At 43.7% G+C, this 271,382-nt stretch overlaps 1 protein-coding gene across 2 annotated transcripts; it reads left to right on the plus strand.

The window, feature by feature from the left end:
• Positions 1-205: 205 nt before the first annotated feature.
• Positions 206-132,229, plus strand: CRYL1 (crystallin lambda 1). Of its 2 annotated transcripts, XM_078448804.2 has the most exons (8): positions 206-355; positions 18,737-18,844; positions 34,646-34,772; positions 99,580-99,741; positions 106,884-107,078; positions 123,913-124,018; positions 131,237-131,343; positions 131,723-132,229. In XM_078448804.2, the coding sequence occupies exons 1-8, from the start codon at positions 315-317 to the stop codon at positions 131,834-131,836; spliced, it is 960 nt and encodes a 319-aa protein (XP_078304930.1). In that variant the 5' UTR covers positions 206-314; the 3' UTR covers positions 131,837-132,229. The 2 variants fall into 2 exon arrangements, with proteins under 2 accessions (XP_078304930.1, XP_078304970.1); XM_078448844.2 differs by lacking the exon at positions 18,737-18,844.
• The last annotated feature ends 139,153 nt before the right edge of the window (positions 132,230-271,382 follow it).

The following is a 271,382-nucleotide window of genomic DNA, read 5'->3' on the forward strand; positions in this document are numbered from 1 at the left end:
GCCCTCCGGCCGGTCCTCCTGCGGACCTGCCCCGCCCGCGCCCCTCAGCACGGGGTCGGCGCCTGGGTGTCCGGGTGGAGGTTCCGCCTGCCACGCGCACCCAATGGGGGCCGAGGCGGCGGGCCCGCCTCCCGGCCCTCCCGCAGCCTATCGGGACCCGCGCGCCCGCCCCCGACTCGAGCGCCCAGCCAATGGGCGCGGGTCACGCCCCGCCCGGCGCGGGGATCTGGCGCCGCGCGCGGCGTCCGGGAGCCCCGTAGCCCACTGCTCTTCGCACTTGCGGTGCGGCTCCCGGGCCACCCGGGCGTCGGGCCATGGCGTCCCCAGCGGCAGGCGTGGTGGTGATCGTTGGCAGGTAAACGGCCCCGACCCGCCGCCCACTTGCCACGGCGCTGGGGGAGACCCGGACCCCGCGGTGCGCCCGAGCATGGGGCCCGCGCGTCGTCGCCGCGGCTTGGGCGCCCAGGTCGCCGTCACCTTCCAGAGCTGGAAGCGGCGTGGTGGAACGCCGGCCTCCAGCCCTCGAGGGCGCAGTGCGTCCTTGCAGCCCTCCACGCAAGCGGCCGGGCGGGGAGAGTCGCCCGGTAGCGGCGTGGCTTTGCAGGTTGAAGCGCCCTGTAGAGTGCTATTTTGTTTCACTTCGGGCTGATGTGCGAGCAAGGTTCGGGAAGCTGACGGCGCAGGCTGCGGTGGAAATGCGGTTTGTGGGATTAGTTGGATGATGCCAGGCCTCCCGGCTAATACAAATAGACGTGCTGGGCGTTAGATATGGACGAAATGGAAGTCTGGGAAAGATTCTGCAGGACTGTATTCTTAACTTCCCATTTTACGGATGAGAAAATGGACATTAAGCAGTTTGCCCCTGGTCGCAGTTAAGTGACAGACATGGGACTGCCCCAGCAAAGAGGTCCATTAGCACACCTGTGGACAGGGCTGCCTGCAGGGCGTAGGAATGTGCATGTTTTTGTCCCCAGGGGTGTCTCTGGGCGGCAGCAGGTGTTTGGCAAATACACGGGGCAATTCATTCCTGATTGCTGATTCGTGGGGAAAGCGCCGAGGAACCCTGGAGGCCAAAGACTTTTCTAGGGTGTGTCAGTTTAACAGCCTAAATTCTATGCAAATTTTTGTTTGTGCCCTCAGCCGCTCTTTTAAAACTCCTGCTATTTTCATTAAAAAAAAAAAAAAAAAAAAGCATTTTTGTGTACCTTTGCTTTGATAGGGTATCATGGCAATCTGTAGACCTGGTAATACTTGCTGTTTATAACTAGAAGCACCTTTTTAGGGGTGACTTTGTGTCTGTTTTTGCCGCCGAGGTGTTGGCATACCTGACCCTCCCCTCAGCGACAATTGCAGTGTCAGGGTTTTTCCCTTTAGAACCAATTGGAAGAAGGAATCAGGATGCTTTTTGCCAGCTTCCTTTTGCTCACAGCTGTGGAATTCACTGAGCCTTTGGCCTTTACAGGCACGCGAATGTGTGGCTGCCCCGTGAGGGAATATAAAAATATATTTTCAACGTGTCCCCTGTACTGGATACAGTGACCATGCTTGCTTTGCGTTTCAGTTGTCCAGGGTCAAGGGCTAGAGTTTTGTGTCTCTCACAGCATGCTTTGGAGTGGGGTTCTGCTGGCGCCTAATAAATGCTAAGTGAAGCTTGGAATTGATGGCGCTCCGACCTGGCTCTGGTTCTTGGGTGAGGGAGCACAGTCTCTCAAGAAGGAGCAGGGATTGGCGAGTCCGTTTATTTCTGCTTTCCTTGAGGGAGTTTGACAAGGAATTAAATAGAGTTGGCAAACTTTAATGACCACAGGAATTAGCACAGGGTAGGAAGCCCTTCCTGTCTGTCCCTACACCATCAGCACCTCAAAACACACCCATCTCTGCTTCTAGAGTAGTGCTGCTCCCCTCCCCTGCATTCCTCTCTGTTCCCTCCCTCTCTCCCCTCCTCACCGCTCCTCTCCCTTCCTCCCCCTTCCTCGCCCCCTCCTCTTTTCCTCTCTTTCCCAGCCCCCTGGGTGATTCCGAGGAACATCCATTTATTTACCAAATGGGGCTGGGAATGTAAGTGAATTCGCTAAAACCTGGTTGAGTTTCATTCTTGGATTTCGACAGACAAAAGTGTCCGTATTTCAATTTCAGGGACATGTTGGACCATTGTTTTTCCATCTTTTCCTAGTAAGTACCAGACTCGTTGAAAGTCGCTGCTAGAAATATAGTCCCTATTTAATTCTTTTCCATTCATTTTTTTTTTTTTCCTAAAGGCCACTCATCCTCATGGCTTTTTCCTGCAAGCATCCGGGGCGGGTCCCTTCAGAATGGTGGGCTTGACCCAACAGGAGTGTGCTTTTGAAGAATTAAGAAAGAGAGAGAGAAAAAAAAAAAGCCTCTTGTATCTAGGGCTGTGGGAACATACAGAAGGGAAATATGGTAATGGCAGCTTTAAAAAATGGGGTAAAAGTGGGAGTCCTGAACACATTTGACTGGTGTTCTCCACCAGTATGTTAGCCCTAGAAGCCTGCAGAGGAACTTACCTCTACGTAATACGGTGTTTCTAAATAACTGAAATGTGAATTCTGTATCCGTATACATACTGCATTGTGTTTACCCACATGTTAGGCCCTGAGCTTGTTCAAATAGGAACCAATCTGGGGGAGAAATGTCCCTGGTGCCTCCTGTGCCTCTTTACTGAGCACAGTTCTTCAGGACTGAGTGCAGGGGCCCATCTGCTTCAGGAAAAGTTCTGCTTCCCCTTTGGGTGGAAACTGTATCATCGCCAGCTGTATATCCATCATGCCTGGTCCTAGTAGACAGATGTTTGAGCTTTTATAACAGAGATTGCATTTTTTTTTTTTTTTTTTTTTTTTTTTTACTGAAAAAAAGCCTGAAGGGCTTGCTAGGATGCTAAGATGTTGGTTTTTTTTTTTTAACTGAAGTAAAATTGGTATATAACCTTATATGGAATTCAGGTGTACAACATTATAATTTGATATTTGTATACACTACAGAGTGATCACCACCACGAATCTAGTTATCATTCATCACCATACAATTGAACCCCTTCCCCAATTTTTCCCGTTGGAACCCCTTCCCCTCTGGTAACCACCAGTCTGTTTTCTGTATCTATGAGTTTGGATCGTTGAGTTTAGTTTGTTTTTCAGATTCTACATAACAGTGCAATCATACGGTATTTGTCTTTGTCTGACTTCTTTCACTTACTATAATACCTTCAAGATCCATCCATGTTGTCACAAATGACAAGATATTCCTTTTTTTTTTTAAATGTTTATTTATTTTTGAGAGGGAGACAGAGTGCGAGCGGGGGAGAGGCAGAGGGAGAGGGAGACACAGAATCTGAGTCAGGCTCCAGGCTTTGAGCTGTCAGCACAGAGCCTGATGTGGGGCTCGAACCCACAAACCACGAGATCATGACCTGAGCCAAAGTTGGATGCTTAACTGACTGAGCCACCCAGACACCCCATAAGATATTCCTTTTTAAAGCTGAGTAGTATTCCATCGTCTGTGTGTGTGTGTGTGTGTGTGTGTGTGTGTGTGTGTGTTTATACACCATGTCTATCCATTCATTCATAGGTGAACACTTAGGTTGTTTTCATATCTTGGCTGTTGTAAGTAGTGCTTCAATGAACGTAGGGGTGCATATATCCTTTCAAATTAGTGTTTTTGTATTCTCTGGTAAATAACCAAAAATGAAACTGCTGGATTGTATGGTATTTCTATTTTTAATTTTTTGAGTAGTCTCGATACAGTTTTCCATAATGGCTGTACCAGTTTACAGTCTCATTAGCAGTGCACACAGGTTCCCTTCACACCCTCGCCAACACTTGATGTTTCCTGAGTTTTTGAGTTTAGCCATTCTGACAGGTTTGAGGTGTTACCTCACCGTGGTTTTAATTTGCATTTCCCTGATTGTGATATTGAACTTCTTCTCACATGTCTGTTGGCCATTTGTATGTTTTCTTTGGGAAAAAATATATTTAGATCCTCTGGGTTGTTTTTTGTTATTGAGTTGTAGTTCCTTATATGTTTTGGATATTAACCCCTTATTGGATATGTCATTTGCAAAGGTCTTCTCGCATTTACCTTTTCATTTTCTTGATGGTTTCCTTTGCTATGCAGATGCTTTTTAGTTTTCTGTGGTCCTATTTGTTTATTTAAAAAAAATTTTTTTAATGTTTTTATTTATTTTTGAAGGAGAGAGAGAGAGACAGAGCATGAGCAGGGGAGGAGCAGAGAGAGGGAGACACAGAATCCGAAACAGGCTCCAGGCTCTAAGCTGTCAGCACAGAGCCGGATGTGGGGCTCGAACCCACGAACTGTGAGATCATGACCTGAGCTGAAGTCAGACATTTAACTGACTGAGCCACCCAGGCGCCCCCCCCCCCCCTTACTCTTTTCAATCTCTTCTTTTTTTTTTTTTTTTAATGTTTATTTTTGAGAGAGCAGGACAGAGCGCGAGCAGGGGAGGGGCAGAGAGAGAGGGAGACACAGAATCTGAAGCAGGCTCCAGGCTCCGAGGCATCAGCCCAGAGCTGGACTCAGAGCTCAGTGTGGGGCTCTCTAAGGGGCTCAACTCACCAAGGGTGGGATCATGACCTGAGCTGAAGTCAGACACTTAACTGACTGAGCCACGCAGGCGCCCCTCCATTTGTTTATTTTTGCTTTTGTTTCCCTTGCCTTTGGTGCCAGATCAAAAAAATATTGCTAAGACATGTGTCAGGGAGCTTACCACCTATGTTTTCTTCTAGGAGTTTTATAGTTTCAGGTCTTAAGTTCAACTCTTTAATTCATTTTGACTTTTGAGATATTTTTTGGGCATGTATAAGATAGTGGTCCATTTTCATTCTTTTGCATGACTGTCCATTTTTCCCAGTATTATCTGTTGAAGAGGCTATCCTTTCCCAATTGTATATTCTTGTTTCCTTTGTCAAAATTAACTGACCAGATATGTGTAGGTTTATTTATGGACTCTATTCTGTTCTGCTGATCTGTTTGTCCATTTTTACACTAATACCGTAGCGTTTCAATTACTATACTTTTGTAGTATAGGTTGAAACCAGGGCATGATACCTTCAGCTTTGTTCTTCTTTCTCAAGATCCTTTGAGCTTTTTTTGACTTATTTTGAATTATTTGTTATAGTTCTGTGATAAATGCCATTAGGATTTCGATAGGATTGCATTTGGGTAGTATGGACATTTATTTATTTATTTATTTATTTATTTATGTATTTATTTATTTGTGTTTATTTTTGAGAGAGACAGAGCATGAGTGGGGTAGGGGCAGAGAGAGAGAGGGAGACATAGAATCTGAAGCAGGCTCTAGGCTTTGAGCTGTCAGCACAGAGCCCGACGTGGGGCTCGAACCAATAAGCTGTGAGATCATGACCTGAGTGAAGTCAGATGCTTAACTGACTGAGCCGCCCAGGCGCCCCAGTATGGATATTTTAACAATGTTAATTCTTTCAATCCATGAGCATGGAATATGTTTACATTCATTTATACCTTTAATTTCTTTCATCAGTGTGTTAAAGTTTTATGTCTTAAAGTGTACAAGTCTTTTACCCCCCTTGGTTAAATTTATTCCTGTACACTTTGAAGTCTCTTTTGTCTGATACAAGTATAGCTATGCAGCTTTGGTTTCCATTTGCATAGAATATCTTTTTTTTTTCATCCCTTCACTTTCAGTCTGTGTGTGTCCTCATATCTGAAGTGAGTCTGTTGTAGACAACATATAGAACTTATTTTTTATCTGTTCAGCCACTGTTTTGATTGGAGAATTTAGTCCATTTACATTTAAAGTAATTATTGATAGGTATGAGCTTATGGCCATTTGTCAGTTGTTTTATGGCTGTTTTTGTACTTCCTTTCTGTTCTTTTCTTCTTCTCTTACTCTCTTCCCTTGTAGTTGAGTGATTTTCCTTAGTGTTTTGTTTAGATTCCTTTCTCATTGTCTTTGTGTGTCTGGTGTAGATTTTTGCCTGTGGTTACTTTGAGGTTCATGTAACAACTCTCTATATAACAGTATACTTTAAGTTTATAGAGTCTTATATTTGAATTCATTCTAGAAACTGTACGTTTTTACCCCCTCACACGTTCTGTTTTTGATGTCATATTTTACATCTTTTTATTTTATTGATTTCTTAATAATTATTAAAAGTTAATTGTACCACTTTTGTGTTTTACTCTTCATATTAGTTTTATAAGCAGTTAATCTACTGTGTTTACAATATACTTGCATTTACCAGTGAGATCCTTACTTTCATATGTTTTCTTGTTACTTGTTAGACCCTTTTCTATTCAGCTTTAAGAAGTCCCTTGAACATTTCTTGTAAGGCTGGTTTAGTGGTGATGAACTTGGTTAGTTTTTGTTTATCTGGAAAATTCTTTTCTTTCTTTCTTTCTTTCTTTCTTTCTTTCTTTCTTTCTTTCTTCCAAGTTTATTTGAGGGGGAAGGGGCAGAGAGAGAGGGAGAGAGAGAATCAACTCAGGGCTTGATCTCACAAACTGTGAAATCATAACTTGAGCTGAAATCAAGAGTTGGATGCTTGACCAACTGAGCCATCCAGGCACCCCTCTCCTTCAATTCTGAATCATAACCTTGCCAGGTAGAGTATTCTTGGTTAGAATTTTGTTTTTTTCCTTTCAGTATTTTGAATATACCTTGCCACTCCCTTCTGGCCTGCAAACGTTGTGCTGAAAAATACGGTCATAATCTTATGGGGTTTCCTGTGTATCTAACAAGTTGTTTTCTTCTTGTGCTTTTAATAGTCTCTGTCTTTAATTTTTGACATCTTAATTATAATGTATCTTGGTGTGGTGTCTTTGGGTTCATCTTTTTTATAAATTTTTTTTAATGTTTATTTATTTTTGAGAGAGAGACAGACAGACAGAGTGTGACCAAGGGAGGGGCAGAGAGAGAGGGAAGCACAGAATCTGAAGTAGGCTCCAGCTCTGAGCTGTCAGCACAGAGCCCAGTGTGGGGCTCTGAACTCACGAGTGGTGAGATTGTAACCTGAGCCAACTGAGCCCTGGGTGCCCCTGTCTTTGGGTTTATGTTTTTTGGAATATGTTTTGCTTCTTGGAGTTGGCTGTCTGTTTCCTTCCCCAGTCTAAGAAGTTTTCAGCCATTATTTCTTCAGATAAGTTTTCTACCCATTGATCTCTCTTTTCTCCTTTTGGGACTGTTATAATGTGGATATTATTCCACTTGATATTGTCCCATAGATCAACAGCTATCTTTGCTTTTTGAAATTTTTTCTTTTTGTTGCCCTGAACAGGAGAGTTCCACTGCCTTGTCTTCCAGGTTGCTGATCATTTCTTCTGCTTCATCTAGTCTGCTGTTGAACCCCTGTAGGGTATTTTTCAGTTTATCTATTATGTTCTTCAATTCTGTGACTTCTCTTTGGAACTTTTTTATGTTTTCTGCCTCTTTGTTGAAGTTTTCACTATGTTCATCCATTCTCCTGAGTTCAGTGTACATCTTTATGACCACTACTTTGAACTCATTATCAGGTAGATTAGTTATCTTTATTTCATTAAGGTCTTTTCTGAGGTGGTGTCACATGCTTTCATTTGGAACGTATTTTTCTGTCTTCTTATATTGCTTGGTTTTGTGTATTTGTTTCTTTGTATTCTGTGAAACAGCTACTTCTCCTAGTCTTGAAAAGTTGGCCTTGTGTTGGAGATGAACCTTATAGTTCAGCCTTGCTCTAGCTTGTTGTTTATCGGAACTTTGTGAAAGCACCCTGCTTTGTTCTTCATAGGTTGCAGTTGTTGAGAGTATGCCAAGACCTGTCAGTGTTTCAAAAGGAGGGATCTCCGACAGTGCCTCGTTTTAGGCTGATTGTAAGCCAGATCCTCAAGCAACAGCTTCTAAGGTGCATAAAAATATATAGTCTTATATATATAATTGTAAACCCTGATGACTTCCAGACCAGGTGATCTGGAGGTGACCCCTGGGCAATAGTTGCAAAAATCGTGGCTTTAGACAGGTGTGTAAACTCCTTTCTGGGCAGTATCAGCAAACAGTGGCTGGGTCAAGGTAGAGCACTAATATGGTGTCTCCCTGCCCATGTTCCCAGGGGGCACTGCTTTGGCCTCTGATTATGTGGCAAGCCTAAAGCCTGCCTTTTAGACTGAAGCTTCAGAACACGAAAACAGGCCTTGTCACATGAAGACTGGGAGTGTGTTTCTGCCTTCTGTTGTGCAGTGCCCGGGGTTGATGGCCTGCCAGGGAGTGTCCGATTGTTTCGGACCTGTGGGGCCCAGAAACAACAATCCCCTCTGGCCACCAGAGCCAGGCAGGCCTCCTGTGTGGGCTGTGGGTGCCTGTTGGCCGTGGCAGGGCAGGCCAAGCCAGTATTCTGTAGAGGTGGGGATGGGGCACTCCCACCTAAGATAGTAGGCTGGGGGGTGTATAAAACTGGTGCTTGCTAAAGCTGGCACCAACAAGGCAGAAGGAGAACACAAAAACGGCACCCACAAGTGCTTCCATCTCCCGAGAGAGTCCCAACAAGTTCCTGCCTCTCCTCAGATGCTTTAAGATTAACAAGTGAGGGACACCTCGGGGCTCAGTTGGTTGAGTGTCCAACTCTTGATTTTGGCTCAGGTCATGATCTTGTGGTTCATGGGATTGAGCCCTGCCTAGGGCTCTGTGCTGGTAGTGTGGAGCCTGCTTGGTATTCTGTCTCTCTTCTCTCTCTCTGCCCTTCTCCCCTGCTCACACTCCCCATCTCTCCCAAAATGAATAAAGAAGCTCAAAAAAGAAAAGATTAACAAGTGAGTCTCCTTTGCATATGCTAGGTGCCTTTCAAATTGTTGCTTTTGCGCTAGGCCCCAGGGTCTGTGGGCCCTTTAAGAGTGGATTATTTAAAAAAATTTTTTTTTAATGTTTATTTATTTTTGAGAGACAGAGAGAGACACAGCATAAGTGGGGTAGGGGCAGAGAGAGAGAAGGAGACACAGAATCCGAAGCAGGCTCCAGGCTCTGAGCTGTCAGCACAGAGCCCAACACAGGGCTCAAACTCACAAGCTGTGAGATCATGACCTGAGCCGAAGTCAGATGCTTAACCGACTGAGCCACCCAGGCACTCCAAGAGTGGATTTTAAAAAAATTATTTATTTTTTAAATTTACATCCAAGTTAGTTAGCATATAGTGCAACAATGATTTCAGGAGCAAATTCCTTAATGCCCCTTACCCATTTAGCCCATCTCCCCTCCCACAAGCCCTCCAGCAATCCTCTGTTTGTTCTCTATATTTAAGAGTCTCTTATGTTTTGTCCCCTTCCTGTTTTTATAATATTTTGCTTCCTTCCCTTACGTTCATCTGTTTTGTAGCTTAAATTCCTCACATGAGTGAAGTCATATGATACTTGTCTTTCTCTGACTGATTTCACTTAGCATAATATTCTCTGGTTCCATCCACATAGTTGCAAATGGCAAGATTTCATTCTTTTTGATTGTTCTGTTTGTTATGGAACCAGGCTGGAATGCCAGTGGAAAAACCAAGCGTCACTCGGAGATCTTGGTGGATTGGAGTTTTATTTAACACCGAATGCAAGTGGGGAGGGTAATCTATAGTCATCAGCTTCCATGTCTGTGGGGGTTTTCACGCAGGCAGCAAACAAAGGAAGAAGAACCCGGAGGAGGGGTCTCTAAGCTAGAGACCAGAGTCTGTTTTTGCCCCATAGGCCATCTTTGGCGTACTGTGTTCACTTCTCCAACATGTTGATTGCTTCATTCTTTTAATACTCCATTGTCTATATACCACATCTTTTTTTTTTTAATATTAAATTTATTGTCAAATTGGTTTCCATACAACACCCAGTGCTCATCCCAGCAGGTGCCCTCCTCAATACCCATCACCCCCCCTCCCTCCCACCCCCCATCAACCCTCAGTTTGTTCTCAGTTTCTAAGAGTCTCTTATGTTTTGGCTCCCTCCCTCTCTAACCTCTTTTTTTTTTTTTTCCTTCCCCTCCTCCATGGTCTTCTGTTAAGTTTCTCAGGATCCACATAAGAGTGAAAACATATGGTATCTGCCTTTCTCTGTATGACTACTTTCACTTAGGATAACACTCTCCAGTTCCATCCACGTTGCTACAAAAGGCCATATTTCATTCTTTCTCATTGCCACGTAGTATTCCATTGTGTATATAAACCACAATTTCTTTATCCATTCATCAGTTGATGGACATTTAGGTTCTTTCCATAATTTGGCTATTGTTGAAAGTGCTGCTATAAACATTGGGGTACAAGTGCCCCTATGCATCAGCACTCCTGTATCCCTTGGGTAAATTCCTAGCAGTTCTATTGCTAGGTCATAGGGTAGATCTATTTTTAATTTTTTGAGGAACCTCCACACTGTTTTCCAGAGCGGCTGCACCACTTTGCATTCCCACTAGCAGTGCAAGAGGGTTCCCGTTTCTCTACATCCTCGCCAGCATCTGTAGTCTCCTGATTTGTTCATTTTAGCCACTCTGACTGGCGTGAGGTGGTATCTCAGTGTGGTTTTGATTTCACATCTTCTTTATCCATTCATCCATCGATGGACATTTGGGCTCTTTCCATACTTTGGCTATTGTTGATAGTGCTGTTATAAACATGGGGGTGCCTGTGTCCCTTCGAAACAGCACACCTGTATCCCGTGGATAAATGCCTAGTAGTGCAATTGCTGGGTTGTAGGGTAGTTCTATTTTTAGTTTTTTGAGGAACGTCCATACTGTTTTCCAGAGTGGCTGCACCAGCTTCCATTCCCAAGTTTGATAAGTTCTTTATAGATTTTGGATACTAACCCTTTATCTGATATGTTGTTTGCAAATATCTTCTCCCGTTCCATCGGTTGCCTTTTAGTTTTGCTGATTGTTTCCTTCACTGTGGAGAAGCTTTTTATCTTGATGATGTCCCAATAGTTCATTTTTGGTTTTGTTTCCCTTGCCTCTGGAGATGTGTCAAGTAAGAAGTTGTTGTGGCCAGTGTCAAAGAGGTTTTTGCCTGCTTTCTCCTCGAGGATTCTGATGGCTTCCTGTCTTACATTTAGGTCTTTATCCATTTTGAGTTTATTTTTATGTATGGTGTAAGAAAGTGGTCCAAGTTCATTCTTCTGCATGTTGCTGTCCAGTTTTCACCATTTGCTGAGGAGACTGTCTTCATTCCATTGACTATTCTTTCCTGCTTTGTCAAAGTTTAGTTGGCCATATGCTTGTGGGTCCATTTCTGGGTTCTCTATTCTGTTCCATTGATCTGTGTGTCTGTTTTTGTGCCAGTACCATACTGTCTTGATGATTACAGCTTTGTAATACAGTTTGAAGTCTGGGATTGTGATGCTTCCAGCTTTGGTTTTCTTTTCCAGGATTGCTTTGGCTATTCGGGGTCTTTTCTGGTTCCATACAAATTTTAGGACTGTTTGTTTAGTTCTATGAAGACTACTGGTGTTATTTTGGTAGGGATTGCAAGAGTGGATTTCTTGTTACCTATAGCCCTATGGTTCTCCTGGAATTAAGCCCTTTGATTGTCAAGATCAAACACTTTGGGGGCCTTGTTTCTCTGGTGTAGTTCTTTAGGGTTGGGGTGCCTAATGTGGGACACAAATCCCTTGGTCATTGGGAACAAAATCTGTATTATGATGAGACTATGGGTGTAACAGAATAAATGTCTACCTGCGGTAGTTTTTTTGAAGGACTAATTCGGAATTATGAGTTGAGAAGCTTTTAAGCATATCAGAATAGACAGAATGGTAGGGACCCATTGCATGGTCCTCAGGTGTCTAGGAGTTCAGAAAAAGTTAATAGGATGTCACAGGCTGTAAGGGCAGGAAGCTAATTGTATTTGGGTCCAAGGTAAAGTCGTACTGGGAACTAGAGAGCTGGCAGAACTCTCATTCTGGGCTGTGCAGTCTGATCTCCACCGACCATGATCTCTGATCAGCCACGTTAGCCTGCTGTGTAGATTCCCTCCACCTGCACCTGCTCACGTCCCCCGTCTCCTCTGCTTCTTTTTCTTGCACACTGCTGCCAACCCCAGTGTTACAATCTTTCAGCTCCAGGACCTGTTACTTATAGTTTCTATATTTTAGGTCCAATTTTCAGGAGAGGAAATCTGATCGGATTAAGTCCTCTGTGCAGGTGATACTCCTGACAGCATAGGGTGCTGGTAGGCTAGTTGATTGGCTGCTTCGGGTCAGATGTCCATGTCCCGTCCAATCATGAACGAGTGTGCGTGAAGGAGCAGGGGTGCCAGCAGGCTCCCGGGAGTTGACTTCCTGCTCTTGGTGCTTCCTCTGGAGGACTATGGACAATACAGGCCAGGAAACTATTATAATAAGGAGAAATTGGCGTGGGCTTACTATCTACTGTATGGAATATAATTTTTCCCCCAATTTTATGAAAATTCTCAAATACACAGAAAAGTAGAAATTATGGAAAAAAGGATACACTGATAACCACTTTTCTATTCAACAAATGTTTAAAAGTTTCCTGTTGTTGCTTCATCTGTATATTTTATTTAGCCAATGCTGAATATTAGAGAGTTAACGTTTACTTTTTTGCTAATATAAAATTTTTTTAATGTTTATTCATTTCTGAGAGAGAGAGAGACAGAGTGTGAGTGGGGGAGGGGCAGAGAGAGAGGGAGACACAGAATCTGAAGCAGGGGGCTGGAACCCATGAACCGTGAGATCAAGATCATGACCTGAGTCAAAGTCAGATGCTCAACTGACTGAGCCACCCAGGCACCGTACTTTTTTGCTAATATAAATTCTACTTTAAATGAGTGTGTGTGTGTTGACCACATTAACATAACCTAAGATAAATTCTGGAAGTAAAATTCCCGGCTCAAATAGTAGAAACACCTAATTTTGATACAGGCTGTGAGAGTGCCTCCAGATGCTTTGCACCAGTTTTTTTTCCCCCTCAGTGGTTTGTGATTGTCCATTTCCCCATAACTTCACCAGCACTAAGCACGGTCGGTTTTTTAAATTTCTGCCATTCTGGTATATATTTTATTTGCTATTGTGGGAGTAAAGTACTAGAAAATGTTTTCAAGTTAGCTTGTACACATACTTTATATAGCTTTCCCCTCCTCTTGTGTTTGGTGTGTTTATCTCTTACTGCTGGGTTTATGGAACTTTTGTATATTTATTTGTTATAAATATTGCTTCTCTTTGGACATTTGTCTTATGTTGAGGGTTTTTTGGGGGCGGTCATAAACAAAGTTATTAAGATCAGTTAATATTTATTTGGCAACCAAATCCTCCATGAGGACCATGGTGGCTTAGATTATTGTAAAAATGTCTTTTTTTTTCCCTTTATTTTGAGGGAAAGCGTGCACAAGCAGGGTTGGGACAGAGAGAGGAGAGAGAGAGAGAGAGAGAGAAAGAGAGAGAGAGAGAATATCCCAAGCAGGCTCCGTAGTGTCAGCGCAAGCCCTACGTGGGGCTCGAACTCTCGAACTGTGAGATCATGACTTGAGCCGAAGTCAAGCGTTGGGCACCACCCAGGTGCCCCATAGAGACGGTTTTGATAGAAAGGTTGAAAGCTGCTTACTGCTCCGGAGCGAATGCTGCCCCAGCCCCGAGTGCATTTGGAGAGGAAGCAGCCCTCTGGGGCACGTGACCTCTCGAGGACTGTGGTGGTTTCGTAGTTGGGGGTGGAACTGGGTGTCCAGACACCAAGCAGCTGCTGAGATAAATGACTGAATTGTGATACCAGGCAATCGTTGAAGCCACTGTGAGCCACAAGTGCAAGCCACGTATGTAATGCCATTTTCCAGTAGCTACATTGAGAAAAAGGTGAAATGAATTTCAGTCTGTCTTATTTAAGGTATTTTTCTCAGCGCTGATGTTTCAACAAGTAATTGGTACAAAGTATTACTGGTGAGAGCGTTTACGTTCTTTCCTGGGAGGCACAGACTTCAAAACCCAGCGCGTCTTCTCTGCCGGCAGCGCGGCCCCCGTGGCCCCGGCCGCTTTCCCGGCCCGCGTGGCCGGGGCGGGTTGCGGCCGCGGTGGGACCTGGGGGAGTGGAGACAGCCCGGCTCCAGAAGGCTCCAGAAGGTTCCTTCCGCCCCTTTCTTGCGCCTCACCTGCCGCGCCGGCTCGTCCGGGAGGCGCTTCCAACTCCGTCTGGAAAAGGCGAGTCGGGTTGTGCGGGCGGGTTCGCTTCGTGAGATGCGTCTTGTGTGCTCGTCCGCGGAAGGTCTTTTCCGTAAGGGCAGCCGGAGCGCTTCGGCCTTGGGTCGGAAGCCGGCCGGCAGCCCTCGTCCTCGCGCCTGCGCGCTGCACGGCCTTCGAGCCTCGCCGAGGCCTGAGCTCCTTGGCGTCCGCGCCCGTCCTCTCCTCCCGGCCGAATTCGCCGCGTGCGGGCGCAGGACGCGGGGGCCTTAGCCGAGGGAGGGGTCTGCGGCCCACGCGGCCCGGAGGCCCCGTGGAGCTCCCACCCCCGCGGGCGGCAGCCCGGCCGGAGGGGGGCGAAGGTTTCAGGCGGGCGAGTCGCTCCGGAGGGTTGTGTAGTTTCTCAAACCGCAGAGGGCACAGAAAGAGCGCTCTCGGCCTGAAAAATACGTTTCTGAAGCGTGGCGTACGCGCAGCGAGTGCAGCAGTCATTCGGGCACGGAGTGGACGCGCGCTGTGAACGCTGCCGCGGGAGTATCCCTGCTAGACCTGGGCTGCAAGCAGGCCTTCCTTTCTGGTTGAATAAATCACCGCATACCGCAAACATTGTGATACTGGCAGTGGGACGAGGAGTTTAAGGCCAGTGGCTGGTCCCGTGGGATCATGTGCACGAACGTTACTTGGCCTTTTAACTTCCTGCCTTGCAGCTCTGGAGAGAGCGAGAGAGCGAGAACACGTCTGTAAGGAAGAGAAGGAAGTCTTTTCTGGAGAGCGCGAGCGCGAGCGTGTGTCTGTAAAGAAGAGAAGTCTTTATGCAGGGACGGTCTCCTTCAGACTCTGGCTTGTGGCGGATAATCTCGGGCGACAGCTCTGTTAATAGAACTTCCTGCAAAGAGGGAAATGTTCTACTTACGCCCTTGCTGTCCAGGCCAGTGGCCACTGTCACAGGTGGCTGTTGAATACTTGAGATGTGACCTGATTTTTAAAATTTATTTCAGTTCAGTTAAATAGCAGCATGTGGCTAGAGTCGACCGTATTAGTGCAGGTCTAGAGCATTGAGGGCTTAATAAAACTTTGTATATACATAATATGTAAATTTTACATTAGTTATAAAAGATTTTAATATTGCAGAAGAATACGGAGTAAAATCCGTATAATCCTGCGCCCTTTCCAGAAGTTGAGCACAGGTCGTTTTAGTTGTTTCCGCTGCGTTTTTCAACCAATGCCTTTGCATAATATACCTTGTAACAAGATAGGAGCCCCTCTCAGTCGCCCTTTGTGTGTGTTAAGGGCTCAGCTCAAGTGAGCGTTGCGCGAGGGCTTTGAAGCCTGGATAGCACTTGTGTGGCATTAACAGGATTTTCAGGTCAATTGGAGGCAAGCCGCGCTCTTCCCTTCCATCGCTTGGGCCCAAGCCCCACAGAAGGGGGGCTTTGTGGCTGTGTGGGGCACTCCCTGGACTCAGAGTCGGAACTGTAGTTGAGCTGAATTAGGAGGCGGAGCGGGGGGAGACCCAGTAGGGACGATAACGTCTCGGAGCCCATCCTTGGCCTCGACTGTTCTTCTAGCCCCGCTCCCGCAAAGCAGCTCACGTGGGCGCCGCGGTGAAACAACACCACGTCTGAGACCAGCGCGTCCCACTGCGTGTTCTGCCTACTTGCAAGCTAGTAATTCAGCGTGTTGCTCTTTCCTGAACGCTGGCAGAGGACACGAGACTCACGGGTCAGAGACAGAGAGCTTTCTCAATCGTAGCAGGGCAGGCGGTATGAGCTTCCTGCTTACCATTTGTCCCCTTGCCGTGGGGGTGGATGTGCACCTCCCAGGTGCGTGCCTGCACATTCAGTGAGCGTGTTCCAGTGTGGGAACGTGGAGGTTGGGGAAGCCACTGTTTATAGGAAGGGGTAAGCGAGCCTGCTGTTGTCTTCAAGGGACGCATTTTCCTCCCCTTGAGGTGGTGGCTCACCGCGTAGGAACTCCGGAAATGGTCGGGCGAGGAACAGCCAGGCCGTACGTTCTTGGCACGCCTGGCGAGGCTGCAAGTGCTCGCAGAGAAGTGCCCCCACCGCTTCATGCTCTGCTTTGTCCACACGCCCCTTCGGGACCCTCTAAAATGGGAAATACGTTGCTGCTGACATTTGCACCGCATTTTAAAAAGCTTCTCGTTTAGAGGAAACCCAGAGAGTGTTGTTGATTTGTTTTTAAATTGTATAGAGTAGAAATTGTAAGGACAGTTTGTGGACGGGATGCAACTTGCGTTTGACATTCTAAGTGGCATTGGAAGATCTCAAGGCTGGAAGAAAAATGGAGCGTAGTCCAGCTGCCTATCCGATATTTGGTGCTAAGTGATTACCTGCCTCTGTTCAGACACCCTCAGTTCCAAGGCTTTTCCACTTGCTTGATCACTGGGGCTGCCTTTTCCTGAGTAACATTAAGCAAGTGTCAGGATGACCGAAGCGGTGGCAATAGGTACGGTGGCCTCAGAGCTCAGTGATGGGTTGTCTGTGGGAAATCCCACTCTACAGCATGTAAACATGGTATTTCTTCCAGCCTAATAGTATCCCCAACTTGACCGCATTTCTCCTTTCAGTAACTGCCACATTTTCCCTTAAATCTCAATGAAATTGTCTATTGTGTCTCTAATTCCTTTGTCCCCATCCATATTCTTTATATTATGGAAAAGTTTCAAATCATATTAAAGTTGGGAGAATAGTACAGTGAAAACTTGTGTACCCCTTCTGCCCCAGTTTCAACAATTATTAACACAGGGCTAATCTAGTTTCATTTATATTCCCTTCTGTGGATTAATTTGAAACAAATCCCAGACATTGTGTCCTTTCACCTACGGATATGTCAGCATATATACCTAAAGGATCAGGGCTGCAGTTGACCCTTGAACAATGCAGGGATCAAGGGTGCCAGACTTCCCCACACAGTTGGAAATCCATGTATAACTTTGATTCCCCCCAAAGCAAAAGCCTTATTGATAATATGAACAGTCAACTGACACATATTTTTTATGTGATACATATTAAATACTGTGTTCTTGCAATAAAGTAAGCTAGAGAAGAGATGCTAAGAAAATCATAAGGAAGAGAAATATATTTACAGTACTGTACTGTAAAAAATCTGCATATGAGTGGACACGCATAGATCAAACCCTTGTTCAGGGGTCAACTGTATTTATTTTTTTAATTATTATTTTTTAATGTTTATTTTTGACAGAGAGAGATAGAGCGTGAGCAGGGGACAGAGAGAGAGGGAGACACAGAATCTGAAGCAGGCTCCAGGCTCTGAGCTGTCAGCACAGAGCCCGACACGGGGCTCAAACTCCTGAGCTGAAGTCGGATGCTTAACTGACTGAGCCACCCAGGCACCCCCAAGGATCAACTGTATTTTAAAAATATAGAACTGTGATACCACCATCATGTATAAAACATTAACAGAATTCCTTGCTATCATCACATAATGTCTTTAGATATCCAGTCAGCATTCAAAATTTACCTGATTACCTAAAAACTTTTTGATACTTGGTTTGAGGGTCCAAGTAAGGCCCACACGTTATATTTATAGTTGATATACCCTTCTTTCAATCTATAGGTTTCTCCATCCCTCTTTTTTTTTTTTTTTTTTTTTTTTTTAATTTTCTTGCAGTTTTCTTGTTGAAGAACACAGTCATTTGTCCTGTGAAATTTCCTACATTCTGGATTTTGCTGCATGTATCCATGTGGCGTCCTTTAATGTACTTGTTCCCCTGTCCCTCCATTTCTAGAACTGGTAGTTAGATCTAGAGGCTCATTTCTCTTAAACGCAGGCAGGCTTTCTTCCGTACCGGTATGTCAGAACTGCTCTTATCACTGTCCCCACCCCCATTCATCTTGCTAACCCCAGTGGCCAGCCCTCAGTTTCGATGTCACCTGGCACCTAATATATGCTCAAATGCTGGTGGTGGTAGCAGTTAGTATTTTCCCCCATCTTCCTCAAATAAGTAACATCTCTGTTCTTCACATTAAGTGACTTGCCTAAAACAGTGGTCAAATGGGGGTTCATATAGGAGCCTTTTGCCTCACGACACCCTACCACTTTACTACTGTAATTTCTTTTTAATGTTTATCTTTGCACGAGAGAGAGAGAGAGAGAGAGAGAGAGAGAGAGAGAGAGAGAGAGACCGAGCATGAGCAGGGGAAGGGCAGAGAGAGAGGGAGACAGAATCCGAAGCAGGCTCCGGGCTCCGAGCTGTCAGCACAGAACCAGACGCGGGGCCGGAACTCACGGACAGCAAGATCACGACCTGAGCCGCGGTCGGATGCTTGACCGACTGAGCCACCCCAGGTGCCCTGCACTACTGTAATGTTCGTTTCAGCGTGTGAACTAATGGTGACTGCCTGACATCTGGCAGTGCGCCAGGCATAATATTAATGCCGACACTGGAGTTGAGAATTCAGGGGCTCCTATACAGAGATACAACGTTTTCAATGAATACAGCTATCAAAATGTGTAACTATTCTTAAGTATTTTAGAACAGGGTGCTGTATAATTTAAAAAATTTCATCCTGGGTTGGGGATGAAAAACTGTTCCATTAAGTTAACTGGAAGCCTTTCTTACTTTCTTTCCCTTTAGTGGACTCATCGGGCGAAGCTGGGCTATGTTGTTTGCCAGTGGAGGCTTCAGGGTGAAACTCTATGATATTGAACAACAGCAGGTAACAAATGCCTTGGAAAACATCAGGTACGTTAGCTGGCACCTTCTGGGAGGACTTGGCACGGCTCTTTTGCTCTCAGGAGGTCTTGGTTATCATACACTTGTGATTTTATTCTCCCCTTTGGTGGCGGTTCCAGTGCCTTGGAGCTGGTAAAGAGACCCGCAGTGGCTGAGATGTAAATTAAGACCGAAGAAGGAGCTCAGATGATGAACAAAGGACCCTTAGGGTTGTAAAGATGTGTGATGGGAGTGGAGTCGGTGAACAGGCATCTGAGGCTTCCAGCCGGAGTGAGTGAGTGAGCTTACCTCGCTGTGTCCCACGGGGCTGGACGTCTGGGTCTCCCTGTGGTCCCCGGGCAGACAGTGGTGGCTCGCAGCACGCGGTAGCCGGAGCTGCGTGGGCATTGCGTTTTAGGAACAGGAGGTCCCGAGGTGTGTTTCGACCTATTGATCTAATGATGCCAGGACTCAAATGAACCGTGATAACTGATAGTTAAAGGCCTCAGAGTAGGTGAACTTACATAGGCTGAGTGCTAAGCTCGGGGGAGGGCTAAGTTTTGGGAATAATCACAGAGGGCAGGATAAAAACAGGAACCAAAGGAAAAAGGCCAAGAATGAGGGAGGTCAAAGATAGAGGCTCCAAACGAATGCAATGTTCCGGAAGATGAAAGGGCCCTAATTCGTGACCTCTTCACCCAACGTGACCATCACTGAACACAGTTTTGACCGTCTCACACATGGTGTCGTTCAGGCAGGTATTCTCCTTCTTGGGGGATATCCGCGAACGTGCAACCTGAAGTTGTAGTCGTGTAACAAGACTGTGCTTACTTTATAGTTTATTTTTTGAAAAGACTAATATACATGGCTGCTATTTAATATTATTGGTGCCTGATTAGATTGAACTTTTAAAAGCCAGTTTGTAAGAGTTTCACATCAAAAAAACCAAAATAATTTATTGCTGTTAGTAGTCTTATGAAAGAAAAGCACATCTGAATTCTTGCATATGTAAAACTTAAAAAGTGTACACACGGTCCTTTTCTCAATAGCAGTAGCTTTGTTTTTGTAACCCATCTACACATGACTCTGAGTTCACTTAAACATGCGGAACTGGTTGTACTTCTTTGGCAGGAAGTAGAGATCTCAGGGTATCTTGTGACTGACTACCTTTTTCTTCTGGAATTATTACTAGCAAATAGTAGCAGGAAAATCAGGTTGAATGGTGTCATGTTGCCCTCCGAGGGAAGACTACATTTTTCGTCTTATCACCTAAGTAAAGCCAGCTGCTTCCCTTACTTACGCAAGATTTTCAGATGCTCCTTTCCTGGACACAGGGACCAGGTTAAGAGCATTGAGTCCAAACCTTATTTTTGCATATACCTTGGTCAGTAGAAGAGTTGTGAGTTTCAGTGCTTTTTCAGTCAAAAAAGAATTACTGCTGCTGCTTTCGGTAAGTCAACTGTGTCACTCGCACGCAGAGACTGTTAGCTCACGTCAACAGCACTGGGTGTCTGGCTGTGGTCCTAGTACCTTCAGGAACCGAGACTAGAATGTCCCTGGCCACGTCTGAGGCACAAGTGTAAGGAGAGCCAACTTGACGCTTTTCGTCAAGAAGTATAAACAATGCGTCTTCCCGATTGGGTTGCGTTGACTGATGGGTCAAAATAGTTTGTGCCCACCATGCCCCCTTTTATGCCACTGGTTTATGTTCTTCATTCATCACACTAGGTTGTGAGCTCCACGGGGACTGAGAGTACGCAGTACACTCACAGTGCCTTCATTATTGAAGTGGTCTGTGATCTCTGCTAGCCATGACGGCCGCAGAAGGAAGCCGCACGCACACCTCTTGACCCCAGAGACGGGCACCAGCTCAGTAATCGTTTTAAGTGAGTCATGGGAGCCTTTTCTAGAGTCTCAGAAAGTACTTCTTGCCGTGTCTTTTGTACACTCTCTCCCTACCATCTGTCCAACCCTTGCTGTTTGCCTCACTTCCCATGGTCCCATCCTTCCAAACATCGTATAGTGGGAAATACATGGTTGAAATCTTACCACTTCTGCATGAAAATTCTATGTTAGACTTATTAGACACTAATCTTAAATGAGTATAAATTGTACATCTTGATTCTGAAATTGTAAAAATTAACTTAAACTGGTGCAGTTGATTTTTTTTTTTAATTACAACATTAGAAGATGAAAGGAATTATCACGACTCATGCCATACCAAGAGATCATGGAGAATTAAAAAAAAAATTAAAAAGATGTCACGCAAGACTAATTGTTTTCTAAGAGTGGTAAAATGAGAAACTTAAAACTTATTTAAATCTCAAAATAGAAAGGTAGCTTGACCTTAGAAAAACCTCGTTAGCTGCTGCTTTACCACTGCTGCTGCTTTACCAAAAGCTTTTTGGTTTCCATTGTATGCCTGATGTTCGGCATGTGTTAGGTCTCAAGAATCTGAGACTGAATGTATTTTAAGAGAAAAACAATAATCAGGTAAAAGTTATAATATGGACTCCTAGATCAGGACATGACTTTCTGAAATTTGGATCCAGCATCATTTCCACGTAGTGACAGGCCATTCTCACCATCACCAGACCAGGGCTACCTGGCATGAGCCATATTGATATCTCAGGGACCACCTCCACTCTGAGGCAGAGGACAAACTGCCTTGTTTTACATGAGTCCCAATCTGAAATCACTATCGTATTTTGATAAACCCTCTCTTTACAATTTCTGTATTGCCGTCTCTTTACTACCTGTAGATGGTCATTCTCGTATGCAAATCCCCCCAAAATGAATCTGCTTTCTACACAGATTAGGATTTAATAAACCACCAGAAGTGATCCCTGAAACCAGGTAGCTGCCCTGTACTCCTGCCTCCTGAGTAACTGAACTCCTTGTCTCTGAACTGAGGCGTTTCTAATAACTGGGTTCCTGGGGATGTGTTTAAATTGCTACCCCGACCCCTACACTTGCTTAAACATCTTGAATTCAGTTTTGAGCTAGATTCCTCTGGATTGATCTGTTCTGGTTTGAAAGGAACTTTTAGTTTTCCTGTATACCTTTGGCTAGAATAGCTGAGTATAATCACAAAATGCTCATTAACTGCTTCTATCCCTGTCTGCGCACTTCCTTGTATTGTGACTTTGCTGCTCCCGCTGCCCGACTCTGGGTTTGGCCACAGACTTTCACTGGCCAGTGGGACAGAGAGCAAATGCGATGCAAGCAGAGGCCTGGAAAGCTCCTGTGCTTTGAGAACTTACCCTCACTTGCTGCTGGGAACCCTTCCTGCCGTCCTTCGTCCTGTCGGTCAGTTCAGTCTGGCCCCCTAGAGACACGTGGCCTAGCTGTCAGCTGGCACTAGCCAACACCAGCACCAACCCCTAGATAGATGAGTGAAGCCATCCTCGACCAACAGCCCCTAGCTAACCTGCCACATGACTGCAGCGTCATGCATGAGCTGAGCTGACTGCAGCCAGAATTACTGATTCCCAGGATTCTGATAGTAGATTGGTAGATTACCAACATACCAAACCTTGGCCAGGTTCCTGTGCTTAGATTGCTGCCCTCTACTGATTCTAGGTTCTGAGGGGTTCTGGTTGTGTCTTTTTACAGCTTTTACAAGGGAATTCTGCTTCTATGGGAAGTGATGGAAAACTATCAGTCCCTTCGCTGTCTTACGGGAACATACCATGAATGAACTTCTGTTGGGAAACAGCGTGCCCATTTGTTTATGTATTGTCTATGTCTGTTTTCACTCTACAACAAGTAGTTGCAACAGAGACCGAATGACCCACGAAGCCTAGAATATTGACTATCCTTTCACTCCCACCAAGGGAAATGGATCAGCAGTGTATGAGTAATAATTAACATGCCATGAGATTTCAGGAGAAGTCGAGCAGGCCTAGCTGAACTGATAGCACACGCTCTATTATCAGGTGAGATTTGAACATAGATTTTGTAGGTAAAACTCCAAGATGGGGAAAATATATGTCAGGCTGAAAAAAAATCAATTCTATTTCTATACATTGGCAACACATAGTTTGAAAACAGTAAAAAATTTGCTACAGAAAATGTAAGCAAACTAGGGATAAATATAAAAAGATTGTGAAATACATTCATGGAGAATTTTAAAAAAATGTTATTGAAGGACAGTTAATAAAAAGTAAATGGAGAGACATCTATCCTAGCAACAACCTATCTTTGGTGGTTTAATTGAAACCCTCCTAGAAGTGGGGGACAGGGAGTGGGTTGACTACACCGAACTGCATGGAAAAGTTCAGAAGGGATCTGAGGTCCTGATGCTAAAAGTTCACACCAGTGGGCTATGGGTTCAGCCAGGTCATTCAACTTGACTTATCTATGTGTTCACAGATCATGCTGTCACTTGGCTGTCATTCGGACAGTTCAAATGATTGCTTCATTTCAATTATTTATTTCCCTTCCCAAACAGAAGTCGTGTTGCTTTATCTGATTTGTAAAAGGTATATATGCTAATTGTACATTCAGAACATTGGGGAGAAATAAGAATATTCCGACTGTCTCTGAATGGTAGGAATAAGAGTGAGTGTTGTTGAACATTTTGAGGACACATGCTTACACCTTGATCTGGCACGCTTCTGTGCATGTGGACACGCACGTATTAACAGTGAAAGTAGGGCTGTGAAGGCTTATTTGGTATTGGGGGTGGACTCAAGAATGGTATGAATTCTGCTTTGTCTACTCGTCCCCCTGTGAGGTTTACAACAGTGACAAACAAAGGAAAGTACACGTGTTAACTGAGCCAAGGCTTGACACTCAAGTGTAAACTTTGGTGAAATCAACACTACTTGAGGCTTACGTGGGTCCTCTGCTCCCCTGAGTATCTCCCCGCCCACCAAGTCCCAATGTCACCACCAGCCTGAGGGAAGAGAACTTCAGGGTGCCCAGGTGAGGGGGGAGAAGTGGGTGCAGTGACAGGGCCAGTGGAGGCAATCGGAGCCCCAGCTGTCCTGCGGGGTGAATGGGGAGAGTTCTCTTTCTTTCTGTAGTGCATTTAACTTACATACTCGCTGAGAGGTCTTCAGATTCAGGTGTGCAAGGGGGTTGGGCTGGTAACCCAGGGGAGAGAGTAAAGTAGCAAAGAGGTGGATCCTTCGGCAAATTGGACCTAGTCTTTGGTGGAAGGTATTCAGGACTTAAAAACGCTGTGCTGTTGGGGCGCCTGGGTGGCTCAGTCGGTTAAGCATCCGACTTCGTCTCAGGTCATGATCTCGCGGTCCGTGAGTTCGAGCCCCACATCGGGCTCTGTGCTGACAGCCCAGAGCCTGGAGCCTGCTTCAGATTCTGTGTCTCCCCCTCTCTTTGCCCCTCCCCTGCTCATGCTCTCTCTCTGTCTCAAAAATAAATAAAAACATTTAAAAAATTAAAAAAAAAAACCACTGTGCTGTCAAGCAAAAAAGGTCTGGGGCCACTCCTTAATAAATTTTTTTTGTATTCTATCCTTTTATGTCCCATTTCAAAAACATTAGGAATGATTTTTAGGGTCGACCTAGTATCCCACTGCGGAAGATGAGCTGTGCTGTTGGGACATGTGTTCCTCCGTTCTCATATTGCAGTTAACTTAATACAAGAATTTTGTAGAGCTTCAACTTGATCTGCCCGCGTGTAGTTAGCATGGTCCCTGGGGCACTCAGGAAGTCCAAGGTGGGCCTCCGTGCCAGGGCGGCAGAGCCTGGTTAGAGGACAGGAAGTGGCAGTGCCATGTCTAAGCATCCATGTCTGCTCGTCTCCTTTCTTGGACTCTTTAGTTTGTGCGGAAAAGAATCTGCCAGTTTCCATCTGGCATTGTTGTTCCTGATCAAAGGAAAGTGCCCGGAGGTGCGTGTGTACGTGTGTGTGTGTGTGTCGGGGGGGGGGGGTTCTAAAGTTTGTGCGCTTTATCTTAACTCCCTGTTTTCAGCAGCATGGCGTCTCTCTCGGCCTCTACCGTGTCTCGTGAGTTCTACGAGTGGGGAGAGGAGGAGATTCATTAGCTCCCAGGCTGTTCTGACCTTCAGTACTCTTTGGCTCTTGCTCCTTACTCAGCCATCTGTCCTGTCTGGTGTGTGCAGATTCTGACCTTCGCCCGGTCTCTTGGGAGACTTGCTTCTCATTGGCTTTCCTTTCCCCACACTTAAATCTCAGCTCTCTCTACCCCATCAAGTCACTTACCCTACCACTTTGGTGTTCTTTTCCGTGTCCCACAAAATTAGATCTTTTGTCCATTGTAACTTCGTGATGTCTTTGACTTTGTGGGCTTTGATGTGTGTATCTGTGTCCGTATCTATACCGTCTGTATTGTCATCTATGTCTATAGATCTGTATGTATATATCTATACATATAAAAGTTTATTTATTTTGAGACAGAGGGACACTGAAAGAGTGAGTGGCTAGGGGCAGACAGAGGGACAGACAGAATCCCAAGCAGGCTCCACACCGTCAGGACAAAGCCCAATGTGGGGCTCCATCTTGAGATCATGACCTGAGCCGACAAGAGTCAGATAAGTACTTAACTGATTGGGCCACCCGGGCACCCCATATAGTTTTTAAAGATTCCTTTAGTTTGGTTTTATTGAGGTTTTTGGAGGGAGCAGAGGTAAATGTGTGTTTTATCCAGTGTGTGTAATTAGAAGTCCAAGGCCTAGGTTATGACATGAATCAACTGGGATGACACTGGCTAAAATGATTTTCTAACTCCTTCTACAGAATCTACAAGCCTTTTAGTCCCTTAATCAATTTATTTCTGAGTTCTGGTTCATACGGAGTTTAGTTCTTGCATGAATTCTGCCCTCTTTTACCTTCTAGAAGAATCAAGTTCAAACACAATTTAAATGCCACAGTAATCACTTAAAAAGAAAATATATTGTTTCTATTTTTAATTATGGCAAAAAAGTAACAAAATTTACTTTTTTAAAAACCATTTTAACTGTGTATAGTTCAGTAGTGTTAAGTACATTCACATTGTTGTGCACCAAATCTCCAGAACTTTTCCTCCTCTGACGTTGAAACTCTGTACCCATTGAACAACAACTTCCCATTTTCCCTCCTCCCAGCCCCTGGCAACCACTATTTTACTTTTTTTTTTTTCTGTGAATTTGGATACTTTAGACTTCTCACATAAGTGGAATCCTATATCTGTGTTTTTGTGACTGGTTTATTTCACTTAGCATTATGTCCTTAAGATTCATCCATATTGTAGCATGTGAAAGGATTTCCTTCCTTTTAAAGGCTGAATAATATTCCATTGTATGTACACACCACATTTTGTTTATCCTTTCATCCACTGGTGGACATTTGAATTGCTTCTACCTTTTGGCTCTTGTGAATAATGCTGCTGTAAACATGGATGTACAGATATCTCTTTTAAGTCCCTGCTTTCATTTCCTCCGAATATATACCCAGAAGGGGGATTGCTGGGTCATTCCATTTTTAATTTTTTTAGGAAGCACTATAATGTTTTCCATAGCAGCTGCACATGTTATAATCCCACTGGTAGTATACAAGGGTTCCCACTTCTCCATTGTCTTTTATCTTTTTTAATTAATAAATGCTCCTCTTGAATAGAACTTCAAAAATATAAATATGAAAAAATTAAAACCACCCATATTTTGCCGTACAGTGATAATTGTTAACACTTCGTTTTCTCCAGTTTTAAATAAAAATTTAACTTCATTGAAGTTACGATGGAAATATTTTGACTTCTGGTGCTAGGTTGACCTCTAGAGGTAGAACTGGTATGCTACAGCCACTTACTAAAGTGCTTTGAACAAAGTGCATGCTTAACTATTAAATAGTGTAGGTTGCAACATTCTGGCATGTGTCAGACTGCTGAAAACCCCACTGAGAGCCCTGTCTTTTCCAGCTGTTTATGTGTTAAGTTCTTCCAAAGTATTCAATGTAAAACTAGAATAACGGGGATAAAACATTGCCAATGGCTGGTTTTGATTTGTGGGCATAGTTCTTGAACTTGAAGACAATGTAAGGGATTGTCTGAGTATGTCTAAAAGCTCCTCCAATGTCTTATCTGGTTTGCTCTTGGGGTCCTGGAGTTTGCAGCCATCCAGGGGGTTAACGTGTGACCAGGTCTCTCCCCTCATGCTCCTGTCTTTTCCAGGGGCGGAAAGGGCCTTGAGGCCAAATCACTTATATGGATTCTTCACTCTGAGTCTAATCTGCATGAGGCCATTGGTGTGGCTATTCTGGCTCCTGCCTTCTGTCTCTTTTTCCTTCCTTTCTTCATAGGGGTGTCCCTGGGAATTCTACAGAACAGTAGCTCATCTAAGCGACAGGAGCCACTCTTGTAGTCCCATCTATTTGATCTAATCTGACTCCGCACGTTGGGAAGAAAGGACAAAAGTTTGCTTTGGCTTACTCATGCTTAAAGCAGGTGGTTTTGAGCACGTGAGCCTCTCAAACATAATTCTCTAAATGATGAAATGGGTAATCATTATGTTTTCAGGGTTTCGCATTTAAAAATCCCATCTGAGTTCAACAGAAGAGGTTGGTGGATAAAAGAACTTCAGTGTTTTGTTTACTTAAAAAATGAAAAGCACATATGTCAGGATTGGTGGTTTTTAATTCTCAGAAATGTGGGGATGTTTATTATTATTTCCACTTTTTTTTTACTTTAAAAAATAAGTTACAAAAAGAAAGTCTTTCCAGAAAAAGAACAGGGGCACTGTATTTTATTTGTCACTTGTTCCTCTGTGACAGCAAGTACATTTAAATGAAATGATTTTTTGTTGTTTGGTAGCTGTAAACAGTTTTTCAGAGATATGAACGTTTTTATTCTGGTTATATTTATGGGCAACGTAGTTAATGTTTGTCAGTGTTATTGGTTTCTAGGCTTAGCCACTGCTGCAGGTCTAATTTATATAAATCACATAGTTTAAAACCAAGCAGTTTAGATATGGTATAATTTTCTTCATCCTATCTGTCAAATTTCTGAACAAAATAGATGCGAGGCCCTTTCAGTTTATAAGGATTGAGGCATCCAGATTATATCTGTTGGTGGATATTTATTGCAAGGCTCTTCAAGGAAGCAAGGGATACTGGGAACTATCTCTGCAGCTCCATCACTGTTGCAGAAATGGGACATTGTTCAGGGGACACGCGAGCTTCTGACAGTCAGACAACAGCTCTGGTAACTTTCAGCAGTTCTGGGGAGGATTGTTTCATAGCAGGTCCTTGTCTGAGGTCCTGCCTTTCTAAAACTCACCATTGCAGTGACTCTACTGTGGGCTCCACCGACCTTTGACCAACTTACTCCCTGGGTCTTCATTCAAACCGCCATGAGGGATGAGTTGATGGATGGGCCATGTACCGGTGGCACAGGCACCCAGGGGGCCGAACTCTGGAGCCGGGCCGTAGGTCAGCCTGGCACACCTGTTGGTAACGACATCCTGGAAGGAGATGGTAGGTTTGCTAGGTACACCGGGGCTCCCCGAAGGGACGATGGGAGCCCGGTAGTCTAAGTTCAAGCTCAGCAGACTGGGCCTCGGGCGTTAGCAGCATTCACGAGGGAGGGAGTGGATGCAAACTCTTCCTGTTTTCTCCAGTATATTGTTGACCTTCGATTTCCAAAATTTAAGCCAATGCACTGTGCCCATTAGTTCTACAAATAATAATTCCCACCAGACAGGGTTGTGTGTGTGTGTGTGTGTGTGTGTGTCTGTGTGTGTGTGTCTGTGTGCCATCGTGGTCTAGTAGGAGGAGTGAGGAAGAGGCAGTGGTTCCTATTCCGTGTGCTTTTGCGAGGAGGAGTCAGAAGACTGGCTTCCATCCCACATGCTGCTAGCACTTTATATCTTTGAGTGATGTAGCCAGTTTGGGCCTCAGTTTCTGAAGTATCAGAGGGAATAAGCTAGATTAAATAAAACAGAAACGTTCTTTGCGTTTTGATGCGTTTCAGAAGTATATTGTTATTTTTAAGCCTAAACTTGTTGGATTCAGGTGAATTTAGGTATTATTTATATATGTGTAAATATAGAATATTCTTATAATAACATATACATACTATTTTGTATATAAATAATATAAACATGTATATGTTTTTCCAAATGGGTAAAACTGGGAAACAGAAGAGTAGGCCTTAGCAGTGGTAACTCAAAAACATCAGTATTGTTTTTCTTTTCTATACATATGAACAAGAACCATGATGTAATCAGTTAGTGATTATGTGTTATAAATTATGTGTATAGTAGAGATCATATTCACATTGAATAACTTATTGCTGAAATGATATGGTCAGTATTTCTCCTTTCTCATGAAGTATGTAAAATGTGCCTAATACCTAAGAATATTAAATCTCAAAGAAACAGTCTAGGGTTTAGTTTCTGGCAATATGGCAACGTAAGCATCCTAGAAACCCTTTTCACTTCAAAATACTTACAAGTATTGAGTAAATGTATAGTTTATAATGCATAGCTGAGCTGGCAAGAGAGTAATGGAAATTCTCAGAGGCCAGATTGGGAGCACAGATCCCAAGAGATATGTGAGAGGCACGGCTGCTCTAAGTAAGCTACTTGCCAGTCTTGCTTTGGTTCTAGCAGCAAACCTTAGTCTGAGCAAGATGGGGATCAGATTGGAGACCCCCACGTGAAGCTGGTTTCCAGAGGTCTACATTGTTGCTGAGAGGAGTAGGAAACTAACCCACATGTGGGGGCTTGTCTCTCTTGTTCATGGTTCTGGGTGGAGGGGAGAAAGCGTTTCTCTGAGGATTTACAGCCACAGACAAGCTCTCTAAGAGTCGGAGCCTGAATTCATCTTCCCGTGTGGACTTAAACATTCCAGTCCAACAGTTCACATTGGTCCCTTGGTTAGTGGTGCCTTCAGTGCCTGCCCGAAGCAAATACGTCCCACCTCCAGGATAATGTACCTTAAACAAAGGCTCAGAGAATTCCCGCAGGGCTCAGTGGACATCTGCTCACAACTAAAAATCCCCAACACACGAGAGACGAGGTCTTTTATGAGCATAGTAACCCGGAAGTCAGATCTGAAGATACTATCTGGCATGCAGTTCGGGAGATAGAGGTAATATGTGACAAGAGTAGTTAAGAAATATGGAGGATACAGAGAGAGTGTCTAACATAGATCTCCTTAGAGGTCTGAAAGGGTTAAGGAGAATAGGGAAAAACAATTTATGAAGATGTAATGATTGAGACTTCATTTCAGTTGAAGACATGGACCCTCATATTCTGGAAGAACAGAGTGTCCTAGGCAGGAGAAATAGGAAGGGTATCTATATCTACATACCTCACAGTGAAACTGTAAAACACCAAGGAACATCAGAAAAGTCTTACAGGCAGTGAGAGAGTGAAAGGAGAGACTGCCCACGAAGGAACGACGATTGACAACAGCTTTTCAACAGCCAGTGGATTTCTGAATATGGTGGAATAACGTCTGCAAAGTACAGAGAGCCAAGCATAACCTAGTTATGTGATGTGAGGCAGCTTTAATGGGCAAGTGCTCTCTGTTCTGTAAGCACAGTTTTGGACAGTAATTGTACAGGAATTCTACCTACATTACATATTCTATTCTAAAAGTTTTTTTTAAGTTTATATATTTTTGAGAGAGAGAGAGAGAGAGAGAGCAAGAAAGGAGGGGCAGAGAGAGAAGGAGACAGAGAATCCCAAGCAGGCTTCACCCTGTCAGTGCAGAGCCCTATGCAGGGCTCGAACCCACAAACCGTGAGATCATGACCGGAGCCAAAATCAAGAGTCTGACGCTTAACAGACTGAGCCACCCAGGTGCCCCTTGTTTGTTTCTGTTTTTGTTGTTTTGTTAATAAGTGTGGTAGTCAGAACACTGCTTCTCCCAGGTCCTCATCCCTGGAACCTGGGAATGTGTTACCTTACGTGGCAAGGAAGACCAGATGTGATTAAGTTCAGGGTATGCATGTGGGAGATTATCCAGATTGGTTCAGTGTAATCACGAGGCTCGTTCTTAGGAAAAAATAGTCAGGAGAGTCAAAGAAGGAGGTGCGATGACAGAGCAGAGGTTGGTAGTGAGATTGCAGGCTGTGAAATGGAAGAGGGCCACAAAGCCAAGGAAAGAGGTGAGGGGGGGTGTGCTCTAGGAACTAGAAGACGCATGGAACAGATTCACTTCTAGAGCTTCCAGAAGGAACTCAGCCTTGCTGATATTTCGACGTTAGTCTACTTGAGATTTGTAGCCTTGTGGTACTTTGATGTTAGTCTACTTGAGATTTCTGACCCCTGGACTGTAAGGTAATAAATTTGTATTGTTTAAGCCACTAAGTTTGTGGTAATTTGTCACAGAAGCGACAAGAAACAAATACATCAGCTTTATTGAGATAGAATTTATATACCACACACCTGACTCTTTTAAAGTATACAGTAAATGGTTTTAGTGTATTTACAGACTTATGTAACTCTAAAACTTCCGAAAAATGGAACGGAAACATGAAGTGAAAAATAAATGATCTTTGGATCACATGGTACTCTCCTCACTGTTGTTGTTTGAATGAAGAACACAGACTGTTCAGGGAGGTTTGGGGACACTACTGGTACATGGTCACAGGAACAGGAGCCTCTAGAACAGGTAAATATTTACTTTTCCTTATCTTAGTAGGGTAACTTTTTCTGCTAACTCTTTATACGTTTCCCTTGATGGCATGTAAGGTACTATTTTCTGGCATTTAAGTCCGTTTTCTTGATGTTAGCTTATCAAACTTACAAATCATAGATTTCTAACCTGTTGCTAAGAAGACACCACGCGCTATTCTATACAACGAATACAAATTTCTTGAACTGGCTAAGAAACAGACCTTGTTTTGTATATTTTCAGTAACTTTATAAACCTCTACTTCAAGGAATGTGTTGCATGTAGAAATACTTTCGAATGCCTGCTAATTGGGGGGGGGGTGGTCGGGGTTATTCAGTTCCCAACATTGAGTTGTTCCGAGGGGCGCCTTCCGCATGTGTGTCCTTAGGATCCTGCAGAATAAGGTAGCCATTTTCTGGCCCAATTTTAAGGTAGATTTTTTAAAGCTGATATATTACGGACCTTCCAAATTATCTGTATGCCAATCATCTCGGATTCTCCCTCTCCTTGAAACAGATTCGGGTTCAGATCCCAGGTGTGGTGATGGCCCGCCATGGCATTTTTCTGTTTGCTGACCCAGAAGCAGGAGAGACTTTGAATCTGCCGGATCATTGGTTGACTCATTTACCTTTGCCAGGAAGCTTCTTTTTGTTAATTAAAATAAAGAAATCTGTTTGCATTTCAGCGTATCTTTTTTTCCTCCCAGTAACAGTAGCAATTTGGTCCTCAATTTGTAGTTAAAACAAAATACAGGTGCATAGCTTTAAGAAAGAAAAAAAGACAAAACAACAGAAGCACAGCCCCTGACGTCTGGAGCTGGCGGGTCCTCACGGGTAGGCCGTGGCGCTCTCCTGTTGGACATAAGGAGTCTCAAGAACACCCACCTCAGACAAGGTCACTCTTGGGCCATGAGAGAACGAGACCCAGCAAGACCACGTTTTAAATTTGTCTAAGCACAGACAAGAACGAGGGCACCGTGCAAACCCGCAGACGCTGAGTCTTGGCTAAAATGAACGACTGTTACTTCTTTGCCCATTACAGCTTTGTCTTCCATTTAGTCTGCCCTGCAGATGTTTATGTTTGTGGAGACACTCAGTCCTCACGTTGCCTTCGCTGAGTTCACAGCATCCAATCCGGTGAACTCAGACCCTCAGATCCTCTTCCGAATCCCCCGACCCAAGCTCACGTCTGCTCTAGGTGCCCTCAGACACCCTTGCTGATACCCCACGGCTCCCCCTGGTGTGCACTCTCCCTCACTGCAGTGAGCGACGAACCTGAGCCGCCCCACTGCACGTGTGTTCCTGGTGCTCTTTGGCTGAAGACGCTGACAGCGTAAAGATAAAAACCATGATACGAAGCGATGTAAAAATTGTTTGACTCACTGGGAAAACCCACAGAAGTTTTTGGAAAGCATAAATGTTGTTCCTTACTGTGTGTGTTTGTATATGTTCTCTGTCTTTATTTAATATATCACGAATTACGAGCCAGACTGACTGCATAATTTATGAGGCTAAATGAAAATGTGGGGCCCTTTGCTTGATAGTCATTAAGAATTTTGAGACCGTGAGGGGCGCCTGGGTGGCTCAGTCTGTTAAGCATCTGACTTTGCTGCAGGTCACGGCCTCACGGTTCGGTCCGGGAGTTTGAGTCCCCCACGGGGCGGGCTCAGGCCCTGCTTCAGGCAAGCTCGAGCCCCGTTGTGGGTGAACCCTGCTCCTGTCTCTCCCTCTCCCTCTCTGTCTGTCCCTCATGGGATTCTCTTTCTCCTCCCTGCCCCTTGCTCACTCGTGCTCTCTCTCTCTCTCAAAAAAAAAAAACACAAACAAAAGAATTTTGAGACCGTGACGCCAGGGCATCAGACCCAGCCCAGGGCCCTTCTGAGCGCCCGTCTCTGTGACGCACAGGCCGCACCCCACGAAGCCAGCTGGTCCTGATTATGAGATACGTTCTTTCAGCCCCGTCCCCCAGGACTGAAAGAAGCGGGCGGAGAAGTAGTCTCCAGTCTTACCTCCTGTTGGCCTCGCCCCATCTCTTAAAAAATAAAAATAAAAAAAGGATTGTAAAATGTACGTAACATAAAGTCTACTATCTTAATAATTTCTGAGTGTACAGTTCAGCGGTATTAAGCGCATTCTCACTGTGCAGCCGTCCGTCACCAAAAGGCCGTCTTGCACAACTGAAACTCTGTGTCCCCGAAACCACGGTCACCCTCACCCAGCCCTGGCAGCCTCCATTCTACTTCTGCTCTGTGAGTTTGACTGTCCTGGGCACCGCGTATAAGTGGGATCATACAGCATTCGTCTTTTTGTGACTGGCGTATTTCACTTAGCCTAACGTCCTCAAGGTCCGTCCCTGTGGTCGCTGTGACAGGATTTCCATTTTAAGGCTGAATTGCACTGATTGAATTCTGCAGTATGCACACGCCACATTTGTTTATCCATTCACCCAGGTGTGGACTTTTTGGGTTCCCGTCTTTTGGTTATTGTAAACCATGGAACATGGGTGCACAAATGCGCGTTTGAGTACCTGCTTTCATTCGGGGGGGGGGGGGGAGGTATAACCAGAAATGGAATTACTGGATCATTTGGTAGTTCTGTTTTTAACTTTTTGAGAAGTCCTCAAACTGCCACTGCGGCTGGCCCTTTCACATTTCCACAGGGTTTCAATTTCTCCACGTCCTCACTAACTCTTGGTTTACTTATTCAGATTCTAATGGGTGTGAAGGGGTAGATCGCTGTGGTTTTGATTTGCATTTCCCTACTAGTTAGTGATGTTTACCTTTGTTTTAATTAAAAAAATTTTTTTAAATGTTTATTTTTGAGAGCGAGCAAGAGAGGGTGCGAAAAGGGAAGGGGCAGAGAGAGAGGGAGACACAGAATCGGAAGCAGGCTCCAGGTTCTGAGCCGTCAGCACAGAGCGCCCATCGTGGGGCTCGAACTCATGGACTGCGAGATCGTGACCTGAGCCGAAGTCGGACGCTTAACCGACCGAGCCACCCAGGCGCCCCTTTGTCTTAATTTTTTTAAAGTTTATTTATTTATTTTGAGAGAGCGCACGAGCGGGGTAAGGGCAGAGAGAGAGAGAGAGAGAGAGAAAGAGAGAGAGAAAGAATCCCATGAACCTTGAGATCGTGACCTGAGCCCAAATCAAGACTCGGACAGATGCTTAACCGACTCAGCCACCCAGGCGCCCTACCATTGCCTTTAATTTGCTCTTGAATACTCACAGGGTCACTCTTCTTTCTAGAAAAGAGATGACGTTTCTGGAGCAGTCGGGCTCTCTCAAAGGCTCTCTGGGTGCCCAAGACCAGCTGTCACTCATCAGCGGCTGTTTGAACATCCAGGAGGCAGTAGAGGGCGCCCTGCACATTCAGGTGAGTTAAGGGTCCTGCACTCAGGTCCGTAAGCTCTTGGGATGGTGTTCCAGTCCCCTTGGAAGAGCAGGGGAAGATAAAGGGCAGAGTGGGCATCATGTACCTGAAGGTCGGGGTACCTGAAGGTCGGGGTTCTGTTTTATGTGCTAGGAAACATTGTTTCAAATCATCTCCTATACAGTCTCTCTTCAAACTACTGCGTTCAGAGGAGAATCTTGAGCAGAAATACGGTTTTCTGGACAGCTAACACGTCTCTTTTTGTTTTATGTTCTTATTGAATGAGAGATCATATTCTTGTTCTGATACATAATACAGTAAAAGGGTAAAGAAGTCACCTAGAATAAACCTTTTCATTTCTTGTAATATTTGCATTTAGCTTTCCCAGCGACTTCACTTTAAAAAAGAACTCCGGAAAGAACTGTTGACACAGCAGAGAAAGCTCCAGGCGAGGCTGGGGGACAGCCTCAGGGGCTGTGCGGGCAGGTTGGTGCCTGGCGGGTCAGGACCCATCCCTCCTGGAGCTCCTGTGTCTGTGGACGGCTTCTGCACCTCTTTAAGAACCGCGATGTATAAATTTGTCTTTTAAACATGTTACACTTAGTGCCGTAAGGTTTAAGCAGGTTTACCTGAACTAGCATCACTCCTGATCTCCCTGCTGGATGTTATGTGTTCTGAGGCTGGCACATTTCCATTTATTCCATGTTGCACATTGCATTTTGCTTCTGTAACGACATTCTAGCTGAGAATTTGGGAGCGGACCGGAAAGACTGTGTTTTATGGTCAGCTGCTACTTTTGAGATTGAAGTCAAAGACAGGAAATCTAGGTTCTCCATCTTTGTAGCACTAAAATTTTTCTAATTCATTTAACAAATGCGTGTTGGGGTGCCTGGGTGGTTCAGTCAGTTAAGTGTCTGACTTTTTTTTTTTTTTTTAGTTTTTTTTAATGTTTATTTATTTTTGAGCGAAACAGAGTGTGAGCAGGGGAGGGACAGAGAGAGAGGGAGAAACAAAATCTGAAGCAGACTCCAGGCTCTGAGCTGTCAGTCCAGAGCCTGGGGGGGGAGGGGGGTGGAGGGGGGGGGCTCCAACCCATGAACTACAAATTCATGACCTGAGCTGAAGGCAAGTCGGACGCTTAACTCACTGAGCCACCCAGGTGCCCCTAAGCATCTGACTCTTGATCTTGGCTCCGGACATGATCTCATGGTTCATGAATTTAAGTACTGTGTCAGGCTCTGTGCTGTCAGCTTGGGATTCTCTCTCCCTCTCTCAAAATAAATAAACATTAAAAAAACCACAAATGAGTGTCGAACGGAACATAGGAAGAGCACTATTTGCCAATTCCGTATCTCTTTTGAGTATTTTCATCTCTGTCTCTCATTTGGTGAAGGTTGTGTCAAACTGGGGAGTCTTACGTGGGATCGGAGGGGTCCTTTAAGGAGCTTTCGAGTGCTGTCTGTTCCCACCCTTACTGCGATGCTGGGTGCTGTGAGGGTGGGGGATTCACCGTCTGAGGAGCACAGTGTGGGCTCAGCAGAGAAGGTTCTTGATGCACATCTCGTTTCTAAGGAGAGTATGTGCTTCTTATGCTGATCCTACCGGAGGAGGAGAATCAATTTACATTTTGTGGCTTCTGACACGAAAGGCCTGTGGGAGCTTCCTGCCGTGGAGGTGGTGGTTGAGGACACACACTGTAAGTCAAGCGGACTCCGCACTGAGCAGCTGCGTGCCCTTGTGAGTCTCTTCAGGTCAAAGCTGCGCTTCTTCATCCGTACAATTGACGTAATAGCCAGGGCACCGGGTGCTTGTGAAGAGAGCCGTCCGTGTTCACACCTGAGGTCACTGCCATGGAAGTCAAGTCTCCATGTTTCCAATGAGAAGATGAAAACAGTCCTTTCTGGGGTCAGTTCGATGTATAATATTGACATGATCCATAATAAAGTATTATAATTACGTATATAATGTGATCTTAAATAGGCATATCTAACACATTGCTGAAATATTTCTTTCACATTTTTTCAAAAAAAAGCCATTTCTGTTGAAACTCTTAACAAGTGTTTCAGGGCTCCCGGGTAGCTCAGTCGGTTAAACATTTGACTCTTGATCTCGGCTCAGGTCACGATCTCACAGTTCACAAGTTCGAGCCCTGCATCGGGCTCTGTGCTGACAGCTCAGATTGTGTCTCCCTCTCTCTCTGCCCCTCCCCTGCTCACACTCTGTCTCTCTCAGAAATAAATAAACATTGGGAAAAAAAAAAGTATCTCTGACTCCAGAGTATCTGACACAGATACTGTGTCTCCCTCTCTCTGACCCTCCCCTGTTCATGCTTTGTCTCTCTCTGCCTCAAAAAATAAATAAACGTTAAAAAAAATTTAAAAAAAATGTTTATTTATTTTAGAGAGAGAGACAGAGTGCAAGCAGGGGAGTGGCAGAGAGAGAAGGAGACACAGAATCTGAAGCAGGCTCCAGGCTCTGAGCTATTAACACAGAGTCTGACATGGGGCTTGAACTCACAGACTGTGAGATCATGACCTGAGCCAAAGTCGGACACTTAACTGACTGAGCCACCCATGTGCCTCGAGACTTTATTATTTTTACTAAATTAATTGATTTATTTTGAGAGAAAGAGACAGAGAGAGTGAATGGGGGAGAGGCAGAGAGAGAGGGAAAGAGAAAATCCCATGCAGGCTCTGTGCTGTCAGCAAGGAGCCTGACATGGGGACTTGATCCCATGAACCGTGAGATCATGACGCGAGCCAAAACCAAAGGTTGGATGCTTAACCAACTGAGCCACTCAGGCGCCCCTTGAGTCTGTTTTCTAAACAGTTTTCCACAGCACATCTCCTTTGCTTTCCTGAGATGTTGCTGTGCATCACATGTGATATGGCATTGGAAGGTTTATATCCAGCCTTGACTACCAATTCTCAAAACTTTCTCTGGTGGTATAGTTGTTTCTCAACGTAACAACTGTGTTGCTTTTTGTGTGTTAAAGTGATCTTTATAAAGTTTATTTACAAATTTTCCTGCGGTAGCAATTGTGAGGTCATACCCCAGGAATAATTAAAACATCTATGTTAAATTCCTTTGTCTCCTGGTCCCATTTTGAAAAATAGATTTTATCAGATGATCTCTAGGCTAGCGTGATTGAATTAGTTCAGATCAATGTGTCTTCCCCAAACAGTATATTATTTTTCAAAAAAAAAAAAAAAAAAAGGATAGTACTGCATAATAGGAGAACTTTACGATGACTTGAATGTAAGGTGAGTCTTCCTCTTATGGGATAGTTTTTGGGGAATATTCTGGGTTATAATGCACGTAAAATTTTTAGTCACAGCACTTAACACAGAAAATGCTTAAAAAGTTTATAAAATAAATAATTTTCTGTTGTGACCATTTGTATACAATTTTGATAGTAAACAAATGATGTGGGGAAACATGTTGTTCTATGCACAGTATTGCAAGTTGCTCTTTAAGGTCTGTCTGCAGATTGAATACATGTGACATTTACATACTGAGCAGCATTTGTTGTGCAGAACAACACTGAGTCAGTCAGTGTAAGGAAAGGAATATAGAGAAAGGTGATGTAAACTCTAGTAACTAGATTTATTTCCTATCAGAGATTATGTTCTTTGGAAATTCCTTGTACTTCTAGTTCTATGAAGAGTAATAGGGAGGAGCCCAGATCTGAGCCAGGAGGGTTTGGGAAAGTTTGATGAAGGTAGGATATGAGCCTGCTTTGGCCTTTGACAAGTGGATTTTGGGGAACGGGTGGGGACAGTGTCTCAGAAAGAAATGATCGGATGATGGGGCACCTGGGTGGCTCAGTCGGTTGGGTGTCCGACTTCGGCTCAGGTCGTGATCTCACGGCTTGAGAGTTTCAGCCCCGCATGGGGCTCTGTGCTGACAGCTCAGAGCCTGGAGCCTGCTTTGGATTCTGGGTCTCCCTCTCTCTCTGCCCCTCTCCCCCCCCTCTTGCTCTGACTCTCAAAAATAATAAATAAATATTAAAAAAAAATGGGGAATGAAAGAATGAGGATGAGCGGTGCCAGTGAGTGTATTTTAGGCAACCAGAGTGGAATGGTGAGGCTGTCACAGGGCGTTTGGAGCGGTGGGAGAGGGCTGGGAGTGGAAACCAAGTGGGGAGTGCTTGAATGCCAGCCTGAAGACTTACTTAGAGGAAATGAATTAACATTTGTAAGATGCTTGGAGTAACGCATGGCATATAGGAGCGCTATTTAAGTGTTCTCTGAAAGAAATCAAGAGTTTGGGTTTTATTCTGTATCCTGATTAGAATCCTCCAAGGAAGGCGTTTAGTAGGACAGTGAAGCTAGTCAGAAGGAAGAATGGGTAAGAAAACAAAAATCAAGATTGCATTTTTTTGTCTGTTGCTTTGACTGTCTTGAGCGTGTTTACACAATTTCTTTGTATGACCCGGGGCAAACTCGATTTTGCAAATTTTGCAACTAATGCTTATTAATTTCATCTTCTGTTTATCAAACAAACAAGTCAATAACCCTCCCAAATCAAAACCTGCCTCGTGTTCTATCATGTGTTTGTTAAATTACATGAGATTTCTAACAATCTAAGGATGTTAAAAATATGTTTTAAAGAGTAAAGAAAGAATGAAGGGAGTTTAGGAAAATCCTGTGTTGGTCCATTGTTCCAAAATGTCTTAACGTTTTGGTGTATTTGTATTTCCTTCCATTTCTTCTAGGTCTTTCCTCTCTTTCTCTAACATACTTAACATTATACCATAAATAGAATTTTGTATCGTGACTTTTGTTTAAAACTTAGAACACTTCTTGCTGTGTGCTTTGCCCAAAATTGTATCGGATTTAAGTATGGTTTTTGGATTTAACATAATTGTTATGTTCATCATGTGATATCTGATCTGAGAGAACCTTCCATCTAAGAATGTTATTAAAGCTGCAGTACCAAAGCTCCATCTGTCAGGTGTCTGCTCTTCACCAGGCCTCCTGGCCCTGCCTCATCTTGGTGCCCGTGGACTTCTTGCTAGCTGTGCCCCTATCAGCTCTTACAGTTCTGTTTTCCAATTTATAAAAGGAAAGGTTCGCATGGTAGAAATATTAATCTGGGCCATTTGGAGACATTTCCTTACAAAAGGAAAATTATCATTACCTTTGGGAATTGTTCAAAAGCAGGAGACAGAGTTTGTGAATTAACAAATGAACAAAACACACTGCTTGCCACACGGTTGTTTAACTACAAACAGTCCTACTGTAGGATTTACTGAGTCCCCGAGGGTCAGAGTCCCAGGAATGTGAGTGTAACTCTCTATGGTGGATTGTCTTCTACCCAAACCCCAGAGGGTAGGAGCACGGGTCAGAAAGTTCCTTAATTGTCTGCTGAAATGTGGGAGCAGGCGAGAATGAAACCTGAATTACTAGAACTTAGTGCAATTTGGAAATCAAATCTTGCCTAGCAAGAAAATCTACTGTGCTGGAAAAGTAAGTTTATTCTGAAAAGCCTGTCTAAAGCTTTGACTGACTCTGAAAGAGCCTTAGTGCTGTGATATAGAGCCTTTATCTGATTTCTGGAATTTAAGACTTGAGATTGAAGTAGCCGGTAGGAGCCATGGGAATGGCTTATAGAATTAGGGAGTTTAAATGGAATTTACTTATACAAAATCAGGACAATTGCTGAAACCCTAGAAGTAAAAATTTCATCATCTGTGTAGATGAGCAGAATTTGCATCTGAACTTTACCTTTAAAATTTAGAAGATGCGAGTCATTTTGATGAGGACTTTCAGACACCGTCAGGAATTACAGGATGCACTATTCATAAAAACTAACATCACTTTTAAATGTGTATATTTTCTTATTTTTTAATTTTTTTTTTTTTCAACGTTTTTTTAATTTATTTTTGGGATAGAGAGAGACAGAGCATGAACGGGGGAGGGGCAGAGAGAGAGGGAGACACAGAATCGGAAACAGGCTCCAGGCTCTGAGCCATCAGCCCAGAGCCTGACGCGGGGCTCAAACTCACGGACCGCGAGATCGTGACCTGGCTGAAGTCGGACGCTTAACCGACTGCGCCACCCAGGCGCCCCAAATGTGTATATTTTCTTAAAGGATGGAAACTTTTTGGACATTAGGTCTTGGTTCACCGAGACTCTGCGTAATCATTTCGGTAGGGACGGGGCTGTGGGTACGGGGCTGGGGTGCTTGTGTAGCAAAGGGCACACGGGCAGCCAACACTGAGAACATACGGGAGTATACACAGAAACTTAAATCTTACCTTTTCTGTTCCATGTGTGTTTTTTTCTTAATTTTTTAATGTTTGTTTATTTTTGAGAGTGAGAGAGACAGCTTGAGCAGGGGAGGGGCGGAGAGAGAGAGGGAGACAACAGAATCCGAAGCAGGCTCCAGGCCCCAAGCTGTCAGCACAGACCCACAAACCGTGAGATCATGCTCTGAGCTGCAGTCAGAGGTTTAACTGACTGAGCCACCAAGGCACCCCTCCGTGTGTTTTTTTAAAGAAAAATTTATAAGATCAAGTTTACGCAACTATAGCTTACATACGATAAAATTCACCATTTTTAGTGATCAGTTCTTGTGTTTTGACAAATGCGTATAATCGTGTAGTCACCATCACATTCAGACTTGAGAACGTTTCCATTACCACCCAGAGTGCCCTCCTTCCCCTGTTCTCAGTCTCCTCCCTCCCCTTAGGCCCTAGCAAACAGTCATCTGTTTTTGTTTTTGTTTTTGTTTTTTTTCTTACCGTTTTGCCTTTTCCATAATATTCCAAATATTTTGTTTTGTTTCTTAAATTCCACATAAGAGTTATCATATGGTATTTGTTTTTCTCTGACTTGTTTTGCTTAGCATAATATTCTGTAACTCCATCCACGTCATTGCAAATGGCAAGATTTCATCTTTTTTAGGGCTGAGTAATATTCCATTGTATGCATATACCCTGTCCTCTTTATCCATTCATCAGCCAATGGACACTTGGGCTTTTTCCATAATTTGGCTATTGTAGATAATGCTGCTATAAACATTGGGGTGCATGTATTCCATTGAATTAGTATTTTTGTATTCTTTGGGTAAATACATAGTAGTGTGATTGTTGAACTGTAGGGTGCTTCCATTTTAATTTTTGAGGACGCTCCACACTGTTTTCCAAGGTGGCTGTACCAGTTTGCATTCCCACCAACAGTGCAGGATGGTTCTCCTTTTGCATTCTTGCCAACCCTTGTTTCTTATGTTGTTGATTTTAGCCACTCTGACAGGTATGAGGGTGTCTACACTCATTGTAGTTTTGATTTGTATTTCCCTGATGACCAGTGATCTTGAGCACCTCTTCACGTGTCTGTAGGTCATTTGGATGTCTTCTCTATTCATATCTTCTGCCCGTTTTTGATTGTTTGTTTTTTGGGTGTGAGTTTTACAAGTTCTTTCTAGATTTTGGATACTAACCCTTTATCAGATCCATCATTTGCAAATATCCTCTCTCATTCCATTGGTTGCCTTTTAGTTTTGTTGATTGTTTCCTTTGCCGCGTGGAAACTTGTTACTTTGACGTAGTCCCCAAGCGTATTTTTGTTTTCCTTGCCTCAGGAGACATCAAGAAAAAATTTGCCGTGGCCTGATGTCAGAGAAATCACTGCCTGTGCTCTCTTCAAGAATTTTTATGGTTTCAGGTGTCACATTTAGGTCTGTAATCCATTTTGAGTTTATTCTTGTGTGGTGAAAGAGAATGTTCCAGTTTCATTCTTTTGCATGTGGCTGTCCAGTTTTCCCAACACCGTTTGTTGAAGAGACAGTCTTTTTCCCATTGCATATCCTTTCCTGCTTTGTCGAAATTAATTGACCATATAACCATGGGTTCATGTCTGTGTTTTATATTCTGTTCCATTGATGTATGTGTCTGTTTTGGGGCCAATTCCATACTGTCTTGATCACTACAGCTCTGTAATATGGCTTGAAATCTGGAATTGTGATGCCTCCAGCTTTGCTTTTCTTTTTCAAGATTGCTTTGGCTCTTCGGGGTCTTTTCTGGTTCCATACAAATGTTAGGATTGTTTGTTCTAGCTCTGTGAAAAATGCCATTGGTGTTTTGATAGGGATTGCATTACATGTGTAGATTGCTTTGAGTCATATAGACATTTTAATAATATTTCTTCTTCCTGTCCATGAGCATAGAATGTCTTTCCATTTCTTGTGTTGTCTTCAGTTTCTTCCATCAGAGTTTTATAGTTTTCAGAGTATAGTTCTTTACCTTTTTGGTTAGGTTTATTCCTAGGCATCTTACTATTTTTGGTGTATTTGTAAATGGGATTAATTCCTTAATTTGTCTTTCTGCTGCTTCATTATGGGTGTATAGAAAGAAATGCAGCAGATATCTGTATGTTGATTTTGTGACCTGTGACTTTACTGAATTCATTTTTCAGTTCTAGTAGTTTCTTGGTGGAGTCTTTTAGGTGTTCTGTACAGAGTATTATGTCATGTGCAAATAACGAAAGTTTTACTTCTTTGCCAGTTTGGATGCCTTTTATTTCTTTTTGTTGTCTGATTGCTGTGGCCAGGACTTCCAGTACTATGTTGAAGAAAAGTGGTGCTGGGTTTCCTGGGTGGCTCAGTTAAGTGACCCTTGATTGTGGCTCAGGTCATGATCTCGCAGGCCATGAGACTGAGTCCCTCATTGGGCTCCATGCTGGGAGTCCAGATCTCTCTCTCCCTCTCTCTTTCTCCCTCTGCCCCTCCCCTACTCACATGTGTGCCTGCACTCAAAATGAATGAATGAATGAATGAAGGAATGAATGAATGTTTAAAAAAAAAGTGGCAAGAGTGGACATTCCTGTCTTGGTCCTGACTGTAGAGGAAAAGCTGTCAGTTTTTCCCCATTTAGGATATTAGCTGTGGGTTTTTCATATATGGGTTTTATTGTGTTGAGGTATATTTCCTCTAAGCCTACCTTGTTGAGGATTTTTATCATGAGTGGATGTACTTTGTCAAATGCTTTTCTGCATCTATTGAAATAATCATATGGTTCTTATTCTTTCTCTTATTAACGTAATGTATCATGTTGACTGATTTGCGAATGTTGAACCACCCTCGCAACCCAGGAATAAATCCCACTTGATCGTCCTGGATGGTTTTTTAAATGTATTGTTGGATTTAGTTTGCTGGTGTTTTGTTGAGGACTTTTGCATCTGTATTCATCAGAGATATTGGCTTATAGTTCTCTTTTTTAGTGCTGTCTTTATCTGATGTTGGTATCAGGGTAATGCTGACCTCATAGAACGAGTTTGGAAGTTTTCCTTCCTTTTCTATGTTTTGGAATAGTTTGAGAAGAGTACTTATTAACTCTAAATGTTTGGTAGAACTCACCTGTGAAGCCATCTGGTCCAGGACTTTTGTTTATTGGGAGGTTTTTGATTACTGACTCAATTTCTTTGCCGGTTATCAGTCTATTCAAATTTTCTATTTTTTCTTGTTTCAGTTTTGGTAATTTATATGTTTCTGGGAATTTATCCATTTCTTCTAGGTCGTCCAATTTTGTTGGCGTCTAATTTTTCATAATTTCTTGTAATTGTATTTCTGTGGTCTTGGTTGTTACTTGTTTTCTCTCATTTGTGACTTTATTTGGATCATTTTTTTTCTTTTTGATAAGTCTGGCTAGAGGTTTATCAATTTTATTAATTTTGTAAAAATCAGCTCCTGGTTTCATTGATCTGTTATTTATCTCGTTTATTTCTGCTTTGATCCTTATTATTTCCTTCCTTCTGCTAGTTTTAGGTTCTGTTTGTTCTTTTTCTAGCCTCTTTAGGTTAAGCATAGTTATTTATTTGAAATTTTTCTTATTTCTTGAGGTAGGCCTGTATTGTTATAAGCTTCTCTCTTAGAATTGCTGCATCCCAAAGATTTTGGATCCTTGTACTTTCATTTGCATGCACTTTTTTATTTCTTATTTTGTGTCCTGGTTGACCCATTCATTGTTTAGTAGCATTTTATGGAACCTCCGTGTATTTGTGGCCTTCAGGTTTTTTCTTGTGGGTAACTTGCAGTTCCATAGTGTTGTGGTCAGAAAAGGTGCAGGGTATGACTTTGATCTTCTTGAATTGGTTGAGGCCTGTGTTGTAGCCTAATGTGTGACCTCTTATTCCACGTGCACTTGATAATAATTTGTGTTCTGCTGTTTTAGGTTGGAATGTTCTGAATATCTCTGTTAAATCCATCTGTTCCGGTATGTTATTCAAAGCCGTTGTTCCCTTGGTGATTTTCTGTTGAGATGATCTGTCCATTGATGGATGTAAGTGGGGTGTTAAAGCCCCCTACTGTTATTGTAGTATTATCAATGAGTTCCTTTATGTTTCTTATTGTTTTACGTATTTGGGTGCTTCATGTTGGGTGCATAAATATTTACAATTGTTACATCTTATTTTGGGTCGTTCCCTTTATTTTTTTATAATGCCCTTCTTTGTCTCTTGTTACAGTATTTGTTTTAAAGTCTAGTTTGTCCCATATAAGTATTGCTACTCCAGCTTCCTTCTGACATCCATTTATATTATAGATGTTTCTCTATCCCTTCTCTTTTAATCTGCAGGTATTTTTAGGTCTAAAATGAGTCTGTCTGTCTTGATTGATTGATTGATTGAGAGTGCAAGGACGGGAGGGGCAGAGAGAGAGAGAGAGAGAGAGAGAGAGAGAGATCCGAAGTGGGCTTTGTGCTAACAGCAGCGAGCCCAGTGTGGGGCTTGAACCCATGAACTGTGAGATCATGACCTGAGCTGAAGTTGGATGTTCAACTGACTGAGCCACCCAGGTGCCCCTAAAGCAAGTCTTTTGTAGGCAGCATATAGATGGGTCTTTTAAAAATTAATTATTATCCATTCTGACACCCTATGTCTTTTGATTGGAGCATTTAGTCCGGTTTGAATTATACATTCAAAGTAATTATTGATATTTGTATTTGTTGCTTTGTAGTTGTTTCTGGAGATTTTCTCTGATCCTTTGTTATCTTTCTTTCATGGTATGCTGATTTTCTTTAGTGATATGTTTGGATTTCTTTTTCTTTATTCTTTGCATATTTATCAATAGGTTTGATTTGTGGTTACTATTAGGTTTGTATATAGCATCTTCTACATATAACAGTCTGTATAAAATTGATGGTTGTTTAAGCTTCAACCCATTCTTTACACCTGCCCTCTCCACGTTTTAGCTGTATGGTGTCATATTTTATATCCTTTTGTGAGTTCCTTGACTGATTTCTTTTTTAGTTTATTTTTTTATTTATTTGTATTTGTTTAAAAAAATTTTTAAGTTTATTTATGTATTTAGAGAGAGAGAGAGAGAGAGAGAACAGGGGCGGGGCAGAGAGAGAGAGAGAGAGGGAGAGAGAGAATCCCACCAGGCTCCGCACTGCTAGCACAGAGCCTGATTCAGGGGTTGGAACTCATGAACTGAGATCATGACCTGAGCTGAAACCAAGATCTGATGCTTAACTGACTGAACCACCCAGACGCCCTGATTTCTTTTTTATTTTAAGTTTACTCATTTATTTTGAGAGAGAGAGAGACAGAGAGTGGTGGAGGGGCAGAGAGAGAGAATTCCAAGCAGACTTTTGCTGTCAGTGTGGAGCCCTGCTCAGGGCTTGAACCCCGAACTGTGAGGTCATGACCTGAGCTGAAATGAGGAGTTGGGTGCTTAACCAACTGAGCCATCCAGGCACTCCCTTAACTGATTTCTTATAGAAACATTCATTTTTCTGCTTTTGTGTTTCCTATGTTCATACTGTCACTTTGGTTTTTCTTTTCCATTCACAGAGTCCCCTTCAGTATTTCTTGTGGGACTGGTTTAGTGGTCATGAACTCCTTTAATTTTTGTTTATCTGTGAAGCTTTTTATTTCTCCTATTTTGAATAGCCTGGAGGATAGAGCATTCTTGGCTGCAGAATTTTCCCACCCAGCACTTTGAATATATCATGCCAGTCCTTTCTGCCTTGGAGAGTTTTCTGCTAAAAAATCTGCTTATGGGTTTTCACTTATAAGTAACTGTCTTCTTTTGTATGCGTGCTTTTAAGATTTTTTCCTTATCACTATATTTTGCCAGTTTAATTATAATATGTCTTGGTGTGGATCTATTTTTGTTGATTTTGTTGGGGGTTTCTCTGTGCCTCCTGGGTCTGAATATCTGCTTCATTCCCCAAATTAGGAAAGTTTTCATGTATTATTTCTTCAAATAAATTTTCTGCCGCCTTTTCTCTTTCTTTTTCTACTGGGATTCCTATAATACAAATGTTATTACGTTTGATGGAGTCACTGAGTTCCCTAAGTCTATTCTCATTTTGTAGGATTTTTCTTTCTCTCTTTTGTTCAGCTTTATTGTTTTCCATTACTTTGTCTTCTAGGTCATTAAATCTTTCCTCTGCTTTTCTTCTAGTCTGCAGTTGATTGCATCAAGCATATTTCTAATCTCATTTATTACACTCTTCATCTCTGAATGGTTCTTTTTTAACTCTTTTTATCCCTGTTGTAAGGGTCTCCCTGTTGTCTTCCATTTTTTTCCTCAAGCCCAGTGAGTATCCTTATGATCGATGCTTTAAATTCTCCATCAGGCATGTTACTTACATCCGTTTTGCTTACATCTCTGCCTATGGCCTTGTCTTGGTTTTTCATTTGGGCTAAGTTCCTCTGTCTTCTCATTTTGAGAGAAGTCTAAGTTTCTGCCTGCTTCTGTATGTTAGAAAGTCCAGTTATGTCTCCTGCTCCTGAAAGTAATAGAAGAAGAGGTCATGTGCCCGGGGCCTGGCCCTTCAGGGAGTGCCTCTAGTGTGTGCTGTGTGCATTCTGCTGTTATGTTCTGGCTGGTCTATCCTTCAGACTGGTTGTCTGCAAAGGCTCTCCTTGCCTTCTGTGGGCAGTGTTTGGTCTCTGGCCTGAATGTGGTGAGTTTTGACTAGTTGTGTTCTGGATTACTTATAAAATGAGCAAGTCACCACCGCCGCTGTACCAAGGTCCTGTAACACTCTCTGGTTGGGAGACACGGTGTGGTCTTGGGTTTGTGCTGGTCTTCTGCAGGAGGGACTCACTGTGCTGGGATTGAGGCAAACATGACTGAGAAGGGCAGTCTCACCAGAGTGTGCGTGTGGGGGTGGGGTGGGGCTTGGTATAAGCAAGTTAGGCAGCCATTGTCCATGCTGTCTGTTTCTTGCAGGTGGCTCTGTGTTTATACTGAGGGGTAGGGGAGAGAAATGGCACTGGCCAGCTAATTTGTTCATGGAGAGGTCTCTCTCTGAATGCTGCCTCTCCGGGGCATGCTTTGAGAAGGACAAATAATCTCCCCACTGTGCTGTTCAGATCTCTGTTTCCATGCTGTATGTCCCTGGGTTGTTGGCCTGCTTCCTCTCCAAGAGCAGTCACATTGCTTCTGGACTCTTCTGGAGCCTGGCCCATTGGCACTTAGAACTCCAGGCTTTAAGGCCCTCTGCTTGCAAGAACTGATGAAATTCAGGGGCGCCTGGGTGGCGCAGTCGGTTAAGCGTCCGACTTCGGCCAGGTCGCGATCTTGCGGTCCGTGAGTTCCAGCCCCACGTCAGGCTCTGGGCTGATGGCTCGGAGCCTGGAGCCTGTTTCTGATTCTGTGTCTCCCTCTCTCTCTGCCCCTCCCCCGTTCATGCTCTGTCTCTCTCTGTCCCAAAAATAAATTAAAAAAACGTTGGAAAAATAAAAAAAAAAAAAAAAAAAAAAGAACTGATGAAATTCAGCTCCTTTTGCTTTCCAAGCCAATGGCTATGGGGAAATATTCTCCTCGTATGTTCCCTTGTATACTCCTCTTTCTCTCTTGCCCTTTTCTTCAGTCATGGCTGCCTTCCCTCGACAACACTTATGATCCGTTTCTCCCGTAAGCCTCATCTCCACACTTCCTGCCTTCTTCAATGTGCCCTCTTGTCTATCTTTAGTTGTGGAGTTCGTTTCACCAACATTCAGGTTGATTTCTGGGGTATTTAGGATGATTTGACGGTTACCTAGTTGTATTTGTGGGATGAGGCCAGCCTCGGGTCTTCCTCCACCATTGTTTTCTTCCCCCCTCCCCTCCATTTGTTCCATTTGGTTTTTGTTCTCCTCTGCCACCATCCTTTTAGCTGCCTTTTGGATTGAGTATTTTTTATCATTCCATTTTATTTCCATGATCGGCTCTTGATTTATAACTCTCGAAAATCTATTTTGGTGATCACCACAGGATTTATGATATTCTTTTAAAATTAGCCTTCCTGTGCCGTGTAAGGACCTTACAATAATATGTACTCCCAGTTCCTTCCATCTTTTGTGTAATAGCTATAGATTCTTCTTTTGCACATGCCGAAACCACGACTACAGTGCCACCACTTTCTCTTCATACATTCAGCTGACATTTAGAGCAATTAAATTAAACCTTGTACTTATCTTCATTTCCGCTATTCCAGCATTATTCCTTTTCTTGTGTGTATAAATCCAGATTTCTCCTGGACTCATGTACCTTTTGTCTGAAAGACTTCCTTTAAGGTTCCTTAGAGCACAAGTCTGCTGGTAAAGAATTCTCTCAGCTTTTTCAGAGAAAGACTTCATTTTCTCTCCCATTTTTAAAGTAACTTTTTTTCTTGGTATAGAATTTTGTGTTGACAGTTTTTCTTTAGTTCTTTAAATATGTCACTTCATAATCTTCTGGCTTGCATAGTTTCTGATAAGTCTGCTTTATTTCTTTGTATGTATGCTTATTTCTCTGTATGTAATATGTCTTTTTTCTTTGCCTCACATTAATATTTTTCATATCTTTGGTTTTTAGCAGCTCGAATATGAGGTGTCTAGGAGTGTGTGTGTGTGTGTGTGTGTGTGTGTATTTGCTATCTTTCCTATTTGGTGTTCTGAGCTTCTTGGATCTATGAGTTTCTGTTCATTTTGGAAATATCTTGGTCATTTTCTCTTCAACTTTTTTTGCCCCCTTCTCTCTTCTGGAATTATAATTACGTGTATGTTAAAGTACTTCATACTGTTCCACACCTTTTGGATGCTCTGTTCTGTGCCCTCCCCCCCCCCCCCCCCCCCCCGCCAACTTGTGTGTGTGTGTGTGTGTGTGTGTGTGTGTGTTTTAGTTTGGGTAATTTTTACTGACCTTTCATTTCATGGAATATTTTTCATCATTATAGAGTGTTCTAATGATACTATCTGTATTAGTTACCTATTGTGTCACAAATTACCCCAAAACTGACTAGCTTAAAACAACAATAAACCAGTATTATCTTGGGAGTACCTTGGTTGAGTGATTCTTCCTTAGGGCTTCTCTTGATGTTTCAGTTAAGACTTTGGCCAGGGTTGCTATTATCTAAGACTTGGTGAAGCTAGAAGGTTCATTTTCAAGATGCATCGTTCACATAGTTTTGCAAATTAATTGCCAGGAGACTGTGGTTCCTTCCCCTGTAGACCTCTCTATAGGTTTGCTTGAATGTTCTCATGAGCTGACATTTGGCTTCCCCAGATGAGTGATCTCCGAGATGGTGAAAGCTGCAATAACTTTTATGACCTAACCTAAGAAGCCACATATAGTCATTTTTATAGTATCCTATAGGTACACAGGTCAGGCCTATCAGTGTGGGTGGGGACTACATTAGGGCAGGCATACAAGGAAGCAGGGATCTTTGGGGGCTGTCTTAGAGGCTGGCTACTACACTGTCAAAGGCAGCTTTTATTTTTGTCATTGTCATTTTCATTTCTTGCATTTCTGTTACTCTTTTCTTTTTAACCTTCCAGCTCCCTGCTGAAAGTCCTCGTTTGTTCACTTAGCCATTAGAGCATTTAACATATTGAATCATAGTTACTTTAAGTTCCCTGTCTGCTAGTTCAAATATATGGATTATCTGAGTCTAATTCTGTTGATTGCTTTGTCTCTTGACAAAGTGTAGTTTCCCTTGCCTTTTTGTGTTTCTTGTAATTTTTCACTGAATGTTGAGATTGTGTGCAGGAAATGAGAAATTGAGATCAAGCACTATTTATGCCCAGAAGCGGATATGCCCTTTTTCTGCTAAATTGGTGGTAGAAATGGAGTCAATCTAGTGAAGAATTTATTTCCGTGGTTACTTTCAGTTCACCACCAGCCCTCACATTCCTCCAGCATCGTCTTGTGCTTGGGGGCAGCTGGGTTGTTCCAGAGTGGTTTGCAGTGTTCTTGCTCTACTCTCAGCTTTTCACCTTTTGCCCGTCCCAGCTCCATAGAGGGGATTTTACTTCCTGCCCTTGCCCCTCCCCCAGAGGTAGACTGCCGTCATCTGTTCAGCTTCAGTCGTAGGCAGGCTTTGTATACCTCGATTTCTGGGGTAGAGCTTTCTCACTGATCCCACCCCTCCTCACCATGGCAGCCAGATTCTACCTTGTATGTTTGCTGAGTCTTACACAGGAGGGTCTTCTGCTCCTTCCTCAGCAGAACTTCTCAACTATGCTGCTACTGACATTTGGGGCTGGATAATTCTTTGTTTGGTGGCCGTTTTATACATTGTAGAATATTTAGCCGCATCCCTGACCTTTACCCACAAGATGCCAGTAGCATCCTCCCTCCAGTTTTGATAAGCAGAAGTGTCTCTTGACGTTGTCAAATAACCCCTGGATGAGAACCACTATTCTAATGGCACGGAGATAGAATCCTTGACCTAGGATACTTCTTCATTCCTCCTTCAGGGTGGACAGTTTTTTCTTTCTACCGATTGCCCCCCAATTGCAGTAGGCCTTTAGAGTTTACTCTCCCTTACCCAGAATTCCCTGTGGCTTAAGGCTTTTATTCTGTAAGGGAGTCAGGGCTGGTGGGCTTTGTAGCTTTTTCTGCAGCAGCAGACGCTTCCCCCTTCCAGGCCTGCACCATTGAGGAAGCGTCTCTCTGCTCTCCTACCTGTTCCCAGTCTTTCTTGGGAGGACCTGGTATAGGATCACAAAGAACCTATGAGTGGATATGACCTCTGCTTCGTGTCTGCATTTCCTGGTGGTTTTTATACCCGAATGCTAGCTCACACTCAGCCTTCAGCAATTTGTTAAACATTTGAGCTGACTTCTTACCTACTTGTGTGGTGCCTACTGTCTTCCTCCCATGCTCTGCCACAGGTGACCTAATCTCCAGTCTCTCCTCGGAAGGGTGAGGCTTTTCTTGGATTTCAGGCTGTTTCATTACCTTGTAATCTCAGCTAGGTTCAAGAAAAGTTACGATTTTATAATTTATCTGGCTTTTTCTTGCTTTTAGGGTGGAAGCAAAGTTCTACCCTGCTTTCACATCCTAGGCAGAAGTGGAAACCCATAGCTTCTTTATTATCCTTATTTTTATAAACAGAAACATAACGTTTGTATTTAAAATAGGAAAAGCATTTATTTGAACATTTTACTGTTGTCCTAAGAGTTTAAACATGGTTCCTGCTCATTGGAAAATAATGAGAACCATAAAGATGGATATAAAGTAAAAAGTGAAATTTCTTTTTCCTTCATCGCCCAATCCTTAGGGATGAACATTGTGACTCTGGAGTCCTCCAAGAATTCTTGTAATCCTATATTACAGACTTAACATTTTAATAATAGGAATCCATTATAATATAGTGTTCTACAGCTTGGATTTTGTACTTAATAATATATTATGACCATTTTTTCCATGTCCTTACATGCTGATCTGCCTAACAATGTATTTTCAGTAGCTTGGGAAATCATTTGTGAGTACACTGTTCAATTATTAGCTAAATAATATGTTTTCACAGTTGAACACATTGAAATTATCTTTATAGTTTGAAGAAGAGAAAAAAAGGGAAATAGATATACTTAGTATTTTGTTGGTCTCTGAAAGTTTGTATGCTCATAAAGCATACTATAATACCAGGGTCAGCAAATTCTTTATATAAAAGGCCAGGTAATAAATATTTTAGGCTCTGAGGGCTGGGTAAAGCCTCTATTGCATATTTGATAGTTCTTCAAAAAAGTAAAAAACAATTTGGCTTGTGGGCCATGGAAAAATAAGCCATGGACTGAATTTGACCCAAGAGTCACAGTTCGCTGACCCTGGCTCTAATGTGTTGGAAATGCTTTCTTTCTCCACCATTCTCTCCACTCTGCCATACCCCTCGACACCCTTCCCTAATCCACTACGTTGAGTATTGCTTGGTTGCTGGAAGTATAAGCTCTGAAATTCAGATGTCGGCTCTACCACTAAATAGTGAAACTTCTCTGTCCTTCAGTTTTACCCACTGCATGATGGGGATAACAGTGCCTACCTCATTGTGACTTGCGAGAATTATGCTGTTACTCGGCAGATGGTATCTTGAGAACCTGTTACATGCCTGGCACTGTTTAGGGCTAGGAAGTCCTTGGCCTCATGAAGCTTACAGTCCAGTGGGAGATTCTGTGTTGATCAGGATACTTTTGGTTGCAGGTGACAGAAAACACAGTTTAAAATGGCTTAGGGAAAAAGTCAGTTTTTTGTTTGTTGTTGCTTTTTTTTGGTTTGTGTTTTGGCTTATGTAATTGAAAATTACAGACCTAGGCCTGGCTTCAGCTATACCTGGATTCAGTACTGGTCTACCTGGAATCTCTTTCCATTTCACGGCTCTGCTTTTCTCTCAGGCATGTTCGCACTATGAGGTGGACAGAATGCCACTGGCAACTCCAAATCTTCATTCTCTTGGCTCATTAAGCCCGCTAGGGAGGGGTTTTTCCTTCTAATGACCACAGAGGAGTCCTGGGATTGACTGTACACTCCAACTTGTCTTGTGCTGCCATCCCTGTAGCCCAGAGGATAGAAGACTTTGGTTGGCCAGGGTGAGTCTGATGCCCATCTCTGGGAACAGGGTTAGCCCCACTTGAACTTTCTAGACTGAATTAGAAGGGGAAGCTGGGTAATAAGCAAAAATATGTTCACTAGTGACCTTCAATGTATGTAAACCATACAACTGTATAATTATTAACTATAGTAATTGCAACAAAGGTAAGTGCTGTGATGGTGTTCAGTGGGATGGTCCGATCCTGCTGGGTGGTAGTCAGGGAAAGAGACTTCGGCCTCAGCTGAGAAGGAAGTGAAGCCATTAACTAGGCAAAAGGACTAGGGTGGGTGTGGTAGGATAAGGAGAAAAACATGTGCCAAGGACCTCTGGTGGGTGATTCCATGAGAAGTCTTGTATGCTTAGAATGGAAAGAGGGAGAAGGAAGTAAGAGAACTGGGAAATAGCGCCTGAGAGGTGTGTTTAAGGTTTGATCTTTATGTGAAAGTCATATTAAATGAGATTGAATGAGATAATAAACACAGGTTTTTAGAACAGAGCCAAACCTAATAATGTGGCCTTTCAATAATCCTATTAATTATCTACGAAAACACTGCTGGCATAGATACTACCCCTTCTTTTGTAAACATGTACTTAAATTTATGTATTTATTTATACTTATTTTTTAAAATTGAGGTAAAATCCACATAACATAAAACTAACCATTTAAAACATACAATTCAATGGCATTGAGTATGTTCATAATGTTGTGCAACCATCACCTCTGTCTATGTCCAAAGCATCTCATCACTCCTGAAGGAGACCCCACATCTGTTATCAGTCACTCTTCAGTCTCTCCTTCTTCCCAGCCCTGGCTACCGCAAATCTGCTTTCTGACCCTACTCTGAATATCTCATATAAACAGAATCATGTAATGTGGGACCTTTGTGTTTGGCTTCTTTCTTTTAGCATAATGTTTTTTGCGGTTCACCCAAGTTGTAGCATGATTCAGTTCTTCATTTCTTTTTATGGCTGACAAATATTCATTCTGTGTATATATACCACGTTTTGTTTATTCATTTATCCATTGATGGACCTTGAGTTGTCTCCACCTTTTGGCTCTTGTGAATAGTGCTGCCATGAACATTCAGGTAGCAGTGTTTGTTTGAATCCTGTTGTGTTCAGCTGAATATTCCTGCAAGTTAGTTACTTTGGGTATTCTTGGAAGTGGAATTGCTGCTCATATGACAATTCTGTTTAACTTTTTAAAAAACTGCCAACAGCTTTTCCCAGCAGCTGCACCATTTTGCATTCCCACCAGCAATGTGTGAGCACTTCAGTTTCTCCACGTCCTTGCCAACACTTGTTAGTTTCCTTTTTTTTTTTTTCTTTTATAGCCATCCTAGTGGGTCTGTAGTGGTGTCTCTTTGTGGTTTTGAATTGCATTTCCTTAATGACTAGTGATATTGAATGTTCTTTTCATGTGCTTGTTGGCCATTTGTATATCTTTGAAGAATTATCTATTCAGAATCTTTGCCCATAAAAAATGTTGGTTGTTGAGTTGTAAGAGTTTTTTATGTATTCTGGATATTAGACATTGTTCATATGTATATGATTTATAAATATTTTCTTCTAGCCTGTAGGTTGTCTTTTCATTTTCTTGACAGTTTTTTGATGCATAAAGTTTTTAATTTTCAAGAGTTCCAGTTTCTGTATTTTTTTCTTTTGTTGATTGTACTTTTGGTGCTATATCTAAGAGTCCATAGCCAAATCCAAGGTTGTGAAGGTTTACCGCTCTGTTCTTATGAATGTTTTGTATTTTTAGCTCTTCTGTTTAGGTCTTTGATCCATCTTGAGTTAACTTTTGTATAAGGTGTGAGAATGGGTTTAACTTAGTGTTTTTTGCATGTGGATATCCAGTTTTCTCAGTGCTGTCAGGAGACTCTCCTTTCTTCCCTGAACGTCTTGGCGCTCTTGTGGGCACTCAGTTGACCATAGATGCATGAATGATATCCTCATTTAAAATAAAGTAACTCTGGGGCGCCTGGGTGGCTCAGTCGGTTAAGTGTCCGACTTCAGCTCAGGTCATGATCTCACGGTCCAAGAGTTCGAGTCCCGTGTCGGGCTCTCTGCTGACAGCTCAGAGCCTGGAGCCTGCTTTGGATTCTGTGTCTCCCTGTCTCTCTGATCCTCCCCCATTCATGCTCTGTCTCTCTCTGTCTCAAAAATAAATAAACATTTAAAAAAAATTAAAAATAAAATAAAATAAATTAACTGTAAGGAAGTAAACCTACAACATTAATTGGCATGCAATTTTATTAGTTTATTTCATAGGTCTTTACACTTTAAGGGTAAGAACATTACTAGGGTTGAATATGTTGTGGTAAATCAGAAAATGCACTAATTAGTAAGGAGGAAACAGTGAGCAAAGCACTTTAACCTCCTCCGGATCCTCAGTTTGCTCACTTGTATAATAGGAGGTTTGGACTTAAATGGTCTCCAGGACCTGTCCCAGCTCTCTAATGTGCTTTTCTTTGATAAATATTTACTGACTGAGTTGTGGGCCAGGTGTTGTGCAAGGGGCTGGGGACACAGCTGTGAGCAAGACAGGTGAGGACTTGTGGCCACTTGGAAAAACAACCCATGGTCTTTAGGCTTTGTCTCTACAAAAGAAGATAATCGATCCCTAAACAAAGCTTACTAGGTAAATAGATGAAAGGATAGTGATTAGGGTTGCAGTCTGAAAACTCTGAGCATGGAGTAGAGGAGTCCGAGTGCCGTCGCATCCCGTGGTTCCGTGTGTGTGGGAGGAGAAGGGGTTGCTGTGGGCTGATAGCGGAGAGCCTCGTGGCACACTGGACCGGCCAACAAAGCATCCTTGTGTTCTGATACTTGTTTTTCTGTTGGCCTAGTAATCAGCCTAATACTTTGATCATACTCAGACCTATTCTCTTGAGAGATTCATTTTTGCAAAACACTTCAGGATGGATCTGTGACCTCTTTTAGCTTTGAAGATTTCTTTATTATGTGTTAAATCATGTAATTTATAGACCAGTGCATCTCAGCCAGGGGATATTTGGCAATGTGCGGCGGCACTTTCTTGTCCCCGTGGCAGGTAGTGGTGCACCATTGTCCTTTAAGGAGGGAAGGGATAAGGATGATGAATGGCCTGCACAACGAAGAAACGTCCTGAACACAGTGCTAGCGGGGCCTCTGCTGAGAGGCATCCCGTGGACGAAGGATACTCGCCACCCACAGGAGGCAAAATGTAATATGTTACGTTATCCTATGTGATATCTACCATACAGCGGCAGCAGGTAAGTTGCTTTCTCATTGACGTATGGTAGCGTTTCATAGCTACTTTTTAGGAATCGTACATCTGGAAGGACAGGAGTACTCTTATTTTGGCTACAGAATCCCTGCGTTAAGCCCAAGTCAAGTTAAAAGGAGTGATTCTGCCTGGAAAGAAATGGTGCAGCAAACCCAGTGTAAAACCTCAACTCTTCCTCTCTTTCACAATAATCTGATGATAAGAGACCAAATATGGTATTCTTCATGGAAACGGTTAAATTTTGGTTGTAAAACTATGTACTTTGGTCTGGTAAATGTTTTGGGAAAGGACTAATTTCCTTCTTCGAATGAAAAATATAAAAATATAAGAACTTTTATAACCATTTGACTTTTTAGGAAGGCTACTCCGTCCTACAGGGATTGGTGATCATGCCTATAGAGTAACTTTGTTTTGTTATTTTTAGACAGATCCATAACAGGGAAGAAGAGAACCATCATTCTTTACGTTACTAAATAATGTAATTTAATTAGAACATCACACGCAAAGCACAAAATACCTTTCCCACCCTACCCTCCTCTGAGTTCTTTACGTGAAATTTTCATCCTATGAGGTCATTTTAGTTACTGGGTAAAGACTTAACTTTTAGCCATTGTCCTTTCGGTGTTAATAAGAGGGAAATAAATATACCACTTCTTTGACCCTCCTGAATTTTGTTCCCTCCAGGTTTAGAAGCGAGTAGTTAACCAAATGTCTGATTAACAGAGACCTTAGTTGGCGGGATGTGTGCTAGGAGCGAGGAGTGCATTGTTATGGCCAGAAGGCAGAGAAGGTGGTGTGGGCCCAAATTGTGTGCAGAGGGCTCGGGAGTTGGGACATCAACTGTTATAGGTAATGGATGGGAGGTGTCCGAGGTCTATCATAGCAAAAGCTGCTTTGGGGGAAGGTTCATTTGTCTGTCGTGCCTCGTAGCTTTGGAAGTAAAGTAGGGTTACTTTGGGCTTGCGTTGTGCTGCGGCGGTAGGCCTATAGGGGAGGTGGTGGTGGAAAGAGAGCCATTTGTTGGCCGCTTACGGCTCCTGGAGCAGTAGCGTCTCGGAACCTTGCCAGGCACCTGCCGGGGCCCAAGTGCCGGGTCCTAAGGAGTGTGTCCTTCCCACGGTCTAGGTACAAGCCTGTTTCACAAAGCCACGGGCCATTTGGAAGTACGCTGCTTCAGTGTTTTTATTTTTATTTTTTTATTTTTTTATTTTTTTTTTATTTTTGGGACAGAGAGAGACAGAGCATGAACGGGGGAGGGGCAGAGAGAGAGGGAGACACAGAATCGGAAACAGGCTCCAGGCTCCGAGCCATCAGCCCAGAGCCTGACGCGGGGCTCGAACTCACGGACCGCGAGATCGTGACCTGGCTGAAGTCGGACGCTTAACCGACTGCGCCACCCAGGCGCCCCTGCTTCAGTGTTTTTACTTGCCAGGTACGAGAAACATTCTGTCCTCCTCTTCTTACTTTGTGCCACAACTCTTGCTTTTCTCACAGTTCACTCCTGTCATGTTCCGGTAGTGTGCCCGTAGAGCTGGGCCCGAGGTCCCGTGTTTTGTTCTAGTGTACCTGTGTTGTCTTTACTTACTATTATTTTTTAAAGTTGATTTATTTTTGAGAGAGAGCACAAGCAGGGGAGGGGCAGAGAGAGAAGGAGAGAGAGAGAGAATCCCAAGCAGGTTGTGCACTGCCAGCATGGAGCCCGACACCGGGCTTGAGCCCACGAACCGCGAGATCGTGACCTGAGTTGGATGTTTGACTGAGCCATCCAGGCACCCTGGTTTACTTATTATTATTATTTTTGTAATGTTTATTTATTTATTTTGAGAGAGACAGAGCATGAGTGAGGGAGGGGCAGAGAGAGAGGGAGACACAGAACCCAAAACGGGCTCCAGGCTCCGAGCTGTCAGCACAGAGCCTGACGTGGGGCTCGAACCCACGAACCATGAGATCATGACCTCCGCCGAAGTCGGACGCTCAACCGACTGAGCCACCCAGGCGCCCCTCGTATGAATAGCTTTAAAGATGCAACATGAGCAAGGAATGAAAACTGTTATCGTCTGCATTTGAGAGTCCAGCCAGTTTTACTCTTAATCTGTAATTACGTCTCTGGCTTCTTCCAGTGACCAAATAGGATTTGAGAAAGTGATTAATTAAAACATAGGAAGACTGAAATGAAGAAATAGAAGGGGAGGGCATCTTCACTGCATTCACTCTGGTTGTGGCAGGGACTGCAAGTGACCAGCCTTATACATCGGTCCCCCATAGTGTCCAAGAAAGTTCAGGTGTTGGCGCGGTTCGTGGGCCCACAGGCCCCTGTGGTGATGAGTGAGCCCGTGGCCTCAACTGTGTGCCAGACACTGAGGGCTCTGTAAGGTCATTAGGAAGATATTCCACGGTCATCTTGGACCTTTAAATTCTGGACTTGAGTATGAAGTTAAATGTGCTGGGGCAGAGTGTTAAAAGGCTCTAGACTTTGACGTTAGCCACCAGGTGTTGGCCTTAGCTTAGTGTCAGTCTGAATTTCCACACCACCTTCCGATTTGGGACGTCAGCATTTTTTCCTTCACACCAGATGGTACAGAGTGAATTTTTTTCAGAGTTAACACTTACCTTCTTTTCTGATGTCTTTAAGTCTGGGAGGCTGGGTCGAGCTGTGTTACGACTTGGAGTTAGGTTTAGGGTGTTACTGCTAGTGTGGACCTGACTCGTAAGGAGTGCACAGTGAGGTGACGTGTTTTGTTGGAGCGGTACGGGGAAGACGCAGTCGTTGGTGACGGATGGCTGTGGCCTGTGACTTACCGATGAGCTAGGTGATGATGGGAAAGCACGTGGCCTAGCGCCATCCACTGCTGTATCCAGGGGGCAGCGCCAGCACACCCGTCTCATTTCTGAACGGAGTCTCCTAGGGGAGAGAGGTAGGCGAGTGCTCGCGTGGGCTGTGGTGGGGGCGCGCCTCACGGGGGATTGCGTGTTGCAGGTTCCACAACAAAGCATTTGGTGAGGAAGGGCTGATAAGTTGCTGTCGAAGGCTGTGCTTTGTCCCCAAGTCTGTGCACGCCAGCGTTCCTTCCAGGGTGCTTTAGCACACGAGCCATCCCGGTAAAAGGTGTTACTTGTAAATCCTAACGATATTTGAATACTAGAAAGGGGAAAACCTGCCTAATTTAATTATCCCGGTACCCATTTGTTACATTTTTGTGTTTCCCTCCAGTCTTCTTTCATGTATAATTTTTATAGGGTAATTATAGTGTCTGTATATATATACTGTTTCATGTTCTGCCTATATTAGTCAACATCTAACACTTTTCTGTTTATTAGAGTCTGCAGTTTTTCTGGTCGCTGTGTAAGAATCCATTGAGTGGCTCCATCAACTAAATCAAATACCATTTATCCATTTACGTTAAAGTAATTACCGCTAGGGAAAGACTTACCCTTCATACTATTTTGTTGTTTTCTGTGTGTCTTCTAGTTACTTTATCTCTTTTCCCTCTCTTGCTGTCTTCCTCTTTTGTTCCCTTGACTTTGTTCATTTGTTTTGCTTTTTGCTTTGACTCCTTTCTCATTTTCTTGTGTGCATCTTCTTTGTAGGTAGTTTCTTCCTGGTTACCATGAGGAGTTACATAAAACATAGAAATTTATTTTAAACTGTAACAACTTAGTTCAACTGTATACAAAAACTACTCCTATGCATGTCCCTCCCGCTTTATGTTATTGGTGTCACAAATTACATAGTTTTGTGTTTTTTTACATTAACATAGTTTTGCAGTTATAGCTATTTTTTATGCTTTTTATCTTTTAAATTCTGGACCAGAATTAAAAATGGGCAATGCACCCCCATTATGGTGTTCAGGACTCTCTATTTTTCTACATATTTACCTTTACCAGCAAGCTTTATATTTAAAAAAGTTTTTTTTAATGTTTATTTATTTTTGAGACCATGCGAGAGACAGAGTGCAAGCAGTGGAGGGGCAGACAGACGGAGACACAGAATCTGAAGCGGGCTCCAGGCTCTAGGCTCTGAGCTGTCAGCACAGAGCCCGACGCGGGGCTCAAACTCATGAACCGTGAGATCATGACCTGAGCCGAACTCAGATGCTCAACCGACTGAGCCACCCAGGCGCCCCACCAGAAAGCTTTATATTTTTAGAAATACTCTTGTTGCTATTTAGCATTTCAATTTGAAGGATTTCCTTTAGCAACTCTTAATGATGAAGTCCCTCAGCTTTTGCTTTTCTAGGAAGGTCTTTATTTCTCCTTCATTTTTGAAGGACAGTTTTACCAGGTACAGTATTTTTAGTTGTCAACTTTTTCTTTTCACCACTTTGTTGTTTTTTTTTTTTTTTTAATATTTTTATTTATTTTTGAGACAGAGAGAGACAGAGCATGAGCAGGGGAGGGGCACAGAGAGAGGGAGACACAGAATCCAAAGCAGGCTCCAGGCCCTGAGCTGTCAGCACAGATCCTGACACGGGGCTGGAACTCACAGACTGTGTGATCATGACCTGAGCTGAAGTCGGACGCTTAACCAACTGAGCCACCCAGGTGCCCCTCTTTTCACCACTTTGAGTAGATTGTCCCACTACCTTCTGGCCTGTAACATTTTGGCTGAGAAATCTGCTGATAATTTCGTGGGAGCTCCCTTGAATGTGACGAGTACTTTCTCTTGCTGCTTTCAAGATTCTTTCTTTGTCCTTGACTTGACAGTTTGATGATGGGTCTTGGTGTAGGCTTCTTTGGCTTCCTCCTTGTTGGAGTCTTTTGAACTTTTTGAATGTGGATGTACATTTCTTCCTCAGATTTTGGAAGTTTGTGGCCATTATTTCTTCACATAAGCTGTCTACCTCATTCTTTCTCTGTTCTCCTTCTGAGACTCCCATAACACACGTATTGATTTAGTCAATGGTATCCCATAATTTTCTTAGCTTTCTTCACTTTTCTTTGCTCTTTTTCCTTTTTATTCCTCTGACTTAATAATTTCAAGTGGCTTGTCTTTGAGTTTGCTGATTCTTCTGATTGGTCAAGTCTGCTGCTGATCCACTGTACTAAATATTTTAATTCAGTTATTATATTCTTCAGCCCCCGAATTTGTTTGTCTCTCTCTGTTGACATTTTTATTTTGTTCATGCATTGTTTTCTTATTTTATTTAGTTGTCTGTGTTCTCTTGTAGCACACTGAGCTTCTTAAGATAGTTATTTTGAATTATTTTTAGGTAATTCATAGATCTTTGTTTCTTTAGTGTTGGTTTCTGGAAATTTATTTTGTTCCTTTAATATAATATATAAATTAAGTGTTATTCAATATAAATTAAGTGTTATTCAGAAAACAATGATCTTATTGCTAGTTCTAGTACTTTGCTGTTGGTCAGTCATTCCTGTATATCATTCTCTATTTTGAGTTACCTGTATAAAGGCACATTTATTTAAAGTGGAATTATTAGGTATAAGCACCTTTGTGGCTCCTCATAACATTTGACTGAGTGGCAGTGTAAATGCCCTTTATTCATTTAAGAGCAACCAATTAAGACAGTTTGATTTTAAGCTTACCAGTATTAGGTATATTAATCTTTAAAATCCTTATTAAACTGAAAAATGAAAGCAGATACTTCATTATCAGAATTTATAATGATAAACATGTCATTGTAACAGTGGCATTCTTTTTTTTTATTAAAAAATTTAAAAATCTTTATTTTTGAGAAAGAGAAAGAGAGAGACAGACAGACAGAGTATGAGCGGGGGAGGAACAGAGAGAGAGGGAGACACAGAATCCAAAGCAGGCTCTAGGCTCTGAGCTGTCAGCACAGAACCTGATACAGGGCTCGAACTCATGAACTTCAAGTTCATGACCTGAGCCAAAGTCAGATGCTTAACTGACTGAGCCACCCAGGCACCCCCTAACATTGGCGTTATTAATTTGGTTTCTAAAATTACTGTAAAACTGAGTGAGCAACCCTCCTTTTCTCTAAACTTAGAAAAATAGAAACTCAAATCTCTGTTTTTAAAGGACACTGCAGAGGGGCACCTGGGTGGCTCAGTTGGTTAAGAGTCCAGCTCTTGAGCTCAGGTCATGATCTCATGGTTTGTGAGGTCAAGCCCTGTGCCAGGCTCTGTGCTAACAGCACAGAGCCTGCTTGGGATTCTCTCTCTCCCTTTGTCCCTCTTTCTCCTTTTCCCTCTCCCTCTCTCCACCTCTCTCCCACACTCTTTGCCCCTCCCCTGTTCAGGCACACACACATTCTCTCTCTCTCTCTCTCTTTCGAAAATAAATTAGAAAAAAATAAAGGACACTGCAGAGCTCTTTTGGAAAGATGGGGATGATACTTTAATAAAAACTTGAGAGTTGACGAAATGCTGATTATATATGATATAGATACAGATATGGGGGACTCTCTTACACTGCTGGTGGGAATGCAAACTGGTGCAGCCACTCTGGAAAACAGTATGGAGGTTCCTCAAAAAGTTAAAAACAGAACTACCCTACGACCCAGCAATTGCACTACTAGGTATATATCCAAAGGATACAAAAATATAGATTTGAAGAGGTTGCATGCACCCTGATATTTATAGCAGCACTATCAATAATAGCCAAACTAAGGAAGAGCCCCAGTGTCCCCATCGACTGATGAATGGATAAAGAAGATTTGGTACACACACACACACACACACACACACACACACGCACACACACACACACTGGAATATCACTCAGCTATCGAAAAGAATGAAATCTTGCCATTTGCAGTGATGTAGATGGAGCTAGAATGTATTATGCTATGCGAAATAAGTTAATCAGAGAAAGACAAATACCATGTGATTTCACTTATGTGGAATTTGGGAAACAAAACAGATGAACATAGGGGAAGGGGATAAAAAAAGAGGGAAGCAAACCGTAAGAGACTGTTAATGATAGAGAACAAACTGAGAGTTGATGGAGGTGGGTGGGGGATGGGCTAGATGGGTGATGGGTATTAAGGAGGGCACCTGTTGTGAGGAGCACTGGGTGTTATGTGTAAGTGATGAATCACTAAATTCTGCTCCTGAAACCAATATTGCACTATATGTTAACTAATTAAAATTTGAATAAAATTTTAGAAAAAAAATAAAGTTTATTAAATGGAAAAAAATGTAGATATAGATGTAAATCTAGATCTCTATCTGACCCTACATTTCTATAGACAGAAACTTAATTGTCCCTTATGCCTTGGAAGTTGTATGCTGTTAGGGGCACCTGGGTGGCTCAGTCAGTAGGCATTCAACTTCGGCTCAGGTCGTTATCTCATGGTTTGTGAGTTCGAGCTCCGCGTTGGGCTCTGTGCTGACAGCTCGGAGCTTGGAGCCTGCTTCGGATTCTGTGTCTCCCTCTCTCTCTGCTCCTAATCCACTTGCATTCTGTCTCTGTCTCTCTCAAAAATAAACATTTTTTAAAAATTAAAAAAGAAGTTGTATGTTGTTAAATTAATGTCCAAAGTAAAAATAAGCAAGTGTCTAATATAAACATTTTCATTTTGTGAAATCTGTTAAATGAAATATGTAAATACCAAGTAAGGAAAGAATTTTTTGATCTTAATCACTCCGTTGCAAATATGATAAGTCCACGTGAAAGTAGCCAGGGCATGCATATTTAATGTTTGGAAAATAGGAAATGCTTTTGCAATTGTAATATTGGTCTCTAGTTTTTTCACTTGGCTGTTGACGGTGGGTGATCATTATTTACCAAGAGCATCAGATACCACGTGCTACACAGAACACGTACAGTCCTGTCTTTTAAAGAGGTTTGTTATAAGGCATATGAGGGAATCTGGGAATTTAATCTTAGTAGAAAGGAACACCTGGGACAGAACTCATGCTGGTAGAAGTCCCGTGGACCCCAACATTCAGGAGCGAGTGCTGTGTAAGCATCCTGGATCGTTTGTTTGCTTTTCCTCCTGCTCTTGGCTTCCTACTGCTTGCCAAGTGGCGTAGGCACCCTGGGATTCATATCTGCTTACTCTGAACCTCCTTGGTTGTGTTTATTTTCATTTAAAAGTCAGCATTCAAAGACTTGTTGCCCAGTATATGTGTTTGAACAAGTGGGGCGGGGGGGGGAGTCAAAAGGTTTCTTTCAAGTTGGTGACTTGCACCTTTTAGGAGTTGGGTTGTGCTGGGCCAGTCCCAGTTGCCCGGGGGACATCTTCCCGTCATTCAGAAGCCCTGGTCATTAGCACACATTGAATTGCACATTTGTGTGAGGGAATGCATCTCGGATACTTGAGTAGCAGTTACTGCTGTTTGGGCTGAGGAGGTGGCTTCGCCCGTTCCCTTTGACTGATCCTAAGTGTTCTGAGTGTGGGTGGGAGAGGAAGAAAGATGTGCACACCTTCTGCTCGCCTGCCTTAGCATTGCACTGAGCACGGTGCACGCGACAGGGCATGTGCGGCCTTCCTGGAGTATGCCTTACTTCCTTTCACGCCGAGAAAACATACGTGAGCCTCCCCTTAATAAAGAACCTTTTCCTGCTGTTGATTATGTTACACGGACTTGTCTTGGGAGTCTTCTGCATTTTCTTGTGTTGCTTACAAGTTCAAATGAGCTACTACTTATTGTACGAAGTTTTGGAGTGACGGTGGGGTGGTCCTGAGCCGACGACAAAGAAAGAATTCTCAAAGACATCTTTGGTGCAAAAGGGTGATTTTATGAAAGCATGGGGTCAAGACCCATGGGCAGGAAGAGCTGTACTAGGGTTGTGACGGGTAACTCATTATATACCCTCAGGTTGGGAGGGGTCAGGGATAGAGTAAGTCTCCAAGGAATTTTGGAAGCAAGGTTTCCAGGACCTTGAGGGGCTAGCTGTGGCTAGGGAAGCGCCATTTATTACCATTTCATAAAACCTCAGTCATGAGACCCTTTAGATGTATATCAGGGGCCATAAGCTCGGAGTATGATGGCCACCACATATCTTGGGGCAGTTGAGATAAAGGAAGTTGACTTACAGGATCCTCGAAGTTGGGATCATGTGAAGCTAAGGTTCTCTTTTGTCCCCAGCAAAGTGTCATCCTTAGGCAGCCGAGCTCCTTAAGGGAGGTCACTCTGCCGGTCTCAAGGACTTTCAATGGGCTGTAGGCAGTAACGGAATTTAATTTTTCGTTTGCTTTAGTTTCCCACATTGCCACGGCCAGCACTTAAACCCCTTTCCTTTGTCTGTTCTTGGGTGGCCGGGAGTGTCTGAGGAATAACACACGTTTTCCACCTGGGGAGAGGGGGCGGGTACCAGCCTGTGCTTCGCCCTCAGCTTGCCCCAAGCTCCCTCATCACTTGTCTGGCCACAGAAGTTGGTAGGTGGTGGGTGGAACTCTCCTCCCTCCAAGGGTCCTGGGTTCCTTCTCATGACTCTGAGCATTTGCCAGAGCAAGCCCTGCAGCACCGAATGGCTCTCCCCCTCACCGGCGCCCAGGGCGCCCTGAGGCCACGCGTGGCTCTTCTTTCCTCTTGGCCAGTTTTGGCCAGTATCGACCCACTCTTAGCAGTAAGTACTGTATGTCGATCCCTCATCCTTTACCGGGTTGTGTCTTGCCCTTTACACATAACCCAGCGCAGCCCTCGCAGTGACCCTGTGAGGTGGGCACTGTTGTGTATTCTGTGCCTGTCTCCCCCACTCCCCCATTCATTGTGACCTCCATACCTGGGGGATACTTGTGCTGGTTTCATTTACTGCTGTATCCCCGGCATCCCAAAAGGTTACTGGTTCGTGGCAGACGCTTAATATTGACATTTGTTAATTCATTTGTTAAACTCGGCGGATTACCGCTTCACAAATGAGACGTTAAAGAGCTTGCCTGAGAGCCCACGGGCAGTAAGTGGCAGGGGCGCATTTGGATTCAGGTCTCATAACCATGGTGCTCTCCTGCCCCTTGGCGGGGGGGGGGGGGGAAGGAGGGACGTGAGGGAGGGCGTGCAGCCGGGCCTGGGAGTGCGGACAGAGCCTTTCCCCCAGCACTCCCGGGCAGTTCAGCCTCCTCTCCCTTCTTGTGTAGGTCACTGCCCCTTTACCACACCCTTAACCTAGCTCTGACCATCCTGCAGGCCAGACAGAACTTTTTACTTTTCACTCCTGGAAGGAGACACAGCGAGAGGACTTTGCTGCCTGCTGCCTCCTTTCCTTGTGGGGGTTGGAGAAGCGAGGGTGAACTCCAGGGCCAAGGAAGGCATGGAATATTCGGCTGACTGCACAAGGGTCCGGACACTAGCCTGTTAGAAGCCAGAGAAGACAGACCAGGTGTTGGAGTCGGCTTGACCTTAGACGAGTGGCCTTATCCCTGGTCTTTTGGAAGCCGAAAAACCCAAAGTTGAGAGGAGCAAGGTTGCTAAGCTGTCCCCTTCCTCAGCTGGAAGTAAAGGAGATTGGGGCAAGCCCAGGCAGGCAGCTGGTGGGTGAAGGGCAAAGGCAGGAAAGGATCCCTCCAGCAGATCGCTCTGGGCTGGGGTATTAGCTCTAAACCATGTGGGAGGGGAGAGGCAAGTGCCATGTGTCCCCTGCGGGCACAGCTGGCCCCAGGTACCCTGGTCTAAGCTGTGTAGGGGCCAAGGAGCCTGGGGGCCCTGCTGCAGCTGAGAGGCCCAGAGTATGTTATTTCTTCCTTGCTCATTCTTTCCTCAAGCTGACCCTTGAAATGTTTTGTTTGGCTGTGGGAAAATATTACCAGTGACAGTTAATGCCGTGAATGGAATTCTGTGCAGCAATTATTCACTTTGTCAGGTATGGGCTGGGCTAGCTTTTGGTAAGTCTTCGATTGCAACACAAAGCTTTATGTGTTTTTAGCTTTATTCATTAATTTGTTGCTTGTGGAAGATGGCCCTCTCTTTGTAAGTGAGAGATTCGAGAGAAGACCACTTCCCATCTCCTGTGCAGCCTGGGGCGGGGGGGTGCACTGCGAGGGCCCCGCTGCGGGAACTGGTGTTGGGCTTGGAGCATGCTCTGAGGACTGTAAGGACACAAAGCCACTGCGATGCCGGGAAGGGTTAAGAAAATATGGAAAATGTGGTGTCTCTACCTTGCAACTCCTACTGCTGCGCCCTGGCATGGAGCAGTTTTCGGCAGCTGTTAAGATCTGAGCGCTATTCTTTGTGGGCACCTGTGCTCTCCTGCTTGGACCCAGACATTTTAATTAAACGTCTGCTCTCTCCCTAACCCGAAGTAGGAAATCCCCTTCTTTAGGGGTTAAGAGGTGGAAACTTATGCCTTTTATCAATAGCATTATGGGTAATCCACAACTAAATTGCCCTGTTATTTAGACCTAATTGATTTGATATGTTTTTGGTACTTTCCTGACACCTTGTTCCTGAAATGTTAAAATAGGTGAGAATCGTTGTTTTGATATATAGCCAATGCTTAAAAATGAGAAATGAAAAATGAGTTACCTTGAGTCATGCTATTCTCACAAATTACCTTTTTTCCCCCTGTTTTCTTTTGATCCCTGCAAAATTTTATGTACAATTCTGTATTGTGCTTCCCTGCCTCCACCTTGACCCAGGTCTTGTCTTTCATTATCTTTGTCCTTCTGTAGTAGAGCCCTGTTGTTTGTGACAGCCGGGAAGCTGGGCTGTGTGGGCCACCTCGGGAGAGACCTTGGCAGTGGGCTTGGTCCCTGTGCTACGTGGTCCCCCACCTGCCGTCCCAGGACCCCTCCAGTCCTTCTAGCGTAGGGGCAGTTCAGAGGCTTCAGGCTGGTACCCAAAGGCTAAATCTGGCCATCTACAGTTTTAAAAATAATTTTTTTGTTTGAATGACTCACTCAGCTTTGAAAGTCAGGAAATTTCCACATAAAATGTAAATTTCTAGTTGCTCTCTAAAATCTGATTGTCTGCTAAGATGCCTCCTCTCCCTCCAGCCACCCAGCGCCCACATATGGTACTGGCTCTTTGGGAACTGGCGGACTGGGAAAGCGTTACGATGGGATTTCCCATGGAAGGTCTTCCCGTGGAGCAACTTCTGCTTCTTTGTCCTCACTGATGGTCTGCCCTAGTGATCCATTTCCGGGACTTGGAGGGCCCTCACTGTCCTCAGCCCCATCAGAATTCCCCTTTTTTAGAGGTGAAAGTGGTGGCAGGAGGCAGAAGTAGCCACCACCCCAGCTGGCCACCCCCTTGTCCCCACTGAGGAAGGACAGCACGGCCAACAATTGCACAGGAAGTGTCGGAAGCAGGCTTGCTCGTTTGTGACGTGGAGATGGTAATAGAAACTACCTGAGAAGGCTCTAGTGATTTGGAAGTGGGCTAATGCAAGCAAAGTGTTGAGAAAGTACCTTGCATGCAGTATTAGCTACTGTTACGTTATCGTTATTATTAATGGTGGTGGTGGTGGGCAGGAGCATCCATAAATTTAGTTTCCTACGTGAGCAACACTGTCCGTTTGGATCTCTTCTGCTTTCTCCATACACGTTTTGTTATAGCACACATTGGACATGGAGGTCGAATGAATTGCCCACAATTATGCAGCATTCGGTGGGGGAGTGGGGGCCACACCGGTTTCCGTGACTCCCTGTTCAGTTTTTTGTTGAGTTCCAAGCTATTTCGTGCTGTGAAACTGTGTTTATCTGAGCTTTAGGTCACTTGTGGAGATGCTTAGTCAGTAGTTGGGATATTAAGAAGTCTGATATCCCCTAATCTGTAGATATGGTCCAGCCTTAAAATGTCTGTAAGGGACTGCCAGCAAAACTGTGCTGCTTCTTTGCGTGAGCCACTGAGTTGCTAAAAACAAGAACAACCTGGGGCGCCCAGGGGGCTCAGTCGGTTAAGCATCTGACTTTGGCTCAGGTCATGATCTCCCAGTTCGTGGGTTCGAGCCCCGTGTCGGGCTGTGTGCTGACAGCTCTGAGCCTGGAGCCTGCTTCAGATTCTGTGTCTCCCTCTCTCTCTGCCCCTCCCCTGCTCACGCTCTGTCTCTCTCAAAAATAAATAAAAACTAAAAAAGTTAAAACAAACAAACAAGAACAACCTGAATCTGAAAAACACTGTCAATCTTTTTGACTGACTAAACGAGTCCTGTCAAGGGACTTCCTGGTCAGAAAGCATTATCAAAGTTGCTTTGAGAAAGACGGAGAGGTTTCTTGCCCGGCTGTGGTGAAGGTGGCCACGTGCAGGACATTTTTGTCCTGAAGGAGTGTTTTTATATTCTTGAAAGCTGTAAAGACTTTCCTAAGCATGAAATGGATTCTGAAGCAACACTGATGAATCTACATTAGATAAATACTTATGTGAGGCACACGTAGTGAACAAAATCCGCAGAATAGGAGAACATACACAGCAGTGAAAAAAAAATGTCTTTAGAAGGCTAATGTACAAAGAACTGCCATAAATCAAGAAATACATAAGAAACCTTGTAAAATGGTCAAATATGAACTGCTGATTTACACACAAAAATATATACAAAGGCAAATAAAAGTGTGAAAATCTAAGTCTTTTTCCCCCCATCTAATTGGAAAAATCAAAGATTGACAAGACACTATGGTGAGTATATTCTTGTCTGCTTTGGTGGATTTGGGGGGATTAGGGGTGATTCCCTAGGGCTGCCATTACAAATGGCCGAAAACTTGGTGACTTAAAACAGCAGGTTTATTTTCTCACGGTCTGGAGGTGAGTGGGGAGCTGGCCACCTTCGGAAGACTCTCAGGGAAGCGCCTGTCCTTGCTCGTCCTTCCTCCATCACCACACAGGCTTCGTCCCCGTGTGTCTCCTTTGTGTCTGCGTCCACATCTCCCTTCCCTTTCTATTATGAAGACACCAGTCATTGGATTTAGGGTCCTCACTAATCCAGTGTGACCTCATTTTAACTTGGTTATGTCTGCATAGGCCCTCTTTCCAAATAGGGTCACACTCACAGGTACCTGGGTAAGGACTCGACTGTATCTTTGGGGGGGGGGGGGGCACAATTCAACCTGCAAAGCCTCATTGTTTTTAAATGGGCACATGCTAGAATTTCATCCCTATGAAATTCTGCCCTATGAAAATAGTCTCCACTTGCACAAAAGTGTATATTCAAGGCTGTTTATCACAGCACTGTTTGTAATAATAGTAAACTCAAAACAACCTAACCATCTTTCAAAAGGAGAGTAGAAAACCACAGGATGTTTATGTAATGAGAAATTACACAACTTTTAAGAAGGAGGTAGCACCATCTACACTGATCTAGAAGGACATCACTTTTAAGTCGAGAGAGCAAGCCATAGCTCCCCATCTCTGTCTTTGTATCTGTGTACCTGGCCGATGGCTGTTTTTAAGGGTGGCCTAAGCTGCATGCACACGTGTATATGACATGTCTGTGTTATGTTTAAGCACAGAAAAAATCATGCAGCATTCCCATACTACCCTGTTGGCAACAGTTCTCCCAAAATAGATTGAGAAATGAGGAGCGTCTCTTTTCATAGTGTGAACGGCTTTTTATTCTGGTGTCCTTCACAGGCTTTGTATTGTTAGGTGGCTTTGTAGAATATATTGAGAAGTTTAAGATTTTTTTCTGTGCTTTGAAATACTGATATTACATGGGAATTGTGTGTTCTTGAAGGTATATTAGTACTCATTCACAAACACTCTACTATCTTATTTTTCCATCAATTATGAAAAAAATTTAAAAATAGAAAAGTATGGAGAATGCACTCACCCACCACCATGAACTAACAACACCGAACATTTTGTTCCTCTTGTTCTTTGCTTAGAAAGAAAAAAATCTTTTTAAATTGTTTATTTATTTATTTTGAGAGAGAGAGCATGAGTGGAGGAGGGGCAGAGAGAGAGAGAGAGAGAGAGAGAGAGAGAGAGAATCCCAAGCAGGTTCTGCACTGTCAGTGTGGAGCGCAGTGAGGGGCTCGATCCCACAAACTGTGAAATCATGACCTGAGCCAAAACCAAGAGTCAGATGCTTAACTGACTGAGCCACCCAGGTGCCCCTAAAATTAAGCAACTTTTAGTAGGTTGTTGGTCAGTTGGGTTTTCCCTGCTGCCAATCACCTGTTCATTCATATCCTTTGGCCATTTTTCTATTGGATTGTTCATCTCCTTATTAATGAGTGCTGTTTTAGGGACATTGGTTTCTTTTCCGCTAACCCCTCTCCCCAGTAACTGTACCACACACACACACACACACACACACTCACACACACCCAGTACTGATTTTGGTAACATTTTTTTAGTCTACTGTGGATAAACTTTTGGCCTAAAGTTAGACTATAAACTTTAGTTTATTTTGGATAAATAGTTGGCCTAGAGTTATACACAATACAGAAACAGTGTTCAAATCTGCAGTTACACTCTCATGTCCTGTTGCCAACAGTATGAACTCTGACCAGTTTGCTCCACTGATTTCCTTGATTTCTCCCTCTGTGCGCTGTCCTTCACGGCGAGGCTGTGTGCACACGGAGGCACGCAGAGACCGTTTTGGAAGTCTCAGTGTGCGGTGTCCTCGTAGGCACGAAAGCGTGCTGCAAGATCCAGGGAAGCTCTTCTCCTTTCAGCTGGTTAGGATTCAGTCCGCTGAGTACTGGTGAATCTTTCCGTGAAAAGGCCAGTTTTCCACTCCTGGGCCATAACTCTCATATGAAGAAGAGTATGGCCACGTCACTCTGGAAACTCTTCTGAGCTGCATCTCCTGTCTGAGCTAGGAGATGACCGGGGACACAGAGGGAGCATATCTGCTCAAGTTCTTCTAGGAAAGTGCAGGAAAGGCTCTCGGTTTGCCCAGTGCCTGGGTCAGTTTTGCCTTCGGGAAGCGTCCACTTCCCCCAGGAAGTAACTGGGATTTGAAGTAAATTTAACACATAGCTCAGAAAGGGGCTGGTAAAATTTGTCCAGCCTGTCGAAGACGAGGGAAAAAGCTCGTATGTAAGACATATTATTGAAATCTTGATAATAGCTTCTCTGAGAGTGACTTACAAGGAGGAGGAGTCTTCTTACGATTTATTCCTGAGTAAAATCAAGCCCTGTGCGTCTTAACTAAACTTCTTCATGCTACAATGATGGGGAAATAGGAGTTTGCAGACCAGTGTGCACAGTGATCAGAGTTATTGAAAAATGCTGGGGAGAAAACACCAGTGTCCCTAATGATTATCTCCTGGCGTTGCAGTCTGAATGTTTGTCTTGTCCCTCGGTCGTATTTAGAATTTTTTCAACAGTGAACAATTTTGTAAAAGTAAACGCATGCTTGTTTTTTAAAGGGCCTCACAGGTGGGGTCCTCTGGTAGAGGCGAGGTTTCCAGGTCACCACTGCACGCGCTTCTTTGATGGGGAGCTGAGTGTGCAGCAGTCAAGACCTTAAGTAGATGCACAGGCCTGGGACCCTGGGGCCCTGGGGCCCTGGGGCCCCAGGGGACCTGGGGCCAGTCCCGTGCCTGTCTCCGGCCAGCCATGTGAGCTTTGGCAGGTGAATCACCTGTGTGTGAGGCAGATGTCCCATTTACAAAGCATAGATAATATAAATGCATGATTGTCCTGAGAATTAAATGAAAAGGTACAGAAAGTGCTTACCATGTACCAGGGACTGTTTGAAATGCTTGGTAAATGTTAGTATGCTAATGACCTACCTTTAGAGTTTTTTTTTTTAAAGTTTTTTTAATGTTTATTTTTGAGTGAGAGAGAGAGAGAGAGAGAGGCAGTGTAAGCGGGGGAGAGGCAGAGAGAGACGGAGACACAAAATTTGAAGCAGGCTCCAGGCTCTGAGCCTGATATGAGGCTTGAGCTTATGAGCTGTGAGATCATGATCCGAGCAGAAGTAGGACGCTTAATGGACTGAGCCACCCAGGCGCCCCTAGAGTTTCTTTTGCCAACAGTTTTACCTACGCTTTTTTTTTTTTTTCTTTTCAGTATTTCTTTTTTGTTGTTGTTTTAGCAGAGGACAAATGAGGAAAAACAGAATTGAATCCCCTAGGATGTAGTCATGTCAGAGCCTCAGTGACAGTGAAGAGGTGATCACTTTTTTTTTCTTTTAGGTATTTCTTTTTTTTTTTAATTTTAGCATGTGACAAACAGGGAGGAAAAGCAGGAATTGAATTACCCAGAAGTCATGTGGTTCTGTTTCTCACTGGTTACAGTGAAGAGGTGAATGACTTTTTTTTATTGAGGTACAATGGATATACAGCATAATAAACATTATATTAGACTCAGCTGTAGAACATAATGATTCGATATTTGTATGTGTTGTGAAATACCACAGTAAGTCGAGTTAACACCTGTTATCTTACATAGTTACATTCTTTTCCTTGTGATGAGTGCCTATGCTTTTTTATATCTGAGTTCAGTATGGGCAACTTTGGCTGTATTTCTGATTATGAAAGCTGTGTAAATGTACATTTCCTGCAAGTATTAGAAAAACTGCATCATATGCCTATTACTTTAGGAAGGAATAAACTCCGTAGCCTCCTCCCCTGTAGTTAACCAGAATCAGGTGAACTGCCAAACCAGGGGTCCCGCCCCGCTCTCCCTGCACAGAACCTTGGCTTTAGGCAGTAGCCACAGACCCGCACAAAGCCAAGTGGGTGAACCTTGTGATCTTTTCTTGAAAATGTGGCTACGAGTGAAACTACTTAGTTATTATTTCAAATGTAGGCTGCAAAGTGGCTTACGCTGTGTGATGGCATCCCGGCTAATGGAGGCTGCCAGCGAAATACCCACATTGCCAAAGCCGTGGAAATATCACTGTCTTCTTTAGAGGCCTGGCTGGATTCCAGAACCCTCTTCCGGGCAGTGCTCAAACCTGTCCTAGTTTGTTTTGTTGCTCTGTTTTCAGGCAACAGATTTGGTCATTGCTGTTACTGTATGAGTGCTGAAAGGGTGTCCTAAATATCCACCTACTCCAAAGATCGTCATCTGTGTCAAGATTCCCTGGAGATTGCCACTGGCATCACCATCTGCCGACCCCCGAGCCAGAAGCCCGGGAGCCCTTCTCACCTCATCGTCTTCCGACCTCCCACTCTCAGACTCCCCACATCCAACAGATGATTCCACTTCTGTAATAGTTCTGGAATCCATCTTTTCTTGCTCTCGTTTGCCCTCGCTTTCGATTCTTTCTAAGTGGCCATTCGGTCGGTCATTTTAAACCCTGCGGTCATTTCCCGCTGGCAACGGGAGAGAAGCTGAGCTCCTTGGCACGGTCTGCAAGCCTCCTGTGGCGTGTTCCCTGCCCTTCCACCCTCTCCTCTGCCAAACTGAGCTCTTCAGAGGCCCGCGAACACACCCGTGCTTGGGGGAAAGTCCTGTTCCCTTATGCGACAGACCGCAAGGCTTTCGGCGAGGCCCTTCTGAAATGACTCTTTCTCTCCCTCGCCCCCTCTGCTTCTACCAGAATCACTCAGGTTTTATCCCCCCACTGAGCCACTTAAGGATTTTAGTACAGGATGAATCAGGCCACGTTGTGGTAGTTTATTTGGGTGTTTCTCTTCTTGGTTAAGACCCACTTGAGGGCAAGACCGCGTCAGCTTGATACTTGTAATGCCAGTATTTACCCTGGTGCTCAGGTCTGTGGCCTAAAGAAAGAGTGGCTTGTGGAACTGACATCTTTTCAATAAAGACTAGCACAGTTTACTATATGCTATATATAAAAATAAATAAAAATAAGCATGTAATGGATTAAATAAATATTTTTAAAATGCTAAGATGGGGGCGCCTGGGTGGCTCAGTCAGTTAAGCATCCCGCTCTTGATTTTGGCTCAGGTCACCATGTCGAGGTTTGTGGGTTGAGCCCTGTGTTGGGCTCTGTGCTGACAGTGGGGAGTCTCCTTGGGAATCCTGTCTCTGTCTCTCTCTGCCCCTCCCCTGCTCATGCATGCATTCTCTCTCTCTCTCAAAATAAGTAAACATGAAAAATTTTTTTTTAAATGCTAAGATGTTTTAGAAGATAGTACAGGTCCTATAACATTGGGATAAGAGGGGCTTTCAAAGTGAGCTATGAAACCTAGGGTCCAATAGGACCTAGGGACTTCTGTTAGACAAAGTCCCTATTTGTTCTGTGAACAAAATCAAAAGATAAGTAGCAGACGAGGAAAAAGTATTTGCAGTGTCCAGATCATATTAAAAGAAATCTAAATAAATAAGGGACCAAGAACCCGATATAAAAATGGGCAGAGGATAGGAACACGAAATTTACCCAAAGGAAAACCAAATAGTAAATGTATGAAAAGATGATAGCATTCAGGGAATGTTGGTATTCAGGGAAATGCAAAATAAAGCAGCTGGCTGTGGAAGTCAAGGCAGCCCCTACCCTTGGGACGCCCTCCTGCAACCGGGCAGGGGAGAGTTTCAGTGTTTCTTTTGCGAAAAGTCAGACAGCCACACGCTTGTTATGTGTGCCTTTCCCGTGTGTATGTTACTCTCCCGTACGTTATTTACTTACTGAGCTCTTAGAAAAGAAGAGCTGCCCTGTCTTTGCCTCTGAGGTTGGCAGAGGTGAAAGAGCATCCAGTGCCGATGAGGGTGTGGTGAACTGGGTATTCTCCATCGTCCCTGGGTGTGGTACCACCGCTGCCTTGGTGCCTCCTTTTGGGAAGGATTGTTTGTCAGCTAGTCGTTAAAAATAAACTGATCGCTCCTGTGCCTTAGTAATTCTATTTCTAGGGATGTGCACGATGTCATGCAGAGACTTCATCCCACGTTGCTACTGATAATGAAAAACAGGAAACACTCTGAATGTCTACAGATAGAGAAGTGGTGAAGGTCGGGCACGTCCATCTGTGGGGCCCGTGTGGCTCTTAGAGGCATTTATGAAATGTTAAGGGAGGGGGAGTTGCTGGCCAGTATATACAGTAGGGACTATTTTTGTTAAAAAAAAACAGAAAGAAAGAAAGAATCCAAATCATTTGTATGTAAGTTTGTATAAACTAGAAAAGAATTCAAAAGTCTTTTAACAGTGAAGGATGGATTGGAAGGGGTTGAAACCTCCCTTTCTACATCTGATTTTGTTGCATAGTTTTGAATATGTTCTAAAAGGGTGGGATTGAACAGTTTTTTAAAAAGAGCTTTTGAGAGATTTCTACTGTAGCTTTGGTGGTAACTGCTGGTAAAGTGGGTGCTGGTGAAAACTTCGGCCACAGACTTGCACTGGGCACGAGGCTGCTGCGGGAACTGGGTCCAAAGTTGCACCATTCAGCACGGCAGCCGCAGGCCCCCCGTGATTCTCGAGTGCCTGAAGCTCACCGGCCAGAAGCGAGATGTGTCGTCAAGTGTAAGATCCCCGGTGGATTTCACTTGCTATGGAGAAAAGAATGTAATATATCTCAGTAATTTTTAATATCGGTTATACATTGAAATGGCAATATTCGCACATATGGAGGAAAATAAAATGTTATTAAAACTAAATTCATGTATTTCTTTCTACTTTTTAAAACCGTGGCTTCTGGTAAATTAAGAATTGCGGACGCGACTCAAGTTCCATTTCTGTCGGGTAGCCGGTCTGGGGTTTGAGACCTCGGAGGGCTCCCTGGCCCGGAACTGGGCCCGTCGTGGCTGGTACTCTCCTCCTTGGGTGGGCCTGCCCTCTCGGTTACTGTGTACATGAGCAAAACCTGTGTGCACTTGACCAGCTGTCCGCCCAGAGCAGCTGTTGTCATTCTGCCAGCACGTTTGCTTTCAAACTTCTGGGAGTATTCTGAGCATGTGCTGTCTTACCTCGTATCGAAAATGCTGTTGATTGTGAGATATCTTCTAATTTCAGAAACATCAGGGGAAAGGTGTGCAAATTAGAATAGATGGCATACGGTATTTTCTAACCCTTAACCTGTTTGGTGGTCAGGATTTCTTCCTCTGGTTAATTAGTAAACGACTAAAACCATGTATTTTCTGTAACTTTTTGCAAAGACCTTTGGGGTTGGTTGAATCTGTATTCAGGGTCTGGCTTTGGAGGCCGATGTCCTGGCTCACCTTTCACTTCTGCCACTTGTTACCTGGGTGGCCCGAGCCACCAGCTTGGACCACCTCTGTGTGCTTCCGTTTCATCCTCTGTGTAGTGATAATGATAACTGTCCCCATGACCATCCGGCGGTCACGACAGTCGAGTGAGTAAATAAACGTGTGCCAAATGAGCTCATCCGTGTACGGCATTCGGAAAGGTGCCTGGCACAGAGTTGGCCCGAACACATGGCCTCACTTGCAGGCCCTTGGGGGGGGGGGGGTGTGATCCCTGTTTTACAGACTAGGGAGCTCAGTTGACTGAGGTTGTGTATTTAGTAAGTCATCCGTCGGCCAAGATTTATCTTCCGTTTTCATATTTTTTTCCTGAGATAAAAGTAAATTTAAGATTTCTGGTTAAGTAAAGGCCATAGTTCTAGTGACGTATTTTTGTGTTGTCATCCTGAAATTGGCTGGATGTTGCGTTTCGTCTGAACTAATTTCCACATCGGCCAACCTCACAAATTTAGAGAGACCATTCGGAGTAGCCCAAAGTTTTGTGGGTTGAGTTTTGAGAACTGTTTTGGGTGCGGCAGGGGTTGTTTCAGGCCCAGGAGTCCAAAGAACACGCCGGGTCCTCCGTGTTAGTCAGAGCCCTGCGAGGAGACAAAACCACATTAGCATTCGAACAGGGAAAATTTAATAGAAGAAATTACTAACTAGTGATAGGGGATTACCTTCTAAGAGAGGATCAAAGAGAACATTAAAGAACACCCTTGGGCTGAGGGAGAATGCCAGGAAAGGAAGAAACTTGGAATGTGTCCCCAGTTTAGGGCTGAGACGCAGACCTTGCTGGAGGTGTGGCTGTGGCCCAGCGGTTGAAGGACATGCTCTCATTCCCTGGGATGCCCTGGTCTATAGCTGGTCTGTAGCTGCGGGGGGAGGCTGGCAGGCAGGAGTGTCAGAGGCTAGTTAGGCAGGAAATCTTGAGCGGGGACTGGGAGCAGGAAGCCTCTAGCCAGGGTGCCGGCAGGCTAAGGTGGAGAGCTGCGATCTCGCTGGAGGGTGAGCCACCCTGGATGTTGTGCACACATCCCACTGGCAGCCTATGCGGGAAGAGCCAGAAGAAGGGAGCCCCCTAACCAGGCAGAGGAGCCCCTTCCCCCCAGAGTATTGCAGAGAAGGGCAAAGAGTGTGGGTTTGCAGCAAAGGCAGCACATTGACAACGGCACGCCCCCCTTTTCATCTGCCTACCTTCTGTTGCTCTGGCTTCTCCCCCCACATCTGTTCTTTCCCAGAGCCCCTCACCTGTCCATCCTCCATGAGAATGGTTTTCCTGTCCTGGGTTACAGAAGAGGTTGTAGAAAGGCCATGGGGAGTGTGGGGTGGCACAGAGGAACGTAGCAGGAGAGTAGCTGGTTAAGAAGGCAAGGGGGGCCCGGGATAGGAAGGAAAGATCTTCTGAGAGGTAAATACGTCTACAGTGGGTGAATTTTGAAGAGAAGAGAGGGAATAACACGTTGCATCATGGGAGAGAGGCTGAGAGGTGAAGGTAAGGTGAACAGGAAGTGTAACACACGTTTTTTAAACAGAGGGTGGGGAAGCGGGACAGGGAGAAGTCAGGAGGTGAATAGGCAGTGAGCTGCAGAAACCTTTCTTTGATGAAAACAGTACTCACATATGTGTGATGAGAAGTTTTCATTTTCAGTAGACCTCTTAGGGATATTTTAAATCCTATATATAGGTTGATTGGGATTCTCTTCAGCAGGAGTAACTCTAATTGATTCCCATACACGTCGATTCCCTTTGCTTAGAGCAGGGATGGAAACTTAAATCCTACAGGGGCCTGACTGGGGACGTGAGGGTGACTTGGTCAGGTTGAGCAGCAAGGAACTAGTGACCCTTCCAAAAGGCCCAGTGGCACTCATCCCCAGGAAGATCACCTGGTATTGGCTGGATCTCTCGATTTTTCACACTAGCCAACCAGGCGAGAAACCAGAAATTTTATTTCTAATTTTTAGATTGTGGCTCAAATTTTCTTAATCACGAAGTGATTATGTGTGACCTGAGGTCACAGTGTGGTCTAAATATTTAATTCTTGTTTTGAGAGTTATAGTTCCCTTTGAGAACCTTTATATCTTCTTACCCACTTTTGTTTTTACTTCCTTCAAAGACTGTTTCTCTGTTCTCTGGGGTTGGTAGCACATTCTTGTTATATAATATATATATATAACAAGATACAACAATATATATATAATGCTATATGTATATGTATATAATAGGTTGCTGTTTTGACCATGATGTAGGGAGTGTTAGTTTTATGTCTGGTCTTGATCGCAAAAACACATTTGAGGTAGGAAGAGGATGTATAAGAAAGACGTGACAAACATAACCCGTGTTACCGCCCAGAGAAACTTATGGTTCGTGTTTTGTTGTATCATATTCTAATCATTTTTCCAGATCTACGTAACATGAGCAGTCACAAAAATGGAAGTACATGGTATATATTGTAAACTTCAGAAAATGTTCAGTTTCAAATGAGAATATGCATTGGAAAAAAAAAAAAGCAGGCACAGCAATGGTTGGTCGTGGGAGTATGAGCATTTTTCGTCCTTATTAACGTGTCCTATATCTATCTTCCTATCTTCCTATCTTCCTATCTTCTAACAATGACCCTACAACATTCTTTTGAAAAAATTAGTGTAAAGAATTCATTTTACTCTTTAGGCATGGTTTGGGAAGTAAAATATTTGTTTTTTAAAGGGGATGGTTTTTATCACTGCTCAGAAGACTAGCTCAGCCAGCACCCGGAGGGAGGATGCAAAGCCAGAGAGCAAACCAGGTCCGAATTGGGAGGGAAGAGGCTGCAGGCCCTGCTGACTCAGAAAGCAAGACGACTGCTCCGTGTGTCCCCTGCCGCCCGGACGCTCCCCCTCGGTGGCTGGAGCTAGGAAATACGTGCATGCTAACCCATACCTGCATAATACGTGCATGTACACACATACCTGTTTTCGTGTCTGTATGTGTCTCCCCATAGATGTGTATTAAAAAACAAAAACAAAACTCACAGGTTCATATGTTCATGCCTCCGAAGTCCATCCAGCTAGCTCTACAGGGTTCATCCTAGCCTCCCCGCCTTTTTTATTTATCCTTTCTTTATTTGTACTTTGACAGTGAAACACTGGCTCTCATTATCTACGACGCATTTGTTTATTTGTTCAACCCTGTATGTTTCAAAACTGCTAACCCATACCTCTTGTGAAAAACAAACCTACCAGCTCCAGCACAGTGACTCTGCACAGTTCTTGTCTTTTCCTTTAAAGCTGTCAAGGGTGCCTGGATGGTTCAGTCAGTTAAGCATCTGACTTTGGCTCAGGTCTTGATCTCATGGCTTGTGGGTTCGAGCCCCACGTTGGGCTTAGTGCTGACAGCTCAGAGCCTGGAGCCTGCTTCAGATTCTGTCTCTGTCTCTTGCTGTCCTTCCCCTGCTTGTGCTCTCTCTCTTTCAAATATAAATAAACATTAAAAAACATTTTAATGCAGGAAAAGCGCCGTTTTCCAAAGTCAGGCCAGCTCCTTTCTTACCTACTCATCTCAGGGCAATCATGTAATTCATTTGTAAAATAGTTGGGTTCATTTGCCATAGCCTGAAATTCATTTTGGACTCCCCCATACCCTGGATGATTTTTTACAAAAAAATTTCATTCAAAAAATTCATTCATTGGCGTGTACAGTGCTGTGGGTTTTGACTCGTGTAGAGTTTTGTGTCTACCCCACAGCTCCTTCCAGAACAGTTCCGTCACCCCAAATGACGTCATTTTATAGTCAAGGCTACAACTGACCTGTTTTCTATCCCTATGATTTCCCTCCCTCTTCTCTGTGCCAAGATTTTGTAAATGAAATCATGTAATCTGTAACCTTTTGGGTTTGGCTTCTGTCCTTTAGCAAAATGGGTTTAAGTTTCAATCGTGTTGTTGTGTTGACCAGCAGACTTCTTTTTGTTGATGAGGAGTAATCCATTGTAAGGTTGTACAGTGTTGTTTATCTGTTCATCAGTTGAAAGACAGCCGATTTGTTTCCACTTTTGGGTCATTTTTAATAAAGATACTATAAACCTCACATATAGGTTTTTGTATGCACATAAATTTTACTTCTGTTAGGTAAATAGATTGTGCACATGTATAAAATTTATAAGAAACTGCAAACCTGTTTTCCAAAATGACTGTGTAATTTTGCATTCCCACTAGCGCTAAGGAGGGTTCCAGGTGTTCTGACTCCTTGTCAACACTTGGTGTTGTCTTTTTCCTTTTCCATTCTAATCGAAACGTAACAGTATGTCATTGTGGCTTTGATTTGCCTTTGCCTAGTCACTGATGGTGTTGAGGATCATTTCATGTGCTTGTTTTCCACCCATATCTTCCTTCACAAAGTATCTATTTAGATCTTTTGCCTATTTTTTAAAAGCTTCGGTTTTCTTATGTCAAGATTTGGGAGGTCTTTTTTTTTTTTTTCCCAACGTTTTTTTTTTTTTTTTTTTTTTTTTTTTTTTTTTTTTTTTGATTTATTTTTGGGACAGAGAGAGACAGAGCATGAACGGGGGAGGGGCAGAGAGAGAGAGGGAGACACAGAATCGGAAACAGGCTCCAGGCTCCGAGCCATCAGCCCAGAGCCTGACGCGGGGCTCGAACTCACGGACCGCGAGATCGTGACCTGGCTGAAGTCGGACACTTAACCGACTGCGCCACCCAGGCGCCCCTGGGAGGTCTTTATATATTCTGGATACAAGTTTTTTTCTCAGAAATATGATTTGCAAATATTTTCTCCTAGGTTGTAATTTATTGCTTCAGTTTTTTTTTTACAGTCCCACAGTGAAAGTTTTTAGTTTCAAAAAAATATTTTAGTGTTTATTTTTGAGAGAGAGATTGCACGCACGCATGTACAAGTTGGGCAGGGGCAGAGAGAGGGAGACACAGAATCTGAAGTAGGCTCCAGGCTCTGAGCTGTCAGCACAGAGCACGACGTGGGGCTTGAACCCACAAACTGTGAGATCATGACCTAAGCCGAAGTTGGATGCTCAACCGACTGAGCCACCCGGGTGCCCCTGACCTTCTAGAATTTTTGTTAGGATTTTGTTGAGTCAGTAGATCAAATTGAGGCAAAGTAGGAACACTGTTGAGTCTTCTAATTCATGAGTGTGGTATATCACTCCATTTTATTCATATCTTCTTTGGTTTATTTTGTCAGCGTTTTATAGTTTTTGTCATACAGATACTTCATGTATTTTGTTAGATTTATGGCTAAGTAATTCTTTTTTGTGTGCTATTGTAAGCGATATTTAATTTTTAAAAAAATTTCAATTCTTTATTGCTACTGTATAAAAACAGTGATTTTTTAAATGTTGACTTGATTGATCTATATCCTACTATGTTGCTGAGCTCATTTACTAGTTTTAGGAGCTTTTTATAGATTCTTTGGGATCTCCGATGTAAACATTCATGTGTTACTTATGGACAGTTTCATTTCTTCAATCTCTATGCCTTTTATGTCTTTTTCTTGCCTTGTTACACTGGCTGGGCCTGCCAATGTGATGTGGAATGGTGGCAAGAAGCAGTGAGAAAAGACATTCTTGCCTTCTTGATCTTAAGATCTTACCATTAAGTATGTTGCTACTGTAGGATTTTGTAGTTTCCCTTTTGTATGTTAAAGAAGGTTTCTTCTATTCATAATTTGCTGAGAAGTTTCTTTCTTGTTTTTTTTTAGTATCAATAATGGATGTTGAATTTTGTCAGATTTTTTTTCTACATCTTCTACGTGATCACCTACGTTTTATTTGTCCTGTTTTACTAGTTTGTGTCTTTCAAATAGTTAGTCCATTTGATCTAAGTATAAGGATTTCTTGGCATTAAGAATTGTTTATAATATTCTTTTACTGTTCTTCTAATGACTGTAGGACCCGTAGTGATGTACCCTCTTTCATCCGTGATACTGGAAATTTGTGTATTCTCTCTGTGTTTTCAGTTGGTTAGTCAGCCTTGAAGTTTATCAATTCTATTTTTTTTCCAAAAAAATACCAAGCTTTGATTACATTGATTTTCTTTATTGTTTTTCTGTTTTCAATTTCATTGATTTCTCCTCCTATTTTTATTATTTCTCTCCTTCTACTTTCTTTGGATTTAATTTGCTCTTATTCTACTCTCTTTTTTTTTTTTTTTTAACGTTTATTTATTCTTGAGACAGAGACAGAGCGTGAACAGGGGAAGGGCTGAGACAGAGGGAGACACAGAATCTGAAACAGGCTCTGAGCTGTCAGCACAGAGCCCGACGTGGGGCTCGAACCCATGAACTGTGAGATCATGACCTGAGCCAAAGTCAGATGCTTAACCGACTGAGCCACCCAGGCACTCCTCTTATTCTACTGTCTTAAGGTAGAGACTTGGATTAAAGTTTTGAAACCTTTCTTCTTTATAAATGTAAAATTTCATGCTATAAATTTTACTCTCAGCTCTGCTTTAGTTGAATCTAATGAATTTCAAATATTGGATTTTCATTTTCAACAAATATGAAATATTTTCTAATTCCTCATGAGAATTCTGCTTCAATGTATGGATTATTTAGAAGTACTTGTTTAATTCCCAAACATCTGGGACATTTCCCATATATTCTTCTGTTATTGATTTCTACTTTACTTCAACTATGGTCAGAAACCATATTTGTATGATTTTTATCCTTTTAAATTTAATATTTGTTTCATGGCCCAAAATAGATCTATCTTGGTGGATACTCCATGTGCATCAGAAAAAAAGTATATATTCTGCTGTTTTGTAGGTGGATTGGTCTGTAAAAGTCAAGTAGATCAAGTGGATTGATAATATTATTCAGGTCTGCTAAAACCTTATTGATTTTCTGTCTACTTGTTCTGAGAGCGAACTATTGAGGTCTCCAGTAACAATTGTGCATTTGTCTATATTTCCTTTCAGTTTTTACCTCATGTATTTTGTAGCTCTGTTCTTAAGTACATAAACATTTAGGATTGTTATATTTTCTTGAAACATTGACCTCTTTATCATTATAAATTGCCTACCTTTATTCCGGATAGTATTTCTTGTTGTTAGATCTGCTTTTCTGGATATTAATAGAGCAAATACCAGTTTCTTTCATTAGTGTTTGCAGGAGATAGGTTTCCTTCTTTTATTTTTAGCCTAAGTATATATATTTAAAGTAGCTTCTGGATATCTTAGAGTTGGGCCTTGCTTTTTAATCCAACCTGACAGTCTCTGACTTTTAATTGGTGTGTTTAGACCATTCACATGTAATGTGATTGCTAATACAGGTTACTTAAAATATTCTGTTTTCTTTGCTGTTTTCTTCCACTTTTTTTTTTTTCCTGTTCTTGTGTTAAGTGAATATTTCTTTGATTCTATTTCATCTCCATTATTGATTTATTACTTATAGTGGCCAAAGGGTTTAAGCCTTTAATCAAAGGCTACCTTTTAATATTATTATGTTGCTTCACATTCCTTGTACACTTATTAGCCTACCTTTACTTTTACATGCTCATTTATAGTGCATTGCTAGGACTTCCAGGCTTGGAAGTTGCCATTCTATCCTAACAAGTAAAAAGCTGAACAGACTGAAAAATCAACATTCTTCTTGGATCTATAAGAGAAAGGAAAACACAGGGAAAACTGCAGCCCTCAAAATTGGAGAAACAGACAAATACGGGGATTCGTGGCTTACGAGCAGAGACTCATGAGCAGAAACCACCATGTGAACCATGCTGAAATGGAAAAAAAACTGTATTTGCCAATTGCTGGTGGCTTAGTGTGGAGAACTCTGAGAGTTAAAAAGTCCAGGGAGACCCGGCCATAGAGAGCCCCCACAATTACATGAGATTTACCTTCAGGAGCTCAACTAGCTTCTTACAGTAAATAGAGGAGAAAAATATCCTGGGACTTCTGGAAGGAGGATGGGGAAAGGAATGATTTCAGAATAAGCCAGAGTACTCTGTTCTTAACAATTCCTGCTCTCAGGAAGCTTATTAACCAGAGCCTGATCTGCTGGGGTTATCAGAGCCTAATTTTACATCTAAAGATACACATAGATTAACAGTAAATGGATGGAGAAAAATGTACCATGCTAACACTAATCAAAAGAAAGCAGGAGTAGCTATATTAATTTCAGATAGAGCAGATTTCTCAGCAGGGCAAATTGTTAGGGATAGAGGGGGCATAACATAGTGATAAAGGGGTCATTTCTCCAAGAAGATGTGCAATTCTTAATATGTATGTGCCTAAAAACAGAGTGTAAAATTATATGGGACAAAAACTGCTAGAACTCCAAGGAGAAATAGATGCACTACTGTAGTTAGAGTCTTGAACACTTGTCTCTCAGAAATGCATGGATGCAGCAGGCAGAAAATCAGTAAGGACATAGTTGAACTCACAACGCCACGATCAACTGGGTATAATTGACATCTGTAAACTGCTTCATCTAACAACAGTAGGATACACCTGTTTCTCAAGCTCACATGGAAAATTCGTCAGGGCAGACCACATGATGGGCCAGAAAACACACTTTAACACAAGTAAAAGAATAGAAACCATGGAATGTCTGCTGTCATATCACAGTGAAATTAAACAAGAAATCAGTAACAGAAAGATAACTGGAAAATCCCTAAATACATGGAGATTAAACAGTATGTTTCTAAATAACACATTGATCCAGGAAGAAATTTCAAGGGATTTTTTGAAATATTTTGAACCAGGGTGCCTGGGTGGCGCAGTCAGTTGAGCATCCAACTTAGGCCCAGGTCGTGACCTTGAATTCTGTGAGTTTGAGCTCACGTTGGGCTCATTGTTGTCATCCTGTCAGCATAGAGCCCACTTCAGATCATCTGTCCCTCTCTCTCTGCCCCTCCCCCACTTATGCGTGGTCTCTCTCTCTCTCTCTCTCTCTCTCTCTCTCTCTCTCAAAAAATAAATAAAACATTAAAAAAGTATTTTGAACAAAATGAAAATGAAAACACAACTTATTAAAATTTGTGGGGGCCACCTGGGTGGCTTAGTCAGTTTGGCTCAGGTCATGATCTCATTGTAAGTTCAAGCCACACATTGGGTTCTGTGCTGACAGTGTGGAGCCTGCTTGAGATTTTTTCTCACTCTTTCTCTTTCTTCTCTCCCATGCACACTTGCTTGCACTCTCTCTCCCCCTCAAAATAAATAAACTTAAAAAAAAAATATATGTGGTATGCAGTGAAAGCAGTGATCAGAGGGAAATTTATAGCACTGAATGCATGTATTAGAAAAGGAGAAATATCTAAAATCAATAATAAAAGTTTTCACCTTAAGAAATTAGAAGAAATAGATACAATTAAATCCAAAATAAGCAGAAGAAAAGAAATAATAATTAGAGCAGAAGTCAATGAAAATGAAAATAGGAAGTCCATAGAGAAAATCAACAAAACCAAAAGCTGTTTCTTTGAAAAGACCAGTAAAATTGATATGCCTCTAGCTGGCTAACTAAGGAAAAACAGAAAGAGGACACAAATTGCTAATATCAGAAATGAAAGAGATCTGTAGATCATATGGACATTAAAATGGATAATGAAGGAATACCGTGAACAGCTCTATTCCCACAAACCAGAAAACTTAGGTGAAATGGACCAATTACTTGGAAGACAAAAGTCTGCCAAAACTCATGCAAGAAGTAGATCATCTGAATAAGCCTATGTATGATAAAGAAATAATTGATAATCTTCTTAAAAAGAAACACCAGGCTGAGGTGGTTTCACTGGTGAATTCTACCAACCATTTGGGGAGGAAAGTATATCAGTTCTTTATAACCTCAGGAGACAGAAGCAGAGGGAAGACTTCCCAACTCATTCTGAGAGGCCAGCATTACCACAATATCAAAACTAGATGAAGACATTACGATAAAAGGAAAGTATAGACCAATACTTCTCATGAACATAGATACAAAAATCTATAATACAAAATCAACAAATCAAATCCAAAACGGTAGAAAAAGAATTATTTACCATGACCGAGTAGGATTTATCCCACACACTCAAGGCTTATTCAATATTTGAAAATCAATTAATGCATTTCATTACAATGCATTGTAAATTTTTTGGATTTTTTTTTTTTTTTTTTTTTTTTTTTTTTTTTTTGCTTTGGCTATTCAGTTATACTTCAGAGGAATTGAAAACAAGAAAACATTTTTTTATCTTATTTATTCCATTTCCACTGTTCTTCATTTCTTTGTGTGGATCCAGTTTTCTGTCTGGTTTCTTCTTTTCCTTCTGTCGGCAGACTTTTCATAAGACTAGGTCTTATGGGAATGAATTCCCTGAGTTGTTTTCTCAGTAAAGTTTTTTTTCCTTTTTTGAAAGATAATTTTACTGGGTATAGAACTCTAGGTTGATAGGTTTTTTTCTTTCAGCACTTAAAGATGTTACTCCATTATCTTGTATCTTGTATTTGGTCTCTCACAAAGTCTTGCAATTTTACCTTTGTTCTTGTGTGTATTATGTAACTTTCTTCTGACTACCTTCAGTATTTTTGTCTTCAGTAAGTTTAGCAATTTGAATATCATATATCTAGATTTGTGGGAGTTTTAGGGTAAGGAGGTTTATTTATCCTGCAGTGTGTTTTCTGAGCTTCTTGGTCATATGACTTAGTGATTTTTATTAGTTTTGGAATAGTCTCAGCCATCATTTCTTTCATATTTTTTTCCTGTCTCTTCTGGGATTCCAGTTACACAAGCGTTCCATCATTTGATATTTTTCCTACAGGCCTTGGATGCTCTGTATGTTCTTCTCAGTGTTTTTGCTCTTTGTTTCTTCATTTTGGATAATTTCCTTTGACTCATCTTTAAGTTCACTGATTCTTTCCTCAGCTGTTTTGAGTCTCCTGATGAACTGGTCAAAGATGTTCTCTGTTACTCATTCATTTTTTAATATTCTCTTTGGTACTTTTTTTAAATCGTTTCCATCGATCTGCTAAAAATTACCCATGTGATTTCATACTTTCCATTAGAGCTCTTAACATATTAATTGTAGTTACTTTAAATTCACTGTCAGATCGTGACACCATCTGAATCACTTTGGAGTCCGGTCCTGATGATCACTTTGTCTCTTGGGTGTGTACTTTTTTGTATGCCTCACAATGATTTGTTTTTGAAAGCCAGACGTCTTGAGTAGGAGAGTATTACTGAGGTAAACAGTTTTTACGCCTGGGATTTGGCATGCGTTTTCTTCTGTGAGGCTTTTACAGTGGGGATTTGAGTTAATGTACTTAGGAGTTGGTCGAGGTTTAGGTTTGTAATTGCTGTGGTCATTCTTGGTGCACTACAGTTTCAAATTCTTCCAGTAATACCTTGTGAATAAAACCAAGACTGGTTGGCCAGAAGTTTTTTCCCCCTCAATATCTTCACCTTCAGCTTTCAGTCTTCCTTCGCACGCCCTCAGAGAGGATCTCTTTCCATATTACCATTCGGTCCCTCTCCCAGAAGTATTCTCCTGTTACTTGTTACCTTACACTTGTCAGCCTGGCGATGGGAGCAGTGAAGGGGCTTTTCTTGTAGTTCGGGTCAGACCTTAGTCTTAGGCAGGCACTGTGTCCCTGGGAGCTTAGGGATGTGGCTTCCGTAGTGCCCTTAGCTCTCTCCCAGCATCTCTGCCTGCTCGTCCCCTAGGGATAAGGGTTTTTATTTCAGTTCCCTCCCCACAATTACGATGGGTTTTCAGCAATGGTAGGTTTTTGTGCTGTTGTCTCCAGTCACTTAAGTGAATTGAAATGTATTTGTATTCACATATTGAACAAGTCATTTGTCAGATCACAGTTGTTTCCAGTGATTTCCCTTAGATTTTTCCTATGGACATTTGAACTTCGAGAACTTTATATCTACTGGTCGTAGTCCTAAGTGGATTGGAAAGTGAATGGGTCTCATCGTGCACTAGTAGACTTGTCTGTCAGCTCTCCTTCACAGGAGTAAGCCTATCCATCTGTTCTTAAATCTTTTTGGCATATATATGGACTTAAATGATTGCTAAAATTTCCAAAAACTGGATTATAAAATCGTTTTGCCACAAAGGAAGGACTTTTTGTTTGTTTGTTTTTATTATTTAGTAAGTAATATTTAGCTGTCCTATCACAGGAGTAACAAGGAATTTTCCTGATTTTGGATTAAACCGTGGGTAGATGTGCAGACTTTATTATCCAGTTAGTCGGTCCTATCTTTGAGCTGGCTTCTTAAAGGTGTTTAACCAGCCAAGAACATTGTCTAAGTTAATGCAATAGTGAGGCACAAGAAGCTATATGCTACATTGCTTTGAAGCTATATACAAGGTTAGAACGGCTGTTTTCTTATACCAAAACTGGTAAATATTTTTTTTTAAACAATCCTTAGTGGGCTAGTTTGAGTGACATAGAGAGCAGTAAAATGAGAGGAAGAGACTCCCTCTGCTTGGTACTCGCACTGTCCTTGTATGCATTTGGATGAAGAGGAGAATCTTCTTCCTTGAGGGAAGTGGAGAGAGCAGAAAGGGTAAAACTAGCCAGACCAGCAGATCACCTGATGACCAGTAGGATGACAAAAGCTGCTGACAGCTCGTCCTTATGCACAGTTCTTAAAATAGGGTTCATTCTCTTTTAGTTTAAACTAAAAGGCTATGACTCATGGCTTCAGTCATGGGTTTATTTTGTTGCTGTCTTTTTTTTTTTTTTTTTTTTAATCGGGAAGGATTGCGACTTTGTTAATCTAAATTTTTTTTTTGTTAATGTTTATTTCTGAAGGAGAGAGAGAGTGTGAGTGGCGGGGGTGCAGAGAGAGAGGGAGACACAGAATCTGAAGCAGGCTTCAGGCTCTGAGCTGTCAGCACAGAGCCCGACGCGGGGCTAGAACCCACAAACCACGAGATCATGACCTGAGCCAAAGTCGGATGCTCGACTGAGCCACCCAGGCGCCCCCCGACTTTGTTAATCTAGAGACTCTGACTAAACACATACCTGTTGGTAGGGTGTGTGTTCTCATTAACTGTTTTACCAAGATGAGTTTTGCATTGATTAGAGTCTTTAATTTTGGGATAGTTTGTGCTTCAAAATCCTCAGTTGGAAGAGAACTTTTCCTTTCTTAGCACATGGGGCTCTGCGCTGACAGCATGGAGCCTGCTTGGGATTCTCTCTCTCCCTCTGTCTCTGCCCCTTCCCCGCTCATACTCTCTCTCAAAATAAATAAATAAACATTTAAAAATAAAAGTCTTCATTGTATTTTTAAGTTGTTGAATTTCCATTTGATTCTTTTTATAGTTTCTAGTTATATGCTAAAATTTTTCATTATCATTCATTCTTAAACATATTAATAATAGTTACTTCAAAGTTGATGTCTGATAACACCATGCTCTGGATATCCTATGGGTCTATTTCTAAAGTCTGTTTTTTCTCTCGATTTTCAATCAGGTCTTTGTGCTACCTGTTTCATTTCTTTGTTTGAGTGTGAGACATTGCTTACAAACAATCAAGGCTCTGGTTATGCTTTTGTCCTTCAGAGAAGCCAGGAGCTCATGTCTTTAATTTAATCATGGGCTGAGATGAGTTGAGACATATGAGGACTGGTCACTGTTACTCTAGGGTATAGCCCTTGAGGGTCCCGGCTAGAAGCCTAGAGCAGTTACCAGGCCCCGGGCTCCAGTTTTCTCTCGACAATCTGCATCTGCCAGAAGCCGTGATTATTGTTTCCGCCCTCTTGTCTGTGCTTTTGAAATAAGCAATTGCCTTGAGGATAAACGAGGAGCCATATATATAAGGCTGATGTCTCCAAGTTTCCCTACTGCCCTAATCTCGGCCCTGCTGTTCTTCACTGTTTCAGACAGATTCTTCTTTGTATGTTTTCAGCTTTTTTAGTTGTTCTCAGCAGGATTGTCCATAACAATCTAGTGTACCGTTCCTAAAAGTGGAATGCTCTCTACAAGTAGTTTGTTCTTACAGCTCCTTCTGTGCCCAGTGGTAGGCCCTGGGGTATGGTTGGCAAATAAGACCTTTGGAGATCACATAAAAACATTTTTATGTTCCTTCTGTTGTTACCAATGATTTCCCCCCACTGATTGTACTTCAGAGCAGCTTGTGGTGGGGCGCCTGGGTGACTCAGTCAGATAAGCGTCCGACTTCGGCTCAGGTCATGATCTCGCAGTTTGTGAGTTCGAGCCCCGTGTCGGGCTCTGTGCTGACAGCTCGGAGCCTGGACCATGCTTTGGATTCTGTGTCTCCCCCTCTCTCTGTTCCTTCCCCGCTTGAACTTTAACTCTCTCTTTCTCAAAAATAAAGATTTAAAAAATTGTATAAAAAAAAATTTAAAAAAAAAGAGAGCAATTTGTGGTACTAGATTAGTATTCCTATTTGACCAGTAGTATCTGTAATCCTCAAGTCTGACCAGGTGGGTGTGGCCTTCTGGCTTGGTGCCGTATCGTCATTTTGCTTACTTTTGTTACAGTGCGTATTATCTGCTCTGTTGTAGCTACTTGCATGGATATCTATTTTTTTTTAGTTTATTTTTTTGAGAGAGACCAAGACAGCGCGAGTGGGGGAGGGACACAGACAGAGGTGGAGAGAAAGAATCCCAAGCAGTCTCAGTGGTGCCGTCAGAGTGGAGCCCGACATGGGGCTAGAACCCATGAAACTGTGAGATCGTGACCTGAGCTGAAACCAAGAGTCACCGCTGGCTGAGCCACCCAGGTGCCCCGTGGGTGTCTGTCTTTTTATCTGCTTCTTAAAACATGTGCTTCTTGAAAAGCAGGGACTATATCTTATTCTGAGTGGGAAAGTTCCTTGCATAAACTAGTTCCTCGTCAGAAATGTCTTTTAATTCAGATGTTAATGCCAACATTTAGTAACTTGTCAGCCAGTGTTCGACTTCCATCTTCTCAAGGTTCCCTCAATTGATCCACTTTGTGTAATAGCCTTCTTCAAGATTCCAGAAGACCAGTACACAATACCTATACCAAGAGGAGCTTCTGTGGGATGTGGCATAATGTTAAGATTTATACTGTAAATTAAATGGGAGTCATTGCACTAGATACCGGTGACAGAATTTTTTCTACTAAAAAAAATTCTAGAGGGGTGTCTGGGTGGCTCAGTTGGTTGAGCGTCCAACTCTTGATTTCGGCTCAGGTCGTGATCCCAGGCTAAGGGGGTCGAGCCCCACATCGGACTCTGTGCTAAGCGTGGAGCCTGCTTAAGATTCTCTCTCTCTTCTCTCTCGCTTTCACTCGCTCTCGTTCTCCCCACCCCTCTTCCTCTGCCCCTCTTCCCTGCTTGTGCTCTCTCTCTCTCTAATTAAAAAAAAAAAATGAAAAATTAAAAAAATACTGGAGGTTGTTTTTACCATGGAGTACTATCCGTGGGATTAGCAACATGACTCGTAGCTGAGTAACGGGCGGGGCATTAGCAGCAGCAGCATCCGCTTATGCAACATGCAACACGTTGCAGTAGCTGAGAGTCCATCCATCACATGTTATACTGAAAGGAGACAGAGCCGTTCACCCTCAGGGCTTCATGCTGTTGCAGAAATTGGGGAAGAAGGACAGGGAAACACTGCCCGGACTTTCAATGGAGTATTTTCCTCAGTCAGAAAAAGTGCTTAGTAAAAGAGGACAGGGTTTTAGTCCATGGCAGATAGGCGTCTGTTTTGAACGTGTAGGTCCAGAAATGTCTAGGATTGCCACATCGGCTGCCAGAAGGCAGGGAGGTACCTGATGTTTGTTCCTTCAGCCTTTAGACATTTCCTCTAAAATAATGTAATGATAATATATGTATTCAGTGAGCTTGGGGAGGCATTGTATGAAATTGACTACTATGTCACAGAAGTTTTCGTTAGTTAATTTATCAGTTCAACAAATGTTTCCTGAATACCTGCTATTTGTCACACATTGTTCTTGGAGCTGGGAATACAGCAATAAACTGAAAAAAACTCTTGCTTTTTTGCTTTCAATTCTGTTTTACAGTATTGATGTTTGTTTAAATGTAGCCATTTCCTTTTCTTTTAATATTTTTCTTTTTTTAATGTTTATTGATTTTTGAGAGAGCACAAGTGGGGGAGGGACAGAAAGAGAAGGGGGGACAGAGGATCCGAAGCAGGCTCCATGCTGACAGCAGAGAGCCCGACATAGGGTTTGAACCCACGAACCATGAGATCGTGACCTGAGCTGAAGTCAGATGCTCAACCAACTGAGCCACGCAGGCTCCCCAATGCTAGGAGTCTTTTTAAAGACCTAATGGTGGTATTCATTCTCTATATTTGCCTTATATTCTATTTTATTGGTTTCTGCTATGTTCTGCTATTATCTTTTAATTTTTCTTTGGATTAATTGTGTTCTATTTCGGCTTCTTAAATTGGATGCTTGGCTTGTTAATATTTTGGGCTTTCTTTTATTAAAAAAGATTTGAAGGATAAATAAGAACTGTTTTAATTACACCTACAAATTTTGACTTTTTGGTTTATCCTCTGGACAGATGGAGTCAAAATATGGATAGCTGTTGCCTTGATGATGCTGTTCCCGTTGAGAGTACTATAAAATTATTTTATAGTCAAACATATACGTGGTTGCAAATGAAACTAGTTTATGGTACTATAAAACCTGAGTTTTCAAAAATAAGAATGTTTTCATAAAACAATGGTTGTCATCCAACAAAATATGTTGAGTGCAATTTGTTGTTTCACTCATTGCGATAACAAAGGGTTTGGGCTAAAAATACATAGTCCAATTATTATTAGCAAAAGCATTGTGTTTAAATTTCTGTGTTTCCCCCCTGCCCCCAAACCTCACAAATAGACCTCTCCCTGTCCTCGGCTGCTTTGAGAAGTGCTGCTTTATAAAGAGAGATCACTGGTGGAAATGCTTACACATGCGTCTGACACAGAGGCAAAAAGAAAGTCATGTAAAAAGGTAATACACGTAGTCTTCTCGAATTTGTCACCTGGAATTCAAACACAGTCCTCCCTGGTAACAAATGGTCTCAGTGATTGATGTGATAGCCTTCATATCAACTTACTTGTTTTTTATTTGTCTTAAAAATTCATGCCCATGCCTTGCTTTAATCCTTCTCCAGTTTTGTGTTTCATGCTCTTCCCAGCACTTTGTATTAAAAATCCCAAGTCTTCCTCATGAGAACTATTAGAAATGCACTGTCTGCTAATTGCAGGCTTAAAAAAAATAATTTTAATTGTAATTTTTTCCTGGCAGGCATTCTAACCCAATTCTAAATAAATGATTTCATAAAAGGTCCCAGAAATAACCTTGGAATCAGGGTGGGAATAGACTCATCATCGGGACAGCAAGTGGTGCAGGTGCCATTTCAGCCTCTTCTCCGTCCCCTGTGGTTACCCGTAGAAAGGGCTGCTGTTTAAAGCAAACAACAGGAGTGCCTGGGTGGCTCAGTGGGGAAAGCTTCTGACTTGGGCTCAGGTCATGATCTCACGTCTCGTGGGTTCGAGCCCCGGGTCGGGCTCTGTGCCGACAGCTCGGAGCCTGGAGCCTGCTTCCCGTTCTGTGTCTCCTCTCTCTCTGCCCCTCCCCTGCTTGCAGTCTGTCTCTCACTCTCTGTCTCTCAAAAATAAACAGATGTAGGGGCGCCTGGGTGGCTCAGTTGGTTAAGCGTCCGACTTCGGCTCAGGTCATGATCTCTCACTCTGTGAGTTCGAGCCCCGCGTCGGGCTCTGTGCTGACAGCTCAGAGCCTGGAGCCTGTTTCAGATTCTGTGTCTCCCTCTCTCTGACCCTCCCCCGTTCATGCTCTGTCTCTCTCTGTCTCAAAAATAAATAAACGTTAAAAAAAAAAATTAAAAAAAAAAAAAAACAGATGTAAAGCAAACAATGCAGGTAACCTTAACACCTAATCCCCAGGAAGTAATGTTCCTAAATCTGTGGCCTACACTGGTTTTTACTTTGGAAAGGTCTCTCTAGAGTGGATACAATTTGTTCCAGATTATCATGGAACTCTGTTTAGTATTTGTAATATGCTTTAAAAATGTTTTTTATTTTTATTTCAAGGAAAAAAACGAGCCTCTGGTTCGGGCTTAGTGCAGTTTATGGCCTGTGGCAATAAAACTTGACAAGATACAATTAGTGCTAACAGATTTTATAATGTGGATCACTTCCGTCTTTAGTTTGAGAGAGAATTTCCTTCTGCCATGATTGAAGTGAGGTTTTAGCTCACCTTTTTCTTGCCATGTCCTTCCCCTACAATTGGCTAAGAGGACTTCTTTGCATGTAAAATATTTTGAGTACTAAAGTCTTCTAATCTAGTTTTGCTCTCTTTCTGGAAGGCACATTGAAGATTGCTTCCAAATGTTTTGCATTAACAAATGTAGATTTTCTAGCAACAGGACGCCTATCTAAAATGCCTGAACTGATTTTTTTAAAAAAATTAATGAAATTTCATTTTCCCCATGAAAATATTTGTTTTGGAAGATGTGTATTGTTGCACAGCGAGTGAGTAAACTTCGGAAGTGAGTTCCTAGGTAGGACTCCCTTTGCCTGGGAATTATCCAATGCTCTGACTTGCCATGGCCGTGTTGCCTTTCTAGAACATTCCTAATGAGTTGAATGCTGTCACAGGTAACTCTGACTAATCACAAAACACCAAAGTCTATACATGATTTGTCCTTTAAAATATAAGTAAGTTATGGGGCGCCTGGGTGGCTCAGTCGGTTAAGCGGCCGACTTCGGCTCAGGTCATGATCTCGCGGTCAGTGAGTTCAAGCCCCGCATCGGGCTCTGTGCTGACAGCTCAGAGCCTGGAGCCTGTTTCAGATTCTGTGTCTCCCTCTCTCTGACTCTCCCCCGTTCATGCTCTGTCTCTCTCTGTCTCAAAAATAAATAAACGTTAAAAAAAAAAAATTTAAAATATAAGTAAGTTAGAGAGAATTAAAAGTTATGCCTATAATAATACCAACATTCAGTTTCTTGCTTTCAAGAAGACAAGGGAAAAAGGAGTGTTTAAACTTAACCTCACTTTTTAACTATTTGATACTTCCTGAGATGAGTAAACTTCTGATGTACCAGGAAAGGTTGTGATTCTTGGGAAGTTACACTGTGCTCTCTTTACTTGTCCCCAGAGTTTTGTTTTGTTTGTTGAAACCTGAGCATAGTGGTGGTTGTGCGACAATATCATTTATTATGTGTTGTGCGTGAGAATATCATTTATTATGTGTTGTGTCTCCCTCCCGCTTCAAAACAAACAAAACACAAACATAATAATCATTGCTTCCAAAATGCTGTCAGAGTGTAATTAAGCAAAGTCAAGCTCATTACTTTGAATAGTGATAGAATGTTTGCTAACACTTCCCATTTTCTCTAGAAAGGACCCCTGAAAAACACCACTGAGTTCAGAAGGCAAGGCTGGATTCTCACCTGGTCACATTGCTATAGTTTAGAGAGAGTGAGGCAGCATTGCAGCTGGGTTCTCAGTTGTCTCATTGTTTGGGACTTTTCTCTGCCCTTCCTCCCAGCCCCTTTAGGGCAAAGAGAATGACCGTTGCCTCTCTTAGCTTTGCAGTCAACCACAAGTGATGATTAATCCTGATTAATAGCGTTTCATACTCTTTCTCAGGCAAGGAGTATCGGCTCCCCAATGAATAGCAAGGAAATGAACTCAAGGCTTGACATGGACAGTGGCAGTGTAACCCTGGCCCAGCAAATTGAACACAGTTGTTGCTATCCTCATCAACAACAACAAAACTTCAAGCAAATGTGCCGTTAAAAACCCTTACATAATTGTAGCAGGTTTGGGTTTCCTCTGGTTCAAGTTTTCTTGCCTCTTTGATAATCAGACGATCTGAAGAAGGCATAGCATTTCAGGGGCGAATCTGTGTGACAGACTCACAATAAGGCTGTTCACAAGGACTCTTTTATTAGCTTAAACAGTATCTGCATCATTCTTAGTCTCTGGCTTTACTACAAGGCTCCATTTAAACTTAACCCAACTTGCAGACTTAACTGATCCAGGAATTACTCAATACAACCAGCCAGCTACTGTAGCTTTTTTCCCCTTTGTGATAAGGGGATTTAATACAATGGGCTTTACAGTTCTTAAATGACTCCATTTTTTCCCTTGTCTTTGAGATGTGGCGCTTATATGACCTTTTGTTCTTAATAAAAATTTCACATGGTTTGATTATATTTTTTAAAAGTATAAACAAACACAATGTTGACTCCCTACCCTCAGAGTAAAACTTTTTAAACTTTGTAGATGATTACAGAAACAGAATTCGGGTCATAATATTTACACAGCTGATTTCAATATACTATTAGATTTCATGATTAATGATTCAATATTATTAAATCAGACCTGAAAACCTTTATTTTTGAGGGGTGATTCTCATATAATTACCAGTGGCCCTTCAGCATTGCACATTTGCCTTCACGCACCTCTGGTCGTCTGCTGGTGTTTATACCGTTTCTGCTGCCACGATGCCGCTACACTAATCAGGGCATCCTTGGTGGGTCCCTGCATAGCTCGGGGAGGAGGGGAGGACAGAACTCTGACATCGGACTGGAGAGTCTTGAGGGTGTGTTTGGTAGCGTGCCACACTGAGAGTACAGAAGACCTACACCCCGAGTAGTGGGTCTCAGACTTCAGCAGGAACAAAAATCATCAGAATGTTTGATTAAAATGAAATATCAGGGGCGCCTGGGTGGCGTAGTCGGTTAAGTGTCCGACTTCAGCCAGGTCAAGATCTCGCGGTCCGTGAGTTCGAGCCCCGCGTCAGGCTCTGGGCTGATGGCTCGGAGCCTGGAGCCTGTTTCCGATTCTGTGTCTCCCTCTCTCTCTGCCCCTCCCCTGTTCATGCTCTGTCTCTCTCTGTCCCAAAAATAAATAAAAAAAAAAAAAAAAAAAAAAAACAACGTTGAAAAAAAAAAATAAAATGCAAATATCAGGACCCTACCCTCACGAGGGCCTGAGAATTTGCATTTTTAACAAGCACCCAGTTTATTCTGATGCTGATGGTTACCAGACCATACTGGGGCCATTGTCCTATAAATTCTCCAGGGAACCTTGGGAGTTCTTGATGCCTCCCCTGCAGGGCCTATGGCCTCCGGGTAAGCTGGGACCCGTCTTGGGCAGGAGCGACCGCTGTGTGATTTCCCAGAGGAGTCGGTGGCAGGAGGGAAGGGGTTGGAGCAGCCCGAGTGTCCTCTCCCCTTCCGCTTCCATCCGCAGCAGGGCGGTATCCGCCGTGTTTCCAGGAACAGGCCTGTGGCCCCACACTTGGCTGTTTGAGAATGCCCTCTCACTCCACCCGGCTCTGTGCACGATTAGGATTTCAGAGTGGTGTTATCTGCAGTACTTAATCCAAATTTGCTCCTCTGTCCTCCTCCCACACCCCATTAAAGTAATTTTAGATTTGTAGAAACAAAGGTCCTTTTCAAAAGGATTTCCAATTAGAAATGAATTCTCAAGAAGCTCTTCGGGAATTATGGATGTAACGTGTTTGTTCGTTTCACGAAGATAAGATTTTTCCTTGAAGATAAGTTGCTCTGATGGTCAGAACAGATGGGGGAAATAAGTGGTGATGACTGCTGTGGATGTTTGTAGCGCCTCTCTGGAGGTGCTGTTCTGTGTTCTGTCGTGGAGTCAACCCCCATGTGCTCGGCAGACTTTTTTATCCTGCGAGTTTTCAGGCCTATGCAAAGCTAGAAAGTTCAGCTCCCACATACACTCCCCCCAGTTTCCGGAGACTTGCCATGTTCTTCAGCGGCTTTTTGGTTTGCTCTTAAATATTGCTGGTAGTTTTCTAATTGGTTCATTGATTTTTTTTTTTTTTTTTTTTTTTTTTTTTTTTAGGAATGAATCAGACACGAGCTGCTTTGCTTGAGGCCTGAGTGCAGTATCATCCATAGTAATTTGAATATGTTCTTTTCAGGAATGTGTTCCAGAAAACCTGGAGCTGAAGAAGAAGATTTTTGCTCAGTTAGATCAAATCATCGATGACCAAGTTGTCTTAAGCAGCTCCACCTCTTGCCTCCTGCCTTCCCAGTTGTTTGCTGGCCTCGCACACGTGCAGCAGTGCCTCGTGGCCCATCCTGTGAGTGCCTCTACCCGCCAGCACGGTGGCCTCTCATTCCGGTTTTCCGGGGCGGTACGCCTTGGCTAATCCGCTAGTATTTTGTAGCTGCTTTATTGAGGTGTAATTCGCATGCCACACAATTAAAGCTGGATAATTTAATGTGATTCAGCATATTTAGAGAGTTGTGCAATCCCGGCAGTTTTAAAGAGAATTTTATCCAAAAATGTCTTGAATTGTATCTGTGTACCTGACGCACGATGGGATAGAATCCACGCTGTCTCCCTCACCTACGTAACTCACTGTCTAGCTGAAGAGAGAGAGTACTAACCAAATAATCCTACTGTCAGGGAGTCATTTTTAGTAGGATTTTGTAGCCATTTTACTGCGCCGTGTGGTTTCCTCAACACAATTCGGAGTAGGATCAGTTTTACTAAAATGCAAATTCTTGGTCCTGCTCCTGAGATTCTGGTTCAGTAGGTTGACTTTAAGCCTCCTACCCCTTTTTTGTGTTCCCTTGCACCCCTCTGTTGTAATTAACTGGGCAGACTTACACAGTGGGGGGGCATGATGAGGCCTGTTGGACAGTGAGTACAAGTTGTCGTGCAAGCACTCAGTAAGTCTTTTTGAGATTAATGTATTAATGTGAGGAAAGGAGAATCAGGAGATCCAAGGTTGAGTAACAGCTGTGAGCTCAGTGTGACCTTGGGAAACTGGGGACAGCTTGTTAGGACAGAAAAGCTAACTTAGCTCCAGCCATAATAAATGTGATAGTAGATGACGATGGCCACACCCTCAGCACCAGCAGGCCATCAGAGGTGAAGGCTGGGGAAGGGCTGCGTGGAGGAGCCAGGGCCAGGCTGGGCAGGATCTGGGCTGACCAGGGAGGAGAGAGTGTGAGGGTGGGAAAGAAGATAAACAGAGACCCTTGGCCAAGAGCAAGCACGGGGCATGCAGAACTGTGAGGAGGCCAGCCTGATCGGAAAGACACACGCACCTCACGTACTTGGGGAGCAGGAGGAAAGAGCCAGAAGACTTGGGAATGGTTGGGTTATACAAAATCATGAGCGTTACTCCGAAGAAATGGGACTGGTTTAGACACAGGGCAACCCTGCGATGTGGTGGAAGTGCTGCCTTTGGAGGGTGATCAGAAGGTTCCTTCTATATTGAAGATGGCTCAGAGAGGGGGACAGCTACTCCACAGAACTGGGGCAGGATTCCTAGTATGAGCCACCAGGGCCGTGGTGAGGCTGAGGGTCCTAGACTGAGAGCAGGGAAAGTCCTCCTGCTGAGAAAGAGTAGCTTAGAGTGTGGGGGTGGGGAGGCTAAGGGGCTTGCTCAGGGAGGTGAGGAAAAAGGGCAGGTCAGAGATGCCTCCTGGGTTCTGCGTGCTGACAGGGGGGACGGCTTGGACCACCATTCACATGACTGTACGGTTCTGGATGTCCGGATATCCTCCTACTGAAGTACAAGGGAAAGTGGAGAGTGGTCGTAAAATATGGAGACTCAGACCCACAGAATATAGAAGAAAACCAGTCATGTTTAGCTACCACTCAGATATGGGAAATTAGCACCAAGAGGGACCTTAGTTGAAGCATCCAGTTACCAAGTGCCACAAAACATGACATGTATTTGCTTTTATGACATTTACATGTCCGTAAAAAGGACTCCTAGAAACTGTAAACTGTTGATTAGATTGTTAATCTTGCTTGGAAACTTCCAACTTCTAGCCAGTAATTGTACTTCTAAGTCAGGTGGGAAAAAAAGGAAAAACAGCTAAGTCAGATTGTTTAGAAAATGCCTCCTAAGTCCTTTATCAAGACTTTTACCCATGTCTCTTAATTTTGAACTACCTGATGGATGAGACCACACCTCCTTCACTTTCCTGTCACACCTAACAAGTACCTCTGACTAGTAGTTCAGCCACTCACTGTTGAGTAATGATATTTCTCATACCATTTTAGGATTGCTCGCTTTTACTTCTTTAATCAAGGTCAAATAGCATAACCAAAGTAAGTCCAGACCTTATTTCACAAATTAATCTCTTCTTACTTTTGGAAATCATTTTATACCTAAGCCAACATTAATTTAAGCAAATGCAATCACCCAAGCCGGCCGTCTTTGGAATTTTATCCTTTCTTTCTCCTGCGCTGATATTGCCCACCGATCTCCTGCCCAGATGATTCCACTGAGCTCAGGTGGGGAAAAGGCGTGCTGAACAATTCAACCCAACCTGGACGGGCAGTCCCAAATATTCCAGAACCATTTATGGTCTCTGAGGAGCTTGTTTCCCTTCGGCCCGGAGCATCGGCTCGCACGCCACCGCCTCAACATCCTGCCCCAGGCACCCACAGTTCTTTGCCCAGACAGGAAATAGGACAAAGGAAAAGGAAGCCCCTTCTTCGTGCCTCTGAAAGGCTGTGGCGAGAGTGGATAGTCAGCAGTTGCGAAAGATTGCCGCCTCCAGCCCTCCATAGAAGAGCCGGCAGCCAGCGAGTTTCGACATCACGTGTTGTCTTTTGGGCAAACACATGTTGTCTCGCTGGGGGTGGGGGTGGGGGGTGGGGAGGAGCTCTGGGTCATCTGAGCACTGGGGGGTGAGCGGAGGTCACTACGGGGTGGGCGTGTTCTCTCAGCACACAGGTAGTTTGGGATTTTCAGGTGGGCTTCATAGACTAGAGCCAGGAGGCGACGGGCTCAGGAAGAGGGGTGTTAATGTGTCCCTGACATTCTCCCTCTCAAATGTTTCTTATGTTGCGTTTCCTTGTCTGCCTCATCTCCCTGAGGGAGTGTAGAGGGGCTCAGGAATGGGCATCTGGTGGCTGGGAGACGTTCGCTGATGATGATCTCAAAGTTGAGTTTGGTCGCAGTCTCTCTTGGTGCCTGGATCTATGTTAGCAATCAGTCAAAACGGTTTCAGCCACACTTTACAGCCTTACTTCAGTTGGGGACGTGGTGGTCCCATGGAGCTGGTGGGGGCTGCTTTAGCCCATCGGATGCTCCTGGCGCCCCTCTTATGGATGCTCTGTGGATGAGGCTGCCTGGGAAGCATGCACATGGCTCAGGGATTCCAGTGTTGAGTGGAGACAGGTCCTGAACACTCGTCTACTCATCTCCCACGTTGGTTACTTGTCAGCCACGGAGCTATAACACAGCCTGGAATTAAACCGGGCACTGCTCACATAAGGTGCCCAGAATGTTCCCATCTGAGCACCTTGCCTACGCTTGCCACCTTTGTTACTCACTCTCCCGCCTGACCCCGGAACCACTTGCCCTCGTGTTGGTGGTAATTTGAACGTCCGTCCCGGAGCTTGCTGTTTCTGGAGAGCGTATGTGTGTGCGTGTGTAGGCGGTGCCCGTTTCAGATTGTCAGCTGCTGCCCGTCAGAGGGGCAGCCTTCCCCCCTCTGTCTGTGGAGGGTTCAGGAAGGTGGGGTGGGATGGGCTGTCACTCATGAAGGACTTTACTCTGAAAATTATCAACATGGTGGGGGATTAGGCCTCTCGGCCTGCTGTAAGCAAGCCGCTCCTTCATTTTTACTTCCACTCCTCTTGTAAAGAAGAGGAGTTCGCCTGGTCGGGAGTGCCCCCTCCGCGGAGCTGTGCCAATGAATTGCAGATCGCCGCAGCTGTCGTCTGGGAGAAGGGGCCGGCTGCCTTTCCTCTGAGTTTAACTCTGTTTCATCTGCTGCAGAGAAAATAAACGAAGCCTCTGTGTTGGGCGCGCTGTGCTATCTCCGCGATCACATGCCTCCCAGGCTCTGGTCCAGGTTCTGGGCAGGCTTTTCACGAGGTGAATGGAGAATGCCCCCCTCGTACCGCCCGGCCCCACCTGAGCTCTCAAAGAGCCTCACCGGCCAGGCCCTCCGTCGTGCCTCCGGCACAGCGCTGCCCGCTCTGGAGAGCCCGTGGACCGGCTCCTGTAACCTTTAGAGACACTGCCTCCTTTTCCCCTCGTTTGTTTTGTTTTTCCCATTTCTTCAAGGCGTGATTCTCAGTCTAACTCACAGACCCCGATCCCGGAAGGCCCAGGCGTTCCGGGGAACACAGCCGTTCCTTTCCTTTTGAGAGAGTCGCTTCTTTGCTTATTTCCGTGGCCCCTCCCGTCCCTCCTCCGTCCTCCCTCCTCTCATCTCTCCACCTGATTGTCCCGTCCCTCTCCCAGCCTGCAGTTGGCATCAGTGTCCCTGTCACAGGACTGAGGTGCCGTGGCAAGAACCACCCCCTGCGGGCCCTCAGGCCCCGGGAGGTCCTCTCCCAGCAGCTGCCTGGCTCGAGCGCGTGGACACAAAGCGTGAACGCGGCCTGTTTCAGGAAGCACGAAGAGCTGGACCGTGCAGCTGGGTTTCCGCGGGTGCTGGGGAATCAGGGTCCTGCAGGGCTTTGAGCTGGGGGTGGTGCAGTCGGCATCCTGTTTTTAAGTTTTAAAAAAACGTTAATTGTGATGAAACACGTGTAAGGCTTGAAACTGTGTACGGTTCAGCGGCAGTGAGCACGTTCACACGGCCATGCAGCCCTCGCACAGAACTCCATCCGCAGAAGTCTTTCTTGGGAAGCTGAAACTCCGCCCCCAGGGAGCAGCAGCTCTCCGGCCCGGCAGCCTCGTTCTCCCTTCTGCCTCTGGATCTGACAGGGCCCTGCCTGACAAAGGCTCACCCTGGCGGTGGCGAGAGGATGGACCTGGAGAGAGAGGCCAGGGAGGAGAGTGCCGGCATCTGAGCGGGAGGCGACGGCCGGAGCCAAGTGTGCGTGTGCGGTGGCAGGAATGGGTTTTTCCGGAGACGTGAATAGAACTGACAGGATCACCGATGGGAAGTGGGGCGGGCCAGGGAGAGGCGGGCACTGAGGATACTCCTCACGGTGCTGACTTGGGCGTTGGGTGTTGGGGTGATGGTGTTCTCGCCAAGATGGGGCGCCAGGAAGAGGACCCTGTGTGGGGGCGGGAGGGACGGGAGTTTGATTCGTGACAGGTCGAGTGTCTGCTCGTTAGGTGTCCTAGGAGTGTGTCTGGTGCACAATTACAGATACAGCCTGGAATGGGGGGCGAGCTCCAAGTGAGATCTCGGGGTTTGGGGTGGGGGAGACGCCCTGGGAGCCACCCAGCTCTGCCCAGAACCTGGGAGTGGGCACAGAGGGAGGCCAGCGGTGGCAGCTGGGAGAACTGCCACTTAGGGAGGACGCGGGCCGGGGAGCACGTTGTGCGTGCAGATCCTCTGTAGCCGGTGTCTCGGTCTGGGATTGTGCCGCCCGTGAGGCTTGCGGCATCGAAAGACCCCAAGCCCCAAAGACGGTCTTCGTCTTACAGGAAGATAAAATCCATCTAAGTAGACAGGCTTCCAGTTCTTATAATTCTGATCTTCGAAAAGGCCAGAAGTTAGACATTTTTATGAGCTCGATGATCATAGGCAGGAGACAAGTGATTCAGTTGAGGCACTGATTTATAATTTATTTATCTGAAAACAGATGCCGTCCTCTTTTGCTTTCTAAGAGGGCTGAGTGTGACCAGGGCAGGCCGAGAGCACAGGGAACCTCCGAAGCTAAGCTGTTTGTGGACCAGAGGCCCCTCCTAAGCAGAGTCCTAGGAGAAGGAAGGTTTTCTTTCCCTTTTCTGTAGAAGTCATTGTATGTATGTATGTATGTATTTTTAAATTTTTAAAAAAGGTTTATTTGAGACACACACACACACAGAAACAGTGTGAGCAGGGGAGGGGCAGAGAGAGAGGGAGACACAGAGTCAGAAGTAGGCTCCAGGCTCTGAGCGGTCAGCACAGAGCCCAACATGGGGCTTGAACTCATGAACCGTGAGATCATGACCTGAGCCGAAGTTGGGATGCTTAACCGACTGAGCCACCCAGGCACCCCTGTAGAAGTCATTTTATTTATTTATTTATTTTTTTTAATTTTTTTTTTTTAACGTTTATTTATTTTTGAGACAGAGAGAGACAGAGCATGAATGGGGGAGGGTCAGAGAGAGAGGGAGACACATAATCGGAAGCAGGCTCCAGGCTCTGAGCTGTCAGCACAGAGCCCGACGCGGGGCTCGAACTCACGGACCGTGAGATCATGACCTGAGCCGAAGTCGGACGCTCAACCCACTGAGCCACCCAGGCGCCCCTATAGAAGTCATTTTAAAATGGATGCTTCTTGGACTTCCTGGTGGCTCAGTCAGTTAAGCATCTGACTCTTGATCTCAGCTCAGGTCTTGATCTTGGGTATGGAGCCTACTTTAAAAAAGAAAAAAAAAAGATGCTTCTTGTAGTTATTTAGTGACTGTAAGATTCTATCAATTTTCCTCTATATATTGGGGAAAAATTACTTAAAAGTATTTGGCATACAGTTTACTGCAGTGCATTTGGCTTTTAATGGTGAGGTTAATCTGGTTCTACGAAGCAGCCTTTTCTTTGGACCGAGGATAATCCTCTTTGGGACTCTTCAAGAACAGTTTCTCAAACGAAGAAACAAACAAAAGACAAAAATAAAAAAATAAACCAAGAAACCCAGAGCACAAAGTGTAAATGCTGGGCTAGGCAGGCATTTCCATCTGGGCCCACTCATCGTGGACCAGCCCTTCCCACCTTAGGCCGTGTCACGACGTCAAGGCTGCGGTAGTGTTCTGATGCTGCGTGACCTCTGTGTAGGTGAGATTTGATTGGTGGGACACGTTTGGGGCTCAACATGGACACGTTAAGGAAATACCAAGTTTTGGGAAGATGCTCTCAATTTTTAACCCTGACACAGTGAATAGCAAGACCCCGCAGTGAGGGTTTTGGAAGGTGGGTCTGGAGGAGGGCTGGGGCTAGGCGAAAGCCCATGAAGTCTAGACAGCGGGTAGCTGAGAAATGCTGGGGGAGGCCAGGGGTCTGGAGATTAGCCCTGAAAGTATAGGATGGTCATCTGCACCTCCAAATTTCAACCTCATATGCTAGTTATGATTTTTCAATAAATGAAACACACAGATTTTTGTGCTCAGGTTTTTTCTTTCCCTCCTTTGTGGACTACTTTATATTTCAAGTTTCTTGTCATCAGATGCTGAATCTAAAGTGGCCCTTCCCCAGACAAATCTGTACCATCTGACCGTTCAGGATAGGCAAGCAGTCTGCCAGAACAGCACCCCGGCTCCAGGGCTGTCTCCTGACTCTTCTCCCCTCCTGTCTCTCTCGTAAGGTAAATCCACCATATTACGTGCCATTGGTTGAGCTGGTCCCACACCCAGAGACGGCCCCTGCGACGGTGGACAGAACCCACGCCCTGATGCGGAAGATCGGACAGTCCCCAGTCAGAGTCTTGAAGGAGATGGATGGCTTTGTCCTGAATCGCCTCCAGTATGCCGTCATCAGCGAGGCCTGGCGGCTGGTGGAGGTGCGTGGGCCGCTTCCAGCCTCTGGCTGTTGGAGGGGAAGGGTAGCCGCACGTCCTGGGGCCGCATGGCGGGGTGGGAAAGTCAGCGCTCAGTCCTGCCTGTTCTGTTCTGGGGACTGAGGGCAAGCTCTTCTCTCAGGTTCAGTCAACAGGCAAGGAAAATAAAACGTAATGTGGCAGTTCATTGTATGTTTCAGAGATTCCTCTGTTACAGTAAGTCATTTGATATTCACACCTGATGATAGACTTCTCTGCTTCCTGCCCTTTCGTATCATTACCACATAATTATCTCTGTGTGGCAATACTGCATTTTCTCACAGGGTCAGGTTTTCCCCCAGTGTTACAATTTTTCAAGAGGGAAAAACTAAATTTTGAGTAAACTTGTATCCTCTAAAGGAACCCAGTTTATTTCAAGAGCTTGAGGAAGAAACAATGGGTAATCCTTAGACTTGTTAGTGCTATGCTTATCTTAAATATAAATAGGAAGTTATGCACACACACTTAACCCTGTCCTTTCATTAAAAGATTTTACATGTGACTTTATTTATTTATTTTTAATTTTTTTAATGTTTATTTTTGAGAGAGAGACAGAGTGTGAGCAGGGGAGGGGGCAGAGAGAGAGGGAGACACAGAATCCAAAGCAGGCTCCTGGCTCTGAGCTGTCAGCACAGAGCCTGATGCAGGGCTTGAACTCACGGACTGCGAGATTATGGCCTGAGTCAAAGTCAGACGCTTAACCGACTAAGCCACCCAGATGCCCCAAAAGACAGATGCCCCAAAAGATTTTACGTGTGATTTTAGAAATCACCTCGCTGCATACGTTTGTACAAAGCTCTACACCTCGCTTCTACATTTGTATGAAGGACCTGGTTCCAGGCAGGATAGACCTTGGAGCAGCCCCAGGACTTGCAGTGAAGAGTCCAGGGGTCTTGGGCTCAGACTGTCTGTTTTCCATCCACTTGCTTGTTGATGCTTCCTCAGCTTCTACATGGGTGAACAACACTGTCCACACTCATGTTGCAGAGACATGGTGGAGCGAGCGAGGGTCTATCCGGGTATACAAGGCAAGGGGAATGAAGCTTGGGCTGAGTTGTCTGTTCCTGGAATAGGCCCAGAGCTCCTATGGGAGCCCGCCAATCCCAGCCTGACACGGGAACAAGGGGGCCGGCCTGTGGGCATTGTATTTTAGCAGCCCAGCGCGTGATGTATGTGACCCTCCTGCATTCTGCCCCGTCCCTGTTAGATTCATCATCTGTCCTGACTGCCGTGTCCAGTTGCCACACAGTAGCTGCAATTCTGTGTCCTTGTTGGGATTTTCACTGTTAAGTTCGTAGTTTTAACTTCCTAATAATTGTAGAATGTTCTTTGAGTATCAGTAGTAGAATATTTAAAGACACACTGAACTGAAAGCACTTCCTCGGAGCTGTTTTTACATTATTTCCTCTTGTCTGGAAACTTCAGTAGACCACCAGAAAAGTTCAGTGTTACAGTGAAACACAGAGAGGTTTTAAGGCAGTTTTTGCCTTTTTTGTAAAGTAACGTAGGCCCAAGGGGGTAAAGAAAAGCCCTGAGCTGAATCTTGCTTTCTCCAGTCAGAAGGGTGTGAGCCAGCTCAAGGGAAAACCTGGAGGTTCTGGGGCAGAGGAATTAGGTGGGAGTCACACACACAGGATCCTCTCTGTGTTGACCCCAAAGCAGAACCGGGGGTGGTTGGGAAGCTCCCAAGTCTGGCAGGCCGGTGGAGGGTTGCAGCGCTCCCCTTGGAGGAGCCGTGGAGGATTCCAGTTCTCCCCTTTACTGGCCAGACGCGGAGGGAGGGCTGGAGGAGTTACTGAATGTGGCCGCTGTACCGCCTCATTTCGTCTGCCCTCCTTTAGATTGTCCCGTCTCTGGCGGCTGATGGCAGACTGGGCGTGATCATGTTACCGACTTGCAGGAACGTTCTCACTCTTGGGTCTCATGCCGGAGAGTCCCGCTTGTGTCTGTCGTTGGCTGCAGTGGCACTCACCTACCTGGAGTCTCCACGAGGCACCATGGGCTACAATCCAGCAGGATAGAGTTTGTGACAAATTGCCAAGGGGCTACAGACATGACAAAGTGTAAATAGAACCTCAAGAATTTTCCTTGGTGAATGTCTAGGAGATCAGTCCGTTTTAGAAAATAAAGATGATTTGCAGACAGAATTAAGGGAGGTCTAGAAACTATAGGTCCCTCTCTCCAGGTTGTGAATAGGGTGACGGGCATCCCTGAGCTCTGTGGTGACAGGTGAAGTGGTCCAGGTGTGGGACAGGGGCTCGAAGAGGGAACATCCGAGGGGGTGGGGTCGCCCGTGTTGTACCTGCTCTTAACCGTTGCCGCCCAGAGACCGCTACTTTGTCGGCCTCCCACACGTGGGAGTGCCAGTAGCACACCGGCCGTGCGTCCACTCCTGAAGTAGTTACTTCTGAGGGCAGAGGAGCCACGGTCGTGGGCTCTGAACACCCCGCAGGAGCCCTGCTTTCCTTAGGCTCTGGGCTTAGCAGAGTCAGAGCCATGCCGTGAGAGAACTCCCCCCCCCGGCCACATAAGCAGCCACGGGATCCTCTGCTGGGTTCTCAACGGTGCACCCCAGCAGACATACAAAAGGCACGTTTTTCCTGCCTCCTCCTGGGATTAGTGGATCAATATTTGTGCCCATTAGGTGGGGTGGTCTGAGTAGTCTTGACTTGATCACATGAATTTCTTGAAAGAAAACCTGTGCCGCCTGTGGTCTGTTTCCACCTAAGATCCTGAGGGGCAGACAAGGCGAGCAAACCCCTCCCGAGCCCCACCTTCACCTGTGCAAATCTGCACGCGTGTGCTGGGCCCCGTCAGGGCTGGGGCCAAATGACGCCCCTTTGACTCACCACGTCAGAGCCAGTTGAACTTGAATTTAGATTTTAGGGTGTTCCAAGTGTACTTCAAAACATTTAAGGGCAACTTTGGTATAAAAAGCAGATCAATTGGGGAAATGTTACAGTGAAAACTGGAGATTTTTATACATTTTAAGTTCGAAAGATCCAAAGGCCTTGCAGAGTTTTTCTTTCAAAGACGTTCTCTCCCGGGAGTGGGTTTCACACGTGGGCCGGGGCCCCAGCCTTCTGGTAGCGAACACAGTGAGCGCAGACGAGCAGGGCCGCCTTATTCAAGGACACTATGGCTGCTTCAGTCTCGTGCCTTCTGCATTCGCAGAGCGAGTTGAAATTTGGCAGAGCTAGGGCTGGTTGCTTTAGGTCCGAGAGCTGTAAGGTGACTTGGCTGCAGAGCACTAGGACGCCTTGCGTAGACGTGGGCCCGGATGCTGCCGTCCTGGCTTCCGGGGTGCTGCGTCAGCGGGCGGGTCGAGGAATACTGTTCCTTGTTGTCTGTGTGTCAACAGCTCTGCACAAGTCAGATCCAAGTGTGAATTTCCAGGGGTCCTACCCACAAGTGGGGGTGTGAGCTAGAGTGGGACAGGCAGGGCACCTGGCCAGAAGGATGGCTCGCATTTCCACTTAGCCATGGCGGTGCCTTAATGTGGATGTCAGGGGAGCAGAAGGGTGCTGTTCCGCCACTTGCTAATTTTGTCGACCTGGTAGGTTACATCGGTCGATTTTCCCATGTTGGACCAGCCTTGCAGACCTAGAATAAATACCACTAGGTGTGTAATTCTTTCTAGACGTTGCTGGGGTCAGTTTGGTTATGTTTTGTTGCATCTAAGTTCAGAGGAAACATTAGTTTGTAGTTTTCCTTTTTCTCTCTATTTTACTTGATATCAAGGTAACACTTTATTAGATAACAAGGTAATAATGCATAAAATGGGAAGTTTTCTCTCCGTCTCTTTTCTGGAAGAGATTATAACATTTTGTTAATTCTTTAAATGTTTGGTAGAATTCTCCAGTGAAACCACCTGGGCCTGGAGAAAAACCTCTTTTCCAGGAGGTTTTTATTTATTTATTTATTATTTATTTATTTGTTTGTTTATTTATTTATTTACTGTACTTGCAAGAGTGCGGGGAGAGAGAGAATCTCAAGCAGGCTTCACACTGAGCTTGGAACCTGATGCCAGGCTCGATCCCACGACCCTGGGATTGTGACCTGAGACAAAATTAAGAGACGGGCGCTCAACTGACTGAGCCACCAAGGCATCCCTCCAGGAGGTTTTTAATTACAAGTTCAGCTTCTTTAATGGTTATAAGAACCATTCAGGCTGTCTGTTTCATCTTGGTTGAGTTTGGTGGTTTGTGGTTTTTAAGAAATTGTTCCGTTTCTTCTGAGTTGTTGAGTTCGTGAGCATAAAGTTGTTGGCAGGGTCTGTAGTGATATGCCTGGTCTTGTTCCTGATGTGGGGCATCTGTGTCCACTCTCTTTGTATCCTTGTCAGTCTTGCTAGAGCTTTGTTAATTTTACTGATTATTTTGAAGAAGCCACTTTTTGTTTCGTGGATTTTCTTTATAGTGTTCCCGTTTTCAGTTTCATTCACCAACTGGAGGGCATATTTTACTACTTGTAGCCGAGCATGGAGGAGAAATTCTAAGAAAGGTGGGGCAGAAAAAGGTAAGGGAGGCTCCTGTGGAGGCCTGTCCATTCGAGAAGGGGGAGAGGAGCTGCAGGCACCATTTCCAGGTCAGAAAGAGAAAGTGCTGGGAATAAGACACACCTTGTCTTCACGGCAGCCTAGATCATGACATACTGTCCTGTCATCGCCTGTGATTTTGTCTGTCCCCACACAGCCATGTATGCTCGGCAAGGACAAGGGCTGTCTGGGAGCAAGATGGGAGCGAGGTATATAAGGGAACAAGGTTGCTGGGTTCTGTTGTATTGTCTCACAGACGCCCACCCCATTCTTCCCCTTCCAGTTTGGCTCAGAATTGGGGGGGAGCAGCCCTCGTAGGCTTGGAACTGCCAGAAGGACAAATCCGGCTATAGTCTAGTAGCCCAAGATTAGGTCACTGGGGGACAAGATCCTGTTGGCCAGGAATGTGAGTTCAAGTCAATACTCTTAAGCTAATATCACAATAAAGGAAGTTGTGTTGTGATGATAAACCCTCTCCCAGACAATAGCTGAGCTTGTACTGCCCATAAATTCTTGCCCCATCCAGGTAGGGTAGGTGGAGGTGAGCTGGAGTGAATCACGAAGCCATCAGCAGATTCTCAGCCTGTTGGAATGTGTTGGTAATGAGCTTTGGAAATTGCTTATCTTGGGTTTTATTCACGCTTCTGAGCAATGTAATCGTGAGGCTGAATTTCTGTTCCTCATGCACTGGGCTGCAAAAATTCAGTTCTTGTTTTCTTGCCAGGTAGGTGTAGTTTATGGGATCTGAATCTAATTCCTGTTATGAAGAATTGTTCAGTTAATAAAGTATATCTCAGATCTCATGTAGTAAAATTAACAGAGGAAACTTTTTGTGATAAACGCATTGAGGGTTTTCTGTGGAATTTAATTATTGAGACTCTAACACAGGAATTAGGAGTCAGTACAGCGAACCCCTGAGGATCATTTACTCATCAGTGACTTCAGTTTGTATGGTATTTAAAAGTTTACAAAGCACTTTCCTGTATATTCTTCATGGTTTACAGATATTTTCAGATCATCCCATCTTAAAATGATGAGAGGTGCATTGTTATTTTTGCCCTTACAGATTAAGACACTGGCTCAAGAGGTTAGGTGATTTGATCCACATTCCGCAGTCTGGTGGGGATTCACAGCTGTGTCACTTCTGTGCTTCAGTGTCTGCACCTGTAAGTGAATCTGTTTCTCATCAGGACGTGATGAGGATTGGATGGGGTTATGTATGTAAAGGGCTTAGAACATGCCTAGCATATGGTAATGGTTTAGTAAGTGCTATGGGTTGTTGTGACAGTAACGATGACAGAGTTTTCTGATTCCCTGAATCCGGTGTAATTTTTTTGGACGCCACAGCTGCCACCAGTGTGTTAGCTCTGAGCTGAAAAACTCACATCCTGGCTACACAAGTGGGGCTCCCGGAAGGCAGCAGGGCCTCACCCGGGAGCCTGTTAGGAATACACCATCTGAGATCCCACTCCGGACCTGCAGAACCAGACTCTGTATTTTAATAAACTCTGCAGACCTTCGTAAGCTGCCCAAAGTCGGAGAAGCTGTCGCTCCCTCCCAGGGAGACCCTGGCCTCACAGTCTTGATGGGTTGTATTTCATCTGTTTTAAGATGAACTTTTTATCTTAAGATGTTTACATTTTAACATCTTAGTTTTATGGGCGGCATTTTTCTTCCTTAACAGAACATTAAATACTAATTTAACTTTCAGTTGATGCAGTCTTAATTTTAGAGAGAAATAGTGTATTCTGCTGTCGTTTTTATTTGTCTTTTCTCCTTCCGTGTTTTTCTGTGTCTGATGCTCTATATCTGACTCAGGCTCACGGTAGATAAACATGCAGCTTCTGCTTAGTGGAGAGACTGTCACCTGGTCACTTTATAAGTTATGATTTCCAGTCCTAGTTTTGTGACAGTGAATACCTCTGGTTATCCCAGAAGTTATGTGAAAGTCAACTTAAGAAAAGGATTTAATTCACTTTTAATGAAAACACACACACATCGGAAGGAAAGAATGCTGGGCCGTGACTGCCTGGGAGTTGGAAGTCGTCATTCCAGATCGAAGCCGGCCTTCCCTGTGGCTCAGGCATGGATGTCCAGACGGAGTCATCCTTGTGCTGGCCACACACGTAGCATCTGCACCGTCCTGTAGCCTTTTGATTTCCGGAGCAGGGATGCAGACTGTGGCCAGGTTTTCCTCTTATTAGTCGTGGGCCTGTGTGAACAGAGGCATGTCTCTCCAGGAGTGACACTGAATTGAGCAGCATCCTGGTGTTTGCAAATCAGGTGCACCCGTGACCTGTGCTCCTGGTCTTGTGTTGTCGGCCAGCTGAACAAGCAGCCTGCCTTGTCGTGAACTGCTTCGTGGAGAACGTACAGCAAGCTTTTTCTATGGAATGAGAGACACACAGGGGAACTAATGGGGGAAGATGGCCCCAGATCATAAGTGTTCTACTATAACTACCTCGTACATGTCTCACATGTGCTGTGATCATGGGGAAGTGGCCAGTCATCGGATTTCTGCTCTCCTTTTATAGACCAGTATTAGTGTAGGTTCCGTTCTCCAAGTTCACATTAATTCTCAGGAACTTTACTTCCCACACGTCCAGCATTCTGCGTGGGAAGCCATATATCCGTGGCCTATAGTTTCTTGGCAGCCTGGGGACACCCGTAGTTTCACTGATGGCTCTTTTCCATAAATGTCCCCCCGTGACCAAGTATGTTCATTCCCTGCCAATCCCTCAGCCTTCTCTCTGGAAGAAAAGCGGTACAAGACAGGGAAGTAAGGCCGAAAAGAAGAAAAGAGAGCAGAATCAGGCTGTCACTTGTTCCACAGGCTCTGGGACCAGGAAAGGCAACCGTAGTCTTGTGGCTTGAGAGGCTTGACAAGAGAAAGCATGTTCAAAGCAGTCGCTTCCAGGCAGTTGGAAGGTGGGGTTGTGTGAGCGATTTTTCTGCGGGGGGAAGGTGTTGGAAATGCTGTGGACTGCTCCAGGCTACAGCTCACCTGGAATGTGTCCAGCAGGAAAAAGCTGAGGCTTGATTGAGCAAAATATTACGGTTCAGACATTGACGACATCTGCCTATGTACCTGGCAAGAAGAGTCACGTAGAAGGCGGTCATGCAAAGGGAAACTGAAGGAGCCCAGAAAGACCCAGGGTTCTGCCCTCTGTGCCGCACCCTCAACCGTAGGGCTTTCTACATCGTAGGTGTTTTAAAATTCAAACTGAAAATTTTAGTTTTTTTTTAAATTAAAGAGATAATGGATAAAGAGTCTGACTGAACCTCCTTGTGGTTGAAAGGAACCGGCCTGCAGCAGTCCTATTGGCTGAGTGTGGGGTCCGGGAACTTCTGCCTCCTGCCCTGGGCCTCGTGTCCTTCCAGAAGTGACACCACCTCTCTCCGCCTAGTTCATTCCTGGCCTGGGCCTCCCTTCAGCATCCAGCCTTGGGCTGGTCTCCTGGCCTCACACAGGAAGGTTCCCTCTCATTTCCCGTCCTGCCCTGGGTCTTGCCATGCCCTCGCCTGCCTCACATTGTCCTTCCTTCTTTTGTGCTCATCCACTCGGCTTCAGGCACAGCGTGCATGGGGTCCTCCAGCTTCCCTTCCGCAGCGTGGCCTGTTCTGTGCATTTCTTTTAACTTTCTCACCAGGGCAAAATTTGCCCAGCAGAACTTTTTCTTAAGACATTTTTCTGCCATTTCTGCATTTTTGTTCGACCTCTTGCGAATAGAGCCCAGACCTCGGTATTGATGAGGCTGAAGGAACGGTCTCCCACCCCTCCAGCACCTGAAGCACGCTCACCTTTCCACCTCATTCGCACGCCCTGGGTCCACTGTCCCTGTGGCCTCCTGGCCTATCTTTTTGCCTTCCAGAGCCTCTCTGTGGCAGCAAGCTCGTCACCCAAAGACATTGAACAGCTCTCTTGGCTTTCTCTTACCTCTTGTACCCTGTAAAGTTTTCCCAAAGGCGGTCACGGATCTGTCACAACTGTCGTTTTCTTGGGCTCCGTTCCCTTTCTCAGTGGGACTTGCTGGCACGTATTGGGAGTGCAGGGCCTTTGGAGCATGTGCGTCACCTCCTTTACCAGGACCATTTTCCAGATTGGTTGAGACGTGCTTTCACCTTGGCTTAAATTCAGAGAGCTTCCTAGCAGTGGCTTGTTCAGAGATCCCAGGAGAAGGCAGTGCTTTCCATCCATGTTGCAGCCCTCAAAGGACACTAAGGCTATGCCCCAGGACTGTACCAGAAGCCACACCCATGACTCAGCAAGTGTTTGTTTGTTTGTTTGTTTGTTTACTTAAGAGAGAGAGAGAGAGAGAACACGAGGGTGTGTGTGCAAGGGGGGAGGGGCAGAGGGAGAAGGAGAGAACCTCAAGCAGGCCCCAGTGCAGAGCCCAATGCAGGGCGACATCTCGGAGCACGTGGGAGTGGGGGGCCGCGGGCCCCCCTGTGCGTGGAGCTCCGGCCGTCTCCACTCTCCCGAGCTTCTGTCTGACATCATGAGCGTCTCGGAGTCAGCCGTGGACACACTGAAGAAGCTTCGTAGGTTGGGATGCCTTCTCTCCAGAGCAGTCCAGGGAAGACGGAAGCCACTGAGGAAACTGGAGTTTTCTTGCCTCTGAAAGCTTTATTTGCTGGCTGGGACTCATCAGTTAATTAGAATTCCTTCTAGTCGCGATGGTCTGTAAGAAGTCGACGGTTTTTATGATAGGATTTATTTACTGTTTTATGGGAGGTTGCTTTGAGCAGCCACACTGGCAAGCAGCAGAGCCCTAATGAAAGGAGAGCTCCCACTCATTTACTTTAGAGACACCTCCAGACCTATTAACAGACAAACATAATGAAAACATCAACCCATACTCCATTTTTTAACAACCTGCTTGGCATGCCTGGATTACTTTAATAGTGTTTAAAGTAAAAGCTTCAATGCTAGTACTTTAACAACCCTTAAAAAAAACTCAACTAAAATGCTCTTACCCTACTTATCGTCGCCATCAGGTAATCAGTCAGGACACATGCTGGATCTCAGCTCCACCAGTGTGAGCTGGAAAGTTAACAGGCAGTGGAATAGAGGGGAGAATGGAGGAGAGAAGGGGGGAGGGGGACCCCAAGAGAAAAGGTGGAGAAAGGAGGATGCAGGTGACAAATGGTGCAGCCTTGTCACCTGGCCTCCTTCGTGAGGGGCAGGCAGACGCTGGGCAGGAGGCCAGCCTGTGACCGGGGACATGGGAGCAGGAAACTGCTGGAATTGCAAAGGAGGGGCGGGCAGAGACGGGCCTAGGCTGTGCTTCTGGTCCTGGATGGGGCACTTACACTCCTCTGTGTTCACAAACCTCTTTGTGAACACTTTTTCCCCTGAGGACCACTGCCCTTGCACACTTAACGTTTGCACAGAAGGGAGGATTCCTTCTGCTGTGTTTGTTCTCAGGTCAAGTCTCTTCCTTTTCTTTCAGAATCTTTAATACTATTGACGGGGCGCCTGGGTGGCTCAGTCGGTTAAGTGTCCGACTTTGGCTCAGGTCATGACCTTGCAGTTTGTGAGTTTGACCCCAGGTCGGGCTGTGTGCCGACAGCTCAGAGCCTGGAGCCTGCTTCGGATTCTGTGTCTCCTTCTCTCTCTCTGCCCCTCTCCTGCTCTTGCTCTGTCTCTGTCTCAAAGATAAATAACAATTAAAATAAATAAATAAATAAACAAACATTAAAAAAATACTACTGTTTTTCTTCCTGAAAGCATTGTTATAAGCACGGCACAGTAGGAAAAGACACACCAGGGAATTATTACTCCCTGGGGCCTAAAGAGTCCTTCAGCATCCCTTGTATTAGGACAAAGTCTTTCCTGTCTTTCTCTTTCCTGTTTTTTGTTTGGTTCCATTTAAACACTTGAATTTGAAGAATATTCAAAGGGCAAAAATACCACTTACGTTTCCCCTACCCTAAAGCAGTCAACTGCTTTTATTTTTCTGTGTTCCTGTCTAGTTTCTATTAAGAGTACTTCTTGAGTTTCCATTTTTAATGGCTTCCTGACATTTCATTAAAAAATTTTTTTAACGTTCATTCATTTTTCAGAGATGGAGAGAGATAGACTATGAGTGGGGGAAGGGCAGAGGGAGGGAGACACAGAACCGAAGCAGGCTCCAGGCTCTGAGCCGTCGGCACAGAGCCCGACGCGGGGCTCGACCTCACAAACTTACCTGGTTTGTGAGGCGGTAACCTGTCACCACCTACCCGGTATGGTCCGCCTTGTCCCCCTCATCTCCTTTCCCCTGAGCACCCTCTCAGCAGGCTCTGGACACTGGGTGTTTTATGAATCAGCGTCCTATTGCATCAGCCAGATGTGGTGTTCGGTCGGCTCTCCCGCGAGTTAGCAAAATTTGCCCGAGTCATTCTGCAGGAATGTTTATGCCTCGCTTCCAATAAAACTTGTAGGTTGTGGCAAGAGGCCGAGTAGCTCACAAAGCTGGCTACGAGCCTTTGAGTAGCAGTGGGACCACACTTAGCAGGCTTTTGTTTCTCAGCACTTAAAATCTTGCATTTGCCTCGCCTTCTCTCTGGAAGGTTGCTCTGGTGGGGATGGTTAGAGCCAGGTTCGTGTCGCATGAAGGAGAAGTAATGCCTGTCAAAGAGTGTAGAAAACCAAAGTATATACGTGTCTGTGGACGGAGGGAACTAACTCATGGTTCTAGTTCATTTCTCATGAGAAAAACTGTGAACCAGCATGATAGTTCTTAATTTACACTTCAAAATCTGTATTACTTTCTCTAGCAGTCACCAGGACTTGAGTTGGAGGTTTCTAAAAAAAGAGAGTCCAGAACCCCTCACTCCTACTTGAGTTATTTCCACGTCAGTGAGTATTCTCGTGTAGCCCATCCCCGAAACGTCTTTGCAGGCGGGGAGCTCACTGAGATTTACCTCTGTTCCGTCCTTGCTCTAATTAGAGATTGAGGTGGGCTCTCTTTCTGTAACCCCTGCTCCTTGGCCTCTCTGACCAGAGTCATGGTAAAATAAAAGAAGCCCACTGGCTCCTTCGTGCCCTTTTTTGTTGCTTTTCACTATGACATTTTCCTAAGATAAACCTTTTTTCTGGCTCTTGGTTTTCAGTTGAGACAGTGGATGGAAGCCTCAACAGCTCTGATTGGGAGGGGCAGAAGGACTTGTGCATGGCCTAGTGCGGGTTCCTCCGTAGTGTATCTGTGTTCCTGGCAGTGATGGTGGCGGCAGCCAAGTTAAAGCAGTGTTTGCACAAGAAAAACCTGAAAATTCAGGTCTGGGTATGGTGAAAAGTAGAGCAACACAAAACAGAAGAAAAGCAGAAGTTGGAGATTAGTGAAAAAAGAAGTGGACAAGGAAAGGTGGCATGAAGAAAAATGAGAAAAGTAAATGAAAGTGAGGGCGTGCAAAAAATACGTGAATCCAGTCAAAATTTAATATGATAATGGGACGATCAGCGAGAAGGCAAAATAACTGTGTGTAGCTGCTAATCAGTAGGGGAAGTCGTCCCAGGAGATTCATGCCTCAGTACTGCCAGACCCCTTCTTCTTCCTTGTCCAGAAAACCAGATCATCCTTTGGCCTACTGCGGGCCATTCGATGTGTCTTCTCTCCTTTCCCCGCCTCACAAACAAAGGCTAGATCCAAGCCATCTGAAGGTGAGGACCATGCCTTGAACTTGTGTCCACTGGTGAGGGCCATGTTGGCTGGGCCAGAGTGCCCACATATTCAGTCAAACATAGGCTAGATGTTGCTATAAAGATATTTTGTAAATGTGATTAGTTTAACTTCTATAATCCGTTGGCTTTAAGTACAGGAGATTTTTCTCAATCCCCTGGGAAGGCTTCATCCAATCAATTGAAAGGCCTTAACAGCAGAACTGAGGTTCCCACCCTTAGCTCCTGCTGCAGATTTCAGATGTATCAGCGCCCTCAATCACACAGGCCTGTCCCTCAAAATAAATGTCTTTACGTGTATATAACCTATGAGGTCTCTCTCTGGTGGGATCCTGCCTGATGCATCCCCAAAACTTTACTTGTACTTACAGTTTGTATCATGGTATCTTGCGTTTTCTTTTTTTTTTTTTTTTAATTTTTTTTTAACGTTTATTTTTTTGGGGAGAGAGAGAGACACAGAGACAGAGTGTGAGCAGAGGAGGGGCAGAGAGAGAGAGGGAGACACAGAATCCGCAGCAGGTTCCAGGCTCCGAGCTGTAGGCACAGAGCCCGACGCGGGGCTCAAACCCATGAACAATGAGATCATGACCTGAACCGAAGTCAGACGCTTAACTGACTGAGCCCCCCAGGTGCTCCTGTGGTTTAATTTTAGAGAGAGAGAGAGGAAAAGAGCAAGCGGGGGGGCGGGGGGGGGGAGAGGGGGAGAGAGAAAATCCCAAGCAGTCTCCACACTCAGCTCAGAGCTGGACACGGGGCTCGGTCCCATGATCCTGAGATCATGACCTGAGCCGAAATCAAGAATCAGATGCTCAACAGGTTGAGCCCCCCAGGTGCCCGCAAACCAGATTTTAAACTAACAGGGGTCTAGTGTTTGTTGCTCTGTATGAGTTTTTGGAATCTTTCAACCACTCGGGGCTTTTCTTTGTCCGTGTGACTTGAGAATTTCGCCACAGAATGGAGGAAGTGCTGATGGCTGTACTGACGAATGTTCGTTGAGGCACGGACACGCCGGAGTGGGGCAGGCTTTCACTCTTCCAACGGGCGTGCAGCTTGCCACCTGTTCCCAAGGAACTGATTGTCAGCTCAGTATGACCAACTCAAGCACCTCTTTCTGCCACTGTGATTATCAGTTGTAATTATTATTGAGAATATTAGCATCAAGACCACAGATGTCACTAAGGACCCGGGTGGAGTGGAGCTTAACCACAAAATTAAGCACTCTGAGCTGCAAAATGCCCTCGTGTGAACCTTTGGCTCAGTGCTGAGTGCAGCTGAATGACTGCTTAGGACCATTGGTTTTCTCTGGTTTCGGCTTCTGGGTAAAGACTCAAACTTAGAGAATCTACCTCAGAAAATCCAGATGGGGCAGAGAGAAGGATTTAGGAAGAGAAGATACTAAAACTCTTTCCCTCTTCCCATTTGTTCAACTAATGAAGAGTAAGTGATAAGACACAGATGGTCATTTTGGAGAACATGTGGGAATTGGAGGAGAGTGTGGCTGCCCCCGCCCCCCGTGTGGTACCATAGTGTGGAGAATCCTTCTAAGGCTTTATTTAGTCGGAGTCACTGTTAGCTCACATACTTACAGATCAAAAATTACTACTTGTGGGTGGCTCACTTTTGGGGTATTTTGAAGCCCTTCAGAAGTCAGCTGAACACAGTATTTAGAGGAAGACAGCAGAGGCGAAAAGCATTGCAAGTGGCAGGTAGCGTCCATATTTGCATCCTTTACAGTCTGAGTGCTGTAGGGACACAGCACTCCTTGTCCCTTGACAAGCACTCCTTGAGGCTGTTTGGGATGTTGACCTGGACCCCGGGGGAGGGCGAAGGAGAGTCTGCAGAGCTCTCGCCTGGCTGCCTTGCACAGCATTCCTGAGCTCACAGGGTGCAGGAATGCTACAGCAAATGCTTTTAGGCAGCCTGGGGAGGGGACCCAAAGCCACCCTTCCGGCCCTGAGAGCTGGGTGAGGAGGGAGAGGAAGGCGGGGGAGTCCTTTCAACAATCGGTTTCTTGACAGTTCCGGACATTACTCTGGACCTTTTGTGTAGCGTTGCCTCCTTGTTGCTGCCCCCTCCCCACTTAAAAGCTTCGCTACCAGAAGCGAAGAGGGGTAAAACTTGTTGGCATTTGAGTAAACTGAATCAGTTAATTTGGTCTCCTTAGCAGTCCAGCTGAACATTTGGTAGGATGATTTCAAACGGATAGGAAACCTGGTGAGACAGCGAGATAGCCCAGCAGACTAGCGGCGCCTTGCAAGGGTGACACCATCAAGTGTTGGAGAGGTTGCCGAGAGCGACGGGGACCCACATACACTGCCGGAGGCAATGAGCACGGGTACAACCCCCCTGGAAAGCACCTAGCATCATCCAGTCGAGTCGAAGCTCTGTGTGCCGTAGGACAGCCGCTCTCCTCTTGGATGCGTGCCCCACGGGCCAGGAGCAAGAATGTTCCCAAATATTTGTGAGCAGTAGGTTGGATTAGTAAACTGTGATTTTATATGTCAACAGGGGAGGCCAGACCGCAGCTGCACACAACACAGGTAAAGCTCAAAAGCATCGAGTGGAGTGAAGGAAGCAAGTCACAAAAGAACGCACAGCGTGAGTCTGTTTTGAAGAGGAAGATAGGCAAAACACAGCTCTGCTTCAGGAACATAAACATAGATGGCAAATCTTAAAAGTAGAGAAATAGTTACTACAAAAGTCAGGATGTTTGCCTCCAGGAGGGAGGGAGGAGGACGCAGCCAGGAAGACCAGCATGGTAGTGTTGGCAGGTGGGGGCGAGGTGTGCTTTGTAATTCTTCTCTAAACCACGTGTGTAGGTTCATGCACATCTTTGTTTGTTTACCGCCCCCCCCCCCGCCCCCACACACACACAAAACTAGATGGAAAGCAGTTCTTTCAAACAGAGTTCCTCAGGCATGCCTAAATGGTACTTGCCCTTCGTGGGTGGCTCTTTTTGGTTCTTTGGCCCCAGCCCCTTTCTGGTCCCTTCCCCAGCACCGCCGTGGTGGTCCAAGCACCCCTAGGGACCTGAGACACCGGTGTTTTCTCCCTCAGCAGCTGATGCAGTGATGGAGGTAGAGGAAACAAATCTGCTTCCTCGCTCAACCTTGTGGGTGACTCTGAAGTCTGGAAAGTAGCGATGTTGCAGAGTCCCTGGAGGAGGAGGAGGAGGAAGGACAGCAGGGGCGGGCTCTAGCCTCCAGTTCCTGAGCAGGGAGAGCCTAGCTCAGACCTCCCGGGGCTGCCTAGAGGCCAAACAAGCCTCCTCCTTGGCCAGAGGGCCTGGCGAAGCCCTGTGATGAAAGCTTTCCTCTGCCACAGGGACATCCTCTCAACAGGACAACAGACTGTCCTTCCAAGGGAAGGACAGGATTTGCTCCAGAGCAAAAGAGGTGGGGTAGGGTGGGCCACTTGTGTGAGCCTGTTCCTGGGGGCCGGGTGGGTGCACGTGCCTGGTGTGCCTCTGGGCGTGTGGGCAGAACTGCGATTTCCGCAGCAGAGCGCTCCGTCCTCCCCTCCGGCTGGGGACTGGGGGCCAGCAAGGCTGCCCAGGGAAGGGGTGTGAGCCATGCAGGCGCACTCGGCGGCTTCTTAATGGAAGGTAGACGTGGCCTAGCTGTCAGGCAGGAGCATCTGTCTTCACTGTGCTCTGTGTGAAAGAAACCAGTCAGGAAAAAGGAACTGGAGACTTCACAGTAATTCTAGCAGTCTGACCAGCAAAGACCCAGGGGGAAATCTGATGGCCTTCCCCCTCCCCCCCCCACCCCCCCACCCCCCATCTGCCTTCTGACAGCTGAATTGCCCAAGGTGAAGATATCCTGGGATGGAGACTCAACTGGCCATGGCCTCCTGGATCTCGCACGCATGTGCTTATGCATCCCTGCTCATTCCAAAAGCCGTGAGAGGTCGAGGCTGTGCAAAGAAAGGCCAAGTAACGCAGATGGCCAATCTGACGTCTGACCTGAACGCACGAGAGCTTGCCTCTTGCTTTGCAGTCCACATTTGCAGAAGATTCCAGGGCCCCACCTTGCAAACAACACCGGTTCTAAGCTGCATTTCATCAAAGGATGTCATTTTTATGAACTCATTAAAAGCTGGACAGGGCTGGGCTTGCAGGCGGGCAAAGCTTGGAGGATGACTCTTCAGTTCTTTTCATGGCTCCAGTCGTAGCGTCCAGATCTCAGGCTAATATGTGGAAGGTCCTTCTTGTGCTTTCCCACCAGTGCCCTGCTCGCTCTTCTCTCCCTTCCCTTCACCCTGTCCCCCTTCTCCAAAGCTGCGAGTGACACATAGCTTTTAGGGTAGGGAACGGAAGACAGTGGAGATTGATGCATAACATGGGAGCTTGATTGCAGCTCTGGAAAAAGCAAGTTGGTATCTGACCCTCTCACAAAATATTCTCTTTTCAGGATCTGTTTATATGTTACAGTTTTGTCACGCAAAACCTGTGAAACACATGTAGAATGAAAATACTATTCTGGAGCTTTGGAGAGTATTTTGGGATTGTGCTCCAAAGGAGTCAGCTTGAAAGTGATGGCAAGAACGTTGTTTCTCCAGAGGACTCATCTGTGTGCTGCCCCATTTTCTCCATTTAGGAAGGAATAGTGTCTCCGAGCGACCTTGACCTTGTCATGTCAGATGGCCTGGGCATGCGGTATGCGTTCATCGGACCCCTAGAAACTATGCATCTCAATGCAGAAGGTACGCTTTGCTTCCGTAGGGGCTAAGATGGGAGTTCTGTGCTGTTTAGCGTTTTTAGGGGTTTTGTAAACAGTACAGTTTTGCCTTTTTGTTTTTAAACAACTGGACAGAAACAGTATCATATGAAGGAGATGGCGGCCAGCCCTGGTAATTCCCAGACGGGGGCTGCAACAGATCGTAGTGTCCTGAGATGTCAGTCCACATGGTATCCATGAACCCCAGGGCTCTGCGCGGCAGAGGGCACTCAGGCGGGAAGGAAGAGAAAGACAGATGCGTGTGGTCATGGAGGCTTTGCCACGTTACCCAGAAAGTTGTGTTCTCCTGAGAAAGATGATGCGGCTGTTTACAGAGGCAAGGAGAACAGATAGGGAAATGCCGTACGTCTCTCCTGCCTAAATCTGAGCAACTTCTAAGTGTGACATTTGGAGCTGGAGGTTTCCCACCAGGAGGCTGGGAAGCCAGGGGGGAGGCGCCTCTGCAGGGGAGGGGGCTGCGCTGGGCACGGGCGGTGCTCAGGCCAGGCCAGTCACCCCGACTTCAGAAGCCGACTGAAGCCGACTTCAGAGGGTCTGGGGAAGTAGGGCCGAGCCCACGATCTAGTGACTCTTAACAGGAAGATAGATTGAGAAAGGTGAGAAGCTTCCAAGAATGAAACTGTCAGCCACACTTCAAGTCAGTCAGAAACAAGACGCCATTCGGAAAACAAGCACTGAAACCTACACTAGACTGAAACAAAATAAGTTTAAAATGCTATGAATAAAAATCTAGGCAAATATCACCTAAATGTCATCAGTACCTGCTATCTCTTAGTGTTGAAATTACAGGTAACTTTTATTACCTCTTTGCCTTTCTGTGTTGTTATAGTTTTCATACATAATTATTGCCATGTTATTTTAATATTTATATTATACCTGTAAAACGTATGTAGGGAGAGAAAGGAAGTGTTGTATTTAGCTCCAACGGTCCACACTTAATTGAAATACTGAGAAACTGGAACTTATCCAGAAGAAGGTGAGCGGAGAAGAGTGTGTGTACGTGCGTGGGTGTCTTTTGTGGGCGTGGACGTGGCAGACAGACAGGTTTGGGCTCAGCACATGGCAGGAAGTTTCTAGTTCCTGGGGCTGACGTTGAGGGAGAGGGCCATGCTGCGCATGGTGAATAGAGCAGTTGGGGCTGGTTGCCCACCTGGCAGGATGTTTAGATACTGAGCAGAGATGCCTGTAATGAAGCTGGAAATCAGGAGTCTGTTTGACTGAGGTTTTGTGATTCCACGATGTTTTGGTAATGCTTCAGTTTTCACCACCGTAATTTTTTTTTTTATAAGCCTCTAGCTTTTATTTATTTTTTATTTTATTATTTTTTTTATTTTTTTTCAATATATGAAATTTATTGTCAAATTGGTTTCCATACAACACCCAGTGCTCATCCCAAAAGGTGCCCTCCTCAATACCCATCCCCACCCTGCCCTCTCTCCCACCCCCCATCTACCCTCAGTTTGTTCTCAGTTTTTAAGAGTCTCTTATGCTTTGGCTCTCTCCCACTCTAACCTCTTTTTTTTTTTTCTTCCCCTCCCCCATGGGTTTCTGTTAAGTTTCTCAGGATCCACATAAGAGTGAAACCATATGGTATCTGTCTTTCTCTGTATGGCTTATTTCACTTAGCATCACACTCTCCAGTTCCATCCACGTTGCTACCACCGTAATTAATGAAGTATGACTTCCAGTGAATATGTTGGGGCAGTTTCGCCAGACGTAATCTTGCAGGTGTGCATACGGTGCCTTGCGGGTCGTGCAGATGGGGTTCAATACCTGACTTGACTCTTCCTTAAATGAGCGTGGCTGAGAGCCGCTGCAGGAACAGGGAACTCTGTCCTAGCACGAGCATCTTTCTTTTGTGGCAGGAGGACAGTTGAACACAGGAGGATAATGTAAAGAAAGAGGCCTCTTTCTTTAAAAGTGAAACGAGGGTTTTGAAGTATCATTAAAATAAAGTCTGGGAGAATTTCAAATGCTTTTTCAGCCGGCACCTTAAAGGTGGCAAACATATTTAAACACTTGGCATGCGTATCAACACGGCTTGATAACTGCCATGTTTTTCTCTGTAATTTTCTTTTCTTCAGAATAATAAGATAACTCAGGTATCATGAGAAATCAATAGGGAGACAGCTGAGAACAGCTTTGACTCTCAGACAAATAGAAACAGAAGCCAATGAAACCAGAAACTCAAGAACCAAATAGTGTGGCAGACAGGAAGGAGGCCCGTAACAATTTTTCAAACAAAGCAGATATGATAAGAAAACCTAATTGGCTTAATATGATAATGGTGGACGGATGTAGTTTTCAACTTCAGAGCATTCCAAAGACCGGAGTTAGAGTGTTATAAGATCTGGCTTGTAACCAATGGAAATGTTCATTATTCTTCATAGTGTCATCCAGAATATATCAAGATTGGACGGAGAGGGTTCTTTTTTTCTGATGTCGTTTTCCTAAAGCCAGCATCTCAGGTTACGGCTGGTTATTAGTCTTAAAGCTACAGTTTATCTAGAAGTGGTAAAAATATTTTAGGATTTGTCTTTAATAGCACCTAAAAAATAGGAGGCCACCTTGCCTACTTTGCCTTTTGGCTGAATTTTAAAAGCCACCCTCAGCAAGGACAGACTCTCTGAAGAGGGGGTCTGGTCAGCAGAGCCAGTCAGCCTGGGTTCCTACCTGATTTCTCAGCTAACTAGCCTAGGGGCACCTGGGTGGCTCAGTCAGTTAAGCATCAGCTCAGGTCATGATCTCACGGTTTGTGAGTTCGAGCCCCACGTCGGGCTCTGTGCTGACAGCTCAGAGCCTGGAGCCGGCTTCGGATTCTGTGTCTCCCTCTCTCTCTGCCCTTCCCCCGCTAAGCACTCTGACAGTCTTTCTCTCTCAAAAATTAAACAAAACAAAACAAAACACCATTAAGCTAACCAGCCTCTTGCAAGCGAGTACCACCCCCCCCCAATCAAATGGGCCTGGCAGCAGGGACTCCTTTCAGGGGTGCTGTGAGGATGAAGCCAGATGGAAATGTTTGTCTCGATGGCTGACACAGATGAGGTCCCTTAATCAGTATTCTGCTCATACGGTGTTTTGTCTTGTTTTTTAATTCACTACTCTTCCAGTTTTTTTTTCCCTTTTTAACTCTCCCCAAAAGATTCACAAGTGCATGAGGAAAAAATACAGAATGAATACAGATTAGGGCATTTTTGCAATAGAATAGTGACATCTCCAGACTTCCACCGTTTGGTTGGTTTCTTTGCTAAGCTTTCAGACTACTGGGTCAGCGAAGAGAACTGCCCCATTTGATAGCAGCTTTTTGGGCGCCTCATGACTTTACTTCTACCTGGAGAATGACTGTCTGAGAATCGGCAGGCCCCAGAAATCACCTCCAGTTGAAGCCAATGTTTACCATCCTGCCTTGTAAAATTTCCTGCTGTGTAGAGATGCTTGTCTTTTTTTTTAATTAATTTTTTTTTTAATTGAGGTGCTTACTTGCTGGGTTTGGCTCATTTACACAGGGCTGTTAGTTTCAGTGAAACAGGTGAACTGCTGGACCTGGGACCTTCTGGAGTTAAGGGGCCCCACGTAGGTTTCTGTCTCCACCCGCCTCCCTGACCTCAGGTGAGGTCTCACTCAGGTGGGAGTTAGATGATGTTGCTCTGTGCTTTGGGGCCTTTTTGATCTTCCTTAATAAGTTCTGTGAAACTCTGCCTCTTAAAAGCAGGTGAATTCACGTAGGTGTGGGTTCATACGTCGGTGTGGGTTCATACGCTGTGTGAAAACCAGACTCCTCTGGTGTGGGTAGCGGTCAGGGCTCTCCAAGAAACTGAACACCCAGAGCCCGTCTCAGTAGCTGCCGCCGCGGGTGACAGCAGGACCGTGCGTGTGCCTGCTGGCTGTTGCATAAATGCAAACAGAGGAAGGCGCTCTCTCTCTCCAGCCACCTTGGCTTATGTTGAAGCTTCAAGAAAGCACCTTGTCTTGCCCTTGTGGGCTCACAGCTGAAGAATTCCAACTTAGAAAGCAGCAAGCCACGCTGACTCTAATCTCATGAGAATCACGTCTTTCCCCCACTTTTTCTTATTCCATATAAGCATCTCTTAAGAAATCAGGTTCAAAATCCTCTAAAAAGCTAAGCTCGAGAGAGTTTGGGGAAGTATATTGTTGAACAGGACAGAGGGCAAGGACGTGGAGGAGAGAAAATGCAGGCGATGTTTCCGATTCTGTGTCTCCCTCTCTCTCTGCCCCTCCCCCGTTCATGCTCTGTCTCTCTCTGTCCCAAAAATAAATAAAAAAAAAAAAAAAAAAAAAAAAAAAAAAGAAAATGCAGGCGAAGGCCCGAGTTCGTAGTAATGTAAGGGAAGGCTGGACTAGGACAGAAGGTGAAATGGTTTCTTTTCCTCCCCATTTCCAGTGAAATTAGTGTTATGGGATAATTGCCACGCACCTCCTTTCATAGTGTAGAGAAGCCAAAGTTATTGGTGGAAATGGAGTAAAAACGCTCCTTTTAATACTTGTGTCGTAGAAGAGGACAGATTGCGAACAACAGTAGCAATGATCAGTGTCCTGGGACGTTGCAGGTCGTGACTGTAAGTCACCACGAACTTGCATCTTGGGTAAGGGGCGAGCCCTCCCAGGGGTGTCCAGCTTCTCTGCAGGTGGTGGGGGACGGTCTGCAGGCACGCGCCCTATTCGGTCCTTACCTTCACCACAAACAACGGGGCTGTTTGTCCCAAGAGCCCGAGGGCCTGTTACAGAAAGCATTTTTATATTAGTAAGAGTGAAATTTTCAGTGGTTTCCTGAACAGTACGGAGGAAGTTATGCATTGTGCGACAAGGATTTTTACTATCTTGTATTCTAGTTTGAAGAAATAAATGCCCTTTAAAACGACAGATTTTACAAAAGGGAGAGGGAAAAAAGTTCTAGAAAGCCCTTGGGAGACTAAAATGACTTCGCAGGGACAGGGAAAGGTGAACACTTATTCAGCAGATGTAAAGTAATCCAGACGTGAGGCACAGTATGTGCACTGGGCCCTGTGGGTTACTGCTCACACAGGGTGGGGGGTGGAATTGGCCCCTGAGAGCCTCTGCTTTCATTCCAGGCGGGCAGTCCTCAGCTACAGGAATTTTTCCCGTTTTCTTCTCATTTGGTATCTTTACACCTGACTTGATTCTAGTGTCTCTGCCCCACCAAAAGGAACACACTGTATTCGCGTCTAGATTTTATCACCTTTAGTTCGAGTAAATAAACAAATGGATAAAGTGAAGCAGATATTTCATTTTCAAAAGGAAATAAATGCACGGGTTGTTTTCTGTGTTCCAGAAATGCCATGCCATTCAAGATGGCTAGCCAGTGTAGGACATTTAGGAGCCTCCCTGAATCCCGACTGTCAAGTTATGCTTACATCAAAGGAAACAAAACTCCTTATTTTTATTCGAAACCCCTTATTTTGCAACGACAGTATCTACCACTTAATTATAGGTGCTAATGTCAGAAAAGTTGGTATGCTTGAAATGTGTACCCTTGAAAACAGCTTCTCTTCTAAGAGCAAATTGGGTTTAACTTTAGCTGTCTGAAAGAGAAAGGAAACCATTTGAGCCAAGATGGACCCCCAGTGAATTGAGGCTTTCACGTCAGTGTAGCCGCACCAAAACCAGACCCCCAAGGAAGCTGTTAAGAGTGTCGGGCGGTGGTCATTTTTATTTGAACTTAATCAGACACACTTTTCGTGGCGTGGGTGGGAGCCACACTCTGGGATCTCTGCAAAATCCACAGTTGCATGTGTTCCCTTGCTCTGTCTTTCGCCTGACTCGCCGACCACTGAGTCTGGTTCTGGAAAATGTCGGAAATGGGCCAGAGGCGGAATAGCAGGCGGCTCAGCGCCTGGCCTCGGCGGGGCCCGGGCCGGGAGACGCCTCCCGGTCCACGTACCTGGGACCGGCCTGGGACCTGACGCGTGTCCCGGCGCACGTCCCCGCACCGGCCGGGCCGCAGGTGCCCGCGGGGCGGGGCGCGGGCCGAGCTGGCCGTTTGCCTGCAGCTCGCCGCCGCCGCCGCCGCCGCCGCCGCCGCCGCCGCCGGGCAGAGCGCAGAGCGGGTCCCGGCAAGCCCGCCCCGTGTCGGGAGGCCGCGCAGCTTGCCTGGGGCTTCCTCCCGGGGCCCCTCTGCCTCTGACGGGAAATGGCAGCTGCGGCCTCAGCCAGCCCGCGCTGCTTCTCCCTCTCCCCCTCCCCTCCGGGATAAGCCTCTTCTTCCTGGGTTTCTCCACCAGAATCCCAGGGTCGCGTCTTAGCCCCTGAGACCCAGGCTTCCCGAGGGCCCCGGAGCCGCAGGAGCAGGTGCAGAGCAGCGCCGCCAGGGGACAGATGCCGCCCGGGGCTCGGGGTGGCCGGGCGCCCGTCCACTGGCCAGAGCGGAAGCGGGTGCGCCCGCGGAGCCTGCCGCTCAGGTCGATGCAGCCTGTGGCCAAGAACCCGCCACCTTGCAGACTCCCAGCAAAGTGGTAACTAGAACTCAGGGAGTAAGTGCGAGACGGGGGCGGATTTAGGGAGCGTTGACACCTTTGGTTCTTAGAAAATGAATTCGAGGGGCGCCTGGGGGGCCCAGTCGGTTGAGCGTCCGACTTCGGCTCAGGTCGTGATCTCACGGTCCGTGGGTTCGAGCCCTGCGTCGGGCTCTGTGCTGATGCCTCGGAGCCTGGAGCCCGTTTCGGATTCTGTGTCTCCCTCTCTCTGCCCCTCCCCCACTCATGCTCCGTCTCTCTCTGTCTCTCACTGATAACAAATAAACGTCAAAAATTTTTTTTAAATGCATTCGAGCCATTCACAGAAGTAACCTTACAGACACATTGTTGGAGACCTTTTTGGTGACAATGGAACCGAACGTGATATTCTACAAATCAGTGCAGGAGCACAGGCCAACCCAAAAGTCTGTAAGAGGCGCTGACAGAGGCCCGAGGGCCCCGTCACTTTTCAGGGTTTTAAGATCTGATGGAAAGCTTGAATAGTGACATCGGTGAGGACGCTCGTTCCCTGGGGCCAGCTGACTGCGGTGGGCGTCCCCCTGCACTTTTTCTTCATCCACAGGAGAAGAACCTAAGCCTGAGCTAGGGTGAGACCCTCTGAATAGATTTCTTCATCTGGAGTTTTATAGCGTTCTTGCTGATATTGTGGGTTCTTGCTTTCGTGATTTCAGGTATGTTAAGCTACTGTGACAGATACAGTGAAGGCATGAAACATGTCCTAAAGACTTTTGGACCCATTCCAGAGTTTTCCGGGGCCACTGTTGAAAAAGTTAACCAGGTACGTAGACCCCTTGGAGAGACTCGTGCAGGCCGAGAGGAAGCCCTGTGCCACAGGTGAGGTTTTATTTGTAGCCGGGCTTGGCCTTGGATCCTGGTGGTTCCTCACTCCTGACTTGGCGTCCACGGTCCCGTCGCGGTCACGGGAGACCTTAGAGCAGTGTGACCGACGAACTGGTGGCTCATCTGAATGGTCTCAGAGGAGCTGCAGGTCTCTGTGGATTCGGAAAGTTTATGTTAATTGAGGGGTTACTAAGCCGCTTTTGTTTTTAAGAGCAAATGCTCAGTTTGAATAACTAGGAACCGTTACTCTCCTGGTACGTTAGTTCCTCTGCACGCTCTGGGATTTTTTGTCTTGTCTTCTCTCTTCCTATTCCCAGGCCATGTGTCTGAAGGTTCCCGCGGATCCGGAGCATTTAGCTGCCAGACGGCGGTGGAGGGACGAATGTCTTCAGAGACTCGCCAAGCTGAAAAGGCAGATGCCGTCCCAGTAAGAGCTTCCTGTGAAGCCACCGGCCTTCCTTACCGGGAGTCCCGTTCGGTGGAGTCACCAGCACCCAACCCCACCGGTCAGGACCAGTGGGGAGCCGGGCAGTCTTCGTGGAGACCCGGGGCCTGGCCACAGCAGCGGGGCTGATCGTGTCCCCGCCTTGGGTTCCCGGCAGACTGGGCCCGAGGGCTGGTCACTCCCCGCCACCTGGGCAAGCAAGAGAGCAAATCGTCTGAGGATCTTCACCTTTTATTTTTAGTGTGATTCCGTATTTTAATCTGTAGCAAAGTATTTTCGTAATTATCGTCAAATCTGCTTCTGAGTACTCCGTGGCCCTGAGGCAACTGCCTTCATTTTGCTAGTGCTTATTCTGAATAAAGGTTTTTGATTGCATAAAGACGTCTTTTTTCTTCCGGTCTTTCTGAGAAAGACCAGTGTTTGATTCTAAAACGATTGACTTATTTCTTAGTGACCATGACGAGTGAGTGAGCAAACACTTTGTTGTGGTGCCTCCGTCAGCCACTCAGTAAAAATCCACCGTCTGGGGCCAGTGTTTCCCAAAGTGGACTCTACGGTGAGTGCCCTGGGGCTCTATGGTGAGATGTGTTTGGGAAACTCCCCCCGACTGCCCCACCCTTGGGCACTCACAGGTCTATAGGACACTAAAGTCTCCAAAATTCTACAGTAAATACAGCTGTTTCACCCAACACTCCATTATCTTCTTGGATGTGGAGTCTTGTTCTAGCACCAGTTCCCCAAATACTCTAGCAAATAGCAGTCCAAGTACCCCCCACCCTGCATGAGGCCAGCACATCACAATAACTTGGATCACAGGATGCCACTGCAGGGCTCCCCGGCAGCTCCCCACCCAGTGACCCTCCAGCCTTTCAAGTTCGGGTGACCAGCTTCCCAGCTTCACCTGGGAGGTAGGGAGACACCTTTTCAAGGCTGGGGTGGTATTCGAACCAGCGTCCCCAGTCAGGAACCGTGTGGGGGTTGTTCTTCTGGCTCGGGGTGCACAGACACTCACCGGTCACATTCGTTTATGTCATAGCGTCTTTTGAGCAGCCGTGAGGCTTCGGGCATCAGGCAGGTAGTGTCTGCCTTGCAGAAGTTTACTGTGAGACAGCAAGATGCTAGAATGAAATAGAATAGGGCCAGAGGATCATATACAAAGGATATCGTAACTAACTGCCTCCCGCTGTACCCTGGAAGGCCTCGCAGGAGACAGCCTCTGAGTCCGGTCTTGAGTAGCAAGGAAGAGTCAGCTTGCCTTCCTGGGAGAGGCGGCAGGGTGGAGAAGGGTGCTGGGTGCCCCAGGAAGGTGGGATGGTTCCCTGAAGCCCGAAAGAGAGCTCTGGGGAGAGGAGCTGGGGCTGGGGCCGGATCCACATGGGAAAGAGTGCCGAGCTCAAAGCAATGTGTGGACCTCCCCTAAAGCAACACAGAGCCTAAGCGGTCTGTAGGTTCTGAGTGGCCCTGTCATATTGGGATTTCAGAAAGTCCCACCTGACAACAGAAGGGACTGAGCTGCAGGTGGGGCCTGTTGTGGTCTAGGTGGGGGCTGACAAGGCAGTGAATTCGGAAGGTCTCCTGGGGGTGGGGCTGACGATCATCAGTGATGCCCTGAGAAAGACGACACCGGACTTCCTGAGTCGTCCGCTCTGGCAACTGTGCAGATTTTGATGCCGTCGTAGAAGATGAGGAAATTAGGAAGGAGGGGCAGGAGATCTGAATGTTCCAGATATTGAACTTCACTGAAAAAGGGAACGTGGCAAGACACGGAGGAAGTCTTCAACTTGGAAAAGGCTCGTTCTCTTCATCTGATTAAGTTTTAGGTACTCGTCAAACCCTGATGACTCAACCCCTCACTCTGTGACCCACTGGCAGGTTGTTTCGTTGAGCAAGTCAAGGCCCTGCTTCTTCCTACAGCTTCTGGCTCCCGCTCCTTTCCCTTCCACACGCTCCGTCTCGTCTTCTCGGAATTGCTGCGCTATTATCAGGGCCAGCCTGGTTCCTTCTCTCATGAGCCCGTGGAGGCCGCCATGGTCTCTGGACCCAGGTTTGGGATCCCTGCTAAGAAGATGACGTCGCTGGGGGATGTGGGGTGTCGGTGGATGTCATACACGGCCTGTTGGTTTCACGGCATCGATGGGCCGTCGCAATTTCAGAAAAACGGGCCCAGGGAGGCCATGCAGCCTAATGGTGCGGGCCAGTACGAGGGAGCGAGGCCGGAGCTTCCTGGTGGTCCCCGTGGTGGTTTGGGCGTGGAAGACGCAAGTGGGGGCGGTGTGGGGGCACGTTCACGTATGTGTTTCAATTCTGGTTTCCCACGTGTGCTGTTCTTGGGACACGTGCAGCAGAAGTACACCCGGCCCAGGCCTGTAGCTGTCACAGTGCACAATGTACGGCGAGGAGGGTCAACGCGAGAGACTGGTCGCGACAGCGTCGAGAGAGCCAGTGTGTTGATTCCCACGTGAGGGCTGAAAACGTTACAATTTCCAAATTGAGAGCGGCGGAGAGCGTGCTTGCGGTCTGGGAGGAAGGCAGGAAGGCAGGCCTGGAAACCGCGGACGGAGCTAGGACTTGATCCGAAGGGGAACCGAAGGGACGACCCGGTATGTGAGCACAAGCCAAGCCCTCCGGCCTCTCAGGGAGACATTGTAGGGCTTCCAAACGAGCAGCCTCTGCCTTTCAGTTTGTCGTCGTGGGGGCCGGCTTCCAAGAGGCTCGCTCGCTTTGGCGAGGTTGGCAAGTGCGTAATTCAGGTACCAGTCTGCCCGTGAACGTCCTCTGAGACACCACATTCATTCAGTGGCCTCTGGTCTGTGACAGTTTCTCAGTCTGGCCTTGCTGTTCGTGACCACGACAGAGCCCTGGCCAGGTCTTCTGCACCGTATCCCCAGTCCGGGTGTGCCTGGTGTTCTCGAGGTGAGACGGGTTGGGTTTTGGAAAGAATACCCCGGAGGTGAAGTGCTCTTCTCACATCCTGTCAGGGGCCACATGATAGCCACATGACGTCACTGGGGATGTTTGCTTTCACCGGCTGTGTTTGCCAGGTTTCTGCACTGTGGGTTAACCATTAGAAAATAAGAAATTAATTGGAAGGACTAGCCCAAGCAGCTATTGTCCTGAGTGGTTGCTGAGTCATCTTCTGAGAACTGCAAAGCTGTTGATCTCCATCGACAGTGCAAAGGTTCCCTTTTCGTTGGTCTCTGCCTCCAGGGGCCTTCCTTCCCAAAGGCCCAGTATGCATCCGTGCACACAAGGATCCAGATGATCTCCTTGTTCCTCAAGTTTTAGTTTAGCAGCTTAGCACTCTTGCAGGACTCAGAGGAGGTGCCAGCTGCCCAAGGAATAGAGATCACATATTGTTCCCGTGGGAGTCCCAGAGATGCCAGGGACAGGACTAGCAGTGGAATCCCTACAATTCCTGTCTGGTCCTTGCTTGGTTTGTTAGTGCATCTGTAACCGATGAATTAGAAGATGATTTTTCTCATGCTCATAAGACTCACAAGACGAAAGTAAAAGCTGGAAAGCCAGTTTCATTGACTTTCAGTTGATTTATCTATCAAACACTTACTGAGCATTTACTGTGTGCCAGGCGCTGTTCCAAGGGTCAGGGATGCACTAGAACATGGAACAGGCAAACAGCACCTGCTGGTGTGCAGTGGTTCTAGTGGGAGAGAACAGACACAAACCAACCGATAGGCAAATTATAGAACACGTCAGAAGGGGATCTCCTATGTAGCTGAAAATAAAGCAGAGGAAGGTGATGGGGAGGACAGGTAGTACGTGTGTGCGTGCGTGCGTGCGTGCGTGCAGCTTTAGAGCAGTAATCAGGGGAGGGTTGATGAGAAGACAGCATTGGAGCAGGAAGTGAGGGTTAGAACCATGGAGAGATCCAGAAAAGAAGGACCCCCCAGGGAGAAGGAACAAAAGCGCAAAGGCCATGAAGTGGAAGCTGAACTTGTACACCTAAGGAGCAGCCAGGGGTCTGTGTGGCTCAGTGGGGGGGAGGGGGGTGGGGGGGGAGCTGTAAGAGATGAGGCAGGGTGGTGAGGGTGGAGCCTTAATGGCCAATATGAAGACTGGCTTTTGCTTTGCACAAGGTGGGAAGCCAGAAAGTTGGGTTTTGTTTTTTTTGTTTTTGTTTTTTTGTCATAAGCGTATCAACATTGGATCTACCTTCCTAAACTTAAAACAAAAGTTTTTTTTAATGTTTATTTATTTTTGAGACAGAGCGCGAATGGGGGGAGGGCAGAGAGAGAGGGAGACACAGAATCTGAAGCAGGCTCCGGGCTCCGAGCCGTCAGCACAGAGCCTGATGCGGGGCTCAACCCACAAGCTGTGAGATCATGACCTGAGCTAAGGTCCGACGCTCAACCAGCTGAGCCACCCAGGTGCCCCTACCTTCCTAAACGTCTAAGCACATAGTATAGTTAACTCTAGGCACCGTGTTGTACAGAGATCTCTAGAATTTATTCATCTTGCATAACTGAAACTTTACACCCATTGAACAGCAACACCCCATTTCTCCCTCCTGCAGCTCCTTGCGATTGCATTTTCTCTGCTTCTATGTGTTTGAGTATTGTTGATACCTCATGTAAGTGGAATTATGACGTATTTGTCTTTGTGACTGGCTTGTTTTACTTAGTATAATGTCCTTAGTATAATGTCCTCAAGCTTCACCCACATTGTAGTATATTCGCAGTATTTCCTTCTTTTTAAAAAAAAAAATGTTTATTTATTATTTGGAAAGAAAGAGTGTGTGTGTGCACACACAAGCAGGGGAGGGGCAGAGAGAAAGGGAGAGAATCCCAAGTAGGCTCCATGCTGATAGTTCAGGGCCCAATGCAGGGCTCAAACCTATGAACCTGTGAGAACACAACGTGAGCCAAAACCTAGAGTCAAATACTTAACCGACTGAGCCACCCAGGTGCCCTCAGATTTCCTTCTTTTTAAGAATGAGTAATATTCTGACATATGTATGTACCACATTTTCTTTCCATTCACCTGTCAGTAGATATTTGTTTCCAAATCGTGGCTATTATGAATGAAGCTGCAATGAACACAGGGATGCAAATATCTCTTCAAGATTCTGATTTCATTTCTTTAGACAAATACCCAGAAGTGGGACTTCTGGATCACACAGTAGTTATATTTTTCGTTTTTTGAGGAAACTATGCTGTTTTTCATCCTTTTCCTTATAAGGAAAGGATGCCTGCACCATTTTACATTCCCACCAATAGTGCACAAACGTTCTAATTTCTCCACACTTCTGCCAATACTTGTCTTTTTTTTTTTTTCTTGGTGACAGCCATTCTAACAGGAATGAGGGGAGATCTCACTGTGGTTTTGATTCACGTTTCCCTGATGATTAGTGATGTTGAGCATCTTTTCAAATACCTGTTGGCCATCTCTGTGTCTTTGGAGATATGTCTATTTAGTTCCTCTACCCATTTTAAAATCAGATTGTTTGTTTTGTACTGAGTTGTATGTGTTTCTTACATTTTTGGATATTAATTCCTTACCAGATATATGGTTTGCAAACATTTTCTCCCATTCTATCGGCTACCTTTTCACTCTGTTGTTTCATTTGCTGTGCAGAAGCTGTTAGTTTGATGTAGTCCCCCTTGCCAATTTGTGCTTTTGTTGCCTGTGCTTTTGGTGTCCTATCCATGAAATCATTGCCAAGAGCTATGTTATGAAGTTTCCCCTTATGCTTTCTTCTAGAAGTTCTATAGTCTCAGGCCTTTTCAGAATATTTAAGTTCTCAGGGGTGCCCGGGCAGATCAGTTGGTTGAGCATTGGAATCTTGATTTTGGCTCAGGTCATAATCCCAGGGTCTGGGATGGAGCCCCACATCCAGCTCTGTGCTGAGTGTGGAACCTGTTTAAGATTCTATCTGCCTCTCCTCTGCTCCTCCCCTGCTCACTTTCCCACCCTCTCTCTCTCAAAAAAAAATTAAGTTCTCAATCCATTTCAAGTTGATTTTTGTGTGATAAGGATCCAGTTTCATTCTTTTGCATGTGGATGTCCCGTTTTCCCAATACCATTTGTTGAAGAGATCGTCCTTTCCCCATTGTGTGGTCTTGGCATCCTCACTGAAGATCAGATGACCATATATATGTCAGTTTATTTCAGGACTCTTTATTTTACTCCATTAGTCTGTATGTCATCTTTATGCCAGTACCATACTGTTTTAAATGCTGTAGTTTTGTGATATGTATTGGAATCAGGAAGTATGATTTCTCCAGCTTTGTTCTTCAGGATTGTTTTGGCTCTTCAGGGTGGGTTCCTTATGGTTCCATAATAATTTTAGTATTTTTTTTTTCCATTTCTGTAAAAAAAAAGTTCCATTGACATTTTGATAAGAGATTGCATTGAATCTGTATATTATTTTGGATAGGATGGACGTTTTATCAATATTAAGTCTTCCAATCCATGAACACGGGCCACCTTTTCATTTATTTGTGTCTTCTTAAACTTCTTTCATCAATATTTTTTAGTTTTCAGTGTATAAGTCTTTCATTTTCTTGATTAAGTTTATTTCTAAGTATATTATTCTTTTTGATACTGTTATAAAGCAGATTATTACCTTAATTTTTTTTTTCAGATAGTTCATTGTTAGTGTTTAGAAATACAACTGATTTTGATATGTTGGTTTTGTATCCTGCGACTTTACTGAACTTGCTTATTATATTAGTTCTAATAGTTTTTTTTGCAGAACCTTTAGGGTTGTTTTTGTTTGTTTGTTTGTTTGTTTGTTTACATATAAGATCATGTCATCTGTATCACTTACGGTATCCAGTAAAAGCAGTCAGTATTAGGTTGGAGGTTTATGGCAATAAATACCACCATTAAAAAAAAAGAGAAAGAAAAATCTCAAATTAACTTTACACCTCAAGGAACTCAAAAAAGAACAAACTAAGCCCAAAGTTAGCACAAGGAAGGAAATAATGATGAGTAGAGCAGAAATAAATGAAATAGAGACTAGAAAAAACGATAGAAAAAAACCCAACAAAACTAAGAGTTGGTTTTCTGAAAAGATTAACAAAATTGATAAACTGTTAGCTAGAGTAAGAAAAAAGGAGAGAGGGACATCACCCAAGCGAAGCCTGCTTGGGATTCTCTCTCCCCTTCTCTCTCTGCCACTTCCCCACTTGCACATGTTCTCTGTCTCTCTCAAAATAAATAAACATTAAAAAAAAAAGAAAACAAAATTAGAAATGAAAGAGGAGACAATCAAAGTCATACCCATTCTGCAATGCATGTAGAAAAGTGTTTAAAAACACTTGTAATAAAGATGTTTCTAAGAAAAGAAAACAAAACAAAACTGATGTTACAGTATTACAAAGGATCATAAGGGACTACTGTGAACAATCATAGGCCAACAAATTGGATGATGCAGAATAACTGGATAAATTCCTACAAACATACAACCTATCAGGACTAAATCATGATAAAATAGAAAATCTGAACAGACCTACAACTAGTAAGGAGATTGACTCAGTAATGAAAAACTTCCCAACAAACAAAAGCCCACAACCAGATGCCTTCACTGGTGATTTCTACCAAACATTTAAAGAGTTGACACCAATTCTTTTTAAATTCTTCCTAAAAATTGAAGAGAAGGGGACACTTTCTTTTTTTTTTTTTTTAACGTTTATTTATTTTTGAGACAGAGAGAGACAGAGCATGAATGGGGGAGGGGCAGAGAGAGAGGGAGACACAGAACTGGAAGCAGGCTCCAGGCTCTGAGCCATCAGCCCAGAGCCCGACGCGGGGCTCGAACTCACGGTCCGTGAGATCGTGACCTGAGCTGAAGTCGGACGCTCAACCGACTGAGCCACCCAGGCGCCCCCGAGGGGACACTTTCAAACTCACTTTAAGAGGCCAGCATTACTCTGATACCAAAAGACAAAGACACTACAAGAAAAGAAAACTACAGTCCAATATCCCTGATGAACATCGATGCAAAAATCCTCAACAAAATACTAGCAGACCAAATTCAACATTAAAAGGTATGTGACCTTTTATGCTATATGGCCATTCGTGGTATATGACCAGGTGGGATTTATTCCTGTGACACAAGGATGGTTAAGTATATATAAGTCAATTAATGGTATATGCCAAATTAATAGAACAAAGAATTTAAAAATCCCATGATCGTTTCATTAGATTCAGAAAAAGAGTTTGACAAATTTTGGCATCTTGCATGACAAAAACACTCAACAAACTAGGAATAGAAGGAACATACCTCAACATAGTAAAGGCCATATGTGAAAATCCCATATCTAACATCATACCCAATGGTGAAAAACTGAAAACTCTCCCTCTAAGATCAGGAACAGGGAAAGGATGCCTACTCTTATCACTTATCTTCAACACAGTACTAGAAGTCCTAGCCAGAGGAATTAGGCAAGAAAAAAATAAAAGGCATTCAAATTTCAGAGGAGCCTTTGAAGAGAGGAGCGGCACCATCTGACTTAGGTTTTTCCAGGCTTCCTCTGGCTTGTGCTGAGAAGAGACTATCTGGACACAAGAGAGGAAGTGGGGAGGGCCATCAGGGTACTCCTGCAATTGTCTCGGTCAGAGATGGTGGCAGAGGTTTGAAGGAGGGAGGCGGCAGTGGCAGTGGTGAGAAGCAGCCAGATTCTGGAGATATCTTGGAGGTAAAGCTAACAGGATGTGCTGACGGATTGGATGTGGGTTATGAGAGAAAGGAACCGGTCCAGGATGACTCCCAGGTTTGTGGATAGGGCAACAGGAAGGATGACGTTGTCACTTGTTGCGACGGGGAAGATGGGGCAGGGGAGGAACAAATGACAACTAGAAAGCTGCCTGGTAGCTTGGAATCTGAGCAAGGGGATGGTGGGTGGTGCTTTTTTGGGAGCAACTACTGTGTATTTAGGTGTAGTATAGGGGTCTGAGGCTATAGAAGTGAATTTAGCTTGACCATTACAAGTTCACAGCTTAGTGGAGGAAATGGACACATGAAGAGAAAAGCATAAAGTTACAAGTGCAGTAAGAGAACTGTCACAGGGGGCTCCTGGGTGTCTCAGTCGGTTAAGCCTCTGACTCTTGATTTTGGCTCGGTCATGATCTCACGGTTCGTGAGACAGCCTCGCATCGGGCTCTGCGCAGACAGCGTGGAGCCTGCTTAGGATTCTCTCTCTCTGCCCCTCCCCCGCTGTCTCTCTAAATAAATAAATAAACTTCAAATTACAAAATCAGAGAGAACACGGGGAGTTATAGGAGCCTACAGGAAGGGCCTGAAGATAAGCCTAGTATGGGGACAAGGAGGCTACAGCAAGTGGTCCCTAAGGAAGGAGGGTCTGAGTTGAAAATCTTGAGAACTGAGAATAAATGAGCCCAGCAAAGGTCACTTGCTATCAATCAGAATAGCATCGGGCACAGCAGAAGGCACTAAGTGAATAATTGTTGGAAGAAAGAATGAATGAAAGGGCTTGGAGAGGCGAGGGGCAGGGGCAGGAACACCCAGCCTGGCTTCTCGCAGCCAGTCCTCTCTGTACATGTTTGGAAGATGTCCTGCCCCGCAGGACTTGTCCAGTCGGTTGACCTCCATCACGTGTTCGTGTCACTGGCTCCACTCTGAAGGTGGGCTTAACTCTACGTTCAAGGGGCAGTGATGACATCCCCAAGCCATGTGGCCATCGAGCATTTTCTAGTTCTATTGGCTTCCTCCTAACCTGTCTGACATCCACAGAGTTTAGTGCAGAGTGGGTCAAACGGGAAGGAGGGTTTAGTACCTGTCAGCACAGCATCGCCTCTTTAGCTTTTTCTCTGCACCATTTTGCTTCTGTTGCCCCAACCTTTTTATTTTTTTTAATTTTTTTTTTTTTCAACGTTTTTTATTTATTTTTGGGACAGAGAGAGACAGAGCATGAACGGGGGAGGGGCAGAGAGAGAGGGAGACACAGAATCGGAAACAGGCTCCAGGCTCCGAGCCATCAGCCCAGAGCCTGACGCGGGGCTCGAACTCACAGACTGCGAGATCGTGACCTGGCTGAAGTCGGACGCTTAACCGACTGCGCCACCCAGGCGCCCCGACCCCAACCTTTTTAAAAAACAAAAGCTAGAAACTACTGTAAACACAGGGCAAAATGCTGTCGTTGGTGACACTTACGCACGTGGCCAAGACATCTAGAGAAGACCAAGCGATCTAAACGCAGTGTTCCGGAGCACTGAACATCAGGCTCAAAAGCTGGCAGACACCGGTGCGGGAACTCTGCGTCTCTCCTCCTTGAGTCCCTGACACCCAAGCCTTGAGTGTGGCTGGCATGTAGCGGGCCCTCAGCAGCGTGCACATGAGGCCAGGTAGATGAGTGGGGTCTCGGGGAAAGGGAGTTGGTATCCCTTCCCCAGGATTGGTGGGCACAGAGGCGGAACTTGTGGCCCCGCGGAACTGAGGGCAGGAGTATTTTCTCAAACAGTGGAGTTTGGTAAGGCTGGAGCTTCTTACTGAGGGAAGACATGTCACATCAGTGTCTGGAAACATCTAAGTGAGGTCAATCTAGATCTATCTAATACAGACAGCCTTGATCTATCGAGGACGGAAAACAGGTCATTAGCTCACGTAAAGATATTTACACAGAGGGGCACCTGGGTGGCTCAGTTGGTTAAGTGTCCCACTCTTGATTTCGGCTCAGGTCACAGTCTCACGGTTTGTGAGTTTGAGCCCCATGTCGGGCTCCGCGCTGACAGTGCAGAGCCTGCTTGGGATTCTCTGTCTCCCTCCTCTGCCCTTTCCCTGCTCTCTCTCTCTCTCGCTCTCTCTCTCAAAATAAATAAACATTAAAAAAAAAGATATTTACATAGAAAACGCCTTGAAGGAAATATACCCAAATTCTGAGCTTGGTTATTTGTGGATGGTTTTAAATTTCTTCTTTATGGTTTTGTTTATGCCATGACTTTTAAAGCATGATGCTGCTGGCATGAGTTGTCTGCTATGAGGACTTCTATGTGACCCTCAAGACCAGAGCATGGGACAGATGAGCTCTGGTGCCCACCCATCTGGTTTCACATGTGGACAGGCCCACATGGGGACGGTTTCCCGTGTGGACCGCGTTTGTAAGTTGTCGGATGGTCCCGCGGAGTCAGAGCTGGCTGTCCACCGTGGAGAGCCCAAGCCCAGTGATGAGCAGGGATGGCCTCTCTGTACAGAGCTGTGTGGTCCCCCAACCACAGAGGACTGGCTGTGAGAAACCAGGCTTCGCACACTGTTGTCATCGCCCGCTCTTCGACAGCCTCCGAGATTCTGCCGTCCAGTGGATACGGCTCAAACTGAGACCGGGTCCCTGCTTCCATGGAGCTTATGTTCCAAACGAGGGAGGCAGTTAAAAAAGAACAAGTAAGCGGATCAACAGGTGGAATACCAGATGGTGGCGAGTGCCGAGCGGCGAATGAAGCCAAGTGATGGGATACCGTGTGCCCAGTGTCTGCTTCTTGCCGGATGCTTGGAAGACCTATCCAAGACCTGGACAGCAGGAAGGAGTGTTTCAATCTGGGAAGGAGCGGCAGGGCCGAAAGCACAGTTGGAGCCCAGGCCTGGAAGTGAAGGGCGGAGCAGGCGAGCAGGGGGGGCATGGGCGGGCGTGTGGCGGGAGAGGGAGTGGGTGGAGGGAAGAACAGAGAGCGGGGTAGGGTATCGGGTTAGGTCAGAGTTTAACTTAAGTGCAGTGGGAGGCTCTCGGAGTGCTGTGATCTCGTGGCTTTGCCTTTTGAAAAGCCCCGTGGAGTCGTCGGTCAGCCAACGTCTCCTGTAAAGGGTCGCGCGGTGCCCGTGGGAATCTATTACAGCTAGTTCACACGCTGCCTGGTGGCCAGAAAGCAGGTAGGTGAAAGGAAATGAGGAAGTGTGGCTATATTCCAATACAACTTGTTTACGGACATTTGACGTCTGAAGTTCATGTGATTTTCGTACGTGAGGAAATGTCATTCTTTTGATTTTTTTCCCCTACCGTTTCAATGTTGACCCCGTGCTTAGCGCACACGACGTGCCAAGGCTGTGGCCGGTGGGATGAGACCCTGGGAGGGACTGGGGAAGGCAGGCCCGGCTCAGGGAGGAAGCTGGAGGCCCCGCGGTAACACAGCGGGCAGTGCTGACGAGGGCCGAGGACTGAGAAGGGAGCACGAGAGGAAGGGGAGAGACTTGGGTGCCCCTTTGTGAGTAGTCAGCAGGACTTGGTCGGGCGCGGACTAGAAAGCCTTGTAGCACCTTTGCCACCCAAGGTGCAGGCCAGACCTGCTTGGTGCCTATGGTTCGGACTTTGGGGAGGCTGAAGGCTGAAACTGACGTCCCGATCTCTGTGACAGAAAAGAGCTTGGGGACTGCAGGGGGTAGAAGGCCAGGGCTTACCGCAGGACCCCTGGGGTGGCGGGCCTGGGGCTGGTTGCGGTTGGACGGTCGGACCTCAGCTCTCAGTGCCCCGGCTCGCGGCTGGTCACACACCCTGTGAAGGCCGGTGAAAGGACACGGCCCAGCCGCTCACTTCTCGGAGGTGAGGGACAGAGCACCATTCACTCTACTGGGGTGCAAGAGCCTCGGCCCTTCTGAAGGTGGGAAGGGTCAGGCTGCAGGAGAGCACGACAGCAAGCGCACAATGACACTGGTTGAAAATAAATATTGCAGTTTCCCAGCGGCTCAGTTGGCTCTCTGAGAAGGAACAGAGCGCAGCGATCAGGAGCTCAGGCTCTGGGGCCAGACTGCCCCGAGTTCAGGTTGTGGTGTGGCCGTGTGGAGTGGGGCGGCCTCGGGCAAGGTACATAGTCGCATGACTGTCTCACTTTCTTCACGTGATATGTTCTGTCGCTGTGGCGTCTTGCTGTGGTGTTTGAGATGATAGATGCTGCCTTTGCTGTAGACTCTGGGCACAGGATCAACACTGGGTCGCTGGCAGCTGTAGTAAATGGAGGAGAAAAGCTAGACGGTTGCTAGACAGGGAAGTGGTGGCGGAGGGCACGCGTGGAGACACGAGCGTCCTCTCCCACAATTCTCCGCGGCCTGGAAGTCGTGGCTGCTTACTACCATGACAGATGCCCTCACGGCGCTCATCGTGCACACCCGCCCCTGCTTCCTGGCCATCCCCCTGACGGCGGGAGCAAGGAGCACATGTGATGTCTGTGTCCCTCACGGCTCAGCGTGTGCTGCTAGAAAGCGAGTGTGACTCAGGTCAAGGGGTGCCGTGTTAGTCAGCGTTCTCCAGAGAAAAAGAACCAACAGGGTATGTAGAGAAATGTAGAAATGGTTATTATGGCAATCGGCTCACGTGACTGTGGAGACTGAGAAGTCCCTCGATCTGCTGTCTGCAAGCTGGAGGCCCGGGAGAATTGGTCCGCAATCCTGTCCGAGCCTGAAGGCCCGAGACCCGGGAGACCCCGTGTCTAAGGGTGGGGGCAGTTGGATGTCCCAGCTCAGAAAGAAAGCAAATTTGCTCTTCCTCCGCCTTTTTGTTCTATTCAGTCCCTCAATGGATTGGATGATGTCCGACTGCGTTGAGAGCCTCTTCTTTACTCAGTCTACCCAGTCAAGTGACAATCTCCCGAAACACCCTCACAGGCACAGACACCCGGAAATAACAGCTTACCAGCTATCTGAGCATCCTTTAGCCCAGTCCAGTTGATGCATGCAATTAACCATCACAGCCACCTACCCCGCCTCTGCACGGTGTAGAGAGCCTAACTCGGGGACAAAAGGAATCGGAAAGGAAAAGAAATCCCGATTGTTACTCTCACCTGTTATATTAGTCTACTTGGGCTGTCATGATATAATGCCACAGACTGAGTGGTCTGGACAACAGACATTTGTTTCTCACAGTTCTGGGGGCTGGAGGTCCAAGATCAGGGTGCCAGCACGATCAGGTTCTGTGATAGCTCTCCTCCTGGCTTGCAGATGGCTGACTTCTCACTTTGTCCTCACGTGGCCTTTCTTGCTTGTGCGTGGGAGACAGAGTGAGATCTCTCTCTCTTCTTTATGAGGCCACTGATCCTATTGGGTTAGGACTTCACCCTTACGATCTCATTGAACCTTAATTCCCTCCTTACAGATCCTATCTCTAAATATAATCACTCTGGGGGTTAGAGTTTCAACATAGAAATGGGGGGGGGGGGATCGGTGCACAGTTCAGTCCATAGCAACTACCAAAGAACATTAAGAAGAGTCCATGGCGATATTTTGGGACCGCTTCCAATTTGTCTGGTCACAGCTGCTCTGCCTTATCAGTCCTCCTGGATGTCTTCCTAAATCTTCTCCAAGTTCCACCATATTTACTTGTGGTTGTGCCCTTCCAGGCAGGCAGGAAGGCAAAACTGGGCAGAGATCCCATCCTCCCAGGTAAACAGAGCAGGGAAAGAAGGGCAGGAAGGGGTGGACACAATGATCCTTCCTCACTGAATATGGACATTATTCAGGGGGCTCCTGTGCACACTCTGTCTTAGAGCTTTCCGCTCGTCTTCTCCTGTGATCCTTACACAGGCGTCAAGTAGGAGACCGAGGAGTTCACAGAGCCAGGAAGTGGTGAAGCCAGAATCGGAATTCAGGCAATCTATATCCAGAGGCCACACTCCTTCATGCGATATCTAGACAAGATTACAGGCCAGGAGGTCTCTGGGCCCCAGAAGTTTCTCCCTGGTGGTGCTGTGGGAGTTCAGTTGGCACATGACTGGAAGCTCCCCACTGGCCATGCTTTGGGCTGGAGTGGGGAGAGGTTCAGAATTCTTGGGATAGATTTAGGTTGAAAATAGATGAGGAGAGAGGGTGTGGGAGTAAGGAAAGTCCCAGAACAGTGGAGTTCTGCACAGGGACATTCTGCCGTGGTTCAAGTGCATGTGAGTGGACTGGGGCTTGGATGTCCCTGTTGAAGCACTTATGGGCGACTCACCATGCACTGGTTCTCACGGAATGCACGACATCCATCAGAAGCCACCCGCTGTGTGAGTGCTGTGGGAGAGGAGATGTGTGCTGTGACAGCCCAAGTCACAGAGTGCTTTGATTAGGGTCCTTTGTGTGTTCGTGTACTGGGGTGTTGCCGAGGATGGCTTCCCTAAGGAAATGCTGTTTGAACTGAGATGGGAACACTAACTAGAAGCTTCCCAGGCTAATGGACCAAAGCTGGGGAGAGAGCATTCCTGTTTGTGCCCCTGTAACGTGAAATGATAGAACTTACCTCAGAACTGCTGCGTGAGGACTAAATAATGTGGGAAATGCTCAGAGTGCCTGGCCCTAGCAGACCTGCCTGTGTTCTGCCCACAGGCCCTGGGAACTTGTATGTATGTGCAGAAAGCAGTGTACGTGTGAGTACCTGTGATTCTCTGACGGTTTTCTTCTGGCTGCGGGAGCCTGCCCGACCCACAGGTAAGGCAGGCCAGAGAGCTGATCCCGTAGAAGCAGCTCCCACAAGGACAGACAGGATGTGGGTAAATAGCTGCTTCCCCCCTCCCCAAGTTGGGCAGAGTCCCTGGTTGACGTAAGCTGCATATCTGCTCAGGGCGATTCAGCAGAGTTCGGTAGAGTGCCATAAATGCTAGCTTTGCCACAGAGATGGACACAGAAATGCACTATCTGGAATATTCTCTGGGAGGGAAAGACAGCAGAACTCGGTGGTGGGTGAGGGATGGGGTTGGAGAGGGGGAGATGGCCTCCAGTGTCAGGCTTGCATGGTTTGCGTGGAGACCTGCCTTGAGGTAAGGACCCAGAGAGGGCCGTGGGTGAGGAGAAGTCCTCAGTTTACCTCTGGCCATACTGCCTTTGAGATGCCCATGAGATTCGAGTGAGGTCTCAGGGAGGGGGAGAGATGGATGAGGGTGGAAATGAGAAAGGAAGTCTGGGCTGGAGACAAACTTGGAAGTCGTAAGCATCTACCTGATAAGCGAAACCACGGGCATAGTTGAAATTATATAGGGAGACGGCGTGACATCTGAAGGTGAGAGGCAGGGAAGTGAACCTAAGCGGGGGTGGAGGGGGGTGGGGGAAGCAGTGACCACTGAGGGGCACAGAGAAGAACCAGGAGGGAGGAAGGAGGAAAATCACTGAGCGGGGAGTCACCGAAGCCTGGGGAGGAAGGGCCCCCCAGGGTGCAGTGCCCATTTTGTGTCCAGCCTTTCCCTCAAGGCTGCCTGGCACTGTGGCACAGTTTCCCCATCTGGGGGATGCGCTGGTGATCCCGCCCCCTCTCCTCCATTTCCTGAGCCAATCCCAAGCAGGGAGGAGGGGCCGGAGACCCACCTTCTCAGCCCTGGGAGTCAGGAGTGGGCCCTGTCACCACAGGCCTGGGAAGAAGCGGGCTGTAATGTGCCCCCTTGGCTTCAGTTGCCCCTGCCTCTCCCCAGGGCTGCCCAGCCTGAGGCTGCTACCTCAGTTTCCTTGACCGACCCCTGGGGACCCTCCCCGGGCCTGGACTCCATTCAGTCTGGGACTCACCTTTTCCACCCTTCCTTCCCTACTGCTGGGATCCTGCTCCCGCGTGGGCATCCCACTAGGACCACAGCTCAGCTTCTAGAAGAAGCTGTCAGCTCTGGACTGTCTCAAGGAGCATTGGACCCCTCTTTTGCACTGCTCTTAATTCTCGCAGCCCCTGCCGTCACCCCACCATAGGGCCACCGATTCTGCAAAGGCCGCGGCCAGTTTGGTGCGGTGTAGCCGGCACTGTCCCTGCTCCACCAGCTCTGCACCCCCCTCTTCCTGCTCTGGGCCTGTGCTGACCACGAGGGAGATGCCTCCTTCAGCACTCGTGCAGGCCCGACCCCGGGGCCCCCATTGACCAAAGGAGGGCTGGGCTGCACGGGTATGTGCTTCCCCGTTCCTTCCCTGGGCGATTCTGAATCACTAGTCTCCTCAGAAGGTTCTGTGGGTGGAGCACAGGGCACCTCCCTCCCCTTTCATGCTTTGGGTCCTCCTGCCCCTGTGATCACTGCTCACTGCAAGGGCTCATTTGGTCCTGGCGTCTCTGCACTTTTTTCGATCTCTGGGCCCAAGACTTTTGAGTCACTGCCCCTTCCCCTAACACACCCACACAAAACTCACTTCTCCTGTTAGAATTCCAAGCTCTAACTTCTAAGCAAAGTTCCTGCTTAGAAGCCTTGGGCCCCACTGAGACTGAGAGCTTTCTTACCCTCGTCCCTTCTCCGCTCCTCTCCACACAGCAGCCAGGGTGACTTTTAATAGTGCCCATCAAATGCCACACTGCTTAAAACCTTCCGGCACCTCTCCCTTAGCACTGAAAATAAAATCCAGACTCCGTACCTTGGCTTGTGAAACCCTACAGACCTGTCTCTGCTCCCTTGCCTCTCCTGGCCACGCAGGCTCTGTGCTGATCTTTCTCCCCAGAACATTGTTTTCCAGGCTGTTCACGTGGATGGCTCCTTCTTGTCCTTTACCTTTCAACATTCACCTGTCCAGGTGGCTCTGGATGGGTAGGACCCCCAATGTCACAAGGATTCCTGGCACTGTGCCTGAAAATCCCTCCTGTTCTTTAAAGGGCACCGCGTCACCACTGTAGCACCAAGGGGGGTGGAGGGACGGAGGTAGGGGGAAGAAAGGGAAGGTCTGTGGTTCCTAAGGCATCCTGCGAGTTAAAGGTGGTGATCTTTTATTTCCTTCCTTGGTGGAAAGGTCAGCCCCCTGAGCGAAATGTGGTTTGTGTTAGTCTGAGGCAAGGGCTCGTTTGGTCCTGGCGTCTCTGCATTTTTTTCGATCTCTGGGCCCAAGACTTTTGAGTCACTGCCCCTTCCCCTAACACACCCACACAAAACTCACTTCTCCCGTTAGAATTCCAGCTCGTCTTCCCCCTCAGTACCTCCTGGCCCCACAGCTCCCTCATGAGCCGGAACCACAGGCCACACAAAGTCAACATGGGCTTTCCCGGGGCTTCTGTGCTCTGGGGCGCCTGGCCAGCCAGCCCCGTGGGTGCCGGGGTCTCTGCCCAGTCTCATGCTAAGGGCTGATGCTCTCCTTTCTTATTTCCATGAGGATTTGAGATGATCCCTTTACCGTTTCGGGAAAACTGCCTTTGAATTTTGGGTCCTTAGATACACTGTGCTGCTGGTTCTTTTCTCCTTCTCCTTCTTTTTTTGTTTGGTTTGCTTTCGTTGAACCTGAAAATTCCAAAACTGGGTTCACTTCCACTGTCTCTTTCATTCCAGAAGTTGGCTGTAGAAAAATATATCAAAGTTTGGCTCCCAACCCTCAGGCCTCTGGTGAGGATTAGTGTACGAAGCTCCACACAGAGGTAATCGTGAACATAAAGTTTCCTCTGTTGCTCTTTGCATTTTTATGCAGAAGCTTGATTAATTGTGCACATGGTGGGATACTAGAATAGAGGCCACCAGGTGAGGGTCGAGAATCCCTTCTTGGAGGCAGTCCCTCGTTTGCAATGACTTGGGACGGCTCTTGTGGGGTGTCAGGAGGCCGGCCGCCGGCACGTAGTCCTCGAAAGTTCCCGGCAGTGTCTGCCGAGCTGAGGGAGCAGCCACAACTAGCGGTGGAGAAGTTAGCGCATCCCCCATTTCAGCATGGCCAGTCCCGCTCGAGCTTCCTCCTTGAAGGCCTCCCTGACTGTGTACCACTTCCCTCGTAATCTGCTTGAACTTGCAAAGTATCACTTCTTCGTTCTGCACAGCAGCCCTGGTGCCCATACTTCTGACTCCTTGGCCAGCTGCAAATTCTTTGAGGGTAGAAAGTGTCTCTGATTTATCTACTTCTTCCCCTTCTTCGAGTTATGTGGTAGGTTCTCAAAAAGCACTGGTTAAATGAACAAATGAATTTGATATGACGAGGTCAGGTCACTTCTGGTAACGACTGTCTGGGTGATTCTGAGGACAAACAAAAAGCAAATATGCAACAATCTTCTTAAAAGCATGGACGAACTAAAACAAGATCGCCTTGGACCACAATCCGAAAAACAAACAAACAGGGAAGGCATACTATTAAGCAAGGAAGCTCCCCAAGCCCCTGGGGCCGTGTTAAAACCACTCCAGAGCCAACAGCGAGGGGTCCTCACTCTGCACCAATAAGAAAAATAACTGCAATGTTTTAAAACACAACTAATATGTCAAAATCTGTGAGTTAACAACCAATAAAACCAATAAAACCTCGTCAGTCCCCTTTGGACCTAATACAGACAGACTCATTGTTCTGAAAAATGACAAAGGAAAGGACTCAAACCTGTGTCAACAGCCTCACCCTCAGCCCAATTCTGCTTTTCACGTTGGGTAATGATAGTAACCTATACCCCCTACACTTGGATACACACACATGGCACCACAAGCCCACCAGGAGCTGGGCGCTCGAAGTGGTGGTGTGCAGGAACACAGAGCTCTCCTCTCTTCTCCAAACCCCGCCGGGGAGCTACGCTGGCTCAACGGTGGGTTGGAGTCAGCTCATCCCGGCCCACGTGTGCTGATTGTGGGCGTCTCTTCCCAGCCCTGTGTTCACTGATGTCATGTCGACAGCTTAGAATTGGTCATGATGTACGTTACAGTGTGTATACATGTATGGACATCCAGAATTTGGCAAGACGAAGAAATCTGGGCTACTTATTTATTATTTTTGGTGGTGGTGGTTAAACATTCACCAGCACACCTCAGGTTGGCATCAACCTGATGAGTCCTGCCCTGTTGCCTGGCCTCACTGGTCGCTCAGCTGGGCTCCCACTGTCCTAGATGACACAGTGCCTTTGAGATGGGCCTGTTTGGCTCATCCCCACCAGTTATTAACCACCCAGCCCAGCCTTCAACACCCTCCAAACCTTTCTGCTGTGAGAAACCAAGGACAAGAAAAATACGAACCAAGTGTTTGGAACTATCAGAGAGTGAACTGGGATCCGCGCAGGGCACTTGTTAAAAACACAGATTCCCTATCTCCCAGACCTATGGAATCAGAATCTCTAGAGGTAGGGCCCGGGAATTTGTATTTTAAACAGGAACCCTAGGCAATTTTACTGAGCAGCCGGCAAACACTCTCTCATGTAACCACCCACCTAATACCTCTCCTGGTATCTCAGCAGAGGCAAGCTCTTCCCCCCTCCCAGGGCACCTGCCTATTTGATCTTTGGATAACTTTGATCTAAGCCAGTCTTTCTTATGTTGAGTCGAATCTGCTCCCTGGAGCCTTCAATCCTCAGTTCCCAGAAGAAACTTTGGCTCCTTCCCGGTCCTGTCAAGTCTTCTGTTCCCCCGTCCTTCCCAGTATTCCTTGCACAACAGACCTGAAGGTTTTCCTCGTGCAATTTTGTGATTTTCCTCACACAATTGGAAGGGCAACTATGTCTCAAGAAAAAGGTGCTTTCTATCAGGAAGAAAAAGGGAATTCTCCAAATATGTGGGATACTAGTAAATTGAGCTCTTTTGAAAACATTCATTCATGTCATGTTAAATTTGCCATGAAAGCCTTATTCAACTGGATCTCATTCAAAATTTGATATTTACAAAGTTTAGATCACCTGCCACTCTGCGACATGACCTTAGGAGGAAGTAGGGTAAAGAAGTATTTCTTTATTAGTCCAGGGTCTGGAAACCAGTGTCCATGTGCCATGCTAAGAGAATGGTCTTGACAAAGTGAGAAAGGTCACTTTTCCTAAGAAAAGCTTACTTTTGATATTAGTTAACCTTTCAAAATTGAACCAATAATTCTTCTACAATGCTAAGGATTGGGAAAGCTGTTTCTGATATGATGTGGGAAAATCAAGCCACCTGAAGCAGGCATCTTTTCAAGCATTAGGACCACTGTTATCATTGTGCTTAATATAGTACCTCCTTTACAAAAACACGTAGTCCACTCAAATATTCTCTACAGCTGATTAAACTACTTGCTGAGCACTTGGGTGAGATGATTAACTCTTTCAGGCAGATGGTGACATCCAATTTTATCAATAATTGAATATTGCTAAACATATATATTATATATTCTTTCTGTCTCTCTCTATATACATCTCTATATACATATTATGTGTAACTCTATATAACATATTTTCTCTCTACATAATATATATATTATATATAACTATATGTATTTTTCCTATATATATTGATATATCTCTATATATTATATAACTGTATAAAAACACTGTGTGTGTGTGTGTGTGTGTGTGTGTGTGTGTGATATCCTCTTTCTCTTCAACAGCTTCAGAAGTAGTTAGATCAATAGAACCACTTTACCTTATTTTAAACTCATAATGGGGAAAGTTGCTTGCTTGTAATGAGAGGGTATTTGTCGGATTGAAAAAACATAATATTTTGATGGTGCTTGACATTTTCTACAAGAAAATTTGGGGTTTTCAAAATAAACACGTAGAGTATCTTTACATCATATTACCCAAACCCATGATAAGTACTGGTTTTGGGGGCTTAACGGAGTTTTACTTCCACTATAACACTAGCTTTGATCCTAAAATATAGTGCTGTCTTATCTTCATCTACAATGGAAAACCCACTGGCATGTTATAGAAGACATGTGGCTCAACATTAACATTCTTACTTTGAAAATAATATCTGAATTGCTGTGGCAACTGAGCTCTTTTTGTGGTCAAACCTTCTCATCTTGTTCCATACCACAGTACAACTGAGATCGCCCCTTTATTAATAAATTATAGAGTGCTGGACTCAGATGAAACTTTATGATATATACTGCTTCCAGCTTTATCATCTATGATCTAATTTGTCTTCACCATTATTATTCCCACTTTACAGATGGAACTAAGATATTGAATCACAGAAGTAGTACGTGGTAGAGATGGGTCTAATCTCTGGTTTCCTTGACTCCACATAATAATATCTACCATTATGTTGAGCACCTACTATGTTCCTGGTACTGGGATGGGCACTTGATGTTCATTACCTTTGATTCATAAAACAGCCCTGGAAGGAAACCCTCCATTATCCATTGTCTGGCTTCAAAGCCTGTTCTTTTGCCCTGGCCATTTCCGAGATTTTACTTTACATGTTTCCATTACGCATGCCTAGGCAACCTTGCTGGGGGGCTAACAGTAAAGAGTTGGAGGAACCAAAGTGGTGTCCAACATTGTCTTCCATTTGTCTTACAAATGAACTATTCATCAGTTGGATTCTCCATTGTATTTTTGTGAAGGAATTCTTTTCCAGGGACAGGTAACACCACAGCCTAATTCACAGGAATTATTCTCGGGAATTCAGCATCTATTTTGCTGTAGAACTGTCTAGTCCAGATTCCTAAAATCAAGCATTTTTTAAAACAGTTTTTTTTTTAACGTTTATTTATTTATTTTTGAGATAGAGAGAGACAGAGCATGAATGGGGGAGGGGCAGAGAGAGAGGGAGACACAGAATCGGAAACAGGCTCCAGGCTCCAAGCCATCAGCCCAGAGCCTGACGCGGGGCTCGAAATCACAGACCGCGAGATCCAGGCGCCCCTAAAATCAAGCATTTTTAAGTAAAAGACAGTGAGGAAGGGAAAGGCTTGACCTTTGGAACAAGAATTTGTTCCAATAAGGCTACTTCAAAGATTACTTCTCGTTGATTTGAGTCTTTGCTGTAGACCTTTAAAAAATCACCTTGGGGATAAACATTTGTAGAATTCATGTTCCTACTCTGGAAATTGTCTGTTCTCTGTTTTACTAGGACCGTATACTTCAGTTCCCATTGATGTATAGATTAACTTAAAAGGCAACACTCTCAACAGCCTGGGGATAATAGTTAGGAGGATGAATTAGATCATAGATTACAAAACTGGAAAGCACTGTTTATCTTAAGATTACTAGCATCATAGCTTTCTTGGGGACTGGGCATCATCGTGATTATAAGGATGAACAGTGTGACTTTGTGGGCAAAGCCTCAGAGAAAACTATTCCCGTGGGTGGTATTGTTTGCGTCTTACTGTAGGCAAAGTGTCCCTGATAGATTCTGTAGTTTACACAGTCCTGGGTATAATTACATATAATTGGTGCTCGACCAAATGAAAGTTTGATAAGACAGTTTGAGCTTGGTAGGGCAGTTCACTCCAAATTTGAGTCTTCCAGCGAGGCATACATAACACTGGAGATGCTGTGGCTATGACGGATGACAAAATGGGTGCTCTGGTTCTAAATAACTTTGTGTTTTGGGAAAGAGAGCACCACATGAAATCCTTGATGGGTTAGGTGAGGGGCAGGAGGAGAGAATGGTGGGGTTTAAACCCAAGGGCTTTTGTACCTATATTAGTTTCCTAGGGTTGCTACTCTAATAAATTGCCACAAACTAGGTAACATAAAACATCAGAAATTTATTCCCTCATAGTTTTGGAGGGTGGAAGTTCAAAATCAAGATGCTGACAGGGCCACACTCCCTCCAAAGTCTCCAGGGAGACCCCCTCCTTGCCTCTCCCAGCGTCTCCTGGCTCCTAGCATTCTTTGGCTGTGGCCACACCACTCTCCTCTCTGTCTCTGTCTGTACATGGCCTTTCCCCCGTGTCCCTGACTCTCTAATCTCCTCTGCCTCACTCTCATACCTGCCATTGAATTTAGGACCCACCAAGTAATCCAGGATGATCTCATCTTGAGATCCTTAGGTTAATTGACAACTGCAAAGACTCTTTTCCAAGTAAGGGTTACATTCCTGGGCTCTGGGGCTTAAGAGATGGCATGTTTCTGAGGGGACACTACTTGGTAAATTGTGTAACTATTAATTTACTAAATGTTATCACCCTCTCTAGAGCATCTCAGTTTCCCTATGTGTCAAATGGAGCTACGGACAGTATCTGTTTCATAGAACTGCATGAAGAGCATATCAGATGAGGCACATTGGGCACTAGTGTGTATTTTAGCAATTGCTATTATTATTACACGACTTGTATGCTATTTGTATGCAAAGACGTTTTACTTTAAAATTTTAATAAGTGGAACTGACTGATCACCTATTAATTGCCAGGTGTCTGGCAATTTATCTGCATTTCCCCCTAACTGTCCTATCAACCTATCAGAGTAGTTAACATTAGTCTTGTTTTTTGATGGGGAAGCTGAAGCTCAGAGAGTTTGAGTAATTTGTCAGAATCTAGAAGAACAGGACCTTGGTATGTTCACTTTCAAGTCAACAGTGACTTGAAGCCACTAAGGAGAGAAAGTCAGGAAACGAATTCTGAAGCTATGCCCACCCGGACCCCCTTTCTGGTGCTGGGGCAGAAAGTGCACCCAGAAAGATCTCCATGGTATGAGGAGAGTCTTCTCTGCCTCCGAAGCACCCCACCTAGGGCACACTGTCATGGCCTCTGGATGATCCTAGCACAGATCTGGGGTATTGGGCCTTTGCACAAAGAATAAAGGGGGACCAAGGTCCTCACTCTTGGGCTGGATCAGATCAAGATTGGCCTGTGGGTGTCAAGAGAGGATTTTGGGGGGTCTTGGGCCCCATGATATTCAGACATCAAGTGAGTGACCTATAGGTAATTAGGAGTTGTTTGCATAAAAATTCGATATCAATGTTCATTGTTTTTCTCTGATTCTATACTCCATGTTCATTATAGAAAATCTGGAATTTTCTTTTCATAGAAGAAAGTATGAAAAGCATAAAGGAAAATGCAAATGAAAAAAGAATCACTTACAATCTTACTGCTCTACAATAACCAATGTTTATATGGTACGTTTCTTTCTGGTCTGTGTGTGTGTGTGTGTGTGCGTATAATACACACAGATACATACATATTTTTCTTTTAGAAACTAAAATAATGCTCTGTTAAAATATTTTTTGTAACCTAACAGTATATTTGAGCATATTCTTTGGTTGGTCACTCACTCATTCAATCATTCACTTATTCAGCAAAATAGATACAAGGTGACTCTTGTGTAGTTTCTCTGACACACTCAGAGGAGTGTGAGCCCTGTTGGTGGGGAGAGACCACTAGACCAATGGCTAAACCATAGGCCATGAGCTCAGCAACCTCAGACCTGAGTAGGAAGTGCCACAGAGCACATGGAGATGGGACCAGAAGAGCACAAGCCCAGGGCTCCTTCTACAAGGACACAGGTGTATCAGCTCCTGTTGCACACTTCACAAGACATACCTGGAGAGGAACAGAACTCCAACAGACGAATCCACTTAACTGAGTCATCAAAGCAGAGACTGAGTTATCTAAGGAGTGGTTTAAATTATGGGCTTGGGGTGAAGTTACCAGATGGACTAAAATAAAGGTCTTTCTCCACACTGCTCTTTCCATAGCTATGTAGAAGGCAGGCACTTATGAGAAAGTCCAGCTCGCTTACAGACAAAGCAAATGGTGTTTTCTTTGCACATCTGAATTTATGATCCCCAGTACATATTCATTCATTCAAGTGTTTCATAAAGGCCATTCCAATAACTAATAATTGCTCTGTGCCAGGCAATGCCCTGGGAGTCTGAACGATAGTAGAAGAGACACGACCTGTGTTCTCGTACAGCTTGCACGGCAGTGTTGGTGATAGATCTAAATCAAGGAACAACACAAATAAATATACTATTACAAATCGACAAGTGCTCTGAAAGAAAAGGAAGGACAGGGCGCTGAGCAAATGCATGATGGAAGGTTCACCCACTTTGCGGAAATCAGGAAAGAAATCCCTGGAGAAATGAATATGACCAGAGATCTTACACATGAGTCAGCTGTGTGATGGGGTGGGAAGGGGAAGAATGGTCCAGGCATTGGAAGCCTCATTAGTGGTGGCCGGAATGGGGGAGGGCCTGAATTACGAAGACTGAGACTGAAGAGTGGGGCACAAGGAGCGCATGCACGACTTTGTGGCCTTTGTAAGGACCGTGCAAGTGGTTGACAGGCTATAAGCCAAGGTCAGAGCTGCATGTTTAAAAGTTTACTTTGCTGGGATCAAGAAGAGATTGCCGTAGGCAAGAATAACGGGAGCAGGGAGCCTGGGAAAGGTTCTAACGTGGTGGCCGGGAAAGAGCAGGTGTCTTCGACTTAGGGTAGTGGTGGGGGTGGGCAGATGTGAAAGATTAGAAAGATACTTAGAGGAATTCTTACAGGGCTTGGTGGTTGATTAGACGGACAGGGTGATGGGAAAGATGATGTCCGGGTGTCTGCTGAGAGCAGTTCTTAGGCTTCTTATACAGCAGAGTCATTTAGGAGATATATTTTTTAATGCACGTGGGACTAAACAAAAGTGGAATCAAATTTCTGTTCTGCCATCGATCAGGTTTATGGTCTTGCTAAACTTACAGTTTTCTGATTTGCTCTAGGTGTCTGTAAATAGATATATTAACTGCTACTTCTTTTATCTTCAATGTATAATTGAGGCATATTTTATTTTTTTATTTTAATTTTATTATTTTTACTTTTATTTTTATTCCAGTGTACTTCACATACAGTGTTAGATTAGTTTCAGGTGTACAATATAGTGACTCAACAATTCTCTACATTACTCAGTGCTCATCAAGGTAAATGTGCTCTTAATCCCCCTCACTTATTTCCCCATCTCCCCCCCCCCCCACCTCCCCTCCCCTCCGGTAACCATCTGTTTGCTCTCTATAGTCAAGAGTCTGTTTTTTTGGTTTGTCTCTTTTTTTCCCTTTGCTCATTTGTTTTGTTTCTTTAATTTCACATATGAATGAAATCCTATGGTATTTGTCTTTCTCTGACCGGCTTATTTCACTTAGTGTTATACTATTATACTCTCTAGCTCCATCCATGTTTTTGCAAATACAAGACTTCACTCTTTTTTATGGTTGAACAATATGCCGTTGTATGTATGTAGCACTTCTTTATCCATTCATCAGTCAGTGAACACTTGGGCTTTTTCCATAATTTGGCTACTGCAGATAATGCTGCTATAAACTAATAAACTAATTTGAATTAGTATTTTTGCATTCTTTGAGTAAGTACCTAGGAGTGTAATTACTGGAATATAAGGTAGTTCTATTTTTAACTTCTTGAGGAATCTCCATGCTGTTTTCCAGAGTGGCTGCACCAGTTTGCAATCCCACCAACAGTGCAAGAGGGTTCCCCTTTCTCCAAATCTTCACCAATACCTGTTGTTTCTTGTGTTCTTAATTTTAGCCATTCTGACAGGTGTAAGGTGGTATCTCATTGTGGTTTTGATTTGCATTTCTCTGATGATGAATGATGTTGGACATCTTTTCATGTGTCTGCTGGTCATCTGTATGTCTTCTTTAGAGAAATGTCTGTCCATGTCTTCTGCCTATTTTTTAGTTGGATTATTTGGGTTTTGGTGTTGCGTTGTATAAGTTCCATGTGAGTTCTGTACTTCCAACTCATCTGGTCTGCTGTTGAGCCCTCTAGTGCACTCTTCAGTTCAGTTGATGTGTTCTCCACCTCTATGACTTCTCTTTGGTATTTTCTTCTATTTTCAGTCTCTTTGTTGACATTCTCGCTGTGTTCATCCATTCTTCTCCCAACTTTGGTGAACATTTTTATTACCACTACTTGAACTCCTTATCAGGAAAATTACTTAATTCCATTTCACTAAGGTTTTTTCTTCCTGAAGTTTTATCTTGTTCTTTCATTTGGAAAATATTCCTCTGTCTCCTCATTTTGCTGAACTTTCTGTGTTTGTTTCTATGTATTAAGTGAAACAGCTATCTCTCCCACTCTTGAAGAAGTGGCCTTGTGTAGGAAATGAACTTTATCTCTCAACCTTGCCCTAGCTCTTGGTTGTCTCTCAGATCTTTGTGGCTGTCTAAGGAGCATTGATTTATTCTTGATAGGACCCCGTTGTTGAAGGTGTGCCAAGTCCTATGAGTGTTCCTGAGGGAGAGATCTCAGTCAGTCCATAGTTTCAGGCAGGAGCTTTTAAGGTATGCAAACATATACAGTCCCGCAGGACCACAATCATCAATTTTGCTGGCCTCCAAATCAGGCAATCTGGAGATGTCCCTTTGGCAACAGTTGCAAATTTCGGGGTGCCAGACAAGTGTATGACCTCCTGTCTGGGAGGTACCAAAGAGCTATTGCCAGGCCAAGGGAGAGAGAAATCATGGTGCCAGTATCTCCCCCACCCCCCACCTATGTTCCCTGAGATCATTCCTGTAGCCTCCAGATGTGTAGGAATCCTGAAGTGGAGCCTTTCAGACTCAAACTGTAGGATAAGTACATAGGCCTTTTCTCACAGGAAAACTGGGGATGTGTCTTAGTCTGCTGTCAGTGCAGTGCCCTGGGAGGGCAGTAGTCTGACAAGAACTGTCTAATTGCTTCAGACCTGTGGAGCCCAGAAATGCATTCCTCCCCGGCCACCAGAGCCAAGTACTCAAGGAGAATCCCCTGGGTGGGCTGCATGCCCCTGCCAGGTGTCAGGGCACAAGGCAGTGTGGGGGTGGGACGCTTGACCCCATGGCTCTGGGAGGGCCATAGTGCAGTGCAGGAGTGGGGCGTGGCCACTGGCACTCGCAAGGAACAGGGAGAACCCAAAATTGGCTCCCTCCAGCACCTGTGTCCCTGGAGAGAGTCCTGACAGGCTCCTGACCCTCTGGCAGATGCTTTCAGATTAGCAAATGAATCTCCTTCAGATATGGTCTAGATGATTTTCAAACTGCTCCTTTCGTGCCAGGTCCCAGGGCGAAGAAGCAGCGTGTGAGCCTCTGAAGAGTGAACTCCTCATTCCCTATGGTTCTCCTGGACATAAGCCTTTTGGTTTTCAAACCCAGATGTTTTGGGGATTTGTCTCTGGTGTGGGTCCCAGGAGTTGAGGTGACTGATGAGCACAAACCCCTTGCTCCTCAGGGAGAAACCCCATATTTGTGACAGCCTCTTGATTGTGGGTTGCCTTGCCAGGGGTAGGGTTTGGGGCTGTGTTTCTGACTCTCCTACCCATCTCAGTGTGACCCTTTCTACCCTTTGTTGCAGAAGAGCTGTTAAGCTAGTTTTCAGGTCTTTTTCAGAGGGAATTATTTCATATGCAACTGTAGATTTGTTGTGTATAGGAGGAGGTGAATTCGGGATATTTCCACATGCTGTCTCCTCTGGTGGGAAAGTTTATGATGAAAAGTTAAATTTCTTTAATAAGAAAATGGCTATTCAAGCTGTTTGTTTCTTTTTGTGTTAGCTCTTGCAGTTTGTGTCTTTTAAGTGATTTATTCACTTCAACAAATTTATCCATTTCTCTAATTGACAGAAAATTATTTATATATTTCCTTATTATTATGGAAAGTTCTCTAGAATATATAGTAATATCACTTTTCTAATTCCTGCTGTTATAATTTGCATCTTCTCTCTTTTTTAATGGGTTGTTCTAGCTAGAGGTTTAGCAGGGTTTTTTTTTCAATATATGAAATTTATTGTCAAATTGGTTTCCATACAACACCCAGTGCTCATCCCAAAAGGTGCCCTCCTCAATACCCATCACCCACCCTCCCCTCCCTCCCACCCCCCATCAACCCTCAGTTTGTTCTCAGTTTTTAAGAGTCTCTTATGCTTTGGCTCTCTCCCACTCTAACCTCTTTTTTTTTTTTTCCTTCCCCTCCCCCATGGGTTTCTGTTAAGTTTCTCAGGATCCACATAAGAGTGAAAATATATGGTATCTGTCTTTGTATGGTTTATTTCACTTAGCATAACCTTCTCCAGTTCCATCCACGTTGCTACAAAGGGCCATATTTCATTCAAGGTTTAGCAGTTTTTATTGACTTTATTAAATAACAAGCTTCTGGTTTCATTCTTTATTCTCTTTAATTTTTCTTTTTTCTTATGTTATTGATTTCCACCCTGAGTTCTATTATTTCTATTTTTTCTATTATTTCCTTTTTCCCACTTACTTTGGGTTTAATTTGGTTTTCTATTTTCCTAAAGGTGAATGTCACCTTTAAAAAAAAAAAACTTAATGTTTTATTTATTCTTGAGAGAGAGAGAAAGAGAGAGAGAGCATCAGCTGGGGAGAGGCAGAGTGAGAGAGGGACACAGAATCTGAAGCAGGCTCCAGGCTCTGAGCTGTTAGCACAGAGCCCGATGCAGGGCTTGAACTCACAAGCTGTGAGATCACGACCTGAGCCGAAGTCAGATGCCCATCTGACTGAGCCACCCAGGCACCTCTAAATGTCATGTTTAAAGACTATCTTCTACTGTATGAAGGTCTTGACCTTGACCATCTCCCAGGCCTATGTAATCTCTGAGAATGAGTTTTTGGCTCCCTGTGCTTTGGTCATTTTTCTTTGCCTGGCCTCATTCAGTTTAGTATTCAGCCCAATATTAAGGGGTCCTCTGTGTAGATTTGTACATCTGAGTGCTTTCCTCATCTTTGATGTGCTGCCCTGCAATTCGCTTGCCTCTGAACTCCAATTTCTGTCTTCTCAGTTCAGCAAGACCACCACACTCCACTTGGGTTCCTCGTGCTTGCGTCACACTCTGAAATGTGCTGTCAGGCAGAAGCCTTCAGGAATCTTCTTTGCTTCTCCTCTCCCAGAGATCACAGGCTTGTGCTGTCTGTCACCCAATGTGTAAAGGCAGTTTTTGTATGATTTGTACAGTATGATTTGTACAGTTTTCTCATTGTTTGTGCCAGAACAGCAAGTTGCAAAACTCACTCCACCATAGTTGGAAGCGGAAGTTCAGATACTTTATGTTTAGTGATAGGATTAGTGATAGGATTGATAGGATTGAATGTAAGTCTACCTTCTCTCTATTTGTTCCCAATTTGTCCTACCAGTTTGTTCCTCATTTCCTGCCTTCTTTTGGTTTCCTTGAAAGTAACTTTTAGTATTCTATTTTCTTAATTGACTTTAAACTTAAATCTGTTCACCAAAAACCATAAGATATCTAGGAATAAACTTAACCAAAAAGGTAAAAGATCTGTACTCTGAAAGCTATAGAACACTTACAAAAGAAATCGAAGAGGACACAAAGAAATGGAAAAACATCCCATGCTCATGGATTGAAAGAACAAATATTGTTAAAAAGTCTATACTACCCAAAACAATCTATACGTATAATGCAATCCCTATTGAAATACCACCAGCATTTTTCACAGAGCTAGAACAAACAATTCTAAAATTTATATGGAACCACAAAAGACCCAAATAGCCAAAGCAATTTTTCAAGATTGCCAGAAAACCAAAACTGGAGGCATCACAATTCCAGACTTCAAGCTATATTACAAACCTGTAATCATCAAGACAGTATGGTACAAAAACAGACACGTCAATGGAACAGAATAGAGAATCCAGAAATGGACCCACAAACATATGCCCAACTAATCTTTGACAAAGCAGGAAAGAATACCCAATAGAAAAAAGACAGTCTCTTCAACAAATGGTGTTGGGAAAACTGGACAGCGACATGCAGAAGAATGAACCTGGACCACTTTCTTACACCAGACACAAAATAAACTCAAAATGGATGAAAGACCTAAATGTTAGATAGGAAACCATCAAATTCCTAGAGGAAAACACAGGCAGCAACCTGTTTTACATCAGCTGCAGCAACTTTTTACTAAACACGTTGCTGGAGGCAAGGGAAACAAAAGCAAAAATGAACTATTGGGACCTCATCAAGATAAAAAGCTTCTGCATAGCAAAGGAAACCATCAGCAAATCTAAAAGGCAACCGACAGAATGGGAGAAGATATTTGTAAATGACATATCAGATAAAGGGTTAGTATCCAAAATCTATAAAGAACTTACCAAACTCAACACCCAGAAAACAAATAATCCAGTGAAGAAATGGGCAGAAGACATGAATAGACACTTTTCCAAAGAAGACATCCAGATGGCTAACAGACACATGAAAAGATGCTCAACATCCCTCATCATCAGGGAAATACAAATCAAAACCACAACGAGATACCACCTCACACCTGTCAGAATGGCTAAAATTAACAACACAGGCAACAGCAGGTATTGGCGAAGATTTGGAGAAAGGGGAACCCTCTTGGCACTGTTGGTGAGAATGCAAACTGGTGCAGCTGCTCTGGAAAACAGTATGGAGGTTTCTCAAAAAGTTAAAAACAGAACTATCCTATGTTCCAACAATTGCCCTACTATGTATCCCAAAGGATACAAAAATACTGATGCAAAGTGGCACATACACACTAATGTTAATAGCACTATCAACAATAGCCAAATTGTGGAAAGAGCTCAAGTATCCATCGACTGATGAATGGATAAAGAAGATGTGGTATGCAGACACACACACACACACACACACACACACACACACCATGGAATATTACTCAGCCACCAAAAAGAATGAAATCTTGCCATTTGCAACCATGTAGATGGAGCTAGAGTGTATTATGCTACATGACATAAGTCAAACAGAGAAAGACAAGTACCATAACATTTCACTCATTTCTGGAATTTAAGAAACAAAACAGATGAACACAGGGGAAGGAGGGGGCAGAGGGAGGCAAAGCATAAGAGACTCTTTAGAGAACAAACTGAAAGCTTCTGGAAGGGAGGTGGGTGGGAGATGAACTAAATAGGTAATGGGTATTAAGGAGGGCACTTGTGATGAGCTCTGGGCATTATATGTAAGTAATGAATCACTAAATACTATTCTTGAAACCAACATAATCTTTGTTAACTAAGTAGAATTTTAATAATTTTTTTAAAAACTTCAAAAAAATAAAGTTAAATCTCTTTAACATATTTTAGTGGTTGCTGTAGAGATTTCACTATACATTCTCTACCAGAAACTTTAGTGGCTCCTGGATGGTTCAGGCAGTTAAGCATCCCACTCTTGATATCGGCTCAGGTCATCATCTCACGGTTTATGATTCAGCTTGCGATTCTGCCCCTCCCTCTCTCTCTGCCCCTCCCCTGCTTGCTCTGTCTCAAAACAAATAAATAAACATTAAAAAATTAAAAAACTAAACCTTAAATTAATATTATGCCACTTCACATACAATGCAAGAACCTTATAACATTATAATTCCATTTATATCTCTAGACCTTCATGCTGTATTGTCATACATTTTATTTCTACTTACATATAAATAATGCAATAAATACATTTTTATTATTTTCACATTTTACAGACAATATACTTTTAGGGAACTTAAAAATAGTTTTTTATATGTACCCATAGATTTATCATTTGTGGCGATTTTTGTTCTTTCTTGCAGATTCAAGTTTATATCTAGGATAATTCCCTTCAGCCTCAAGAACTTGCTTTAGCATGCAATGAAGATTCGCTAGCAATTAATTCTTTCAGTTTTTGTTTGTCTGCAAAGTCTTTATTTTGCCTACATTTTCTTTAAAAAAAGTTTTTTTTAATGTTTATTTATTTTTGAAAGACAGATCATGAGCGGGAGAGGGGCAGAGAGAGAGGAAGACACAGAATTTGAAGCAGGCTCCAGGCTCTGAGCTGTCAGCACAGAGCCCAGTGGGGGCTCAAACCCACGAACCGTGAGATCATGACCTGAGCCAAAGTCGGACGACCAACTGACTGAACCACCCAGGCGCCCCTTGCCTACAACAAAAGAGATTTGTTGCTCTATATAGCTTTCTAGGTTGGCATTTTGTCCTTTCAGCTATTAGGAGATGATTTTGGGGGCACCTAAGTGGCTCAGTCAGTTGAGTGTCCGCCTTCGGCTCAAGTCACGAACTCATGGATCATGAGTTCAAGCCCTGAGTCGGGCTCTGTGCTGACAGCTCAGAGCCTGGAGCCTGCTTTGGATCCTGTGTCTCCTTATCTCTCTGTTGCTGCCCCGCTTTCTCTCTCTCTGTCTCTCTCTCTCTGTCTCTCTCTCAACAATAAATAAAGATTAAAAAAATTTTTTTAAAAAGATGATTTTCAATATCCTCTGACTTCTATTCCTTCTGTTGAGATGTCCACCATCATTAACTTTGTCATTCCCTTGAATTTAATGTGTCCTTTTTACTGGTTAGTTGTTTCCAAAGACTTTCCTCTTTATTTTCATTTTTCAAAAATTTGACTATAATGTCTTTTGTATTTATCGTGCTTGAGGACTACTCCTTGGAACTGTGCGTTGTCTTCCATCAGTTTTGGGGAGGAAATGATGATTATCTCACTAAAATTTATTTTGCCCCACTCTCTCTGTCCTCTTCTTCTAGGCTTCAACTGCATATATATTAGACCAATCATTTGCTATTCTTCCTGAGGACTCTTTTTCTCCTTGTGCTATGGGAAGCGAATATTATCTGTTGACTTATTGTCAAGTTCTTAATTTTTCTTCAGCTATGGGGAGTCTTTAATGAAATCTATCCAGTGAATTTTAATTTCAGCACTATATTTCTCAATGCTAGAATTTTTATTTGTTTTCTTTCTAAAGAAAATGTTTCTCTGCTGAGATTCTTTATCTCTTTGCCCTTATTATCTTTCTTGTAAATGCTTTAGCATATTTATAATAGCTATTTTAAATTGCTTGTCTGTTAAATTCAACCTGTAAGTTATCTATAGGCCTATTTCTATTATCTTGATATGGCCCCATTTTCAGGCTTTTTAATTGTCTTGTGTCTTTAAAAAAATCATTATTGTTTGGGGCACCTGGGTGGCTCAGTCGGTTAAGCATCCATCTTCGGACCAGGTCATGATCTCCAGGTCCATGAGTCTGATTCCCGCATCAGGCTCTGTGCTGACAGCTCAGAGCCTGGAGACTGTTTTGGATTCTGTGTCTCCCTCTCTCTCTCCCTGACCCTCCGCTGCTCTCTCTTTCTCTCTCTATCAAAAATAAATAAACATTAAAAAAATGTTTTTCAAAACCATTATTGTTTGGGAATGATAAGTTGTAGAGACTCCGAATCATCTTCCTCTAAAGTGTGTTGTTTTGATCTGGAAGGCATTTAAATTACTGGTGGATCACCTCAATCCTGTGAAAGCTTGGTTTTGGGCTTTGCCATTAATCTAGGGCATAGCATTTTGTCTTGGGATGTGATTCTTACTCCTAGGGTGTGGTCCTTCTAGTTTTTCAGGAACAGCCCGTCTGCTGAGCCCTATCTAATTAGGTGGGACTTAAACTCAGAACTCTCCAAGCACTCAGAACCTGCTGAGATACAGCTCGAACTCGCTAAGTTGCTGCTTTCTGCTGGATTCCTGGGTGTCTCTTTATGCACATGCCTAGTTTATAAGCTATCAAGGATCTTAAGGAAAGTTTACAGTGATCTGTGAACCCCCCCTTCATTCAGTCTGCTCTCTGGGACGCTTCTCTTCCATTTTCAGCCGCCACGGCAGCTCTGAACTTGAAGCTGTGTCTGTCGGCTCCACTGCCTATTTTGGTTTCCATTGAGGCCACTGGACAGTGCCCTCAGTGGAAAAGCTGGTTAAATGTGGAGTTCATCAGTGTGCCTCCCTTCTCTCAAGGAAGAAGGCTCTGCCTGCTCCCGATCGGCTCTTGCTCCTGTGTGCTCAAACTGTCGGTGCTTCTATTCTGACCAGAGTTTGCAATTGTTAGCAGAATGGGTAGTCCAATACAAGCTCTTCCTGCATGACTAGAATTAGAGGATGGAAGGAACTTGAGGAACTTTGAAAAACGTGGATGTTGAGTCCACATCCCAAACCAACTACATCAGAATTTCTGGGTATAGAACCCAAGCGTCAGTGTTTTTAAGGTACCTCAGGCGACTTCTGATAGTAACCAAAGTTACTAAAATGTGTATCAAGTTACCAGAAACATTTATTAAGCCCAGTTCTTTTTATTAATTATTTTTCTTATTTTGATGGTAACCTTATTATTTGTATAGAAGGAAACTGGGTCTTAGATAAGTAAATATTCCAGGGTCACACAGAATGTTCCAAAGCTGGGATTTGAACGTAGCCTATCTGCCTTCGGACATACAAGTTTAACCCTATGCTTTACTGCAATGCATGAGAGAGGACGGGCTTAGAGGGGAATACCATAAGTTAATTTTTGAATGAATAGTATTTCATCATATTACCATCATTTATTTTTGAATTTCCCCAATGTAGGATAGTTAGAATACAGTCAATATTTTTACTGTTATGAATTATTATGCATAGACTCTTTTGTATGTAAAGCTAGGTACATCTAATTGTTTGCTTAGAATGACCTATTAGAAGAATAATCAGGTGGCCAATAGACAGGGACTTTTCAAAGTCTTGGTGCGTGTTGGCAAAGATCCCCAACAATAATGTATACGAATGCTGGGGATACCATAGCTGTGAGTAAATTTTTTACTGGGAAACAATGGGATTGTATGTTATCTTAACTCGTCCATCTGGACTTGGATATTTGATTTCTAGTATATCCTTCTTGTCAAGCTTTACATTTATCCATCGGCATATCACATCTGTCTATCGGAATGCGTGTTCCAGTTGCTTGATGGGCTTCCTGGTAAGATGGAGTTGCTACGAAAGGATGAAAGAGGGCTGTTCCTGTCACAGCACACCAACACGTCTATTGTGGAGTCAGGCAGGTAGTTCTACAAGTGAGTCACAGCCACAGACACTTGTCTCTTAAGCCACCTAAGAATTTCCTTGCTATAGTTACCTTTTTGCCATTGCCTTTTCATAATTCCTTGCTATATTTATCTTTGGGTTGACAGAGGGTTGATGAAGTAATAGGATGATATTTAAAAAAACATGTTACGCCCTTTCTGGAATGACTACCTTCTTGTATGATGGTGAAAGGGCAGGGAAGGGAAGGAGAGCGGATGACAGGATGTGCCCGAGTCTGATTTGACTAGGGCATGACCAAGAGAATGGATTGATAATCTTCATTTTTTCTTTTTTAAAAAGCATGCTTATGACAGACCGATAACATGGCATTTATAGATATTTTGAAGACATTGTTTCAAACAGAAAATATGTTGTAAACTGAGGTAAAATTTTAACACGCACAACTCTAGCTTCAATTTTTCTTCTTTTTTTTTAAATGCGCTTTTTTCTGGAAAACTGTAAAACAGAATCAGCAGTTTCTCCAAGACATAGCAGTGCTACACGAAAAATTTAAAGTCAGGCTTAAAAGCATGCTTTTCAGGTTAAATCTGGAATGTGCTGAGAAATCAAAGCAACTCTTTGACTTACAATACGAGTGTCCTAAAACCAGATAAAAATAAGTCCTGTTCAATATTCGTATGAGGGTCACTAACTATCAGAACTAATTTCCATCATGTCCGCATGAAAAGCTGCCAACCTGAAAGAGGTAGAGCTTCCACAGATGACTAGTTCTGAAGAAGTCTGCTGTTGTTGTTAATCAACTTCATGTAAGTATAATTTACAGGCAATAAAATGTGCACATTGTAAGTACACAGTTTGGTGAATCTTGACAAATGTGTACGTCCCTGTAACTGCTATCCCAAGCCGGGTATAGAACGTTTCTCCCACCGATCACATTAAGTTCCCTTGTACCCTTTGCAGTCAATCCTCCTCCAACTCCTTGCCCCAGGCAACTACTCATGTGATTTCTGTCACTAGAGATTTGTTCCGCCAGTCGAGAGCTTCACATAAATGTATTCAGACAGTGTGAGCTCTTTGTGTCCGGCTTTTTTGCTCTCAGGATGTTTTTGAGAGGCATCCATGTCATCGTGTGTGTCAGGAGTTCATCTTTCTTATTGCTGAGCAGTAAAGTTGCCATTGTATGGACATACCATACCATACCATATGTCCATGTATGGACATACCATAATTGGTCCATTCACCATAGCTGTCCATTCAACAACAAGGGCAACAGCTGTCCACTCAGAGACAACTTTGTTGTTGTTGTTTTCCCCATGTTTTGGCTTTTAGGAATAAAGCTTCGATAAACGTTTGTTTACGAGGGTTTTTGTGAAAATGTCTTTATTTCTATTTCTAGAAAAGGGGCTGACGAATCATATTGCAAGCCTAAGCTCAAGTATAAGAAATGGCCGATCTGTTTTTTGAAGGGGCTGCACCAGTTTACGTTCCTACCAGCAACGTATGAGAGTTTCTCTTGTTCTGCATCTTTGTCAACACTTCAGCTAGGTGGTCTTTTCATTTTAGCCATTCTAGTGAGTGTGAATGTACTTTAATGTGGGTTTCATTCTCTGACAATGACATTGAGGATGTGTTCGTGCACTTTTTGACCCGACATGTATCTTCTTCTGTGAAAGTCTATTGAAGTCATTCTATTTCCAATGGCCTGTTGTCATGCATTTGTAGGCATTCCTTAGGTATTTTGGAATGAAATTTTTTGGAAGATAATGTGTACTGCAAATATTTTCTCCTAGTCTGTGGCCTATGTCATCATTTTCTTTTTTTTTTTTAATTTTTAATGTTTATTTATTTTTGACAGAGAGAAGCAGAGTGCGAGTGGGGGAGGGGCAGAGGGAGAGGGAGACGCAGAATCCGAAGCAGGTTCCAGACTCTGGGCTGTCAGTACAGAGCCTGATGCGGGGCTCGAACCCACAAACCGTGAGGTCATGACCTGAGCTGAAGTCCAGCGCTTAACCGACTGAGCCACCCAGGCGTCCCTCATCATTTTCTTAACAGTTTCTGGAAGAGTCTTTCTCCCTCTCTTTCATATAAATTTATGTGGATTTCCTCTTTTTTTTTTTTTTTCTTGTCAACTATGGCAACATCAGCACTTTCAGGAAGTATTGTTCCTTCTACAAAAGACATAGTATTCAGACAATCTTAGCTTTTTCCTATCACAGCTTGCCATTTAAAACAGTCTGTAGGGCTTCAGAAGCCCAACACTGCGTTGTGGATGATGTGTTTCATTACGTGAAGGTCAGGGAAACAACTCTTTTCATGCTTTAAGGCAGCTGAAGATTTGTATCAAATCCCCGCTTTCAGGCTTGTGTCTCATCTGCGACTGTTTGGCAAGTACCAGCACTAAAAAGTACATGAGGATGGGGAGGCAAAAAAGGATGTGACCCAGATGAGAAATGAAAATGCACTTTAATGGAAAGTCATCAACTTTCTCCTTCATACCACGCTCCCCAGCCAGTGGAGAAGGCTGAAATTGCCAGATGACCATTTTATGACTCAATTATAATTAATCTTTTCCAGTACAAAGCTGACTCTGTTGGGCACCATATGTCCTAAACTTCCATCAGTATCCATAGGCAGAAATTTTTGGCATGGAACATTTTTTAAAATGACCAAACCCTGTGTATCCTCGAGGCTCACTCTTACATCTCAAAGACCAGAACTAAGTGGATCACTGAGCTTCCTGTATCATTTCTCTAAAAAACTGTCATCTTCTGAGCCAGAGTTGTTTCTTGGAATGGCCATTCAAAAATTGTCGGCAACTACTTTCTGGTCACCGTCTGTCCTTTAGATCTTAATATTCAGAGCCACCAATGTGGTCTTTCATAATATTTTGCTGCAATTCACCAGATACGGGGCCTGGAAAACAATGATGATATTTACTACAAATAAGATTTTGTACAGAAAAGACAGGAATGACCAAGTAATAGAAGCAGGCTTAAGAAAAGTTGCCTGTTCCAGCTTAAATTCATGAGGAATCACAATTTTGTCCTAATAAATATAGATCAGTGGTGACAAAATGGAAAAGGGCCCGTGGATCTGGTACCTCACTTGTATTCAGGGTCTGCGGTTAGAACCCAGACTAAGGTACAAAATTATCTCAAACTTCCGTTGTCTTATCAGACTCACTCCAAATGTATCTGTGAATTTTTATTCTGCGTATTTCAGTTGCGCTGTCTTAAGCAACACCACATCGATTTTTCCGGGCACGATATTTTTTGTTGGAAGATGCACAGCAGATTTAAAGGATTTTAAGTGAGTTAGGGTTTGTGTTGGAGATGGGTGTCTGCAAATCACCGAAAACCAGTTTGCCTTCTTTTTCTTTTCACGGGGGTGAGGAGAGTGATCTAGGGAAACTAGTGAAGGCTCCCCATGTTTTCTCTTCTCTCCCATCTGAAGCCAGTGCCAGCCCTTCTGTGAGGCGGACCTGTCCTCGAAACTCACGTGGAGTAACCGGGAGAGACCAAGGCCTGGTGAGTCCCACTGTTTCTGTGAACCGGTCAGGACTGTCTCCACCCAGACTGACCACCTTTGCGGCTGCTGTAGGAACCTCCCTGGAGAGGAAGAAGAGGAGAACCCGGCTTCAAAGTCTGGAGGGCTGGCCTTCTTACTCAATTCCGTTTGTTTTGGAGAAGGGCGAAAACGAGGAGTCTGCCTCTGTGCCAACTATAATTAATGCCTGAAGTAAAGCCCAGACCGCATGTCGGGCGTCTCACCCGGTCTTCTGTCTTCATGCTTCACTTGAGCTGCTTTACCTGAGACAGGCAGACTGGTCATGTCTCCACCGGGCAGAGGAGCCCTGTAAGACCCGAGACCCAAGCTCCACGAGCCAAGTTCTCAGACTCATTTGCAGTGTGGTTTGGGAATAAAAGCAGATTCCCCTCAGCAGCAGTAATAGGGAAGGCCACAGTGCCTTTTCCTGTACATCACCTCTCTTGATCTGAATCCAACCACACACACAGGGAGAGGTGAAGCTGGCATCGTTATCCCCTTTAACAACGTAGTAAACAAGACTTATCAGAGGATAGGAATTGAGTGGCTTTTGTGTTTCAGCACTGAGCTACAAAAACTGTTAGGAATACAGACTCAGGCCCGGTTCTTTCTACGGGGGTTCATCCAATCGGAGGTTTGAGATTATCACACAGGAATTAATGACAGGGCGATCAGGGGCCTCACACACTAAGGTTCCACGGAGGCTAAGTGGTGTGGAGGACACTGTCAAGCATAGTACCCAGGGAGAGGGAGAACTCGCAAGGACAGAGTAGTTAGGTCTTCACCGAAGACTTGAACTGTATTTTCAAGGCTGGAGAAGACTCATGTGAGCAGATAGAAGGGGGAGGGAAACCGGGCTGGGCGCATGATAGCAGCAGAACGCAGATGTCCCATCGTATAGCTTGTAGGAGATGGAGAGAAGACCCGCCTGCCCAGACCAAAGGCTGGGGAAGGCATTATAGGGAGACGGGATTTCCTTGCTTCCTGAGTCTGGCAATGGGTTTGAGTGCCTATCCTCTCCCTACCTCACGAAGGGCTCTGTGTGGAGATGTGCCCTAGTGTTTGGTCTTCTTTTCAGTCCTTGCGTTGCAGAAAATGAACAGGAGGTTCTCCACTTCCAGCCAGTTGGGATCCGAGTCTGATTTGCGTTGAGCAGATCAGACCCTCTCCGGCCGGCGCTGGAGCCTAAGTGATGCAGAACCGCGACTCTGCTCCTCTGGCAGGCACGGCTGGGAGGGTGTTCGTTCAGTGGAGAGCCCAGGACGAGCCAATAGCTAGGAGGAAGTCAAGAGGCGGGCCCCGGGGCAGATCACGACAGTGTAGTTTGGGTCTGGGGCCGGGGGAGACGGTGTGGCTTCTGAACCAGATGGAGGCAGAAGAGAGGTGTTCTGGGCTGGTAGCAGTTTCCTTGGTGGCCTGGTCCCGAGGTGTGGTTTGGGGAGTCATTTCTAAACCTTGAGTCTTTTTCTTCGACCCTTTCATAACACCGTAGGCTGTTGACTACCCTATACTGAACCTCTTCCTGCTAAAAGTAAGCTACCGTGGACTTGCGCTCTGCAGCTGAACCCTCACTGATCACGGCCAGTTCCTGGTCTTACACATTGTGAGCAACAGTGCACACTTCGAGCAACTGAAGAGAAAGCCATATACGAAGCATGCTTCTCCCCTTGTTAAAGAGAAGGAAGTTCTGTTGTGATAGCTCCCAGCTGAATTCACTATGGGAGCCTGTTATGCCCAGAATTCGTGATCCCCAAATACCGCCAGGGAGCCGAGTCCGATGTAAAAGCAAAAGAGCCTTTATTCGAGCTAGCTCGAGCTCAATCCCCTACCTGCACCGACGCAGCGGTGAGATACCAGGGAGAGTGCGAGTTTTCAAAGCCCGAAGGTTTTATTGGGGCCTAGGGGCAGTTGGTGAGGTAATAGCTATGGCCTCAGCCGATTGGCTGGGGAAGGGTCCGAGTTCTGTTGGGCAGGTGGGGGAGGGTGTTGCTCAAGGGGAGCACCAACTCCCCTAATGGCAGTTGGTGAGGTCCGAGTTCTGTTAGGCAGGTGGAGGAGGGGGTGGCTCAAGGGGAGGAGGTGTGGTCAAGGTGAAGGACACAGAACAAGATGGAGTTGGCTGGCGTAGGCCCGCCCTTTCATTCCCCCCTTGTCATGTAGCTTATGGACCCAATCATGGGACCGGCTGCATTTATGGTGACAAGGGGAACAGAGTTTGGAGGTTTACGCAAAGTTCTGGGAAGCAAGTGTCCCTGGGGTGTCTCTGGGAGGTCTGATTAAGTATTGTCCCCAAGCTGGTGTCTATGATCTGCCAGGTGATGTTTGGGGGGGCATGGGGACTCCCGGCAGCATGAGCAATGACAAGCAGAGTTAACAGAGTTATCAATATTAGGTGGGTCGAATGCGCTGTAGCTTGAGCTTGAGCGGGTTGTGTTGGTCCCGACTGATGGCCCATCGCGTGACGAAGTCCTTCCGGATTGAGGAGGGGTCCGCTGGCTGAACGTGGGTGTGATGGACCCAGGTCGCGATGCCATCTACTTTGAGAGAGGTGGGGGTTGTCAACACCACGATGTAGGGTCCCTTCCAGTGCGGCTCGAGGGTCTCTCGGTGGTGCCTCTTGATGTAGACCCAGTCTCCTGGGCTGTAATGATGAGGTGTCGGGGTCGGGCCAGCCTCGTAGATGGCACAGAGGCACGGCCAAATGTCCTCATGCGCCCTCTGGAGCCCTCTCAAGGAAAGAAAAAGTTCTTGATCTTTAAACTCAGCAATAAGTTCAGCTCGAAGGTTGGGAATAACAGGGGGTGGTCTGCCAAACATGATCTCGTAGGGAGTAAAACCCAGAGTGTAAGGAGTGTTTCTAACACGGTAAAGGGCGTACAGTAGGAGAGTCACCCAGTCCCCGCCAGTCTCCATGGTTAATTTGGTAAGGGTCTTTTTAGGGTTCTATTCATTCTTTTTTTTTTTTTTTTTTTTTTTTATTTATTTTTGGGACAGAGAGAGACAGAGCATGAACGGGGGAGGGTCAGAGAGAGAGGGAGACACAGAATCGGAAACAGGCTCCAGGCTCCGAGCCATCAGCCCAGAGCCTGACGCGGGGCTCGAACTCACGGACCGCGAGATCGTGACCTGGCTGAAGTCGGACGCTTAACCGACTGCGCCACCCAGGCGCCCCTCTATTCATTCTTTCTACCTGTCCTGAGCTCTGGGGCCTATAAGCACAATGTAATTTCCAGTTTGCCCCCACCGCCTTGGCTACTGCCTGTGTTACCTGTGAGATAAAAGCTGGTTCATTGTCTGATCCTACCATGGCAGGAAAACCATACCTGGGTAAAATGTCTTCTAGTAGCTTCTTAGCCACCGTCTGAGCCGTTTCATGCTTGGTTGGGTATGCCTCCACCCGGCCAGAGAAGGTGTCTGTAAATACTAAAAGATATTTATAACCATACTTTCCTGGTTTGACTTCAGTGAAGTCGACTTCCCATTGGGCTCCTGGTCTGGTGCCTCTGAGCCTGGTTCCTTTTTTATTTGATGTGGCTCTCGCGTTGGTGAGTTGGCAGGTCTTGCAGGCAGATACAACTTGCTCTATTTTGGTGTTCTGTTGGTGAATCTTGATTCCAGCATGTTGGATTAAGTCTTTTAATTTTCGGGCCCCCATGTGAGTAGACCGATGCATGTGCTCTAATATTGAGGCTCCGAGCTGGTCTGGCAGCATGAACTCCTTGTTAGGTGTATACCACCATCCCTTTATCTCCTGGGCCATGGGGAGTTTCTTGATCCACTGTAACTCCTCCTGGGAGTATTTGGGCTGGTCTGGTAAAACTGGGTCTCCTGGGTCCGGTAGTTTTATGGCCATGGTGGGGATTGAAGTAAGGGCTACTGCCTTGGCTGCCTGGTCAGCCTTTCGATTACCTCTAGCTACTGGGTTATCAGCTTTTTGGTGCCCTTGGCAGTGGATAATGGCTAGCTTGGCAGGAAGCCATAAGGCCGTAAGCAGGTTAAGTATCTCCTGCTTATTTTTTATAGTCCATCCTTCTGCCGTCAGTAACCCCCTCTCCTGATAAATTGCCCCATGAATATGAGCTGTGGCAAATGCATAACGGCTGTCTGTGTAGATGTTAAGCCGTTTTCCAGCTCCCAGCATCAGCGCCTTGGTGAGGGCTATGAGCTCCGCTCGCTGGGCTGACGTTCCGGAGGGTAGAGCCTCCGCCCATACGGTGTCCGTTTCGGTGACCACCGCTGCACCCGCATACCTGTGTCCGTCTCGCACAAAGCTGCTGCCATCAGTGAACCAAGTAGCCTCGGCATCGGGGAGGGGCCGGTCGGTCAGGTCCGTCCGGAATCCATGTACTTGTTCCAGGATTCCCGCACAGTCATGCAATGGAGCACCTAGGTCAGGGTCGGGCAGCAGGGTTGCAGGATTGAGGGCTGCACTGGGGTGGAACCGCACTCGTGGAGGGTTGAGTAGGAGGCTCTGGTAATGAGTCATACGTGTGTTGCTCATCCATCTATCCGGAGGCTGTTTCAGGACCCCTTCAATGGCGTGTGGGGTCGTGATCCAGATCTCCTGTCCTAGGGTCAGCTTGTCTGCATCCTTGACTAGGAGTGCTGTCGCCGCAATAATTCTTAGGCATGGCGGCCAGCCGGCAGCCACTGGGTCTAGTTTCTTAGACAGGTAAGCCACTGGGCGGTTCCAGGGTCCTAAGGCTTGAGTTAGAACCCCTTTTGCTATTCCCTTATGTTCGTCTACAAAGAGGTGGAAGGGTTTCGTAATGTCTGGTAGGCCCAGGGCTGGGGCACTTAGGAGGGCCTTTTTTAACTGATTAAAGGCAGTTTCTTCTTTTTCAGTCCATTTAAATGTTTCCCCCTCTTTGGTAGCTTCATATAGAGGCCTGGTGATCTCAGCAAAACCCGGAACCCAGAGGTGGCAATAGCTGGCCGATCCTAGGAATTCCCTTACTTCCCTTCAGGTAGTGGGAGTAGGGATCTTTAGGACAGTTTCTTTTCTGGCATCTGATAACCGCCACTGTCTGCCCTCCAGGATGTATCCCAAGTAACTTACCCTCTCCCTGCATATCTGAGCCTTCTTCGCGGATGCCTGGTACCCCAAGGCCCCCAGGGTAGCCGGCAGGTCCTGGGTCCCTCGCTCGCAGTCCTTGGCCGTGTCGGCAGCAATCAGGATGTCATCTACGTACTGTAGGAGGGCGAGGCCAGGGTGCTCCCTTCTGTACTCACTCAGGTCCTTGTGTAGTGCCTCGTCGAAGATGGTGGGCAAATTTTTGAATCCCTGAGGTAGCCCTGTCCAGGTGAGTTGCCCACTGTAGCCCTCCTCTGGATCATGCCACTCGAAGGCGAACAGGGGTTGGCTCTGGGGTGCCAGCGGCAGACTGAAGAAGGCGTCCTTTAAATCTAGTACAGTATACCAGACCTTGGAGGGCACCAAGGAGCTCGAGAGTATATGGATTGGGAACAGTTGGGTGTGTGTCTGCGACCCTCTTATTTACTTCCCGGAGGTCTTGTACCGGTCGGTAGTCATTTGTGTGAGGCTTTTTGACCGGCAGTAGGGGGGTGTACCACGGAGACTGGCAAGGAACTAGTACCCCTAGGCTTCGTAGTCTCCGGATGTGTGGCTGGATCCCCTTCCGGGCCTCCTGAGACATGGGGTATTGTTTGATCCTTACCGGACTCTCTCCTGGCTTGAGCTCTACCAGGACTGGGGTCCTGTGAGTGGCTAGTCCCATCCCCCCCGTCTCTGCCCAAACCGAGGGGAATTCTTATAGCCATCTGTCTATATTATCCTCTCTCGGGAGCGCCTCCTGGTGGAGGAGGTATTCATCCTCCAGTTTCATGGTCAGGACCTGGATGGGGTGGCCCTTGCCATCAGTGACCTCAGGCCCCCCTTGTCTGAAAGTTATCTGAGCTCCAATCTTGGTCAGTAAGTCCCATCCTAACAGCGGGTAGGGGCATTCTGGTATTACCATAAAGGAGTGGGATACCCGACCCGTTCCCAAATCTACTGTTCTTCGGGTAGTCCATGAATACTGGCTCATACCAGTTGCCCCTTGTACCCAGGACTTCTTGCTGGCTAGTTTTCCTTGTGGGGTGCGGAGGACTGAATGTTGTGCTCTGGTGTCGACAAGGAAGTCAACAGGGGTCCCCTCCACTTTAAGAGTTACCCTGGGTTCGGGGAGAGGGTCCGAACCCCGACTCCCCTAATCACTTAGTTCATCTAGCTCTAGGACTTTTACTCGATCAGTCTTGCTTCCCTTCCCGCCGGCCCTTTTCGGACAATCTCGGGTCCAATGCCCTATCTCCTTGCAGTATGCGCACTGATCCTTTTGCAGCCTCTGCTTCCCCCCTTGGTGGTTCCTTTACCTTTTCTTGCGTTGTCTGCCAGCTGCCGGAGATGGCGGTCTCGTTCCTTGGGGAAGTCAGCAGTGGTAGCTAGTAGTATTCTGGCCAGGTCTCGAGTCTGCTTACTGCTGGCAGCCCCCATGGCGCGAGCCTGCTTGTCCTCAGGAGGCTCCCGGTTATTATATACCTTTTCGGCTACCACCAGTAAGTCCTGCAGACTTTTTTCTCCTAGTCTATCTATTTTCTGTAATTTTCTCCTAATGTCTATGGCCGATTGGTTTACAAAGGCCATGATAACAGCTTCCTTGCTTTCTGGAGCCTCTGGATCCATGGGGATATAGGTACGGAATGCCTCCATGATCCGTTCTAAAAAGGCAGCCGGAGATTCATCTTTTCCCTGTTGTACATTTCCTACCTTGGCCAAATTGGTTGGCTTTCTAGCAGCCATTCGGAGACCCCCCATTAGAGTCTGGCGGTAGACCCGGAGCCTCTCCTTACCTTCTGCCGTGTTGAAATCCCACTGGGGCCGAGTTAAGGGGAAGGAGGCATCTATCTGAGCCTGGTTGGTGGTGGGATTCCCCTCTGCGCCCGGAACTAGTTTTCGGGCCCCGTTGAGGATTCTTTCTCTTTCTTCAGTCGTGAACAGGACCTGCAAAAGCTGCTGGCAATCGTCCCACGTGGGCTGATGGGTAAAAAGAACAGAGTCTAATAAATCAATAAGCCCTGCCGGTTTCTCGGAAAACTTAGGATTCTGAGCTTTCCAATTGTAGAGGTCACTAGTGGCGAAAGGCCAATAGTGATGGGGCTGATTCCCCTCCGCGTCTGGGGGTCCGGTGGCTCGCAGGGGCAGAATAGTGGAGTCGGTGGCAGCGGAGGCGGATTGCTCCCTCTGAGCCCTTTGTCTGGTAAAGGGCAGGCTTCCCACTGGAGCATTTCCGCCTCCCGCTCTTGGAACAGGGTCTGCCTCCCCCGGAGGGGGAGGATGGTGTTCTTCCGGCATCCTAGAAGGGTTATACAGGGGAGGAAAAATTAATTCTTCTTCAGTACCCCCCTGTAAGACAGGGTAGAGGGGTGCTGAAAGCTGGATAAGACTTTTCTTCTTTGTCCCCTGCAAAGCAAGAATGGGTTTTGGCTCTGGAGGGAGCGGGGCTAGGAAGGGCTTAAGCCAAGAGGGTGGGTCTTCTACAAGGTCCTGCCAAGTGATAGTGTAAGGGAGCTGATCAAGATGGCCCGTCTTAGGCCGAGAGATGATACTCCTGACTCGGTGGATGGTAGGGAGGTCGAAGGTCCCCTCTGGTGGCCATCCTACATTGAAAGTTGGCCACTCGCTAGAACAAAAAAACTGCCACCGACCCTCTCGGACTTCCACACTGAGGTTGTTAGCTCTTCCCCTCACATCCTTAAAGTGATCAATCATAATACTTAGAGGAGTAGTCTGAGTCTGTCCCATAACGTCCATAACGCCCATCCAGTAAATCCACAGAGCAAAACAGAGAAACACAAAAACAGACAAACAGAGGGCCCCTAGAAAGTCTTCCAACTCCATTGAAGCAAAACTGAAAGCTAGCTTAGACCTTTGAGGGGATTCCACGTCCCTCCAAAACAGATGAGGGGATTCCACGTCCCTCCAAAGACAATGGCCTCACACCGACCAGCGGGAGTGACCCGCCTCGTCTCAGACCTTTGAGGGGATTCCACGTCCCTCCATAACAGATGCGGGGATTCCATGTCCCTCCAGAAGGGAGAATCGGAACGTCTTCCAAAACTCCTGGCCCCTGGTCCTCCAGTGCATCCACTTAGACCGTGTTGGGCACTACCAGAATTAAATGAGCTCACACAGAAAAGACAGAACAAACAGACAGACACTAACCGTGGCCAGTCATGCTCTCCGGGTGGGGGGTCCCTCAGGGGTCTTGGGGATCCCGGACGAGCCCCCAAATGTTATGCCCAGAATTCATGATCCCCAAATACCGCCAGGAGCTGAGTCCAATGTAAAAGCAAAAGAGCCTTTATTCGAGCTAGCTCGAGCTCAATCCCCTACCTGCACCGACGCAGCAGTGAGATACCAGGGAGAGTGCGAGTTTTCAAAGCCCGAAGGTTTTATTGGGGCCTAGGGGCAGTTGGTGAGGTAATAGCTATGGCCTCAGCCGATTGGCTGGGGAAGGGTCCCGAGTTCTGTTGGGCAGGTGGGGGAGGGTGTTGCTCAAGGGGAGCACCAACTCCCCTAATGGCAGTTGGTGAGGTCCGAGTTCTGTTAGGCAGGTGGGGGAGGGGGTGGCTCAAGGGGAGGAGGTGTGGTCAAGGTGAAGGACACAGAACAAGATGGAGTAGGCTGGCGTAGGCCCGCCCTTTCAAGCCAATACCTCATGCTGCTGGGCCAGAACCACAGCTGCCCCAACAGCCCGTTAGGTGCGTAACCAGGACCTTGTGTAGATTCAACACAACCATCCTCCCACTCTTGGGTTCTCATGGCTGGTTTGGTGCCAAGGCAATTACATGCTTCCCAGAAGGCACTCTCCTCGGAAAGAGGGAAAATGAATCTTCATGGGATAAGCGATCATCTCTCTGGCATCTAATCTAATCACCAAAGAAAGTTCTCCCACCTTTTTTTTTTTTTTTTTTAATCAACCCACAGGTTTACCTGTCTGGACCTCTGCGGGGAGCCCTCAAATTCTGAACACAAGGAGGGTGACTGGTGACCAAGGTCTGTGTTGGGCAGCAAATGGGCCTCCTGTGGGTGAGAGAGAAGGGAGGAGAATCAGGGGTGGGGGGGGCAGGCAAGCGTGCCCTAGTTCTTTTTTTTTTTTTTTTTAGGGGAAACCCCCTAAAATTATTTAAATTTTTTTTAACGTTTATTTATTTTTGAGACAGAGAGAGAGAGAGACAGAGCATGAGTGGGGGAGGGGCAGAGAGAGAGGGAGACACGAATCCGAAGCAGGCTCTGGGCTCCGAGCCATCAGCACAGACCCCGACGTGGGTCCCGAAGGCACGAACCACAAGATCACAACCGCAGCGGAAGTCAACCGACTTTGCTCAACCAGTGACCGCTCAACGGACAGGGCCCCCCCCCCCCCCCCCCGGGCGCCCCAGCGCGTGCCCTGCCCCTGTCCCCGCAGGCCTCGGGCACGCGCACGCGGTGTGCACACCCCCTCCCGGCACGTGGTGTTCCTAGTGCGGGAGCGACGCGGGTGACGAGGAAATCGCACCGTTTCCGGAACGGCTTACGGCGGCGCCGAGAGCACCGGGGGAGCCTTCGGGTCCCCGCCAGGCTGTGCCCGCCACTCCTGCCACTTGGCGCGGGGCAGGTGCTCAGCTGTGGCCAAACGCGCCGCGTGGGGAGCTCCCTCCGCCGCAAGCTCTGGCCTAGCCGAGCCCCCGGCGAGCTCTCCGGGTCAGCTTTACCGCCGTGGCCCTCGCTGTCGCCAGCGCCCCGGCCTGCCCTGTCCCGAGCTTGGGGTTCATCAGCCACTCACTCCTCTGCCGGCGGCGGAGGTGGCCCCCCTCTTCCCCACCCCCTTCCCTGCTGACCCCCCCCCCCCCCCCCCGCCCCACTGCAAACACCCGCGCACCCCAGCTGCACTGCCGATCGTCTTGCTCCCACGCCTGCCCTCCACCCGCCTGGGTGAGAGGCTCCCACACCCACCTGTTCAAGACCCAGCTCAAGGTGGGTCCTGCGTCTCCGAAACCTCCCCGGCGCTCCCCCGGCCAGCCTCTTCCCGCCTCCGGTCTGCTCCTTAGACTCGGCTTCCCACCTCCCTTGGAACGCTCTTTCTGGCTGCTCTGTAGACTCCTCACTTGGCGGGTCTGTCTGTGCCCTTAGGCTGTGAGCTCCCTAGAGTCAAGGTCCGCATTGTCCTTCAGACCTCTTGCAAGGAGGAGCTGGCACCTGAGAGAAGAGAAGTGAGCTCCCCATCGCCCCAGCTGGGAGGGCCGGGAGCTGGGAAGTCAGGTTAAGGGCAATTTTCATCTGAACTTCAAAAGACTCACTGTTGTTTTTGTTTGCTTGTTTTTCAAACCGTGGCACTCCATAGTGGAAAAATCTACCTTCCCTCGCCGGAGAGTGACTTCGCTGCCTCAGGCTTGGGGCTGTGACCGCGGTCCGTCTGTCCTGGGTGTTATGACAGGAACCCTCAGCCCCGATCCTGCGATGTCACAGCTGCTCCGTGTTCTTGGTGGCCCACAATCCAGAGGGGGCACCAGCCAGAGACTCCTGCTCTGTGAGCTTAGTCCCCAGGCTCTCCAGTCTTTGCTAAGCATTTAAAAAATCCCCCAGGGAACTGAAAAACCCTTGAAGCCCCATGGATGGGAGCCAGGCTTCAGTATTTTTTTTAAGACCGCCAGGTGATTCTGTTGCGCAGCAAAGCTCCCAGACCCCTGGGCCCTCAGCCTGATGGTAGAGGCCTCCTGGGGCCACCTGTGTTCTGTGGAGTCAGAAGTATGAACAGCTAGACCCGGACCCAGGCTGCCGCTTTCTGGGGTCAGCATATTTCAGAGATCAGAGGGCCCTGGCACCCGTGTCCAGAAGGGACAAGCAGGCCTGTGTGCGCTTTGGTCAGTGCAGGAAGGACGTTCGAGGATTTGCTGAGGGGGGAGGGGACCACCGGGAAAACAGACCCGTTCAAGCCTGGGGGCCGCTGAACGTCAGCACCTCAGGTATCTGAGTGTGGCTGTTAGCCGCTCGGGTTCCTTCTCTGTGCATTAGGATCCTTCTGTTTGCTATTAGAAAAACACGATGCTGGCCAGAGTCGTGTGATTCCCCATCTCTGCCTCTCAGGGGTAATTGAGATAATAAGCCGAAGGCAGACCCGTGATATTTTGTCCAAGTACTGTGCCAGGAAAGAGGATTCCAAAATTAAAAGCGAGTAGTTACTGCCCTTGAGACTCTCTTAGACTAGTGGGGGAGAAGGAACGTGTGAACAAATAGTCCTACAATGTGGTAATTCCGTGGGAAAAATTAGTGTGTTTCATGCACAAGTAGTGGTAAACATAAGCGCTGGCTTATCAAAGGCTTCCTGAGATGAGCCCAGAACTTGTTACACGCCTTACACTTGTGGTATCTATTTGGAGTCCAGTGCCCCCTTGCACATCCCGTGGATGAGATAGCTGCCGTCAAAGGTTGCCCAAGTTTCTGAATCCCCGGTGTGAGCGAGAGGCCCAGGTGGGGTTTGACCCCAGTTCCGTCTGCCTCCCAAATACCGGGGCTCATCTGCTGCTCTCCTGCTGCCTCCTGCAACGGCCCTGAGCTGAAGGGGAGCAAGTCAGTTGAAGCTTCACAGATGGTTCCAGAAGGGAGATGAGCTGGATGGATTAATAGGCACCACTGCCAGAAGGATGATCTCGGGAAGAAAGACAGTGAGGGTGGGGGCAGTGTCTGTCCGGTTTGCACACTCCTAGCATCTGGCACGTAGTAGGCCCCGGATGTGCAGTGGGGGCTTCGGTGGAAAGGATTCCATGGGGCGCAGCACAGGGAGGAGTGGTCAAAGACCCGGAAGTGGCCCCGTGTAGGTGGAGTCGGTGCTCCATGCAGGGGATGCTGGGATCCAGGTGCAGGTGGAGAATCAGGCAAGGGCCCATCGTTGCTGACCTGTGAACCTTTAGGTATGCTGGCTTTATCCTAGAGGTGACCAACTCCATGAGGGGTTTAAAGGGGGGGGGGGGACATGGCTGTATTAGCTAGCTTTATAGACACCTCACCCTGATGTCTGGGTGGCCTTAAGGGAAGCAAACGGGGGCAGGTGATCATTAGAAGACACGGCTTGAACCGAGGCAAGGACAGGGGGGTCGGGGAGGGGCTTTGTCTTGCCTGCCATTATGCCCCTCATCTGGCACATGGATGGGGTCAACAACAGCATACAATCTGTCACTCCATTCAGAGCACGGGAGCGATCAGGAACATCTCCGTAACATTCGGCAAGAACCGCACAGCTGACAAGACGGTGACATGTCCATAGCAGTGGGCCACTCTTCAAAAAGAAGGCGATCTATAATCCTACTCCGAGGTACACCTAAGAGAACCGAAAACATACATCCACACGAAAACTTGCACACAAATATTTGCAGCAACACTATATATATATATATATATATATATATATATATATATAGAATATATAAGAACTATATATAGGATTGTATATATATTATATATATAAGAATATGTATATAATGTGTGTATATGTATATAATATATATTTGGTACTATCCGCAGTTTCAGGTATCCACTGGGGGTCTTGGAACATATCCCCCATGAATAAGGAGGGACTTCTGTATATCCACACCATGGGATATTACTCAGCCATGAAAAGAAAAGCAGTAGTGTTACATGATACAACCTGGATGAACCTTGAAAACACTGTACTAAGTGAAGGAAGACAGGACACAAAAGGATACATAATGTGTAATTCCATTTATATGAAATATCCAGATGTTAGAAACAAGAAGTAGGCTCATGGTTGCTGCGGGCTGCGGGGAGGGAGGAATGATGCTACAGGGTTTCTTTTTGGAGCGATGAAAATGTTACGAAATTAGATAGTGATAGTTCACCATTCTGTGAATATACTAAAATGCTGAATTGTACACAGGGTGAGTTTTATGACATGTGATGCGTATCTCAGTAAAGCTGTTAGCTGGGGGGAAAGGTGAAAGCTTTATGATTAAAATAATGTGAGGTGGTTAACTCTGATGGCAAAAGCTAAGGAGATGTTTTCAGCTACTTCTACGTTGCTGCCAGGTGTGGGTCTTGGTGGTCTTTAGTCACAGGCAGACGGTCTGTTACAGAAGGCCAGGCCGCTGTCTGCCTCTTGCTTCTGTGCAGGGCCACTGTGCCTCCCCAAACAGGGCGTCGCAGAACTGGGACAGGAGCAAGCTGGGGGACGGGAGGGTCCCAGCGGCCAACTCTAGTCTTTCCTGGTGCCCCTTGCTCGCGTTGGGAAGCGCTCACTAAGCACCTTGTGTGCAAGACCCCAGATCTTGTCCAGTCCTTGTGCTCAGAGGGCTTCATTGCATGAAGGATGACGAGTGACGCCCAGAGTTCTGCGAGTTGCCCGCTTCCCATCACGAAATGGGAGATCCTGTAGGTTGGTCCTCAGCTGCTGCTCAGCTACCTGCTTACTGCACGCCTGTGACTTCTGGTGCCGAAGGTGACGGGTGTGGAGGACACAGCTCTGATGGCGGCACAGATTGATGAGGCCCCCCCAGCACTGGCCAGCAGAGCTGATTTGGGTTTGCTGCTCCCCCGCAGGCTCTCCTCGGACACCTGAGCTGTCATCTGAGAGGGTGTGCTTGGGGTCCGTGGAGGCCGTCCGCTATCGCTGTTGCTCAGGAAACGGCCCCCAGAAACTCAGTCCGTGTCAACTGGGCCAGAGCCTCAGCGATGCCCAGGTGGGAGTCTTTGGAATCTGACCCTGGGAGTGCATTCCCACCAGGAAGCCAGGCCCTGTCAGTGTCTTGGGGTTGACTGGGCAGCGTATGATGTCAATCTGCGTTGCAGGAGGGAGGTAGAGAGAATCATTCGGGTCTTGTAGAGGACACAAGTAGAATGACATAGACACTAAGCACTACTGTTCTGAAAAAATTCCCATGTTCCTCCCCATTAATTTATTATTCTTTATGCAACCTTTTCTTGTGTGTCAAAAAAAATTAAATGTTTGAGGGGTGTCCGGGTGGCTCAGTTGGTTAAACATCCGACTTTGGATCAGGTCATGATCTCACAGTTTGTGAGTTCGAGCCCCGCGTCAGGCTCTGTGCTGACAGCTCGGAGCCTGGAGCCTGCTTCGGATTCTGTGTCTCCCTCTCTGTCTGCCCCTCCCCCCTCTTTCAAAAATAAACATTCGTTTTAAAAAGTTAAATGTTTGAAACTTTTCAAAACATTTATGGGAATGGAAAGTATAAGTCACATCATTTTTCCCTTGCTGATAGTAATATCCCATAATGACCTTGCAACCAAATATGGTCATTTTCTTTATCCAGAGGCATAGAAAACTCATCAGTCGAATGTAGTTTTGAATATAGAAATGGGTGAGGAGGCTGACCCTGCAAATTCCCTATTGGGAAATACCAGAAGCAGACACGGATAAAAAATGAAACTACTTGCAAAACCCTTGTCAGAGTGTGCCCATTACTGCCTCTCAAGGGCCTTCTAGAGGACCCCCCCAGCCACATGCACTCAGGCTCTGACCTTCCCCCTATCTACTTGCAGCCAGGTGTTTGGAGAAGGTATAGCTACTCCCTTAAACTTGGGCCCTAGACCATCGCCAGTTATACAATTTTTTGAGAATGTAACTTTGTAAATAAGGCTCAGCCCAGCCTGAAGGCCAAGATGAGTTTTATTAAAATCCTAGCACTGTGGAACTTCTTCTTCCCTGAAGCCTGACTGTGATGGATGTATGAAGAACAGAGGTATTTCAAGGAAGACACACAACAGGGGCCAAAGCAGCTCTGGAATGTGGCCAAGCCCATGGCCAAAGGCTAAGTAAAACAAGACTTCCAGGTGCCATTTAAACGATGTGTCATGGTAGCAATACAATAAGAAGTAAATTATGTCAAGTTTGAAGACTAGTCTAAATTTACACTTTGAAACTAAAGATATTTACAAAAACAAAAAAATGAATGGTGAAGCTGGTTTTGATCTTTTGAGGGCATCTGTTAAAATTAAAAATGCCCGGGACGCCTGGGTGGCTCAGTCGGTTGGGCGTCCGACTTCAGCTCAGGTCACGATCGCGCGGTCTGTGAGTTCGAGCCCCACGTCAGGCTCTGGGCTGATGGCTCAGAGCCTGGAGCCTGCTTCCGATTCTGTGTCTCCCTCTCTCTCTGCCCCTCCCCCCGTTCATGCTCTGTGTCTCTCTGTCTCAAAAATAAATAAACGTTAAAAAAAAATTAAAAAAAAAAAATTTAAAATGCCCTGCGTTAGGGGGTTGGGGGAGAATGAATAGGAGGAGGACAGGGGATCTTTAGGGCAGTGAAACTATTCTGTATGATTCAGTAATGGCGGATGCTAGTCATTTCACACTTGTCAAAACCCACAGAATGCACAACACGAAGAGAGAAAACTGTAAACTGTGCAAACTGTGGACTTTAGTGAATAATAAGGTGGCAATATTGGCTCCTCAATCGTAACAAATTATCACACTAATGCAAGATGTCAAGGGGAAACCATGTGCAGGAGGGGAGGGGACATTTGTATTTTCTTTGTATTTTCTCCTCAAGTTTTCTGTAAACCTAAAACTGCTTTAAAATAAAGTCTATTAATTAAAAAAAATAAACTTTGGCGAGATGTAGTGGTTTAACTCTTTTAGAAATAATTAGTTAGGTAGGATGGGATCTTTTTGTAAACAAAGATACTGGGAGAGGAGGACTGAGACAAGGTAGAGAACCAACCAGACTTTCTGTAAGAGTTTTGCTTTGGTGGGAGAGATGGGCACTTGTATAGGGCACCAAAATAAAGAGCTGTAATTCCCCCACACTTACAAGTATAAGCAAATTCTCTTTGGGCATTTTAGTTGGCAGACATCTGCATCAGATGCAGCAGGCGTTAAATAGTGCAAATCTTGAGCCCATTCTGAAATCTGCTAACGTGGGACTAGGTCTCAGAAGTCTGCATTAAAAAAATTTTTTTTGATGTTTATCTATTTTTGAGAGACAGAGAGAGACAGAGCGTGAGCGGGGGAGAGGCAGAGAGAGAGGGAGACACAGAATCCGAAGCAGGCTCCAGGCTCTGAGCTGTCAGCACAAAGCCTGACGCGGGGCTCGAACCCACAAACCGTGAGATCATGACCTGAGCCGAAGCCGGATGCTCAACTGACTGAGCCACCCAGATGCCCCCAGAAGTCTGCAGTTTTAACCAACACTATAGGTAATTGTTATGTACGTTAAAGTTTGAGAAACACGGCAGTATTATTTCCAGCACAGAGCCCAGTGTTTGCCCTCGGTAGGTGCTCAATACAGAAGTGAATTTATGGAAGAAGCACAGAACTCCAAGCCACCGAAGAGAATTATTAGACATGTTTAGGCACTATGACTTTTTTTATGATCTAAAACTACCTATAGTTTATGCAAGTATGGAAGTACGAAGATTGTGTGCTTTGTCAACACCCATGGGAAAGCACACAGAATGATCTAGAGTTTTGCAATCTGGTTAAATTCATTGGAGGAATCAGGGAAAATACTCAGGACTAAAGCAACTTTCTAGCACTCAAGAGAGTATGGAGCATACTTCCCTCTAGAACGAGACATTTAGTTTCAGTTGCAAACCTGATGTTTTCTCCAGTACTCCAGGCCAGGCTAGCTTTAGGGAAGCAGGAGCAAGGTGCTGGCTGGCCACAAGGTTTTCTAGAATCACTCACTGTGGTGAAATATTCGTAAGAGAATAACGTGGACTTGACAACAAAGAGCTCAAAGAAAAATCTAACAAGGGAGTGTTAACCACAATTCACAATTGACAGCTTACTTCACGTCTGTGTGTTTACTCAAAGTGTTTATTGAGCAACTATATGTCTCAGGCATTAGGGGCATACCTGGAAATAAGACAGACAAGGTCTCTGTTCTCATGGAACTTACAGAAGGAAGATGGAAAATAAACAACCAAATGAATTAGTACCTTTGAATAGTGAAAAGTGCTCTGAAGAAAATGAAACAGGAATCATGATAGCAAGTAGAAATGCTACTTATATAAGGTGGTCAGAGCAGGCTCCTTTGGGAAGGTAATTTTGAACTGAGATCTGAGCAACACAAGATGGAGAGCGGTGGCATCACTAGGCCATATTCTAGAAACAGAAAGAAGGTCAATGTGATTGAAACATGGGCAAAGGGATTTTGGAGAAGTAGGGATCAGGACTGTGTTCCAAGTGTAATGGGAAGCCATTAGAGATTTTAAGCAGAAAGTATATTCAGATCTAATTTTCGTAAGAACAGTGTGCTAATTCTTCAGTTGGCTAATAGGCTGAAAGTGTTATTTTATTATCGCAGTTCATAAACTATAAAACATAATATATATAACATTGATAATATAGAATATTTTTAAAAAGTTTATTCATTTTGAGAGAGAGAGTGCGCACACACAAGTGGGGGAGGGGCAGAGAGAAAGAGCAGAGGAAAAAGAGAATCCCAAGCAGACTCTGCACTGACAGCACAGAGCCTGATGCGGGTGTTGAACTCATGAACCGTGAGATCGTGACCTGAGCCAAAACCAAGAGTCGGACACTTAACTGACTGAGCCACCCGAGAGAATATTTTATAATTAAAATCACTCTGTCTTCTGTATGGAGAATAGTTTATAAAGGAGTAGAAGAGAGGCATCAGGAGATCTTCAGAGGGATCAATTAGAGAACTTGAGGAGGGTTTGGATTGAACAGGGATGGTAGCAATGGAGCTGGAAACAGATTCATAAGGTGTTTTGCAATAAAATGACAAAACTCACTGATTGATTGGATGTGGAGGAATGGTGAAAAAAAATGAGAAGAACCAAGGAGGACTCTGGTTTTTGGCTTGAGCAACTGAGTAGATGGTGAAGGTATTTACTCAAATGAGGAAGACTGAGATGGAAGAAAACTCGGGAACATGTTTAGGGGACGAATGAACCCTTGTGTTTTGAACATATTAAGTTTGAAATGCCTATTACTCTTCCAAAAGGAAATGTTAAGTACGAGCCTGGATATAGAAGTCTGTTATACAATGTTGAGATCAGGGCTAGAGACATAAATATGAAAGTCATTGGGATATATATGGTAAGTGTATAGACTTAGAATCTCTGTTTTTTAACTGGTGAGTTTAGTCCATTTATGTTTATTACTACTGCTGATACATTTGGATTTATTTGTACATTCTTATTTTGAGCTCTTTTTACTGTGCCTTTTCTCTTTTTCCTTTATTCTGTAAGGATAATTTTATTTCCTGTTTGTTCCCCTTTATTGGTTTGAAAATCATATATTTTATGTTTTCAATGATTACCCTTAAATTTTTCTGGTGATTTTTTTATTGTGGTAAAATACACAAGACATAAACTTACCATTTTAACCATTTTTAAGTGTACAATTCAGTGGCATCCACATTGCTGTGCAGCCATCACCTCTATTTCCACAACTTGTTTATCATCCCAAACAGAAACTCTGTAACCATTAAATAATAATGCCCCACTTCCTCACCCTCCAGTTCCTGATAACAGTTATTCTATTTTCTGTCTTTATGAATTTAATGATTCTAAGTACTCATATAAGTGGAATCATATGGTATTTGTCTTTTTCTGTTTAGTATATTTCCCTTAACATAATGTGTTCAAGGTTCATTCATGTTGGAGTATATATCAGAGTTTCATTCCTTTTTATAACTGAATATGTATAAACACATTTTGCTCATTCATTCATCATTCATGGACATTTGGGTTGTTTCTATCTTCTGGCTATTATGCATAGCGCTACAATAAACATTGGCATACAAAAATCTGTTCAATTTTGGGGGGTACACCTAGAGGGAACTGCTGGATCATATGGCAATTCTATTTTTAATTTTTTGAGGAATTATTGGACTGTTTTTGTTTTTGTTTTTGCAATAGCTGCACCATGTTACTTTCCTATCAACAGTGGACAAAGTTTCCAATTTCTCCACATCCTCATCAATACTTATAATTTTCTGGTTTTTTTTTTTTTAAATAATACCCAGTCTAATGGATGTGAAGTGGTATCTCACTGCAGTTTTGATTTTAATTTCCCTAATGGCTAATAATATTGAGCATCTTTCTATACATTTATTGGCCATTTATATATGATTTTTTTGAGAAATGTCTATTCAAGTTCTTTGTCCATTTTTTAATTGGGTTGTTTGGTTTTTTATTATTGAATTGTATGTGTTCTTTATATATTCTGGGTATTAATCCCTTATCAGATATGATTTGAAAATGTTTTCTCCCATTCTGCAGGTTGTCTTTCACTCTCTCAATGTACACAATTTTCAATTTTGATAAAATACAATTTATCTATTTTTTTCTCTTATTACCTGTGCTTTTGGTCTTATATCCAATCATTGATAAGTCCAATGTCATGAATATTTCCTTCTAAAAATTTTATAGTTTTAGCTCTTATATTTATATCTTTGATCCATTTTAAGTTATTTTTTGTATACAGTATAAAGTAAATGTTACCTTTAAATTTAAACATGAATTTTTGACCAACCCAAATCTAACCATAACCAGTATCAGTAAAGAAATTAAATTGCTACTCTTATACCCAATTACCTTATTTTATCTTATTTTTGTTTAGCTTGTTAGCTTCACCTTGGTTTTACATCGCTGATTTCAAATTGTTATTATTTTCTCTCATTTCTTTACATTTACTCAAACTTTATCTTTTCTTTGCTCACTATTGCTTGCTAAAGCATATTACTCTTTCCTTTTCAGCTCAATTGATTATAATTCTAGAATTTCAACTGGAATTTCAACTTCTTTATTTACATTCTTAATCATTTTAAACACACTTATTTTGAAGTCTTTTTTGTCTCCCAGACTCCTTTATCATCTTCCTTTGTGTATTTTTCTGAGTAACCTTTTCACTGTTACCCACATAAGATTTTAACATCCTGTTTTATTTGGGTGTACTATCTCTTAGCCCATTCCCATATGAGTATTAAAACTTAAGCCCCTAGGTACCAAGAAACCTCACCTACTTCTCAGCCCCATCCAAATTAGCAAAATAATTATAAATCATGAAGCCTTAGAGAGGGACCAGGACCAAACCCAAGGGGTACTTCAGAATTTAGAAGTCAGGCTTGGGAAGGGATGAAAGCAAAAGAGGCCAAGAAGGAGTGATAAGTAGAAAAGAAAACCGGGAAAATGTGATGTCACAGAAACAAAAAGAAAAAAGTGTATCAAGAAAGAGTGAGCAGCCAACTGTACCAAATAGCACTAGGAGGTCAAATAAAATGAAGACATCATGACTGGAAATAGCAAGAATGGGAGGGGAAGAAGTGGAGGCCGTGATTACAGACAGTTCTTTTTAGACTACCTATGAAGGAGAAAGAGAAATAAAATAGGAGAGATAAAGGATTGGGATCAAGGGGAAATTTGAAAATAAAGGAGGCACTATACTCCAGAGCATATTCATGTGCTCTTAAGGATAATCCAGAGAGAAGGAGAGGGGTGTGTTTACTGCAGGTGCAGCTCCTTGGGAACGTGGGAGGGATGCAGATGCCTGGGTGGCTCAGTCTGTTGAGTGGTCAGCTTTTGATTTCAGCTCAGGTCATGATCCCAGAGCCATGGGATTGAGCCTCCCATTGGACTCCTCGCTGAGCATGGAGCCTGCTTAAGATTCTCTCTCTCTCCCTCTGTTTCTCTCCCCTGCTCATGTGTGCTCTGTCTCTCTCTCTAAAACAAAACAGAACAAAACAAAAAACAAAACATAAGAATGTGGGAGGGATGCATTCTCTGCCTAGAGCCATGACCTGCCACCTACCATAACAGGAAGGATGAAGAGTAGGGGCAACACGGCGGGGAGCTGACAGATTGGAGAAACAGTTCCAGTCAACAATTGCAAATTAAGGTCATTGGTCAAGAGTAGGGGCAGGGCTGGAAGTCTTGGAATTGTGAGGAAAGGCCAGGTCTGAAGTGGTCATTTGTAAAGTGGGCAATGTTAGCGGCCTTTAGTGACTCTCAGCATGAAATTAAAATTCTCTTCGCTTCCACCAGACTTCCAGGTCCTAGAGAAACGTTGCTGTGTTTGGGTGCATTGGCTTTTCTGAGGATTATTTCCCTGATTTGCTTTTCTGATTCTGGCTACAGATTATAGTTGCATCTTGGAATCATCCTAAGCTGCAGGCACTTAAGAGCCTGTTATGGCTTAGAATGTCAACTGTTCCTGGTGTATCCCAATTGGCTATGGACTGGACACAGAAGAACTAAGGCAACAGCTATGCTTGTTGTGAGGCCCTTGGACATTCTCTCTCGTGCCCATTTGGCCCCCTGAGGAAAGAAATAGAAAGGTGTGAAGTTCTGGGACCCCACACCCTTGACCATGTCTAACACCCCCATGTTTGACCAAGTTGATAAGTCTGAGATATAATGTAAGATACTTAGTTTTCCAAAACTAAAAATAAAAGAGTTGATTCAAAGATGTCCCCCCTGATACATTAAATGGATTGTTTTAAATGGGTCTGTATATATAGCAAAACTACACAGGTTTGTTTTTTTTTTCTCTCTCCCTGTCCCCTGCCCCAGGAAGCACTAATTTACTTTCAGTCTCTATGGACTTGCTTAGTCTGGACATTGCATATAAATGGGATGATATAATATGTGGCCTTTTGTGCCTGACTTCTTTCACTTAGCATGATGTTTCTGAGGTCCACTCATGCTGTAGCATGTCTCAACACTTCATGCCCTTTTATGGTCAAATAATATTCTATTATATAAACATTTTATTTGTTCATTCACCAGTAGATGGCCATTTGGGTTGTCTCCACTTTCAGATGACAGCAGATTTTTAAAAAACTCAGAATACCATTTCTCAACTCACTGTTCCAGTGGGAAAAATCACTCCAGATTCACTTTGGTTCAAACCTGAGTTCATGGCTAGTGTTGACAGGAGCCTAGCATACCTGCTCTTCCTGTGACCTCAGGCCACAGCAATGTCAATGATTAGGAATAATGTTCAATTAAGACCACAACTGAATTGAAAGTGAGCCTAACTTTTCTTGACATACTTGTCAATTTACCTTCAACATCTACTCTGAGAAAATGACAAGCAAACCAGACAGGCCATAATCTAGCTTCAATTGGATTTAGTTTTTTAAAAAGACATGACTCAATGTTGCCCCATTGTGCAACATTTTCTAATTTGATATAAATTGACCTTCCTTGTATGATCAGATAATGACATGAAAAGTATTGATTTTGGTTAAAGTTTATAGGGGCATCTCAGAACCATCTTAATACTGGGTACGGGAGATAAAATTTATTTAACATCAGTTTAGGGCAAGTTTCCCCTGAAGATGTAATGAAGTTCATCAGCATTCCAGGGGTCCCCGTGGACCCTCAATGTGTTCTCTTGTTTCTCTACTTTATCTCCTGCTGTTGGGGGCCCAGGCAGAGAAGATCGCTGGAAAGCAGACTGTTGCCCAAAGATCAGCAGGCTTAAGCCCTGACTTTCCCAACCTTGGGCAATGTGAAGATAAAGTTACTGCCAGGGTGAAGACTCAATCCACTGGAAAAAGAAAAACAGAAGTGATTGTGTTCTCTGGAAGGCAAGGCTCTGAGCGTAGAGTATCTCATGTTTTCAAAGCAGGAAAGTGTCCACAGCTAATATTTGGATGGGCCCACAGTGCTTGTCTTTCTCACCGATGCCTGGGCCTGTCCCATCAGAGACAAAAGGCCCTTGCTGTGCACCTGTGGAGAGGAGAGCTTCGCTGAAGGGAGGCAGGGCCAGCCCCTTTATGCTCTTATTGTTTTAAGCAGAGTTTTGCAAGGGGAGTGGTTCTGGAAGTGAAGCAGAGCTTGGAGTGTCTGAGCCTCAAGTGTTTTGAAACACATCTGCTCTTGAGACCCTCTGTCACCAGGCTTTCCATGTACTCTCATTCCCCATTTCTCCACCCAGGACTGCTGACCCTTCCATCCTCTGCCAAGGACAACACCGGCCAGTGGAAATGAAGTATTTGCTGACCTACGAGTTTAGGCGACATGAAGCTTTCACTAGTAGGGAAGGTAAGGGAAAAACAAAAGGAAAATGCTTGAAATGGGAACCTCTGTAAAAGTTTCTCCTAAAGGCTCCAGCCTAGGATGACAAATGCCACAAAGGCATCAGGACTGTGCTATGCAGTGGGCATCTCTCAGCGAGCTTCCAGACAGCAGTGGGGTCAGAACAGGGCTGGAATCCAACGTGTGTGCCACAGTGGATATACAAACAAGTACAGAAATAGAAATGGGACGGGGGTGAACTGGGTGTAGGGAAATGAGGAAAGCGCCAAAGCGATGACATCAGTTAGGTTTTTAAAGGACAAGAAATCACCCGGAAGACAACACAGGGGTACGGAAGAGGATTAGGAAATGAGGTGCCACATCCCCCGTAGAGGAAATAGGACGGGCAGAGGCACAGGGCAGGTAACAGTGTGATGTATGTGAGCGTGTGAATGAGTGTGTGTGGGTGTGTAAGCATGAGTGAGCATGCTTCGTGATGTATCATTTATGATTATACAAATGATTTGGTGATCTGGTCTGCAAAGTCCTGTGGACATTGTAACACTTCCCCATCAACACTCATTACATTTTATTGCAATTCTTTAAAAATTTTTCAACCTTCTCACTAGATTGTAAAAGTCATGTCTACCTTGATTAATCTTAAGAAGACCTGAATAAATGGAGAGGCATATTTCATGTTCCTAATTGAAAAAAACCTAATTTTGCGAAAATATAAACATTCCAAAGTAAACTATAAAATTTTTAATGTGATCCCAATCAAAATCCCAATGGGATGCTTTTCTAATGCTATTCTAGATTTAAATTCCATCTTCATGAGTAAATACAAGAATATTTAAGATAAAGTTTTAAGTGAAGAATCACATTTCAATCATATCTTAAAACTGTGATAATAAAGCAGATAATGCTCATGTGAAAATAAGCTAGATCAACACACCAGAGTAAGAAATTTAGGGGCAAAATCAGGTATATATGGTAATTCAGTTATTATACAGCAAACATATTGGAATAACTGACTTGTCATTTGGAAAACAATTCACCCAATGGCTGGTCAAGTGTTCAAGTCAAATTCAAGGCCCAAGTGGCAAATCCATCTGTGAGTTTGTTCACAAGCACAGTGATCTCTCACAGCCAGGGGACATCAGTGCACAAGAGGGAGTAAAGTGTGTCTTCTGAGCATTGTTCTGCCCATCTGACCATTTCATGCAAGAATCTTGTGTCCTATTGAGGACATCTTGTGTCATCTGCATGGCAGTTATGTTACTCGAGAGATGTTTTGGAGTACATGGGGTAAGGAGGAAAAATGTCTGCCCTCCAACAGCTGAATTTATAGTGGGGACACCTGGTCCTTCTTCCATGAGAGAAAAGAAATCAACCAATGGCCCGATGCAAGTGAAGAGCAACTTACAACGAATTCATAGCTAGACTTGTTTGAAAGGTTTCAAAATGAAGGATTGTGCATTCAACAATCCAATGATAAATACCTTCCATTATGGTTAGTTGAGTGCCTAGAAAGGAGGAAGAAAAAGACAGGAAGGGCCTTTTAAAAGAAAATGATGAAAAAGCTTTGGAGATGGATGGAGGTGATGGTTGTTCAACAATGTGAATGTGCTTAATGTCACTAAACTGTATACTTAACATGGGTAGAATGGTAAGTTTTATGTTGTGTATATTTTAGCACATTGAGAGAGAGAGAGAGAGAGAGAGAGAGAGAGAGAGAGAGAAGAAAGCTCCAAGGCAAGCAGGGATGGTGGGGAGATGCCTACGATCCTCTCTCCCAGGATGCACTCCCCCTCTGGAATTTTGGTGGGCTGCCCAGGGCTGATGATCTCCATTCAAGACTTTTCCTGCTCCTGGGCTATGCCAGGACATGGCAGGTTTACATCTGTTCGTGTGCCAGGAACTCAGCTTAGGAAACATTATTTTCTCTTTCTCTGTCAACTCAGAAACTCAGGTTGCTACCCTGAGTAACTTGTTTGGGTCTTTGGAAAAGCCTTCTTAGACATGGGACATCACCTGTCAATGGGGACTTCAGATGTTTGTACAATGGGATCAATTGTCATATCTACCCCTATAAGTGCTGTTGAGAGTGTAGGGAGTGCGGAGAGGAATCCTAGTGGAAGTGGGGACTTGAGAGACCTGGGGACCATCCTCCCAGGTGGCACACCCGATGCCCTTTCGCGGCTCTCTCCCCGGTGCTCACCATTGCCTTCTTAGAGCACAGGCTGTTGCCTCTCTTGGACCCTCTCCTTTGGCTGCCTCTGACTTGTTGCCATTGTCATCTCATCCCCCCACCCCAACCACTACTATTTCCTCACCCCCATTCCTCCTCCCTCTGCCCTGGGCCAGACACCTCTGTTCTGCATTCCTGTTGTCTCCCCCCATGAGAATGTGTATCATGTATGAAAGTGCCTGAGTCGTGACTTTGTTCCATTCAACTTGAACCTCCTTGAGAGCAGAGACCAAATTATTTGACTATACCCTCATCCCCACAGATGCCTCACACGGAGAATGCACCCCAATTCTTGCCGAAAGAATAAGTGAAATCTGAACCTCTTCATTGTACTGTTATTATCGCTGAGGCTCAGAGCCCTTAAGTATCTCAGGTAAGGAGTGACGGAATAGGGCCAGAGGCACACCTGCTGACCTGGGGCCCAGGCTTCTTGCCCTCAATGCCCAGTGATGACACAGCTGCTCCCAGGAGTCCAGGTAACCTGCAGGCTGAAGGTGAGGGCGAAAGCTGTGCCCAGCTGGGCAGACTTGTTTGGGAAGGCACTTCTGAGCAGGAAAGGTTGAGGATCTAGTTCTCCTTAGCATTTCTACAGTCATCCACAGCTCAGCCCTGTGATGGAATGCTAGTTAGCCTTTCCATCAGCCTGACCATTTATGGGGTCTACACACATGAATCACTTTCACCCACTCTGTAAGTCCTCCAAGTCCCCTTGGAGGGGTCCCAGGAATCTGTCCAGGTTCACTGTGGGCCATCTCTCCCTGGAGTCCTATGTAAAGACTAGGGCACAGAGGCACTTTGCTCTCTCGCCCTTTTAGGGGTTTGGGGCACATGGCCCCTCCAGTGAGACCCACGGATGTACACTAGGAAAGAACGCTACCACAATGAGTTCTTTGTGTCAAATCCTCGCAAAAGTTCTGTTCTCTCCTACGACAGCTCCAGAACACGGACTCGCTGAGCAAAAGGGTGAAGGCATGCACATACCAAACTGCTCCACAGAGAACACCAACCTAATTCCCACCCCTGAGCTGTGGAAGCACCTGCCCACAGCACCCTGGTAGGCGAGATCACTCGTTACATTCTTTCTTAAACAGAGAGGTGATTTTATCCGCTGCCTATGAGCTTCATCTCTTTCGGTTAGATGACTGGCTTTGAGAACAAAGCATGTACAACCAGGACGGGAGGATCTGGAGCCTAGCTTCCTCATCCCCAAAAGAGGGCTAAGGGACTAGAAGTGCCCTGCAGGAATGAGAGCAGAGGCAGGTAGCAGGGACGCCGACTCAGGGAACACCTCAGAGAATCAAACCTACTCGTAGGACGGCCGGCCCCGTCCCCAAACCAGGACAGACAGTCCTACACCAGAAAGGCAGCCTGACTCTTCAGAGCTGTCCCTTTGCTGGACTCAGGTGGCCACCCCAACCCAAAGGCTCCATGCTGTCCTCCTGTTTTCAATAACAACATCGCCTGCTTTCCCTTGATTACACCTCAGTGCAGCACGTAAGCAGTGAAAAGACCTCCTAGCACCACTGTGGCCTGCACTGTTTACCATATGATTTGTGGTGGTTTATTGAAAACTGGTTTTCCTGTGTAGCAGTTTCCCTTCTGCCCTTTTTCCTGGTGTCCTGGCCAGATCCAAAGGGCTCCGGAGACCTGTTTATCACTACAAATCCAAGTGCTAACCACCTCCACCACTGACTGACACACACACACACACACACACACACACACACACACGAGTGCTCCAAGTAGTTTTAACTCCAGTGTTTTCTGGTGTGTAACATTTTGAAGTAATGTTTTGTGACATGATTTCCTTTTTGTAGAGAGGAGGAAACTAGCCCTTTCTGGGTCCCTGTGATGCACAGGAGCTGTAACAGGTACCGTACAGGTACTTTCTTTCTCATAACTGTCCTTATTACCCCCCATTTTACTCACGAGGGAACTAAGCCACATGGCTAACAAATGGAAAAACCGAGACTGAAAAGTCAGATCTAAGCCTAGTATGTTTTCTGCTGTGGAAAGTTGCTGCTTCCAAGAATGCTATCTTAAAGCGTTTGCACATTCGAAAGCGTGGTTCTGTGCCAGGTGACAAATCACTCCCCGGGGACCATAGAGATGGTTTGACCTTCAAAGTGGCTAATAATTACTTATTAGCATACTTAATAGATGTTTCCTCATAACATCTCTTAAGCATAAAGGAACACGGAGTGGAAAGAATACGGAAGTTGTCGGGCTTGTTCCGCTAGGGCTCCTACAGAAACGAGTTTCCTGGGGATGAGAGGCATGGTGGTGCCTTCCACGGGAGCAGCAGCGAGCCCATCACTTTGGCCAGGATGGGGGGGTTCACAAGGGATGGAGGAGAATAAGCAGACGAGGTACTGAGGCGGGCCTTGTAAGTGCACTGACTTAGCTAGGACTCGTTTTACCAGGAAAGAAAGCATGAGTGAGTTACGTGACCTACATATACGCCTTGACCTACAAATGACCTAAGGCAGATAATTCTACCTTTTGTGACTCAGATTCTGTCTTTATAAAATGGAAGAAATAAAACCGTGCTAAGCAACGCACTCCCTTTACTTCCCAGAGATGTTGGAGGGACTTCTAGAGAGCTTTCTTCACCCATCGACTCCGGTTATGGGCCAATGTACAGCTCTCTAAGTCTTTATTCTGACATCACAGAACCCCAGGAAAAGAAGCTTTCTGGCATAAAACAGAAATTACACAGAGGCACCTGAGTTAATTCTAAAATTCTGTTTCTACCAAACCCAGTTAGAGTTTATAGATTCATAAAAACTAACCCAGCTCGTTTTATAGATTCATAAAACTAAAAGGTCTTAGAGATGACAGTGCAGTGAGGGCGCCTGCACCCTCTGAGTGCAGCCCCAGGTAGACACTACGTTCCATCCTGGTACCATCCCTGGAACCTGACCACAGCCTCAGAACCCTCCTCGCCCAGCACCCCCAGCAGCCACCACCGGCTGACTGCAGCTGGCATTTGAAGGGAAACCTACTTGCCATCTCTGATCTAGTGCAACCCTTTCCTTCTCTAGAGGAAGAACCAGAAGCTTAGCGTGATTGAATGATGAAACAGAAAGAAACTACGATCTTACAGCCAGTAAGCAGCAGAGCCAGGAGTGAAATCAAGGCCTCTGATTTCTAGCTCCACACCCATATTTTTTAAATATCTTTGAGGCCAATGAGACCCAGCTCTAGCACATAATTCAATAGTTACTGAGAACCTACTACATACCAAGCATTACACCCAGATAAACGACTAATCCCCCTTCGTCCAGCTGGTGAGGAAATGCATAAACCATAGGTCTTTTTTCACTCAGCATAAGTTGGATCACAATTCAACTAGATGGATGGATGGATGGATGGATGGATGGATAAATAGATAATTATATCACATTTTTCATGGACTTTTAGAAATACCTCTCAAAAAGAAGTTTACAAAATTAATTATAATGCAATAATTAGTGACTGTTACCAGCTACATCTTCTTGTTTGTGTATTTTCTATGTCTTCTTCTGGTCATCTTTTCCTGAGCATTGTGCTATAAGAATATATATAAAGAACATGACTATATTTAGTTTTGATGGAAAAATTATTATAGAAGAAAAAATAAAGAGAAGACTTCCTTCACGTCTTATATCAAGGTTGAGAAGAGAAAAAATGTGTAATCATCATAGGTCTAGGTCACATTTACATTAGCAACCGTGAATAAAATGTCAGCTGAAGGAAATATGCTATTTCCTTTGGTTATATTATAGAGATAATACCATTGAACCAAGTATCAGAAGACTAAGTTCTAGTTTTGTTCCTCCGCAGGCATTTGTGACACCAAATGAATCACTTCAATATCGCTGAAACTCTCCACTTATAAAATGACTTTGTGCCCTGCCTGCCTCCGAAGGCTGTTATTAGCATTAATAATAATAATAAAAGCTCCCACTGCTATTGTGATTTGCCATTTGCAATACTCTTTCATAACAACCCTGAGAAGTGGGTAGGACAGTCATAATTACCCACAATTAAAGATGAGAAACCCACAGCTCAGAGAAGTGAAGTAACTTTCTCAGGGTCACCCAGCTAGAAAGTGGTGGTGATTGGAATGAGCTTTCCATTTTCTTGTGTGGGCCATCTCCCCCACCACCTCCGTTCTGCTTCTCCAAGGGAGGCAGGGTGCCCAGAAGCCTTTCCCTACACCGTGGTGTTGTGGGTGCATGGGGGGGAGCCAGCTCTCTAGGCAGCTCTCGGGAGCTTGGAAATATCTAAGTGGCTCTTGGCAGGTCTTCTACTTGTGGAAACTAGGACAGGATGTTTTCAGTGAGAAGTTTCTCAGCTGTGCTCACAGACTCCTTATCTGTTTGTTCTAGCCTGCTCCATTTCTCTACCACGTTAGTAGCTATCTCCATGTGTGTCCTCAGTTGTGTCCTCTGAAAGGCACAACACACACACACACACACACACACACACACACACACACACTGCACCACTTAATTACACACAAATTTCAGTGGAATAGTCCTATATCAAAATTCTTAGCATTGTAAACAACAGCCTTAAATATGGGTCTTAAATATGGATTCTTGCAGCCCAGAGCCCAGGAAAACATGCACCCAGTTGACTGGCACTCTTTCTGTGCCTGACTGGCTCTCCAGTGCTGGGAGGCATGGTGGATAGGACAGGGCAGCAGCAGGGACCATCACAGCCATCTCCTTGACCCTTTGGGAGTCTCTACCCTGTGTACCTTTCCCCAGTGCAGATGCCCTTCCCCTTGTGCTTATTACAGAAGTCACTGTGCACTTACCACCTCCTGTACTGGGCCAAGGGGAGAGCTTTCAACAGACCCAACACATGGTGACTCTCCTCACCCTTGACTTTATCGGTAGCTCTAGAGAAGACACTTGCCAACTTTAAAAATGTCAGTGTGTGTGTGTGCAACAAAAACCAATACCCCACGTGTCAGCTACTTTCGGATTTCCTAGATTATTCTGTTTATATAAATGAAATGCTGGTTGCAACCTAATGTGTTGATTTTATGACCTACCAATAGGTTGTGACCCACTACATGAAGTAGCATCTTTCAGAAGGTGATCTCATAGCCTCCTGCATACCAGAGGGCAGACTCCCATTGCACAGGAGTGAGACCATACTCAGAGCAGTGAAATGATTGGCCCAAACACTGTGTCCTGAAGCCACTCACACCTTCCGTGTCCTTCCAGACTCTTCTATTCATGTACTTCCGTCAAGTCCAGCCTCCTAACAAGACTCCCTGCCTCCAGATGGGTTCCTCTACATCTCACCCTCCACCACAGCCAGAATGATTTTCTGAAATAGACATCTGGCCCTTTCACACCTTTCTGAAAACATGACCACCCCCAGCCCTATCATCTAAAGGAGGAGCTTTAAACTCCTCAGATGGTTGATGAGCCCCCCATGTCCCCAGCCCTACCTCCCCAGTCTCAACCTCTACACTCCTTCCCTCTCCCCTTGTATTCCCACCATAGTGGTTGTACCTGCCCCACAGCACATGCCATCTTGTGTCTCTATGCCTCTTCTCCCCCAGACCTGCTGTGGATAAAATAGCACCTCCTCCAGGAAGTAGACTCTGACCCATCTATGTGCTCAGGCACCTATTTTGCATGATCCGTGGTCCTCTCGACACACCCTTTTTGAGCGCCTGCTCTGGTATTGTCCCCCGCTGAACAAGTGTGTAGGTGGCAGGAGGGGTGGGACCCTGGGCAGGATGAAAGAAGCTGTTGCTTGCTCCTGTATTGTAGCGTAGAGATGAGGGAAGTGACTTAACAAGCAGCATGTTGGGGGAGAAAATGAAATCAAAGCCAGAGACTGACCAAACTGAGTCATCAGTATAATAGGTTTGGCTGAGAGAAGAGTCCAGGTACAGGGCAATAAGATTCCCCAAGGAACCCCTATGACCAAAAATGACTGAACATAGAAGCTGAGCAGTCCAGTGCATGTCCTGGCTACTCAAAGTGTGGTCCACGGACCAGCACTTCTGGCAATTTGTTACAGGTACCCTCGCCTAGATTGGAGAAGCGATGGCCTGAAGGAGCTTTCCTGAGCTGAAGAGAGCAAGTGTTCTGGCTTTCTAACTGCCTGGCTACCCTGAGTGCTCCCTGGGCTGTGCTGAAGTTTTCTGTCTACAGGTTTGTCCATCTGAGAATAGAGACTACATCTTGTGTGTCTTTGTGTCCTCAGTACCCAATCTGCCCCCATCATATCATGTGGGCCTATCAGCATTCCTGCATGGTGTGGTTCAGAAATACTTCCCACAGATCTTCCTAATTGACTTACATGGGAAGGAGCACTCTCGGTCAACTTAATTCCATTTCTGCTACTTAAAGTTGTTATGAAATCGAGACATGATCATCGTGGATGTCTTAGAAAATAAAGACAAGATTTAAAAATTCATCTATACACTCACAATACAGGGACAACCACTCCTACAGTTTTACAGTGTTTCTGTTTTCTAATCCGTATGGGTGTTTATTATTCCTTCTAAGCAGCTCACATCACATTCATGTAACAGGTTTAACTTATCATTGGTGACAGTGGCCCTAAGACAGTGGCTCTGACATTTCCACAGTCTACAGTAAGTACAGTTCTGTGGCAGCAAGTACATTCACATCCTTGTGCCACTGCCATCACCAACCACCTCCAGAATGCTTTCTTCTTCCCCAACACAAAGTCCATACTCATTACACATTAACTCTCCTTCTTCCCCCTCCCCTCAGCCGCTCACAACCATCATTCTCCTTATGACTCAGCATAAGTTGATAACCCTAGGAATGTAACATAAGAGGAATCATACAATATTTGTCCTTTTATGACGGGCTTATTTCATTCATCATAATGTCTTTAAGTCTCACCCATATTGTACATATGACAATTCTCCTTTCTTTTTAATACTGCAGTGGCGGGGCGCCTGGGTGGCTCAGTCGGTTAAGCGTCCGACTTTGGCTCAGGTCACGATCTCGCGGTCCGTGAGTTCGAGCCCCGCGTCGGGCTCTGTGCTGACAGCTCAGAGCCTGGAGCCTGCTTCCGATTCTGTGTCTCCCTCTCTCTGACCCTCCCCTGTTCATGCTCTGTCTCTGTCTCAAAAATAAATAAATGTTAAAAAAAAAATTTAAAAAAATACTGCAGTGGCAAAGGGTAATCTTTTGTAAGTGGCTGGAGGTGTCTCCTGTGGTTAAGCAGTTCACCCAGGTCTTGGACCACCAAAGAACTACTAGCTTCTTGAGCTGGCCGGGAAGTACAGACCAGAGACAAAGCAAGAGAAGCAGCGATTGTTGGCCTGGGCTGAGAAGAAAACTGCCCAGCAAAGGGAACGTCCTCACGGAGAGTCCACTGTCCTTTGAGCAGAGGTTAATATGCCACCGCCTTGGTGGCGAACAAGAAGGCCATACTGGCAGTGACTGCCAACGTCATGGATCCTACCAAGCTGGCTGCCTTCTTGCCCGTCCTATGTCATAAGGTGGAGCTCCTCTACTGCACTGTCAAGGGGAAGGCCAGGGTGGGGCATCTGGCCCAGAGAAGAGCTGCACCACACGGCTCACCTTCACAAAGGTTAATTTGGAAAACCAAGGGGTTCTGGCGAAGCTGCCGAAAGCCATCAGGAGACAAACTCAGTGACAGGTTTGATGAAACCCACCATCACTGGGAGGCAGCATCAGGGGTCCAAAATCTGTGGCTCTCATTATCAAGTTGGAAAAGGCAAAGGCAACAGAACTTGCCACCAAACTGGGTTAAACGCACATTGTCGAGTTTTCTGCACATAAAAATAATAAAAACTGTCCTTCCAAAAAAAGCTTAAATTCTCTCAAGTACTTTGCCCTCCCCTTTTCTTATTTCTGCCTGGAGTGCTATCTGGTTGGGGATGTAGGATGAGGAAGCAGCTGTAATGAATTTACCCTATATGTGTGTGTGTGACTGACTGAAGTTTATTTCTTGTTCATATCAAGCCCTAAACATGCGTTTTTGATTGGCAGGCAATCTTTTCCACAAGATAATTCAGGGCAGATGGCTCTGCCTTTCTGTAGGAACTTGTTATCATCTGTTCAACTGTGTGTGGGTAGAATCTGTGTATGGCAGGGCACACCTGCTTCTAAAACGCCTTGACCTGGAAATGCAAACACCGATGCTGCTCACATTCTAGTCCTCTGCTAGCCACATCCAACTGAGAGCAAGCCTGGGAAGTCTAGTCCTCTCTGGAAGAAGAGCAAATGATTTTCGGTAAATAGCGCAAGTCCCCGGCACTCCCAGAGACTGGGAGGAGAGACCTACCACGTGCTGACCCCAATCATCTCTGGCCTCACTGAAATGTCTCCATCCACTTGTCCCTGCTGGTCTCTGTCCCTGCTTCAGCCATTTTGAGATGGCTGGCCTGGTCTGGCCTTTGGGCACATGCCATTCAGATCAGCCCCGGCATGGGCTCAATCCTGCAGCCTTTACTCTGTGCTCACTTCTCACACCCCTAGGACACCTTTGCCACTAAGCACAGGGAGACTTTGTCTCCCCCAAAACAGTGCAGGGTGTGAGGGACTAGTGGGCACTGTCTCAGGCTCCCCTCTACCTAGATATACACCTTACTAACCAGCCCATGTTGAGTGAAAGGCTTTCACAAGGTGGAGTCATCTCAGAGAAGTAATATTGTTCAAAAGATACTTAATCTTTTCCTGGGGTATTTACATTCCTCTTCTCCCATTGTTTTCCCCCAAAGAGAAGGCAACTTAAGGCCTTAAGCTTATTTAAAACAACCTCTCCCTGGGGCGCCTGGGTGGCGCGGTCGGTTAAGCGTCCGACTTCAGCCAGGTCATGATCTCGCGGTCTGTGAGTTCAAGCCCCGCGTCAGGCTCTGGGCTGATGGCTCGGAGCCTGGAGCCTGTTTCAGATTCTGTGTCTCCCTCTCTCTCTGCCCCTCCCCCGTTCATGCTCTGTCTCTCTCTGTCCCAAAAATAAATAAAAAACGTTGAAAAAAAAAAAAATTAAGTAAAACAACCTGTCCCTTTTTCTTTCCACAGTTCTCTCCTGAATCTTGAAAATAAAAAGCTCTTTGATTCCAGACTGTTGTGCCCATTACCAGTTTAATCCATTCAGTGCTTCAAATGCCCTTATTTTGCGGGGAGGGACAATATGTTCTTCCTTTCCTCCAGTCCTTGAATGCCAGTGAGCCAATGGGTAGAAACCAGATGGGCAAAAGAATAATCGTGAGACAGAAATTTTGTTTCAAAGCCTCCTGATACTGTCCTACCATGTTCAGCTTCGAGTTTTGTTTTTTTCTACCTACCAATTATGCCATGAGACTTTTCCCATGCCTGTTGGGAATTATTTGAAAATGCAATTTTGTCACAATAAGAAACAAGCAGAACAAACTGAAAATCACAACTCTTCCTGGTGCCATCGGAGAACTGAGATCACAGGGCAAACCACTGCTCTGAAAATACGAGTGAGAGAAAGACACAAAGAGCCACAGCTTACCAAGTGCAGAAGTCCACAGCTGGAGCCAGTAATTGGTAAGAACACAACTAAAACTGATGAATTCTGAAGGTTCAATGTGGATGCACTTGAGAGTTAATTCTGGGTCCAATCTTAGTGGACCTTCCACACTTTCATGAGTTTTACCTCCAGGAGTTCTGCCAGGTTTTCAGGGTGTAGATTGAAGAAAAATCCCCTCAAACTTCCAGCAGGGGGAGGATAAAAGTAACCATTTTGAAATGCATCTGCCTTCAAGGGAAACTTTCACCAGAGGCTAACCAGCTTAGGTTGTGGTACAGCCCAGCCAATGTGGGTGAAGGGAAATGCCCAACTCCAGCCCCCACCAGCCTTCCTGTCTCACCTATGGGAGGAGGAGTAAAGGTGAGGAGCATCTGTGAAGGTCCCAGCCCAGGGCTCACCAACAGACTGAGCCCTAATCAAAAGACTAGGGAGCACGTACCTTCCCCCACACCTCACCACACCCATCGATAGGGCTTCTGTATAATAAATAACAGGGGATCATAGCTAAGAAAAAAAAAAACAGCAAAGTTCAGACCCTATTTAAGGAGTCTCTATGGGAATCCAAAGACAACAGGGAAGATGAAAAAAAGAATGCTAGAGGAACTTTAAGCCTCCAATACCTACAGCTTCAGCAGTCAACATAGCTTAACTCCTAGCCAGATAACCATAAAATCTCACACAAAAGATCTATTTACTGCAATTCCTATTACCTGGAACATTATTTCCACCTTCAACAAAAAATTACAAAGCATACTCAATGCCAAAAACATAGTTTAAAAAGACAGAACAAGTATCAGAACCAGACTCACATATGGCAGAGATGTTGGAAGTATCAGACTGGGAATTTAATAGAACTATGACTGATACGATATGGGCTCCAATGGGAAAGTGGACAATATGAAAAACAGATGGATAACATAAACAGAGAGCTGGAAACTCTAAGAAAGTATCAAAAGAAAATTCTAGAAAAAAACCCACATTGTAACAGAAATGAAAAATGCTTCTGATGGGATTATCAGTAGACTAGACATGGCCAAGGAAAGAATCAGTGAGTCCGAAGATATGTCAAAACAATTTCAATCGCTTTGTATTTTGTATTAGCTGTTTGTAGTTCCTTTTTTTAAATTATCTGCTTTTTCCTGACAATTTAAACTCTATGTCAAATCATTTCTCTTCTTTGGATCAATATTTGATCCTGAGAGAAAGATTCATTAATATGTATGATTGATGGAGGCAGATAAACAGTCACATGCAGAATAAAAATAATGTAAGGAAGAGAAAAAATAATTAGAAATCAGACTAATAAAGTGTTAGAAGATATGGAGACCAATTGCAAAAGAGAAAAAAATAAATCAGAAATATCAACCTACAAATGGATCAAAGATCAGCAATGATACTGAAAAAAAAAACAACCTAAAGAGTCAGAGTACCCATAAGTCACATAGATCAAATAAAAAATAGGATCATTAGAATTGATACTCAAGGTTGCAGGGAAATACATATAAATACACAGAGTAAGTGTAATAAAAAATGCACCTGAAATTTTAATGCAGGTCTGGAGATAGGCAGTATGATGTAGTAGAAAGAACAAGGCTCCTGAGTTAACTGTTAAATTAGATTCTTTAGTGCAGATGCATGAACTCTGTTAAGTAAATTAACTGCTGTGCCCATTTCTCCAACTCTCAAATGGGATTAATAACAGTATCTACCTCAAACCATTGTTGAGACTTGAGTCAAAGCACCTAAAAGTACCTAAAAGAATACTTGACATGTAATATTTTAGCTTTTATTATTACTACAATACAGTTGTTTAGAATGCAAGATTCTGGAAAACAAGGGCCATGTCTTGGTCATTTTTATATTTCACCCGCATACTGGCTGGCACATACTAAGCACTCATCAAATGCATACTGCTAAGAGCAAATATAGCCTTAAGACTATTACTAACACGATGACTTTGAATTCCATAGTAGAATAAGAGCTGCTTTTCTTAAAGACATGATTATAACCCTGGAGAAAGTTTTCACGTAACTTTAGAATTTCCATTGTTCGTTTTATCCAGCCAAGGCAGAGAAGGCTAAGTGGTTTGACATTTACCTTAGATGGTAGGCAGACTAATTTGATTTCAGCTGAGATTCTAAAAGATAAGACATTTCTAAATGGTGCAAAAATACTAAAACACTTAGCTCTTGCTGCAATTGTAATTTATATGATTGAGGATTAAAAGGAGGGAAATAAACACAAAATTTCCACGATACTCTCTGACAAGGTAAGATTTTAAAGGGTTTTACATGTGAGAATGATGTGAAGTGGTAAGAATGGCTTCAAATACGTGGAATCTAGAATTATGGCTGCAAAAAAGCTAAAATACAACACAGAGAACAATAAAGAGAGAAGTCTCTTGCTTATTTGTTTATTGTTGCTTGCGGCTGGTGGTAGGACATTGATAGAACACATACAGGAAGTGAAATTTATTATCTTCTAACTTGAGTCTGTCTCCCATGTTAAGGAGAAACATTTTTAGATTGAAAGTGTAGAAAGAACTAAGTAAGGAAAGTTGAAACCCTGTGCCGGTAAAGAGAGTAGAAGAGATTTCATGAAACCTCAGGAGAGAAATGAGAGCTGCAAGGTTATTGCAAAACTTTGCACTACACCGGCTGAGCTCTCTGCCTCTGTTGGCTGGTCCCTCAACTGGAAAGGGCACAGAGCACCCAGACCTCGGACTTCTAGCTGAGAAGGAAAGCGCCTGGGAGGCAGTGAAGTCACTCCCACTCTATTAGGTATGCAAGGTATGAGTCACATAGTGATGACTGACAGGGAAGTTCTGCTAGTGTTTCAACAAACAAGAAGGAAGGAAAGGGGGGGGAGGGTAACAAAGAGGAAAGAAACCAAAGAGACAGAGAGACCAACCTAAGAGAGAACACGACTTCAAGGAACAGAAGCAAATTCATTCCAATTGTTTCACTTCCACCACATCATTTAAAAGAATATGAAGTCGGGGCGTCTGGGTGGCTCAGTCGGTTGAGCATCTGGCTTCGGCTCAGGTCACGATCACACGGTTCGTGGGTTCGAGCCCCGTGTCGGGCTCCGTGCTGACAGCTCAGAGCCTGGAGCCTGCTTCGGATTCTGTGTCTCCCTCTCTCTCTGCTCCTCTCCCGCTCTGTCTCTCTGTGCTCTGTCTGTCTGTCTCTCTCTCTCTCAAAAAATAAATAAACATTAAAAAAATAATAAAAGAATATGAAGTCAACAGAAATGGTCAAAATGGAAAACGATTATAGGGAGAGATTGAAAGGAAGTTGCAGGACAGAGTCAACCTGCTGAGGATCAGAATCTCACTGTTAATTAACAAATGGATTACAGAAGCGATGAAGTCTTGGGGTGATGGGAGGTTCATGGGGTGATCCTGAGCTGACGACCAAGAAAGGATTCTCAAAGACGTCTTTGGTGCAAAAAGGTGATTTTATGAAAGCACGGGGTCAAGACCCATGGGCAGGAAGAGCTGTACTAGGGTTGTGACGGGTAACTCATTATATACCCTCAGGTTGAGAGGGGTCAGGGATAGAGTAAGTCTCCAAGGAATTTTGGAAGCAAGGTTTCCAGGACCTTGAGGGGCTAGCTGTGGCTAGGGAAGCGCCATTTATTACCATTTCATAAAACCTCAGTCATGAGACCCTTTAGATGTGTATCAGGGGCCGTAAGCTCGGAGTATGATGGCCACCACATATCTTGGGGCAGTTGAGATAAAGGAAGTTGACTTACAGGATCCTCGAAGTTGGGATCATGTGAAGCTAAGGTTCTCTTTTGTCCCCAGCAAAGTGTCATCCTTAGGCAGCCGAGCTCCTTAAGGGAGGTCACTCTGCCGGTCTCAAGGACTTTCAATGGGCTGTAGGTAGTAAGGGAATTTAATTTTTCGTTTGCCTTAGTTTCCCACATTGCCACGGCCAGCACTTAAACCCCTTTCCTTTGTCTGTTCTTGGGTGGCCGGGAGTGTCCCAGGAATATCACACAGATCCCACCTGGGGCGGGGAGAGGTGCGTGCCAGCCTGTACTTCGCCCTCAGCTTGCCTCAGTCTCCCTCGTCAGAAGCAAGGGGTGGAACTAAACACTGATGGAAACTGAATTACCACGAAGTTGGACAGGTTGGGTATAGTCCTGGAGAAAGACGATGAAAACAGCAAGAAAATTAAACTGGAAGGAAGCTAATAGATAGAAGTGACAAAGACAATCCACACAGGAGCTGAGGTAGAGAACTCACAAACGAAACAGAAGATGCATTCAAAGACAGAATGCAAGAGCATTTTCCAGAAAAAGAACAGAACTTTGTATCAAGACAGCTCACCACATTTCCGGAAATTTTGATAGCGAACCTCAGGCATAGTTAGGCTGTTGAATTTTGAGGCAAAGAACAAATTCGTAAGACATCAGACAGAAAAGCCAATAGACCTACTAGAACCTCGCCCCCGCCCCCCAAATAAAAACCCAATTCAGTCTGATCGCCAGCTTGCCCACAGCAACACTGAGCACCAGAGGCAACGGGACAGCCCCTGGGCTTTCTGGAAAGAAGTCTGAGCCCAGGGCTTGGGCCAGTAAAGGCCTCGGGAGGGGACAGGTGGCAGGTGGCCACCCTCACGTGGAAGGACCATCGGGCAGAGAAGCTGAAAGGATTGCTTGTGAGCTAATACAAAACAAGTGTGGTTGCCAAAGAATCCCAAAGTTACAAACTTGCGTGAAATGAAATCAAAACGTGAGTAGAAGAAACAGGGAGGCTGGACAGGGGGTAAGGGCGGAAAGAGGAAAGATTTACTGTTATCCTGAAAGCCAAGAGTTTCAACAAACACTCAAAAACTGAAACAATGCTTTGAAAAGGCAACAACGGTGACCCTGTCCTTTAACCGTTTCTCACAGTTTCTCTGTTTAAATTGAGGGTGATTTTTAGGAATAACATCCTTTGCCGTGAAGAAACTTTTGAGTTTCAAAGCTTCCTTCAGTTTAATTTTTGTCTGTGAAATTCGAGTGAAAACAAATTTAATACTTTTTATGAATAATGGCATTTTAGTATGATCACATTTTTGTAAACGTATTTCTTTCCCTGTGTCCTTCTGTCTTTATGCAGAGGGAGATACCACATGTAATGTTTACCTTAACAGTAGGTGTGGACCTGGGGGGTTAGAAACCTTTCTATTTAACTGACATTTTTGTACTTTATATCATAAACCTTTTTTTATAAGATACTTATAAAAACAATGGAGCGAATTTTCTTTAAAAGACAAAAATACGGGGCCCCTGGGTGGCTCGGTCGGTTAAGCTTCTGACTCTTGATTTCAATTCAGGTCATGATCTCACGGTTCATGAGATCGAGCCCCATGTTGGGCTCTGTGCTGACAGCACGGAGCCTGCTTGGGATTCTCTCTATCCCTCTCTCTCTCTGCCTCTCCCCTACTCAACACTTACTTACACTCTCTTTCTTTCTCTCTCTCTTTAAAAATAAGTAAACATTTTTTTTTAATGTTTGAAAAGATGATAAGAAAACCAGAAGCAAAATATGCCAAAATGGTACTAATGGATAAATCCTTTTCTTAAATTTTTTTAAGGTTTATTTATTTTTGAGAGAGAGACAGAAACAGAGTGTGAGTCGGGGAGGGGCAGGGAGAAAGGGAGACACAGAATCTGAAACAAGCTCCAAGCTCTGAGCTGTCAGCACAGAGCCGAAGGCAGGGCTCGAACTCGGGAATGGTGAGATCATGACCTAGGTGGAAGTTGGACACTTAGCCAGCTGAGCCACACAGGTGCCCCAATAGTGGCTAAATCTGATGGGAGTGTGTAATATTAGTATATTTTTTTAAATTTTCATTTTAAAAAGGTGTTTTAAAGAGGTTTTAATAGAGTTCAAAACCACTTTAAGACAGTTAAAGTCTCGTAGAGTTTCTCACATTCTGGATTTTGCTGATTGCATTGCTGTGCATCATTTAATGTGGTCACTGATCTCTGTATGTCCTGTAAACTGGTAGTTAGATATGAAGTCTTGGTCCTATTCAGGTTTGATGTTTTGGGCAAGCTTACTTCAGATGTGTGTTGTAAACTACTCATTGTGTGAAAGCAAGAAACACATAACTGATGACTGATTGTCTCCCTTGTTGTGGCCTTAGGGATAATCAGTGGGTTTAGGTGTTTTGAGTCTGTTTCTTCTATTATGAATTTCCCCATCAGCGTTTCACCTAATTTTTGCAGTCATCAATGATGACTGCCTAGATCTATTATTACATTAAGGATTGTCAAATAGTGAAATTTATTACCTTTTCTTTGTTAATTGGCTGGAGTACTTCTATATTTTGTCTATATAAAGACCAAAAACACCTTTTCCCTATCAACTGTTTGTTTTCTTTGAGGTGCAGTTCATATAGAAAAGTCAGAATAAGTGGTTGAGTATTTTATTTATCGGTTTTTGGAGTGAGGGGGTGGATCCTTAGAATCTTCCAGAGGCGACTGATGAGGGATTTTTTTCCCCCTTTGACAGTATGGAGGAACTAATGGAGTTTTAACATATTTGACATGTTACAACCTACTACAGTTGTTCTTCTTTTCGATGTTCAAGTTATTCTGTTACTGACGAGTGTTAGCTTCTTCAAGTTGGCTCCTAAAGTCTTTTGACATGAGTACAGCGAACTACGATGGCTTCCTTGTTTCTGCTATGACAAAATGTTTCTGGCTTATGTGTTTCCTGCCTGATATCCGCAATCAAGACAAATAATCAAATCTCTTCAACAAATAAAGTGCAGTGGGGAAAAAGTTAAGGAGAACTCATAGATTAAAAGAAACTTCCACCTATCAATTAAATGTAGACTTTGGATCCTGGATCAGACAAAGCAAATGTCAAAAAACAAAACAACTATGATTTTTAAAAATAAATTTGTATAGAAACTGGATGTTTGATGATATTAAGGAATTTTTATAGATGTGATCATGATGTTGTGGTTTTATTTTTAAGGAACATGAGGCCATATCTGTTAGAGACACAAACTGAAGCATTTACAGATTAAAATGGTAGAATGTCTGGGATGTGCTTTGTAACAACACATTTGGGGAAAAGGTAGTCAGCAGTAGTATAGATGAAGCAAGATGGGCCATGTGTCGATACGAGGTGATGGGTGCGTAGGGATGGGTTATACTGTTCACTCTGCATTGTGCTGTTCACTCTGTGTATGAACTTTTCCATAGTAAAATATTCTCAGTATAAAAGAAAATAAAACAGTTGGAGTCTCCTGATGAGGAGTCACTGTAGCCAAGATAACTCAGTGAATACAAATTTTCAGAGACAAGCATAGAAAATAAGAAAGGGCTGGAAGGACCAGAGTTTGGAAAATGTTGATGTAATTTTCAAAAAGAGGGAGAAAATGGATCTTTCAGGCTCTAGTCTGTGTGTTGACATTTATCCTGGAAAGATTCTAGAATGGGTTTTTAATGAGGTGCTTTATGAATACAAGCAGCTACCGTGCATCCAGTTAAAATTTTCAAAAAGCCGCATTGATCTAAAACAGTTTTTATTTTTGATAAGCTTGCTAGAAAAATCAGAGACATGTAAATATGCCGTATCAGCACTTCGGCATGATGCCTTTGAGAGCCATTCAGGCCAGGGAATAGCCGATGGATAGATTAATAATTGCTTTAAAATGCCACACTCGTAGGACAGTGGTTAGAGATGATGCTGTTGGGAAGAAGTTTGGTAGCATCCTATGCGGGGCTCTGTCCTTAGCTCACTTCCGTCCGGTTGGGAGCAATGGCGGCGGTGATGGGAGATAAGAAGGGGAGGGCAGGAAGGATGAGTCTTAGAGCATTTCAGATTAGTTGCTGTATGTACATTGTCTTAGTCTATCATAGTGACAATGCCACACAGAGGGAGCTGTGTCCCAGTTTCTCAAGGTGTCTCTCATCCAGTTCACCAGGGGATGTTCTCTTTCGGTGACCCCTATCCGTAGTCTTGAGAGGCTGGCTTTTTGATGTGTTGGGACAGTTGCCTGATGTGTGTGTCATGAAAGCAGAAGGGAAATTGTCCATACTGAGGTGAAAACTGTCTCACTCAGGCCACGGTGAGGCCTGTTCTGGAAAGCTCCGTCGTGTTGGGCTCAGGGTCTCTCTCCTCCAAAATGTAGTTTCTTGCTCCCTTCGTCTGGGACCCATCCTCTCTGGTCACACATTTGCTCTCTGAACAGATAACTCTCAAGTTGCTTACGTTTCTGCCTCCTAAATTACAGTCCCTTTGGGGTATTGCTCCCCTGAGGCTCTGGGCCAACCCACAGGGTGTGGACTTAGTCATTTTGCTCTTAAAGAACAGCATTATGTCTAAACAATGTTACAGAGATTGCAGAAAGGTTCTGCAAGACTAAGTACCATGGCTGTCCAAGATCGCACAGCCTGTAAGTGGCAGAGCCAGCGAGCACTTGAATCCGGGTTAGTATGACCTTAAACTATGTTCTTTTCACTATGCAACACTGCACACACCAGAAGCTGGACACAAAAAGAGTATGTTGAATAACAGACCTGGATTTTTAAAAATGCCACTAAGATAAATCAGAACATTGTGCTGAACCATCAGGACGCAATTTATTAAGAACAAGTCCCTCCGCTTAGTTCATTAGACAGGCTGCACAAGGACAAAGCACGGCACGTCAAGAAAAACAAAATTTTGTTTTGTTTTTAGTAACCTCCGTCTGAGTCATGCCCATGACTTTACTTCACATTGTCCCTCCCCCAAACAGTAAAGTTGGATCGTGGTGAAAGTTAGCGTGTAGATTCCCAGGGCTCTCTGCCCCGCACCCCAGCTCCCTGGGGTGCAGCCTTGTGCAGCACCCAGCTTCAAGCTGCACACAGATGTTGTCCTTCTGGGCACACGGAGGGATTGGTGTTTGAGGAATCTTGGAAGGTCTGGGGATATTTAGCCTGGACAAGAAGACAATTCATGGGAAAATGATACTCAAGAGCTACCCAACAAGAGGATGGATTGTCACCAGAACCCAGCTAAGGAATCGAGGGACCCAGTTCTACTCAGCCTAACAACTGACTTCCTAGAGAAACAGCGGTTCAGGAGGGTAGTTAAAAGTGACCCTTATGACTCTGACAGACCTGGTGTTGAGTCCCAGCTTCACCTCCAGATTCTGAGCACGGCCATGTCTCTTCCCCTGTGAAGGGTGAAGCCAACAGCGTCTCTTGAGGAAGGCTAAGGATTGAAAGAAGTTGAGCCAACTCTTTGGCACAGTGCCAAAGAGCTCAGCTCCTCAGTAAGTGTTGGCCACAACTGTGTTATTGTTTCTCACCTTCAGAGCTGCCCATGGAAGCAACGGAGGGATTCATGGCTATGTTTCAAAGGACTCTTCCAAGGCTGAGGCCCTCATTTTTAGGCAAGAGTTAAATTAGGAAGATTTACACAACTGAAAACACTACATAAAACAATAGTCTTTTTTTTTTTGAGAGAGAGAGATAGAGAGAGAGAGAGAACACACTCGGGGCAGGGAGAGAGAGAGAGAGAGAGAGAGAGAGAGAGAGAGAGAGAGAGAGAATCTTAAGCAGGCTCCATGCCCAGTGCAGAGCCAAACACGGGCTCAAACTCATGACCATGAGATCATGATCTGAACCAAAATCAAGAGTCAGATGCTTAACCTACTGAGCCAGCCAGCCATCCCAAAACAATAGTCTTATTAACAAGAATACGTTGACTGAAGTTCTTGATTGCCAAATGGATTTTTGCCTCATAAATACTTTTGAATCAATTATTACTGCAATACTGATTAGGTGAGAAGACAACCATATATACTTTCCTATATTTCTTTTGCGGGCTTGATATGACCCTGGGTGTCTGAACCCACATCATTGCATACTACTGAGCTCCCAGTGCATTGTGAATGTTGCTGTAACATTTTCACCGTTTCTAGTATTTTGTGGTCAGATGTGTAAAATGGGGCCCGAGGGTTTTTCAGCTTGAAGAGCTCATCACCTGACTTATCTTAGAATGATGCTAAGAAGGAAAAATTGTGACAACCCTCATTCATAACAATACACGAGCATTAACTTAATTTACCTTCCAAAGTATGGAGAAGTAAGAGAAATAATGAGTTATTTGTTTAATGGAAGACTGTTAGATTACACTCTGAGATGGTGGTGGTTTTTCTTTTGTTTCTTTGTTTTTAGCACTTTTGTTTAGCGCCAGGGAGTCAAAGTATGAATCTTCAAGGATCTGTTTCAGAGGGACTGGGAGTCTTTGGCTTTTTAATTCGTGTTTGTTTTGCTCTTTTTAACAATCATGGCCTCAACTCTGAGAGCTCTGCTTACATTTCACAAATAATTAGCAGTTGTGAAAGCAACTTTGGTTGTGACTTTAACACACTTACGTCAGTGGAATCCCTTCTTTTGAGGGCATAAAACATTCCCCAAAGACAGACTCTCACCAACAGGAAATAATCTAATGTCCTCAAAGAGCTAATTCTTTTCCAAAAAAAAGGCAAAACAAAACATTACAGCAAACTCATTACTGTAAAGAACTATTATCAGCACCTATAAAGATGAGGAAAATGACAGCACCAGGAAGGGAAACAGTCTCATTTTGGAGAAACAAACGGCATCCCAGGAGTTTAAATCTTTTGATTGTTGACATATTTTTCATTAATCCAAGTGATTTGGATCTATGAGGTTCCTTTGAATGGCTTTCCTCTTTAGTTAATTACTTATTTAGAAAAGTTTTGTATCTCAGAAGGAAAAGTATGAAGAATCCCAAGTTTAGCAAACTCCTATTTGGAGAATGGCTTAAGTCTAAGTTCATTTTCATTAAGTCCGAATCAACTTCCGATTACAGTTCAGATATCACTTTCTCTAGCTGTTCTTTCCAGAGTCCCCAAGACGGCGTTAAACATCCCCCCACCCCCACCCCAAAGATTCTGACAGTGCTCTGTCCCTCCTGCCACTGCACATGGTTCTAGCACCCATCGTATGTCAGAGATATGGTTTCCTCATCTGTGCCCACTGGCCCAGGTCTGTCTTTTTCAGAATACGGAGTACTCACCTAAGTATCTGGTACATATCAGGCACTGATAGATTTGTTGAAAACTGTGAATAGAGTTTGGAAAAGGGCTATTGTATGCAAGAAAAAGATCCCTTCTAAAAAGGACGCTCAGGTGCAAGGATGAGGTAAGACACTCTCTCAGCCCCTGTCTGTGGCAAAAACGCGATTGCCGATGGTAAGAAAGCCCCAGAGGTGAGCAGTGTTCTGCGGGGCACACGTTCAGCTGGGCTGCGTTGTGTCCAGCCCTGATCTGATGTCATCTCTTCCTCAATTATGCCAAATATGCTCCTGCCTCAGGGCCTGCCTGTGTGCTGAAATTGTTCCCTGATATTCCTCACTCATTCCTTTACCTCCAGCAGATCTCTACTCAAATACCACTTTGTCAGGGAGCCTTCCCGGACCACGCTATTTAACATGGCCATCGTCCCCATTCAGCCTCCAACACACGCATCTCACTTGGGCCCCCCAGCAAGTCTATTCCATTTCCCTCCTTTGTGTTTGTGCATAGTGCTTAGCATTGTGTGATCTATTATGGACTTTACTTATTTTCTTTTTTTCTGATTTCCTCCACTAGAATATAAACTCCATAAGGGCAGAGATGTTTTTGTTTGCTGCAACATCCTTAGCACCTAGAACAGTGAGTGGCACGTTGTAGAAGAGAGGGGAAGTGTGGTGACAGCTTAGAGGTCACCTTAATCTCCCAGGACTCGCTGGGGATATGAACCAATCTCTGTGGGTGAGCTGCAATCTTCCCAGAGAACATGGCCCAGTTAGAGAAGGGTGGGACAGAAGGAGGTCTCCCCTGGCATGTGGTTTACACTCACACACCCCTGGGAGGGGTCCTGCTAGACTAACGTCCACTAATATTGTAATGACTAGTTAGTTCTTTGTTAGGGATTTGTTGGCAGCAGACAAGGGGAGATGGATAGAGACTAATACTTACTCTCATTTGTTTTTTTTTTTTTTAAATTTTTTTTTTTAACGTTTATTTATTTTTGGGAGAGAGAGAGACAGAGCATGAACGGGGGAGGGGCAGGGAGAGAGGGAGACACAGAACTGGAAGCAGGCTCCAGGCTCTGAGCCGTCAGCCCAGAGCCTGACGCGGGGCTCGAACTCACGGACCGCGAGATCGTGACCTGAGCTGAAGTCGGACGCTCAACCGACTGAGCCACCCAGGCGCCCCAATACTTACTCTCATTTGTAAGCCACCCTGTAGGTGCAGAGCATGCCTACCTGCACTGTCTCACTTGTGCCTCATGACAAGGCTGTGACATAGGCAAGAAAGATATTATTGTGCATTTTTTATAGATGAGAGCAATGAGGCTCAAAGAGGCTAAATGGCTTGTCCAAAGTCAGATACCCAACAGGAACAAAAAGTCAAACCCCACTGCCCTTTCTAACACCCCATTCAGTTAAAAGGTTTTAAACTAACTCTGGCATATGCTATTTGAAGCTACCTTGAAAATTGCCTTAAAATTTTTTTAATTTTTTTTTTTTTTTTTTTTGAGAGAGAGAGAGAGAGAGAGTGAGTAGGAGAGAGAGAGACACAGAATCCGAAGCAGGCTCCAGACTGAGCTGTCAGCACAGAGCCCAACGCAGGGCTTGAACTCACAAACTGCAAGATCATGACCTGAGCTGAAGTCAGACACTTAACCGACTGAGCCATCCAGGCACTCTGAAAATTGCCTTTCTGGTGTGTGATATGCGTTGCTTACCTCCCACTGGAGAAAAGAGATTGGGATCTAGTCATTTCTCTTTTGATTTATCCCACAGTCTAATCCAATATAGTAATATTAAAATATGCTTAATATTAAAGTATGCCATGATCTCAGAATTCAAATGAAGCCACAAAAGAATTTCTTGATGAGGGGAATAATTTGGGACGAGGGCACGGACATGTCCCTGAACCCACGTGGGGTGCCATTGACTTCGACACCAACTCTTCATGGGTGGTGTCCTGCCCTTGGAGACACTGTTTTTCTTTGGGGCGCCTTCAGCACCTCTTTTATGAAAGAGGAGGTAATAAGGGACCCGCATGGCTTTCTATTAAAAAAAAGAAAAAATTGGAAATGAATCTTGCTTTGCTTTGGAGTGAAATGAAGAGTAGTGATTGGGCCTTATGTTTTCTTTGTCTTGATTGTGCATTTTTGTAAGAAAGTGAATACCAAGCAAAATACAAGTGGATGTAGAGAATTCCGCCTAACTCAGCAGTATCTTCGAAAGTAAAAACAGCTCTAGAAACGCAAAGATCCCCAAGGATACACACCAGGCCTGCTTCGCACAGTGGGGCCAACACGCGGCCACCACCCAAGCTCACCCCGACGACACACACCCAGGAACGCAGGTCGTACACGACAAAGCTCGGCGAGAGCAAACTTTTATTTCACCTGATATGCTCTTTCACATATTCTTGCATTTTAAACAGCTTTATTGGGACACAATTTAAATACCACACAATTCAGCTATTCGGTGGCGTTTGGAATATTATGTTAGGAACTTTGTAAAAAGGTAGTAAATAGGTATGTGACATAAACATTGCTATTTTAACTATTTTTCAGTATATGATTCAGGGAGTGGCATCAGTTACATTCACAATGTTGTACAACCCTTACCACTATTTCCAGAACATTTTCGTCACCCAAAACACTAACCCAATGACCATTAAACATTAACTCCCTTTCTCTTCTCCCCACAGCCCCCGGCAATCACCACTCCACTTTCTGTTTCTATGAATTTGTCGATCCTAATCACCTCGTAGAAGGTGAACCGTGCAGTATTTGTCTTTTCGTGTTTGGATTACTTCACCCGGCCCCTGTTCAAGGTTTACTCCTAGTTTAGCATGCATGTATCTGAAGTTCGTTCCTTATTATGACCGAATAATATATGATTGTTTATACTACTGTTTATCAACTCACGGGCACTTGGGTTTTTTCCACCTTTTGGTTACAGTGATAATGCTATGAACATTCATGTACAAGCATCTGTTTAAGTTCCTATTTTCAGTTCTTTTAGGTATGTCCCTAGGAGTGGAATTGCCAGATGATGTGGTAAGTCTATGTTTAACTTTTTGAGGAACCACCAAACTGTTTTCCATAGTGGCTGCACTATTTTACATTCACACCAGCAATGTACAGGCGTTCCAATTTTCCACATCCTCAAAAAAAAAAAAAATTATAACCATTCTAATGTGTACGAACTGGTATCTCTTTGTGGTTTTGATTTTCATTTCCCTAGTGACTGGTGATATTGAACATCTTTTCAAGTACTTGCTGAACATTTCTATATCATCTTTGGAGAAATATCTATTCAAGTTCTTTGCTTATTTTTGATTTGGCTTGTTTGTCTTTTGTTGTTGAGTCATAGAGTTTCTTTATATATTCTATATATTAAGCCCTTAATAGACATATATGATTTCCAAATATTTTCTTCCATTTAGTAGATTGTCTTTTCATTGTCTTGATAAAGTCTGTTGATGCATTTAAAATCTTTACATGTCAATCAGTAACTCAGTAGATTATTTACCAATAAGAGCCATCACAGAGTAACTACGAAAGGAAATGAGGATCCTTGAGATTCGGCTGTTTCAGAAATTCCTGATGAATTTTACAAACTCCCCGATGAACAAGAAGTCTTAGAAGAACTGTTTACATTTCTTACCAGCTTACTACTCTGATGACAGCCTTCCAACATCAGAATACAAAGTGCTGTTCTTTTGTGTCCCAAATCTGTTTCTCAGCCTTCACTCTAGGGGGTTCCCAGGCTAGCCTAATGGGGGTTCCATGATAAAAGGAGACACTTTTGTTTTTTATGTTTTAAAATGATATTTAAAAGAAAAATAAAGTATCTTTAATCCTTGTATTGTTTTCTCCTGTTTTTTGCACTTGGACTCTCCCTCCCACCTTGCTGGTAGCTTTTGTTTCAGGTTTAACGCTTCTATTAAATCTAGTGGGTTTTTTTTCCCCTAATTCTCTTTCCTTCTTTCTCTTTTTTCCCCACTGGAATGTTCACTAAAGCTTATAAAAACGATACTGCTTAAAAATACATATTCTTAGCCAGAGAACTCTGAAGAGAAATAATTTTCAGGTGACTTCTTGGCATTTGATAACAAAGAAAGTTTGTAAACCACATTAATTGTTTTAATTCACACTGGGAAAAACTTCAATGAGCCTCCTCCATACTGATAATACTGTAATAATGCAGTGTATTTACTCTATGGAATGACTTCCATATTATATCTTCAAAAATATCTTAGGTATTTTCACAACATGTAGGAGACAAGAGGCCAACATTCATATGTTGTAATTGCAGAAAATAAATCAATGTGAATAATTCGCTTTGAAGGGGTCATGTAGCCAACTGGCCCAGCAAAAACATGAAACTTGGGATTTAGAATGCCTCATCTTGTAATCATGCCCCACCCCAACTTATTAAAGTAATTAGGACATAAGCAGAACTTCAACAGATGTGAACAGAATCCTCCTATCTTGGCTAACATCAAAATTGACTTCATTCTGAAGTCAGCACCCGGGGGACAGGGTGGGGGCAGAGGAATGTGGGTGGGAGCTGACGGCAGGCTTATGATGACTGTCTTAGCACTTTCTACCTTTCCTGGAAGGTACCAAGATAGTTCTCTGACAAATGAGAAGTTCTAAGCCCCTTGAGCTCTTCAACAAGCACCGTGATCTATCTATCCTTTCAATACTCCCACCTCATTCCTCTAATTTAATATGTGAAATGACACAGAAGCACCGTTTAAACCTGTACCCACTCATTCCTGACTTCTCAAGGAGATCTGAATAGTGATTGCTAAAGACAAAAGCAGAAGAGGAAAAAATAGATGACTTCATTAAACCAGGATCCTGAAGAGAAGCAAAACCTAACATTCTGAGCCTAACTCTCATCCAACCATCTGTTAGCATTAACTTCCACATTATTTTTCAACCTGTTCAGACTATAATCGATAGTAAGATATATATTGTATATTGTGACCACCAAACGTGTATGTGTGCAAAATTGCAAACGTACATGTAAATATCTAAAACAAATGATACAGACCAGTGCATTGCAACATACCGTGCACACTGATATTTTAACTTTGCTTTGCTCTGATTACTTGGAAAATTCTGATTGTGACGCACAGAGTTGATTTCAAAGCTGACTATAGGGCTACAATACCAGTAATAGTGGGTTAGTACCCTAACCCTAACCCTAACCCTAACCCTAACCCTGACTCTAATCCTAACCCAAACCCTGACCCTAACCCTACCCTAACCCCTAACCCTCACCCTAACCCTAACCCTAACCCTACCCTAACCTTCACACTAATCCTAACCCTAACCCTGACCCTAATCCTAACCCTAATCCTAACCCTAACCCTAATCTTAACCCTAATCACTAGGCTTCCCTCACAAGACAGTGAATATGAGTGCTCCCCTCTCCCTACTAAAATCTTCAGTTTCCATTTGGGGCCAACTTTTGGAAAGTAATTGGACTTCCTAGATTTCTACATCATTTCTGATAGGCTACAGATCAGACGTGGAGTCCACTCACACACACATTCTGCGAAGTTTCCCCAATCTCTTAAGCTCAGAATACAAAGATTTTGCAAACCAACAGTGCAGGAGCAGGTGCACAAAGTTCACCCGAAAGTCTGTCCTTTGTTGCCAGTGACACCGTGGAGGCGTGGCTTGAGCTAGCCATGTCCTTTCATTCGGGGGCTTGCATGCATTTTACTTTTTTTTATTTTCATTTTTTAAAACTGAGGTATGATTTACATATAACATCATATTCGTGTCAGATACACAACATGATGATTCATTATTTGTATATATTGCAAAACAATCATCACAAGGTAATATCCATCACGAAACACAGTTACAAAATTTTTTTCTTGTGATGAGAACTTTTAAAATCTACTGTTTTAGCAACTTTCAAATATGCAATACAGTATTATTTACTATAGTCATCATACTGTACATTACATCCTCGGACTTATTTATTTTATAAATGGAAGTTTGACCCCTTTTGACCCATTTCACCTACAGCCCATCACCCACCTCTGGCAACCACCAATCTGTTCTCTGTATCCTTGAATTTCTTTTATTCTACATATTAATAAAATCATAAGAGAGTGGACTTCCTTGTCTTATTCTTGATCTTAGAGAAAAAACTTTCAGCCTTTTACTATTCTGATGTCAGCTGTGAGATTTATTATTATTGTCATTATTATTTTTTTATAGCTTGCAAGTAGCTTTTTTTTAATTAAGTTTTAAAATTTCAATTCCAGTATAGTTAACATAGAGTGTTGTATTAGTTTCAGGTGTATAATATAGTGATTACATTTTTGATGTAGTCCCAATAGTTTATTTTTGCTTTTGTTTCCCTTGCTTTAGGAGACATATCTAGAAAAATGTTGCTATGGCTGATGTCAGAGAAATTATTGCCTGTGTTCTCTTCTAGGATTTTTACGGTTTCGGGTCTCACACGTAGGTATATAACCCATTTTGAGTTTGTTTTTGTGCATGGTGTTAGAAGGTGGTCCAGTTCCATTCTTTTACATGTAGCTGTCCAGCTTTGCAAGCACCACTTATTAAAGAGGCTGTATTTTCCCCATTGTATATTCTTGCCTCTTTTGCCATAGATTAATTAACCATAAAATGGGTTTATTTCTAAACTCTCTATTCTGTTCCATTGATCTTTTCATTTATTTTTGTGCTAGTATCATACTGTTTTGATTACTACAAATTTATATTTGCTCTTCAAATCTGGGATTGTGATGCCTCCAGCTTTGTTCTTCTTTCTCAAGATTGTTTTAGCTATTTGAGATTATTTGTAGTTCTGTACAACTTTTATGATTATTTGTTCTAATCCTGTGAAAAATGATGTTGGTATTTTGTTAGGGATTGCAATTTTGTCACATGATTTTCCTGCATCTATTGAGATGATCGTATAGTTTTTATTCTTCATTTGGTTAGCATGTTGTATCACATTGATTGGTTTGTGGATGTTGAACCATCCTTGCATCCCTGCAATAAATGCTACTTGATAATGATGTATGATCCTTTTAATGTATTGTTGAATTTGATTTGCTAATATTTTTTAGGGATTTTTGCATTCAGGGATACTGGCCTGGGATTTCTATTCTTGTGGCATCCTTGTCTGGTTTTGGTATCAGGGTAATGTTGGCTTTGTAAATTCCCTCTTCTATTTTTTTTTTTTTTTTTTTTTGGAAGAGCTTAAGATGTATTAGTATTAATTTTTCTTTGAATGTTTGGACTTTTGTTTGTAGGGAGGTTTTTGATTATGACTCAGTCTCCTTACTAATAATCAGTCTGTGGAGTTTTATATTTCCTCATCATTCAGTCTTGGTAGGTTGTATGTTTCTAGGGACTTATCCATTTCTTATAGATTGGCAGATTTGTTGGTGCATAAATATTCCTAGTACTCTCTTATGATCCCTTGTATTTCTGTGGTATCAGTTGTAACACCTACTTTTTTATTTTTTATTTTATTTCAGTTTTTTTTCTTTTACTCTGGTGAGTCTAGCTAAAGATTGGTGAATTTCGCTTACCTTTTCAAAGAACCAGCTCTTAGTTTTATTGATCTTTTCTGTTGTTTTTTAAGTGTCTTTCATTTATTTGTACTCTGATCTTTGTTACTTCCTTCCTTCTACAAATTTTGGGTTTCATTTGTTTTTCTTTTCTAGTTCATTGAGGTGTAAAGTTTGTTTATTTGAGATTTTTCTTCTTTCTTGATGTAGGGATTTATGCTAGGGACTTCCCTCTTAGAACTGCTTTACCACACTGCCATAAGTTTTGGTATGCTGTATTTCCATTTTCTTTTATTTCTTTTCTTTTTAATTCCATGATAATTATCATACAGTGTTATTTTAGTTTCAGGTGTATCATACAGTGATTCAACAATTCCATATATTACTCAGTACTCATCAAGGTAAGTGTCCTCTTAATTCCCTTCACTTCTTTCACCCATTCCTCCCACCCACCTCTCCTCTGGTAACCTTCAGTTTGTTCTCGATTGTTAAGAGTCTCTTTCTTGGTTTGTCTCTTTTTCTCCCTTTGTTCATTTGCCTTGTTTCTTAAATTCCACATATGAGTGAAATCATATGGTATTCGTCTTTTCTCTGACTGGCTTATTTTGCTTAGCGTTATACTCTAGCTCTATCCGTGTTGTTGCAAATGGCAAGATTCCACTCTTTTTCATGGCTGAGTAATATTCCATTGTATATAGAAACCACCTCCTCTTTATCCATTCATCTATCGATGGACATGGGCTGCTTACATAATTTGGCTACTGCAACTAATGCTGCTATAAATATGAGGTGCCTATATTCTTCAAATTAGTGTTTTAGTATTCTTTGGGTAAATACCTATGGTGGTATTACTGGTTAGTAGTTCTATTTTTAATTTTTTTGAGAAACCTCCATATTGTCTTCCACAGTAGCTGCACCAGTTTGCATTCCCACCAACAGTGTACGAGGGTTCCTTTTTCTCCACATCCTCACCAACACTTGTTGTTTCTTGTGATTTTGATTTTAGCCATTCTTACAGGTATGAGGTGGTATCTTATTGTGGCTTTGATGTGCATTTCCCTAATAATGAGTAATGTTGAGCATCTTTTCATGTTTCTGTTGGCCATTTGTATGTCTTCGTTGGAGAAATGTCTGTTCATGTCTTCTCCCCATTTTAAATTGGATTATTTGTTTTTTGGGGTTGAGTTTTTATAAGTTCTTTATTTATTTTGAATACTAACCTTTGGTCAATATGTCATTTGCAAACATCTCCCATCCAGTAGGTTGTCTTTTAGTTTTGTTTGTTGTTCGCTATGTAGAAGCTTTTGATTTTGATGTAGTCCCAATGGTTTGTTTTTGTTTTTGTTTCCCTTGACTCAAGAGACATAACTAGAAAAATGTTGTTACAGTCAATGTCAGAGAAATTACTGCTTGAAAATACTGCCTGTGCTCTCTTCTATGATTTTTATGGTTTCAGGCCTCACATTTAGGTCTTTAATTCATTGTATTTCCATTTTCATGTGTCTCAAGGTATTTTTGTTTTCTTTTTTTATTTATTTGCTGACCTATTGGTTGTTCAGTAGCATGTTCTTAAATCTCCACAAATTTGTTAATTTTCTTGCCTTTCTTCTTGTAATTTATTTCTAGTTCCATACTATTGTGGTCAGAAAAGATGCTTAAAATGATTTTCATCTTAAATTTATTCAGACTGTGAAGAATGTATTTTAATTCTCAATATTAATATTGAGATGAATGTTTTCTTTTGCTTTGGGATGGAATGTTCTGTATATATTTGTTAAATCCATCGGTCTAATGTGTTGTCTAAGGCCAACGTATCTTTATTGATTTTCTGTGTGGATGATCCATCTATTGGTGAAAGTGGGGTATTAAAATCTCCTGATATTAATATGTCAGTGCCTATTTTTCTCTTTTGTATTAATATTTGCTTTATATATTTAGGTGCTTTATGTTGGGTGCTTTAATATTTACAAATGTTATATCCCCTCTTTTGACTGATCGCTTAATCATTATGTAGTGTCTTTGTCTCTTATTATACTCTTTGTTTTAAAGTTTAATTTGTCTGATATAAGTATAGCTGCCGCAGCTTCTTTTTTGTTTACATTTTCATGTAATATATTTTTCTATCCCTTCACTTTCAGTCCGTGTGTGGTGTGTCCTTACATCTGAAGTGAGTCTCTTGTGGGCAGCATATAGATGGGTCTTTTTCTTTTTTAATCCATTTAGCCACTTTATGTCTTTTGATTAAAGAATTTAGTCCGTTTACATTGAAAATAATTATTGAAAGGTGTGTTCCTATTGCCATTTTGTTAATTGTTTTCTTGTTGTTCTGTACTTCCTCTCTATTCCTTACTTCTCTTGCTCTCTTTCTTTGCGGTTTGATGACTGTTTTTAGTGGTATGTTTAGATTCCTTTCTCTTTATCTTTAGTATCTACTAGATGTTTTTGCTTTGTTGTTACCATGAGGCTTACATATATATAGATAGATAGATATAGATGTTTTTGCTTTGTTGTTACTGTAAGGGTTAAATTGTAGTATAGGGCTAACCTGTAGCCTTGAGAAATAACAGCTTTGTTTTGACACTATAGGTTAAGAGATAACAGCCTTGTCCTAGCAATCAAGGGAACAAAAGTTCAAGGAAAATCAACTGGATTAGTATTTGATTGGATTGGGGCAAGGGCATGTCTGAACTGTTTCCGCCCCCACCTGGGAACTATTTCTTTGTTCTGTTCCTAGGTGATGATAAGACGGTGTGGTCGGCTATAAAAACTCTGTACCCCAGCTGCTGAAGGCTGCTCTCTGGTCAAGAGTGTCGGTCCCAATTGGTCGGCCTTGCCTCTCATCGCAATAAACTTTGTTGTGACTGTCACTGGTGCCTGTAGCATTCTGTTTCAGGAGTCGTGTGGATGCAACAGTTACCATGAGGCATATCTATTTTAAGTTATCTAAGTTTGAATCCATTCCAAATCTCTTCCATTTTTATCTCCCCTCTCCCATGTTTTATATTTTTGATGTCACATTTTATATCTTTTTGATTTGTGTATCCTTTAACTAATTATTGTAGTTATAGTTATTTTTAATACTTTTGTATTTTAATCATACTAACTAATGTGGATAATAGAATATATTTATATTTACCTTTACCAGTGAGATTTATACTTTCTTAAAAATTGTTTATTTACTTATTTTGAGAGGGGGAGTTCAAGTTGGGAGAGAGGCAGAGAGAGAGGAAAGAGAAAGAATCCCAAGCAGGCTCGTTTCTGTCAGCACGGAGCTTGATGCCGGACTCAGTTTCATGAATCATGAGATCATGACCTGAGCTAAAATCAAAGGTTGGACACTTGACCGATTGAGCCACCCAAGTGCCCCCAAATTTATACTTTTATATATGTTTTCTAGTTAGTTATTAGTGGCCTTTTTTTTCAGCTTAAAGAAGTTCTTTTAACATTTCTTATAGAGCTAATTTGGTGGTGATCAACTCCTTTAGCTTTTACTTGTCTGGAAAAGTTTTTATGCCTCCTTCAATTCTGAATGAAACTGCTGGGTAGAGTATGGTTGGGAGTTTTTTTTTCTCTTAACAGTTTGAATTTATCACACTACTTCCTTCTGGCCTGCAAAGTTTCTGCTGAAAAATCTGCTGATAATCTTATGGGTGTTCTCTCATACATAACAAGTTATTTGTCTTTTGCTCCTTTTAAGATTATCTCCTCATCTTTAACTTTTGGCATTTTAATTATAATATGTCTTGGTGTGGGTCTCTGAGTTTCCCTTACTTGGAGCTCTCTGAGCTTCCTGGAGCAGCATGTCTGTTTCTTTTCCCAGGTTATGAAAGTTTTCAGCCATTTTTTTCAAAAAAGTTTTTCTGCCCATTTCTCTCTCTCTTCTCCTTTAGGGACCCCCACAGTGTGAGTGTAAGTCCACTTGTCCCATAAGTCCCTTAAGTTTTAGTCACTTTTTAAAAATACTTTTTTCTTTTTGCTTCTCTGATTGGATAAATTCCACTGCCCTGTTTTCTATCTCTTTGTTTGAAGTTATCACTGTGTTCATCCCATCATTGTCTCCCAAGTTCATTGAGCATCATTATGACCTTTTATCAGGAAAATGACTTATCTCCATTTTGTTAAGGTTTCTAAGATTTTATCTTATTCTTGTATTTGGAACAAATTCCTCTGTTTTAAAATTTTGCTTGCTTTTAAATTGTTTTAAAATTTTGTGTTGTTTTCTAAATATTAGATGAAATAACCATCTCCCTCAGTCTTGAGTGAGACCCCTACAAGGAATATAGGAGATGAGCTTTATTGTTCAACCCTGCCTTAGCTGCCTCTCAAATCTTTGTGATTGACCAAGCAGCCTATTTAATTTTTAATGGGTTCCAGTAGTTGAAGGGGTGCTAAGACCTGTTGGTGTTTCAAAGGGGAAGAGCTCAGTAAGCACCTAGATTCAAGGTGATTGGAAGCCAGACCCTCAGGCAGTAGCCCCTAAAGCATGAAAATATATACAGTCGGTGGGACCACAAGTGTAAGTCCTGCTGAATACCAAAGCCAGATGACCTGGAGATATGCCCTTGGTAACAGTCACAAAAATTGGGGTTCCAGAGATGTATAGGCTCCTTCCTGGGAGATACTGGTGAGCTGCGATGAGACAGAGGGGGATCCCAAAGATGGTGTCCACTGGCCTATATTCTTTGAGGTCTCCTCTGCAGGCCTATAGATGTGTGCTGAACCTGAAGCTCCAGGACAAGCAAATAGGCCTCTTTCACAGAAAGGCTAGGTGTGTTTCAATCTACTATCTGTGTAGTGCCCTAGAGTGGTAGTCTGCCAAGAACTGTCTCAATTGTTACAGTCCTGTGTGACTCATGAACACAGTCCCCCTGGTCACCAGAGCCAGGCAATCAAGGCTTGTTCCCTGGTGGTGACCACAGAAACTGGGGCAGCAGATGCATGTAATCACTTCCCTCTGAGAGGTACTGGTGCTCTGGAGCATGGCAGGGGAAGAGAACGTTGTCAGTGCTCACCTTCCAAGGTCTCTGGAGATGATTATAGTCCTTAGATGTGTCTAGTTAGGAGCATGCCCCTCAGGCTGCAGCAGCGATGACAAGTTAATAAGCCTCTTTTACAGAAAAACCCGGCTCCTGGGTCTGTTGCTTCTTTCTGTGGCTTGAGGTGGTGGCTGTTTAAGAACTCTCACTGTGGTTACACCAGAGCCAGATGATATAGAGGTTTCCACTGGCAGCAGTCACAAAATTGTGTTACCTTAGATTCCTGCCCTTCAGACTCATGATTTAAAATTAGCAAATGAGCTTCTTTCACATAAAATCTGGGCAATTGGCTGTTTCTGAGCTGGGACTTAGGGTGAGTGAATCTGAGCATGTGAGCCCTTTAAGACCTGCTTCCCAGATCACTGTAGCCTTGTGGGTCTCATGGACATCACCCCCCCCCTTGGTTTTTAAATCTAGATGTTTTGAGGGGTTCATCTTTCAGGTTCAGGCCTGAACCTGAAAAGATGTGCTTGAGTCACCTGGGTGGCTCAGTCGGTTAAGCATCCAACTCTTGATTTCAGCTCAAGTCACGATCTCAGTTGAGCCCCACATGGGGCTCTGGGCTGACAGTGTGGATCCTGCTTGGGATTCTCTCTAGCCCTCTCTCTCTCTACCCCTCTCCCACTCATGCTCTATCTCTCTCAAAATAAATAAATAAACTTAAAAAAAAAAGTTGAGGTGTTTGATGTCAGTTACAAACCCTTCAGTACTCAGAGAGAAGCACTGGGTTTTGAATTCCCTTCTAACTGTGGGTCACAGCACCAGGGGTGGTGTATTTATAGTAAGATTTTGTCTCAGACTCTCCTACCTGCTTCAATGTGTTTTTTTTTTTTTCCCCCTCTCATTTGTCCAATGTATAGGAGTCATTCCACAAGTTTTTAGGTTTTATTCAGGAGAAATTGTTCCATATGTAGTTGTATGTCTGTGGGAGATGAATTCAGGATCTTCCTACATGGCCATCTTGAACCAGAACTCAAAACCCACCAGTTTAAATTTTAATCTCATTAAAAAAACATCCTCATGGAAACATCCAGAATAAAGTTTGACCAGATATCTGGACACTATGGCCCAAATTGACACACAAAATTAACCATCACAAGCCCACCCCCCTTGTCAACTTGGCACATGTACACATCTCTGTAAAGCATACTTAATCTCTGAATAAAGATAATAACACAGTTGTGCTTACATCTAACATGTTACAAATATCCTGTGTATAATAAAAAACATACTAATTCTCGCAGAAAAGGATGCAAAAGTCCTTGGGTCATGTTTATCCTTCCTGATATCATAACTTACATACTATGACATAAAGTTAACAATACTTAAACACTATGATATAAAATTAATGTTTCTGATGTTACATGATAAGAGAAAGAAGAAAACAAAGATATCGACTAAATATTTACACACAGATTCATAACAAAATAAGGAAGAAATATGACAATTACAGTCCTCATTTCTGTAACTAGTCATATGGTTGTAGCTGGTATTTATAACAATCTTCTTCTACTGTCCATTTCATATTCTCTTTGACCCCAGTAAGCACCTCAGCCGGTCATGGTTTTTTACCTGGTGGAATGACCCAAACCTTCATTCTTTAAGGATCTGGGCCATTAATATTCTTGCTTGAGTTGAGTTGTTGTAGCTTTCCATTGACTTAAATTTTTTTTTAATTTAATTTTTTTTTTTTTTTAATTTTTTTTTCAACGTTTTTTATTTATTTTTGGGACAGAGAGAGACAGAGCATGAACGGGGGAGGGGCAGAGAGAGAGGGAGACACAGAATCGGAAACAGGCTCCAGGCTCCGAGCCATCAGCCCAGAGCCTGACGCGGGGCTCGAACTCACGGACCGCGAGATCGTGACCTGGCTGAAGTCGGACGCTTAACCGACTGCGCCACCCAGGCGCCCCTAATTTAATTTTTTTTAATGTTTATTTTTGAGACAGAGAGAGAGACAGAACGTGAGTGGGGGAGGAGCAGAGAGGGAGACAAGAATCCAAAATGGGCTCCAGGCTCTGAGCTGTCAACATAAAGCCCTACTCGGGGCTCGAATTCACGAACGGGACACCATGACCTGAGCTGAAGTCGGATGCTCAACCAACTGAACCACTCAGGTGGCCCTCCATTGACTTTAATCAAAGGGCATGGTAATACTAAGAGGTGTCCTAAGGATCTCCTGTATTCCACACATACTCTTCCTTACCTCCACTGTAAAGGAATAGTCCAATTTCCTCATGGAATCAATCACCCTAGCTAGTAAAATCAATCACCCTAGCTAGTGCAGTAACTCCCTTGTTTGTTGATTCAAAAGCATGAGAGGCCCAAAGTACCCGGGTGACAGTCTTCACTTCCAGTTCAGTGGAATCATTGTTGTGTCTCCTGATGGAAACATTTCTCCCTTTGGAACAAAGACCTGTAGGCCAACAGAGCATAAATTCACAGGAACAGGAAGCAAACATTTTGCCAGCAGTTTACTAGGGGTAATAGTGAGTGGTATCACTCCTATTTCTACTCCTTGATTGCTGGATTTCTCCTGGCTGGGAGAAACAACATGTATATTGGATCCAGATTCAGAGTCTGGAATCTCCTGAAGGTCCTTGCCCCAGCCCTGAAAGGCATTGCCACTGAGCTGGTACTGTAACTGAGTCTTTTAAAGGCCATTCCACTCTTCTATCAAACTAGCGGCTCTGGGATGGTGCAGCACCTGGTATGACCAGTGAATTCCATGAGCATAGGTCCATTGCTTTACTTCATTTGCTATGAAGTGAGTTTCTGTATCCAAAGCAGTACTATGCAGAATACTATGATGGTGGGTAAGGCATTCTGTAAGCCCATGGACAATAGTTTGGCAGAAGCATTGTATGCACAGAGAGCAAATCCATACCCGGAGTATGTGTCTTTTCCAGTAAGAACAAAATGCTGCTCTTTCCATGACTGAAGCAGTCCAATGTCATCAACCTGTTACCAGGTAGCTGGTTGATCACTCCAGGGCATGGTGTCCTATCAGGGACTTAATGATCTCTGCTGTTGGCAGATTGAGCACTCAGTGGTGGCCAAAGCCATGTTGACCTTGGTGAATGGAAGTCTGTGTTGTTGAGCCCATACATAACCTTCATCCCCTCCAGTACAGCCTCTTTGTTCATGAGTCTACTGGGTGATGAGAGGAGTGGCTGAGGGAAGACACTGAATGATAGCTACAGAAAGGGTCATCCTATCCACATGATTATTTAAATCCTCCACTGCTGAGGGCATCCTCTGGTGAGCATTCACATGGCACACAGATACCTTCCTGTTTTTGCCCACTCAGAGAGGTCTATCCACATACTTTTCCCCCGGATATTTTTTTGTTTCTGTTTTCGTTTTTTTGTTTTGTTTTGTTTTAACAGGGGAAAGTGCGAACACAGTCGTTTTTGACACCGATTTTCCAATCATGTTTCTCCCAAGTCTCTGACCATCCAGTCAAACCACTGGCCACAGCATACAATCACACATCTGGCCATTGCTTCCTCCAAGCAAGGTGCACAACCAGGTGCACTGCTTGATGTTAACCATCACAGGGAACGTAATACATTGGAACTTCACATTACTGCAGCATCTTCCACAGGACTGAATTCAGATCATCCTGAAACACTTAGCTGTGTTGACGTCTTTGATATTTTAACATTCAGTAGGTAATTACCAAGATCTATTCCATTGTGGACTTAGAGCACTGAATTCCTCCCCAGAAGAAATAGTATTATTACACTTGCATATAATGATGAGACTTCAGATTAGTAGACTATCTAAGTATTCTAAATATCAGCCATGTCCAAAACTACATATAAAGAAAAGTGAGAAAATCCAAGTATTTTTGTTGGCCAGACATCATGAACACAGTAAACACACTGGGAAGAAAAATACATATAGTTCTCTATAGGTTTTACTGAATCTTGTTAGAACTGAAAGGCTCCAGAATGGAAATATAGGAAGATCTGGAAAACAAAGGTATTTTGCTTGCACTTTCTTTTTATTTTATTTTATTTTATTTTTGCATTTGTTTTTTAAAAAGTCATGTTTGTCTGATAGCCTAAGCTAAGTGGAAGGGAATTTAAACAATTACAAATGAAAAAGCAGTTTAACCAGAAGTCCACATAAGCACCTTCCTACTTAGGAATGAAGGCCTAAAAACCATCAGAATCAAGAAACTATTAACTTCCCTTATAATTTATAATTTATATCTCACCTGTTTGCAAAAAGCATTGGTGTAACTTAAAACTTTAAAAAGCATAAGTATAGAGGCTCCTGGGTGGCCCAGTCAACTGAGTGTCCAACTCTTGATTTCAGCTCAGGTCATAATCCCATGGTTGTGGAATCGGGACCCAGGTCAGGTTCCACAATGAATGTGGAGCCTACTTAAGATTCTCTCTCTCTGTCTCCATCTCTCTCTCTCCCTCTGCCCTTCTCCCCTCCTCGCACTCACTCTCTCTCTGTCTAAAATGATTTTTAAAAAAGCATAAGTAAAGATAATTAACAGTTATAAAAGGAAGATGATTAAGCTAAGGGGAAAGAGAAATCATTGTTTCAAATACCTTGGGTCTAAAGGGATTTTTTGTGTCTGATCCGATGATGGAGTAAGTACTCTTTCAGACCTCTAACAAAATTGCCCACTTTCCTTCTTAAGCTCTTCTATGTCAGCTCTCCTTCCCTTCCTTGTTTTACATATTGACCCTTGAAACTTCTCATCCACATCCATGAAATCATCAATCAGCTATGTACTGTAACCTCCCAAACCCATTTCCTACATATATTAAGTACCTCAAACTCAGTACTGCCGAGACCAAACTCATCATCCCCCTTCCTCATCCTTATCTGAGGTGTCACCATCCACTCATTTGCCCAAGATAATCTGAATCATACTTCCATTATCCCCACATCTAATCAGTCACTAGGTTTTGTTCTAATAGCACTCAAATACGTATTCATCTTTCTCCACATTCTCACTCCACTCCCCTGGCTCAAATGCTCATCCTCTCTCCTAGAATATTTCAAAAGCCTCCTAATTGGTTTCCATAGCTCCAGGCCTCACCTACCTTCATCCATGTGGGCACTATTCCACAGACATTTCCCAAAAATACAGATATGATCATCTTAGAATTCTTTAACAACTCCTCATTGATAACAGGATAACATAACCTCCATAGCATGTCATATGTTATTCTCATGCTATGACCCTGTCTCAATATCTGGCCTCATTAAAGAATAAACTGTTTCACCTAAGCAAAGTTTCAAGAAAGTTCAGGTTTGTCTCAAAGTACAATGATAATAATTGCATTCACATGGTTAAAAACTATTTGTAACATATATCATATGAATCATACCTTTCAAACAGATAGCTCTAGACATAATTTCACCTCTGCTGGCACAGGGTCACTGTTATGGATTCCGATTCCTGGGATGTATTGTAATAGAGTAAGGTACTCAGAGGTTCCTAAGTCTTGCCAGGCTATTTACCTCTTCACTCAAATCCCAGAATTATAGTTGGCAAATCTGTTGCTTTGGCTGTCTCTGATTTCGTAGCTGAGCTGTTAAAATCTGCCAACATTTCCTACATTTCTAATCTTGTGACTATTGTACTCTATAGATATAAGCAATTGTGTCAAATCAGTAATTCCATTTTTACATATAATTCTAAATCCACAGGCTCCAATCTGAGCACTTTTCCTCTCCATTAAAATACACAAGCTTTCTAACAGCCCTGGTTCTCTATGTTTACTCTTTTACTTACTACTGTGTATAGGATGTGTTCTTGGGGGGTGAAGTTTGACTTTATTAGCTTGGATGGTGGTGGTTTACTATATTTAGAGGTTTACTGAGCTGGCTTGAGAATTTATCTGTGTGTTCATAAAAGGACAAAGGATAAACCCAGAAACCCTAATCCATGGCTCTGTTGCTTCCTTCTTAACCCTGTACTCACTCTGAAGAAGTTCTCCTCAAACAAACTTGAAAGCCATCCCTTCCTGTGTACCCAAGGGGTCCCAGCCCAAGTACTCAGTAATCACCTCGGCTTGACTGCCAGCACCGATATGGACAAGCTACATTGGTCCTAATTGTGTGAGGGATTGTCCCTGATCCCAAAGGATACAGAATGGGTCCAATGTTAGGGTAAATGCAAAGAAAAAAAAATCTCACAAAAAAGCCTAAGCAAGTGTAGAGAAAAGTAGCTCATTGTTGGCAGAAATACCTGAGAGCATAATATCCAGCACTTGGTTCACTGGGCTTACCACCATGGACGTTGATACACTGATTTTTTTCCTAAGGAGAATGAATAAGGAGGATCTTCTTGACAGAGTTGTAACTGTAGGAAGAAGCCACAGAACTACTTTGAGAGCATTTTGTCACATAGCCCATCTGGTCTGATATGTGTGTGTGTGTGTGTGTGTGTGTGTGTGTGTGTGTGTATCTTCCACTTCCTAAGCTAAATCCTTTAAAGGTTTTATTATCTTGGGCGCAGTTGGTTAAGCGTCTGACTCTTGATTTCATCTCAGACCATGATCTCATGGTTTGAGTTTGAACCCCAAGTGGGACTGTGCACAGTGAAGAGCTTGCTTGGGATTCTCTCTCTCCTTCTCTCTCTTCCCCTCTTCACTCATGTTCTCTTTCTCTCTCAAAATAAATAAATAAACTTTTTTTAAAAAAGGTTTTTAATATCTTATAGCTCTTAACACGTTTTGAATATGACATTAACTCATTAATTTTTATTAACTATTTCCCAAAATTCCAAGTGATTTAAATTATAGCTGGTAAAATGAACTATTTGATTGTAAATGGTGTTATGTATGATAGTTAGAAGCACATGATATTCGTCCAGGCAAGAAAGTATATATCAGGGTTCCTAGAAAAGGCTGAACTCCTTCAGCAAGCCATGCAGTTTTCCATGTCACATAAATTCTGGGTTCAGAATTGACTCAAAAGGCATCCACCTCACTTACTGAGTCACACACACTTCTTGCAATAGCTGTGTTTTCCCAATTGTAGTCTTCCCAAACCAGATCCTCCTACAAGCATTTATAACCAGTAGTGAAGAAACTTTTTAAACGAGGCACTAGAGGGCTAGAGAGTATAAACACTAGCCCTGGTAGCAGAAGACTGGAACATAGATGAGGCCAGAACTGGTGATGAGGGAGGAGAATAGTGGTTGATGTAGAAGGTTAGCGTTCATTCTCTAGGGAGGAGTCCTTCAGAACCTGAGAGTTCCAAGGCTATTCAAGGGACGAGGCAGGGAGAGAACTTCATGTATGCAAAGAGGGTCAGTGAGTGGTGACTCAGCAAATCCAAGGAGACATGAAGAACAAGGAAGCCAGGGTTCCTCCCTGGTCACGCGGTCCATGTCAGTGGCAAATGTGACTATGGCCACTGACTCAAGGAGGGGGATATCATCCTCTCTACTCAGGTCTTCTGGATTCAGCTGCATTAAAAGCAGACAAGTGTGGGGAGACAGGAGAGGCAAGGCTTCAAGGTGGCTATTACCAAGAAGCAGGAAGTTTCACATTTTTTCCCCAACTCTTTTTATTTGGTCCCTTGAATTGCTACTCTTTTCCATTTATGCTCTATCCTTATAGTTTCATCTTAATTCTACTGATATTTCCAGCCTAGCTCTCATCCTGGATTTCCTAATGTCTACGAGACATTTCTGCTTATACATATTGCTGTTATATCAAGTAGTAAATATACGTAACAGAACTCCTCATTCTTTTTCCCCACAAAGATAGTTCCTTCTTACATTCCACTTTCCTATTCTCAGCCAACAGAACTGTGACTCCTCCCTTCTTTCAGGACAGAACCCTTGGAAACAGTTGAAACTCATGTCTCATCTTCATCCTGTATCTAGAATCCTGTTTCCTTCATCCCACCCAGGCACTAAATTCTGTCATTTCTTCCTCTAAACCCCCCCTCCCTTCTCTTCATTCCATCAAACTTAACTAAACATCTTCTATTCCCTAAGACCCACATCCCTCAGCCTTTTAGCTAACTTCCCCGATTCCCATCTCTCTCTGCTTTATTCCATCCTATATCTTACTTTACAGCCATCCTTCCTAAAGTACTACTTTTCTAGAACTTTTTCCTTGTCCAAGAACCCCCAGTGGTTTCATACCACTTGCTACAAGTCCAATCTTGTCTTCTCAGTCTGGCTCACATTCTTATTTCCCAGAGTTCCCCAACAGGTATTCTCTGACCCTTCAATTTGTCTATTCTCTGTCCTTTGCAGACATGTACTCATAACCAGCCTCCATGCTTCGGTCAAGTTCTTTGGTCAAGATTGAATTTTATATCTTGATGAGTTCAATTAGTCAATATTAGTTAAGGATTTTGCAACCATGTTCATGAAGAATGTAAGTCTACAATTTTCTTTCCTTGTAATTTTTTAGCTGTTTTGGGTATGAGGATAATGCTGACCTTGTAAACAATTTGGAGAATATTTCCTCACCTTTTATTTTCTTCAAGTGGGTAAGATTGGTAATATTTCTTCCTTAAATGTATGATACGATTCATCTTTGCAAATTCAATTTCTTTGATAGGTACAGTCATTCAGATATTCTATTTCTTTTTGTTACAGTTTTTGAAAGTTGTTTTTAAAGTTCTTTATGTATTTTATGTAAATTGCTAATTATATTGGCATAAAGGTGTTTGTAATATTGCCTTATTATTTAGATGTCTGTGGGATCTGTAATGATATCTTTCGCTCCTGTTATTGGTAGCTTGTGTTTTCTCTCTTTTTATTTTGATCAGTCTTGCCTATGGTTTATAAATTGTATATAGTTTGTTGTTTTATAGTTTATTCTCCTATCTTTACCACTTACTCCCTTTTACATACTTTGGATTTAATTTGCTGCTCTTTTTCTAACTTCTTAGCATTGAAACTTAGATTATTTAAATAATTCCTTTATAAGCATTGTTTTAGCTGTATCTTATAAATTTTCATGTTATATTAATTTCCAAATATTTGGGAATTTTTCTAGATATCTTATTGTTATTGATTTCTAATTTAATTCCATTATGGTCAGAAAACATATTCTGTAAGATTTCAATATTCTGAAATGTATAGAGACTTACTTTACTGTGAAACATGTTGTCTATCCTGATGAATGTTTCATGCACACTTGAAAAGGCAATGAATGTACTCTTCCTTTGGTAGTAGTGTTCTTTATAAATTTCAGTTAATTCAAGAGGTTTAAGGCATGTGCTTGATATCTTCCACATCCTTAAAGATTTTTTTTTTTGCCTAGCTGCTCTATTATTTTTACTGAGAGACATTTAAAATCTCCAATCACGATTATGGATTTATCTATGTTCCCCTTTAATTCTGTCAGGTTTTGTTTCATGTTTTTTTTGAAGCTCTATTTTGAGGCATGTATATAATTAGGATTGTTATATCTTCCCAATGAAATGCCACTCTTTATCTCTAACATTCAATTTCTTGAAGTCTACTTTGTCTTATATTAAAATAGCCACATCAAGTACTCTGTGCTTCCTCTTTTTATGATATGTCTTTCTTCCTTTACTGTCAACCTGGCGCAGTCTTTGTACTTAAAGTGCATATTTTCTAGACAGCATATACTCAGATATTCCTTTTAACAGCTTGACAATCTCTGCCTTATAATTAGAATGTTTAACCCAACAACATTAATGTAATTTTTTACATGGTTGAGTGTAAGTCTACCATTTTGTTACGTGTTTTCTAGTTATCATCTGATTTTGTTCCTCAGTTCTTCCTTTCTTGCTTTCTTTTGGGCTAATAATATACTTTTTAATATTCTACTTTAATTCCTTGATTGTATTTGTTCAGTGGTTATTATAGAGATTATGCATCTATTTAGAGTTAATATTGTATCATTTCACATTAAACAAAAGTCTTACAACAGTACAATTGAATTTACCCCATTCTTGTGCTAATCTTATCCCATATTTTACATTTACACAAGGTAAAAACTCTAAAATGTGAGGTTATTTAGCCATAAACAGTTGTTTTTCAAATAAATCAGGAGAAGAAAAAAACAGATATTCTCTTATCTTTGTACATGTATTTAACCTTTTTACTATTCTTTATTCCTTTCTGAGAGTCCAAATTTCCATCTGGTGTTATTTCCCTTTAGCCTGAAGAATTTTATTTAGCATTTCTTATAGTATAGGTCTGCTTGCAATTAATCCTACCACCTTTAAAAAAAATCTATATTTTACCAGTTTTGAATTTGGAATTCTAGATTGGCAAAAGTTTTTCCGTCAGTATTTTTAAAATGCCATTTTGTTTACAGGAAGCATGCCAGGAAAGGCCTGGCATCTGTGCAAATACAGGTATAGATTACAAAGTGCAGCAGCTGAGGCCAACAGTCAGTTATACCACCTGGAGAAGGAGACATGTAAGATGTCTTCTCATGGACGCCATATCCATTCAGTGGATTTTTTATATTTATTCCTTTCTCAGCTCTATATTTTTCTGTGTATATGTGTGCACTTGTAGTTCCCAGTTGTCTGACAAGGTTGCATATCTATTAGCTCATTTGTACCATAGTATATATATATACTTATATAAGCATAAAAATATATATTTATTTTTATATAATATATGAATAAATATATTTATATATTTAATATATATAAATATATAATTTATATTAAATTTAACATTTAATATATTAAATATATGTAATATATTTATATATAATATATTATATATATAAAAGATTAGCTGTTTTGTAATATAAATCTCATATTTTTCTGGCTTCTCATCTCTATCAATCGAGTTACCACAATGGTTGCCCTTTAAGCATAATTTATATTAAATTTAATATATAAATATATATAATATACAATATAAATACATAATAAAGTATATATTACTTATATAAAGTATGTATATTATATACATATTATATATACTTTAAATTTTTGTCTATTTACTCCAACCTCTAGACCATCTTCAGGTCTGTTTCTATTGACTGCTATTTTTTTTTTTTTAATTTTTTTTTTTCAACGTTTTTTATTTATTTTTGGGACAGAGAGAGAGACAGAGCATGAACGGGGGAGGGGCAGAGAGAGAGGGAGACACAGAATCAGAAACAGGCTCCAGGCTCTGAGCCATCAGCCCAGAGCCTGACGCGGGGCTCGAACTCACGGACCGTGAGATCGTGACCTGGCTGAAGTCGGACGCTTAACCGACTCCGCCACCCAGGCGCCCCGACTGCTATTTTTCTTGACTATGGGTCACAATTTCCTACTTTTCCCACAAGTCTAGTAATTTTTTTATCATATTTCAACATTTTAGATGATAGTGTTTAGGGAATATGGATTCAGTCATCCTCCACTAAAGCATGTTGAGGATTATTCTGGCAGGAGGTTAAATTGCTGGCAGATCTTTTTGGTCTAGTCAAGACTTTATTCTTAGTCAGGGTGGTTCTATTGTGGTTTTGAACTTATGTGTTTCCTTCACTCCAGGTTGTAGTCTCTCTTGAGGCATGATCTTTCTGGGTCTCAGATGAAAGCACAGGTCCTCAGTGAGCCAAATCCATTCAGGTGGGCCAGAACTCTAACCAAGGTTGAAGACCAGCCTTCAAGACCAGCCAAGAAACGTGAATTTCCACACAGACTCCTGGATGTCTGGGATATTCCCATCATTGTACCTTCTTCTCCTCCAGTACCCTGCCCACATCTTCCAGTTGCTTTATCCATGCCAAACTCCAGTTTCTGACTGATCAACTGAGTGAGACTACACCATTGCCTTGGTGGGGCCCATTTCCTGTATTTCTCTTTTCTCAAGGCTCATAGCGATGCACTGCTGACTGTTACTTCATATACTTTGTCCAGTTTGTCATTTTTTTAATGTTTATTTCTTTTTGAGACAGAATGTGAGCGGGGTAGGGGCAGAGAGAAGGAGACACAGAATCTGAAGCAGGCTCCAGGCTCTGTCAGCCAGAGCCCGACATGGGGGGCTCGAACTCACAAGCTGTGAGATCATGGCCTGAGCTGAAGTCTATGCTTAACTGACTGAGCCACCCAGAAGCCCTTACTTTGTCCAGTTCATAGTTGCTTTTGTCCAAGATGGCTTGTCCTGTACCAGTTACTTTGCCGTGCCAGAAATGGAAGTAAAACTCCCCATCTTTAAAATATTTTATTGGGGAAAAAATCCTTCTGACACCAATGCAAAGCTTTGTAGTATAAGAAGAGATTAGCTGTTTTGTAATATAAATCTCAAATTTTTCTGGTTTCTCATCTCTATCAATCGAGTTTTCGCAATGGTTGCCCTTCAAGCATAATTATACTGCTTCATTATTCTTTGTAGCACATTCTTGAAATTGCACAAACTTTTTTATTATGGAAAATTTCAAATACATATATACAAAAGTAGAGTGAAAGTATAATGAATATGTTCTCATCAATTGCTTTAACAACTATCAACTTTGAACAGTCATATGCTCAGTACCTTCACCACTTCCCCCTAGATTATTTTGAAGCAGATCCCAAACATTATATTTTTTTATCTGTACATATTTCTAAAGACATGGATTCCCCTTTTTACATAAAAATACGGTATCATCTCACTTTAATATTTCCTCAACATTTTGAAATACCCAGTGAATGTTTCCCTGATTATAATATGACATTGCAACATTTTATTTATTTGAATAAGGAACAAATAAAGCCCATGTACAGTGATTTACTAATATGTCTTTTAAGTCTCTTTTAATTTACAGATTTGTTCCAACATTTTTACTTGCTCCTTTCCTTTAACTTTCAGAGTTTCACAGAATTTGTATTCTGGTGATTACATCCCCAGTTGTATACCTGTGGTGTCATTTATTTAGCATGTTCCTCTATCTGTATTTCCTATAAGCTAGTAGTAGACCTAGAAGCTTAATCAAATTCAGGCTCAAACTTTTGACAAGGTTATTTCATAGGTATTGGGTACATGATGTCTGGTTTCTCTCCTCGTATAAAAAAGGTAGGATACATGCTTGACTCTTTCGCTTCACTCATCAGTTTTCATAATAATGAATTGGCTCTTTAGTCTTCTCTAAAGGTAATCAAGAATTTTTTAAGTATTACTATGAATTCATGGATTTAGACCCGTTTGGTATATTTCAGTATTTACAATTCGTATCCTTATTGATGCTAATTTTGTCCCGTCATGGACTAATGAGGGTCTCACAAGTTGTTTCCAGAATCCTTCTGAGACAGCCCTAGTTGTCCTTGATGGCTTCTTTGCTTCCTCTAGGGCAAGATACTGAAGGCCCCTCTTCTACATATCTTGCCCCAAACCTCGATTCACCCATTTCTCAAGGAAGTCCTGTTTAGTTTTCCTTGGAAATGATGTTTACAGGCCACTATCCAAGCACTACAAGAAGTTATTTTTATGGTATTGATTATCATTTTTAGTGCTTATTAATGGAAAGACCTAAGTTTTCGTTTTTGTTTTAGAAAAAATACACCATGGGGCGCCTGGGTGGCGCAGTCGGTTGAGCGTCCGACTTCAGCCAGGTCACGATCTCGCGGTCCGTGAGTTCGAGCCCCGCGTCGGGCTCTGGGCTGATGGCTCGGAGCCTGGAGCCTGTTTCCGATTCTGTGTCTCCCTCTCTCTCTGCCCCTCCCCGGTTCATGCTCTGTCTCTCTCTGTCCCAAAAATTAAAAAAAAAAAAAAACGTTAAAAATCATAATTGTTAAAAAAAAAAAAAAAAAAAGAAAAAATACACCATGAATTCATACTAGAGGTTCTAAGTCACATCAGGACAATGGAGTTTTTACTTAACCTCATCGATCTTACATCCACATCTCTCCCATAAAATATTCTGTTTCTCAATGTCAAATATAGTTACTTTTTGCTTTATCTCACATTACACATACAACGGTCTCAAAATAACAATGCCCTCGTTAACTAAACAATATGATTATTGACAATGTAAGTTTTCTTTGTTGTTTTTGTTTGATTTTGAAGTTATTACCCTTGGAGTAAACTCTACGGTCAAATTCCTGTGGCTTAATGTTGCTTGGAATGATTCTTCTCTGTGTGGTTATCCCACCACTGAATACTCTGTTAGGTTCATTTGTTTCTTTTTATTTTCCATTTTTATAGATTTCTTTTTAACATTACAATTTTTCTATAATTAAGTAAAATATTTATAAGGTTCCATAGTCCAATCTACAAAAGAAGGCATATTCAAAGAAATATACATTCTAGCCCAGTCCTTTCCAGCCTATACCCTCCATCCCAATATAGCTAATAATCTTTAAATTTTTATGGTTTATCCTTCATTGTTTTCTTTAAATATATATATATAGTTTATATATACTAAATATGTATTATAGGCATTCTATAATATATTTTCCTATATACTTTATGTATAATTTGCATAAAATATACTTTATATACTTTAATATAAGTATATGTATTATATATATATGTTATATACATAATATATAATGACATACCTCCTCCTTTCTTAGATAATGATAGCATTCCATATATACTTTCCTCCACTTTTCTCTTTTTTTTTAAATTTTTTTTTAACATTTATTTATTTTTGAGACAGAGAGAGACAGAGCATGAGTGGGGGGAGGGTCAGAGAGAGAGGGAGACACAGAATCAGAAGCAGGCTCCAGGCTCCGAGCTGTCAGCACAGAGCCCGATGCGGGGCTCGAACTCGTGAACCACAAGATCATGACCTGAGCCAAAGTCAGACACTTAACCGACTGAGCCACCCAGGCGCCCCTCCACTTTTCTCTTTTTACATAGCACTATATCTTAGAGACATAGAAGTACATAATATATATGAATATGTAAATATATATGAAATATATTCATATGTATATATATATTTTTTTCTTTTTCCTTCTTCTTCTTCTAAAGAACGTAACAGAAATACCTGGATCTTGGTTGGGGGTACTTCCTAAGCATTATTTTCAAATTCTACTATTATTTACCAATAAGAAATTAATAAATTCCTTAGCTTCTAGGCCATTAAAAATTTGTGAAATTTAGTTGAATATGATACTTCATTTAATAATTAAGATTTTGAGACAAGATGGAACTGTCTGGTATATCAAGTTGCTTAACTGTAGTATGCCTCAGTTTCCTGATCTGTAAAGGAAGGAAAGTAGACAGATGATCTCCTGGTCTAGCTAAAGTCCCTCCCTGTCACACGCTCCATGGTACCCTGTGCTTTTCTTTCAGGCAAACTTTCATAATTGTAGTTAAATGATTACTTTCATGAAATCCATCTTACCTGTGTCAGGAAGTGAGGAACACATCTATCATGTTCTCCACTAATACTTAGTGCCTAGTGCAGTATCTGACATATGTAAATAAAGAACAGCTACTAAATGAGTGAATGAATGACACCAGCTCTAAAACTTTGCATGAGTGTCATTTAAAACAAGCAGTTGTCTATGTAGCTGCTATTAACCAAGAGATCGGTTAAAAAAGAATTTTTTAAAAAGCACAGGTAACATGCCTAAAGGAAGTTCGCTTGTGTACATTCCATTCTCTATGTACCAAATCGTTCCTGAGAATGATTACAAGAGTGCTAACATATTTTGAAGCCTAATAATAGTCAGCCACTCATTCTTAAACTTGCTCAAGGATGTTCTCTGCCCTTTTAAAGGCCATCAATGAGGCTAGAAAAACACCTAATGTCAGAGGTCACATTACAGGGTGGACCCTGGCAAGATGTCCCAAACGGAGACCAGTACCAAAAACAACCAACCAACATGAAGTAGACACCCTAAAAGGAGTTGGGATCAATACTCTTCAATACAGCTAACAATTCTTTTTTTAATCTCCTTTATTTTTTTTCTCAAGTATAATTAACATACAATGTTATATCAGTTTCAGGTGTATAGCATAACAATTCAATTCTACATATTACTCAGTGCTCCTCATGATATGTGTATTCTTAATCTCCTTCATCTATTTTACCCATCCCCCTACCCACCTCCCCTCTGGCAACCACCAGTTTTCTACAACTATCTATTTTATTTTATTTCATTTTATTTCATTTTATTTTATTTTATTTTAAAATTTTTTAAATTTTTTTAAGTTTACATCCAAGTTAGTTAACATATGGTGCAACAATGATTTCAGGAGTAGATTCCTTAGTGCCCCTCTCCCATTTAGCCCATCCCCCTCCCACAGCCCCTCCAGTAACCCTCAGTTTGTTCTCCATATTTATGAGTCTCTTCTGTTTTGTCCCCCTCCCTGTTTTTATACTATTTTTGGTTCCCTTCCCTTATGTTCGTCTGTTTTGTCTCTTAAAGTTCTCATATGAGTGAAGTCATATGATTTTCATCTTTCTCTGACTAATTTCACTTAGCATAATACCCTCTAGTTCCATCCACGTCGTTGCAAATGGCAGCTACCGATTTTAAATGCATGTCGTTCAATTTTCCTCTCACCAAAATCCGATCTGCCCAGATAATGGTAGGATTCTTCTTTAAGGGACATTTCCATTTGGTGGATCAAAGATAAAAAGAATTAAATAGGAAAATGTAGATAAGAAGACAAAAGAGCCTGACAAACAAGAAAGACTCACATTTTGTGAATGTGTTTGAAATAACTATAGCTTGGCTAAGGCCCTGAGGAGAATCTGTTTACTAATCATACTGAAAACAGCTTTCTCTTTTGTGTTTCTTGACAGTTATTATAGCAAGCAAGAGATGTGATGGATCCTACAGATGGAGCACCCTGATTTGGAAGTCACTTTGTCGTTACAAGGGGACAGCTTGGTGCATCAGAAAGATGGGCTTTGGAGCCGGACAGATCTTAAAGGTCCGCCTCACCTAGCAGTTGGGACCCAGGCAGGTAATGTACACTGGGGATACCACTGCCCACTCTGCACGGTTATTTTGAGAATTTGAAGAAGTACACGTCAAGCAACCTAGATTTCTGGCACATGCTCGGCACTCAAGAAATTCTTTTGTGGCTTCATTTGAATTCTGAGATCATGGCATACTTTAATATTAAGCATATTTTAATATTACTATATTGGATTAGACTGTGGGATAAATCAAAAGAGAAATGACTAGATCCCAATCTCTTTTCTCCAGTGGGAGGTAAGCAACGCATATCACACACCAGAAAGGCAATTTTCAGAGTGCCTGGATGGCTCAGTCGGTTAAGTGTCTGACTTCAGCTCAGGTCATGATCTTGCAGTTTGTGAGTTCAAGCCCTGCGTTGGGCTCTGTGCTGACAGCTCAGTCTGGAGCCTGCTTCGGATTCTGTGTCTCTCTCTCTCCTACTCACTCTCTCTCTCTCTCTCTAAAAAAAAAAAAAAAATTAAAAAAATTTTAAGGCAATTTTCAAGGTAGCTTCAAATAGCATATGCCAGAGTTAGTTTAAAACCTTTTAACTGAATGGGGTGTTAGAAAGGGCAGTGGGATTTGACTTTTTGTTCCTGTTGGGTATCTGACTTTGGACAAGCCATTTAGCCTCTTTGAGCCTCATTGCTCTCATCTATAAAAAATGCACAATAATATCTTTCTTGCCTATGTCACAGCCTTGTCATGAGGCACAAGTGAGACAGTGCAGGTAGGCATGCTCTGCACCTACAGGGTGGCTTACAAATGAGAGTAAGTATTGGGGCGCCTGGGTGGCTCAGTCGGTTGAGCGTCCGACTTCAGCCAGGTCACGATCTCGCGGTCCGTGAGTTCGAGCCCCGCGTCGGGCTCTGGGCTGATGGCTCAGAGCCTGGAGCCTGTTTCTGATTCTGTCTCCCCCTCTCTCTCTGCCCCTCCCCCGTTCATGCTCTGTCTCTCTCTCTCCCAAAAATAAATAAACGTTAAAAAAAAAAATTAAAAAAAAAAAAAACAAATGAGAGTAAGTATTAGTCTCTATCCATCTCCCCTTGCCTGCTGCCAACAAATCCCTAACAAAGAACTAACTAGTCATTACAATATTAGTGGACGTTAGTCTAGCAGGACCCCTCCCAGGGGTGTGTGAGTGTAAACCACATGCCAGGGGAGACCTCCTTCTGTCCCACCCTTCTCTAACTGGGCCATGTTCTCTGGGAAGATTGCAGCTCACCCACAGAGATTGGTTCATATCCCCAGCGAGTCCTGGGAGATTAAGGTGACCTCTAAGCTGTCACCACACTTCCCCTCTCTTCTACAACGTGCCACTCACTGTTCTAGGTGCTAAGGATGTTGCAGCAAACAAAAACATCTCTGCCCTTATGGAGTTTATATTCTAGTGGAGGAAATCAGAAAAAAAGAAAATAAGTAAAGTCCATAATAGATCACACAATGCTAAGCACTATGCACAAACACAAAGGAGGGAAATGGAATAGACCTGCTGGGGGGCCCAAGTGAGATGCGTGTGTTGGAGGCTGAATGGGGACGATGGCCATGTTAAATAGCATGGTCAGGGAAGGCTCCCTGACAAAGTGGTATTTGAGTAGAGATCTGCTGGAGGTAAAGGAATGAGTGAGGAATATCAGGGAACAATTTCAGCACACAGGCAGGCCCTGAGGCAGGAGCATATTTGGCATAATTGAGGAGGAGCAATGAGGCTAGTATGGCTGATGCCTCATGAGAGAAGTGGCCAAGGAGGCTGTACAGAGCATGCAATGGAGGCCAGATCACAGCAGCCTGGGAGGCCATTTTTGAGGATGTGAGTTTTTACCCCCAGTGAGATGGAAGGCCCTTTAAAGAGTTCTAGCAGAGACATGACATGATCAGAAACAAAGCAGGGTCACTCTGGCTGATGTGTGGAGAAAAAACTGTGAAGGCAGAAGCCGGGAGGCAACTGCAGTTAGGCAGACAAAAGACGGTGGTGGCCCGGACCAGTTGATAGAGTGGATATGGCAATCAGAGACTGGATTCCGGATGTGTTCTGAAGGCAGGCTGAAAGCACTTAATGATGAGTTGCTTGAAAAAAGTCAAGACTAGCTGAGGAAATTAGCCCCTGCCTCCTACCCTCGCCTCATTCAGGAGAGATTAAATGAGGATTTGTCTCACTACCTGGGAAAAGCTCCCAACTTCTGTCCTAAGTGACAAGAAACAAAGAGGAAGGAGAGCAGGGGCAACTCAAAGAGATAAATTTAAGTGAACACCAGTCTGTCCTGGAGAGGCTGTTTAGGTGGAGAAAGGTGCAAACAAGTAGAGTGAAATGGCAGCATTGTTCTGGTAAATGTTTGACAACTGGCTTTTTGGGGGGAAAGTTCTGATTTGTAGCATTTGCCAACCTCTGAGGTGTAAGTATTGCCAACATAGTTGAATTCAAGCTGCCAACAGTATTGATCACAGTGTTTTAAAGAGATGTGCACAGGGGACCCTGACGAGGCAAAGTGAGCTCCCCCCGCCCCGCCCCGCACGGATGTGGCTCCTTGGCCTCTGTTGGCAATCCATGTGTACTTCTAGCAGGAAACACGCCGTCCTGTGCCGAAGTCACTTCTCCACCTCCCTCCCTTGGTCCCAAGGGCGTGAAGGACTGACTCATTCGTCTTTATTTCACCACTGCAAACACAGAACCTGCAATAGCTCAATAAACATTTCTCCAGCAGAACAAAACTTCACTTCAATGTGATATTTATGTGGAGGATAATGTTCATCTCACCACCACTCCTAGAGCACTCAATGCAGGCTTATTTTGTCCTTTATTTATCTGGTATATAATAGGATTTGTACAATCCTTAGGCCAAGTAAATTCTCTTGAGACTGCCTATATAACGTCTTTTTTTTTAATAAGTAGTGAAAATTCAGCTTGAACTGAGCTGAACTACAAAGGATTTTAGTGCTGGTGTCTTAACTGTTTCGTAAGTAAAACCTTTTACATTAATCAGAAGAAGAGTATGGAAAATGAACTGTTACAGAACAATAGAGGAAGAGAAGCACACCTGGGTGGCTCAGTTGGTTAAGTGACTCTTTTTTTTTTTTTTTTAACGTTTATTTATTTTTGAGACAGAGAGAGACAGAGTATGAATGGGGGAGGGTCACAGAGAGAAGGAGACACAGAATCCGAAACAGGCTCCAGGCTCTGAGCTGTCAGCACAGAGCCCTACAAGGGGCTCGAACCCACAGACCGTGAGATCATGACCTGAGCCGAAGTCGGACGCTTAACCGACTGAGCCACCCAGGCGCCCCAAAGTGACTGACTCTTGACCTCGGCTCAGGTCATGATCTCATGATTCATGAGATCGAGGCCTGCACTGGGGTCTGTGCTGACAGTACAGAACCTACTTGGAATTCTCTTTCTCCCTCTCTTTCTGTCCCTTCCTTGCTGTGCATGCATGCTCTCTCTCTCAAAATAAACAAATAAACTTAAAAAAAGAAGAGGGAGGGAGACGATTGTCACTCTCCTTTTTATTTTTGTAAGTAGTAGAGTTTACATCAGAAACAAGGAATGAGTTATAATCAAAGTCTTTTCACTTCTAGATGGTCCTTGTTGACCAGGCTCAGATAGCTCCTGTATGACATTTGTTCTGTCAGTCTCAATTCTTCATACTTTATTTTCAAAACAAAACATCAATAACCTATAATAAGAAGGAATGAGCTAACCACTCCCTGCCACAATGCCATGATCATGCTTTATTACCAAACTACTGAGTCTATAGTTGTTTTATCTCACTCATTCAGTGTCATTGGCTTTCCTTCACCCTAATGATATGAAAGAAATCGTGGAAATATGGCAGATTAAATGCATAGTTGATCTCCTCTCCTCCCCCCAAGCTTCATTAAAATGACCACAAATCACCACAGGTGAAAAGACAATAGCAAATGAGAGACAATCAACAAAATGTGTAATGGAAAGCAGGTGAACAAGTCGCCACTGCTGTCTTAGCAGCAAGGTGAAAGCTATAACTTCACTGCTTGCAAGTGGGGAAGCCAATGGGAAGTTAGCCCATGGAGGCTGCAACAGCCTGGCAATGATCAGGAATGGAAGTGCCAGGAACCTCTGAAAGCAGAGAGGTAGAGTGGAGCTGGAAGGAAGATTGGATTGGAAGTGTATATAAGGAGCAGCAATATCCTGGCATGTAGGCAGGAAACTGTCCTCCCCTTCTGAAGAAGACCATAGCTTGATTTTTCAGTGAAGTTGAACAAGAGGGGCTCTGGACTTGGAGACATAAATGACAGCCAACAGGGTATAACAGCTCTGAAAACAAGTGAATGTCGCCATGCAAAACAGTGAGAGCTCCTGTCCTCTAATGAAATGGCAAGGATTCCACTCAGTCACTTACAGTGTGATCCACCTGTCAGAGTCCTATTTATGCACACAGAGATTACAATCAGCTTTTTAGTATGTTACTCTTAAATATTAATAGTCAATGAGATCTTTGAGGAACACTTCAAAGATAAAGAACAAAAGAAACTGAAAAATGTAAATCAGAGGAAAGAAACAGTTCATGGAGCATGGAAACAAATCTCCCCAAACCTCCCATTATAATTAGTATTTTCATAGAGATTAGATATTTATTATTGAGAGACAGAGAAAGACAGAGCATGAGCAGGGGAGAGGCAGAGAGAGGAGGAGACACAGAATCCAAAGCAGGCTCCAGGCTCTGAACTGTCAGCACAGAGCCCGGCGTGGGGCTCGAACTCATGAACCGTGACACCATGACCTGAGCCGAAGTCAGACACTTAACCGACTGAGCCACCCAGGCACCCTGACAACACAAATTTTTAAAATACAAGAGTGACATCACATAAAAGGGCAGAGATGGGCACTTAAAGAAGTGGTACCTCCACTGAAACAAGCAGAAATTGGCAAAGATTGACAGAATCAATCTGTCAATCTTTGGTTTTGAACTCTATAATCTAATCTTAAATTTAGGACAACCAGAACACTCCTAAATGAAGAAAAGGGCAACTGAATTTCAGTAAGAGGGCATTGTGGCATTTTTGCCCATTTGACTACTATCTCATTCCCCAGTGCAGGGATAGCAGCAGCTATGGGAATGGTGGCCCACATTCCTGGTGGAGCTTGCTTTTGCAGGCTGGTTTCTCACTGAAGGAATGCCCCAGCTTATAGTCAAGATGCAAAAACTGAGAGAGTAGCTTTTTTTTTCCCTTTTGGCTCCGGGCATTTAAGGAACTCTCTCAGGTCATTGGCCAACCTCTGAAATAACAACAGAGATGGTAGTGATCACACATGACCAAGAATACAGACTTTGCAAAAATTTGTTTGGAAAAGTCACTAAAAAACCCTAAGCCATCAAAAAACAACAAACGCAAACCCTGAGGTAAGTTAATTTATTATATAAGAAATACTATTAAATATCAAAATATTAATTGTAATTTTTAAATGCCCATTTTTCAACAAAAAATTTCAAGGTGCACAACGAATCATCTAAGTATGGCCCATTCATGGCAAAAAAGCAAGTCGACAGAAACCACCTCTGAGGACATACAGACATTAGACTTACTAGACAAAGACTTTAAGTCAATGATGTTAAATATGTTTAAAGAGCTAAAGGAAACTATGGACAAAGAACTAAGGAAAATGATAGATGAGCAAATTGAGAACATCAATAAAATGATTGAAATTATAAAAAGGAACCAAATAGAAATTCTAGAAATTGTAAGTACAATAACTAAAATAGAATTTCATTAGAAGAGTTCAACAGCAGAGTGGAACTGGCAGAAAAAAGAATCCACGAACCTGAACATAAGATTATTAAAATTATCCAGTCTGAGGAACAGAAAGAAAAAAGAATAAAAATTAACAGAGTCTAAGAGAACTGTGGAACACAGCAAGTATAGCAAAATAAGCATTATGAGAGTCCCAGAAAGAAGAGAGAGAGAGACACAGAGAGACAGAGACAGAAAGAAAGGAACAGTAAGAATATTTGAAGAAATAGTGGCCAAAACTACCTCCTAAATTTGATGAAATATATGAATTTACACATACAATAAGTTCAGTGAACATCAAAGAGGATAAATTCAGAGTTCCACACTGAGATATACAATCAAATTGTCCAATAACAAAGACAGAGAGAAACTAAAGCAGCGAGAAAGAAACAACTCATCATATACAAGGGATCTTCGATAAGATGAACAACTGATTTCTCATCAGAAACTCTGGAGGCCAGAAGGATGATATATTTTAAATACTGAGAGAAAAAGAAACTGTACACTGACAGTTCTATATCCAACAAAACTATTCTTCAAAAATGAAGACAAAATAAAACAGTTCCAGAAAAACAAAAACTGAGGGATCTTTTGCTAGCCAACCTGTCCTATAAGAAATGCTGAACAGAGTCCTTGAAAGAAAGCTTACTTTCTACTTGAAAGAAGTCCTTTAAAGAAAGCTTACTAGCCAGTAACTCATACTCATGTGAATAAATAAAGAACTCCAGTAAAGGTAACTACATAGACAAATATAAAAGCCAGTGTTACTGTATTTTTTGTCTGTAAATTTAATTTTATTCCTAAATGATTTAAAAGAAAAATTCATTTAAAAACACATATATTTATGCTAATTGGCACACAACATAGAAAGATGTGATTTGCATCAAAAACAATATAAAAGGGAACAGTAGGGGTGTCTGGTTGGCTCAGTCCATTAAGCATCTAACTCCTGATTTCAGCTCAGGTCATAATCTCACCATTTATGGGATCAAGCCCCACGTTGGGCTCTGCTCTGGCAGTATGGAGCCTGCTTGAGATTCTCTCTCTCCCTGCCCCTCCCTCTCTCTCTCTCCTCCCCCTACAGCTCCCCTTTAAATGTTTATTTATTTATTTATTTATTTTGAGAGAGAGAGAACAGGGTGAGGGGAGAGAAATGAAAAGAGAACTGGTTCTTTAATTTTTTTGAATGTTTATTTCTTTTTGACAGAGAGAGGGAGAGACAGAGCATGAGTGGGGAAGGGGCAGATAGAGAGGGAGACACAGAATCTGAAGCAGGCTCCAGGCTCCGAGCTGTCAGCACAGAGCCTGACACAAGGCTCAAACTCACAGACCACGAGATCATGACCTGAGCCGAAGTTGGACACTCAACTGACTGAGCCACCCAGGTGCCTCAAAGAGAGCTGGTTCTTAAAAAGTGCTGACAAAATTTCATTTCCACGTGCAAATAATGAAATTGGACCCTTACCTGATACCATACAAAAAAACTAAATAAAATGGATCAAAGATGCCAATGTGAGAACTAAAATTATAAAACTCTTAGAAGAAAACAAAGGAAAATCTTTATAATCTTGGGTTTAATGATTAATAGGACACAAAATGGATGAATAGGTAAACAAAATGTGATGTGATATATATATGTATATAACATATATGCATATTGAATATAATTCACCCATGAAAAGGAATGATGTTCTGACACATACTACAACATAAAAACTATAAGAAAGACTCAAATGGAAAAGTGAGAAATTTTAAAACATGATGTCAAATCAAAGATTTTTTAATGTATGAATCAGCAGACTGAACACAAGGTGAGAAAAGACTCAGTCAACTTGATGAGAAGTAGAATGACATTAGACTTGTCAACAGCCATATTAGAATCTGCAAGATGATAGTTACTTCTTTCAACCACCAATCAAGAATGAATTTAGAGACATTTTTATACATGAAGGACTTCAAAAAATTAACCTTTCATGTATCTTTCTTCAGAAACTTCGTGGAGTATGCTCTCCACCAAAATGGGGGAGTAAACAGAGAGAGGGAGAGACATGGGTTCTTGAATCAGGAGGTCCAAAAAAGGTGAGAGGCATGATTAGAGAATAGGACCAATAAGGGTCATCTATCATCTTCAAGATGATAGTGAGGGGAAGACGGTTGTGCAATAAGCCTAGCAGTAACAGGAGGGCACAGAGGCAGAGAGTTTTAGGAAGAATATTGCCAAGAAATTAAGGGATTCATGGCTTATCTAAAGTATTTGATGACAAGGAGGAGTTTTACAATGTGTCTGAGTGACAAGTTGAATTAGAGAAAAGTACGCTGAAAAACAATCAAGGAAGCAACAAAAAAGGGCAATTCTTTTCCCAGGAAAAAATGTAAATGCCATTTAAACAAGAGGTGGAGATTGGAATGATGCAGCTGCATGTCAAGGAACACATGGGTTGATGGTCACCACCAGAAGCTAAGAACAGGCAAGGAAGGATTCAATCTAGAATCGTGGAGGGATTGTGGCCCTAACAACACCTTGATCTCAGACTTCTAACCTCCAGAATTAGGAGAGAATAAATTTATAATGTTTCAGCCACCCAGTCTGCGGGGCTTTGTTAAAGCAGTCATAAGAAGTTAATAAATTCATTCCTTTGGTCAAGAAAAGGCATCATTGAATAACTTTCATTATCTGCTGCCTAATTGTCCCTTGTTCCTAACTGGTCAAAACTTCTCTATTGGTGATCCATCTGACAAAATGACTCGTTACCGTCTGGCTTCCTTAATTCAACTGACCTCCCCATTCACCCTATCAGAGAGCCACACCTTGGACTTTGTCACTGCACACACCCATTTGAAAAGCTGTTCTCAAGAAATTGTAAATCACGGCGACCAAACACATTGTACATCATATTGCAGCTAGACCCTTCTAGCTATAAAGGATACATTTTTCCTTCATTTCTGGTTAATTTCCAGTTATACTTTTCCACTGCTCTAAACTGGTTTTCTGAATTTTCCTAGAGCCCTCAATCATAACCATGGTTCCTGGTCTTCTCAATTCATGCTTTTTTTCTTTTTTAAACAACCAAGAACCCCTTCTTCACCTGCTTGGGCATCCAGAACCACGGCAGGGCCCCTCAGGCCATACCTGCTGGCCTGGCTGTGAGTAGGAGGCAGTGACCCCAGAGAAGATTCAGGTTGATTTCTGTCCACCCTTGCCTTCAGTGAGCAAAACCAAACAAAATTTGAATTTTTAGATTAAAATTTTAATATATATATAAATAATCCCAACCTAGGTAAGTCCTCAGCATCTCCACATTCTGGCAGCCAGCTATCCTACCTGCTTTATCTTCCATGACCCTCATTGACCCTATTATCCAATTATGCTCCTCCTGGAGCTAGGTCAGCAACAGAAGACGAGACCTAGTGTAGTTGAAAAATTCATAAAATACTTTTTTATTAGGAGAAGCAACGTCATTTTTAAGCCACTACTGTGACACTTAGAGAATTTACCTAGAGTGTTGGAAAGGTAATTGTCCAAAACAGCCATATTGATAATCCATTTAAATAGCTGCCTCACAAATTAACCTTCTCAACTCCACTGGTCTTCACCTCATTCCATCGGCCACCCACCAGCAATGTCACAGCTTGGATCTTGTCATTGCTTAGACTTGTTCCACCTCCAGAATTTTCTTGTTGGAGGTGCTTCTCTTGACAAGAACTTTCTTGACTTCTACCTCTCCCACACACTTATACCCATTGAACCTGCTCTTCTTCCTCATTATGGATTCTTGTTCCTTAACTCTTTCCCATTCTCCCAGTCACCTGTGACCTCCTCTGAAGGTGATCATCTGCCTTCCTTCCCACTCAGAATGAAACTCTATGGATTAAAGACACTGAGTTAATCATCACTGCATTTAAATTATAATAGTGATGAGTTAAATTTGATTTTGGAATTCAAGTAGTATTTCTGTTATTTACAAATCTCATAATTTTGTGCTACACAATGAATACTATAAATAAGTAAAAATGAACAGTATAAGCCAAAGGATCATTGACTACTAGTGCAATTTTCCATTGAGAAAGATTTTCACTGGAAAGGACTCTGAAGAAGTGATTAAGTGCCTATTGGTTAATGAAGGAGTTCCAGGGGTTGGCTGAAGACCATTCTCTCAAGACAAAACTCCAGAGAACCATCCAAATTACTGACAATTCCCAGAACATGGCAGAAACTCAAGAAAGCAGGACAAGAGTGGATTCTAACTATGAATGGGATCAAATGAGAAAGAAATTATCCACTTAAAGAATACCCCAGAGGAAATGAATTTGAAGAAGTTGGCACATCACAGATGGACATGAACTGCATTTGCACTCCATCTGTGGCAGTGGTACTCCAAGTTTTTTTGTGTTTTGTTTTTTTAAGCAGTAGAACTCTTCCTTGAAATGGAAACAAAGGCAGAACTCTGATTAAAACTGGGGTCAGGGGTCTGGAGCTCCATTACTCAGATACTGACCTTGGAGGTGATTCCAAAGTCCCTCTTCAAAACCATAAAGATGGGGAATAGTTTGAAAACCACTGGCCTTGGAAATACAACCTCCCCTAACCCAATCACCATTGGTTACTGCCATAACTGGCTATCAAGTACAAGAATATTTATTAGAATATTTGTACTAGACTACCTGAATATGTGTGTGGAGTTCAAATAGCTAATAAATAATGAAATCTGGACACAACTTTCTATTTGTGATTTTTTTTTCCTGGGAAACATTCTCAAATTCTTGTATTTCAAAGTTACCACATGCTGTTGATTTTATTTTTTCTTAATTTCAGTACTGAGACACCCAAGGTTAGGAGCCTCAATGTTACCCTCTTTAGCATCTCTTTTAATTACTTATTTATTCATTAAATTTTAATAATTTATCACTAATTATATATGTATATTTGTATATTTATGTATGTATTATGATAGGCAATTGGGAAAAAATTTGACTAAAGTATAATACCTGGCCCCCCTAAGCAGTTTAGAGACTAAGACAGGAGATTAAAATTTCTGGATTAGAAGTATGCACAAGATGTTATGGAAACCTAGAAAAGGCATATAAATTAACTTAATGAAAATAAGCAGAGGTCAAGGGACACTCCAGAGAAATGACATTTGACCTGAGTTTTAAAGGAAAATAGGATTAAGATAAAATCAGATGATTTGTTAGAGAAGTGCAAAGTCCAGACCCTGCAAAAACTTCAGAAAAAAGCTTTTCTCTCTTGCATTTGTGTGACATTTACACACAGACAAAACCTATAGTAATGGAGAGCAGATGAATAATTGCTGAGAGTTAAGGAAAAGGTGAGTATAAGGGGATATAACACAAGGAAATTTACTGGGGTGCTGGAACTGCTTTATATTCTGCTTGTGGTGGTGATTACACAAATATTTTTCATGTACTAAAATTCAAGAACTGTATAGACCCCCAGAGATCAAACTTACTGTACGATAAAATATATATAAACACCTCTCAAACAACATGCTACTGAACAACCAATAAATCATGGAAGAAATCAAAGATGAAACAAAAACTACCTAGACACAAATGAAAACAGAAATATGACATGCCAAAATCTATGGGATGCAGCAAAAGTTGTTCTATGAGGGACATTCATAGCAACACAGGCTTACCTCATGAAATAAGAAAAATCTCAAATAAACAATCTCACTTTATACATAAAGGAACTAGACAAATAAGAACAAAGTCAAAGGTTGGTAAAAGGAAGGAAATAATAAAGATCAGGTAGAAATAAATGAAATAGAGACTAAAAGACAATAGAAAAAATCAATGAAACTAACAGTTGTTCTTTGAAAAGATAAACAAAAATCAACAAACCCTTACCTAGACTAACCAAGAAAAAAAAGAGAGAGGACTTGAATAAATAAAATCAGAAATGAAAGAGGAGACTTTATGACTGAGACCACAGAAATACAAAGGATCATAAGAGGCCATTTACAAACAATTATATGCCAACTAACCAGAAAGCCTAGAAGAAATATATAATTCCTAGAAATATAAACCTACCAAATAGAAAATCTGAATAGACGGAGTACTAGTAAGGGTAATCTCCCAACGAACAAAAGTCCAGGATCAGATGGAAAATGATGAACCTTGACTGTTACTTTGCACCATAAGCAAAAATCATTCTAGTTTACTTTTACAGATCTTCCTCAACTTACAATGAGGTTATGTCCTAATAAACCCATCATAATTTGAAAATATTGTAAATCAAAATGCATTTAACACACCTAACCTACCAAACATCACAGCGTATCCTAGCCTACCTTAAATGTGCTCAGAACACTTACATTAGCCTGCAGTTGGGCAAAATCACAAAGCCTATTTTATAATAAGAAATAGAATGGTCGCATGGGTACAAAATGGTTCTAAGTGTGTGAGTTGTTGTTGACCCTCGTGATCACATAGCTGACTGGAAGCTTCAGCCACTGCCCAGCATTATGAGAGAGTATCATACCTATCTCTAGCCTGGGAAAAGATCACAATTCAAAGTACTGTTTTCACTAAATGCATATCATTTTTGCACCATTGTAAAGTCAAAAAATCACAAACTATTATAAGGTGGGGAATGTTCATAGTTCTAAATGTGAAAGGCAAGTGTACACAAAAAGTATTAACCACAAAAGAAAAAGTGATAAATTGGACTATTTAAAAAAAATTTTTTTTTAAACGTTTATTTATTTTTGAGACAGAGAGACAGAGCATGAACGGGGGAGGGGCAGAGAGAGAGGGAGACACAGAATCGGAATCAGGCTCCAGGCTCTGAGCCATCAGCCCAGAGCCCGACGTGGGGCTCGAACTCACAGACCGCGAGATCATGACCTGAGCTGAAGTCGGACGCTTAACCGACTGAGCCACCCAGGTGCCCCTAAATTGGACTATTTTAATACTCATTTTACTATTTAATTAATACTTAAATTACCCAATTTAAGTAACTTACTTAATTTAAGCTTTATATTAAGACTTTAGTTCATCAGGGGTGCCTGGGTGGCTCAGTCAGTTAAGCATCAGACTCTTGATACCGGCTCAGGTCATGATCTCCCAGTTCGTGGGATCAAGCCCTGCATTGGGCTCTGCACTGACAGTGTGGAGCCTGCTTGGGATTCTCTTTCCCTCTCTCTCTCTCTCTCTCTCTGCCCCTTCCCTACTCACATGTGTGCTCTCCCTGTCTCTCTCAAAATAAATAAATAAACTTTGATGAACTTTGGTTCATCAAAAGACACCATTAAGAGAGTGAAAAAACCAACCACAGAGTGGGAGAAGATATCTGTCATACCAATTACTTACAAAGAACTCCTATCCAGAACTCCCATAATAAAATAAGAAAAATAACAAAACCCAATTAAAAAATGGACAAGAAACTTGAAGAGGTACGTCAAGAAAGTATATACACAAGTGGCCATAAACTTTTGTGAAAGAACTCAATGGTACGAGGAAACTAGTAAATGTAAATTAACACCAGTGAGATATTACTTGATGCCCAACAGAGAGGTTAAAACAGGAAACAGCTGACTTACCAGGATGGAAAAGCAGTAAGAACTTTCGAACATGGCTGCTGGAAGAGTAAATTGGTACAACCATTTTGGAAAATTGTTGGATGTCATCTACAAACACTAAATATACAAATATTCCCTGAATTAGTCTGCTGGGGTTCTGTGCTAACAGTTCGGAGCCTGGAGCTTGCTTTGGATTTGGTGTCTGCCTCTCTTTCTCTGCCTTTTCCCACTTGTGCTCTCTCTCTCTCTCAAAAATAGGTAAATAAATATTAAAAAAAAAAAAAAAGAATGATTGACTATCCATTTGGAAGAAGAATGAAGCCTGACTTTCAACACAAATCATCTATTAAAAGAAATTATAGATGCATTAATGCTCCAAACATAAAACAAACAGTGAAAAACAAAATTATAAACTTTTATATATATATAAATTATATTAGTAAAAAAACAAGAATATGTTTTTGTGACTTTGGGGTTTAAATAGCTTTGTTAGCTTTGATCTAGGCCAAAATCCCATGAAGGTAAAGTAAATTTGACTGTATTAAAGTTAAAACCTAAGATGGAAAAAAAAAAAAAAAACCTATATTAACTCAAAATGCACTTGGGGTGAATTGAAACAGTGCATCCCATATATGTCAGTTAGTATTTTTAATACATAAAGAGATTCCACAAATAAAAAGAAAAGAATGAAAATCATAAAGTAATAAGGAAACAAATAGACAGCACAGATGGTAGATAAACATTTGGAAAAGGGTCAATCTTCTTAGAGTTCAAAAAATGCAAATTCAAACAAAATATTGCTTAGATTTAAAAGCTAATAATAATAGCCAGGTTAAAGGAAATTCTGAGAAAAAGAGCTAATAATCAGTTTAGAGGAGAACCTGAGGAAATAGAAATGAGTACTTCCACTTAGAAGAACCAGAAAATATTCATCAATATTTCTACTTCTAGGCATTTATCCTTCAAAAATATAAAACTCTTGCAAAGCTGCAGAAGGATATACATGTTTGCATGAGTGTGTCCGGATAGCTACCAATGCATTATTTATAATGGGAAAAGACAGAAGCAACTTAAATGCTTATGAACAAGGAATTATTTCCAAAAATGTATGGCACATCCAAAGGACAACAAATTGTCCAGCAATAAAAAAAATGAGAATATGACAACAATCTAGTGTGCGACCAAGCAAGTTATGGTTAAGCATAGCATGTATGGTATGTACATAGCAGTATTAAAAACAAACAAACAAAAAACAAACAAACAAAAAAAAACAAGTAATAAAAGAATAGATTTTTATAACTATAGAATAAAATTCTGGAAAACTATAGAGTACCAGTTAAGTATGGTTTGGTCTTTGGGGGGTTGAGATTATAAGACACATTTACATTTCATTTTATTTGTGTAAAGGATTGTTTCGTTTTTAGCACATATGCATGTATTATTTCTGTCACAGAAATATTTTCCAAAGTTAAAACTTTGTAAAACAAAGTGCCCGTGCTTAAAATGTCCTTTAAACTTGAAGTGAGAAAAAAAAAGTCCAACTAGTAACTTCATAAAGGTATTGAAACCACCCAAAGAAGTATGAGCGAGGAACAAGTTGTAGCAGAAGGCACGAGATATATAGAAAGTTCACGATTTCGGGCAACTGAATCACAGTGATACACTCAAACATACGATAAACAGTGCCGCTGAGACAGAATCAGGGACCATAATAATGGAAAATAAGAGGAACTTAAAAAGGCCAAAAATAAGAAAGCTAGATTAATAATTCAAAACTATTTTCCTCAACTGAAAGCCTTACAGCAAAGATTTTTAAAGAGACAGAATTTTCCCTCAGAAACATCCCCCGAGAATCTACAAATACCTCACTGTCAGCTTTTTTAACTATAAAGAGAAAGACAGGCTCTTACAAGCCAGCGAGATGCCACAGTAGGAGTGATCTCAGACCTTGCCTTTGGGAAACATCCCTGCAAACATCGTCAGGCTGGGTTTTTCTTTTAAGTCAGAATAGAAAATTTTTATTTATTTATATTTTTTTAATATTTATTTTCGAGAGAGAGAGCACATGTGCAAGTGGGGGAGGTGCAGAGGGGAACAGGATCTGAAGATGGCTCAACGCAGGGCTCAAACTCATGAACCATGAGATCATGACCTGAGCCGAAGTCTCAACCACTCTGCTCAATGGACTTAGCCATCCAGGTGCCCCCAGTAGATAACAATTTTAAGGCAGATACCCTAATATGATTTCTCCACAAAATCCTACAGCTGCAAAAAGCAACAAAGATCTAAGAGTAGATGCTACACTTATGAGGCAAATTAGGACAGTTTTATGAAGGAAAGGACAGTAAAATCACCTAGTAAGTTACAGAAAGGCATAGTGGAAACACAAATCTCATTGGATGTCTTAAGTGACCACAGCCAAAGGGAAGTGTCCTGATATTTGGGACACAACAGCTAAACTTAAAGACATGCATAGATGTAGAATAGTTGGGTTAAAATATATGGATGTTAAAAGCAGAAAAATATGTCAGTTGGCTAAGATCATCCATAGTGTGGTTGAAAGCAGTGATTCTCAGCCTGGGCCGTGTGTTAGAATCACTTGGCGATCTTCTAAAAAAAAAAAATATCCTACCCTACTACGCCCTGGCCAATTCATTCTGAACTTACAGCAAACCTTCAAGTTCAGCCCAGAAACTACTTGAAAGAAAAGATGAAAAGAATAGCTATTATAAAGGTTAATATAAAAAACGATTGGGAGTGTTAGACATATTAAATAAATGTTATTATCTAATAAATAATATTAAATAAAATGGGTGGAAAAACTACCAAAAAATGACAGCCGGAATATAATATATATATATATATATATATACATTAATATATATATTAATATATTAATATATTACATTAATATATTACATTAATATATTACATTAATATACACATGTAATATATATATATATATATATATATATTACAAAGTGTTGATGCTCTTAATTTATAAAATCTCACACCCAGATTTCCAGATTTCCAAACAGGCAAACGCTATCAACTGCAATTTGCAAAAGAACAAGGCAAGTGGCCAATAAAATACGGAAGAAAAATAGTGTAACCCATGGTAATAAAAGAAAGGCAAGTGAAAATGAGTTATGGCATTTAGCTTGGCAAAGATTTTTAAAAATTGTAAATCTCAAATGGGTTAGTGAGGCCTTCATGAAATAAAAATTCCTCAACATGTAACAAAAAGTCTTATATAGTCATCTCTTTTGACCTGGAAAGTCTGCTTTTGAATTTCTACACTGGAGAAATAATCAGAGATGTGCATAGATGTGTCTGGACCAGGAAACCACTGCAGTTATTCATAATAGTGAGATATGGAGAACATTCGGTATGCCTAAAGTTAGGGGAATGGCGAAACAAATTGTGCCAGAGTTATAAAGTCAAACACCACACAGCCACTAAGAATTAGATTTTAAAAATATTTCACAATACAAAAAAATCCTCATACTATAAGTAAAAATATGCTCATATTAAATTAAAAAGATAAGAACAAAGAATTATAAATACAGTGTAAGTCCTGATGTGCCCAGAAACAAGACTGGGAAAACGTCAAATGCCAGCACAGACCAACTGAAGGGCAGTGCACAGGCCTATACGTGAGTGACATTTCTTATAAAAAGAGGATGCCAAAGGGACACAACAAAGAAAGAAAATTCAACAAGATCTCACCATTGTGGAGTAGAATGCCATCGGCTTGCTTGCTGTGTTCCCAGAGTAAGATATTAACCTCTCTGGGCCTCAGTTTCCTCAGTTGTAAGAAGGGAATAACCCACGTGTGGTGAGGATTAAATGAGAGAATGTACGTAAAGCAATTTATAATACCTTACACAATAGTACCTCTTAATGACACATTTAAAATAATAATTATGAGGGGTACCTGGGTGGCTAAGTCGGTTGAGCATTCAACTTCGGCTCAGGTCATGATCTCAGGGTTGGTGGGTTCGAGTCCCGTGTCGGGCTCTGTGCTGACAGCTCGGAGCCTGGAGCCCGCTTCGGATTCTGTGTCTCCCTCTCTCTCTGCCCCTCCCCTGCTCACACTCTGTCTCTCTCTGTCTCTTGAAAATAAACAAATGTTAAAAAAAATTTTTTTAATAATAATAATGATACTACTAATTGACATTTATTAAATTCTTATTCAAGTTCAAACACTGTGTTTTGAATATTATTTCATTTAACCTTCAAAACCACCCAATGAAGTCAGGAACTGCTATCTCAGTTTTACAGAAACTGAAGGGCAGTGAGCTAAAGTAACTAGATCAAGCACAACAAAATACGTAACACAAACTACAGGTACATAGAACGATGTAGAGCTAAGACTAATTGCGGATTCCACCATTATATCATCAGATCTCAATAGCTCCTGAGGACCCACTGAGCAAGGACAGACCCCTGGGTTGGAGTCTCAAATCTGCCACAAGCTCGTGCCACCAGGGTGGCAGAACTTTGCCCGTCACTTGGCTTTCTTGTCTAAAATTAAGGGGTTCAGGTGCCAAAGTCTGCAAGCTGCTTCCTTCCTCCTCTTGGGGGGCACATACACGTGCGTGTCTGTGTGTGTGTTACCCATTTAGCCCTGACATTCTTGTCTCTGAGGTTAAATTAACTAACAGATGAAGAAAGTGTACGAGAAAGATAAAGTAATAGATTTGATTCCCAAGAACCAATGGTTAAAACCAAAGGGTACTTAATCCCAGTGGCCTCATGGAAGAATTTCTTGTTTTTGTTTTTTTAAATTGTGGTAAACACACACACACACACACACACACACACACACACGTTACCATCTTAACAATTAAAAAAATTTTTTTAACGTTTATTTATTATTGAGAGACAGAGCATGAGCAGGGGAGGTGCAGAGAGAAGGGGAGACACAGAATCGGAAGCAGGCTCCAGGCTCTGAGCTGTCAGCACAGAGCCTGACGCGGGGCTCAAACCCACCCACCGTGAGATCGTGACCTGAGCTGAAGTCGGACGCTCAACCGACTGAGCCACCCAGGCGCCCCCGATCTTAACCATTTTAAAGAATATAGTTTAGTAGTGTTAACTATATTCATATTGTTGTGCAACCAATCTTTGACACTTTTTAACCTTGCAAAGCTGAAATTGTAAAATTTTTCTTTTTTTTTTTTTTTAATTTTTTAATATATGAAATTTACTGTCAAATTGGTTTCCATACAACACCCAGTGCTCATCCCAAAAGGTGCCCTCCTCAATACCCATCACCCACCCTGCCCTCCCTCCCACCCCCCATCAACCATCAGTTTGTTCTCAGTTTTTAACAGTCTCTAATGCTTTGGCTCTCTCCCACTCTAACCTCTTTTGTTTTTTTTTTTTTTTTTTCCTTCCCCTCCCCCATGGGTTTCTGTTATGTTTCTCAGGATCCACATAAGAGTGAAACCATATGGTATCTGTCTTTCTCTGTATGGCTTATTTCACTTAGCATCACACTCTCCAGTAAAATTTTTCTAATGTTTATTTATTTTTGATAGAGAGACAGAGCATGAGTGAGGGAGGGGCAGAGAGAGAGGGAGACACAGAATCCGAAATGGGCTCTAGGCGCCGAGCTGTCAGCACAGAGCCCGATGTGGGGCTTGAACTCACGAACGCGAGATCATGACCTGAGCCGAAGTCGGACGCCTAACCGACTTAGCCACCCAGGCGCCCCACAACTGGAATTGTATGTCCATTAAAGGACAGCTCACTGCACGCACTCCTCCCCAAACCCTCCTAGCCACCGCTCTACTCTCTGTTAGTACAAAGACCATCTTTGCTAGCCGTTCCCCACTCTCAAGTGTTAGAGGCTACTTGTTGGCCACCAAAAAGATGGACGAGTTCTCCAACACCCAAGTGGATTAGCCCAGCTTTCAACTGGGAGAAGCAGTAAACTATTCATTAAAAAAAGAAAAGCCTAAGACTTCCATTTACCTATTTGAGGAAAAAAATATATGTTGAATAAGAATTAATTAGGTGGGGGCGCCTGGGTGGCTCAGTCGGTTAAACATTCGACTTCAGTTCAGGTCATGATCTAACAGTTCATGGTTTCGAGCCCAGCATCAGACTCTGTGTTGAGAGCTCAGAGTTTGGGACTCTATGTCTCCCTCTCTCTCTGCTTCTCCCCTGCTCGTGCTCTGTCTCTATCTCTCAAAAATAAACAAAAAGCATTTTTGTTTAAACTTAAAAAAAAAACAGAATTGGGTGAATGAAATGTCCTGCCAATCAACAACTCTTGGCAAACTTTTTTTAATGTAATGCACCTTACATTAAAAAAAAAAAAAAAAAAAAAAAAGCCACTGACTGAGTGGCTCAGTCAGTTAAGCATTTGACTCTTGATTTCAGCTCGGGTCATGATCTCATGGTTGTGAGATCGAGCCCCCTCAGGCTCAGGCAGGGTGTGGAGCCTGCTTGGGATTCTCTCTCTCCCTCTCCCTCTGCCCCTCCCCAGCTCGTGCATCTGCTCGCTCAAAAAAATAAATAAAATAAACATTAACATTTTATTTGCTGCTTATTTCCACTCCTTTCCATTACCCTTGAGGGATCCATTGAGAGCTTAACTAATGGATAATTTTCTGAGAAAATGACAGGTGCTGTACATGACCTATAGAATTTGAAGATACTCAAACAACCCCTTGTCTTCTACTATCCCTCCTTTTTCTTGTTCTCCACGTGTACCCACTTCCATACTCTTGCAAGATCAGTCTTCTCATGATGTCAGGGAAAACTCCTGTTCACCTGTTCCTGAGTGTCCCCTTAATATGAACTGTTCTATGTGCCACTTTTGGATGCCCACTCTGTGCCAGGCTCTGAGCTTAAGGGTTATGGGGGGGAATGTAAGCAAAATACCACCACGAGTTTCAAGGGGTTCACCATCCAGTGGAAAACACATATGTTAAATAAACAGTTATACTCGATGTAATAGCATGTGTGCATGCAAACCATTAGCGAGCACCCACAAACAAAATGTGATCATTGAGAGGTTTCACACAGAAGGCGATATTCAGTCAAGATCTTAGAGGATGAATGTAATTTTCCAAGTAGAGAGGGAAAGGGTGTGCAAGACAAAGATAAAAGCATAGATCATCCAAGAACAGATCATCAAGACAGAAGACGTCGGAATGATAACAAAATGGTGGATAGGTAGTTCTAAGTTCTTGTCCTTATATAGAAATTAAAAAAAAAAAAAAAAAGCAGAAATTGTTAAAAATCACTTTGTCAGAACTCTAGAAAAGAGTTGAAGGCTTATGGCAACCAGGCAAATGCTGAATCAATAGAAGAGGCAATTTCAGAATGGTTAGGAAAGCTTTGTGGCCTTGCTCACCCTATCCCAGCACTTCAGTGGTCTTAAAAAAGGCAATATTTGTCTCTTTTGTGACTAGTTATTTCATTTAGCAGAGTGTCTTCCTGGTGCACCCATGTTGTAGCATGTGTCAGAATTTCATTCCTTCTTAAGACCAAATAGTATTCCATTATAGGCACATACCACATTGTGTATTTCTCTTTACCTAGCAATGGACATTTGGGTTGCCTCTACCCTTGACTATTATGAATAACGCTGCTATGAACATGAGTGGGCAAATATCTCTCAGAAATCCTGCCTTCAATTCTTTTGGATATATACCCAGAAGTAGGATTGCTGGATCACATGGTCATTCTATTTTTAATTTTTTCAGGAACCTCCATATTGTTCTCCATAGTGGTTGCAGCATTTCACAGTCCCAACCAACAGTGCACAAGGATTTTATAAATTTTTTAAAGAAAAGAAATTTATTCTGCTATATTACCTGTTTCAAAGTGTACAAAAAGAAGGTGTAGCGTAAAATTTCTTTCACAAGACAAATGTAATTTGATCTTCAGATTTGTTAGGTACTCCAAACAGACCAATTTCCTTAAAGTTTGAAAGAAAATATCAATACATGGAACATAAAGACACATTAAAAGATTGGTTTGTTCTAGAAACGAAAAGTTAATATAACACTGGGAAAATAAAACACTACTTATTTTATTAATAAAAGAAAAATCATTAATATATCAACCATTATTACTTCAAAATCTATTCTTGATTGGCATACTTTAAAATGAAGGTACATTATATGTAATGGTAGCTCATTTCTCTTAAAATAGAAAGATGACACATACAATCTATAATCTTACCTTTTCTATTTTTTCAGAGTTCTAGAAATGCTATGAGTTTTTTTATAATTTAAAAATATGTAGACCTATTTGCAGCCTTATTAGTTGTGCATTACATGACTACATGGAAAGAGAATCCAAGGGCATTGACCAAAATATTCTAGAAGTAATAAATGTATTCAGTAAAATGGCAGCATAAGGTAAAACTATGAACACTGTATTCCTAGAGACCCTTAACTAGAAAATACAGTAAAATTCTCTTTGCGTAATTATTGAAAATGACAACAAATAACCCATCAAATATCTGGGTATTCATTTACTTGGATGGACGAGAAATACATACCTTAGGGCTCAGCTGATTCAGCTTTTTTTAAAAAAAATTTTTAATGTTCATTTATTTATTTGAAGAGAGAGAGGGAGAGGGAGCATGAGCATGTGTGAGCAGGGGAAGGGCAGAGAGAGGGGGAGAGAGAGAATCTCAAGCTGGCAGAGCCTAATGCAAGGCTCAAACTCATGAACCGTGAGGTCATGACCTGAGCCAAAACCAAGAGTCAGACACTTAACTGACTAAGCCACCCAAGCGCCCCTAATTCAGTCTGTTAATAAGAAAACTATGTTGTGTTGCAGAATGGTACACAGGTTGTGATCCTATGTTAAAGAAAAATATATTAGGTGCATCCACATACAACATGGATGTAAGATTACAGAAAGAGCTGGGGGAAGGCATGGGATGTGGGATTGGGGGTGGTGTCACCAGGGAACTGTCACTTATTACTTATGCACTTCTCTATTACTTGAAATGTCACTAAAAATTCACGTGTTGTCTATGTGCCAGATAAGACTCTGGCAGATTCAGAAGAACAGAAAGGCAAGGCTGAAGTGACGGCATTGCTGCACTGGGCTGGGGGCTGGGCAGGCTCACATCCAGCAGGTGGACCCCAGCTCAGCCAGCCAGTCAAGGCAGAGGAAGTGACGCTTCAGCTAGGTCTTGTACGGTAGGGGCCAGCCATGTGGAGGAAAGGACAGACAGCGCTCTATGAAGAAGGAATGGTGCCAGGAGATTGTTACCATACAAACCACAAGAGGAATGCCATTGGAAAGCAAATTATCAATCTATGTCAAATGCCAGAGGAAGGTAAAAAATTAAGGACGGCAAAAATTCCACTGATTTGGGTGGAAGATGGGCTACCTTAGCAAGAGCAGTTTCCATAGAGTTATGGGGTGGAAGTCAGATTGCAATGGGTCAAAAAGTAAAATTAGAAATAAGGACAAAATAAATGCACATTACTCTCTCAAGAGGATCAAGACTGGAGAAAAGAGGCTGTGTGACTCACAGATGGATATGGGCTTGATGGAGAATCAAATTAGGGGAGAAAAGTTGGAGGGAAAAGAGAGCAGAGTTGGAGGAGGGAAGGGCTAACTGCAGAGCAGAGGCTCATTCTCTGCCAGCGGGTAAGAGGGCACCTCTTTCACCAGCCCCAGGGCTGGTGGTCAGGTTGGAGAGGCAGCGCTGAGGGAGTAGGAAGCCAGGGTGGCTGCTGGCTGAGGGAAGCAGGTGGTCACTGGCCTGAGGAGAGTCGTGAACATTTAGGGAGAAGGATGGAGAGGAATCTGACAAGTTGCACAAGGAAGGGCTGCGGGGAGCATTAATTTGGTTGTATTAAACTGCAGGACCATATGCAGGTTTTCTCCTACAATCCTCAGTAGCCTGTGTGTAGGATGAGATACGTGATTTGGTTAACTCTGGGCTAGTTTAGCACAGGAGCTGCAGCAAGTGGAGGGAGTGGCTGGTGCTGGTCAGAGATAGCTCCTAAAATGGAGACTCACACAGCCCAGAATGTAGGGAGAAAAGGGGGGGGGGGGGAGCAGTGGGGCCACTGAACTAGAGAAAATGGAAGAGTGGGAAAACAAGTGCAGCCAAGTTCAGGAGGGAAGGAGGAATAACTGATATGGTCAGAAAAGGAAATATTAAAATTTAATAGAGGTCCAATAAAGTAAATTGGTCTTAGAACCTAAATTAATTAAACTTTGTTTCAGTTGCATATAACAGAAAACCCCAAAATAAGAAGTTTATCTTTTTTCACTTAAATGAAGTCCAGAGGAAGGTAATATACAATTCTGTTGTGGCTCTGCAGTTACCAGTAGCCCAGGCGCATCTATTTTTCTGCCTTGCCATCCTAGGACATGGCTTCTATCCTCAAGTTTACCTCGTGATCTAATATGGCTGCTGTGCACCAGCCATCACAACCATTCCAAGAAGTAGCACAAAGGAAAAAGGGAAAAGAAAAGGTATACCTGTCAGCCCTCTTTTTTTTTTTTTTTTTTTTTTTTACATTGTTCCAGAAAGTGTATTTGGATGGAACCGGAGGATAGAGCAGAACTGGGAGCTGTAGGAGATAAGGCCAGAAAAGGGGGGTGGGGGGTCTGTCAGCCCTCTTTAAAGAGTCTTCCAAGAAACCCACCCAACTCATTCACTTTCATCTTTTTTTGGCCAGAATTTTATCACCAAACTCAGCATCAAGGAAGGCTGGGAAAGGTCATTTTTGATTCAAGGTTAGATCAGAGTTCTGCCACCGAGGAAGAAGGGAATGCTGGATAGTAGGTAGGTAGGCTGCAGTCTGGCACAGAGACCCAGGCCAATTCTGATACGAAGGCGGGACATTACTTCCCAAGGGTTACAGGAAAATAGAATCCTCTGCCTCTGGCTGTCTCGTAGAAGCTGCTACCCCAGGTACAAAGAGAATTTGCCAAGCCCAGAGAGTCCCCACTAGTGAGTCGGGGAGGAAGCCCTCCCTGTGATTTTTCAGTGCAGCCATCCAGAATAGTCTGCATCTTTAGCTGCCTGAAAAAAGACACCATCCCATCATTTTTTTCAGTCTGGTTTTAGGCTGGCGTGAATATTGAATGAACCGTCTTTGAAAACTCTGCATCAGGGTGAAGGGGTCACAATGAGAACTCAGTGCCTTCCTCATGAATGCTCTACTGTCCGCAGCTTCCGCCCGCCATTCATGTCACCC

This window comes from Panthera onca, chromosome A1 (genome assembly GCF_046562875.1).
Source record: "Panthera onca isolate mPanOnc1 chromosome A1, mPanOnc1 haplotype 2, whole genome shotgun sequence".
NCBI lineage: Eukaryota > Metazoa > Chordata > Mammalia > Carnivora > Felidae > Panthera > Panthera onca.

Excerpts from the sequence above, each read along its gene's own strand:
- CRYL1 (XM_078448804.2), top strand. The coding sequence starts at position 315 with ATGGCGTCCCCAGCGGCAGGCGTGGTGGTGATCGTTGGCAG. Across the intron at positions 356-18,736 it reads GTGGTGGTGATCGTTGGCAG|TGGACTCATCGGGCGAAGCT; the intron begins GTAAACGGCCCC and ends CTTTCCCTTTAG. Across the intron at positions 107,079-123,912 it reads AGGCCTGGCGGCTGGTGGAG|GAAGGAATAGTGTCTCCGAG; the intron begins GTGCGTGGGCCG and ends TTCTCCATTTAG.